Raw genomic sequence first — 288,358 nt, 5'->3', positions numbered from 1 at the left:
AATAAGCTTAGTTTGATTTGTGCTGAATTCAAGGTCCTTTTGAGACATCAAAGGGGAGAAATATATTTCTTAGGCAGTTAAGTAGGATTCTGGGATCTTAGAGATCTGGAATGAGTGTCAACATTTAGATGGTAGTCGAAAGACTTCAGGGAGAATATGATCGTTTGAAGGGTTAATTCTCCCTCCAGATGACTACCAGTATCCAAAAGGAAAGCCTGCATTGAAAGGTAGAAGGAAAGAGAAATCAAGGGTAACTTGCTCCATGTTAAGATTTAGCAGCACACCATTCCTGACAAAGGATTTCCCCAAGTATTGTAATCAAAATACTATAGATCCATCCGTACCCACCCACGAAAATGACAGCTAAGAAAAGTGACGGATGTATTAACCACCTGGATTGTGCTAAATCATTTCTCAGTATATACAGATGACACGTTACCATATTGTAGGTCTTAAATTTCCACAGTGTTGTCTTTATATGTCGATAAAGCTGGGGGGAAGAAGTTGGCCATCCTAACTTTAAGCCAGGCTGACACCACCTGCTAATAATGCATTTAAGGAATTTCTTCTTAATCCTTTTTCCCCTTGTTTTCTTCCCTTTTAATATGAAGATTTCAGGCTTCCAGCCCTTGGCCTTGGTTCTGATGTGAACTTTGGCTCTTTAGATGTGATATTGCTAGTGGGTTGCTGGGCATTTTACTTTCATCATCTATGTAACTTGACTGAGACCTTGGCTTCCCCATATTCCGTGAGTACGGATGCCAGGCTGAATTACTCTGCAGCTCAATGGGAACAAACTATCCTTTGGATCTGTACCTTGTTCCATAGGAAAGTCTAGTTAAAATAAAAATACTATTTCATTAGGCATACAAGCTTTAAAAATGGCCATTTTTGCACTTGTAATTTCTTAGTGTTCAGGTTCCACTTTTGAACTGAGCCACAAATCAATAAAGCAACACTAAATGTCTGAGTGGAACAACGAGGCACAATAGTTTGCTCTAAGCCACAATTTTCCAGGTTTGTGCAAACGGAGCACACCTAAATATTGACAATATTGTACATGTATTTGCTTGACTAATGAGGTCTTGTGTGTGTGCTTGCACACATACACACATATGCATACACATAGCAGGTATTAGGAAAGTAAATTTTGGACTTTTATAAAGGTCAATTCTTATGTCCCAAGATAACTGATATCATCATGTGAAAATGCTATTCATATCCGACTTGAAGTCTAATGTAGGCACTATGGAATTTCAAACATATTTTAATTTACTTTACAAATTTCAAGTATATAATACAGTATTGTCTGCTACCATCACTATTCTGCACATTAGATCTTCCAAACTTCCTCATAATTGAAAGCACGTACCCTCTTCTAATATCTCCCCAATTTCCTTTTCACCCATCTCTTGGCAACAACCATTCTACTCTCTGTTTCTATCAATTTGACCTTTTTAGATTCCACATATAAGTGAGATCATACAGCATTTGTCTTTCTCTGACTTATTAAGAGAATTAATACAGGTGCAAAAATATACATTTATAATAGATTTTTGCTAATATTTCTGCCTTCTGAAGAGCACTTTAACTCTTTTTAAGCTTTATTAGGATATTTAAACTTTGTAAGCTATATTATTGTGTGCTCTTAAGATACATAAATGGAGACATTAAAAGCACAATGTAAATATAATAGGAATAATTACCCAAATTTAATTTTTTAAAAACTGATATTGACATGTTCTTTTTCCTAGAGTATTTTACTCTTCCTATTTCCTTTTCCATTAATACTTCTCTGTAATACAGAAAATATGTCATACACATTACACTGATTCTTGGTATTCATCAAATGTGATGATATCAAGTCAAATATCCTCACAACACAAGTGTTGGATCATGGAATCTTTAGAATTTTACTTACTAGATTTATAGGAATTTGATTCCAGTTTTCCAAAAATGCCCATCCACTTTGTATCTACAGACTTTTGGTAGGCCGGTTGTTAGACAATCCAGTTTTTTTGCGTCTATCTACTCATTGTAATTATTATCCATGTCTGAAATGGCCATCATTTTTGAGGCACCTGGGTGGCTCAGTTGATTGAGTGGCTGACTCTTGATTTTGGCTCAGGTCATGATCTCAGAGTTCTGGGATTGAGCCCCGCATCAAGTCCATGCTCAGTTAGGAGTCTGCTGGAGATTCTCTCTCCCTCTCCCTCCATCCCTCCTGCTCATGCTCACTCTCTCTCTAATAAATAAATCTTTAAAAAATAAGTAAAATGAAATGGCCATCATTTTAAAACTCTTCAAAGCATATTAGATGCCATCATGCATTATACTTTTCTTGTCAAGACACAGGTAATTTGTACTTGAAAAATCGCAGTTGGATTCCAAACAAGTTAGTTTTGATAAATTGAGAAAGCCTGCCTCCCTTGTCCTGGTGACATTTCTTCCCTCCTTCTCTCCCTCCCTTTCTGCCTCCCTCCCTCACCCCCTGCCTTTTTTTGATATTTAAAGTAGTTTATTTCTCAAAAATTAGTCATGTTTCTGTTGTAGGAGTATTTGCTGTGACCTAAACATAGAATAATGTCATTAGTCTACCTTTTTCTGGGCTTCATATGGTCTCTTTTAAAAACATCCAACAGTTTTGGAAAGCTCCATATAAATTTCTCTTTTATAGTAATCCTTCTTTCCAGTTTCATCTTTGATGGGTTTCCTAATTTGGAAATCCTTTCTCTAATTCAAAAAAGTCATTCTTTGGTGGGGGGGTTCATTCCATTTTCTTCTTCTTTTATTTTTTAAAAGAACAGGTAATGCTCTTCTTTAAAATGGTAGTAATAAAAAAAATAAAAATAAATAAAAATAAAATGGTAGTAATAAAAAATAATAAATAAAATAGCAGTAATTACAACATACAGGTTTCCCCCACAATACAAAAGTACAGCATTTGTATGAAATCTTTTCTAAGTTGAAATAGTGTATAGAATATCCATTGCTTTTAGAAAGTTTGTTTTATGTAACTTCAATTTTACAAAAGACCTACATTTTATGATTATGGCTTTGTTTTGTTTCTATTTAAAGAGTTTTTTGTTTTGTTTTTATTTAAATTCCAGTTATTTAGCAGACAGTGTATATATTAGTTTCAGGTGTATAGTACCATGATTCAACACTTCCCACACAACACCCAGTGCTCATCACAAGTGCACTCATCAATCCCCATCACCTATTTCACCCATCCCTCCACCCACCTCCTCTCTGGTAATCATCAGTTTGTTCTTTATAGTTGAATCTGTTTCTTGGCTGTCTTCCTTCTCTCTCTCTCTCTTTTTTTAAATCCATATATGAGTGGAATCATAGTATTTGTCTTTCTCTGACCTATTTCACTCACCATATTACTTTCTAGCTCCATCCAAGTCCTTATTGCTTCACATTTTGAAAACATGATTTTACAGCAAGTCAGCATTTTAAAGCCTTTTTATGGCTGTCAACAATGATATCTCTTGTACACCCATCTAATGAGGCTAACTCCTTTCATGTCTATAAAGTTGAATATATCATAAAGTGCTTCAATATATTTGGAAGAAACTGAAAAGTGACATAAATGTTTATCATGAATGTTTCAATATCAAAGAGTAATAGATTATATAAACCCCCCTTTTAGTCTTGTGGGCAAGGTGCTCAGGACATTCAGCTGGTAAGATCTTTTTCATTATCCTTGGGAAGAAGTTCACGGACTGAGTAGAATTTGTCAAAATTTATAACTGTACTGCCTATGAAATATGAAGATACATGAGCAAAGTCGATTTTGTATTTGGACAAGATTTCAACAGTCTTTTGTCTTATGTTTTCTGAAGCTTTACTAAAATCTTCAGAGAAATCAAAATGTTTTGAAACTCCATTTTCAAATCAAAGTGCTAAGAGCCAGGAGGGATATTTTTCTGTTGCTGTAATTTAAGGCATCACTTAATACACTATAAACAGCATGACCATTGGTAAGATCCAACAGAATCAGCTCAACATAGTTATCAAAATTTCTCTTTTTTGTTTACCCATAGTACATTCTGAATTTAGTTGCAACCTCAAAAACTAATTTCGTTCAGTTTCATGGAACAATCAGGTAATGACACAACAGCATGCATTCTTTCCTGTGGTATTCCAAAGCTAACTCAGGAGCTCCTATTTTTTTTTTTTTTTGCAGTGTCGGTTTGTTTTGGGGAGATAGAAAGCTTTTGATTGACTTAGGAGCACTTGCCTGTCTTATCCTGACTTGTGAAATACATTCCTCATATAATCTTTCACAGTCCCTTCTCTACCATGCTTAATCCCAATTATTTTCTGCATATTGTGCATTCTTGGTTTGCGTATTTGACTTCCTAACACAGTTGTATGTGCCCTTCCATCTATTCTTAAAATAACACAATAATTCAGACTTTTTCATGATGTTTTGGTCATGTTGGAATTGGTGTTGTAATTGTTGCCCATTTTCCTTTTCTAAGCTCTAAGAAAATGTGGTCACTCTTAGGTTGTGAAAAACAATAACGTTCATGACGTTAAAAATTAAAATAGCACTATCTCGATACAAAACCTAGCAGTTAGGCCACAGGCAAAGTCAAAAACAGTACCATACTCACAATAGCAACATGCTTAAATTACATCTGTTGCTGTGAACCACAAATCATGGTGGCCAACATCAGTGATCAGAGAAAAGGGAGGGAACAACCAACCATGACAGCAACCATAAAAGGTAGATAATCCATGCCATATTTATTTGACACTTAAAAAGCTTTGTCAGCCCCTAATTCATGGGCTCTCATGTGCATTTTATACTCTTTGCCATCCTTCCTCATTCATCTCTAAAAGCTAGGACTTTTCACATTCTTGGGAGGGGTTTCCTAGGACATAAGATTTTTAATACTAAAACCTGGGGAATACCAAAGACAACTGGGATGATTCGTCACCTGCTCAAAGAACCAGAGAAAGACTTGGTAGCTGTCAGTCACAAATACACACCATCCATCGGAATGAGCTGGTAAGTTCACTATCTGGCTATTTGAACAAAGGGGCCATTTAATCACAGTGGTTGAAGTGTGTGGACACAAACTGGGCAGTCATCTTTGGAAGAATATAGCATCTTTATGGGGGCCTGATCCACTCTGGGTGGGAGCTAATCTGACTTCCTCTTAGACACCAATAGAACCGAAAGTGTTTGAAAATTGCCTCAATGACCAAGTGTGGAGGTTGGGGTTTTTATGCTATCATACCCATAAAACTCCAGGAAGTTCAATATATGTCAGTGGAACTTCCTTACTATGTTTTAAGTTAGCCGTCCACCCCTCAGATCACAGAGACCACAGTAAGCTAGCCTGCTTGCCATTTATGCAAGCTTAATAAAGTCTTTAGTAAAATGACTGGACCAACTCTTGTACAGTTTTGCTTAATCACAGTTATACACACCTATCCACTTGGAAAGCAGCTTCACAGGTAGGCTTTCCCCGCAGGCTTACAGTTTCTACTTAAGCCCTTTACAGATCTATAAATAAAAGCTAATAAGCCAGAAAACTTGGCTCTTAGACACTCATGCAGTTTGAATTTTTAATGCTTACTGAGAGCTCTTCTTTTTGGGATCCTGCTGAATTAGGAGAACTTCAGACCACCAAGTAATGAATGCTCCATCTTCTCATAATATATCACTTGAACAAAGTGTTCCTTAACCAAGACCAGGGTAAAGGGCTATCATCTTTACTATGAAGGACAGGTGGGTGTCTAGTTTCAAGCAGAAATTCAGAAAACTTTACAGAATCCACAATCCCAAGCTTCTGGTATGAAATGAGCCCAATCACTGAACATATGCAGGTAAGCTCACTATTTCATTTCCTTCCTTCCATGTACTCTGAATAAATAGTGCAATCAAGAAAGCTATGTATTTATGTGATAGATTTTTAAAAATCTATGAATCAGTGTATTTGGTGAAATGTCTCTTTCCAACTCTTTGTTACAGGATTCGTTTTTCCTCTTACAAACAAACTAGAGGTCAGGAAAACCAGAAGTTAGTCTTATCCCAGTCACTCTGTTCTGACCTTGAGTGGACCAGTGACCTCTCTTCTATAAAAGCTCCATCTTTCACCAGGTCGCTGAAACAAAGTCTAAAGAATCAATACCTCTTATGTGAATTTCTCTGTACAATCAGTTCAGTAAACTATTTTAAAGTGTTCCTGGGAAAGATGCTTACTTTCTATGCTTATAGCGCTAAAGATGTTGTCTATGAAACTTAACAGTATAGACTGCGTAAATAGAGATATCATGACGATTCTATAGATGATTATTTGCATGTATACAAATTAATAACACAAATATACAAACAATGCTGATTATTTGTGTATATACAAATTAAAATCGATGTTTGGATACATAAAGCTATTATATAATTACGTCATTTTATCTAATATTTCTAAACTTTGACCCTAAACAGACTAGTTGTTTATAATCAGTAGATGAGTAAGTGCTTGGCTTTCAAAATATTTAGAAAATCCCCCAAATGCTAATAATAATAATAATAATACCCAATATTATTGAATCCTTAATATAAGGCCAAGAACTATTATAAGTGCTTTAGTGTATTGACCCATTTATTCTCAACAATCTTTTTTTTTTTTAAGATTTTATTTATTTATTTATGAGACACACAGAGAGAGAGAGAGAGAGAGGCAGAGACACAGACAGAGGGAGAGGCAGGTTCCCTGCGGGGAGCCCGATGTGGGACTCAATCCGAGGACTCTGGGATCACGATCTGAGCCAAAGGCAAAGGTTCAACCATTGAGCCACACAAGTGCCCCTCAACAATCTTTTTAAATAACTACCATTATTATCCCCCATTTCACAGATGAGGAAACAGAAACACACAGAAGTTTAAGTAACTTGCCTCAAGTCATGAAACTAGCAAGTAGAAGAGTCAGGATTAAACCCTGTCTGACAGTCTAAGAACATCTGAGAATGAATTATTCCCAGTGGGTCATAACTGTAAATATTTTTGTTCCTGAAAAGAACACTTAACTCCAGCGGCATTTCAGTAAGACTTGTCAAACAGTTGGTGTGGTCAGAGGCTATCTTGGCCAACACGAAAAAGCCACTGAAATCATTTAACCCTCCCGAGTTTAAAACAGCCTGCTCTTGAGTACATCCATGCATACTCCAGTGAATTATTAACTGTTCAGCTATCTTGGCTCAACAGGCTCTTTAACTTTTAGAAGGCATCTGGTATAGAAGCTCCAGTTTTAAGGCCTAATTCCCTGGCAGAGAGCTATTGCCGGCTGGGGCTTCTAGAGAATCTCTGGAACCACACGTCCTGCATGGAGTCTCACAAGGCAACTTGGATCACAGAGATTTTTTCAGCTAAGTGTGTAACTGAACCTTATTTCATCTTGCAGGTCTCTAACAATAATCAGAGCACAAGGAGGTCTAACAATTCCCCACCACATCCTTGAAGCCAACACTGAGATCGTTCTTCTAGTCTTTATTTTATATGTGAGCAAAGAGATGCCAACAAGATACTTACTTGGTTTCTCTGACACAAACTGTCCAATCACAGGATGAAAATAGCTCAGCTAATTATTAATATGTACTTAATAATTTATATTATTAATGTGGTGACAAGTCCCAAGTTCAAATACTCTCATAAAAACTGAAATTTGCTATTGTTTTCTGGTCCACTTTTTAAATGGATACATTTACCAGAGGTTTTGTATCTGAATATTTTTGCGTCATATAAGGGGGAAAGAAAACAAAAACAAAAATAAAAAATCCTGGTATAATAAAGGCTAGAATTCAAAATCATCAGTCTTCTTTACCATTCGCTGAACACATCGATTTTAGGAGTTTTGGAGTCCTGGGGGAGTGTGTACTATTCTCCAGGTTACAAAGAAGAAAAAGGAGAATTTTCATCCAAGAACTTCAATCTGTACTGGTAGTTTTTAGATATTTATGTAAATATAGTTCTCGAGATTCAAGAATTTGGGAGATAATTTCAGTTCTATAGTCACTTTGCTTAGTGACCTAAGTTCTCTGTGTCCCTTAATCATCAAAGTAACAATAATATACACAAGTCACGTTCCTGTAAGTGAGAAAAGCCTCACTGTGCTAGGGAACTACACAATACAATGTCGTGATTTCAAATAATCAACATACAACCAGTGATATAACAGCCAAGGGTGAGAATCATGGGGCAAGATGCAGCCCATCTCCCACCCCATAAATGATTTAAGGGTTGGGAAAAAATAGAACTAAGGGGAGAGATAAAAGGAGCCAAGGCTATTAGTCCAAAAAAAGAAAACTCTTTAGTAACTTAGTAACTATCCTCAAGACTTGCTGTAAAGGTGCTCCTGACCAGCTATTTTCCATCCATCACCATAGAGACTGAAACCGAAGTGAATGGAATTAAAGTGCCTTAGAAATTTCAAATAAGCAAATGGAGGATCTTTTCAAGAAGCAAGAGTAGCTGACAACAGTGGCTGTTCCTAGTGTTGTTCCTTCAAAGAGCTATTTAAAGCAGTCTTGTCTTCTAGATGGATTTTATTTCATTTTTTTCCCTAAGTCTGGGTTTTAGTCTAAATTATTTCTTGAAAGAGTCACGGGCCACTTTAGGAATCGTACAAAAACTACAGATCACCTCAGAAAAATGCATATGTTCACACAGACCTTGAAATTCTTTAAGAACCCCTGGGTAGGAGGCTACCTGAGGTTCCTTCCAGCTCTGAGTGTCGGCAGCAAGACACCCTGAGATGCTTTTAAGAAATGAACTCTGTGTTCTGAGAGTCACACTATTTTCTCCAATTTTCTCTGACTTCTGGTATCAGGCTGGAATCCCTAAACTGTCATTCTTCCTGCTTTATGTATCATCGAGACACTGGGAGTCCACCGCTGAAGCCATGGAGCACGCTGCAGGAAGATGATGGGCAAAAATAAACTTGGTAAAGCAAATATAGATTTTTACTGTTCCACCAAACACCGAACCTGAATCTCTGATGCTCTGAGCCTCAAGGCCCACTCTTGGGAAAGCAGGGAACCAAGGCCACACCCACACTCCATATGCCCTTCATCGAGAAATCAGGCAGAGCCGCCACACTGAACAAACATTTAGCACTAGGGAGAGAGCCATTAGGCTCTTCCTAAATCAGCTTAGTCAAGCACATTAAGGTTGACCTGGCTAAAGTAGGTTTTTTTTTTTTTTTTTTTTTTTTTCCAGTTATGGTTTAGCTTGAGACCAATTTGCCTTAACAATGGAGTCAGAGCATCAAAGTCTGAGACCAAGTGAAACTAGCAGACTTTCTGCTTAGAAGGTGTCTCCTCTCCTGCTACACCTAGGGTTCCTCAAGCTGGTGTTCCCAAGCACCCACTGTAATCACCACCATCAAAAACAAAACAAAAAACAAACTGCAAATTTTAACCTGTCTTCAGAATATTTCCATCAACCATTATTTGTAAGCTAGTTCTATGCAAACTAGTAAACTAGTTCTACAGTAAACTATGTTTGAATGACATTTTACAAGGCCTTTGGAGAGGCATTATTGGTATTGCAGCCAGGAGCCTATACTCAGGAATCAGACTGGATCGTTTCAAGTCCCAGTGGTGTTACTAGCTGTGTGACTTTAAACAAATTGCTTGATTTCCTGTACTTCAGTTTCCTCATATGTAAGGCAGAGAAAGAAGTAGTTCTCATTTCATAGAGTCGCCAAGAATAAATGAGATAAAGGGCATGAAGTTCTTAAGAAATGTGCCTGGCACATGGGAAGTGCGGTCTGTAGTAGCATTAAGCTATTAATATTTTCAAGCACATTATCTCATCTGATCCTCATGACTGCACTGCAGAGAGCAGGGTTAACTACAACACACCGGAAACAGATTCATAGAGATTGAGTGATTGGCCAAGCTCATACGAAGGGTGTTAGATGCTGTGCCCTTTACACCCTTGGCTCATAAACTTTGTTATGTCATAGACTGAAAATTTTATAAAAGCTGTGTACCATTTCCTCTGCCTCACCCACCAAAACTACATATCTAAAAACTATCCAAATTTTTGCCTATAATGTCAAGGGCTCAAGAACTATATGAAGGATAAAGCCCATTTACGAACTTCCTTGGATCCCAACTTCAGAATTCCCTTTTCCAAGAAAAGCATTCTTTTTTAAAATGTTTCCTTCAGGGGCACCTGGATGGCTCAGTGGCTGCTTTCAGTTCAGGTTATGATCCCGGGGTCCTGGGACCAAGCCTTCTATCAGGCTCTCTGCATGGAGCCTGCTTCTCCCTCTGCCTATATCTCTGCTTCTCTCTCTCTCTCTCTCTCTCTCTCTCTCTCTCTCTCTCATGAATAAATAAAATCTTTAAAAAAATAGTCAATAAAATATTTTCTTCAAATTTCAAACTCCAGTCAGTGATTCTGAGACAATACATCAGCTCGAGTACTTTAAATGCAGCTTGAATTATAAATCCCCTGACTTTCCTGCTTCTACATTTAAGTCAACAAGTTCATCCCATCTTTGTTTGGATCATTCATACCCATTACCTCAGTCTCTGGGTCATTTCCCATTTGTTTCCTGATTGCCTTCTGCTTCTTTAAACAAAAGTGAAGGTAATGACTACCAGCTGTATTTCCACTCTAACCTCCTATCCTATCCCAAAATTAGATAAAACTAGCCTGGCCAAAAATACCAGGAATTCAAACAACTATCAGTCCATTTTTTAAAAAACATATTTATAGAAAATTAGAGATTATATTACATATGAACTCATTTTACACAAATCTTTAGGATTTTTGTTTGTTCTCTTATGACCACCACTTTGCTTTCTAAAACATCTTTGGGGAAAGTCAGTGGGTATCACCATTACATGTAGATTATATCTTTTTGCTATTTCTTCAGATGCATATGGGAGTAGACGGTAGGGAGAACGAATGTATTCACCAGGAATTTGACAAGATAATCTTACTTATCTTAGTTACTCATGTGAATGAGTCATCATCTTGGAAGATAGGCAGTTACATACATTTGCACAGCTGATGTCAGCTGAATTTTATGCAATCTCAGAACACAGAAATAGCAAAAGTCCAATTCTGGAGAAATTGGCATTCATTCATAGATGACCCATAGTAACAATTCCTTAAAAACAAAAGTATAATTACACACCAAGCCAGAGCAGCATAAGCTTTGCATGGAAATTCCAACTTCCTAGGAAGGAAAACATAGATTGTCAAACTACAGAAATAAATTTGGTATTAAGGCAGTTAACTTTTATATTCCAGACTGCTTTTATCTTGGTAACATTACTCTGGAATTCTAAAAGCTGGAGTACACAATATCTTCTGATTTATCCGTTCCAAATTAAAAAAAAGGTTATACTTTGTAAACTAAAATAATACCAATGTTTCTATAAATTTATGAGCCATGGAATGATATTCTCCATGAAGAATAAAAACAATCTTTCAAACTATTGTTAAAATAAATAAGGACATCATTAGCTTCATTGTCATGGAAAAAAGAAAACGTAAATAAACCTTCTGAATGATGCAAGATGTTCTCAGGAAAGAAAAGAGTTTAATGGGGAGAACACAGTTTCCAGTGGTGCTGAACTACCCTTTGGCCTTGTTTCTCTCCTCCATGATTACTTTGAAAAAGACAAAGAGGTCTACACTCAAGACAGCAGGTAAGCATGGAGCTCATGTGGGAGCACATGCACTTCCCAGTGACTTCCTGTAGTTCTATAACATGCTACATTCCCCCTAAGGGTTACCATGTGGCCAACCTAGCATTGTTTCAACAGTTACTGAGCACCTACCAGGTGTCACACTTTGTGCTGGGCAGAAGGAAGATGCACACAACATCCCTCCAGCCCTCATAGAAACATAAATAATTATAGGAAGCATAATAATGTTTTAAGACACCAGCTACTAAGGTATCCGTTGCCTAAAGCATATTAGGCCAGCAAAGTGCCCAAAGACCACAATGTTTATGTCATTCAGACCCCCTCCATGAAGGGCAATCCCAGCCTGCATCTCCAAAACTCAACTGTATGGGTGGTCTCCCAGATTCTTTGAGGACACAGAGGAATAAGTGAGTACCATTCCAAAGCCAGGCCTAAAATTCTGGGGAATACATGGAGAACCTTAAATTAAATCCAGCACTACCCTATAAGGTACCCATCCTTGCAGATGAGTAAATACAGTCTGTGTTTACAGAGTATCTTGTATTTTCAAAAGTCTTCTAGAAATTTTGACTCTTATGTCACTTGTGATGTGAGAAGACATTATTATTATTGCCTGACGTATTTATCATCTGCAATATGTCAATTGTTACATAACAGCTTTATATATCTTATTTACCAAATTGTGTATTAACATATACCAAATATGATACAGATATATAAAGCACATATTCATTATATAAAAACAATAATGTATTATAAACCAATACTATATGCTTCATTTTAGTTGTTTACTATTTGCCTGTCCCATTAGAATTAAACTCCTGAGGGTTTGTCTGTTTTATAGATTTCTCTATGCCCATGCTTAGTTAGAACAGGGCTAAGCACACAGTTCGCTTTCATTACGTGTATGTCGAATGAATTTTTAACGAATCTGACATATGAGAAAACAAGAGTTAATTGACCTAAACATAGTAAACTGGTTAGTATATGGAAGACACAAGACAGACTGGTTCCTTTCAAGCTTCTAACCTAACGTTTTCTCACGAGAACTTAATGAGAAAGTCGTTGGAGGATGTTGTTTTTCTTTCTTCTCACTGTCTGCCCAAACTCTCTTCTCTCCATTATTCCCACCCTCTTACCACAAATGGATCCATTGACCAGTTTGAGAAACAGCACCAAGGAAGGGCTTGATGTAACAACAATCTGATAAAGCCAGGCTTGGGATTCACATGCTGCCTCCTTTGCTGTCATGGAGCCGACAGGATAGGCCTTTGCTTAAACCCTATCTTTGTTTTATAAACAAGATTTTTTCTACAGCTTTCCATTTAATTGTGGAATACTCTGGTGAAAATATCAGAAGCAGAGTCAGACAAAAATATCTAATGCCCTCTGCAATAACATTGGCACTGTTTTAATAAAAGAACTTCTCAAAAAAAAAAAAAAAAAGAACTTCTCTTTGACAATATAGAATAGCAGATCACAATGCTTTTTAAAAATAAGGGCTATGTGATGATAGCAGGTACCATATCAATGTGATCTCAGCAAACAGAATTACTCAGGGCTTTAACTCGAGTGTATGAAAAATAGGAAGATCCTTCTTCCCCCAGATATCATCTCCATGGTCCCCGCTTTGTTGCTTGAAATATGTCAATGGTCTTTTGCAGGAACATCACCAAAGAGCATGGTACACAAAAGAACTTTGGGTCAAATTCAGGTATCAGAAAAGTTACCAGCCATGAGCAGTACTCTCAAAGAATGGGATACAAAATAGGGAAGTTTAGAAAGAGAAGGAAATTACAAATGGTCCCTTTCCTGGTCTATTCCCAGCCCCCACTATCCTGGTATAAGTTCTTATCATCTTTCATCTCAATTATTAATTACCTCCCTGGCTCTCTTCAAATTTCCAAACTTCCTATTCACCCCTGGACTGCCAACATAGTGATGAATGCAAAACATAAATCTGAGTGTGTCATTCTGATACTTAAAATTCACTTGTAGTTACCCCTCTCTAAAGTTGAAATCCACACTACTTAGCATGTAAATGAAATGGCCAGTTTCTTGCCTACCTATCAAGTCACATCTAGTCCCCCACAAGTACCCAGATATTTTGTTAATCATTTCAAGGAGAATAAATATAAATATAAATATTATATATATGTATATATATATATATATTTTTTTTTTTTTGCATGAGGAAACTAAAGTTTTCAATGGTTCACAAAACTTGCCCAAGATGGTGGTAGGTGGTAGATGCAAATCTCAGACTCATGCCTCCATAAGAGCAAAATGCAGGCTATTAACAATGACATAATGATTCCTAAACACAAAGAAACATATTAAAAATGTAAACTCAACATAGCTGCCCTCTAGGTTCTAGAAATGAAGTACAATTCAAACTCATCACTTGCCCTCACAGTTGTCAAAATTTGACTGAAAGAAGAGGTATTTTGGAAATATGATATTCATTATGTAAGGTATATCCTGCGCTGAGCCCAGTTAATGGTTCGTTGTAGGGAATAAATATTTGTGGAGTGAATAAGTTAAGTGAAAGATCAATTCTCTGAAAAATCTGCAGTCTACCCTTTACTCTAGATTCCTAAAATATACCAAACTAAGCAACACTTAGATGATATATTGGATCCTCTGAGAATTGCTAATATAGAATTATGGTGTGGGCGATGCCATTGGTTTTGTGAGGGAAAGTCTAAGGGGTTGGTGAAGGCACTTCATTATGTTTCACTGTGCTTTTTCTTTAATATAATTTGCTTTTTTTTTTTTTTTAGAATTCTTGGGAGAAATGGCTCTCTAGAATAATTTTGCTTTGCTTGAGATATCGTTGTGCCTTAATTTTGGCTCTATAAACCATGGCACCCCTATTTTTTTCTTCTCCCATTATCTTCCTAAGGCTTGGAATCAAATATCTGATCTACCCTTAGCAAGAGCACTAAAGTTCACAGTACATAATTTATGTGGTAGCCTAAATCTTGACTTCACTTTACAATTATCTTTGTTTACAAGTGGTATAGTTTTTTTCAACTACATTCCTTTATACATTGTGCCATTCATTCATTACTCAACAAATCTTGCGTAAGACCACCTATGTGCCTTAAGTACTTTTGCAGAGTTTATTTTTCATTCTTTTTTTTTTTGTTCATTTATTCAACACTTAATTGTAGCTCACATATTCTGTACTAAGAATATGCTAGGCTCTGGGACTAATACAGAAGTAAACAAAAAGAAATAAACCCTAAATAATAAAATCCAAGGGTTATATTCTAGATGGGCAGAAAGACAACAAATAAACTAAATAATTAAAATATTGAGTATGCTAAGTAATAGTAATTGTAATAGCAGGGACAAGGAAGCTTTAGGGGCTACAAGGGTGAGGAACAAGAATATTATGAAGAGGAAGACTCACTAAGAAAATGGAATTTGAGTGGCTCCTGAGTGGCTAACTCAGTTGAGTGTCCAATTTTCTTCCTTTTTTTTTTTTAAGATTTTATTTATGTATTCATGGGAGATACAGAGAGAGAGAGAGAGAGAGACATAGGCAGAGGGAGAAGCAAGCTCCCTGTGGGGAGCCTGATGAGGGACTTGATTCCAGGCCTCTGGGATCACACCCTGAGCCAAAGGTAGATGCTCAACCACTGAGCCACCCAGATACCCCAGCAACCAAGTCTTGATTTCAGCTCAAGTCATGATCTCAGGATCCTGAGATCTGGCCCCCTGTTGGGCTCCACACTCAGTGCAGAGTCTGCTTGAGATTCTCTGTCCATCTCCCTCTACCTCTTCGCTCACTCACGTGAACACATGTTCTCTCTCTCAAATAAATAAAATCTTTTTTTAAAAAAAGAAAGTGGAATTTGGTTAAGGATTTGAAGCAAGTGAGACAGTGATCCCTGAGGATAACTGGTAAATAAAAATTCAGAGCACTAATGGGGGCCAGAGCATGCAAAAACTTGAAGATTATCTTTAAAGTGTTGGGTTCTACTCTGCAGAGGCTGGAAAGTCACTAAAAATCTTTGAGGTAAAAATCAATGTGGTCTAACTCATGTTTGAACAGGATCACTCTGGCTTCTCTGTTGAGAACAGACTTAAGACATAAGGTTGAAAGCAAAGTGACTTATTAAGAGTAATTGCGTAATCCAGGCAAGTGGTCATGGTGGCTTGGACCGGGAAGGCAGCAATGGAGGTGAAGTCACTAGATTCTAGATATATTATCAAGATATGGCTTATATTATATTGAACACTGATTGTCAGATAAAGAAACGAATCCAGAATGATGCCAATGCTTTTGGTGGGAAAAAGGAATTGCCATTAACTGTGGTGGAAAATACTGTAAAAGAAGAGACTGTGGGGGGCTGGTAACAGCAGAAGTTCAATTTTTCTCAAAGTGGCTTGAACATTTATTATGGATCCAAGTGAAGATGTCAAGTAGGCAATTGAATGTATTTCAGGGGGAGGAACGTCTGGGTGGCTCAGTGGTTGAGCATCTGCCTTTGGTTCCGGTCATGATCCCAGGGTCCTGGGATTGAGTCCCACATCAAGCTCCCCACAGGGAGCCCATTTCTCCCTCTGCCTGTGTCTCTGCCTCTCTCTGTATCTCATGAATAAATAAAATCTCTATAAAAATATTTTTAGAAATATATTTCAGTGGAGAAGTCTGGGATGGATCTATGGGAGAGAATGGGAGAAGTCAATTTGGAAACAATGAGTACAGACATTTTTGAGGGGTTTGCCCCCCAAAAGAAAGAGATAATAGCTGGAGGAAAAACAGAATTTTTTAACATTGGAGAAATAAAAGCAAGTTTTATCCTTTACAGAAGGGGAAATTTGGTGCCCAGCAAAAACATATGGGATCTAGTGAACAAGTATAGATTATGGCTGTTGCTCAGAGCAGAGATGGATCACAGAGTAACCCAGGAGAAAAAGGCAGAGCACTTGGGGCTGATGCAAGCGGGAGGATTAGGGAGTGTTGAGAATTAGTGGAAGCTCTCTCTTATATGCTTCTATTCAAGAAAATAGGAAGCAAAGTCATGAGTTGCAAGTGAGAACGACCCAGGCAATCTAAAAAGTTTGAGAAGACTGGAGAAGGTATGAAATGGTTTAAATAGAGGGAGAATGAACGGACCAGGGAAACACAGTACACTTACTGACTAGCATTAAGTGTTCCCTTGATCTTAGAGACCATGTATGCAAGGGGTGTGTTTCTCTCCAGGAGTCTTCTACTGTACAGGTCCAGATGTGGAGTAGAGGGTGGGATTCAACCTAGGTTAGGGATTCACCAAGGGAGATGAGGGACAATGACAACATGGTAAAATAAATAGACTGAAGGTATCAAGCAAAAGACTGTTGGCATTTTTTTTATATTCTTTTAAAGATCTTATTTATTTATTCCTGAGAGACAGAGAGAGAGAGAGAGAGAGAGAGAGAGAGGCAGAGGGAGAAGCAGGCTCCATGCAGGGAGCCTGACACGGGACTTGATCCCGGGACTCCAGGATCACGCCCTGAGCCACCCGGGCTGCCCAAGACTGTTGGCATCTTAAAGAGGCCATATTCCCTGCATCTCTGAAAGTCCTCTTAAACAAATGTTTTTTTTTAGAAATGGGCACAGCACAGAAAATTAATTCAACCAACATTCATGGTACCAGACTCCTATCTGCAGGCAGGGGGCCCCTCAGTTGTGTTCCTTAACTCTTGGATATTACTCAAGTGGAATTTCTCATAGTCTGTTTGCTGAGATGTCTATTCCAACTAGATTTCTAAATGCTTGAGTTTACCACTGTCAATTTTTCTTTATATTACTAGAGCTAGAACAATGCTAGGATATGGATTATTTTTAATTAATATTCATGTATACTTATGGATGGATGAGTAAAAATCTATTTTTACATATATCACAGTAGTCACCATGACTGCTCTGCTAGGTACAAACCTGGCTCTACAAAGTCTTATTAATTATGAGTGTTTGACTACTTAACATCACCATGCCCCAATGAATACACTAGTAAATTGGCAGGAAAATGTTACTCTTAGCAATAGGATTGCTATTGCAAGGATAAAATGAGTTTAATACATGCAAAGCCCTTAGAAAAGCTACCAACCCATAAGTGCTCAATAAATGTTAAGTATTTTATACTTGATATAGTCTTCCTTTCTTCCTTCTCTCACGATCTGTGATGATTTCTTTATTCCTCCTCAGATCCATATAGAACCTATTCTGTTATCAACAAAATCATATCTGAAAGACTTTAGAATGTGTCTGGGTGTGTGTATCCAATCAAATTATGGGGACTCCTCTGAAGCATGAATTGTGTTTTCTTCAGTATCGGATTCCCTGGGCCTGTGGTAGTTCTATCATGCAGAATGGACTCCAAGTTCTTGTTAAATTGAACTGAACAGGATCAGGATATATTTGGTGGAGAACTGGGCTACCCTACTCAGATGGAGTAATGAAGGCCCTGAGTGTCACAAGGTGGGGGAAATCACAGAAAGAGAAATAGAAAACCAAGAAAGCACAACTTTTCCTACCCCACAATTCTGCTTGGCATGGCCTGAGAGCTTTTCCTCCCATCCCCTTGGTAACAGCCCTGCTTTTCAAAACCCAGCCATCTATGGGGCGCCTGTGTGGCTCAGCCAGTTAAGCCTCCACTTGGGCTCAGGTCATGATCTTGGGGTCCTAGGCTCAAGCTCCGCATTGGGCTCCCTGCCCACTGAGGAGTCTGCTTCTCCCTCTCCCTCTGTTGTGCCACTCATGTTCATGCTCTCACTCACTTGCTCTCAAATAACATCTTTAATAACATCTTTAAAAAAACATCTTTAACATCTTTAAAAAAAAACTTGCCATTTATAAAATAATTTTTGCTAGTTGTCAAGTTGGATCAAAATAAATATTCACCTAGGCTGAAAGGGAGACATTAGAATGATTTACCAATAACACATCAAAATTCCAACTGGAGGGTGTTTGAGGGTAAATGGCAGTGACAGAGTAAGAAACATCCTAACTCCACATCTTTTTCTCGCTCCCTATTACCTTCTCTCTTTAACACATACAAGTACACTGAAGAAGGTCTTTTGATTCCAAATCTGAGGAAGTCCCTTTGAACAAAAATGCTTTAAAAAAATCATTAAATATAATAGCCATATTAATAAAGGCAAGAATTTTAGAGAAAAGAACTAGGATACTGCAGAGCCAGTTATTGAAAATGAGGGGGGAAGATGTAGATGCCTAGAAAAGTTTACACTAACCATGCAGGTGAGTAACCACTTCCCCTAACCATGCAGGGGAAAATATTGGTTTACTAGGAAAAACGTTGGTTTATCATTGAAATGATAGCTATCACCAGAAATTTTCCTACCCAAGTTAGACTCATGATGCCAATCCTTTGTTCAAATTTCCCCTGAATACTTATAGTGACTTCTATAAAGGACTATTGTTATTCAGAGCTAATAATGCATTCACTGCTATTCTCAGGAAAAAATACTAAAAGTACATATTCAAGTGTCCTCACTTTATCCATATGGGAAGATTTCTCACACATTCACATGGACAAAGTGAGATGAAAGTATTTATTGTGAACATCACAAGACATCTGAGATTTGCCAAGTGGTGTGCAGTTAAAACTGTTCTCCGGAGGGAGGGGGAAAAAACACAAAACCAGCGACCCTGTAGAATATGCCGACTTCCTTGGTATAAAGAGTCCCGCTATGGCCAAGCTACCAATAAGATGTCACTAAATGTAAGGTCGCAAGCCAGGATCAGCTGACTCCAGCACACCTCTGATTCTTATCTGTAAACTAATTGCCTCTCTCTCCAGAATTAGAGCTGAAATGGATATTAGATGTTATCTAGTCTAACCCCTCACCCAACCAGCTACATGGGAAGGGATATAAATAACAAAGCACTCAAGTTTCCGATCTCAAGGTTTTCCTTGACACAGAATAGGTCCTTAGAAAAAGGGAGGTTTGCAAGTATAAGGAAGGGCATGGAATGCCCCTTCAACAATGAGAATACTTCATGTTGGCTGCCAGCGCTTCACTGCACGTTCAGCTGCGCACGTACCAGCGGTGGCAGTGAAACAAGTTGCTGAGAAGTAGGTGCAGAGTCTCTCTTGGTTTGTCACTACCTCTTGTTCCCATTGACCATCCTGCCAAATCCAGAGCTGTCACTCCACTGGTCTAGCGTCAGGAGAAGGGTGTGTGTGGAGGGGGGGGGGGGGGACGGGGGGGGGATGTTTCAAAAGATAAGGAAAACAATTGCATTACATTTCTTCACATTTCTGCCTAGAGCTGAGATCATATAAAATTGACCAAAACAATAGGGTCACGGGGAATTTAATAAATGAGGTCCTCGCACACCACGTTTCAAGGAGGTCTATTTTATTTCTTAGTATGACTTTCCTGCCACAAGTAAGCATCATTCTACTTTTAAAATCATGCCTCCAATACTTGCCACTTCATGGTTTCCTGGGCAAAGATTAACTAATATTATCTCCATTGTGACAAGCTTTCTATTTGTGGCTGCAAACAGATGGACCCAGTTCTGTGTGTGCTTCCACTGCAACCATGCTGCTCTGAAATTCTTTTAATTGTGAAAAAAAAAATTTTTTTTTGAGCAGGGCTCGTCCAAGGGTCTGTATTTCCCTCTTGCCTCAGTTATCCCCAGTAACTAATTTATATCATGTATTATCAGGCATGTCACCAGAAATTTAAGAAATCATGTTTCTTTCCATTCTTTTATTTTCCCGAGTCGGGATAAATATATGAAAAATTCGTTTCTATTAACATCGTATGCCCTTGTAAAAAGCATATGGCAAGCCCTAAGGTCAGGTTGTTAAATTTGTTCAGAAAATGAAGCTGATTTTTAAACTACCAGAGCACGAGTGATAGTATAGCACATCCAGGTTTCGTAAGATAGTTTTTAATGTTTACAATCATTTCTTTGAAAGTGATTCTGGTTCTAGTGAGAAATATTCGCAGAGGACAGGGAGATATCTTTTCTCTGCCATAAGACAGCTATAAGCATGAGCACTCTAAAATAGGGGTGTTTTTGTTTTTCAATTCTCTCAGCTTCTATTAGAAGCTAATCCAAAAAAAAAAAAAGAAGCTAATCCCTTGTTAGCTTTCTTTATGACACTTTATCAGTTTTAATATACACTTGATTTAGTCGTCAGTTTACACATACACATTGTACTCTCCCCTCACTGAAATGCCTACTCTATGAGGGCACTGACAGTATCATTCTCCAGGTCCTTATATCCCAAGTGCCCAATGCCAGGCCTGGCACACAATGGATGACCAATAAACACGTCACTATTAACTTTCCATCTGCGGGAAAGTTGGTTCCTCCATTTCTTCTTTACCACTTTTTCTGTATCAGAATAATACCTCTCTAAAAGACTGACTCCAATGTGAGACAGATGGTGAAGAATCCAGATGTAGAACTAGATCCTCCAACACCAACAGATAGACCCCGCTGCATATCCTAGTGGGGAATCCTACTGCCCACGGAAGCAGTCAACACCAGGGAGGTTCAATGCATGGAAGCAGAGGACAGAAACACCTGGAGAAGAAGACATAGCCAAGAGCTCCAGCAGGCAAGGAGCATCAGAAAGTTCTGGAAACTGAACAGGTCCCAAGGTTCTGACTCAGACACAGGAGCAAAGTAGAGATCTAATTATTAAAATTCTGGAGCATGACACGGCTCAGGAGTAGAAAAGCAGCCCGGTACTGCAGTTGGCTCTGGGCAAACCCAGAGCCAGATTCGGCATGAGGGAGAGAATGCTGATCTCAAGAGCTTGTATCCACAACTCTTTATATCCCTTATTTATAGGATCAAGGCTGAACTTGAGCCTGGAGTGAGACTTGACTTGAGTGTGAAGGCCAACTAGTCCCATCGGCAAAGTATAAAGCATGGAACCGTATTACAACACAAGATGCCAATTAAAAATCCCAAACAGCCAGCCCTGTTGAAGTATCAGAACATGTGTGGGTGTGTGTGCATGCCTACACACACATGCACACAAACACCTTTCCCTCCAGAATAAGCCTACATTGATGTCCTCACATGGGTTTGGCCATAGTATTCTGAAAGAAATAGTTCTCCTGTGATCAACCCCGCTTGTCAGGAAGGATGGTGAAGCCATGTGAATCCAGCTCACACAATAGTAGCCTTGGGTCCCTGATCATCTGGGTCAGTGTTCTTTTCAAAAGATGCTATTTTGCTTCAGGAATATGGGAAAGGAATCAGTGTTTGTGAGATTACACTGTATTCAGTGGTACCCTTAAAAAGCCACCAGAAACATACTGTTTTTATGTCATTGAAATTTGTCAGTGCAGCCACTAGTTATAGTCACTCATGACCGACTGCCAACTGCCCCCAAACTGAGCTCTGAAACCCTGGAGAGGTTTATGGCTCCAGGAGCTCATAAGGTAGAAATAATATAAATTATAAATATATGTAATATATAAATTTATATTTATATAATTAAATATAAAAATATATTTATAAATATATAAATTTAAATAAAATTTAATATAAATATAAATATAAAAAATATAAATATAAATATAAATATTCCCGCCAACTATGCAGGAGGGTCTCTGGAAAATAATTAGCTCTAATAGCCCTGCCCACTATATTCTCCAAGCAAACCCCCTGACAAATATAACGAATGTATAAGTACCAGTGAGCAGAGGCAAACGTGTGCGCACACACTCAGGATGGCAGACACTGTTGCTTTCCAGGGATTTGATGTCACAGTTCCTTGATTCACCAGAAATCTTTGACAAATAGCTTTTTCCTTGTTTTGATTATCAACTTGTATGTATGGGGGGCAAGAGGAGGTGGCTGTTTATCTCCTTTCTCACTGAATTTTTTCGTTTAAAGAACAGATCCTTACCTGAGCAGGTGAAGAGCCTTTAGCATTAGTCCTAACCACTGCTCTGTCAGGATTTCCAGCTTTAAGCAGGGATATACCCTTGATACTCTACAAAAAAAAAAAAAAAAAATGTCCTGGACACAATTTCACTCACTCTCACAGTAACCCTGTAAGACAGGTGCCATCCCCATTTCAATCACAAGGCTTGTCACGTATCGGCCACTCTTCAAAGCCCTGGGTTTACAAAGAGGGGTAAGATGGAAAAACCCTAAAGAAGCTCACATTTTAAGGGAGGAAAAAAGAGGACATGCAAATGGGTAAATGGGATGCATTTAGAAGTACTACGTACCAGAGAATAACTGGGGGCAGGGTTCATAGGGAGGGCCCTTGAGGTGGTGACAACTGAAGTGAGATTTTTTTTTTAAAGATTTTATTTATTTATTCATGATAGAGAGAGAGAAAGAGAGGCAGAGACACAGGCAGAGGGAGAAGCAGTCTCCATGCAGGGAGCCTGACGTGGGACCCGATCCTAGGTCTCTGGGATCACGCCCTGGGCGGAAGGTGGTGCTAAACCGCTGAGCCATCCAGGCTTCCCCTGAAGTGAGATTTAAATGACAAGAAGGAGGCAACCATAGGAAGATCAGGTAAGATGCATTCTGAGAAGAAACAGCAAATTGAAAGGCCTAAGACCAGCATGATCTTGACAGCTCTGACCAGCAGACTGGGGGGCCCATGTGGCTGGGATATAGCGAATGAGAAGGCAAAGAGAGGGAAGTAGGGTGAGCAATGAAATCAAAGAGGTAGGCAAGGGCCAAACCATGTGGGGTCTTTGTAGCCCCGGCAAGGAATTAGTTTTAGTTTAGTTGCAACGAGAAGCCTTTAGAATACTTTAACCAGATGGGTGACCTGCAAATAATAAAGTACAGTGTCTAAGAGCTCACGTAACGGAGCTAGACTGCCCACAGTCACACCCTGCTTCTGGCAATTGTTAGCAATAAGTCCTTGGACAAGTGTCTTATCTTCCCTGTGCCTCAATTTCCTCATCTGTAAAATGGAGACAGATATAATACCCATCTCAAAGGATCGAAAGGAACAAATGTAGGGGTGCCTGGTGGCTCAGTTTGGCTGAGTGCCCAGCTCTTGATCTAGGCACAGGTCATGATCTCAGGGTCCTGGAATTGAGCCCCGTGACAGTCTCCGTGCTCAGCATGGAACGTGCTTGGGCTTCTCTCTCTCCCCCCAGCTGCCTCTGTTGAAGGAGACGGTTGTTGGAGCTGAGACGATCCAGCCGGAAGACCAGCAGCTACAACAGAGGAAGAGGAAATGGCTTGTCCAGGCAAGTAAGCTTAGCAGTGGGGCATTGGCAGCCTTCACTAGGAATCCTGTGTTCTTCACATGCTGGTGCTGCAACTCAGGAGTGGAGGGGGGCATGTTACCAGATGAAATGCTGAGAGTATAACCTATTTTGATCATGTTTCAACGATGTAATACAACTTGGATGCTAGTTAAAAAGCATCCTTTTATCATGAGAAAATGGAAAGAAGTATTTCAAAGAAAGCTAAATATCCAAAGCTGTACTTTGTCTCATTGCCTGTAATCAAGAAAATAGAATTGAAATGCAAGGGAAAAATCACTCAGCATTGTGGTATACTAGAAGGGACCTTCAAAGAGCAGCTGATGCACCCACAAAAACTAGAAAGTCATCCTCCACTTGTTCAAAGAAGAAAAAACACATGCTGTGCTTAAAGAGTTACAGGATAGAAAACATCTTATAAAAAGAACAAAGACAGTGTGTTCAAACTTCTTTTCAATTTGAAATAGGAAGTAAAATTTTCCAGAAAGTTCAATTTGGGTACTCATGGTGTCCTTTGACTAATCCGTTGCAGCATAATTATAACCAAAGTAAGCTTATGTTTCACTTTTAGAAAACAGGAATTATTTTGTCCTTAATTTCTAAAAAACAATTACTGTGATATCCATGTAAGTGATTTTAAGTTGAATTTTTCTTCAGCGCTATCTTTAAATAGACACATAGAATAGGTATTCTCAAAATTTTCTTGCCAGAATATTTTTGAAAAGGAAATTATCATGTAAATAGAATTTTATAATCTGAGGCAGAAACAAAAGCACAAAAGATAGGGCTATGAGGCCTATGATAATGTTTTTGCAGTTCTAGAAATCTGCTTAGAAGTGATTTCCGAGAATATCCCCAAGGATCTCTTTCATTTTAGTTCAAGAAAATTCCCCTTGAAAGTTGTCCCTCTTGGAATTAAAACATTAAAAATTGTATGCCTGAGTGCTGAGGGAGGGGACGGGTTGCAGCCTTCCATGGTGCATGACCCATTGAAGACCTGGAGAGAAACTTATGGCTTGACATCGCAGGGGCTCCGTTTAGAAACCTCAAAGTGCCAAGGAAAGGGAGCAGAAAACCCACGGCAACCTAACGGAAGCTGTTTTTTCATGTTTCTAGCATTCTTCCAGAATACTTTGCTTTTCCGACTTCATGATAACTGCTGGCAGAGTTATCATCACTTTGCTGCCAGATTGCAAGCTCTTTGAGGACAAGATGTTTTATTATATCACCCACAGAAATGCACAGTGCCTGGAAAAAAAACTGAATATTCCATAAATATTTTTTAAACAAAGGTCCAAATAAATTCCTAAAGTTCTGGCATAGAGTGTGCATGCTTTCTCTAAATGCTTCCTGTGAAGAGTTTTTAATATTTATAGGACAAACATTACATTAATAAATTTAAAACCTTATATGATCCGTGTAGGCTTCCCTAAAGAAATTTGGAAACACATGGACTCTAATTTGTTAAGGTTTTAAAATTACAGAAAAATTTAATCTTATTTTCTAAATGAATCAACATTGAGCATGTTGCTCCAAAAAGGATATTGTCAGTGCAGACTGTTAGCTGTCTACCAAAATCTGCCCTCCCCACTGTGCTTACATTTCTCCATCTCCACTGCAGCTGAGTGTAACTTAGAAAACTAAGTTTTCTCTGATGGAATAAGAGGGAAAGTAGTGTGTCGCTTTCAGACCTGGCCCACAAAAAAAAATCTCCCAGAAGAATGCCTTTATGTTCTCTCCTGCACTCCACTCCAGCTGGCAGGGAGGAGTGTCATCCAGAGTGCCACAAGCTGAAGATGGCATCACCGCATTCACCTTGGGTCCCTGAATGCTCATGTGGAGCAGAGTCTCCTCAGCTGGCTTGGAACGTCCACTTTGAACTGTTAACGTAAGGGAAAAATGCTCTTGTGTTTGAGCCTCTGTAGATTGAGTCCATTTTTAACAGCACTTTAGCCCGTCCTTATGAATATAAGCAGCATTTATAGTGCCTACTCTCTGCTAGGTAGTTCAGGGGGGATTCCCATGAACTTTCTAAGACACTATTAAATAGAATATTTTTTAACATAGCAATATACTATTTATCAAGCCCTAATGTGTCAGGCAATGCTAAGCATTTTATGTTCATGACTTCACTTATCCTCACAATAGCCCTATGAAATAGATGACGACACTGAAGCTTGGAAAAGTCAAAAAAGAAAAAATGGCCCGAGGCCACAGCTAATAAGCAAGCATTAGAGATGGAACCAAACGTAAGTTACACAAAGTCCATGGGACTAACCTCTAGGCAATGCTGCCTTGACCAGGTATTATATCTCTACTATACAAGGGATATATCCAAATGCAATAAAGTTGAGAACGATGTCAAAGAAAATATGTTGTGCAAAAGACTCAATCAGAGTGACTTCTAATAGGTATGTTTCACCATGACTGAAATGACCATATTCTTTCTGTGTCGCCCCAACAGCACACTTTCATACTCACCTGAATGCTCCGACACCTACAGTGTGCACGTCAGTGCACTGGAGGAAGGAGTCGGGGCTACAGAAAGGTCAACACTACAGATCCTGACCTTGCAGGGAGACAACACACAATAGGTACCTACAGGAGGCGAGTGAACGGGGCCATTTTCTTTGAGAGCTTTCCAGGAGTAAGTGACTTACAGACTAAATCTGTAATGTAAGTCAGGATTAGGCTTTTTCAAAATTGACCTCTACTGGGGAAGATGTTTTCATAAGTAGTAATTCTCTTAGTAAATATTCCATTTTTGACACTCGCTACAGAATATGATTATAAATCACTGGACATAAGAACACTGAATGGGGCACTAACCTACATTCATATCTCCTTGTAGAATGCTCTTAGGAGGGAGGCTCTTGAGGTAGGTATTTGAATTTGCTGGACTTGGTCAAATCAAGGCCCTCATCCGTGGTTACATCTGTACATGGCTATACCTATAACGGACTCCTTTCAATCACTCTCCCGTTACAACTAAGACTGAAATTTGTCTATTTTTAGTTAAGGCAGCTGCTTGTTTTGCTATAAATTTTATTACCATCATTGAAACACATCATATAAGTGACTTTCAAATAACAGAGTGCCTTTGAAACTTGAATTCTTGTACCTGGACTTATATTTGCTTGGCTTGAGATTCTGCTCTTTGTAGCATCAGCTTTTGGCTCAGACTTGCCCTTTGAATATGGCCTTCCGCTGAGTCTCCTGCCCCTCAAAGAAATAGGGCTATGTGGCTAATTTTCCTAGGAAGAATTTTTGGCCAACCATGCATTATCTGCGCAGACACTAAAAATTAGAATTTCGTCCTGCTACAGCCTCCTTCACCTTTTCTGGAACTTTCACATTTACATGGTCCCCACTAAGCCATATAGAAATGCAGGCCCTGAAGAAACAGACAAGAAAAGCAGTTTTTACCTTTGTCTCTTGAGGGGACCCCAGCTGAGTGCCCTCACTCACAAGCTTCTCCCTTCCTACTTCCTGTGGAATTGTTCAGAGCTGTTAGATTCCAGAACATTCCCTGGACCACAGTTTTTAATGGGTAGTATTTTCCATGCCTTAACAGATATGTAGCTACTCTCCACTTGGTCTCTTACATATGTGATTACATTTCAACGTGGTAGGTTGATCTCGGTGAGCGCTGCCTGTTTTTTGGTTGGTGTGTCAGTTCAGTCCTCAGGGAAGCAGATGCAAAGACAAAATTTAAATTGCAAGTGATATATTGAGAGTAACGCCTGTGAAAGATAAAGAGGAAACAAAGACATGTTTCAGACCAGCAATATAGGCCTGATGCCTGTGGAGAGAGAAGGGGAAAGGATGAGTAGGTGGGCGAAGCCTCACACTGTGGTGCAGCTCTAAAGAGCCTCACACAGCACAATGGGACGTCAGCGTCAAGATCGCCTGTGGAAGCATGCTGCACTGGGCAAAAATGGTCAGGCCCAGCTACCCCAACAAGCATGCTCATTGAACAGGAGCTCTCAAGGAGAACATGTATTCGGCTCAAACATTACAGATCACAAGGCCTAAGGCTGGGGACTTATGGACTGCCTGTACACATCAAGGCAGGTTCTCTCTTAAAAAGAGAACTAGGGCAGGGGGCGGCGGGGGACACCTGGGTGGTCTGTGATTGAGCATCTGCCTTTAGCTCAGGTCATGATCCTGGGGTCCTGGGATCGAGTCCCACATCAGGCTCCCTGCATGGAGCCTGCTTCTCCCTCTGCCTGTGTCTCTGCCCCTCTCTCTCTGTGTGTGTCTCTCATGAATAAATAAATCTTAAAAAAAGAGGGAGAGGGAGAACTGGGGGGTATGCCTCCAAGAGGGTCTCATTTGAGATGTTCAACCTGGGGCTTCAGTTTAAATGATTTGGGAGAGGATCCCAGGAAACATCAGTAAGGGAATGGGAAGGTGAAATCAGGGAAGGGAACCCACCAAGAAAGTGTGCTTTTACTGTATTAGTTTCCTAGTGTTGTCATAGCAAATTACCACAAACTTAGCAGCTTTCATCAACATGAATCTAGCTTCTCCCAGTTTCCAGAGGTCAGAAGTCCTGGCACAGCAGGGCTGAACCAATTCCCTGCTGAGGTTCACAGAGGACTGAAATAGGTGTTGGCAGTTGTGGACTTTTATCTAGTGGCTCTGGGAGGAGACTCTCACTGCAGGCTCATTTGGGTTGTGGACAGAATCCAGTTTCGTGTGGTTGCAGGTCCCATTTTACTAGCTGTTGGCCAGGGGCCACCCTTAGTTCTTAAGGCCTTTTTCAGGTCCTTAAGTCTCAGAGCCAGCAATGTTGCATCAATTCCTTCACAAGCTTCAAATCTCTGACTTCGTCTGCTCGATCTCTTCTGCTTCCAGCTGAAGAAAATTCTGTTTTTTAGGGCACACATGATTCAACTGGACCCATCTGGATAATCTAGACGAATCTCTGTATGATCTATAACCTTTATTACATCTGCAAAGTCTCTGCCAATAGAATTTCACAGGTGCCAGGGATTAGGGTATAGACATCTTGGGGACCATTCCCTCTGCTTACTACAATTATTAGACAGGTTACCAATGCAGGCAACGGAGTCTCAACTCTGGGAGACAGTATAGACGATAGCCCAGACTTGTCCCACCTGAGCAGTCAAAAAGCTGAGGTATTTATCCTTCAACTCACATCACCTAATGGCTATTCTGGGGGGTATTAACTTCTGGCCTGCCCCATGGAGAGTTTGCCCTAAGCTGGAGAGTTTTGGGTATTTGCTAAATTGGTGAGTACTGAGAGGAGATGGGGGGATCCTGACAGCTTCTGTGAAAAATGTGTTATGTAAGTGGACTCATAGTGGACCCAATCATCTATTTTTTTTTCCAAGTATATCTTGACCTATTGATCACAAATTTTCCATTTTAGAGGAAAGGTGTGGGAAACAGATAACAGAACCTTACTTAAGCCTCAGTGCTAAGCCTCAGATTCCAAGTCAGTCTTTTGCCAGAGCTCCAGCAGGGTTATGAGGTTTGTGCACGACTATTAGTAAAGTGGAACTTTGCTTCATTTGCTACTAGATTCCTTATTTATAAGATTTCCATTAAAACCTGGCAAGGAGATGTGATTAACAAGGTAGGATCCAGGTATCATAATGTCATGAAAATCCACCTCTATTCTTTATAATCATCTGCAACTATAAAGGGTGACATATGTTTATGAAGAGCCGAAAGAGCCTCTCAGAAGCGAAAATGTAAAGCCGGGGCATTGAGGCACAGGTTAAATGGTGCCCACCCCCTTGTCCATAAACACTGGATCAAGGAATACAAATGGGCACTCAGATGAAGACTCATTCTCAATATGTTTTTGGAATAGTTTGGTGGGTAAAGTTCCACATTTATGACAAATTCACCACCACATTTGTCTGGTTGAACTTTCTGGGCCCCGTCCATATTACAACACCATCTCCACACAGGATCTGAGGCTGCTAAGATTACCCCTGCTTTTCAGCATAGGCTAAGCATATAAGACTTGAAAGGTATGGTCTTGGGGTCAAACCTGGGTTGACTCCGGATTCCCTACCTACTTAACGTAGGACCTTGCTCACTTCATGTTGCTAAATATAAGGTGGCGGAAAGGTCTAAATGAAGTGATATATATAAAGCCAACAGCCACAAAACCTGATATGTAGTTAGAAATCCATTGAGTCACATTTTCCTCAAGTAATATTAGTGCGGGCACCTTCTAACACGTACAGAGCGCCTTTGGTTTTTGTTTGTAACGTTGTTTGAGTTGGACACAAATTCAAATAAGTGTTGTGATGTCATCTCTCCTCACCCTGACCCCTCCCCCTGCACCTGCTTGGGTGCTGGAAGATGCTCTGGGTCCATATACCCTGGTTCCATGCCAACTCAGAGTGGCTGTTCTCTACTTCACAGGGAAAGAAATGTGCCCTGAGCCTTGTAGACAGAAGATTCTTTATGTACATAGTGGAAGGTCTTATTTATCCAACAGAAAGATTATCTTCTTGAGTGTTAATAAGTACCAAGATCTCATTATCAGGGTTAGAAAATGAAAGTACTTTTTAATACTAACTTACAACCTAATGGGGAAGGAAATGCTGCTGCAGCACCTCCATTACTCATCAGAAAATGAGTTTGAGATCACAGTTGCCCTGTGCCCCTGCACAGGTAGTTATGGAGGACTGACTGTGTAAATGCCACTTCCTGGATGTTCAAGATGCATTTACTTTGATCTTCTCATTTAGAGGCCGATCCAATTTCCCACATCCAGATTCTATAACAAACTTGCAGAAATTTAGGTTCTCAGAATGTGGATTAAAATGCCATGTTCTGTGTAGCAAGACACCTTTTGCTAAGTTTTGTGTCTGCTATTTTTGAGTGGTGCATAATAGAGGTAGCCCCCAGCCACATGTGTTTGGAAAACTGAGAACTCTGGCATTTAACTATCCTCTAAGGCATGCTTTAGTTTTGCTAAAAATAAATTTAGTGACAATTTTGATCGCATACAGCAATATCTGCAGCTCCAAAATATCTGATAGACAAGTACAATGCTGTTGTCTAAATTAATATCACATTTTAGAGGAAAAGTAAACATATTTACTGAGTGAGTATTCACTTACAGATCGTTGTGCCAAATGCCACAGATAATTTTCATAAAGCACAACAAATCATACCTCCAGGGAGTTTAAAATCTAATAGAAAAAATGAGATTATACTAAACATACTAAACATTGAAGAGCACGCTACGGTATATACGATTAAGTGCCAATCAGAATACCTGCCAACATTCTTGACAAGATTAAAAGCAAAAACTTCAAGATTGTCAATGAGGGAGAATGTCCTTATGGGGCCCTTATGTCCCTAGCTTTACCTTCTTTTTTTTTTTTTTTTTTTTTTTTAGGACTTATGGCAAAGCAGTGTAATAACCCCAATAAAGATCAAGTTTAAATCAGGAAAATCCCAATTTCCTTCATGACTCATGATAAATCTGAAATGATGTGAAAAATTAAACTAGACTGGAAAAAAAAAGGACTGGAAGATCAAAAGGGAAATGACTTATAATTTGTTAACTGGATCTATCAGCTAAATCTCATATAAATACATATCTTCAAATAGAGGCCCTACAGGGCAACCTCTCAATCTAGCAGCTCGTCAACCAGCTTTTCCTTCCCACCTGAAAGCTCATTTGGATGCTTGTATGTCCAGGTCCCTACAATAGGGAGGAGTTGCTTTTTCTGCCTCAGCTCCACGTCTCCTAAAGTCTGGTTTCCTACCTGAGGGTCTTGCCTCCTCCCCAAGTAATTGACATAATGCCCACCTCATTGAAGATGGACCCTACCGCTCATCCAATATCACTTCTATTACTATTACTTGTAGTGTTACTGTTGATATTACTACTACAAATAGCTACCATTTATAGAGCACTGATGCTAGGCACAGCATTAAACCCTTTATAAAAATTATTTTATTCTCACTGTGATTCTACAGGGATATTATGGTTTAGAGAGGTTAGGTAACTAGCCCAAGGCCAGGAAGTATGAGAGATGGAATTTTCAAGGCCTGATTCCGTATCTAATGATCGCAACCACTACACAATGCTATCCTCTTGAGGCCCATCCTATAACTTGAAGACATATATATATATCAAACTCTCCATTCAAGAAACACAGACACACATAAGATGGTTTGGGTTGGGCGATGATCTATTACAGTGCAAAGACAAGACAATAATTACGCTGTGTAGATAGTAATTGCTACCTAAATACGATGTTTTTCTTCATCCCAGTGATGGGATGATGGGATGCCATCATTGGTTAAGGTAAATAATGGTCTGTTAATGGGCCCAGACATTTTCAAATAAATATACCTGAGCCGGGTGGGATTCAGACACTGGGGAAGACAAGTCCTTGTCAATCCCTTGTTGCTTCTGATTTTCTTGTAAAGAGGTATAATTATTCTCAAGCTCAGCTTCTGACACCAAACTTTGGTTTTCAATGACTCTCATCAAATTCCTCTGATTATAGGTTTGTTACTCTTCTCAGTCCTCCCAATTGTGCTTGGCTTGCTGCCACACAACCTGCCATTATCACCACCAGGATTTAAATAGTACCTCTTTAGACATACTAAGCATGAGACTCTCATATTTATAAATGAAAGATGTAATTGGCTTTTACAATGACTCCCAGCTTTGTGTTCTCTTCACAGAGATTGTCCCACCAAACTAGCCAAATAACAGGTTGAGTATTTTGACGCAGTTCAACAAACATTAATTGAGGACTCTGGGGCCATTTGCTATGCTAGGTGTAGGGGGTAGAAAGATAAATGAGCTTTATGCTCAGGAGTTATCTGGTGGTAGAGATCGTTATGCATCACACAGTATCAGCAGAACAGCCTTGAAGACAAGACAGAGGGTGAGAAGTGCGCTGCCAGCACAAGGAAGTGGCATTTATAGCAACTCGTAGGTTCAGGGCTTCTTAGAATCTTTGCAGCACACAGTGAAAATAGCACCCACACTTTACCACAGAGCACTGTGCTCATCAACAGCTGGGGAAACGACACCTATAATCAAAAGTGGTCATGGAAGAAAAGACAGTCTCCACACGTGCTATAGCTTTGTATTTCACACCACATTCTTAGGTGATGATCCTTCTCTATCAGCTTCATGGCTGTCCCCATACAGGCTAACAGTATGTTCTGGCAAAATAGAGGACTCTCAGAGAATAAATTCAGAGGCCCCTTATTTCCACCAACCCTCAGCTGCCTGGTTTCATGACATGAAACCCCTTTAAATGTCTTATAGTAACACTCAGAGACAGAACATTTAACTGTAAGCCCTCTTGAACATACTAATAAGAAAAAAATATCCAAAACAAGGGCCTATCCCATGGCAGGCACTATGCTAAACACTTTAGTGTAAGCATTCATTTAATCCCCACAGTTGCATGAGGTGAGTAGTAAGTAGCGTTCTCTCCCTTAACAGTTGAGAAAACTAAAACAGAGGGTGGAAGCAAATCCAAGACTATTCATCTTTGGAGGAATCAGGTCCAGGTGGCATGAGCAGAAAGTGGGTAAAAATAACTGATGTCAGAAAGTTTCTTTAGGACGAAAGGAAGAACTAGAGCCAAAGGGGAACATTGAAGAAAAGAGAAGAATGGGAGAGGATGAGGCTCAATAAAATTCTACCTTTTGGGGGGATTCTGGTGAGAAAGAACCCTCCCCATATCCTATCATAGGCTTCCTGACGCTTCTACCAATCCCAATCCACACACCATACAAACTTTGAAGAGGTTTGAAATCCAGCTTAATTTTCCACCCAAGAAATGCCAGGACCAGCTCGCGTGAGATTCACACGAGGCAGAGGCCCAACTCTCCCCACCCATTCAGCAGGCACATTTGGGACCCTAAATTGCAGGAAGCGATTATCTTTATCATTTCCATCAAAGGAATTATCTTTAAAAGCTAGTCTTATTGTGAACAATTACTGAAGCAGCTGCCAAGCATGGACCTCCTGCCAAGTCCTTGCCCCACAAAGCAGGTTTCTATGATGTGAGGACAATGGTTCCGGGAACCTATGGTAGCCATTCCATATGTATATTTATATATTCTTCAAGGCCCCTCATCACCCCTTCCGGGAACTAATAGACTTTTCATACAAAGCCAGAGCTTTCAACACATTCTAGAAACTGAACTATACAGCCTACATTCTAGTCTATGCTCTTCAACTAATTAGCATGTGACCTTTAGAAACACAGTCTAAAATTCCACTGTGTGTGTGCGACAGGAGAGCTACGTGATTTCCAAAGTTTTTCCTACTTTAAATGAGTGACTCCATGAGATGTCAGCTTAAATCAGCATAAATCACATCAGCATAAATCCACACAGGGTGCAAGGCACTGTATCATGAGGTGAGGGGCACAGAAACAGGTAAGCCATGCCCCATGTCCCCAGAGAGTTGCTTTGTCTTAAGAACTGTTACGAATACTAAAATTATAAAATTATTACTGTGATTTTAACAGCTCAACCATTACCTCTTTATATCACAGTCTTTGTGAAAATATTAATATATGGAGGGTGTGTATGTGTGGGCATTTACAATCCTAGAAATATGTGAAAAATGCCTAGAACGTAGTAAACACTAACTAATAACAATAACCACCATATGTTGAGGCTTCTCTACATGGCAGATATTTGTAGCACATTAGCTTGTGGTGAGTTCCCTAATGTTCAGGACAGTCTTAGAGATGTGTATTCCCATGCCCATTTTATGGATGAGAAAACTAAGGCTTAAAAAAAGTAAGTAGCTTGCAAAGGCTGTGCCAAACGATCATTTAAACTCACCCCTGAGTCTAGACTCTTATATTTAACCAGCTCATTATTTTTCCTCTTTGGGTCACTCCTCCTCCACACAGCGGGCCTGTTCTACATATCTGACACCGTGGCATCTGCTTTTAAATTCAGTTTTGCATCAGAATTTCTAAAACACGTATCTAACGATCTGTGGTAGTAATCGTGGAGGCTCACAGCTTTAAACCTCTCCTGTTCCCTTTAATTATTTGAGCCTAATTGACCTACAATGTATATTGGTTTTGGGTGTACAACTGTTGTTGTCTTTAGATTTCTAAATGTGAGACCTGAAACCATAAGGAGTCCTAGAAGAGAACATAGACAGTAATTTCTCTGATGCCATCCATAACAGCTTTTTTTCCAGATAGGCCTCCTAAGGTGAGCGAAACAAAATCAAAAATAAACTCTTAGGGCTACATCAAAATAAGACGCTTTGGTGCAGCAAGGGAACTATCTGGTTTCCTTTTTCAAATATACGTAACATCACTGGCTCTATTCTGTGAACTGCCTCACTTTTTTCTTACTGTCTTAGGGAAAATGCTCAAAAGTCCTAAGAATTTTGAAGTAGTTCTGGAGGCATCTCCACTCCACTTTGTGCCTCATCACCATCATCAGCATCATCAGCATCAACTGGTTAAAGAGCAGTTGTCTTTCCGCGGCCTTTCGCACACATCGCTTGTATGACTGTTTGCAAAACACCTCTTCCTCTAGGATATTCTCAGCGTTGGTCGCCTTCCTGGGTCCCCACATGCATTTACAATTTATATTTATGTCCCAAGTCCATTGCCACCCTGCCACCCACTTTCATCTGTGCTTGTACCCAGCCAAACAAGGTCTCTTCTTCCTGATTGTCCCTCTTGACAGGTTTTCCATTTCTTGCTGCTCTAATAGGGTTCTGTCATAGTCATTCTCGTTTATTGCCACACTAAAAGGTTCATTCCAGCCTTTACTTCTGCAGGGTTAGAAGAGTGGCATCTTTACCCTTCCCTGTGTCAACCTCAATTCCATCTTTCACGTAGATCTTGTCAGCCCTATCTGCCCACCCCTCCTACCTGTAAATAAATTCTAGGCTGTTGACATGCTGATCAGGAAGTTTTAAGGTAGGACTTATAAGTGAGTTTCGAAGGCTCTGGAAGCCTCCTGAGCCTGGAATAATGCTACTTGTACTTGGGTACGTGCACTTTTCTAATGAGAACATTTATGGTTTTCATGGGATCATACAGGAAATCTATAAACAAAAATCTGAAATCCCAGATGTAGATATAAATAGAACCAGAGAATGTTGAACTTAGGAAGGATTTTAAAGAGTATCTAGTGTGTTGCTCCATTACGGCATCCACGGACAGTTGGATGTACTTGGCTATTTCAAATATTTCAAGTGCAATGGGAATTGGATCTTTATCTGCAATATGGCTGTGCAATATAATGGGCATTTCTAGTTACTTTGTTTTGTTCTAGGCACTTTCCATCTTTATTACATTTAATCTTTGAATAGTGTTTATTTTATCCATTTTTTTTTAATTAAACTGAGGCTTTAAAGAATCACCAACTTTGCCCATGGCCAAACATATAAGAGCACCAGGATTTGAACCCAAATGGTCTGACTCTATCTACAGTGTGTGCAGCTGATGGTTATGGAGTGAATGAGCCCTGCTTGCCTTATGCTCCGGTTGTCAGTTACATATATTTGGATTAATAAAAATAGAAAAATATGATACTACTTAACAAATGTATCTTGCCTGGGTTTTGTTTTCCCTTAACCCAATGGTTCTCAAATGGGGATGATTTTGCCTCATAGGGAACATATGGCAGCGCCTGGAGGCATTTTTGGTTGTTAGACCTGCGGATGCTATTAGCATTAAGTAGGTAGAGACCAGCAATGCCGTGAAACATCCTACAATAGTAGGACAGCCTCTCCCAACAATGAATTATTGGCCCTAAATGTCAGTAGTACCACCATTGAGAAATCCTGCTCTAAATGTGGTTTATAGATTAATGGGATTACCAAAAAGCATTCTTTGTGAAGAAAATGTTTAGAGCCATCAATCTTATTCCACCATGGTACAGCAAACATTCTAATTTTCAACTGAATACATGAGCTCCTATATTTAGGAAGGAAAACCATTTTCTTCCCTCTCCACTTTATTTTCTGTGATATAATCCCCTGTGTCCTCTAACCCAGTGCTTCTCAAACTTCAATGTGCAATAGAATTACCTGGAGAGCTTTAAAAACACAGATTCTTAGATACCAACTCCAGAGTTTCTGATTCATTAGATCTGAGGTGGGGACTGAGAGGCCACTGTTCCAACAAACCCCCTGTTGATGGTGGTGCTGCTGGTCAGTGGACTGCACTCAAGTAGTGAGGCAGTTCACTCTGCCCTTCCGGAAACTTCCTCATCCTCCTTAAGAGAACACTCTACTTCCCTATGGGGCCACAGCTCCTTGACTCTGCTGTTCTTATAACCTGGTTGTTTGAAAGAGGAAGTGGCCACAGACTTCATAAGAGCACATCCAGCACATTCACAAGAGTGGCAACTACTTTTCAATAACTATGAAGACATCGTAAGGGGAGTTGAAATCTCTTAATGTCACTTTTTTTTTTTAATGTAGAAAAATAGGACACCTCTTCCTCCATTCCCCCTTAACATCCTTTTTTCTTTTGGAGTTTGAAGAATGAAAACATTTAAAAATCAAGTCTTCGAGTCTTTTCTCTATTCAGTCATGTTTTCTAAAACAAGCAGTACACAACATTTAAATAACTACATCGTGTGTATGGGTGTGTACGCATAGTCCCCATTCCTAAAAAGGAAAAAAGCCATAACTACTTCTTCCAGTTTATCTGCATTCAACTCTTATCTATTTTCCTTTTCTCTATAATCAGAACTTTCTAGCATCTTAGCTCCAAGAGGTACTCTAGAAGGCTTCTGGTTTTCTTGTTTCCTCTGTACTACTTAGTCCTACTTGAGGTTATGTATTTTCTACACTTGTATAGAATTTAATTATTATTCAATGCTTCCTTTGAATATCTTCTATTCACGTCTCCTTTTAATTCCTTTCTGTCTCTGAATGAATGTTCTGTTCACCTCAAATGCAATGAACTGCATCCCCTATCTCGGTCTCCTCCTTCCTTTAGGTTTCCCCTAGATGGTCTCTCCATCTTCTGTTTTTCTTCACAGATTTCACACATCGTGCCTTTGGTAAGGGAAATCTTTCAGTCTCCTTTCCTCAGCTACCCTCTCCCTGCCAATTCATTGCTGTATATATTTTCTATCCTGGTAGTTTTATGTAAACATAGAGTTATGAGGATTAAAACAATAAATATAAAGCTCTTAGCTCTCAACAAATGTTATTAATATTATTCTCCCTAGATACCATATTTATTTCTCTAACAAGTTCCTCTTCCTTTTCTCCTTTTCCATCATGAAGCCTCCCTGGTCTTTCATCTGAGGAGATAGTCCCTGTTAGGATGTGTCACTTCCTTTTCCTTTCTGGGCCCCAGAACAGACCCAAGTCCATTGTTTCCCTTTATTAAAACAAGCTCTTGGGAAGTTTGCATAAATATGCATCTCTTGCCACACAGATTGAATGAAATTCATCCTTTACCTGGGACATGAATATTGGGTACTTTTGGATACAAGCAAAATATGTCCTTTAGTACCACAGTAATTATGTGAATAATTTTTTTGAGCCACATTAGTTTTTCCTGGGTTGTCCACCCTACCAGTCATAATTCATCTTTGCCTCCTAATGGAAACACCACAATAATTCCTTACCCAAGTTTTATTTCACATGTATCCAAAATAAGACTATCACTGTGACTGGAACTACAAATATACTGCAAACACACTGTGATATATTGAATGATTTATTCATCTGTTTTGCTGATGCCTCCTTATATTCTCATCATTTGGTAGCACACTCCCACACTGAGGTTAATCTTAGTTGTTTGACTTTTGGCCAATAAGTTAGTAGAAACTGTGATACAAACAGAGAATTTCAAAATGTTTAAGCACTGGAAATTTGTTCTCTTCTTTGGAATTCTGTGACTACTGTGAGAACAAGCCCAGGCAAGCCTTCCAGAGGATTAAGGGTCACGGAGATAACATAACTTCTGATGGAAAACACCACTAACATCATAGCCATCCTACTATTGTTGTCATTAGCCACCCAAACCTGGCCAACCCACCAACTAGCCACAGACTCTGAGTCTAGCTGGAATGAACCAAAGCCAGCCCAGACTAGAAGTGCCTAGTTGAGCCTCCACCAAATTTCTTACCCTGAGGATTGAGAGCTAAATAAATGGTTGCTGGTTTAAGTCATTAAATTTTAGAGTGGTTCTGATGCAGCAAAAGTTAACTATTATGCACAGTTTAACCATTTGACACTGTTCTTATTCATACTGCTTTATTCCAGCAAAAACAAAAGTCCTTCTTTGGTATATTCTATGAAATCATCATATATTCTCAACAGTAAATGTGAGACAAGATTCCATCAAAATCCTAGAGAAGAACACAGGCAACACCCTTTTTGAACTCGGCCATAGTAACTTCTTGCAAGATACATCCACGAAGGCAAAAGAAACAAAAGCAAAAATGAACTATTGGGACTTCATCAAGATAAGAAGCTTTTGCACAGCAAAGGATACAGTCAACAAAACTCAAAGACAACCTACAGAATGGGAGAAGATATTTGCAAATGACATATCAGATAAAGGGCTAGTTTCCAAGATCTATAAAGAACTTATTAAACTCAACACCAAAGAAACAAACAATCCAATCATGAAATGGGCAAAAGACATGAACAGAAATCTCACAGAGGAAGACATAGACATGGCCAACATGCATATGAGAAAATGTTCTGCATCACTTGTCATCAGGGAAATACAAATCAAAACTACAATGAGATACCACCTCACACCAGTGAGAATGGGGAAAATTAACAAGGCAGGAAACAACAAATGTTGGAGAGGATGCGGAGAAAAGGGAACCCTCTTACACTGTTGGTGGGAATGTGAACTGGTGCAGCCACTCTGGAAAACTGTGTGGAGGTTCCTCAAACAGTTAAAAATATACCTGCCCTACAACCCAGCAATTGCACTGGCCCATTTTCTTTTGACCAAGTCTAATGAGCTGTTTTTCTCAAAATAAAACTTGTAATTGAATTAAAACATCTGACAAGTGTTTAATTTAGATAAAAGAATAAATCATTGAAAAACACTACAGACTCAATAAGAAAGTTGAAATACACTGGTTGTTTTATCTATTGAACAAATTATATAGGCAATTAAAAAATTTTTTCCAAAAGAGAACATTAGACCTTCATGACTTCACTAATGAGTTATTTCAAATATTGAAGAAAGAAATAATACCAGTCTTACATAAACTGACCTTAAAGATTAAAAAAAAAAAAAGGAATGACTTCTCAACTTGTTTAAAAAGGCAAGCATAAACCTGATAACCATAAGACTATAAAGATATATGAAAATTACAGGCCAATGCCTTATAAATAAATTTTAAAATTTTATATAAAACAGAACATTGAATTCAAGAATATATTTAAAAGAATAATATGTCACAACTAAGTTGGAGTTATACCAGGAATACAAAATTAGTTTAATACTAAATTTCAATACCTTTTATACCATTAGCAGAATAAAAGGAAAAGCTTATGATCAACTTATCGAAGCAGATAAAATTGAATAAAATTCAATGTCCATGTTTTAAATTTTTAAAAAGGTAGAAATAGAAAAAAAGTTCTAAATACTGATAAAAGGTAACTGCTGGAAGAAACAACATAAAACAACTCCACAAAAATCAACCTAGTGGCTGTGAAATACTAAAAGATTTTCTGCTGACATTAAACAAGAAAAAATATGGCTGCTAGTACCAATTCTCTTCAGCATTTCTCTATAGGGGACCTAGCCAGGGCAATAAAGGAGGTAAAGATAATAAGTTTAAAACTTAAAATATTGGAGGTACCTGGGTGGTGCTTAAAATATTGGGGGATACCTGGGCTGGGTGGCTCAGTTGGTTTAAGCATCTGTGTTTGGCTCAAGTCATAATCCCAGGGTCCTGGGATTAAGCTCTCAAATCAGGCTCCCTGATCACGAGGGAGTTTTCTTCTCTCTCTCTCCCTCTGCCCTTCCCCTCCATTCATGGTCTCTCTCTCTCTGTCCCCAAAATAAATAAAATCTTTAAAAAAAAAAGTGGGGTGCCTGGGTAACACAGTTGGTTAAGTGTCCAACTCAGCATGGAGTCTCTTTGAGACTCTCTCTTCCTCTTCCTGCCCCTGTGCTCTCTTTCTAAAATAAATCTTTAAAAAAACTTAGAGTAGGGATCCCTGGGTGGCGCAGCGGTTTAGCGCCTGCCTTTGGCCCAGGGCGCGATCCTGGAGACCTGGGATCGAGTCCCACATCAGGCTCCCAGTGCATGGAGCCTGCTTCTCCCTCTGCCTGTGTCTCTGCCTCTCTCTCTCTCTCTCTGTGACTATCATAAATAAATAAAAATTAAAAAAAAAAACTTAGAGTAATTAACAAAACCTTCATTATTTATGAATGATACAATTATTTACCTGAAAGATACAATAAAATCTGATAAAGTACTAGAACTAAGTGAATTTAACAATTTAGTTGGATACAAAGACAGTCAATATATAAATATATATATTTCTGAATACCAGCAACAAGTAGTTGAAAAATAATTTTTAAATTCCATTTAAAATAACACCAAAAAATGAGTGAAGATGTACCATATTCATGGATTAGAAGAGTCAATATTTTAAGGATGTCAGTTCTCCCTAAATTGATCTCTAGATTCAATGTAATTCCAGTCAAAATTCCAGCTTTTTAAAAAGAAATTGAAAGGCAGATTCTAAAATGTGTATGGAAATTCAAAGACCTAAGAATAGCAAAGGCAACCAGTGAAGAACTAAGGTAAAGGATGTATACTACTAAATATCAAGATTAATTATAAGACTAATCAAAACAATGTAGGATTGGTGTGGGACAGTCACAGATTCCAGGAGAACAGAAGAAAGTGTCCATATTTAGGTCCATCCATCATTATCTAATTTAAGGCAAATTACTGCTGCAAGTAAACAAAATCTGCAAAATAAATGATACTCAATTAGGTTATTCATTTAGAAAAAAACTGAATGTTAAACAGTATCTCACATGATAAGTGAAAAAAAAAAATCAGATGGATCATAGACCTAAATGTGAAAGGCCAAAAAGTAAATCATTTCAAAGATAACATACAAAAATATTGTCATGACCTTGTCATAGGCAAAGATTTCTTAAATAGGAAACTAACCATGAAAAGTACTAACCCTAAGGAAAATGCTGATACATTGAACTGCAATAAAATTAAGGGTTTTTTTTAAAGATACAGAAAAATGAAAATGCAAATAATGGAGAAAGGATTTGCAATAAATATACATGAGATAGGACTTGTATCTAATACATAAAATATTCCTATAAGACAGACAACTCTATAAAAATAGTCAAGACTCATAAAAGTATTTCCCGAAAGATATGTGAATTGCCATTATGCAGATGAAAAGGAGATCAACTTAATTACTTCTCAACAAAGTGCAAATTAACACTAGTGAACTACCACCACACACCTGCAAGAAGACTTAACTACTAAAAGGACAGACAATACTGAGTGTTACTAAGAATGCAGAACAATTGTAATTCTCATACAATGGTGGTACAAGTGTAAATTGGCACAAACACTTTAGTAAACTCACTGAGAGTATCCACTAAAGCATTACTTATGACCCATTATTCCATTCTTAGATATAAAACCAAAATAGGGACGCCTGGGTGGCTCAGTGGTTGGGCGCCTGCCTTCAACTCAGGGCATGATGCCAGGTCCAGGGATCAATTCCCACATGGGGCTTCCCTGCAAGGAGCCTGCTTCTCCCTCTGCCTCTCTCTCTGTGTCTCTCGTGAATAAATAAACAAAATCTTAAAAAAAAAAAACCCACCAAAATAAATGCTTACGTTGTGCACCAAAAGACATACATCAGGTTCATGAAACATTCTTTGTAATACCCTAAAGACAGAAACAATCCAAAATTATTTAAGGAAGAAGAATCTGCAATATATTCACAAGATGGACTACTACACAGCAATGAATGACAATGAACTGTTTTTACCCATAATAACATAGATGATTCACAGATATAAGTGAAATGAAAGAAACCAGACATGAAAGAACACATGACTCACTCTACATAACGTTCAAATCATATAAAACTTATCTGCAGGGATGGAGGTCAAATCCTGGCTACATCTGAGGGTGGGTAATAACTAGGAGGGAAAAAAAACCTCTAGAGTGCTGGGAATCTTCTCTTTCCTATTCTAGGTGGTGGTTACAAGAGTATGTTTACTTTGTAAAAGTACATAGAGCTGATTTGGGCATTTTCCTGTATTTTTGCTAAGATTTAATAAAGAAATAACAACAAAAAAACAGAAAACAAAAAATTTAAAGGGCTTTATTTATTGTATTCTAGTCAGCTATTCTCCTTCTTTCCTACTAACCTTTGTTTCTTATAATTCCCTCTTGCTTTAGATCTGTTTGTTGTTGTTGTTGTTTTCCTTAGAAATCTTTTAAATACCCAAATGGTTATTTTAGTGAAACCAGACACATCTACATTCTCTCCCTTCTTTCCACTGAAAAAACTTTTTCACTTTTTCTATGTATAGCCCAGAAGAAGTCACAAGCTTAAATGACAAAGAAAGAAATAATTTTTTAATCCTATAAATTATCACATACTTGACCAAACTATTAATACTGTAGGACTCACAACTATATGTCTGTCTTCCCACTTGACCACAAATTCCTTCAGATAAGAAGACAGATCTAAGTAATGTTTTTGCTCCTGCTCATACCTTGGTCTTTGCTACATAGTAGGAACTCAAATTGTTATTGACCTGAAAAATCAGGCAATCCATTTGAAGTCCTTGAGAGTAGCCAGAGGGCCAGAATTGAAAGAGTCTGAGATATCCTATTTCTAAGCCAAAGAACTAGATTATATGACTTCTTGAGAGCCCTTCTTTCTCCCAGATTCTATGATTGAGTGACTTACTGGTAACTTTTATAGCCTTCCTTAATTACTCATTGTACCAGTTGATATACCACTGAGATTTACTTTGTTCTTGTTCTTTTTGTTATTTTCCTTTTATTAAAAAAAGTCATCTTTTTGGTCCTTTCCAAATTATTGCTATCTGAACTAAAGGATTAAAATGTACAATTTTTCATTTCACATCTATGTGATTCCTATGTTTGAAATTGATAGTTCCAAATATTGTATCAATAATCCAGATTTATTTCCAGATACAAAATTAATATCCTTAATACATTTGCTACCATAACAGAAATTCATTTATCTTATACCTGATTTTTGTTCTTGCTCCAGACAATATCTAGTGTTTAGTTTGTGGTATCACATGTTAGAACAGCAGAAATTATTATGAAACAGATTAACCTGATCCACTAGGATTTGATCATGAACTTGCATGAGGAAGACTCTTGTCACAAGAAAAAAAAAGTTTTAAATGAAAGCAAAGGAAGATAGCAATTGGAAAGTGGCTATGTCTCTCTAGGTAGTTGATAAATATTGATTATTTTTTTCTTCCTTTTTATGTCCAAAGCAACACTAATGACCTTCAAAAAATAGTTGTTTGCTATTAAGTAGACAGACTTTGAATGCAGCTAAATTCTCTTGATCACATTTAATGCTTTAACCTTACTGAAATTCAGGGTATACACAAATGCTCACTTTCTTAAAATGTATTTTAGTAACTGTAAAATCTAATGTCTCAGTGATTTTGCTTCCCTATATTAAGAAATGCAATCTATGTATTTATAAAACAATTACCATCAAAAGTCTATGTGTATTTTATCAAAACATGAACTAAAAATTATTGTGCACCACCTCTGTACTTTGATTTCCTTTGTTTACATGTTGACAAAAATTAATTTAAATGAGATCTTATCGCACTATTTCAAAATCGAAGAAATACCTTTGACCTCGAGTTTATTGCAGCCTTCATTTCTCATTACAACACAGATATGTAGTTTCCTTTCACTTATTTTTTTTAAAAAAGATTTATTTATTTATTTGAGAGAGAAAGTGGGGGCGCAGGGGCAGAGGAAGAGAGAGAATCTGAAGCAGACTCTCAGCTGATTGTAGAGCCCAATATGGAGCTTGATCCTATGACCCTGCGATCATGACCTGAGCCAAAATCAACAGTCGGACCCTCAACTGACTGAGCCACCCAAGTGCCTCTTACTTTCATACTAGAGATATAAAAGGTTCACTCTTTCTCTCCTTTTCTCAGTTCTAAGTGAAGAAAGCAGATTTCCATCTTCTGATTAAAGACAATCAATTTACCGACTCTCCTTTGTCAGCACCCAGGGCAAAAGGAATTGTAAGATTACTTATTATTTAACCTGGGATCTAATTCTAACTCTAAGATTGTGACATTCAGGTAGATAGGAACTAATTCAGCAAATGTAATAATGACTAATGACAAGCCTACTGGCATTTCTCCTAATTGAGTTCTCCTGGAGGATTACAGTTAGGGTTACAGAGAAGGGATAGTTATTCCTGATGGAGCCCCTTATAGGGAGGGAATTGACCAAGCTGTCCTTGAGCAGAAGCTGAGGAGGCAGGTGACTATTGTGGTCTGAAGGGTTCAAAGTGTCTTCTGAAGTTTTGCCCAAAGCCCCTGTAATTCCCAAAGTATTCACTATTTGGAGTTAAAATGTAAATGGTATGTAGGAAGGACAACACTGCTGATCAACTAGTTTTTTGAACTATATTACCCGACAAGATATGAGTTGGACAAAGATAGGTAATAATTTGGAGGTGAGGAAAGAAGCAGAAATAAGATGTTCAGAAAGTAGGACAGAAGGATCAGCTGAAACAAGGACGGGTAGAAAGAAATCACAAAGTATAGTTAAGGGAAAGACAGTATATGGAGTAAAGCTGATTTTCAAAGCATAGTAAAAGATAGGTCTGAAAATGATGTAATATTGAATGTTTTCACTGAGGGAACAGAATGCAAATTTTCAAAGAAATCACGAAAAACTTGTTTAGTGAGCCTAAAGGTCCCTCGGCCACATGGAGGATATAGCAGGGTCTAGATGGTAGAGATGAGAGGATTCTGTAGGATGCTATATTTAGAGAGAGCTGGTGGTATGCTAGGAGGGGTGGGATGCAGACCCCTCACTACTTGAATGACTTACTGGTAACTAGTGAATAGATCTCCAACAGGAACACTCACTCAGAGGGGGTGTCTTTATGGGTCTCTGAAAGGCAGGGGTCTTTAGCATTTGATTTCTGCCTGGAAATTCTTAGCATCCAAGATGGACCTGCTGGCTGCTTTAGTAGCAGAGAAAGAAAAATAAAATCATTGAGATCAGCTTATAGGCCCCAATTTTTTTAAAGGCAGAGATATGTTAGTATTTCACACAAGAGAAATAGTCTGAAGCCATTTCAGATCCTTCCCTAGAAGACCTCTGGGAAAACAGGGGGAAAAAAATCCCACAAATAATAAAACAAAAAACAAGAGCAATATGGGGAGAAGCAGCTGTAGAAAAATATATTGCCCTTATCACTAGACATAAACTCAAATGTTCTCAGTGAGAATATCTGAAAGAGCACACAAGAAAAAACAAGTCGGGTTAGACATCTTTCAGGTGGGAGGTAGAAAGCAATACCAGCATGTAAGTCCTGCTCTTCTCCCTTCAGTCAGGAGGGATTAAAAAAACAAAACAAAACAAAACAACAACAACAAAAAAAAACCTTGTCTGCAAAGATAGGGGTGGAAAGGGAGGAGAAGGACTCTTGGCTTTCTGTAATAGATGCTTTGTTAGCTTAGATCCTGAAAGTGGATTGATTAGTAATAGAAGGATACTTTTCATATGCCTCTAAATCTAACTGATGTAAAATTTCTAAGTGGAGGGTCCTTCCCCTTGCCCCTTCTTAAACTGAACACTTCTCTCCTGCAGCAATTCCTAGCTGGGAAAAGGAGAAAATGTGCAAATCAAGTTTAAAATGTTATCACCTCCTGGACCTATTTTAAAATACCTATTTTAAATAGGTATATTTAGGTATACCTGGACCTATTTTAAAATTGATACTGTGTTTTGTGACTTAGAGTAAACACAATCCTTTGTATTTATTAAAAGTGACCAGAAAACTCATGGTACTAAGTTTTGAAAAAAAAAAAGGGGGGGGGGAGGGTGTTGGGGGAGTTCCACCACTAAATAAAATTTTAAAGGGAAAGTGGAAAGCAAAAATAAAGATATTTTCTGGGGTGCCTGGGTGGCTCAGTTAGTTAAGAGTGTGATTCTTGATCTCAGCTCAGGACTTGATCTCAGGGTTATGAATATAAGCCCTGCATTTGGGCTCCATGCTCAGTATGGAGCCTACTTAAAAAAAAAAAAAAAAAAAAAAGATACCCTGATTAAATCCCATTACTGTGTCTTGTTCAACATCCTTGCTACAACACTAATAGTAATAGCTGTAGTGACGACAAATAAAATAGCTACCACTTATTAAAGACTTATTATATGCCAGACGGTTTATGTAGTTTGCACATATTACTTCATTTAATGTTCATGACAATGCTATTGGTTTGATCTTATAATTTCTACTTTAATAGTAATCAAAATGAGATGAAAGGGTTAAGAATTATCCACGGTCACTCAGATGTGTAATAAACCACTTATGTGACCACAATGAGAGCTTCAAAGTTATATACTCTATACTCTCATCTAACTATAATACGTGGTCTCAACGCCAGGTTATAAAACTTTTGTTTTATCCAGCTGGCCCTGAAAAGGCCATTGTAAGTTGTAAAAGAAATAGAATGAAAAGCAAAGAAAGTGAAAAAAACAGAAGTGGCTTTTTTTTAAGAAGGATAACCTGGCAGCCCTTCACCCTGTGGCTCGACATCATGCTCTTTTACCACTCTGGCCACTGAGACAGCGACAGATAAAGGAACTGGTCACTACTCAGCGCTCTTGCCAGTCCCCAAAGCCATCTAAGTGAGCCATCAGACACATTGCAGAGGGAGGGGGGTAGTCTTATAACCTGTTACCATGTCGTATTCTTCCTACAGCACATCTGGGAGACTCCACTTAGAAATTTCACATCATAAATGGAAAGGTGAATAATAATACCCTCTATTGCTAACCAGTTCACGTTTAGAAACTGAACAGAGTCTATTACAAGAAAACCAAGTGCCAATTTCAACAAAGTTGTCCTTCTTATTTTGTTCTCCTTATTCTTCCTCTTATTCTCTTCAAGGACACTAGAACCACATGCTAACGAGAGAAAACTCCATGAGCAACTCTAGCTAGTCATTTGAAGTAAATAATTCAGGTGTTAAAAGTCTGACCTATGGGCTATTCAGAGTCAGATAACTGCCAAAAGTTTAGGAACTGGGGCACCAATCAAGAAGCCATTTATTGTTTCCATCCTAAGATTAGAAGTCAGCACCAGATATATGAAAACTACAAAATATAACTTAAAATATTTTACACATCACAGTAAATATAAATGCTTCACAAAATTCTTTCAAAAAATCTTAACTCTTTCATATTGCAGACTAAGGGATTTTAATTAAAATATTTCAATCGAGATTTTTATATTTCATATTTTTCCATACAGCTGACTCACAATGACCCCAAACAAAGATCAAAATACAGCATCTACATTAGGTAAAGTTGTCCTTGACCAGAAACCCTGCTGCCTACATTAAGGTGGTTGTAATACATTAAATACCTTGGTGTTCCTTTTGCTTTTTGTAACCCAAAAAAGATGTAGCTCTCTTAAGACAAAGCAACCTTATTAAATACAACTAGGCATTTTTTTCCCCATTCGATTTTCTAAAATAATTTAAAAACTCTTTTTCTTTAATATACCAACATATGTAAGTACCTAGACAACATTTCAGATACTTGAACTCATTACATATGAAGTTTGGTCTTCAGGAACATTAAACCCAAGGTGAATTCTGAAACAACTGTGTCACTTTGAAACTAAAGCTTCATTGATTGGTATCAGCCAACTACAAGATATGCATTCCATTGAGTGCTTCCAGGATGGAATCTGCCTCCTGGCTCATATTACCTATTGGCAGCAGTGTAAGAGCATTGCACCTGGGAATATTTTACACACAAAAATATAAAACCACTGAAAAATCTTATCTTTTACTACCAGAGCAGCATAATAATTTTTAACAAAGGCCTCAGAAGCTCTGAGGGTAAGGAGGTCAGGAGTGATGCTGTCCTGTGCCTCGTGAATCCCAGAAATGGTAAATAACTCCATGGTGCATTATAAGGAAGAGGAAAGCACAGGAAGACCGTTGTACCCAGGGGTACAAGCAGATATACATCAGCATGAGTTGAACAGGGCAACTCTTGGCCATCTCTTACAGTCTTCCTCCTGAAATCACTCATCAAACAACAAAAGATATATTTTGGAGGGTTCTAACTAGCAACTCAAAATGAGGAAGTTGAAATCAAGGGCAAATGGATTGCTATATTTTACTATGGGTGTTTACTGATGGGCTTCCAAATATTTATTAAATATTATCTAAACAATGTCTGAATTTATTGAAATTCAGGGTTGGAATCAAGTTAGCAAACTCTTCCTAGCTATGTTTCTGTTATGTGATTATGAACGTGGCCCTCCCTCCCTGCTTTCACTTTCCACACCTATACAACGAAAAGAATAAAAAATCCTACCTATCTCAGATGAATGTAACGAAGAGGATTCCACGTTAATAATTCATAACACTTCTGGGTGAACAATTCTATATAAATGCAAGCCTTAGAAGAGAAGCTGGTAATAAACCACAGGTTATCTGACACCAAGTTTAGTATTTGATCTACAACAATACCATTGTTTTAAAAATATATTTGAAAATAGTCTCACAGAGTTCTCTTCCCTGTCTCATCTCACCCACATCCTTCAAGGTCTTCAGATTATTTCCTATATTGAATGAAGGAGACTATTTTCCACCACAAAATAGATAAGAGTATTGTCAACTGCCTCTTTTTTTCTCTTTAAAAATTTTAAGAGACTTATTCATGGGATGATTGACCACTTGCTCACTACAGAATAGCACTTTAGGCTTCTAAGTAAGTGAAGTGTCTTCAGATTTCTGATTATATGACCACAAATGAAATACAGCCCAGGAGTTCATCCTATGTAAATAGCAACCTATCCAGTTGACAATAATAATGTGCATCTGTTATCTGGACTATAACTTCTAAGCTAGTATTTTAAAGCTGCCTGACTTGGACTTAAAAACAAGTCACGAAATGAGCAGACTCATCTATCAGTAATTTTACTATATACCAGAACAAAAAGCAATGCTCATTAAACAAAAACAAAGCAATGAAAAGTTCTGACTTTAAGCAATATAGTAGTTACTATATATTAGTCAATTACTGGCCATGTGTGAAGAATTCAAAAATTATAAGACCCGGAAAAATAAAAAGAATAGTCTGTCAAACTTGGGATGACCCAAATGTGGAATTTCCAAATAAGGACTTTAAATAATCTGATTAAATAGGGTCAGGAATTCAATGAAAAGATGGTTATAATGAATAAACAGATGGAGAATCTCAACAAAGAAATGGAAACTATAAAAAAGAACCAAATGGAAAGAAAAATTTAGAAAATACAATTTAGTAAATGAAATATATACTGGATGGGCACATAATTAGATTGGAAATAGGAAAAGAAAGAATCACAAAATCTTAATACAGGTCAATAAAATTATTCAAACTGAAAATGAGAGAAAAGCTAAAAAAAAACAAAACAAAACAAAAACTAGAGGCTCAGAGATCTGTGGATAATAGAAAATGGTCTAACAGAGTGTAATCAAAGTTCCAAAAAAAAAAAAAATAATAAGTTCCTAGAAAAGAGAAGAATAAATAGATCAAAGAGTTTTTGAATAAATAATGGCTATATTGTCCTCAACTTTCAAGAAAAGCATAAATTTATATGTACAAGAAATTCCATGAACACCTAGGAAAATAAATACCAAGAAAACAATATCCAGATCAAACTACTAAAAATAAAAAAATATTTTCACTGGTGATAGTATTCTAGTTTGATCTTTTATTTTTTCAGTACTTTTAGGATATTGTTTCACCATCATCTCACACTGTTTTTAATAAGAAATATGATGTCATCTTTATTGCTGTTCCACTATACATGCCATTTTTTCCCTCTGGATCCTATTAAGATTGTCTCCTTACTACTGGTGTTGAGCAATTTGATTTTGATGTGCCTCGGTAGAGATTTTTCATGCCTCTTGAATGTGGGGTTTATGGAGATTCTTGCATCTGTGAGCTTATACTTTTAATTAAATGTTGGCCATTATTTTCTCAAATATTATTTCTGTTCCCACTTCTGTTCTCCCCTTCAGGGACTCCAATTATATATTAGGCCTTTTGAAGTTGCTCCACAGTCCCCTGGTGCTTCTCTTAATATTTAACTCCTTCCTCTGTGTTCTTTATTTTGGATTGTTTCTATTACTCTGCCTTCAAGTTCATTAATCTTTTCTTCTGCAATATCTAATTTGATGTTAATTCTATCCTACGTATTTTTCACTTCATGCACTGTAGTTTTGATCTCTAGAAGTTCAATCCGGGTCTTTTTATAGCTTTCATGTCACAACACAAGTTTGAACAAATAGAATACAGTCATAACAGATGCTTTAATGTCCCTGCCTGCTAACCCTGGTATCTATGTAAGTTCCAGGTCACATAACTTAGATCCATAATTTGGATTAAGTTATCTCCTCATAATGGTAGATATTTTCCTTCTTTCTTATACAACTGGTAATTTTTTTTATTGGACACAAACTTGTACATTGCAAATATTACCTCATTATTTCCTGGGTGTTTTTGTACTCTTCTACTTATTCTTGAGGGTTTTGTTTTGTTTTGTTTTTTTGGTGGTGGGTGGATACAAATTATAAGTGGTTAGAAGCAATCCCTGAGCATGGAGCCTGACATGGGGCTCCATCCCCTGACCCTTGGGATCACAACCTGAGCTGAAGGCAGATGCCTAACTGACTTAGTCACCCAGTCACCCCCCATAACTTGCTTTGAAGATTTGTTAGGCATGGGGCACCTGCGTGGTTGGGTCAACTAAGCCTCTGACTCTTAATTTCGGTTTAGGTATAATCTCAGGGTCCTGAGACTGAGCCCCATGTTGGGCTCCACACTCAGTAGGGATTCTGCTTAAGGATTTCTCTCCCTCTCCCCCTCTCCTGTCCACCCCACGTGTGCTCAAAGAGAAAGCTCTTTGTCAGATAAGTAAATAAATAAATCTTTAAAAAAAATTTGTTAGGCAAGATGGGAGCTCAATCTGGGGCTTATTACTCCCCATTACCAAGGTCCCTCTGAGTAGTAGTCTACCCAATTTCCCATAGATCATGAGGTTTCTCACTCTGGCTTATGTAAACACTGTGCACTGTTGACTCTAATACTTTCAAGCAGTTCTTTCCCCAGACTCAGGTAGTTTCTTAACACACATGTGCTGATTGGTGTTCACCTGACTACTCAAAGAAGATCATCTGAAGATCTCAGTAATTCCCTTTTTGTACAGATCTCTCCTTTATGGTACTGTCTTGTGAATTCTAGCCTCCTTGATCTCCCAGGCCCTCAGTTCTAGATCTTTAACTGAGGTAGTCTACTTACTTTGCCTGGGTTTCTTCTTCCTATACCATAGCTTAGAAACTCTTTTGAGAAAAAAAAAAAAAGGGCAATCAGAATTCATCTCTTTTTTTGTCATCTCTCATGTATGACTATTGTCCCATGTCTTAAAATGTATTGTTCTTTATAATTTGCTCATTTGGGGGTTGTTTTAGGACAGACGATAAATCTAGTCCCTATTACTCCATTTTGACTGAAAGTATACATCTTCTTTTATTATATGTAAAGCTAATTAAAATTCTATGTGCAAAATAACAGGATACAGGTTAAAAATAGAAAATTAATGTAACAGTCAAAATTAATTTTAGAAGAATTAGTGAATTAATTTGAAGAGCAAAAAGATATTCTAACACAGATTGAGTAGTTTGGAGACCTAGCTTTGATAGAAGCTTTTGTTTAAAAAACCTGCCTCTCTCTACTCTAGTATTATATCTCAGTACGTTTATACATGGAAACAGAAGGTATGGAGGTTCTGAAAAGCCATTGCTAGATAATGCTTGAAAGCCAAGTAAGATGGCCAAAGTCTGAGGCCATGAGAAGATGCTTATTATTTATGAAGGTATAAATATTGATTGGTAAGAATTGTTGAGAGTTTTAAACTCTAAGACAACCCATAGAACTTCTCACATTTCATGCTTTGATATAGTATACCTACATGCTCTCTGCTATTTAAATGGCAAAATACCTGTCTTAAGGTCCCAAACAGCTTGGCCCATAAAATACATATTTCACTTTATTTTTTACACAACTAATTTTTTTATAAGAAGAGGAGATGGGAAAAGGAGCAGAGAGAGAGAGAGAGAGAGAGAGAATCTTAATAAGCAGGTTCCACGCCCAGTGTGTGGAGCCTAACTGTGGGCTCAATTTCACAACCCTGAGATCATGACCTGAGCCAAAATCAAGAGTTGGATGCTTAACCGACTAAGCCACCTAGGCATCCCTATGTGCCATGCCTTTGTCAAAGATATTTATGGCCTGATAAACCCTAGTAAATCCATCATCTTCCTTTTAAATATAATATTATATTATAAATATATATATTAATTATATATTTAAATATTTATGTATATATATCTCCAACCCAGCTTTCTAAATGAAATATATATTTAAATATTTATATATATATCTCCAACCCAGCTTTCTACATGAAGCACCTATGGGTCTACACATACATGTAGCATCATGTCCACACAAAATCACTTTCTTTTCCATCAGCTCTGTCCACATTGGGCTTTCTCACTAATGGTGGAAATTATACAGGATTTAATTATTCAAGAAAGGCCTGAAGTGACAGTGCTTACATATCTACAATTGATAGCAGAAAAATGATACAACATAGCCATAGCATTAAAGAAAGAACATGCATCACAGCCAAAGGCTATCTTACAGTAAGGAGATCTTGAGAGGCCATGTGCAAAATCCAACGACCCTCCCTTTGTAAGGACCATAGCAGTATGTATTATGCTCTTAAATCAGAAATCACCATAACACTGAACACTCTAGAACCAGAGATCCCAAAATGGAAGTTATCACTAAAATTTTTATTTTGTCTTGTATTTTGCTGGTCCTATAGGTATATTCATTCTGCATTGACCCAAACAGGGATATTCAGGGATGTCACCAAGTCCAGGTGTAACTTCTCAATCTCACTATTATCAGTAATAATACAACCACCCAAAACTCTTCAGACTCATGGCTACAGAGCAATGCCCTTACTGACTAGGGATCAGTGCCACACAGAGACAAGTAGAACAGCTCAGACTAATTCCAGGCCTACTAGAATCAATTCTCACAGAACAACCTTTTCTAAATACTTATGAAAGTCTGATTTGTGGCATATATCTATCTTCTTCAAAAATTGACTATAATCTCCTTGAAAGTAAGAACTATATTTTACTTTCCCTGATATTAAATTTTCATACTAGCATCATTAAATATATTCTTTTTCCTTGCTTATAATAAGGACTGAATTAAAGGATCAAATCAGTGACAAATAATAGCAAGTGGAAATATAATCTCTCTACCCAGAAATTTCATTATATATACAAGTTGTAATTTCAAATTTGCAAATTTGAATTTGCAGCAGTATAAAGCCAATGGTTATTGGAAAACCTGGCTAGAAGACATCTTGTTTCCAATATCTCATTCATAAAAAAATAAACATTCACAAAAATAAAAGAATAGAAAAACGAGCACATCATCAAACTACTATAATAATCAACCCATGGCTACTCTTAGAAAATACATTTTTGTCCTTCTCCAATTGACTCATTTCACTCCTTAGTCAACTAAGTTTTAAAAGCAAAATGTAATAGAAAAAATGTGAAGTTACATTAGTGACTATAATTTAAAAAATGTTTCACAATTATTGGCTATCTTAAGGGTTTCATGCTCTTGGCCATTCTCTGGAAATAGAGTGTTCATATGCATCACAGCCAGCGACAAGCTCTGCTTAACAAAAGCAACTCTTTTAAGGAATATTTCTGTCTTAACTTTTTGGCAATCGCACAGGCCACTAAACTCAGCTTCACAACAAACTGACACAGCATACGCACTGCCAAAAGGACTTCATTTCGCTATCACCTAGCTTATCACTAGCCTCCAAGATAGCGCTACCCAAATTACAAAGAGTGGATGTTCTATGTTCCTGGGTTACCAAAGCATCAGCTGAGGCTCCAGTTACAGGATCTGCTCCATCTTGCTGATACGGTATAAGGAGATTGTGGTGTACAGTATCCCAAGTGCAGTCTCTGCAGCAGGAATAGAGGCAGATACATTCTCCTAGGTAAGACACAGGCTTCCAGCTACCTCAGGATTATATATTGGTGCTGAGTAAGTGCTTTGAGTGATGACATTGGTGTCCTCTGAGAGCTTACTCAGCGAACCTCCAGAGTCCACTGTAGCATTATACCGTTGTAGGAATCAAAAAAATGTCATGAGCTGTCTTTCTGGGATAGTGACTAGAAGGGGAATAAATCTATTGTGAGGCCCTACTACCGCTCAACTTCCTAAACTTTAAGCAAAACAATCAGAGAGACACAAAATAGCAGTTACTAATCTATTACTGCTTCTTGATATATTTTATCACTAGAGTCTATCTCTGATCTCTTTTCGTTCATACAGCAGTACAGTCGAGGGTTTGGGTTTAAAAATAAGAACAGCCTCCAAGTTTGGTCTTCAGCTTTTTAAATTTCTGTTTTGATCCCCACTATTCGCCCTATTTAATTTTTGTTTTGCAGATGCATCAGGTGTTCCTTTGCTGCACAAATTATTACAAACTCAAGGCTTTGAAGTGTTGGTTTCATGTTATTTTTGATATCCCACAGCCCTGATTTGGTTTGATTTTGTCTCTTCTTTATATTAAGGAATAGTCTAAAAGAAATAACATGTAGTTTCATCTCTTTACTCCCTTCTCTAGCAAGCTTATTACTCATGAATCTAGTATTACCTAAATCTATGAGAAAAAAATCAAAAAAGGAAAGCCAACTTTTCCAGAACAACTAATGTGATGGGAGATTGTAACAGGCAATGTGTTACCTAAAGCTCTTCATTTACAACCCTGATGATGTAAGAAACACAGAACTCAAGTCTTGTCAGGAGATTTAAGACTCTAAGAGGAAAAGAGCTCCAGTCTGGTATTCTAACAATTGGACAATGGTTGGACAATAAATGATTAAAGAATCGAAGAGAACTCTATGTTGCAATCTTGTAATATCAGTCTGGGAGAAATTCATCATATAATTTACTGATCTAAGTTCATTTTCCTTTAATCTGAGTTTCTGACAACTAGTCCAACCAACAGCATCTTTCACAAATGTTTACTAGAACCAAAAAGATTCCCAGCCTTCTGCTTAACAGAGTCATCCTCATTATAGTTAATAGTTCCCTTACAGGAGAGAGCTGTCAAATCCTTGAAATTCACTCTGAACAGACAGTATGCCGGTAATTATCTCCTCCTTATGCCTTCCTTTTATCTAAACCTGCTCTTCTACTGGTATTTTCTATCTCAGTTAATGGCATCGCCATCTACCCATTTGTCCAAGCTAAAAAAAAAATAGAAAAAAATCTTTTTCAATTTATTCATTCTTACTCTTCCTCCACATTTAGATTTCTACCATGCCATAAACCTTCTACTTCTGATAGGTCTTTTAAATAGATCTCCTCCTCCGTATTCCCACTGCTTTACTTTTGACAATGCTCATGTCTCACCTTGACCATGAAGTATTATTAAATGGTTTCATAAATGGGTTCATTTACCTCTTTTCCTCTTCCACCCTGATGCCTGAATCTTTTCTAAAATTTCTTCCATAAAATAATTTCCTACAGCCTATAGAAGCATTATTCAAGAAATATTTATAGAGTACCTACTGTGTACTAGGCATTAAGTGTTTCCTATACAAAAATAAGAAAGGTCGAATCCCATGTCCTCAAGGAGCTCACAGTCTAAAAGGGAAAATAGCATATCAACAAGGTGTGACAAGTACTGAGATATTAGAGCCATGTGCAATGGTCAGTGACAGTACAAAATACAAGAGAGTGATCAATTCCACCTGGAGGTATTGAAAAAAATGCATATATTTGTCTGTGTCTTGAAGTATATATAAACTTTTCCAGACAAATAAGAGAAAGCCTTCCAAGCAAGGCAGCAACACATGACACATTTCTAAAACCTGAGTAAGCATTGCAAATTTAGGGAACTACAAGTTATTGAACATTGGGTAAAATAGTATAAATGATATTATAAAATGCATACAAAGGAGTCTAAAATTTGACCTGAAGGTTACAATAAGCCATTACAGATTTAAGCAGGAGAATAACGTGGACCAGTTTTGTGTTTAAGAAAAAAAAAAAAAAGGCTGGAATGAGAAAGAGAACAAATGGAACATTAATAAAATAGGCAAGATACGATTAAGTCCTCAGTTAAAATAATAACCATGGCATTTATAATGGCTAGGGTTATATATGGCAGAGAGAATAGGACTCCTTACCATGAAATGTAAGGCCCTGAAAAATATGGTCTCAATCCAGCAGAGTTCCTGGCACATTGTAAATATTCAAACTCAATAAATGTTTGTTGAATAAATGAATTTACATTCTGTATCTCTTCTCTATTGCTTCCAAAGAAACGGTTTCAAACTTAGTACCTTAAAATTATAATGATTTCTGCTTCTCACAATTGTGTGGGTTGCCTGGGTGGTGCTTCTGTTAATCTTGCCTAAATTTGTATATGACTGAATTCAGCCTGCTTATCAGCTGAAGATGAATTCCTGCCAAAAACTCCTATCTTACATGGTTCCTTTCTTTTCATGGGTTCTCTCTATACATGGTACCTCCCTCCCTCTCACTGGCTCGGTCTCTATTTCTCTCTCTCTCTTCCTGTCTCTTGGATTGGTCTACATGTGCTCTGCCCACTTTCATAGAATCTCTATGTCATTACTCCTTTTCCATGGAAGCACTCATCCTCAAGGACTATAATCCAGGCTTCTTCAGCCATGACAGTCTCAGGGCTCCAAGCAGGCTAGTCTCCCACATGGGTATTTATTAAGCCTCTGCATATACTACATGGTCAAACTTAGACAATCTGAGAAGAGATCACACAAGATGAGACTTCCAGGAAGCATGATTCCTTGGAAGCCATTATTATAACAACCACACATCTCTCTCTTCATTTTACATCACTCCCCCTCATAGGAACTTAACATCATAGCCTCCTGTTTTTCTCCTAGGTTCCCATACATATAATGGAATTTTATGCCTTCTTAACTTTGGCCAGGCTTCTCCTCTTACAGTGCTTCCCTTTGCCTTGAGATATTCTCTTCCTCAAATACAAAGTACCTACTTTCACAAGTCAGCTGCAATGTTGGAGAAGTCTTCCATAAAATCCAGACAGAAGGAACAAGCTCTCCTTCCTTTCACTTTATTCATAAATTATAGTAGTAATCTAAATGTGCTGGAATTATCCATTGGCATGTCTTTCTCTAGCCAGAATTTGAACACCTCAAACGTAGTCATTGTATCACATTCATCTTTGTGTATTCAATAATTATCATCAGTTATCTTCATTCTTTATGAACACTTTCTTCTCAATAAACATTTATTGGGTGAATGGTTCTGTTCCTAACCTATTTGCAAAGGGTTATAAATCATTCTATAGAGTCTTCATGTAATTACAGAAATAGCCTAGAAAGAAACTATACCCATTAAACAGAATGTGTAATTCAGAAACAGAGACCTAAAAGATGTCTTAGAACTTTACACACCTTCCTGTAAACATGTAAAAAAGTGACAATATTGACTTAGGAGCCAGACCTGCATTTCTCCTTAGAGAAGGAAAATTCTTGATAATTCAATGCAAGATATAGCAGTTCTAGGAATGAGATTCTAACTACCTTTGGAAAAAAGATGGATCAGGGCCCCGAAACTATTATCAGTATGGAGAATAATTCCAGCATTCTTTGCAGAACCAGCAAAATGATCCAAAACTAGAAATAGTTTCTATAGAACTTACTTCGGGTTCCCCACTCAGGGAAGAAAGAGGAGCCTTCCTTGAAAAGGGGGAGATAATCCATCAGAAATCACTCTCCATTTTGGAGACCCAACCTGTTAGCCTCTAACAGAATTCACTACTGTGGGTCCATCTATCCATGTGGTACTGTCTACAAATATGGTTCAAAGATCACTCTAAATTATCACTTTTTAAAAATACTTTATTCGTGAAAGGCACAGAGAGACAGGCAGAGACATAGGCAGATGGAGAAGCAGGTTCACTGCAGGAAGCCTGATGTGGAACGCAATCCCAGGACCCTGAGATCATGATCATGCCCAAAGGCAGACACTCAATCACGGAGCCACCCAGGTATCCCTAAATTATAACTTTAAACAGTATGGCATGACTGTGAATTTCCAGGAGATCCTAATGAGTGACATAGCAGCTTGCCTTATAGTCCTCTTAGGGGATAACATTCTTTTCATACCTGGAAATCTGTACCAAAGGGTCAAACAACAGTCTTAGGAGTGACATGCAGCAGCTTGAGGTAACAATTAGTCACTGGTTTATTAGGTTGTAGCAGAGACAGTAACACTTACCAAATATTCTATTTATACATTATAAATTATCTATACCTATATATTACATTCCCAGCCTCTCTGCACGTCAATGAAGAAACACACAATAACTACTTTTGGCCAAAGATATAAGTGGAGAAAAGCCTGTATATGATTCTCCAGTCTCTCTCTTCCCCTGACATGGTGTCTAAATGGAGACCTCTATTCTAGACGGTGCTATACAAGACTGTGGAGATTCCATCAACCTAGGTGCAGAGCCATTCGTCAACCACAGTGGTGTGTTGCAGAAGCAAGAAATAAACATCGGTAGGTTAAACCTTTGAGATTTGGAAGCTGTTTATTAATAAGAATGCAGTTTAGCCTAGTCTGGTTAGTACATATTACTCAAATATTGGATTTTTTTCAGCTGTCTTCAAAACACATCCCATCGTACATTTATTGAGTATCTAATGTGCACCAGGAACTCCATTTAGAATTTATCAGTTAGGGCAGCCCAGGTGGCTCAGCAGTTTAGCGCAGCCTTCAGCCCAGGGCCTGATCCTGGAGACCCGGGATTGAGTCCCACATCGGGCTCCCTGCATGGAGCCTGCTTCTCCCTCTGCCTGTGTCTCTGCCTCTCTCTCTTGTGTCTCTCATGAATAAATAAATAAAATCTTAAAAAAAATAGAATATATCAGTTAACATTTGTAAAGTACTATCCTCTTGGAGTTGATATTCAAATCAAGAAAATCAAAATCACTAGCAATAATTGGGACCATGAAGCACACAGAACACTGACAAATAAAAGAGATACCGTAGTAAAAATATTAAGGACAGTATTATGGATATGTGAGATCTTTTTCTAAAATCACTAAGTTAGAATGTTTGCTTTAGTGAGAATAATTTACATTTGATTCAAGACTTGCTTCAAATTACTTAAAATGTGCAGCATTTTGAAAGGAACAACAATTTTAGCAGGTTTGAGGAACAGATAAATGAAGAAGTAAGTAGTCTATTACCTCACCAAAGGCCACTGTCATGGTAAGTATAGTAATTAGCCTGTGCCTATTGAGAAAAGCCAATCAGCCTAGCATCTAGTCATTATTTGAAAGGTGTGTAGAGGGCAAAACCAGATTTCTATTTTTTTTTATTTAAATTCAATTTGCCAACATATAGTATGACACCCAGTGCTATTTTTGCTTTTCATTTGCTAAGTTGAAACACTGAGCAATGGGTCTCAAATTTCAATCCTTTTGGTTCTAGGAAGGCAATAAAAAAAGTATTTTTTTAAAAAGCATTAACTGCAGGGGCACCTGAGTGGCTCAGTGGTTGAGCATTTGCCTTTCAGGCAGATTTCAGGGTCCTGCAATCAAGTTCTGCATGCGGCTCCCCACAGGGAGCCTGCTTGTTCCTCTGCCTGTGTCTCTGTCTCTCTGTGTCTCTCATGAATAAATAAAATTTAAAAAAAGCATTAACTGCAAATATTTATTTTTATTGAATTATGGTTTGAATATATATAATAAAGCAAACATGTATTGTAGTTGGGATATTTTAAATAGTATCTTAAATATATATCTAACAAAGAGAAGCTATTAAATATTGTCTTTCCTAATGCATTGCTTTTTTGATTTAGAACTGGAAAATTCATCTTTTATACATCAAGATGGCCATGCCTAGTTGAGTATTTTACATTGCAACAGAATTCAGCCTTTAGTAGGGAGTTTTTTTTTTTTTAGTTTTATTCAGAAAAGAAAATAGCTGTTCACAAACATAAGTACATCTGGACATGTATAAAATGTTTGCACAATGTTTTTTTTTTACAATTAAGAAAATTATTGTACAAAGACATTAGAATTCTACTATTCTAGAACTTCTATTTAGTTTTCAGAAAACATTTCTGCAATTCAGAAACTTCCATTTGAAGCTCTCTGTTCTCATGATTAAAGTTAATAGAGCTTAATTTGATTAAAACTAAGTGTTAAAAAAAAAAACTAAGTGTTAGCACATCTTCATAAACTTTGAAGTCAGAGAATATTTTCTGGAATTCAGTTCCTACTGGGGAAATGTAGTTTAAGCTCTGTTAGTTCTGGAGACCCTTTCATCAAAGGAATGTAAACCACAATATTCCTTGTCAGATGAGTTTCCCAAGGGTACAGTTTCGCTTGAAATGGGCACATAAATTCATTGGTAACCACTTGTGAAGGCCCTTTTAAGGGGGTTAGATGGGTTGTAATATCAACCCAAAAGCCCAAGATTCATCCCTGAGTCTCTGGTGAGCTAAAGTAGAAATTTTCCCAAGATGACATGAGCCAGCCAATTTCTTTCAATTCCTGAAAATGAACTTTTCAATCAATTAAAATGTCACAACTAAGTTACCTAGCCCGCATAGCAGACAATTTACTCAATTGTGCTTCTAGAGCATCAAGTCCAGCGTTGAGCTCTCTCCATTTTGAACCACATAAGCACTTCCAGTTTGTAGTGTCACTTATTCCAACCAAGACAGGTTCCATTTTTGTGAACCGTTGATATGAAGTAATTCCTGGCAAATTACAATGTGTCCCTCCAATTTTACCATCTGAGGTTTTCATCTCAGAAGGAGTTTGATGTTAACACGGACACCCATGGAAGTGCCAATATGGGTTAGAGTCACTCCCTAATATTTCTTAGGCAGTCTCCATTAAGTATTTGAAGATTTTACTCAACACAAATAGTTATTTGATGTTATACCTCTCATGAGCTCTATATTCAAAATTTCTTCAGTCTCATGTATATTTGCCTTTCTTACACATACAAATACAACTAACCAGATGGGCTTTTGTCAGCTGCAACAGAACACGACATAAATATTTTACCTTCTTCCTCCAACTTATCCTTTAAGATATCAGCCATTTCTTTAACACTCTGAGCTCATGTTTCCTATTCGAATTAAATCTTGCTGCCAATTTAAATTTTCATAGGTACTAGTTAACTGAATTTTATGGCAGTATTACTCAAAAAAAATTTTTTTAATCCAAAAGCAAGTTCAGTGAAAAAATTTGCAATCTTTTCCCAGATCATTAAGTTTCTCATCAAACAAGTTTTCCATGTATCAGTTATATTTCTTACCATGGTTGCTTACATAATGGCATTTTAAGTTGTCTTTTTTTGGACAAAAGCACTTTTCACACATTAAACACATAGGAGTAATCTTCACTTTTGCAAATAAGTGTGCTCTGTCCCATATGCTATCCTCTCAGCTTATCATTCATTTTCCCTCTTTTGATAAAGATACAAATATAAGAAACCACTCATCTTTTCTGCAAAATAAGAGAACTGAAACGATATATGGTGACTGAAATTCAGTCGCTATCACAGAAGCAAAAGGGAAACTATTTCATTCTGCGGCTGATACTTAGCTCAAGAAATCAGTCTAGGGGTGCCAGTGCTTTTAATTTTTCAATGAAAGGCAAACCCCCAGGATTTTCTGTAAAACTGCCCAATTTTTATATAAATGTTGAGAACTAGTTCAAACTGTATTTAAAACACTGTTCCATCCAAACAACAAAATGGCTGGGGCTGCATCCAGCCCATGGCTAGTTTATGGTCTCTGTGCTGAGTCAGGTCTTTATATCACATGAATTCAACTACCCTTGTCAACTTGTCCAACTACCCTACATCTTCCTAACCTTACATTTGGCTGCAGAGCCTGATCTCATAAATTCTTAAGCAAATCAATTATGCATAGCCATTATCCATCAAAAGCACTGCTTGGCATTTAAAAAAAATGGTGAAACAATGGATTCATCCAGTAATTTACCTACATTACATGAATGTGCCACCATCAACAGACACTGAAATATTTCAATGTGTAAAGGAATTTTAATAAGGAATAGTATTTCAGTAATGGCCTATATATAACCTGTCTCACAAATGGATAGAAAATCAGCATACTGCTCATCCCCCATTAAAACTAATAATATTTTTTTCATCACAGGCAGTCAAAAACAACTTGAAGAGTTTTCATTCTTTCTTCTTTCTTTCATTCTAAGTCTGTACAGTAGTTCTTACACATCTATATACAAGCACAAAGAATATCACTTTTGTATCTCACGAGAAACCGGTGTGCAAGGATTTGACTACTTGAAATTCTTCTCCAAATAGAAAGCTAAGCTAGCAAGTTCATTATGATTCAATAATTTATTATCTGTAAGGTCATCAAACTCAACTATAATTTAACATGTAAACATCTAGACCGGGGTGTCTCGGGGAGAAAATCTTAAGGAAAGGCCAGGTAATTAAGCTTGGAGAACTAAAAGGTAAGGAGGAAAAAAAATACAGTTGATAGTGCATGTTACATATACATATTAACTCAGAAAGGCAGAGAATATTAAGTAATATATAAAATATAGGTCTTAAAAAGTTACATTTCCCACTGATTACTAGAATTTAACAGTATCTTCTTTTACATCATTAAACATTTAGTTTCAAGGGAGACATAGTGTCATACAATAAGAAGTGACCAACGTGATAATCCCTTCCTTCTAAGACAAGACTTTATCCTTGGGTTCAGGAACAGGCAACAGAGAGATTCACGAAGTCCCTGAAATTACGTATACATGTTCAAAGTAATTAATAATACCAATTAGTTTAAACTTATTATTTTGCTAGGAACTCAAATTAAAAAAAGAATTTGATTAGTATTTGAGTCTAAAATAAACAAACTATTTAAAAAAATAACTTTCAAGTAAGTCATTAGTAATTATTTGGCTAGGTCCTCATTAAATATGAAGTCAAGAATTATGGCAGTTCAATAAATTCATTAGGAAAAGTAGTCCAATGTTGAAAAAATGTGAGTTAAGGAGTCAGATCTATGTTCTATCCAAGTCCTACCACTAACTAGCCACATGAAAAAGAACACTGTGTTTAAACTGTCTGAGCTCTTGTTCCTTCCTCTGTCAAAGATAATTAACAATTCTCACTTCAAAATGACTACCTTTTGAGTTTTAGAAAAATATGAAGAACAGAGGACTTCCTGGTACTTTGTAGGAACTAATAGTAAGTTTCCTTCCTCCTCTCTTTCCTATTGAATAAATGCTCTTCTTAATTGCCTGAAATATCCAGACCATTCATTCCTGGTCAGTATAAAGTATGAAGGCCAGAGGTAAGTAACCTGTAAATATCCATAGGATACACTAACACCTCAACAAATATCCACCAGAAAGAACTTAATAGACTTTACCTTGTGCTTAAGCCAGGAAAGGCCCTAGTTTCATATGACAACTTTAAAAAATAGTAGCAAAGAAGAATAGAAACTTGACAAAACCCAGGGAGTAAACTCCAGTTCACAAGTACAGATCTGAGCCATAAAGGTCATTCTAAAGGATATTAGTAATTTCCCCTAGTTAGTTTGTGGGGCTGGTGGGGGGCAGGGGGAAAGTCATAAAGTCAAGAGAGGATCTTTTCTGACCAAAATAAACTTGAGGAACCACCAAAGAGAATCAAAGCCCCTCAGGTAAAGAAAGAAACCAGAGCATTTGCACCCAGGCTTCACTTAATATGTACACGTGAACGAAATAGAGCTTTGGCACCTGAAAAAGTCCTCCACTCCTCACAGAACAACTATAATGGGGCCTGAGGGTGATACTGTGACCACAGTAGCTCCCAGTCCCTACCCCTCAAGAAAAAAAAAATTCCACTAACCTGTGAAGAAAGAAATAAAGATCAATTCTTTAAGAATGCATACAGCCAAATTTGCACTATTTAAGAGACTGTATTTTTCCTACTTCAGAGGAATTAAAATATCCTTTCTTTTTATAAAACTGGAATAGCTTTTCAATTAACTTTTATATTAAATGTAAAAATTAACAATACTATGTCTTTCCCCAATTTTCAAAAAATTCAAAAACTCCTCTATGGAAAGGTCTGAAATTACTAATCTGCCTAACATTAATTATTAACCTAAGCTGATCATTTTCATCGTTATCAATACAACAACAGAAGATACTTAGAAATGAAAAAGAAAAATCAGAAGCTGAAAAAGAAGGTGACCAAGTTGGGTGATCGGAACAAACAGCTGTGACTATGTAATTCTGGAAACAGGAGAGAACTTTTTAAAAATTCTAGGTAGAATTCTCAATGAGATGTGAAAATACCACATTGTATTTGTTTTGTGTTTTTTTTTTTGAGTAAACATCTATTTTTTAAAAGAGCACAGAGAAAGTCAGACATTTTGGTAATTTAAAAAAAAAATGATTGGCTAAATAGATCAATCAATAGAAGGAATGATTTTCCAGAAGAGTATTGCTCTGAAAACCCAATCTATGAATCAGACCTTAAGAAATTCTTCCTTTGAGAAAAGGATTATGGTTCTAGAATTAAGTAACTGTAAACTATTATTCTTGTGTGAAAGCAAACACTTGTTCAATAAAAGGATGAATGAATTCATTAAAAGTTACAAAGTATCACAAACCTATAACAATTGTGAACACTCTTAGCAAATGCTATTTCTCCTCACTCTTACGCAGGACTGACTTCCAACTGCCAATACCTGAATTAATGCTGGTTTTCTCTGGTTACCAGAGCCCACACTGATTGCAGGAAACTAATGCCTGCCAACCTTGGAGTAGGCCTCAACTAATAACTGACAAGAGTAGATGTATAAATACCCCAGCTCCCTCACCAACTTGGCAAGGATAACTCTGAACTTTTTATACTGGCTACTCAGAATTCCCAGGGTAGTAAGCTACACCTGTACGCAAGGTAAATTGCTTGCTGATCCACCCTTTAGTGGCTTCCCTAATTTCTTTGTCCCACCTCCCTACTCTCTTACCTGTACTTTCTAGAAACTGCTTGCCCAAGTTAAAATAGCATTTCCGCTTCAAATAAGTAGTCAAAATTTATAAAGAAAATAATCATAAATAGATGAAAGAAGATCACGTGCATAATTGAAAAGTGAAAACTTTCTCAGAACTTGACAGGCCAAGTGGGTATAAAATAACTAACCAGGAGACTTGAATAATAAATTGCCGTTTTGATATAATCAATTATAAAGATGAGAACATTATCAAAACTTTCCCATATAGCATCAGACCAAGATGATATCCCAGACAAATTCAAAGAACAGACTAGTTCTAAGTTATTTTTTTTTGAGTTTAAAACTTATTTTATTTTTATTTATTTATTTTTAATTTATTTTTTATTGGTGTTCAATTTACTAACATACAGAATAACCCCCAGTGCCCGTCACCCATTCACTCCCACCTCCTACCCTCCTCCCCTTCTACCACCCCCAGTTCGTTTCCCAGAGTTAGCAGTCTTTACGTTCTGTCTCCCTTTCTGATATTTCCCACACATTTCTTCTCCCTTCCCTTATATTCCCTTTCACTATTTTTTACATTCCCCAAAAAATGAGACCATATAATGTTTGTCCTTCTCCGACTGACTCACTTCACTCAGCATAATACCCTCCAGTTCCATCCACGTTGAAGCAAATGGTGGGTATTTGTCATTTCTAATAGCTGAGTAATATTCCATTGTATACATAAACCACATCTTCTTTAAATTGTTACAGAAAAAGAGGGTTTCACTGTTGATTTTATGAAGCCAGTATAACTTTAATAAAAAACTAATTGACTTCGTAGGCCCACCTGTGAGCTCACATCCACCCACATACTCAATAACTGCAAAGAAATCTCATTTGGGAGTATAACTGAAAAAAAATCCTAGTTAAAATATTAGCAAATCAATTCCACCATTAAATCAAAAGCATATTGCAACATGACCAAGTTGACTGTATCCCAGGAAAACAAGGATAACTCAAATTCAATTTTGTAGTTCATTATGTTGACAGATCCAAAGATTAAAACCATATATTTCTAAAAATGATAATTTATCTATTCCTATATTCTGAATAAAACTTCCTTAACGTGATTCAGGCTAACAAGAAAAAAAAAAAAAACCTAGCATCATCATAATAGTGAAAAAATTAAAATTACTTCTACTAAAGTCAGAGATAAAGACATTTGCTATCATTTCCATTATTTGACATTGCTCTGAAGTTTCTAGCCAATATAATGAAATAAGAAAAAGAAGACAGGTACACATAAAGAAGCAAGCAAGCAAGCAAATTATAGGGATTTGCAATTATGTAATTTTCTATCCAAAAAAAGGCAAGAGTAAAAATTTTGGAATCCATAGCAAAATTTATTGACTAAACTACAATATTAATACATAACATTAGTAAATCATAAACATTAGTAATAATTCTTTAGATGTTTGAATACAATAGCTCAATTCACAGTCCTATTGAAATATAAGCTATATTATTTCTAGAAATAAACCTAAAAAGAGTCATATAAAACCCCTGTGGATAAAACTATAAAACTCTAATGATACACATAAAAATTTTTTTAAATACAGTTTAATAAAGACTTTCTAAATAAAGTGGATGATATGCCAGATTCTTAGATGGGAAAACTCAACAGCGTGAAAGTTTCCATTTTCTCCAGTATAATCTATAAATTTAATGCACTTTTAATTAAATTCCTAAAGAATAGAAATGGGATGTAGTAATGGTATGGAATATACCAAAATTATGATTAATTTCATGAAGAAAAGTAAGTTTATGAGGATAATTTTTTTTTTTTGAGAAGCAGAGAGAGAGCCAGGTTGGGGAGAGGGTGGTAGGGGCAGAGAGGGTGAGAGAGAATCTTAAACAGGCTGCATGTCCAGCATGGAGCCCACTGTGGGTCTCCATCTCACAATCCTGAGATCATGACCTGAGCTGAAATCAAGAGTTAATGCTAAGCCACCCAGTAACACCCTGAATATAAGAAATTCTTAAAAGAGAAAAATAAGGGGGATCTGTTCTACTGGGAAAAACTTATTAAAAGCTACAATTATTGAAACAATATGTCATTGGCATAGGAATAAACACAAAAATGAAAAATTAAATAAGATTCAAATCCATAAATATATGAAAAGTTTTATATTATAAATGTGGCATTTCAAATCAGCAGGAAAAAGGATGAATAAATATAATAATTGTGCACAGCTGGGTAAACACTTGAAAAATATATCTAGTCTCTGCCTCACACAAAATCCAGATGTATTAATATTTAAGTTCTTTTTAACATAAACCTACTATAATCAGAGGAGTACATTATTTTAATATTTAAGAAAAAAGCTGAGGATGTCTTTCTTAGATCTAAGAAATCCAAAATTATAAAGTTATGTAACATTAATTTAAAAGCTGAGGCAAAACCATTATGAACAAAATTAAAAGATAGCAAAAATACATCACAATGTATATGATAGACAAGCAATATTCCTAGTACATAAGATTCTAATATTATATACCTTAGTATTATATTAACTCATAATATATAGTTCCCTAATAGGAAAATAGATTGAGATTAAACAAAAGCAATTTACAGAATAAGAAAAATAATGAGCCAAGAATACTCAATGGGTAAAGGATAGTCTCTTTAATAAAGGATGTTGAGGAAATTGGATAACTACATGCAGAAAATGAAACCGGACCTTTTCTTATATCACTCACAAAAATTAATTCGAAATGGATTACAGGCTTAAACATAAGACCTGAAACTTTAAAACTCCTAGAAGAAAATATAAGAAAAAGGCTCCCTGATGTTGGTCTTGGCAATGATTTTTTGGACAGGACACCAAAAGCAAAAGCAACAAAAGAAAAAAAAAAATCCAACAATCAGGACTACATCAAACTAAAAAGCTTCAAAAGGTACTAAATATCACTCGCCATCAGGGAAATACAAATCAAAACTACAATGATGAGATGAGCACTGGGTGTTAGATGTTGGCAAATTGAATTTAAGTAAAATTCTTTTAAAAACCACGAGTTATCACCTCACAATTGTCATATTGGCTATTATCAAAAAGATGAGAGATAACAAACGTTGGTAAAGAGGTGGAGAAAAGGAAACCTTAGCACACTGTAAGTGGAAATGTAAATTGGTGCAGCCACTATCAAAAATAGTATGGAGGTTTCTCAAAAAATTAAAAACAAAACTACCATATGATCCAGCAATTCTACTTCTGGATATTTATCTGAAGAAAACAAAAGACTAATTCTAAAAGATACATGTCCTCCCATTTTCACTGTAGCATTGTTTAAAATAGTCAAGATCTGGAAACGATCTAAGTGTCCTTCAATGGACGAATGGATAAACAAGCTGTAGAGAGTGGAATTGAATACTGAATATTGAATATTATTCAGCCAAAAAGAAGGAAATTTTGCTGTTGTCACAACACAAATGGATCCTGAGAGGATCGTGTTAAATGAAAGAAGTCAAAGACAGAAAACAAATACAGTATGATCTCACTTAAATGTGCAATCAAAAAAAAAAAAAAAAGGCTGAGCCTATAGATACACGTAACAGATTGGTTGTTGCTAAAGGCAGGGAAGGGGGGGGTAGTCAAAATGAGTAAAGGGGGTCAAAAGGTATAAATTTCAAGATATAAATGATAAATGTAATGCACAGCATGATTGCTATAGTTAATAACAACATATTGCATATCTGAGAATTGCTAACAGAGTAAATATTAAAAGGTCTCATCATAAGAAAAAATTTGTAACTATGTTTGGTGACAGGTATTAACTAGACTTATTGTGATCATTTCAGGATATATGCAAATATTGAATCATTACGGTATACATATGAAAGTAATGTGACTTTACCTCAATAAAAAGGAAATAAAAGAAAATGCTTCTGCATAGTAAGAAAAAATAAATATGATGAAAAAGTAACTTACAAAATGGGAGAAAACATTTGCAAACCATATATCCAATAAGGGGTTAATATCCAAAATATACAAAGAACTCCTACAACTAGGGACGCCTGAGTGGCTCAGCGGTTGAGGTTTAGCACCTGCCTTTGGCCCAGGGCATGATCCTGGAGTCCTAGGATCCAGTTCCACATTAGGCTCCCTGCATGGAGCCTGCTTCTCTCTCTGCCTCTCTCTGTGTCTCTCATGAACAAATAAATAAAATCTTAAAAAAAAAAAAAAAAAAAAAGAACTCATACAACTAAATAAAAAATCTGTTAAAAAGTGGGTAAAAAACCCTGAATAGATATTTTTCCAAAAATGACATACAAATAGCCAATAGATACCTGAAGAGATACTAAACATTACTAATCATCAGGGAAATGCCAATCAAAAGTGCACTGAGAAAAAAAAAAGTACAATGAGATTATCACATCACACCTATTGGAATGGCTATTATCAAAAAGATAAGAAATAAGTGTTGTCAAGGACATAAAGAGGGAAACTTTGTGCACCATTGGTGGATATGTGAATCTGTACTCTATAGAAACCAGTATGGGGGTTCTTTAAAAAATGAAAAATAAGGGATGCCTGGGTGGCTAAGTTGGTTAAGTGTCTAACTCTTGATCTCAGGTCTTGTGAGTTCAGGCCCCTCATGGGCTCCATGCTGGGCCTGGAGCCTACTTAAAAAAAATAAAAAATAAAAATAAAACTACTATATGATCCAGCAATTCCACTTCTGGGTATATATCCAAAGGAAATAGAAAGAGGATCTCAAAGAGATATCTGCACTCCCATGTTTATTGCAGCGTTATTCACAATAGCCAAGAAATGGAAATAACTTTCAAATCCACCAGAAGATGAATGGATAAAGATGTGACTGATCTCTCTCTCTCTCTCTCTCTCTCTCTCTCTCTCTCTCTCTCTCTCTCTCTCTCTCTCACACACACACACACACACACACACACACCACTGCAATATTATTCAGCTATAAGAAAGAAAGAAATCCAGCCATTTGAGACACGGATGGAACTTGGGGCATCAACCTAGATGAAATAAGCCAAAGACAAATACTTAAAAAAATATCACTTATATGTAGAATCTAAAAATGCCAAACTTGTAGAAACAGAGTACAATGATGGCTATCAGGGACTGGGGAACAGGGAGATGTTGCTAGAAAGTGCAAACTTGGAGTTAAAAGATGAAGAAATTCTGGAGTTCTAATGCACTGCATGGTGATTAACATTAAAAGTACTCTAACTATATGCTTCAAAGATCCTGAGATTAGATCTTAAATGTTTCCTGCCACAGGGAAGAAATGATAATTATGTTCTGTGATAGAGACGTTAGCTAATACCGTGGTGGTAAATCATATTGTAATATGTAAATGTACCAAATCATATCAACACATTTTATACCTTAATCTTACACAATGTTACATGTCAAATCTCAGTCACAAAAAAAGAAAATATGAAAAATTCCTTATTTTAGTGAATTTTAGAAATTCAAATAAAAATAAGATTATAGTGTCTTTTAACCTATCAGATTGGCAGTTTTAAAGGTTTAAGATGCATGGTGTGAGACAACAGACATGGAAATATTTTTGATGGATTGTATAGTTTGAAAACATCTTTCAGGGGCACCTGGGTGGCTCAGTTAGTTAAGTGTTGGCCTTTGACTCAGGTGATGATCTCAGGATCCTAAAATCGAGTCCCATGTTTGGCTCCCTGCTCAGCAGGGAGTCTGCTTCTCCCCCTCCCTCTGTGGTCATGCTGTCTTTCTCTCTCTCTCAAATAAGTAAATAAATATTTTTAAAAAGAAAAGAAAACATCTTTCAGGAGAGTCATCTCATTATCTTTCAAACTTACTATTTGATTCATCAGTGTATGATAAAATATTCAACGAAATAACAGAACAAAGGTAGAAGTACAAAGATGTTGGCTGAAATGTTACAGTAGTGGAGAAAAGATTGTATGTTCATTGTGGCAGTATTATTTAATAACTTCTCAAAATGATCCCTTTTGTATTAACTTGGAAAGGAGTCCACAAAATATCTTTAGGTTAAATAAGCACATGCATTCTTACATATATATTATGTATAGTAATTATATGTATATAAATATGTATAATTTTAAAGGGTGGAAGGAAATATACTAAAACATTAATAGTAAATAGCTTTATAAAGTGAGATTATAGGGGAACTTGAAACTTTTTTGTTTCATAATTTTTACCATGATTTGTATTATCAGGAAAATATTTTCCATTTTGAAATAAGAAATATCAAACTTCAATATTTTCGAGATAGGAATAAAAATGTGAGACAAAGGACTATCTTTTCAATGAAATCACTGACCTAAATAAATATTTATATTACCTTTGAGCAATAGTAATATGGGACTTTTTAGAGCTTGTGACCAAAGCTATGATTTAAAGCAAAACACACTTTTGATATTGGAGCCACAATAAAGCTGAGTTTTGATGGTTTTGAAAAAAAACTTCTACTAATAAAGCAACCTCTATAGCTCCAAGATATTTGAAATTCTTCCCAAAGAAACTCTACATACAACAGGAAAAAATAAGTTTATGTTTTTGATGGGTTTGATGATTGATATTGAACAAAAATCGGCACAAGATAAGATACAATCAGTGACTTAATATGTTATAGATAATAATGACTGAGTTTAATGTTACAGACTTTTCAACTAGCTTGGGCATAGCTACTCATTTGCTCATTTACTTTTTTCTAGCTACCCATGGAGGTAATTTACAAGATCAAAGGAACGTGAATTTTCATTAGATTGATCAAAAGCAACTGGATTTGTTCTTTCTGTCAAAGATACACATTAGCTTTAATGAAAAGAACACATGTAAATAGGCACCTAACTGGCTTAGTGGGAAGTGTGTGTGACTCTTGATCTTGGGATCATGGGTTCAAGGCCCAAACTGGGAGTAGAGATTACTTAAATAAATAAACTTTAAAAAACGAAGAAGGGATGAACATGTGTATCCTACGGGCCTGTATTTTGTTAGCCTGCTCAAACATTATGAAAATATTGTGACATTTTCATCTATAATAAAATTTTCTAAAACAAAAAGACACACACTTTTTTTTTTTCATACGCAAAGGATTACATTTAACACAGTGTATGCTAACCTATATATAATTCTAGGAAATCAAACCAATCAGCCAACCAAATGAATCTTTTAAAATAAATGTTCTATGCCTAGCGCTGTAAAATACTTTTATGTTCCAAACGTATATTTACCTCCTCAAACACAACAGTTAGTAAAAACAGCACTGTCGGCTGCATAAATAATGTTTACAGTTCTTGAAAGTTCATAGTTATATAATTATCCTTTAAATCAATCTCAGGTTTCATCTTGATAGACTAATAAAAAGGATTTTTGTGACAAATATAAAGAATATCTATTTGAAACAGTATATTTACAACACATTCTCCAAGAGCAGAATATTGAGTGGAATATTTTTATCTGGAGATAGGGACTCTGTGTTTGAATTCATTTTCTGTGATGGACAATTTAGTTCCATAAATAAATTCTCAGTTGATGATTCCTATTTAGTAAACTAATTTGTAGATGCAATCCCAGGTTACAGAAGCAATATTCCTAACACCTAAGTCTACTCAATAACCAAAGTGCCCATTATTTTGATTTAATAGTGGGAAAATCACCCAACTTGATGAAAAAAAAATCAGCTAACAGTTACTTGATTTTAAAAGCCAAAATAATAGGATTCTTGAGTAAATTTCCACTGCACTATCAAATTCTTACATTGGCTAACTGTAATTGTCCCAGGATAAAATGATTAATTAAGTTGGATGACTGAGAAATATTGTGGAGGAATAGAAGCTCACAATAAATGTTCAGTTAGTTGAGTGTGACAAAAGGTAGGAAAAGAAGAGAATGTTAAGAGGAACACATGCACCTTCTCATTTAAATTTTTCAATGGCTTAGATAAATCTTATTATCCCTATATTACAAATAGGGGGAAAAAAGCTTAAGAGATGTGGAATAATTTTTCCAAATTCACAAAGGTGATAAATGTTGGATTCAAGTTTTAAACCCAAATTTCTGACCCCAAACCAGGCTTTTCCCTCTTCACCATGCTGCCTCCAGAGAGATCAAACCAGTCAGTACAATGTAGACATTTTCAGCCATATAGACTTATTTTATCTCCAGATCTATTTGAATGTTTCATATGAATTACTCAATTAAAAAAAAAAAGAAACAGTACAAGTAGGTGGAGCCCAAGGCTCTTTGGTTAACAAGAAACTGAGCTCAGATTACAATCTAAGATTTGGAAATAATAACCCATCTCTTCCACGCACTTGTCTAACAATCTTTTAAATTCTCTCTAGTGACCAAAAAAAGAACAAAATATTAAGAAAATAAAACTTCCTATTTCGGATATATCAGGTAGTTGATTCAATTTGAGAGTAGGCTGAGGAAAATGGCTTTGTCTGCCTCAGACTCTGTTTCCTCAGCAAGGAAGGTCATAAAATATTGGGCAATTTATTGGCATCTGTATTTTTTGCTAAAGAAACATGAGGGAACTAAGTTCAACACTAGGAGAAGTATGGCATCCTAAATAAAATCTCTCACTCTCTCTCAAGTTTTTTAAAAAACAAAAAATAGCAGTTGTTGTCCTCCAACATCACCAAAATTTGATGAAAGAAAAGGAGAAAAGGTAAAATAGTGGGCTTAACCCGATGCTCTCCTGAGATTAACAATTCCTCTGGAACTCCAGTCAGTTACTTCATTTAGGGAACTATTAATGCACTACTGGCATAAAGAGGCTTCTGCATCTTGTTATAGGGAACCATTTTCCCATGACCCTACCATATACTACTCCTAGAACATTGGTTTGTTTTGAACCTCTGGAATAATAGTACGGTCATCTCTATTATTCTAGGTTCCCAAGGTTGCAGTCTCCGCCTATTTCCCAGTAAACAACGTAATCTCAACTTTTTCCCATTGATAAGAAAGCACAGGTTGGAGAAACTCACTTGCTAATTTGCACTAATGATGATAGGGAGCACTGAACATCCCATTTTGTAGATGAGAAGACATATAAACAAACAGGATTAAAACTCAAAGATACCGTTTCACTAAATGTACTTTTTCTCAGCAACTGCTTACTTTTTGAGTTTTTGCATAAACGTCCTTGGCTCTAACCGTGCCACAATAGTGAAATATCATCAAGTATTAGTGACACTTTAAACCATTCCATCTTTTCTAAGCAATGATGTGAGACACTCTGATTTAAAGTCCATGTATTTTTCTGCAGCGAAGCAGGAACAGAAGGAAAAAGAGCTAAATTCTACTTGTAAGAAAAGTTTCATTTTAAGTGAGGGTCATTAGATGCTGGAACAAGGATCGAAAAAGTTCAAAATAGAGCGAAGAGGTGTTTTAACTACAGAATAGATTTTCTATCCCTGGAAGGATTCAGTAACTGTTCAAGGACCATCAATTCCTATAAATTTAAGAAGTCTTAGTCTGTACCAACACATTAAAGAACGGACCATTCTTACTTCTTCAATTTATAAGCAAGAGAACAGAGATAGAGGGATGAAATGACTATTCAAGGCCATGCCATTAATTTGGGAATCACCAAAATTAGAATTCATAGGTCAAACTTAATTTTTTCACCTTGGAAAACACATATTCACAGTTACAGTTGACAAAAAATAAGCTTGCGGTTTGGGAAACATGGGTTGGAGAGTTGATGAAAAATCACAAAGCTATACCACTCTGGGAGATACCAAAGCTGCATTTCTATTTTAACCCTTTTCTCTTTACACAAGTATTACTCCAAGTTAGCACTACTCCATGAAACTTCTTTCTTCAGAGACCTGATTATTTGCCAGTGGCACAGCCTATTTGAATTTTGGAGTTTGTATTAAATGACTTTGAATTCCAAATTTAAAGATATATGAAAGCATAAGTTTCAAATTTTTACTTCATCGAGTTTTAAAATTAACTTTTAGAACTAAGTCAAAGGAGTTGATTTTGCCTCTGGTTTGTTGGATGGGTCCCTAGAAGAGTAGCAATGAGATTCATTTAATCCAAATTTGAATTCATGCTGTTATTTGAGATAAAGATAATTCAGACTGCCATCAAGGAATTCATCTAGTTGGGGCTTTTTAAGTAAAATTCACAGCAATGAAAATGGGAAGTTGATTTCAAAAAAAAAAGTCTAATAGTATGCATTTATTTTATGGAAGAACTTTACAAAGAGAAACAGTTATTTTAACATCTAAGGCTAAAGTAATAACAAGATAATAAAATGATACTTTCACTGCAAAAGTGAGAAATTAACAGGAAGAAAACTTCAGGCCAAAGTTTTATGTATATGTGAAGTTACATGTGTATACTGTTAAAAACATGACAACTCACCCAAAATGGAGTGCTTATGCTAAGCCCATGTCACCAAACTGAGACTTGACTCCATCAAGTTTCAGCCGTCCTGGAAATGTCATCTTAAAACTAGCCAGTCAGGAATTGCCTGATCAGCATTAGTTGGCTAATGTGCCGGATAGATTTCTGCTAGCCTCTAACGGAGAGGACAATAACCTGCTTTTTCTGTGTAGGATAACTTCCTTGTTCCTGCTTCCTTCTGCCTATGCGAGTCTCCTTTGGTATAGCAACTCAACGTTCCTTTCTGTTAGATTGGATGCTGCCTGGTTCAAGTCAATTTTTGCTCAAATAAATTCTCAAAGTCTTGAATACGCTTCAGTTTCTCTTAACTGATATCAGAACTTAACTTTTAACATAAATTTCTGATATCAGAAGCAGGAACCAAAGGAGACTCTCGAAGGTCCCCAGGAGCTTGTTGCTCCAACAGTAACCAAGTGCAGGTACCTGTTGGACCTCTTGAGCTTGCTGCTTTCGCACTGCTTCTGAAGGTCCTGGGTAAGTCCCACTCGGGTCCTAGCTCCCCAGCTTTTGCGGTATGAGCATTCAGACTTTCTTTGAGCATTTCTTTTTCCAAACTGGATCCAGAAACTGCGTGGAGTCAGATTGAGCCACCGTGGAAACTAGGCTGGGTCAGGATGGACTAGGTCTGACTAAGAAACTGGACTGGGCCTGGAGTCGGACTGGGTTCAATTTAAGATGGACTGTATTCAGTGTGAGGCCTTGGATGAATAAAATTTTAAGCTGAGCAACCAAGTTAACTTTACCAAAGAAAATTCTGAATTCCAGTGGACACAGTAGAGACCTTTTAAACTAAATAAGCTTACTCATTTATGGGGTGCCCTAGGGAAAAGGGAGTCTCGGCCTTTAAAGATCCTTTCATTTATTAGAGAGAGAGAGGGAGAGAGAATGAGTAGAGGAAGGGGCAGAAGGAGAAGCAGACCTTCCCACTGAGCAGGGATCCTGATGTGGGACTCGATCCAGGCCCCTGAAATCATAACCGGAGCTGAAGGCTGATGCTTAACCAACTGAGCCACCCAGGCACCCCCTAAGGTAACTTTTTAATAAAAGGCAAGATGACAAGCAGATAGTGTAGAACATTTTAAGGGCTGAAGAAGTCAACAACCCAGAAATGCCAATAAGAGCAGAAAAACAACAACACACACACCCACACAAACACAAACAGGGCAACTTTCTCTAGCCAAAAGACGAAAAAGGGGTTGCCTAGAAAAACAGTAAACTTTGAGACAATAATCGCCACACTGCATGCAACCAAACATCACAAACAGAAACCTATGGCCACACCTTCATCCCTGCCAGGAAAGGCTAGGTGAGAAATATGGACTTCCATCCTCTCCAGCCTATAACGAGGTACCTCCTGACTGGAGTGATGCTCCAGAGGGGGGAGTGGAGATGTAGAGCTTTCATCCCTGTATGGCAGTAAGAAGCATCCTTCCTATGTCAGTGCAGGCCACATGGGCAGTAATACCAGCCTCTCCTCCCCTTGCAGCCAGTGATGTCAGGGCAGGTTTGAAAGGGAGCTTGAATTCCCACTCACATCCAGCAATAACGAGGAACTCTACCTGTACGCTAGGCTGTCAATGGAGGCTGAGTGGAGAACATGAACTTCCACCCCTACCTGCTAATAACAAGATTATACCCACAGGCACAGTGTCAGAAGAGGCCTCTGACATCGTCAGATTTAAATAAGATTTATAGTCCCATTATAAAATACCCAAGATGTCCAGGATACAGCTGAAAATCCCTCGTCATACCAAGAAAAGATCACAATGAATGAGAAAAGAGCCAACAGACACCAACAAAGAGGTGACCCAGATGATAGAATTCTCAGACAAGGATTTTAAAGCAGCCACATACTCAGTCAGTTAAGTGTCTGCCTTTGGCTCAGGTCAGGATCTCAGGGTCCTGGGATCGAACCCCACATCGGGCTCCCTGCTCAGCAGAAAGTCTGCTTCTCCCTCTCCCTCTGCTGCTCCCCCCTGCCTGTGCACCTGCACAGGAGCTCTCTCTCTCTCTCTCAAATGAATCTTTTAAAAAATAAAAAATAAGCAGCCACATAAAAATGTTTAAATTAGCAATAATATACTGTCTAGGTGGAAAAATAGAAATTCTTGGTAAAGATATAGGAAGTATAAAATAGAATTAAAGGAATTTTTAAAATTAATCATTAAAAATTGTTTTTAAACTCAATGACTCAATGATAGGCACAATAGCAGAATGGGAGGCCAGAGGAAAGAATTCATGAACTTGCAGATAGTATAAAAATTACCTAAATTGAATAATGGATAGAAAATAGACTGAAAAAAAGTCAAACAGAGCTTTGAGATCCTGTGAGACTATAACAAAATATAATATTTATGCCATCGGAGTCCTAGAAAGAAAGAACGAGGGCAGGCCTGGTAAAAGATATAAAATCTAAAAGATATAAAAACATATTCAAGAAGCTAAATAGGCAACAAGATAAACCCAAAGTAATCCATGCTAAGACATAGTACACTCCAATTTCTGACAACAATGGAGCTAGAAAAAAATTGAAAACAGTCAGAGACAACCCCTCCCCTATAATGGAAAAACTATTGGAATGAGAGGTTATTTCTCATCAGAAACCATGGAAGCCAGAAGTAGTAGAAAAACTTATTTCAGGCACTGAAAGAAAAGATCAGTCCCAAATTCTATGTCCAGTGAAAGTTTTTTGTTTTTTGTTTTTTTTAATGAAGGAAAAAAAGACACTCCCAGATGAAGGAAAACTAAGAATTTGTCACCCACAGACCTACTCTAAGAGAATAGTTAAATGAAAGTTTTGAAACAAAAAGATGATGTGGGAAATTTGGAAAAACAGGAAAGAAAATAGAACGATGGCAAAAGTAAAATTATGTGTACACATAGTGAACTTTTCTCCACTTTCCAAATTGTGTTCGACAGTTAAAGCCAGACATTTAACATTGTTTTAAGAATTACTAATTGAACTGAATATGTATATTTATTGAAAGAATCCAGTTTTTTTTTTTTAAATTCAAAGTTAGGAAAGAGCTCAACTTGAAAACCTAAAATGATGATGTAAGAGAACTCTGACACCAGTAAAGGAGGATATTGTAGTTCAGTTGAATCATAAATATTTAGAAAAGGACTAAAGAACTAAAATCGAGCGACTGAGAGTGTAGAGAAAATGTGGGGATCAGAGGATGCTGAAGACAGTTAATGGCTGAGCTGAGAAGGACTGAGAAAGATACGCAGGTTATACCCCTGGCCCTGCGACTATTATTTGTAACCGGAGATTTAGTTTCCTGAAATCTGAAAGAACTATGCCCAACAATTTTAAAGATCCCTTCAAATTCTAGGATTCTTAGTTTGGTGCCCCACAGAACTCGAAAATGTCACAGATTAAAATGAGCTGCTGATTCTGTGAACATAAAGGTACACGTTGGGGTTGGGAAGATGGAGTTCAGTCACAACATACAAAAGGAAAGTTTATTGAAACTACTAGTGGATTACAATTACCAATGCATCCACCCCCCTCTCCTAAAGGCTTCATCCTAGCCTGAGATCACCAAGTAATATCTAGTCTCTAGCTGTGTGTCGGATGGAGTTGGCTCTACTGGGCTATCAAGAGCCATATTTAAATATTAAGGAATTTTGCAAAGGCAATGGTTAAACCAACGGTAGCATGAAATTGGCTAGAGCGGGAGCACTTACACTACAGAAATGGACAAACAATATAAAACAGAACATTTTATTCACAGAGCAGTTTACCAGCACACCACAAAATAGCAATTTTCCTTTTATAGACTATAGATTTATTCATATTCTGGCTCCTGCTTACCTTTCTGGCTTCATCTTTTACCATTGACATCTCTCCATTCCCCCATATTAACCCTCTAACAATATTTTTAAAGTGCAGGGCCATAAGCACTCTATGCTCCCTCTTACCTCTATGCCTTCAGACATATTGTTCCTTCTACCTAAAACACCCTCTACCATCACCAACACCATCATCCCCTTACATTCACCAACATCACTAGGACTCCTGTATCTGCATTCAATTCTACCTTTATCTAGAAATTTCTTTCTTGTGCTTATAACCACCTCCTCTAGGAACCTTTCTCTGCCCCAGCTGCTTGAACTGGGGACCCTCTACACTCTCCCATAGTACTTAACATTATCTTTTCATAACACACATTACATTGTATTGAAATTTCTTGTTTACTTGTCTGTGTCTCTAACTAAAGAATAAAACCCTTGAAAATAGAGATCTTCTGATTTAGCATTGTATCTCCAGCTTCTACACAGTGGAGGGCACATAATGATTGTTGAAAAAAATCTTTTATTAACAAACTTCAGGTCAGTATTTGCTTTTCAGTTTCATTATCTTCTATGGAAAAACATTTCCAATGGGATAAATTAGAAAATATAATTTGCTTCATGGAAAATCATTTTAAATTCAACTTCATTAGCACAGATTTATTTCATAAGGAGAAAAATGGCTCTTCACATATGCTTGCATATCTACACATACTTAGTGCCTATTTATAGAGAAAGCTCTGTCTACTCATCTTCAAATAATTTTTAAGCAATGTTCATCGTCATTAACATTATGATTATTGGTGATTTAGTTAATTTGCATTTTCATGGCACCAAACACCATAGTGCCGGGTACAGTATCTCTAAGCACATTCTAATTGCTTTCCATCTATCAAGATATTTGTTTACTGATCATCACTGTTCTCCTGGGCACATACATGATTTTTTTTTTTGAGGGGGGAGGAATTTTTAACAGCATTTTCCTTGAGGAAATTAAGACTATAATGTAAAATTTCTCGGTCTGATTTAGTCCTTACTTTACCAAAGCTCTATTATTCCAAGAAACAAATAGAAGTCAATTTTCAAATTTTCCCTGCTGCTAGAGAACATTTTTAATAATCTGTTTCCAGTAGATATACTAGCAAAGGTGCTAAATAAAATTGGTCTTGGGTAAGGTGGATTCTTTTTGTCTGCTTTGTTTTATTACTGATAATCTTCTTTTACTCTCATTTTTGTGGGGACCTTAATAATAATATGTGGGGACTCTTTTTTCATCTTCCATGGAAGCATTTTTTCCCCAGGGGATTTCTTGATTTTTGTGTTATGGCTAATTGGAAGGGGATATCCTCAGAGTCACTGAGACTGCACTTAGCTTTAATAATCACAAAGTACCTTAAAAACATAAAGAGCTCTTATCATGATCAGTTGCCCTCACCTTCATGGTTTACTTGATGCTGGCATTGTCTGCAATGCAGAAGCCAAAAGATCAAAACAGCACTTCTAGTTAATGAATTGTGACCCATGAGTAGAAATTAACAATAACCATCTAATAATCATGCGCCAATAAATTGCCATGGAATTTTGCTATCATAAAGGACATGGGAATGGTTTCCCTAGTCAGTTATAATGGATCAGGATTAATGCATCTTGAGATAAGAATCTTGAATCTAATTGAGCACTTTAATATGTTAACCTTAACAGATCCTTATTATAACTGCATTAATTACTAACTACTTGATCCGGCCAGCACCCTACCAGGGTCTTTAACTATGGTTCCTTTTTTAATCTCACAATATCATGAGATAGATATCACCATTTTTACATATTTTAGGACCACTCTTAACCAAGGTCACAAAATTAACCAGTTGCAAAATCAGGATTATTTAAGATAGTCTTCCTACTGTAAAGTCTGTTTTTTCCTATTATCCTACATACATTTCCTCTATCCTACATAAGGACTATGGTATCTTTAATGAATAATGGAATAACAGTAAAAGGAAGTTGATATTTTTAACTCTCCATACATTGGGGGAAAATTATCGGACTGGATTAAAAAAAAAAAAAAAAAGCAAAATCCAACAATATGCTGTCCAAAAGAACAATACCTTAGATTCAAAACTACAGGTAGGTTCAAAGTAAAAGGATAGAAAACACATATAATGTCCAAAAGTAACCATAGAGTGACATATTAACATCAAATTGACTTTAAAATAAGAAATATTACAAGATATAGAGAAGGAAGTTTTATAATGATAAAATCATCAATATATCAGGAATATATAACAACCATAAAATAATACAAATAAAAACCTATTGTCCATATACTTGAAGCAAAAACTGACAACGTTAAAAGGAAAAAAGAGATAACTGAACACAAATGGTTGAATAGGTCAATAATCCACTCTCAAAAACTGAAAAAACAACTACATAGAAATTCAACAAATATATAGAAGATATGAACAACAATATCTCCTAACTTGACCAAACTTACAATGCTAAAGCAGACCATCCAACAGCTGTGAAATACAGTTTTTTCAAATACATATGTAACATTACTTAGTATAAACTATCTGATGAGCCATAAAACAAGTCTCAATAATTGTCAAGACCGAATTTATACAATATATATTCTATGCCTATAATAATGAGATATCAAAAACAGAAATAAAGTGAAACTGAAAAGATTGTCAATTAACACACTTCTAAGTAATGCAGGAGAATTTTTAAAAAATCACAAATGAAATCCTAAAATATTTTGAACTAAATGAAAACAAAAGTACAATGTATCAAAACTTTCGAGATGCTGCTAAAGCAGTGTTTACAGGGATTTTTATAGCTTTAAACATCAATACCTAATTAGAAAAAACAATCTCAAATTAAACTTCTACCATAATAACCAGAAAAGGCAAATTAAACTCAAAGCCAGAAGAAAATAATAAAGATTAAAATAGAAACAAATAATAAAGACTAAATTACATTAAACTAGAAAATGAAAACCAATAGAGAAATATCAATGAATCCTAAAGTTGGTCCTTTGAAAATATCAACTAAATTGACAAACCCTTCCCTACATTAATCTGGAAAATAAGGAAGAAGATTCAAATTACCAAAAGTAAGGAATGAAAAGAGGACATTACTAGCATTCCTACCTAAATTAAAAGCATTGTAATAGGATATTATGAACAATTTTATGCCAACAAATTAAACATAGATGAAATAGATAAATTCCTAGAAAGCTACTAATTACAAAAAAAAATTATCAAGAAAAAAGCAGAAAATCTGAATAGACCTATAATAAGTAATGCAGTTGAAATACTAATGAAAAAGTCTTCCCAAAAGAAAATCTCAGTCTTAGAGGCGGCTTTATAGGTGAATTCTAATAAATATTTAAGTAAGAAATAATACCAATCCTTTATAAACTTCCAGAACCAAGGAGAAAACACTTCCTAACTCATCTTATAGGACTAGTAAGACTCTGATACCTAAGGCAAATAGCACATGATAAAAAAGAAAACTATAGACCAATATTTTTCATAAATATAGATGCAAAAATATTTACAATATAAAATATTCGTTTTAAAAATTAAAAATTATTAGCAAACTGAGTTAAACAGTATATTAAACGATTATACAATATGACCAAATTGATTTGATCCTAAGAATTAAAGGTTGAACAACCAAAAAAATCAATTATCATAAATGCCATATTAATCAACAAAGGACGAAGAACCACAGGTGTGGTTTGTGTGTCTATGTGAGTCATCTCAATTGATGTACAGAAATGTATTTGTCAAAATCCAAAACCAACTCATGATTTATTTTTATTGTACTATAGTTGACACACAATGTTTCATTAGTTTCGGGTGTTCATTAGTTTCATGGTGATTTGATAACTCTATATTCTCTATGCTCACAACAAACGTAGCTACCATCTGTCATTTCAAAATACCTTTTACAATACCATTGATGATATTCCCTATGCTATACCTTTCATCCCCATGACTTGTTCATTATATAACTGAACCTCCCACTCCCCTCTGATAACCATCTTTTTGTTTTCTATACTTATGGGTCTGTTTCTGAAAGGGGGGGGGTTTGCTTTTTCATTTGCTTTAAGATTCCACATATAAGTGAAATCAAATGGTGTTTATCTTCCTCTGACTTATTTCGCTTAGCATACTGCCCTTAGGTCCATCCATGTTGTCACATGGCAAGACATATTTTTTATGACTGAATAATATTCCATCACTCACACATACACACACACACTCCCCACATCTTCTTTATCTAATACAGATTCATGACTGTAAAAACTCATTGTATTAGAAATAAAAATGAACTTACTTTAATAAAAGATATCTCTGGGAAAAAAATCTATAGCTAATGTCATATTTAATGGAAGAATATGGAACATTTTCCCCCTAAGTAACAAGGCAAAAATGTCTGCTCTCACCAGACCTATTCAAATTGTTCTGGAGATTCTAAGGAGTTTGCAAGGAGAGGAGGAGGCAAAGGTAAGGGGGAGTGGGAAAAAGAGGAGAGAGGGTGAAGGAAGAGGAACTAGGAGAAGAGAGAAGCACATATGCAAATACCCTAGAGAAAGAGAGTCCTGAAGAACTCAAAAAAGTTCTGAATCAAAAAGATTCAGTACAGATGGGGCACAAAATATAATAGAACAAGTGTACTGGAAAGAAATTTATTCTAGAAATCAGACATTGCTAATGATTGAAATCCTTGGACAGTACATATTCATTTCATTGATTAACTAGTTATCCATTTTCCATTTCCTAGGACATTTTTTAAAGGCTAGTTTTTTTAATTCATTGCATGTATTGAGAACTTTCCACGTTGCATACTTTTAAATGTTACAAAGGTCCGTTGGGGGGAAAAAGTACAATTATAAATTCAAAGATATTACCATATAATAGCTTTCTTCTAGTCAAGTATTAATTCAGATTAAAATCAGAAGTGATAAATTTCCTGCATGTTAGTAGCCAAATATAGTTCCTGAACATATTTCCTTTTATCTGGGCCTTTAAAACCACTTTATAAATAACTACTTAATCCAGTTGAGAAGCCAGGCAGAGAAGATAGAGAACAGTAAGCTACTCAAAGTTACCTTACAGACAGAAGTATTATCTCTTGGTGAGAGACCAGTAGAGAGCAAGCCAGCAAGATCTATACCTGTGGGGAGATGCTGATGGGCAGAGCTCCAACAATAAAATACTGAAGAAGGGAAAAGATTTCCCCTTCAAAAAGAGAACAACATGAGCAAAGATATACTCCAAATATGTAGTTTTTGTGGCTGGAGAGTTTTGGATATCATGGGAATGGTTTTGGAAATAAGACTGAAAGTGTCTTGCACTGGTGTCTGGAGTCTAGGTGGAGGGATTTAAATTCTATCCTTCATATAAATAGATACCCACTAAAATTGTTTCAAGGAAATTACATTTCACCAAGCTTAAAATATCATTGACTTAAGACACCTGATTATCATGTCTCAACTTGTCAGTTGTGGAATACTAGTAGAGATATTAAATAGTGGAGATATTAAAATGAGAAACAATATGAAGTTTAAGATTGATGTAAATTATCGATTGCAGAAGCCTGATGACTTCAGATTATCTAAGGAAAAAAAGTCTTGATAAAATCTGTCTTCTGTGTTTAACATCCCTTTCTCTTCATAAATCAAAGGATTCTGTGCCCGAAAAAGTAAGAAGACTGGTAATGTACATGAAAATATTTGAACAGAATTTACTGCTGTTTGTAGCCTGAGAGGTTAAATAATGGGTTTAATGAGGCCACAGACTTCAAAACTATCCTAAGTAGGCCAGTTAATCACTAAGAGAATCATTTTTGCTCAAGGCCATAGCCCATACTCCTTACCTGGTATCTATTTTGCAAATGCACACTACTCATCACAAAAACAACAGGCCAAGCCGGGAATCACAAAATTATAGAATGGAAAGGTTGGGAAAGATGGCAGAAGTTATAAAGTAAAATCCTCCCAGTGCACGTATCCCCTCAACAACCTTCCTCACAGCCTGCCATAGCCTCAACCTCCACATTCTTTCCAACTAAACTGTAACCCTCATGAACACAGATACTCTGTCTTCTTCACCACTGTAGCCTCTTGAGTCACATACTGAGGTCAATAAAATACTTCCAACGAGTGTTCTTGTGGGGGTATTGTACCACCCATGTAGCAGTGCTCATCTTTGGGGGAGAGCTGCAATCAAAAGAGAAGTCTGTGAAAACTGCACTAAAAGCCACCTCTGGTGCCTTCTGGTAAAGACTGTCTCCTTTTCCTTATAGAAGCCCTGTAAATATTCTTAGGCAACTTCTCCAAGCCAAACTTTGCTATATCATTCCACAATTTGCCGCATATCATTGTTTCCAAGACCTTCTACTATGGTTCCCTATATGAGCTACATTCTGTCACTTATTTTTCTTAAAACTCGTGGCACCCAGAATGAAATACAGTTCCCATTGTCGCCGAGCTAACCCAAAGCACGGAATTCTCTGTGACTACATCCATGCAAAATCCTCCAGTCCTTGGGAAAAGCACACCAGATAGCAAGATGATGCTGATGAGGTATCCTTCAGAGAATATAAGTAGGTAAAACCATGAACTCCCTCCCAGAAGACTTCATTCATTCGTTAAAGACACTTCTATGAGGGGCTGGGATGCAAAGAGAAAGTGATGCAGTATGTTCCCCCTTTGCAATTGGGATCCACACTACAAGATTTCTGGGAGTTTTCTTTTCTGAATGGAAGCTAAGTAGCATTCATTAAACCTGGGAAGTTCTGAGTATTCCAATTTGCATAGTGAATTGGAATGGCAGTAGCCTGAATATGAATGGAGATGAAGTAATTCAGTAACATGAAATGGAAAATGCAGTTTAATTACCCTGAGAATACTTTTTGCAAATAAATTGCTTCTACTTTTATGACAATACTGGATCATGAACCCATTCACCTTGTGCTGGGTAATGAGGACTATAAAGCAAGTCATAAAAATGCTTTGTTAGCAATGTTGATTTTAGAAACTCTAATCTCACAGAAAAATCTTTCTCCCTAATAAAATCATTTGTAGTTCAAAAATCCTAGAAATGAAAGGATTCCCATGGATTTTAGAGGACCCTTCTTACCTTAATTAAGGAACTAAAGAATTGGGAACAGTGGTGAAAAGTATTTCTCAAGTTGCTTCAGATCTATATAGAATATATACTCCTTTACTGTTATTATATAGAATATATACTCCTTTACTGTTACTATATAGAATATATACTCATTTACTGTTATCATAAAATAGAATTTAATCTAAAATGGCTGAAAATAGTCTGAGAAGAGATATTCCTTTGAAGTGAAAATCTGTGACAATATACCAATAATAGTCCTGAGGAAAAATATTATCTATGGAATTATACTTCTGCTATCAAAGAAAATTCTGTACATTTAGAGAACAAGTGCTTGCCAGTGCAAGAGAGGAATTTTTATACCTTAGAAGAAAAAGAAGGTAAATTTTAAGAATACTGTATGCAAATTAAGGGAAATAATAACCTATTTTTACCCATTATATTAGCACAAAATTTAAAAGACAGTATAATTCATAACTAAGGAGTATAAGTCATCTTTAGACTCTGTTCATTTTAATAGGAGTTGCTACAAACTGGGGGAAATAATCTGGAAATGTGTGTTAAAAATTTAAATATGCATACTTTTTTAATATAGTTACTTTTGGTGACTTTGTCCTGTTATAATTACAAAGACATGTATCTAAGAGAAATGGATAAAGTGTTTTGTTGCAGCATTTGTCATAGTAAAAAAAAAACCATCTGAGTGTCTATAATTATGGTTAATAAAAATATTTGGCTGTTAGAAAAGTATGAGTTAGATGTTGATGTTCACATTAGAGGGATGTCCTTGAATTAGTAACAAAATATGAAGAGTAATGTACAGAATATAGCCTCTTTTCTGTAAAATCAAGTAACAATAACAAACTCATAGCTATGTATTTGCATATTTGTGTAAGCATAGGGTACTTAATATTGATTACTTCGGGGTAGTGGCAGTACTAAGAGGTGATTTTAAAGGAAGCTTTAGATCTCCATAATCTACATTAGTTCCCTAAAAAGCCACTCCACATGAACATAAAAAGTAAAAAAGTGTGCTTGCTATTTGTACACAGCTACAAGAGAGACATTCATTCCTTTCTCACCCTCCCACCATAAAATCACCACACCTAAACATTGCCACATGGAAATTCTAAAATCATCATAGTTTCAGAGAAATGAAATGGAAAAGAGAAGGCTTTCTTATGTACATTTTTCAAAAAGCCATGTAATATTTTAGCAAATAAAAATGAAACTCATAAAAAAAAAGTTGTACTGGAACTATTTAAGAATTTATGCGGCCCTCACACCCATCAGGGGCATTACAAAGTCGGTTTCAGGACGGAAATTAGTTATAATTAACAGAAAGCATATAAATACTAGATTTCTTTTCATTGGCTTGTTTAATTCATGTGCTTTTTTTTTTTTTTTCTGGACTTTTTGTCTCAGAACTGTACCCAAAATCTACACCTTGCTAGCATTAGGACCAGAAAGGGTCAGAGTGCTTCAAATCATTCCATAGTCAATACTTTCTCATTCTCTCTTCAAAGTTGATCCTCCAGTATTTGCTTCCGAGTTCACATGCCATATTTTTCATACAAAGATCCCACTGCTAATATGGCAGCAAACAAGACATTTCTTAGAATTAGTTTTCCAGGAGTTATGAAGAGCTTACACCAGCTAATTGATCTTTCACTCCCTTGACCATTTCCCCGTATAGCCTGAAGTGCCCTCCATGGAACAAAGTTTTCTCTGTGCTCATTATCTAAGCAAAGCTAGGTAACCTAAGCTGCAAGTCTCACAGAAAAACAAGGAGACTTATGTAGGCATATTAACTTATGGATACTTCTATTATATCCACTATGTACTGTCATCTGTGTGCATGTGACCATATCCCCATATAAGTATAAGCTTCAAGAAGGCACCACCATGTCTTTTCTGTATTTTCCAAGGTCTAGCAGAGTGCTTGACATAGTAATTATCAATAAATGTTCACTGGAGGAATACAAATAACTGAACATTTAGTGAGCACCTGTTTACTCCAAAAATAGTTATTTCCCTCTTGTATAGAGTAAGAATGATAGTATTGCTCTTCATAACAGTCTTAGTCACTAAAAATGAAAAGCAGATAAGGAAACCAAAATGAAAATAATTATAGAGTATTATAGAAGTATTATAGAAGAAAGAACTCCATTGAGAAGATTATTGAAAGAGACCAGCTTTCAAATAATGGGTCTCTGAAAAGGATACACATAAAAAATTCCATGAATCTACTACTGAGTAGAGTCATAGTCTGAAAAACATAAATTTGAGAGTTCTCATACTTAATTATGCAAGGTTAACTATAGAGCTTGGTGAGTTCACTTTAATTTACTTTAAGTCTATATTGGCTATATTTGGATTTTCTCTTGTTCCTTCAATTTGCTTTTGTAACCACCGTAAATCAGTGGTACACTAAAGATATGCCTTCAGAGGACCTCAAAGTCTCAAAAGATTCAAAACCAAACACTTCGGAAGCATTCATGTGAATAATGAATTATCTAAATTCATTACATATTAAAAATGTAACATGTATTCGGTTACGTAGCTTTTTTTCCTCCCCAACTCGGATGGTCACTTCCAGTTCCTGAAAAATTCCTCAACAAGGATTGCTTGGCATAGAAAGAAGAGATATAGACGTTAAGGCCTCCAAATGGGGCATTGGCTGGGTCACTAATTTACCTAGGTATAAACTTGGACCAGATTCTTGGTTGCTCTTTGCTTTGGCTTACTCTTTCTAAACTCTTGAGGAAGCAAATCAAAGTATCTCTAAGATCACTTCCTTCTCTAACATTTTAAGATTTTATAATTTAATTCTATCGCCTTCCAATTATAAGTCTACTTCAAGCCGGGAAAACAAAACAAAACAAAAAAACAAAACAAAAAACAAACCCACATAATCCTACTTATCACGTTGACAGGTCTTGTTCATGTAAACCATCTTAAGACACATTCCTACGGTGACTCTCCAGCACGAAATAGAGTGGTTGACATCAGTAAGTGGATTGTACGCATTAATCAAGGTAACCTAAGACTTGCCAATTTTCCACCTGAGGTTGTTTAAACCAATATTAAAATGTCTTGGAGAAATCTCCCTCCCTGTCTCTCTCTTACACACACACACAGACATGTCATTTATACAATTGTTTTTTTATCAGCTTTCCTCTTGCATCTGAAAACCAATAACCTCAAGTTATTGCACTAGGATACTCAGGAATGAGGGTATTTTATGGATTAGGAGAATGTGTGTGTGTGTGTGTGTGTGTGTGTGTAGGGGTGGGGTGGGATGGGGGGGGGAGGAGGTGTCTGTTTTCAGCCTCCAGTCTCAGCGCTGAGGATCTCCCACCACCTGCTGCTCCCTACACTCCCAAACTCCTGCTCCAGCCAGCCTTCCCGGGAGGAGAGGAGAGAACTGGGAGGCGCGAGCTAGAGGCGGGAATGAGGCCTGGGAGGCAGGAGGAGGCGTGGCCGCGCCCGGCAGGCAGGATAAATGCTGGGAACCGGGTGCGGGGTGTGGAGAGAGAACTCGGATCAGCACCGCTCAGCACCGAGGACAGCTCCCGGCCGCCGCGCTCCCCGCGCTCCCCGGGCTCCCGCTGGCACACGCGCACGCACACTCACTCACACTCGGCTGTACGATGGCACAGTCCCACCTGCAATCCTCCCTCATCACAGCCTCACAGTTTTTCGAGATCTGGCTTCATTTCGACGCAGACGGTGATTATCTCCTCCCTTTTTAACTGTGTGAAGACCCCCCTGGCCCCTGCCCCTGCCCCTTCCCTCCCTCTCCCCCCACCCATCCCACCCTGAGCCGCCTCCTGATCCTATCATCCCCTCGTTTCTTTACTTCCTCCCCACCTCCCTAATCTTGTCTCTTCCAGCTGGCTCCTCGAAAGTTTATATGCATCTTCTTTTTTCTTAGGTTATCCCCCCCCAAAAAAAAGAACCTTCAACTTTTATGCTCTCCAAGATTATGCACAGTAGGAAATCGGGGAAGGGTGGGGAGGGAGAGAGAGCAAGCAGAGATTGCACAGGGGTGGGGGGGAGGTGGACACTGCACCCTAAAGTTTCTATGGCCGCACTTAACATCCGTACCATGGTGGGTGCAGACTTTGACATCCACCCCGGAGAGAGCAGCGCTGCCGCTGCCGTTATCCTTTCAGGGTTAATCAATGTCCAGGCAGGAGAGAGCCTCGCAGGTGGCCAGAACCACAGCTGCCATGGAAATTGAGAGGGGAAGAAACTCCGGGAGGAGAGGTCTGATACCTGGCTGCCTCTTTGTCTTTGCAGGAAGTGGCTACCTGGAAGGAAAGGAGCTGCAGAACTTGATTCAGGAACTCCAGCAAGCACGGAAGAAGGCTGGATTGGTAGGTTTAAGTTTGCAACCAAGGGGGGGGGGGGGGGGGGGAGAAGACCTTCATCTCTGAAATATAAATATTCTAGAGTATTCATAATGAGCTAGTCAGATCAAGTGGTTTCCAGGAAATGTAGACTGAGGGAATGTAGGTTTCTACTGAGAAAGGAAAGAAAAAAAAACACTTTTTCCGAATTGTGTAAGGGGAAAGCTGAAAGGGGGGGGGGGGGGCGGGGAGGGAGATCCTCGAAAGGGAAAAGCCTTGCACTTTGAAGTCAGAGCTTTTAAAATATAGATTCTATACCTGTACTTGCTTTAATCATGCTTAAAAGAAAAGTGGGTGCATGAGATCTTTTAGCAGATCGCCTCTTCCATGGAGTTCTACTAGGTAATTTTTAACTTCTTTAACTGCATGAGAAGTGGGGGGGGTGGGGTTAGAAATACATTTCTGCCCCTTGGTGGTCAGGAAACAGATCTGCAGATTATGTATCTCTCGTTTTATTGCCACTTATTGTTGTGAGGTTGATGTGGTTGGACAGATAAGAAAACGTTCTGTCTTGACCTTTCTCACTGGGGGAAAAGTTGGACAACTTGCAACATAATCATGAGCAAGAGCTTAACAAGAAAGGTGTTCGTTTCTGTTGAGAGGGGAAAAACCCAAAAGTCAGAGACGTAAAAAGTAAAACAATGTTAAGAATTCCATGTATTTTTAAAAAGCAAAGCTACACCCTGATTGGAAACAATTAGTGGGGTCTTGAAAACAAGCTATATTTGTGATTTAAGCCGTTAGGTAATTAAATAAATGACAACTCCTTCCAGTTATAAATTACCTCCTGTGGGCATAAATTTACCTGTTAAGATGTTGTCAGCATAAAAAATATGCCCAGCTTTAGAACATAGATGGGATGTTTGTACAAAGGAAAATAGGATAAGAATTTTACTAGTGTACTGGGGTTTATTAAGACTACATTTCAGCAGACTGTGTTGGATTAGGCTAGTTAGAGGTTAATGATCCTTGGCCTTTTAACCACTAGTTAGAAAACTTACATTACAGATTATATGTAACTTTTATAGGAAAACATCTTTAGAGGAACACATATTGTGTTTGATCTTTAAGCAGATCACCAGCTCAAGCATAGATATATATAGATATAGATATTTTATAAATCTATAAGTTACTAATAGAATTTCCTTTTTGTTCTATCTAAATTGAAAACTGTGTGATACACATCTCTGTACAATACTCAAAAGACTACCAGAGGACTCTAAAATGTATTATAATTCATCACAGAACTGTTCATTGCTAAAATCATGGGCCAAATTGATTTAAAACCAAATAATACTCTGGAGATTGTTTTACCCAGATTTAATATTATTTAAAGTATGATAGAATGAAATCAAATAGAAAATGTTTTATATATTCTCTCCCCACCCTCCCCCTCTTTGTATATTACAATAATTCCATGCAATATTATTATAACTCTATATATGTTTGACTAATAGAGCAAAAACAGTTCCTTATCTCATTTAAAAACATACTTAAAATATCTGTTTGGAAAAACATTATTTGCCATAAAATTTCAAATTAAAATACTGTAACACTTCCAGTAGCTAAATGATTATATTTTTATAGAATTTTAATATTGTAATTTATTCAATTTAGAAATTCAAAATTTAGAAACTATATTTTTTCTTTTCCCATTTTAATATTTCTACTTTTTGTAAACAACTTCATGTTAGAGTTCTAAAGATTTTAAAGCTTTTTCTACTACGCAGCCTCCAATTTTAGAATATTGGAAATTCCAATTATTAGATGTTAACTCAAATAGCAGACTTGAGCACAGGTACAAGATTATACCAAGTTGTTTAATATGTTGATTATTGAGTATTTTTCTAGGTTAGGTATATAGGCTTTGGATAGATAAAATCTAAATTGAAATCTGGATTGAGACATTCATGTACCAGACAAATATGTCCCTATACTACTGGTCCCACTGTAGTAAAGCTTTTATATATTTCTTCTTTTTTTTAGAACATAAAAACTAACCTTAAAAAACAGGGTTTTTTTTTTTTTTTTTTTTTTTTTCATTTTTGACCACATGATAACAAATTTCATTGAATTAATGGAAGCACTGTTTGGCTTGTGTTATTAGTAATGTGAAATTTTTTTAATTTTACTATTATAAGAGAATATTATATGTTTTTAAAAAAGATTTTACTTGAGAGAGAGTACAAACAGGGGGAGTGGCAGAGGGAGAGGGAGAAGCTGGCTCCCCACTTAGTAAACATATTTAGTCTTTAAATTTGCATTTTTATAAAGCTTTATTACCATTGTCACTACATTTCATACTATTTAAAATGTAGATTTTGGCATAATTACCATCCAAGAAGCTCGCAAACTAAATGTCAAGTCTGCCAGTTAAACTAATGGTACTCCATGACTAAGATTTAAATCAAATTATTTATTGTTTACGGTATGTGCAAGAAACAATTGATGGTCCCACTAATGCCAAGGGGTGAACTCTTTCCCTTCCTTGTAGTTATTGCTGTAATAAATGTTAATAAATGCAAATTACAATTAATCCATAGAAGAGCTTTGTTTTAAAGACTACGTTATAATTAAATTGCTTGATTATCATTTGTTACCTCAGTTCCACTAAAGATATTTACTTTGGTTCAAAAAGGATTCTGTAACAACTAGTAGTGATAATAGTCAGCCTCAATATAACTCTTAAACTATATTAACCTACCTATCCCTAAAGCAAACTCATGGGATAGATAATACCATCATCTTGTTAGTTGTGATAAAAACTGAGACCTTAATATTCTTTCCCAAGGACATAGAATAGGACATTAGTAAAGGCTGACCTATTTTAAATTGGCTTCAGTTAATGCAACAGGGCTATCTAAAATGGGCTATGCTGGAGACCCAAGGGTATAAATTCAACTTCCTGAATAGTAGTTCTATATTCAGATCACTAGTTTACAGTTCATGGCCCCCAATCTGTCAATATGTGAAAAGATTACATAAGCAATGGAACAGATTGGACAAAATAATTCAAATGAGATGAAAACATTCATTTTGTCACTCTTAAATGTATATTCTTGTACTAAAATACCTGGGAGAGAAAACCTCTCAGAAAAAAAAAAAAAAAATGGAAACAAGAAAACACTGGAAAACCATTCTCTAAGTTATTCTGGGAGGCAAAGATCCTAAACATACAACCAATAGCTTATAATAAGATTATCAATATTGTCTGTCCCTAATGAAAGTATAAATTAGCCAAGGCATTTTTTTATCTTATTTTTTGGAATTTAATTTTTCAATGTATTTAATCAGTAAATGCCACTTCTGGAAAAGCACTGGAAAGCACTGGAAGCACTGAGGAGTGACAATGTGAGGCACTCTTCAACATTCACATTTTTTGCTTGTCCAAACTGAAAACACCCCTTATTACTTCTCATGGATAAAACATATTAAAATAAGGAAAATGTTTTGGGCAATTATAATAACATAAAAGAATCTTTCCTGAAGCAAGCAATGTTTTAAGTATATTTGAATTCATTGTTATGAGCTGAATAATTCTGACTACACTTTCAAAGGATAACATATTCTCAAAACTAATAGAAGACAAATCAGTAATTGATTCAAAAATGATAATCATAACCCTTTCATTTGAAACCAGTAAATACTGTGTATCAGGTATATCTTTAATTTTTATGAGAATAGTTCATCAGTGTGCATAATTCTAAATGGTTTCAATTCCAGTTGTTCTTTGCAAGAGTTATTAACACCATCAGAAACATAATTGGTAATTTTTACAATAAACTTAACTTCTTTTATATAATTTTAGGAGTTATCACCGGAGATGAAAACCTTTGTGGATCAGTATGGGCAGAGAGATGATGGAAAAATAGGAATCGTAGAGGTAAGGAACTAATGCATTTTTCTGATCTACTTTTTTGACAAATGAACTTCATTTTGTACTTGAATCCAACTCAAACAGGATGTGGCAAGACCAATTTGCAAAGGTTTATTTTGCCTAAGTAACATGTTATCTTCTATTCAGAACTATAAAATCAAAAATGCTCAGAAATGGAAGAGACCTTAGAATTTGCCTAATCCAGAGCCTAAATTTAATATATCATGAAACCAAAATGTGGAGAAGTGAAATGATTGGTCTTTGGTCATGCACCCATTTGCCGCCATAGGTATAGTTAGAAGCCCAGGTCCCAGACTTCTGAATGAGTATCTAGGCCATTATGTTACCCTCCCTCCCTTGGATAAAATACCAACCAAGTACCTGGTTCACTGGTATTTCTTGTTTAACAATGTGGAGTTTTCTATTAAAATATGAAAGGATATATTTGCAGTCCCCTTGACAGTGGCAAAAAGCTGCCACCTGGTTCCTGAAATTCTATTTTAGATTGACAGTTGGCCTTAGTAAAAGCAAAGAACTTAATTTAGTTAATGAATATTTTAAAATGTATTGGAGGTAAGGATTTCTTTTGAATCTCTAAAAGATAAAACTGTGGGTGTCAAATCTTATCTTCTGACAAAGACTATTCCTATGGAGGACAACTTTTGTTTATGAATCAAGGAAGCTAGACTTTGATCATACATCAGTTCTTCAGCATTCTCAGATTTGTGCAAGAGCTGTTGCTTTCCTAACTTGTACTTTTGGAAACTCTGGTGTCTCAGCTACTTTATCTCTACGACCTATTAGAGAAATTGAGTGGACAGCTTTGTCCAGAAAAATTAATAAGGTTATATTTTAAAATATCCCACATCAAAGTATAATTATTGTGATATGCTTAGTATATTAGGTTGTGATGTATTCTGTCAAAAATATGTAGTCATATTTGCCTTTGACTCAGAATTAACCCGGCTTTCAATTAGTTGATCTTATATGACATCTGTCATGTCAGAGTGAAATACTTATTTTTAAGCAGCTACTACAAAAGGAATTAAGAAAGGGCATACTATTATTATCCTTGTAATTAAAACATTTCCCTGGAGTATACATTTTCCCCTTTACCTATGTATAACTCATTACAATATAAATGAATAAATTAACAGTACTGGGACTTACAGATTGATATAGAGGCCAACTAATCAAGATATGAAACCATTAAGGATAAGAAAATAACTTTTAAAGGGACACAGATGAGGTAAATCTGTTCAAAATGAGCTGGAAAATCTAAAGTCAGTGAAATTACAGAAATGGTTATTTCAGAGTTTGGCATACTTTATAATCCCAATAGAGCAAGGACCATCATCCTACATATAACATGCTTCACCTTAAAGGACTCCAATGGTCTCAGCTCTTTATTTTCATTTCTTCAGTGATACATTAAACAATAGGATTTAAAAGCATGGGTCTCATTCAAATGCATTTCACACTTTTAAAAGGATTAGATGAATCTGTTTGAATCCAGATTTTACTATACATGATATAATCACTTGTGAATTATAATTTGAAGCTATATTTAAATGAGAGGCTGGGGGGGGGTGGTCACATTGTCCTGGAGGTTTGAGAAAAGAAATTTCTCTAAAAGTTTGAGATAAGAAACTGTTATAGAAAACTTTTACGTGTGAGAAAAGATAGGTAACAGGAGAGGATAAAGGAAGGCTGAAACAAACTGAGAAGCTTTTATAGCAATCACAATAAGAAAATTTACACTAGTATGACAATATGTAATTTCTAAACAAATATATTGTCTCATTTGACCCTCCTAACAGAATAAAGTAAGCCTAAATATAATATGTGGATCTATTTTTATAGATGGGGAACCTGAGGCTTCAAAAGACTTCGGCTAAAGTTAAAGAAAAAATATGAAATAAATGGTGAAACAGCCAGAACCCAGCCATGTTCCTTTAAACTACTTTCTTGGGAGTAATAAGTAATCTGTGCATTTTCTGCATTAAAAGAAAATAGTTTCAAGCTTCAGCTGGTCAATTATTTAGGGCAAGGCTTTATGTTTAGCCTGGTTGAACAGGATGCACAAAGTACAGAGAAGTTATCCAGCCAAAGCAGTTGAAACATTTGGGCAAAACTTTCTGTAGACTCTTCTTCAGTTGATCTGAAAGAATAATTCTTATGTGTCTCACTTAACTATTCCAGGATAGAATTTTTTGCTGGAGAGGACTCCTAGGGAAAAACTAACCAAAATTCCTCATTTTCAGGATGAAGAAACTGAAACCCAGAAAGGTTAAATGATGTGTCCAAGGTCCCCCTGGCCGAGAGTGACAACACATGTATACAAGCCTAGATCTGACCCTGATTCCAGAATTCTTTTCTTTAATCTGAATTATCAGCTACACATAAGAGGGGTGGAATGGTGATTAAATGAAGAGAGGAGAATTAGAATGGGAGAAGAATAATCATTGCAGGAGTTTATAGGCATGTTGATCCGGTCTAGGGTGGGTAAGAGTGAAGAGAATAAAGAGAGGTTCTGAAAATCATTGGAAAGAAATTGAAAGTTACAGATTACATGTCGAAAGTGAGGGAAGTAAGAGTGGGAATGCCCAAATTATAGTGTCACCAGGAAGTTGTATAAAATGAAGTTCATCTTTTCTTTTTTTCCCCACTTGACATATATCACTTGCTACGAAATCCTATATATAACATGGGACACAAATACACAAACCCCATTGTCAGCCACGAAGGAATGGGAAACCCCATGTTTTCCAAAATTTTTACTGATTTACCTACTCACATCAGGATACTGTAGCTTTGATGTTCAAAGGGAAAAGAGGTTAGATTTGCCTATATATTTAATAGGCATACTGATGGGCTTCTCAAAATCTAATCAAGGTAAACCAAAGGATATTCATGTGGTAGTCTGCTTTCTTGTTGGAAATGGGCCAAAGTGATTTGGCTTTAATTGAAATATGTTGTTCAAAAGATCAGAAAATATAGTGATTAATTTTCAAAGTTCTGTCCTGAAGTAGACTGACCTTGCCAACAACAAGCTTTTGCTATCTAGAAATATATAAAATGAGGGGTGGTATATAGATGTCATTCTTCTGAATTTTTAAAATGTCAGGTCTTTAGATTTTAAAATCCACATAATTACAGTTCATTTATAAAGAGATTGTTAATATGAACTCAAAACAGGAGCAGTAAAATTCTGAGATACTTTAACAAATACCATGACAGTCAAAAAATGTTCTAAATTTATTCAGACTAATAGCTCTATTGCAAGAAGGCTGATTAAAATAATTAGAAAGGAAGACTGAATGATTCAACAGATCATGTGGGTACCAGAGAAGAAATTTCTAGTAAGTATAGATATTTCCCTTAGTTGGATATCAGATCTGTTAGCTTTTCACCTGGTCCCTTGGGCAACGTGTGGGAACCTACCATCCTCTTCAGGTTTTTTGTGTCTATTTGTCCAGGTCAGTGCATCCACTGAAAATAAAATAGACCTAAAAGCTATTTTAATCCTGAAATTGTAACATCTCTCCCAGGGAAGCAGACACTAAACAGCTTACCCTCTTTTCTTCCACAGTAGGATTTGAGAATATGAATTTAGCTATAGTGAATGTAATTTTTCATGGCAGACTACTTTTCCACCTCAGAATTTGGAGAAATGATGGCCAATAGAATCAGATTAAAAACTTGCCTCTGTATAAATATTTTTAAGTGATTAGGAAAATATTTTTGATTGAAGATTTTAATGGAGGCTGATGGCTACAGACGAAGGCCTCAAAAGTCAAGAAAGTCAGATGGTCGGATTTCAAATCTGGCTCAAACTATAAACTATATAATAGCAGTTCATTTATTCTCTCTGCCTCTGTTTCTTTGTAATAAAGGATCGTATAGAAGCATCAACATCAAATGTGATAATAAAGCACGTCAAACAAATAGATCAACCCTGGCACACTGTAAAAGCTCAATAAATATATTTGCTATAATTTTTTTTAAAACTGAAAATCTACACCTTCTGAATGCCAAGACTTCTAACCACCTCTTCTATAACTTCTCATATTCAAATTATTAAACTCAACTAGCCTTAAATTCATATAAAATTATTTGCCTTCCAAATTTCCTGAAATCACTTACCTAGGAAAAATACTTCTCCGGTTCCCAAATGAAAGAAGTGAATACTTTGCTAATATGTGTTGAAGGAGGTTAACATGCACCAGAAATGTCTTTAGGAGTTAAGAATCATGCCTTATATGTGCTTTGACTGACTGACCTCAGTCAGTTCTGTTTCTAGTAAAATTACCCAGTGTGTGTGCGCTCTCCATGCACCTAATACTTAGCTTTATCACTATATCTCCTTTTTTGAAATTGTGGGAATAAGATTTGAAATTATCTGCCTCCCCATAAGGTTCTTAACCACAGTGACTATGAATCCCCAGCATCCAGCACAGTGCCCAGTAGCTTCTGAATCATAGCTGCATGAGCTGTAGCAAGGAATTTCAACCTACTCCAACACATAGGCAAGAGTTCTACATTATGCCTAGGAAGAGGACAAAGATGTAAAAAAAAAAAAAAAAAAAAGCCCCTGTGACATGTTCAGTTCCCTGGGAGGCAGATCTAGGTTGAAAATTAGTAATAAGCAAGTTTATTAGGAAGTATGTTGGGACCAATACCTGTTGAGGGGAAATGAACAGAACTGGGCAGAAGGAGATGATGGGCCATGGTGATACAGTCTCAATAGAGACTTCAGCTGACCCTACAGTGGGCTCCAGAGCCTCAACAGCCCTTCATAAAAGTCCCAATTGAGTGACAGGGCTGTGCCTTTTTCTCTTCATGTGGATCAGTCATAGGACATAGTGTCCTTGGGAAGGCAGTGCTCTTCAGCCTAGATAATCTCCCAAAGGCTCTCCCAAAGTAACACTCCCAGCACCTAAAGGGAGCTCTGGGTGGAATAACACAATATCCACCCCAACCCTATCCACAATTCAGTAATAAGTTATTTGAATTATCTCCCAAGGAACCTTATTTATCTATACTCTGCTGACTCTAGACAATAGCCATTTGCCTTCATTCATAAGTTCAGTAAGTGCTGGGCAAAGAACCAGTAAGACAGAGATCCTACCCTCAAGAAGTATGTATGTAGTCTTCATACATCTCGGGGAGACATGCCAACTCTCTTCCCCACTCTCAGTGACAGGCACCAGTTCTTAAAACTGAAGCTCTGAGGGGTTCTGGTCACAACTGTCTGCCCTCTACTTATTCCCTGGATATTCTCTTTTCCAACCCAAAACAAATTTGGGGGAGTTCAGAGCAGGCAGGCAGACTAAGGATTAAGAAACTACCAATAACATTGGATCAGGCATTATTGAGTACTTCCAGGGACAGCAGAGACTCAGCAAATCGAGAACAAAGTGGCCTTACTTGACACCTATGATAAAAGACCTCTCCCTACTTTGTAGATACGCTCTAAGGCACTAGAGCTAGAGACTTCCTGCATCCAGCTCTGAAATTTGAACATTAATTCCCTATGTATTGATGGAAGCAGCCACAGCAGGACCATTACATTGTGAAACACACCCTTAAGAGGATTTCTTTATGTTCACTATAGTTACATCCTATCCACATGTATTCATTGCTTCTCTTTGAATGGCTGGCTTGTCGTACTAAAATCTTTTACATGTTTGAGACTCATTTCTAAGGTCCAAAATAGGATGGCACTATATTCAGTGTAACATTAACGGATCAAATTAATAGATTCAAAATGCACATATAGACATAATCTGTATTTTTTCAAAATAATGAAACTGAGTAGGACCAAAATGGCATGAGAAAGGAAATATATATTTATACTATATATGCAGCCCAATTTTACCACCTCTATATTTGATGTTCTAGAGACCTCTAAGCTTTATGCAATTGTATGAACTTTGATTTTTGAAACTTTGATGGTTATGCTTTCCTTTAGTCTACATTTGGTAATTGCTTACCAGTTCATTAATTTTCTTCTGTTTTCATGTATTTGGAGGATTTAGATAAGGGTAATTTTTTAAGAAAGAATTACTTTTGTTCAAAACAAAAATTCAAGTAATATAGAAAATTGCAATGAAGATAGTAAAAACGAATACTATAAATCATGTTAAGTTGGTATTTTTAATGAAGTAAAATTATCAACCAATCCACGAGCATTTACGTCAGGCATATAACGTGTGGAGCATCCAGCAGATGGACATTCAGCAGATTCAGACAAAGAATGATCCCTGTGATCCCGAAATGGATGGTCCAACAACAACTTACAAAGTGGTATCTGACAAGTTACATACCAATAAATAAAAGAATTGGCATTAGCTATTTCTTATCTCCTAAATGAATCCTTATGTTCGTGCACAACTATACTAGTGAACTCTATTTCAAAGTAACAAAACGTTTTCTGGCAGAGTCCTGTTAACATTCTAGTAGGATATATGGCCCTGTTCCTTAGTTTCACCTGCATATGTAGTGTCTGTCTGTAAACTGAATGGATCTAGTTTGAGGTATTATTTTCAAGACCTAAAAACAAGTTAAAGAATCTATTATATGACATTAAAAAAAAAAAGATTACTTACACATAAATATAAAATGCACATAAATATAAAATCATTTCAACTTAAGGTTTTTAATATATCTAAATGGATGAAATTTTTTTTAAAGAGGCAGAGGCAGATAGCCTTTCCTATAATTTGGTAGAAATTTTGGAACTTATACTGAACTTAAAGTTGATCCATACCACAGGCTCTTGGTCTAAAATACAGAGATAAGGGTCCACGCCTGAACTTCAAGGAAACTAGAGGAAATACAATGTGTGTAGGTTCATTCTTTAATGGTGAAGATGTCGTGATTGTAACAGATTCTCAAGGTCATCTTGAGCCCAGTACATTTAAGAGACGTTGGTTTCTACTTCAACTCCTTATTTTAGTGATAAGGGTAGTAAGATCCAGAAGTGGCTGAGGGAGTTGCTGGGGGACCACAGCTAATTAGGAGATGAGCCAGGAATAGAACCCATGCCTGCAGTGGGGCCATCAATCCAGCTCCCTCCTTCCCTGCACATAATAGATAATGGTCATCTTAAAATGGGATCTAGAGCCCTTTTTTCCCCTTAAAAAAAAGGGCAGGGGGGGGGTTACTGAAGTTATGAAAGGAGAGCTAAGGAGATAGGTCATAGAGTCACGAAATGGAAAGCATAAACCCAAGCCCTGGATCCTGACAGGGGACATCCTCTTAGCTGAATCCAACAGTTTGAAAATCTGATTTTCCCTATTACTATTCTATTTCCACTGTTCATTGTGAATTGGCTTTTCCATCTCTCTTTCCACTGCCTTACAACTGTCTTCAGTTTATCTTCTTTTCCTCTCTTAGGCTGTCTCCTTAGATCTGGGAATGCATTTTTCCTTCCTTCCTTCCTTCCCCCTACCTTCACATTTCTCATCATTTCCTTCCTTCTACATGACAAAGATTTCCCCACATATATGACATTCTATGCACCCTTAGAGGAGCAACACTGCTGTATGGCACAGAAGAGGTGAAAGGTTCAAGCCATAGGGATGAATGTGCTTGGGTGTCCAGCAGATGAGTAGTCAAACCAGTGCTATCTGAGCTTTCTGAGCACACCCATCTCAGATGGCTGCAGCCATCTCACTGACCAGACAGCCCACCACTCAAGGCCACCCAAGCATTGGAAAAGACAATGGCTCTCAGTGGGGACAAAGTATCAGAAAGGGAAGGTCAATCCTCATGTTTTTCCTCTCCTAGTTTTCTAGGTAAGAGAACTGCCTTGAACAAATACATTCAAGAAAAATTAAGCAGGAAGTAATGACAGAGGCTTGCTTTCCTTACAGCTTTTTAAATCTTTTTCAGTTGGCTCATGTATTACCCACAGAGGAGAACTTCCTGCTGCTCTTCCGATGCCAGCAGCTGAAGTCTTGTGAGGAATTCATGAAGGTAAAATAGAGCTCTGTCAATGAGTGCAGTCTTCTGAAAGCTACTTAATGTAGGAAAATTGTTGGCTTTTTTTAAAAAATATGTTTGGTTTTCTTTATCCAAAATGATTTACAGACATGGAGGAAATATGATACTGATCACAGTGGCTTCATAGAAACTGAGGAGCTTAAGGTAAGCAAATAAAAACCTAGGTTAAGTTTTTTTTTTCCTTTTAAATAGAATTATGAACTTTTTAAAAAGCCTCCCACAAAAGAAACTTATGTTGAGCAATGGCATATTTTCACCCACACTTCCACATCGTTAATGAAGTTCCAGATTAAAAAAAGAGACTTCAAGTACTTCTTCAAATTCTATTCAGCAGTGCAAAAAAAAAAAAAAAAAAAAAAAAAAAAATTAGCATTTTCTGTGGTATAAACAAGTTGTTAGACTAGATAGATATAATATACTAAACCAAATAAGATACTCCTTTTCACTGAAATTTGCCATTTTATTTTATAAATTAAACAATATAGATTTCTCTCTCAAGAGAAACAATTGTTGAACACCAACTATCTGCTATGCACATTGTTTTATCTAATCTTCATGTGAGTTCTGAGATTAGTACTACCCTCATAAGGAAAAAGGTTTAGGGATAAACTGAGGCCACACAGAAAGAAGATCCTAGGCTGCAGTGTTTAAACCCACACTACTCTCCCTCCAAATCCCTACCCATTCCATAAAATCTCCTGCTTCTCGACAAGAACAAAAGCCTCATAATAATCAAACTTCTGAAAAATTGCAACTTTGAAAATGAATTTACCAATTCATCTCTCCCGGACGTACAGAGGACCTGGTCGGGGAGGAAAGGGGGATACAAAGGAGAAGGCAAAGAGATCTAAAAATCAAGTGATTTGGTCTGATTTTTTCATCTCTTTAATGAGGATAATAACTAATAGCTTCCTCTCATATTTATTGTGAAGCCCAAGTAAAATTCTGTACATGAAAGATTCTGTGAAATACACAAGGCACAATAAATTATATTATTCATGAACTCGATAATTTACTAGTCTTTCAGAAGTACGGCAACATCTTTCCCTCATTTCCTTAAATTGACCCCAAGACCTCTCAGTCCAGAGATCCTATTTTGTCTATCTTCAGGATAGAGAGTAACCAAAAGGGAGGCAAATGAATACTTATTGAGCACCTATGTGGTCCTCAATACTATGTGGCAGGTATAGCACTAGGTGCCGAAAATCTATTTTAACATTTAGTCCTCACAGAAAACTTGCAAGGCAGGTATTGCCATTCCCATTATACTGAGAAACAGAAATTTAGAAAGATTAGTTTTTCATTTACCCAGCTGCTTATGAAAGAATCTAGATTACCTGATAATGCTAATTATATTTTTTCCACCACCACACCACATGCTTCCAAGCTTTAGTCATGAAGGGCCGCCTCTCCTCCTGTCATGTATGGAAATAGGAATATCAAACCCAGTTTCCTTGTCATGGTTTAACGTGGTTTGAGTCACATACAGTTTTAGAGATAGATCTAGGACATTTGCACCACTGTAAAATCGCTAAAAACACATTCAACAGCAACCTCGGAGAAACAGAAAGATTTCTAATGTGAAAACATGATCTTTGATACAAACTTGTGGCACAACAACCCAGAACTCACAAGGCGACAGTTAAGCTATTGTGTTTTTATTCTGTAGAACCAAAAAACACAATCTATTAAAAATCATTTCAAGTTCATAATGAAAACCTTAGTTCATTTCTAAAACTGACCTTCTTTGTTCTACATTTTATTCTCAGAAAGAGAGTCTAAATAGAAATCCTCCTCTCTGGGGAATTTTGAAGATAAGTTGGTATTCTTGTTTAATGGATCTTTCAAGAAAGCTAATTTTAAGATCCATAATAGAGTAAAACATCACTTGTTCTCAGACACGACTTTGAATCTCAACGTCCCGAGGTTTCTCCCAGGCTATTTTTGTGACCGCCATTTTAGTCTCTGATGAGGCTTTTTAACCCAATTAATCTCTGACAAAAGACTCATAAGGCTCAAAAATAAAATTCACCCCAATAGATAATTTTGAATTTTCCATGCTTCACTCTGGATTTGAAATGGAATGTTTGAAATGAAAATACATTTAATCAAACCAAGAAAAAGGTCTCCATCCTCAAAAAGAATAAAGTTAAATCAGCCCAGGAGAACCGGTACATTTGGGAAGAACATAAACCACTGCAGAACCAAAGAAACCCAATCCTTCAATAATATCCCAACACAGTATCTGCTTAGTTTTCCAGAACTGCATTAATTAATTTTTTGAAAAAATAAAGGAGTTGCAAATGAACAGCACTAGACAAAATGAATATTATATGCTTAAGTGCTAACAGTGTCATTTATGTGCCTTTTGTAAAGCTTTTGATTTATTTCTGTTTAAAAAAAAATTCAATTCCTTCCTAAACTCCAACTGTCAAATTAATAATTATCTTTTCCACCCTTCCCACAATAATCTCTATTTTAAATATGATTCAAATATCCTTCAAGGATTAGAGAGAACATCATCTGTGTCTGTCTTAGTCTGAACAGCTGAAGCCAGCTGAAGCCTTCTAACCAACGTGTTTGGGACTGCATCCAGCCCAAATGCTACCTGACTGGCCCTTCGGTGCAACAATGTCCTACTGGCTATAAGCTAAGGTGAAAATACAGCTTGTGAGGGTAGAAAATACACTTAAAATTAGAGGTAGCTCTCCATCTGGCTTACTAATACTTTTCACTTACATTACAAAGGCATAGAGAGGGGGCCTTGTGTTTCTTACAGAAGAGTCATGTAAACCTTTGTGAAGGTATCATTATGTAGAAATACATCCACTGGGCTGGCTGGTACTAGCTTGTTCTTGGATTCCTGCACAGTGCTCAATCCAGATACTCATTTAATTGAGGTCATAAAAGCCGTGCAACACAGACCACTGCAGATCAGGTCTCAGTAAGAGGCAGATATCGTACCTGTCAAAGGCAGCATCATGGCTGGAATGCCAAGTGAACCAAGTGGAATAATTTCCCTTCTAAGGTCCTCTCCTCACCCAGTTCTAGTCTCAAAAAGAGGCCTTCTTTGCGTTCTTGGGACATTCCATTTCAAGGCAGGCTGAAATGGAAACAGACCGTAGGTGACTTGTGACATTTATCTGGGTGTTCTTTGTCTTAACAGAACTTTCTAAAGGACCTGCTGGAAAAAGCAAACAAGACTGTCGATGATACAAAACTAGCTGAGTATACAGACCTAATGGTAAGACTGATCTTGGAGAGACTGTAGACAAGAACCTATGAAACGTTACTGTGTTCTCATTAGTTCTCAAGACTATGGAGAATGAAATAAGCCATGTGGGCATCACATGCATACAGGCATCATTTCACTTTTCAAGTGAAATGTGTAAGGATGTTTATACCTCGTAAGGTTGAGTGAATGCTGTTGTCATTGGCTTTAAGGCTCACCCACGATCATTTCCTTTCTGGTGGAGCTAGGTAATTTATACCTATCAAAAGATCACTCATTTTTCTTACAAAGCCAGTGTAAGTACATCATTAAATTATATAATTTATATATATGCAAGTTATACTATAGATATCTATATACATGTATATAGATATATATATATTAGATCACTAAAAACATTATGGAGATTCTTAATCAGCTTTTATGATGACTCACAAAATCATAAATTTTTTTAGAGTTTAAATGCAACTTACAGTTACTTTCCTTACTGAGGGACTTAAAAAAAAAAGAAAAGAGTATTTTGCAATACTGTCTGGGTGCTTTGGGTGAGGAGTTCCAAATGTACCCTGAGCCTGATGCTATGATAAATAGTATGACCAAGATCTCTCCTAGAATATTGATTATAGAACCAAGGAAATTGCTTTACACGCAGGCCCTTAATGTTTTAGGAATGAACACATTTATGAAGTTCAAGATAGAATAATTCAATGCCCATGAATTTTGTGAATTTCAAGTAGGCAATCTCCGCATTTTGACTCATAGCATTAGGGCTGTGAGGAAACTGATTAAGCTATGGACCAATATTTTGGAACATTTTAATTTTTGAAATTCAAGCAACATTTTAAATTATCCAGATCAGTACATATATTTATACATGTTTTAAGTGCTATAAAGGTACAGTAAATTCTTACCATAGATTTAAATAAATAACCTATTTTAAAAAGTGTATATTATAAAAACTATGACCTATTAGATGAATAAAGGAGTTAGACTTTTTAGTCACCCTGGAAAATCATGTTACACAAGATTTGATTACAAACCTTAGTGAGGAGGTTTACTTTCAACCTGTCAGCCTACAAGAAAAAAAACCCACTAGAACTTTACTATTGTCTTATTCACTATATAATGATATTTTAAAATGAGACTAATCTTTAATTTCAAAACAATTGAAAATTTTTCATTGCTAAGCAGCATCCTTTTTAATCTACTTATCAGAGCACTAGCATACAAATGTGTCACGGTGGGCAGGCTAAGCTCTGAATAGCATATGGGAAATGGACAATAACCTACATTTATCAATTTTGTTTTGTGCCAGCCTTATGGGATGTCTATTTAAAGTAAAGACTCCTTTCCAGGTAGAAATATGAAGCAGTCTTTTAAAAACTACTCAGATGGGAGTTTTCCCCCTGTTGGACTGGCCTGGCATATCTGATTCAATGTCATAAACCAGTTCAAATCTGAGAGGCAAGTTAATCAAGAACTAATTAAGGTTTAAATATATATGTAGGGAAATATTCCCCTATGGACACTAAATTGCGTGATCGGGTGTCCAGTGTCTTAGTAGACAGTTTAAGGATATCAGAACTATGGTCAACAGACTATAAAATGTGTCAGTATCAGATCCTGAAAAAAAAATCTGCGTCTTACAAAGGATTCTTAGAACATTTCAAGCCACAGACTTTTTTTTCTCCCCAGACTTCACTGAACCCATAAACATTAGGACCCTGATCACATTCCTTTCTGAAAAAAAAAGTTGCTTTTTCACATATGTAGCATGCAAACTTATTTTAGTACATTTCATCTATTGTCCCTCCATGTACTTTAGTAGAGTAGCAACTGTTACATGAATGCCTCCTGAATAAGGGTCTGAGTGCATTTATACCTGGACAGGTCTTGGTGTAGGATATGAAAATAAGTGCAACAAGGAGGTATCTAGTATCCAAGGGAAAATAAAACAATTGAAAATTAGTCAGAAATTCTGTTCTCTAAGAATTTATTCATACTGTCTGCCTGTTGCTTTTCTTTATACTTTTATGCTCTAAAAAAGGGAAGTATTTCTTTTCACATCATTGTTTGGAGAATTTTAGAGCATGCTGTGTATTGCCAGACACCATCTCTCCAACATCATGACACACACACACATTTGCAAGAAAAATGAATTATGGGCAGCCCTGGTGGCTCAGAGGTTTAGCACCACCTTCAGCCCAGGGCGTGATCCTGGAGACCAGGGATCGAGTCCCACATCGGGCTCCCTGCATGGAGCCTGCTTCTCCCTTTGCCTGTGTGTGTCTCTCTCTCTCTCTCTCTCTCTCTCTCTCTCTCTCTCCTGTGTCTCTCATGAATAAATAAATAAAATCTTTTTAAAAAGAAGGAAAAAGAAACTATAGTATTCTAGAACCTAAGAGTATGATTACCGTGTTGGATTATTCTATATTGTCCTGATAAACTTTGACAACTGACCCAACTACTAGAACTGAAAATTTGCCAAGTCTAGTAAAAGCTGGTTTCTAGATTTTTCCTGTCTATACAAGAAATTGATAACTAACTCAAAGTACTTTACTTTTTCTTCTCCTTCCTGCAATAATTCTTCAGTGGTTACAGTAACAACATTCTGTCTTTCAGCTGAAATTATTTGATTCAAATAATGATGGGAAGCTGGAATTAACTGAGATGGCCCGGTGAGTTTAGGAAGTACATGAATATTAAAATAAGTTGATCTTTGTCCAAAAAAAAATCTAATCTATTAATATCTCTCTCCCAAAAGGTTACTACCTGTACAGGAGAATTTTCTTCTTAAATTTCAGGTATTTCTTTTTTCCCTACCACAAACAATATTTTTCCATGAAAAGTTAGACTGTAGAAGATTTGCCAGGGTAGACAATGAAAAAAATAATAGTACTTTAATCTTTGCTCTCTTCTCTATCATCTAGGGAATCAAAATGTGTGGGAAAGAGTTCAATAAAGCTTTTGAGTTATATGATCAGGTAAAAATTCATTCTTATAATTTGATTGTTTAGAAGAATTTGGAAAATGCTCACTTAAGCGGGGGGGGGGGGGGAACCCCCAAACTCAAGGTCCAAATTAAAATAAACAAGAGCTATTAGAATTACTCAGGCAATTCATTCTTGTTGTAGGAAATGTATTATGATATCCCCCCAATTAGAGCAATCTTGATCCAAATCCCATGCTACAATTTCTCTATTTTGAGGCTTTGAATAAGATACCAAACTCCTCTAAACCTCAGGTTCCTCATTTGTAAAAAGGAGATTATATCCACTATACAGGGTGGAATGAGGATTGAGGTAGTTGAAAATATCCTGCAGAATCCTCCACCATGTGTATGAGGAAAGGTTTGCGAGGTCATTAGTTACCATCCTTAATTTTCTTCTAATTCCTCTACTCCTGGACCAAGTCAGTCCTCGTGGACTCTCGCACAGCTCTGCGCCTACTTGGTGTGGCATCAGGCTAGTCACATAGCCTCCCCAGGCCTCAGGGAATTCATTCACCTCAAGATATTTATGACCACCTACTTCCTTCAACAGTATGTGTTACTGTTAGCATAAATGTTAAATATGAAAATGTTAAATATGAAAGTACTTCGAAAAATTCAAAGCACTTTATAAATGCAAGGTGTTGCAGGAGAGGCAATTCGTGTGTATTTGGGGCCTTTGGAGCAATTAAGATCGAGGGTCTGACATTAAGATGTTGGAATATCCGCCAAGTATGCAGTAGGGAGATTTTCTGAAGAATCCATTATTTCCGTTTTATTACATTCCTCATTGTTGTGGAGTTGGTTGCATACTGGTTTATTTCTGCTCCCTCAGGATGGCAATGGATACATAGATGAAAATGAACTGGATGCTTTACTGAAGGATCTGTGTGAGAAGAATAAACAGGTAATCTAGTTATGCCACTTTTTAAAGCAGACTAGAAGGATCCATCCAGAAGCACCGCACATCCGTTTTTGGAAATCTACTTTAAAGATTTATAGAGCAGAAGTAGAATTCAATTCTTAACCTGATTTGGTACTGGCCTAAAACAGCGTAACTGTGATAAATAGATTTTAAAACAACCTTGTGATTACTCACATCTGTGTAAGAATTTAATCTAGCTCTTAATGGACCGATGTAACAAGCAGTTTTCATCCTACATTTTATCATTTGACAGTGGTTAATGGACTTCCATGTGTAGCTGGATAACAATGCCATCTATATTCTGTACAGGATCTGGATATTAATAATATTCCAACATACAAGAAAAGCATAATGGCTTTATCGGATGGGGGGAAGCTGTACCGAACGGATCTCGCTCTCATTCTCTGTGCTGGAGACAACTAGAGTTGGTGACCATGACTACTTACTAGTGATACATCGTATCTAAAAAAATAACTGTGCACTATAAGGGAGTAGGCTGTATTTTCTTTTGTATCTGTAATTTAACTGCATATAGATGATTACCCGGGATGTGTGGCACATTCTTTTCAGCTTGTTTCTACACTGTTTGTAATGTACAGTTTTTGTAACTACACGACTGGGGAAAAAAAAAAAGGAGAAAAGTCTTAGGCTTAGGCCAGTCAACAGACCCAATTGATAAAAATTAAGAACCAAACAGATTCCTGCTTTCACAAATATAGTTGGACAAGATTTCCCTGAAGATTCCACGAGGATCGGTCTCTAAGATTCTCGTCTGATGTGTGAATGCACAGGTCACCGAATAGGAGACTTCTACCCAACCAGAGACAATCATAGGTCTGTCCCACAAAATAGTCTTAAGCTGTATTTCCGATTATTAGGAAGAATGTGCTTTTACATCTAAAATACCAAAATATCAATAGTTAGCTATTTGTGGCTCTAGGAGTTTAAACAGTCTCACTAGAGAAGACTTAGTTCATCAATCAACATGTCTACTGCTTGAATCCATACCAAGCTATTGGTTCTAGGTAATCTGATGACAAGGAAAGGTAGCACCAGATGAAACAAATCTGTCTGATTCCACATCTGTACTTCCAAGAAGCCTGTCAGAGTAGGACCTTAATTCATTTTCTAAACTGTTTTCACGTGTTGCAGATTATAATTATTCTAGTCACCTGCTGTTTTTGTCATTGTGTGATCTCTGATTAAATTATATATGCCGAGTATCCTGGTGTCTACTTTGCATACTTCCTGGAGTTTCTTTCTACGTAGGACTGTCCATTTCCACCAAGGGTATCTGCTGCCTCTGAAAATATTTTTTTCTAGCTATGACAACTCTATTTTTTACTACATAATTAAATTTTAATGTAAAACTCATAGCACCCTGATTGTGGGATGTTCTATCATCAATAATTTTGTGTATTTTGCGAATTCTATATATTTCGTATTGAGATCAGCATTCAAGACAGCTCTATTTCTATCTGCAAATAGTTTCAAATGAGTTAAAAAGGACATCTGAAGAGAATTACTAATGTAATTGTTTAACTTATTTAGCAAGGGAGGTTCTAAAACATTCTTTTGACCTACATCCAAGTCAGTTTCATAGATTTGTAGTTAGAACATCCTATGCTGGTTATACTTGACATGGAATGGGTGGTAATTTGATTCTTTGTGAAGCAAAGAGCTAAGAGATATGTGTCTGTATGAAATTTATAGTTACCTCCAAAGAGTTAATGGCTCTGGGTCAGTTTGAATGTCCCCAATTCTATAGATTCAGGACTACTTTTCTCAATTTATAGAAATCGCGAAGGAAAAGTAAGGTATCTCTTTCCCCTAAGGATGAACAGAAAAGAGACTTGCCAAAAAACAAAATTTATCAAATGATGTGTTAGATTGGCTTTGCTTCTAGTGTGTAAATGGAAGCACGGACCTTAGGTTGAATCTAACAACTAAGAATCAATAAAGAGGAAAATAACTCTAATCTCTTGTATTTTTGTTTCTTCCTCAAAAAGTCAGTTGACACATTAACTGGTAATCAATCCAGGTGAAAATGTAGGATGCTTAAGTTATGATGACCTAAGGAATCTAAGTAAATGTAAATCTGCCCGATTCAGTGAATTATTGGATGCCTTAAGAGGAGCCTCTGACATCAAGATTTACAAAGAAATCTCAAAGAATCCAAATATTTGGGAGTTTTCTGCCCAACTGACATGATCAAATAGTTCTTCATGAAAGATTTTCTCCAAAGAAATCGGAATATACAGACTTGCCTGCATTCATCTGTTCGTTATAGATGCAATAGCTGCTCATTACCAAGTATACAACAAAATAAGAACAGGTTTGGCACTCTTAAACTTGTAGTACTGAAAAACAAAGAAAAAAACAGCAAAAGAAGTCTGATAGAGGAGTATATCTGGAGCACTTCCTAGAGAGACAATGATAGTAATGGTCATGTGGGCACCTGGGTAGCTCAGTGGTTGAGCGTGTGCCTTTGGCTCAGGGAGTGTTCCCGGGGTCCTGGGATCCAGTCCCACATCAGGCTCCCCAAGGCAGCCTATTTCTCTCTCTCTCTCTTTCTCTCATGAATAAATAATAAAATCTTTAAAAATATTAGTAACAGCAATGGTGATGACGCCAGCCCCTGGCCTATGACAGTGACCTTTAGCCCCTGAGCACTATGCGCAGGAGAGCCTCTTAGAGCTCAGCTAAAGCAGTCACACTTACCTGTGGGGAACAGGCCCGCCTCCTGGAGCGGAGAGCAGAATCGTGGAAAGTGACCCTGACAAGACAACCGTCGGGGAGCTCGTACCCACCTACCTCCCGTCACAACGTTCATTCCAGGTATAATCAATCCGAAGGCAAAAGGTATGCAGACAACAACCTATTAGGCTACCTCCCAACCCTCATGTGTGGAAACATTCCTCAACAACCAATTATGGGAAAAAAAAAAAACAACTAGATTGAAAATTGGATCCTGTTAAACTTAAGATTTCCCCCCCCTGAAAAGTCACTATTAAGAAAGTGAAAAAAATCAAACATGAGAGTGGAAGAAGACACTGAAGTTGGCTCAAAGCCTCGGGAGCTTTCCGGGTGAAATCTGAAATTTCTTCCCCATACGTGGAGGGCGAGGAGGGATGAGAAAGAAGCGAGCCCCTCCAAGTTACAGGCACCGGATTCATAAACAAGGGGCCTTACTTTGGAGGCTTGTCTCGAGCAGCCCCACACCCAGCGCCCGAAGCTTAAAGCTCATATACAGGCCTTGAGTGGCTTCAGGCACCTGCATACCATCCAGGTGGTTTCCAACACATTGCCGTCTCCAGGCTGCTCCTTGAAAACCACTCCAGCCCCAAATGGTGGGCACGTGGAACCCACATGCCAATGGGGGGGTGGAGGATGAGAAGCCTCTGATTGCCCAGGTGGTGCTCTTGGGTCAACCAGCGGTCATGCCCTCTTGATGACCTCCAACAATTCGCTACATACCCAGAGAGATATACAAACGTCCCTCCAAAAGTAAATTTTAAAAAGCATGATCCAACGGATGCGTAAGAAAGGTGAACAGGCTTTTCACAAATAAAAAAGATCTCTAAATAGCTAAAATAAATAAAAGTAAACGGCTTTACTAGTACTCAGAAGAAATGCAAATTAAAATAAATGAGAGAAAAAAAATAAAATAAATGAGAGTGCCATGCGCTCATCACAAAGGTTTAAAATCAAAGAGATTTTTGATTGCCGAGTACTGGGGAGGGTGTGGCACAGTGGAAAAATCTTACGACGGGCTGGGAAGTTAAAGAGACGATGTGGGAAAGCACTTTGGCAATATCTCCTACTTTTGAATATATATACACACCTCATAACCCAGCAATTGCACTTTTAGGTTTCACCAACCTAACAGAGAGAGGTCTGTGTTGTCATCAGAAGAAAAGAATGTTGACGGTGGTGTTGTATCTGGCATAGCTCCAAACTAGAAACCCAAATGTCAGAACTAGTATATGGGGGGGTGGGGGGGAATGCAGAGACAACTGGCTCACGGGTAAAAACCAGAAGCAGAAGAACATCTAGTGTGTGATTCTATCCATATAAACAAAAGTGGCTTAGCTATGGTGTTAGCAGTCGAGATGGTGACTAGCTTTACAGGAAGGGAGTCACGATGGGAGACGAGCAAGGCTTCTGGATTCCTGGGGTTTTGTTTTTTTCCCTGGGTGGTGGTTACACAAGCGTATTCAGTTTGTGACCACTGATGATTTGTGGATGTTAGGAGATCACACATCAAATAAAGTCTTAAAAAATTGATGGTGTGTGAGCAGGGATTTGGGGAAGCCTCTCTGAAGAAGCCGGCCCTACAAAGATCAGGAAAAGTGCATTCCTAGGACAGAGAAGGAGGGAGTGCAAAGGCTCTAGGTCAAACAACCCCAAGAAACAGAAGGAAAGCGGCTGAGGCACAGCCTGGGGCCGGGGGAAGGCGTGTTTGGGGCGGAGCAGGCAAGCTCTCCTCTGCCAGGGTTAAGTTGAGATTTGACACTAAGCGCCATTCATTCTGTCTCCAAACATAAAGATTATTTGACCTCACAGTTGAGAAATGTAAGACTTCAGAGGAAAATTCAAGGCAAAGGGACTGAAGTTGAGAATGAACTGATGAAGCCTAATAAATAGTTTTATGTTCAATAAACAAAATAATAAAATTGGTCAAGAACAAAAGAAACTTACAAGCGCTTCCCTTCGAAGGCTTTCGCAATAAGAACCGTACCTCATAAAGACCCTGCTATTGCCTCTTGGTTTTAAATTATGATCCCAAGAAATGGCCAAATTGGGAAGGAAATGACCTTGACTAATGGAGTGACCTGGGGCAAGTCATAACTTCCCTGAGTTCGGTTTCCTCAACGATCAAATGAAGGGATTGAGAAGCATCTTCTAAGGTTTCCCAGCTCTAAAAGTCTATTATTCAAAGTCTCACTTAAATTCTTGCCACTTTAGTTTTTTTCCACAAGAACAATGTAACAACAGCTGTTACTCCATACCTGAAACATTTCCTGGAGGTGTTTTCATATTTAATTCTAAGATTGATGATCTTGTTACCAACAATTCTCACTTAATTTACTATTAATTCTTCCATTAGCGCATTGGAAGCAAGACCCTTCAAGAAGGTACTAAGTAGAATGACAAAGTCATCATTCTTAAAGCGAAACGTTGATTTGGCTACAGCCCCAAGGTGGTATGTCATTAAATATAGGAACTATTGATCAATAGCATCCTTTTCATACTTCCTGAAAACATTTCTTTCTTAGGAAGAAATTTCAATTAATTGATATCCTCATAATCTCTCTTTTCTGGTCTCCTCTTCCATGCTCACAAGCTTTTCTTCATCATTTATCATTTGTAATAGAATGTAATGACCAGGGGGCACCTGGGTGGCACAGTTGGTTAAGCGTCTGTCTTGGTTTGGGGTCAGGTCCTCATCTCGAGGTCCTAGGATTGAGTCCAGAGTCTGGCTCGCACTCAGCATGAAAGTCTTGCCAAAGTTTTTCTCTCCTTCTCTCTCTGCCCCTCCCCCTTGCACTCTCTCTCTTAAATAAATAATTATTGAAAAAATATATAATGATGAAGCAAACTCTTAAGAGATGATTAATAAAAGAAAAATGTATTTAAAAACTTGGATGAAACATTTTTACAATATCCAATTAAGACACCAATAGGTAAAAAAAAAAAAAAAAAAGGCGAATAGGACATTCACATGTGTAGAAAAGTATTCAGTATCACCAATAAACACATGCTTGAAGAGAAGCTATCATTTTTTTACTTATGAAATTAGTAAATAGTTTGAAAATGAGAATACCCCATGTTGGTAGCTCTTTGTTGGAACTGACACTATCACACACAGCTTAGAGTGTTCTAAACCCATACAAATCTTAGGCATAACAATTTGGAAATGTGTATCAAGGGTCTTTAAAAGCTTTATAACCTTGGATTAGTAATATTACTCCCGGAGGGACGCCTGGGTGGCTCCGTGGTTGAGCATCTGCCTTCAGCTCCGGGCATGATCCTGGGGTCCTGGGATCGAGTCCTACATCTGGCTCCCCTCAGAGAGCCTGCTTCTCCCTCTGCCTGTGTCACTGCCTCTCTTTCTGTGCCTCTCATGAATAAATAAATAAAATCTTAAAAAAAAAAATTTCTTCCAGAAATCTGTTAGAGGAAAAAATTCAATTCTAAAATGTTTCATGTACAAAAATGTAAACCATGAAATACAAAAAAGTCATGTTTATGAGAAAACAGTATCTGATTTATCAGTCTAAACTCTTAGGAAAAAAAGAGGAAAGTCGAAAAAAAAATTGGAAAATGATATTTATAAAGTTCTAAAAAATATAAACACTGAGTATTAATTTAACCCAAATTAGGGATATGGTTTTATGGGTAGATTTAGTGGAGGGACAGATTACATCTCAGTGGAAAAAAAAAAAAAAAACCTCAAAAAAGCTAAAGCGCTCACTATGGAAAGAGAGCTTAGAGTGAGGACAGCGGTAGTACTCTTTCTGTGAAAATTATATAAACAAATTACTTTCATAAAATATAAAATTGAATAAAAAAGCCAAAGGCTGAAAATAAGTATACCAAAATATTAACAGAAATTTTCTTTAGGAAATTGGTCTTTGATGTTTTCTATTCAATTGTATTCATTTCTCAAGTTTTCTATGATAACCAAGTCTTAAAAGTGAAAAGGGTAGAATGACAGGAGGGCCCACCTTTCAATGTATATTTGAATGTACATTTTACATTTTACAGGGTTTTCACTGGCTTCCCCTCCCTGAATCCTCACAAGAACCCCACAAAGCAGATATTAAAATCCTGGGTTTTGTAAGGAGGAAAATAAGAAGCAATGAAACTTATACAAGCTCATTTTTGTAATTACTGGCATTTTTCCCCGACACTGTAAGAGCTATTGATCATTTGAAGAAGATGTAGGCAGACAAGGAGAAATGAGGGTTAACATCAAGGATAAAATGCAGAATGGGTGCCTGCAGTGTGAGAGTGTGAAGAAAAGCCCAGTATAATGGAGAATGTCAAGGCCACTATTCCAAACCTACAATGTTACCCGCTTATGTACACAATGTAATGTAATTTATGCACAGAATTAACTGTGAATGTAGTGTTTCCATGTGGGGCTTACAACATATAGATTCAACAGGAAAACTAGATTCCTTTACAGATCTATTCAGAGGAGCTAGGATAGAAGTTGATCCCCCCTCTTGGTAATTTGAGCAATGGGGACAGTCTAGTGAGCATGTTTATGAGCGATTCCTGTGAAAGCAAAATAAAATTAAAAATTTTTTTAATATAAGCTCAAAATGATAGCTGTATACATTTGATTCCCAGGATGACAAATTAGTCAAGCCAAATAGGAAATGAAATGAAATTATACACAAAAATATTTTATAAGCTTGTTCATCGTCTCTACCTAGAGAAATCTTTTCTTTTAATGCCATCTCCTAGGTGTCACTTTCTCTACACTCTGGAGATGGAATGAATTACTTCCTCCTCCACACCTTTAACACTGCTGGAATAATATTTATTACATTGCATCACAAATAATTATTTATAGGTCTCTCTATCTTGCTAGATAATGTTTCAAGAAGGCAAAGGCTGTAGATTGTTCATGTTGTATTCTCAGTACCAAATAAAATACCAGACTATAAAATAGGTTCCGGCTAAAGTTCGTTTGAATTAATACTGAGCTATATAAAGATAATTCACAAGTCCAGTGAAAAGGAAATATAATGCAAAGGCAGGGTCTATTAAATCAGAGTCCATTAAATTCATTGTATACCTTTCTTCTTTCCTTTTTTTAGGCCCCACCACCATAGCCATGGTTTAACAGGTAACTCAAATGCTATTTTGACCATCAAGATTCTCCTGATTGTTCCAGGTTATAAGAGCTATTTCTTTCTCTGCACTTCCAAGCACTTTACCTCTACTAAAGCCCTTTCTCACTTGCCTTGTTTCAATTCTTAAAAAAAATTCTTGAAGGGAAACTATCCCACCTTACGTATCTTTGAATATACAATGTCTACATACCGCTGGCCTGGCACATGATACACACTCAGTCCATGTTTGTTATTTAACAATTTATTAGACTTGAAAATAATTCAAAAGATCATAGATTGTATCATTTCCATCATAACCAAGATGAAGGCCAGAGTCATCTCAGGAGCCTTTTGTCTTCCTGATGAGTCCTTCTATTATGTCCCACTCCTCCTTGGTGACCTAACACAAATAGAAAAAGGCAATTTTATGTGGTTCTTGGATGTTTTAAAAATCTTGGTATCTTAGCTGCTAATATTAGAGTCACAAAATGGCATTACCTTCCTCAGACTGTTGAATTCCCCTGAAATAAATACTTCCTCTCCACCGTCAAATCTAATGACCTGGAAAAAAAAATAGCAAAACCTCTGACACCCTTTTTTTTTTTTTTTTTTTGACACTAACTCTTTTTAAAAAGCTTCTGAGCCATTGGGCATTTTCCCATCTTAATTGGATGGAACATCTCCTTGGCACATTCAATCAAAGCCCAAATTTTGAAGACAAAAGTGATGATTAAACCTAATTGGATTCATTCATTTAGAATCCTCTTTCCCTCAACACCACAATTTCAAATTCTACCCAATATTTAAGATCATCTTAAAGGCAAGTCTGCTAATTTGCATTTAATAAAATTAATTCATCATTGGATAAATTCCACAGGCTAAATAATCTATATTAATATTTTTCTGCTGTTTCCAGCTAAGTAAGTATTTTAAGTCATATTTACACTCAGTATTGCCAGGACTGGTTCCACAATATGCCTTCCGACCCCAGATCCACCTCCCCAGGAAGTCCAGAGGAAACAGTACGTACTGCCCCATTGATCCAAGAAGCATAATCACTACAAAGGAAAGCGGCAAGGTTCGCAAGTTCTTCCACAGTTCCCAGCCGACCGCACGGAATTCGGTCGATCATATCTTTCTCAAATGTTCCAGTTGGGTCAAGACGGCTAAAGGCACCCTTGGAAATTAAGAAAATAGGTTGCATTTAAAAAATTCAAGAAACAAGTCTGCATAAAATGGAATATTACTGTGGCCGCTCATTTATACCTCAGGCCTTGAGAACAACAGAGAGTTTTGCCAAATTCTTCCATATTCATTTGAGCTCAGAACAGGTCATTTCATCTAATACTGACCTAAAAAGTCACCAGAAAATATCACCTTTTCCCCTTTTTACAACTTCATCTATAAAATGAGGATACCTGTCTTTAGCTACCTCACAAAACTGTTGTAAGCATCAAAGGAGAAAATACATATGAAAGTATTCTGAAGTCCTTACGAGCTCTGTGGGGTGCACATAGTGGTGCTAACATTGTTGGATTTAATAATCACGGAAAAGTCAGACGCCCGGGTGGCTCAGTGGTTGAGCACTTGCCTTCGGACCAGGGCGTGATCCTGGGGTCTGGAGATCGAGTCCCACATCGGGCTCCCTCCATGGAGCCTGCTTCTCCCTCTGCCTGTGCCTCTGCTTCTCTCTCTGGGTCTCTCATGAATAAATAAATAAAATCTTAAAAAATAATAATAATAATCATGGAAAAGTGACTCAAGTAGGGAACCTTTAAAAGGAAATTCCTTTTCTTCTCCTTTCTTCCCAAAATAATTGGAAAGGAAGAAAACATTTGTGTAAGAAAATTAAATTCAAGTGGATCCTAGAGAAAAAACAAAAAACCTGTAACTAAATTTGCCAAACAATGTCTGGCTTCTGTTAATGATGTGAAGGTGCAGACCAAGATGAAGTTACGCACGTGCACTGATTACAGGAAAAAAAAAAAAGAAAGAAAGAAAGAAAGAAAGAAAAAGGACTGGATTTCTCTGTGCCAGTGCCTGGAAGTCTAGGTGACGGTTTTCTTCACTAAAACAGGTATGAGACAGAGCAAGCTCTCAGGAGGCTCCTCATATGCCCTCCAGCCCTCCCTGGGCAGGTATGAATCAGCAGAGACAAAGGGTAGCAACAGGTCCCAATCCTGGCTCTATCGGGTTTGCTATGCAGTTTTTACACTTCAATTTTCTTTTCATCTCTTTAAAGCTACCTGCTTCTTATTCGTGTACAACTTATACCTCTACTGCTACACTATAAGCCCCTTGATGGCAAGTACTCTCTCACACATGTTTTTGTATCTTTCTCGGTACCTTAGCACACAATAGTCTCTCAATAAATATACGATAAATAAATAAATAAATAAATAAATAAATAAATAAATAAATAAATAAATAAATAAATAAAAAAAATGCAGGTGATCTTTCCGAGAGATTGAGGTCCTAAAGAAGAGCTTCTGTGACTCTAGGGTTCTCTTCAGACAGTGCTCAGCACAGTGCTGCCCTGAATCACGTGTTTTAATGTTTGCTTTTCAGTTATTTTTCCATTAATTAAATTAGATTTTTTATTATTGTGGTCAAACAAGATAATCAAGTTTCACTCACTCATGTAGTTCTTTCCATTTTCTACTTTTAAACTGCTAAATAAACTAATACAGCCATGTCCATATTGATATTTAATATCCAGAACTACCTACAATCTAAATGCTCCTTATCATTATTTTTGAACCTATTTATACAACCGAAACAAGTTATCATATGTCACCTAGGCCTCCAGAGCTACATGTCAGTTGGGATTGTAAATTCTTGCTTTATGTGAAAACAAAAAGTGATAGTGAAGCTGTCTGGGGCTGAGAGAACACAGAGCCTGGGGGCCTTCTGACTGTAACGTTAGTGATCATTATGAGTTGCAATGAGTATCTGTAAGGATTATTGATTATAGGAGAAATGCATGCCATCAGAAAGACTTGTCATCAGAGAGACATGGGAGTTAAATGACATGCATAATAGAGTGTTTGAAAGTGAAAGGAACAGACGTGAGTCAAAGAAAATGCTACCTATAGCAAGACCAAGCCTGTATGATAACTTTCTAGAACACTTTTCAAAATAAAAATTTCCATGAACTAAAAAAAAAGATGTCAGTCAAAGTAAGAATCCACAAAATTGGTGAAGATTAAGAAATATAGGTTAATAACAGATCACCAAAGCAAATCAGACAAAATACCAAAATGGATGGCACAAAAGATCCCAGAAGACTAAGATGCTGAAATAGGTCTTACCAAGAAATTACATAGCTGTTGTATTCCTGCCCACCTCTTTATTTATATTGGATAATGGCAAAACCCTCTTCCCTACCCCTAAAGCCCCAAACTCAGGCATCTCTGTACAAGTCCTGCACACACCAATCAGAATATTTCTATCAGTATTTCCTTCCTTAATCATTTACGAGATAATAGGCAAATTAAAACTTACTTTTGTTTTTATAGGCCCTGGTTGAATCACGTTAAATCGCATTCCGTATTTACCCCATTCAGCTGCAAGAGACCTAAAAATTAAAATAAGCGTCAAAGATTCTAAAATATCATACTACATGTTAAAAATACTACCAACCCAGCACGGGATGCTTACTACATATCATAAACAATCCCAACCGGTAAGTATTATTATTATTATTATTTCCCATGTTACAAGCAAGAAAACTGAGGCACAGAGAGGTTAAATCACTTGCTTTGAGTCATATAACTAGTGAATTGACCTCAAGTGGTCCAGCTCTATTCTAGTGTGTGCCTTTAATCACTAAGCTGTAATATCGACTATTTACATCTTAGAGTCCTTAATCACAATGCTCTACTACCTACCACTTACATTTCAGAACGAAGTCCAATATCAAAATATATTATTAGAGTAAGTATCATAAAGAAGTGAGAGACGCATGCATGCTCCTCCCCCATATTTTCTGGAGTTCAGTCCAACATGTACAAAGTCCGATGTAGCTTCACTTATATATAGTACATTGGATTACAATGTTTGCAACATCATGAGTGCTTTTAAATAAGAGATGGATTACATAGATATAAAATATTAAACACATCCATGTTTAACGAGGCTTTAATACAATTGCTGAACTGCACTCGAAGGGAAATAGGAATCTAACAAAATCTTACTAAATGCCATGAAGCAAAATACAACAATAACAGCAAACATGGAAACTTGAAGCAATCGATTTTAAAAGCCCACTTGATAGACAGGTCTAACTTTTATTATCTAAACTGGTTGTAGGAATTTATATTCATATGCACATTTCTGTGTATATATACTGAATCTGGTTTTAAAAACCAACTTAAGGCAAGAACTTTAAAAAAATACATATAATGCAAATGAGGAAGATAAAATCGTGTAAAGGAAACAGAGAGGGACAGAAAAAGGGAAGCAGGAAAGGAGAAAGGAAGAGAAAAACAGATAAAGAAAGATAAAGGAGCCAAGAATGGAGCGAATGCCTGCATGTTTTATGGCATTCTATATAATCACAATAGGTGGGTCACAAAATTACATCCATCTTTCCAAGACATCGTGCAAAAAAGGTAAGCCTAAGCAGTTACACACTTGGCAGTACCTATAAGGAAAAGGCAAGCTAATTTCTCAGGAAAAGCACAATTGTTCCTGATTAAAAAAAAAAAAAAGTCAGAAAAATATTTCTTTCAAGAAGACTTTTTTTTTTTTTTCTTGAGGGTTCTTTTTTTTTTTTTTTTTAAGATTTTATTTATTTATTTGAGAAAGAGAGTGGGAGACCACAAGCAGGGGGAGCTGCAGAACGAGAGGGAGAAGCAGGCTCCCCACTGAGCAGGGAGCAGGACACAGGGCTGGATCCCAGGACTCTGAGATCATGACCTGAGCTGAAGGCAGATGCTGAACTGAGCCCCCCAGGCGCCCCACAAAAAGACTTCTAAGATGAAAACTGTGTAGGGATCCCTGGGTGGCGCAGTGGTTTGGCGCCTGCCTTTGGCCCAGGGCGTGATCCTGGAGATCCAAGATCGAATCCCACTTCGGGCTCCCGGTGCATGGAGCCTGCTTCTCCCTCTGCCTGTGTCTCTGCCTCTCTCTCTCTGACTATCATAAATAAATAAAAATTAAAAAAAAAAAGAAAAGAAAACTGTGTAATACAGTAACACAATACTGTATTGGGCAATAGATACAAAGACATAAACCTTATGAAATTATAAGGAATCAATTAACATGGTCTGACAAAATCACTTTAAAGGCCTATTCAGCAAAACTCATTCCATAGGATAAGGGCAAGTGCTCCAAGTAGAGTCCATTAATTCGTCGTAATCCATGGGTGCATTTTAGAGAATGGATGGACTGCGTCTCTTTTAGGCAAATCATACATAAAAACTGCTTTCCTCACTGGTGCTTTTGACTGAATTCATGACCATACCTACCGGACATGTACTTGTGGTGCACCTCCTCCAAGCTGCTAGGGAAGTAGCAACTTTATGTCTTAACAGAATTATGAGCTGAGCACAGTTTATAGCATCCTGTGAAAAAACTGAGCAGCCATTAAGGAAACCTGCCTAGAGAGATAACCATCCTATCTCTGCTCAAAGGGGGAACCAGATACACTTTTTCCAGTCCAGGCTCTCATTAAATTACCTTATATTCTGAAGAACTGTAACATGATAAGAAATCCACCTCATTAGCTTCTTCTGCATGTTACGGCGCTAAGCGCAATATACCCGATATATGTGAGCCATGAGTGTTGTTAAATCAGCAGATGTTACTGTGTACTTACTATGTGTTCAGATCCTGTATTATTTATCTGCAAAGGAAGGCAGTCTCAGCTCTCAAGAGGGCAATCTTTCTCTCTCAAGGGAGGTCAGCTTAGTTGTATAATAAACTAGTTACTCTGCTGGGAGTTGTGTGATGTGTGCCACGGCTGCTTACAGGAAGAAGTACCTAAGTCTACTGAGAATGAGAGGGAAGGCTTCCTGGAGGAGATGATATTTGAGTTGACCCTTGAATAAGGATTAGGAGTTTATTGTGGGAGGCAAGGGGGAGGAAAAAGAGGATGAGAGATAACAGGGTGTAGGATGGAGAAAAACCAGTATGAGTAAAAGATGAGGGCACAAACAACATGTAATATCTGGGGACCTATGAGACCGTATCCAGTAGGACTGTGTACTATAAAGTATGAGAAGAGGACTGACAGAACTCAGGCTGGAGAGGAAGTACACATCTACTGAGTATCTAGTCCATGCAATATAGGCTATGCAGTAAAAGCAGCAGCACAGAATCACAGTCCCTAAAGGACACGAAATTGAAACCTCTAACAAGATCAAAGATCCCAAACAAGACAAATATTGATACTGTACAAATGATGCCAAAATAGTCAAGTTCTAATTCCTTATTTCCAATCCCATCTGACCTTAAAAAAGGTAATTACCTCTATTCCCACTAAGATTCAATCTCTAAGTACAGTAATATGTCTTCTTATCTCAAACAAATGTGTACTATTGATTTCAATGTCACAAAGTACTTTGCGACTAATGAAAGAAGAGAACACTTCTTTCTCTTGATGAAGTGCGGCAAACACTGAGCTTATTTTTCCTGCTGAGAAATAAGCATACTGAGATGAACAAGGTATGGTGCCTCCCTCACAGAACTCACATTCTAGTGGGGAGGTCACATAAGCTTTAACAATATGTTTGAAAGCAGTCTTGCATGTCCTTCTCTATCCCCCTACCATATAGGTACATGACCTTCCTTTTAGAATCTGTAACAATGGATGGCCAGATTGGAATGGACAAAGTTTGAAGGGTGCACAGAGCAGAGAATAAGAAATGAGAGAAAACATCCTAGAGGATGTGATATGATGACAGCCTTGAAAGTAGGGAAAATATCATAGCAACAGCAGCATAGCACAGACACAGAGAGATGAAAATGCATGGCAGATTTAAAGAAATACAGAGCAGTTCAATGGAGATTAAAACACAAGAAAAAAAATGGTATAAGTCTATATACTCAGGTAAGGATGAGAACTACCCTACCTCTATCACTGTCCTATCTCTGGAACCTAGCACAGTGCCAGGCACACAAAAGGAACACTATTAAACATTTATCCAATTAATCAATAAACAAAGGGCAGGGACAAATTTCTTTAGAATACCACATTGAGTTTTTGGCTTTTATTCCAAAGAGTAATGAAAAAATGATCTAACGTTTTAGCTAGGGAGTATCATAAGCAGACCTATATTTTTTAGAAAGATGATTCTGGTGGGAATAAGAATAAAAAATAAAGAGGGAAGAGACTGGTAGCAGAGAAACACATTCTAAGATTATTATGGTAAGCCATGATGACAACATACTTTACAACAAAGGCAGTGGAAAAGCCCAATGGGGAACAGATTCAAAAAACAATCATATGCTGCTGAGAAAAGGCCACGAGATCTGGCAAGTGGTCACTGGTTTATGTTAGTCCTATTAATCTTGCACAGCAGGTATAATAAAAGGATGAAGGTGTGTGTAACAGAGATCAGAAACAGCACTGATAAAGATATATGGGAGAGCAAAAAGGTTATTGTCCTGTGCTATCCAATATGGCAGCCATTAGATATGTAGCTATCTAATCTTAATTTTAAAATAATTAAAATTAAATAAAATTTAGTTTTTCAGTGACAGTAGCCACAATTCAAGGGTTTCGTATGTGGCTACTGGATAGTGCAGATTTATAAAGGATTTCCATCACTGCAGAAAGTTTATTGGGCAGTGCTGATATAGACAGGACTCATCCAAGAGACAGAACTTCTGTTTCCAAGTGAATCCAAGTTAAACTTTGTTTTACTTTTCTCTGGATGGAGACTAGAAAGGAGAAATTTAGCCCCATAAACAAACAAAGTACATCATTTCTCTTCAGGGATAGGATTAACACAGTGGTACTCACTTGTTCATGGCTTCCACTCCTGCTTTGGCAGAAGCACTTGGTACTACAAAACCTGACCCACTCTCTGCAAAGATGGTTGTGATAGCAAGAAATGCTGCTCCTGAAATTTGAAAAGGATATAGTAATTAACAATACAGCTAAGTCAATTCACATCAGGAAAACATGATTTATAGGAATGGGATCTGGTTCAAGAAGATATAACAAAAATGTAGCATTTTTAAAGCTTCAGTAGTCCTACATTAATGAGAGAGTAATCTAATAAAATTGCTACATCTTTTGAGTAATCTTCCTGTCATTCAAGACGGTTCCAGTCTGTGCTGACTTGAAATTCTATGCCAAGTGAGTCAAGATGGTGACCCAAAACTCAGAGGCATGGCCCTATCACCCCCACATAATCAGCTGGATGGGATTTCTATTAACTAAGCACCCAGTTAAATAAGAATAAATTAGAATCAAAACTATATTAGCAGGGACTTGACTTTGAGCCACAATGGACTTGCCCTCCTCCTATAAACATCAAGAAAACTGTGTAAGAAATATAATTGTATGATACAACTATTCCCAGATACTGTACAGTAGGCAGGGAAAGGATGATCCCTAAGAGAAGAAAAATGAAATGAGCCCTAAGATCGCCTTTTTGCCTAAAGGTATACACATACACATACACACATTTATAGTGTGTATACATATACACACTATAAATATACTATGGTGCATTCTACAAACATGCAGGGAAACAGGCAGGGAAAGGATGATCCCTAAGAGAAGAAAAATGAAATGAGCCCTAAGATCGCCTTTTTGCCTAAAGGTATACACATACACATACACACATTTATAGTGTGTATACATATACACACTATAAATATACTATGGTGCATTCTACAAACATGCACATCTTATATGATATATATATATATCATATATATGATATAAATCACTATATATATATATATATATATATGATATAAATCACTATATAAACTGTGAGATAGGGAGGAGAAATACAAGCCAAACACAGCATTCTCAGAGGTGAAGAAAGAGATCAGAGTTTGGGGAGACTGAGGAAGTTGGAATTTGTGAGGAGAGTTCCCCCAAGGACAGAAGTATGCAGAGATTGAGTCTTTGGGCAAATATCAAGCTGTACGTGTTTAGGGTGAGATTTCATTAGGCCAGGTGAAGAACCATGAAGGAGCTATAACCTGAACAATTCCCAGCGCTCACATAGGCTGAGAGATAAGTGAGTTCTAAGCAGCTTCACTGAACATCCAGGACTTGCAGTGGAGAATTCAGAAAGGCCTCAGTGATGTCTTTAGGAGAGTTAAATTAGCTCAAAAGTAAAGGCTACTCTAGATGCATCCAAAGAAAGCTTAACTTTCTTGAGTTAAGCTGAACTTAACTCAAGAAAGTTAAGTTGAACACTGAAGTGATTGAGCTGATCCATAGTACCTTAACTATTTGCTAAAATAAAACTCAATACACTTCGAAGGAAAATTTTAATACACACACACACACAACATTCAACAACATAATATTCATAGCATGCAATCGAAAACTGCTACACAAAAAAGACACAGAAACACAACTGGGAGAAAAATCAGCTAATAGAGCCTAGAAATGACAGAAAAGACAGAATTAGCAAAGACTTTTAAAATGATATTGTAAATATGCTAAAAGATTTCAAGGAAAATGAGTGTAATAAGAAAACTGAAAAATATAAAAATAAAACCAAATAGAAATTCTAAAGCAAAAAAATACGGTATCTAAAATGAAAAATTAAATGAATGGGCTTAGTTGTAGAAGAAAAGATCCATACTCTTGAAGACATAGCAACAGCTGTCATTCAAAATGGATGACAATGGAAGGAAAATAGTTGGGAAAGGGGGAAAAAAACAACCAGAGCCTCAGTGAGTTGTAGGACAGTATCTAGCACACTAACATGTGTACAACTGGTATCCCAGAAAGAAGGAGCAGAAAAATCACTTGGAGAAATAAAGACTGAAAATATTCTGTATTTGGCAAAAACGATAATCTATAGATCCAGGGAGCGAAACAAATCCCAGGTCGGATAAATACAAAGAAAACCACACCAGGGCACATCATAATCAGTCACTCAAAACCAGTGACAAAGAGAAAATTTCTTTTTTCAACATGTTATTTTTAAGGAATCTACACCCAACGTGGGGCTCAAACTTACAAGCCTGAGATCATGAGTCACCTGGTCTATGAACTGAGCCAGCCAGGCGCCTCAAAGAGAAATCTTAATAGCAACCAGAGGAAACAGGAAACAACATAAATAAGGGAACAGGTATGGAAGATATTCACTGACATCATCAGAAACAAGGTTAGCTAGAGAAAAAGGGAGTATCTTTAAGGTGCTGAGTGAAAAAAAGAGTTAACCCTGTTTTCAGTATACAGCAAAAATACTCTTTAAAAATAAACGTGATATTTTCTGACAAACAAAAGCTACAAGAATTCAATGCCAGTAGACGTGCACTACAGAAATATTGAAATAAGTTATTCAGGTGAAAGCAAAGTGATACTAAAAATGGAAACTTAAATCTTCAGATGAAATAATGGCTGTCAGAAACAGTAAATGTGTCAGTAAATATTTCCTTTTTTTGTTTTCCAAATTGCTTTTGAAAATAACTGACGGTATAAAGCCACATTAAAAAGTGACATCAAACATACAGTAATCAACAGTGCTTAGGATATAATAGGTTCTCAATAAAATGACTGAATGAGTCAAAGTTTAAAATAATAATCTTTAGCTGCTAAGAAATCAGTGGTTTTCTAGTTCTTATTTAGCCACTACACTAGAAAATACTGCAAGTTTAATATTTGCAAAAGGACGAAGCTATACTTACATGTTTTATCAAACAGTACATACTTTAAGGAACTTAAAGAGCTACAAGGTTGAAAGACAATAAAAATAATTCAAAGAATATTCAGATACATTATTCCTCCTCCAAAAATATTTAGTTTCTCTTCCCCTCTGCGTTTTCCAAAGTCGTAACAAAACTCAGCACATCCCGGCCAACACAGAGATGAAAAAGGGGGCAGGAGTGCCATTTTGAGGGTATGAGAAATAAGAATAGCTATGTTAGACATTATGGTAACTCTTTTGGTAGATCAAACTCTGCCTCTTTCAGAGCTCTGAAAATTACTTTGCTTCCAAAATCACTCTATGAAAAAGGAGGGATGTAGAACAATCGTGTACACAATTACAGTACATTGACACCAGAAGCTAACTGCATCATTCTTGCAAGCAAAATCATAAAAACTACTTAAAAAAGTGATAATTACTTATACAAAGCAAATACTGCAGTAGAAAGTGCTCTAACTTCTGATTTGGAGTAAACAAATGTTTATTCACGGGTGGGAGAGGAGGAATTAAGCCATTTTATATAATTCAGATAATGAAAATAGAAGATACTGTCCTCTTTTCTCTCCTTTAGGTTTTATTTTTCTCAACCTAGAAGATCTGGGTCACCCACTGCTTAGAATGAGACAGTGCTGCCTTTAATTTTCTGAATGTAAGAAGGAGGTAAAATTTTAAAACCGTACTATGCCAACTGGGTTCATGCTGCAGAGTATTAGTAGGGGTTAATGCTGCAGGGTATTTAAACTGGACTTTAAAGAATGAACAGTGGTGGGGCACCTGGGCGGCTCAGTTGGTTAAGTGTCAGACTCTTGATTTCATTGCAGGTCATGATCTCGGGGTCCTGGGATCAAGCCCCATGTTGGGCTCCATGCTCAGCATAGAGTCCACTTGAGGATTTCTCTCCCTCTCTTGCCCCTACCCCCACTTGCGTTCACTTTCTCCCTAAAATAAATGAATGTAAATCTTTAAGAAAAAAAATGAACAATGGGGCTAAGAGCTCAAAAATAAAGAAATCTCAGATTCCCAGGGTCAGTCATTGATATATTTTTCTTTTTGCAAAAAGGCCAATTCTTTAAATTAGCATAACTTCCTATAGAAGAGGTTTGGAAATGACAAATTTCTAACATCCCAGTGCAGACAAGCAGAAATGAATCTGTTATTTATTCAGGTCAGATAAATGGAGAAATGGGGCAACAGCCTGTCCTTCATTACTTCAAAATGGGAAAAAATAGTAACAAAGAAACACTAAAAATTACGTTGTCTAGAGGCACCTGGCTGGCTCAGTCGGTGAAGCATGTGACTCTTGATCTCTGGTTGTTAAGTTCAAGCCCCATGTTGGGTATAGAGATCACGTAAAAATAAAATTTTTCTTAAAGATCACATTGTCTATTAAAAATAATAAAATGTAAGATTATGTCCGATTTCAAGACTCAAAAGTTCTAAAATCTAGTTTCAGCCCAAGCTATGCATACTAAAATAATAAACAATTTTAGTTCAATAACCAACAGAGGTAGAACAGTATAAAAATATCTGGACCTCAATATTGATTCTACTTTTTAGTAGTTGTACAGCTATGTGACCTTGACCAAGTCACTTCCCTGCTCTGGGCCGAGGATTTAACATCCATAAAATAGGAAGACAGGGATTGTTTAGCAAAAGTCATTAGATTCCAAGAATTACTCAATTAATTGTTGCTATTGATTCTACCTATTATTCTTTTATCCTCATGCAAAAAACACTATTTTGAAACTGATAATATCCAGTTTTTTTACTACTATCTGGAACTTCAACTGATGTTTGACTTCCCAATTAGTCTGCCAATTTTGCTGAAATTTCACTCCTGGCCGTGAACCTACACAAGTATCTGTAGCCACAGTTCGAACCCAACTTCCGTCATCATCTTGATAGATTTCAACAACCAGATGGACAAGATTAGAAATCTCAAATTTCTATGATCTCCCCATCTCCAACGACTTTCACTGCTACCCAAGAGCCACAACCTAAGCTTTGCCATCATGCCAAAATACTGATACAGTGCCTCCCTCTCTGGATCCTGTCCTTCCAGTTCTCTCATACCCTCGTACTACATGTGCTCCTTGAGACGTCATTATAAATTCTTAGTTCTTCCTCTCATATTCTTTAGGCTCATAATTCCCTCCAGCTCTAACTTGCCAATTTACCACCTAGACAATTATATGAATTAATCACTTAATGCCTAGCCACCATGTTGTCTCAACATATCCACCCTCAACTCTTCAGTACCAGGACTGCTCTCTCCACTCTGAAAAGGAAAGGGTTTTATCACTGTTACGAATTGTGGGTAAATGCCATTGGAAAGATGGAGCTGCAATTTGACCTAGGCTCTCAACATCACTTATCAACTCTATCAGTACCCAGGGTTAAGAGCCTCCACCAGTTTCGGATTCACAGCTCCTGGCAATAGACCATCCTTTTATTGGTTCTGCCTTCTTTTTCCTTTAATACTTCTCTTCACTGGGCTCTCCCCTCAGTCATTAATCACGCTTCAATCTCCACTCAGAATGTATCTCTTCTTAAGATCCTTCCACTAAACTTTACTAATCTCCGGAGGGTAAACTCCACACCGTCTACCTTCATTTCTTGCCTCCCCAGGCAGTATACATTACACATAAGAACAGTGAACTCCTTATACTTCCTAAACATATGACTGGGCTATTGTTTGCTTTAATTACTCCATTTTTGCCAGCAATTAATCTTATTGCCAATCATGGCAAGAAGAGAATACTGCGTTTCTCTGTCTTTTGGATTAGGACACAGAGGACCCTGTCTCTTAGCCATTTTTCAATAGAACCTCAGATTAAATTTAAATCTAAAAATCATCAGTGCTCTAAAAGTTAAAGGATTATATAGTTTTAAAAAAACAAAATAACTTCTTAAAAATATATTATTTACTAAGTGAAGACATTTCAGTCGAACATTTATTTATTTTTTAAAAATATTTTATTTATTTATTCATGAGAGACAGAGAGAGAGAGAGAGACTCAGAGACACAGGCAGAAGGAGAAGCAGGCTCCATGCAGAGAGCCCAATGTGGAACTCGATCCTGGGTCTCCAGGATCACGCCCTGGGTCGAAGGCAGCGCTAAACCGCTGAACCTCAGGCTGCCCCTTAGTTGAACATTTAATATAGACACATCCTTCATACAGATTAAAACTTGCAAGTTTAATTACAATAAGTGGTATTAGGGCTCTGATTTTTCTAGTCTATTTTAATTATAGGTCCTGGTCTCAAGTTCAGACACTTTATGGTCCCCTTATAAAAGAGGGAGTAAAAATACATTTATCTTGGAGTCACCCAACATTTTCTTTAAAAGCTAACACTTACTGAGCACTAGTCTGGGCCAGACACTGTTCTTAACACTTTACAGGTACTTGTTCACTTAACCATCATAGCAATCTTCGGGAGGAGGTTCTACTATTATCTCTGATTTACAGAAGAAGACACTGAGGCACAGAGAAGTAAACTGTCCAAGTTCACATGAATATTAAGTGGTATAACCAGGATGAGAATAGGCAGTGTGATTCTAAGACCTACACTCTTAACCAGTATGTAAAACTGCCTCTCCAACAAATTTCCAATTACATAGTTTAAAAGAAAAAGATTCCTTTCAAATTTTCCAAATTGCCTTACATTTATATTATCTTCATAATACACCAAAGTAAGGTACATATGGTGCTACAACAAATTTTAACAAATGAGGTTTAAATGTTCCAACAACCTAGCAAGATAACTCTAGCAAAAAGTGATTTTAAAAAGGATATGAAAAAAATTAAAATAAAAAGGATACGAATGCTACCTTAATAAATTCCAACTGATAACTAGAAATGTATTTTTAAACATTCTTTAAATGTGCCCACTATTCTAAGGAAGGCCTGGGTACAACTGACAGAAATGCACCCATATTGTCCTAATATACTTTAAAATCTACACTGTATTTAACTTGCACTCATACTACTGAAAGATGGGAAAGCCACATTCTACTCTTGGTCTACTATTCCTTGCTCGTGAAACAAGGAGCACTACTTCCATACTACTCAATTTTGTCAAAATGAGTGGTCGTCTTCTTTTCTTCTAGTAGTGAAGATGACAGACATAACTGACAGAAGTGTAAGTGTTAAATGTGCCCTCCACTCCTCTTGTTTTTTTGGGTCTCAGGAATGTTTCATGTCATAAATAGTGCATTACCTCTGTGCTTAGGAATGAGTGAGGAACTCGCAGAGAGAGGAATGGAGACATGGTTATAGGGTTTGCACGTGGGATAGAAGTAATGTCTCCCGTGAGGGGAAAGCATTTCCAATCTTGAAGGATGGGAAAAGCGGACTTACAACATGGAAAAATAACAACCTGGAGCATGCATATTTTCAAATACTAATGTGTCCATCATAGCCTCTGAACAGGCATCTTTCATTGAGTTGTGGAACTAGAGTTGGGCATGAAGGTTCTGTATGGCTTAGAGATAAATGGTTCTAGTCAGAATACGTGTAAAAGAACAGCCCATGGGATGCCCGGGTGGCTCAGCGGTTGAGCATCTGCCTTCAGCCCAGGGCCTGATCCTGGAGACATGGATTGAGTCCCACGTCGGGCTCCCTGCATGGAGCCTGCTTCTCCCTCTGCCTGTGTCTCTGCTTCTCTCTCTCTCTCTCTCCTCTCTCTCTCTCTCTGTCTCTCTCTCTCTCTGTCTCATGAATAAATAAAATCTTAAAAAAAAAAAAAAAAGAACAGCCCAACAAGGGGTGATTATAGAGGGAGGTGAGATTGGACAGCCAAGGGCACTGATGATGGAGAATGAGGGAAAAGAAACTGGTCAAGTACAATATCAATGGACTGGAAATAAGAATATTTTAAAATTGATTTTTGTGTTTACAAGTTCACACACGAGGTAGCGAAGCAAGATCATTAAAAACCTTGGATTTTCTGATAATTTATTAAAACAGCATATGAAAAGTATAAAGTATTTTACCTAGTTCAAGCTTTCAACTATTTCTTTATATCAACCGACCAAAAGGATGCTCTCTTTTTTAATTCTTTCTTTAGTCAGTGAATTGGTTCAATTTACTCTTCCTCTACACGAAGCTGCTGATAAGATTACCTTAGGGATACTTCCAATGACACTCATCCACTGACAATTTCCTTTGGAGACATTTCTTAGTTACTGTCCTCTTTCCCCTCATTTTACATGATTAATCTGCCTAAACAGTGACCAGTCACTCCCTCCCTTTCCCGTACACAGGCTTCATATGGTTCAAGCTGTCTGGGACTGCTGCTGACTCTCGCTGACTCTTAGATACTCTGAAGGTCTGAAAATTATCTCCATCAAATTCTTTAAATTGTCTAAGCTACCATGTGTTTATTCACATGAATGAAGAAGGACAAGCACAATGGTAAAGCAATTTATATTTTTCATGAAGCTTTTGTATCTATCAGTTTGTTCCATTACTAAATCTTGGGTAAGTAATCAATTATATAATCTGTTTTATACATGGGAAAGCTGAGTAAAGGTAAAAACATCATGACTCCCTAAGTGTCCAAGTATCACATGTAAACTAGGTGACCATGACTTAAACTGAACTACCGTTCCTTCTTTTTTTTTCACTAGACCACTTTAAAAATATTATGTCAATTATAGGGAAACCTGGGTGGGTCAGTTGAATTCAATCTGATGTTTGGTTTCTGCTCAGGTCATGATCTCAGGGTTGTGAGATGGAGCCTGCTTAAGATTCTCTCTCTCACTTCTCTCTCTCTCTCTCTCAAAAAAAAAAATATGTCAACTATCAGTCTTAACAAAGAGAGTTAATGCTTATTAGGTACTTAACAAACCATAGTTTCTTATCTGTCGAAGTGAAAATTTAAAATATTGGGAGTGGGGGTGACTGGGTGATGGGCACTGGGGGGGGCACTTGATGGTATGAGCACTGGGTGTTATGCTATATGTTGGCAAATTGAACTCCAATTAAAAAAAAAAAGACATACACACACAAAAAAAAGAAAATTTAAAATATCTACCTCCTATATTATAAAAAAACCTAACCCGAGCCACCTGTTACTATAAGGGAATAAAATAATTTTCATACCTTACAGAGTCACTGCAAGTATTGAATGAATTAATAAATGTTTAGCATTTAGAACAAAACCTGATACAGAATAAGCACTCAATAAATGGTGTTTAAAAAAAAAAAAGAAGGAAAGATGAAAGGAAAAAAGGAAGGAGGAAACAGGAGGGAGGGAGGGTGGGAGAAAGAAAGAGGAAGAAAATTTGGTTAAAATTAAAATATTTCTTTATAAATAATGTTTTGCTTTGTGCAGTATTCTAACACCTGTTGGTTCATCTATCTTTATTTAATAATTATAGAAGTTGCAGTAATGACTACAGAATTCTCATATGCTCTTATGTGGAAGGAATTCTGTCTTTTTGGTGGAAAGTAATCCACATGACTCAGTTACCAAAGCTAGTAGAAAGTCAAGTATCATATCTGGGTAGTCTATCCTATAATAAAATTTAAGAAAAATCTGTTTTAGTTTGAATCTAAACAAATATGTTTTTCAAAGACAATCATGGATATGTGGCCAATATTTTCACTTGAATGTCAAGTGATTTAAGATTCTGATAAACAGCCAAATAGGACATTTATCATGCTGTGTTGAACACTCATCTAATATGTTTTTGACAGTGGCACAAAAGACATTTTTTGGATGTAGGTTAAACATGATATCAATTTCAAAAGACAGGGCTGTAGCCAATGTATCATCTGTTCACAAAAAAAACAGAGCTAAGGACTGCCAGTGCAGGTAGAAAAGAGGAAGCAACATCTGCATATAAATTCCCCTGGCTGATCCCTAACCTGAACAAGCACTACAATGGCTCTAAGAAATTCAAATCAATGTTAATAGCTGGAAGCTGAAAAAGTGAGCCTTAAGAAAATATTAGCAAAACACATCTAGCAATATACAAATAGGATAATTTATCACAACCATGCAGGATTTCGATTTGGAATGCACTGTTGGTTTAAAAAGTCAAAAATTAACCAATGGAATTCATAATATTAATGGGCTTTTTAAAATGGGCATCTCAACAAATAGAGAAAAAAGATTTGACAAATTTAATACCTATTCATGATTTAAAAAAAAAAAACTGTCAGCAAACTAGATACAGAAGCAAATTTCCTCAACCATAAAGAGCATTTAGGAAAAACTACAGGTAAACTAATAATTAATGATAAACTATCTGAGAGCTTTCCTCTTGCCATCAAGAGGAAGCATTTGCTTTCACCACTGCTATTCAACACTGAACTGGGGGTCCCAGCTGATAAAATGAGGTGAAAAAAGGAAATACAAATTAGAAAAGAAGATGCACAAAATGTCTTTTTTCACAACTATCAAGAATATAGAAAATCCTAAGGAATCTACTGAAAAAGCTGTAAGAACTATTAAGTCATTTTATTTTAGCAAGCTCACAGAATAAAGGTTAGTATACAAAAACAAGTTCATTGTATTTCTAAATATTAGAAGCAAACAATTATAAAATTTAGAAAACAGATTTAAAATAGTGACAAAAATATAAAATTATTTAGCAGAAATTTAATAAAATTTATATGACCTGCACACTGAAAATAGCTTAAAGACCTAAACAAATGGAAAGATATTACATGCTGATGGACTGAAGGATAATATGGTCAAAATGTCACTTCTCCCCAATATAATCTATAGATTTACTACAAACCGGGTCAAAATTTCAGTAGACTCTTTTGTAAAAATTATTGAATTCTGAAATTTATATGAAAATGCTAAGAACACAGAACAGTGAAAGTAATTCAGAAAAAAACTAAAGTTGGAGGACTCACAATAATTGATGTCAAACTAATATGAAGCTCAAATAATTTATATATGATATATTGGACTCAGTATTAGATATTCAGATTTTCCACAGAAGTACCAAAGTATTTCAATGAGGAAAGGATGGACAGATGCATGCAAAAATTAACCTTGACTGTTATCTCATACCAAATGCAAACATTAAATCAAAATGGATAACCTAAATATAACAATGAAAACTATAAAAGTTCCAGAAGAAAACAATAGAGAAATGGTTACCTTGGGTTAAAGAAATATCTCTTAGGACTCAAAAAGCATGAGTCATAAAAGGAAAATTTCACTAAGCTGAACAACATCAAAATGTAAAATGTTTCATCTTTAGAAGACATTGTTAAGAACGTGAAAAGACAAATCATAGACTGAGAAAAAATATTTGCAAAAACATATCTGATAAAAGATTTATATTTAGAATATGTAAAATAACTTTTCATTCAATTCAATACCAAAAAGACAAACAACCTAATAAAAAAAAAAAGATTAGAACAGACACTTCGAAGAATGTATACAACTGATGAATAATCACATGAAAAGATGCTCAACTTCATTAGTCAGTAGAGAACTCTAAGTCAATATCACAAACGAAGGACCACTACACAAACTGAGGAAGACTAAAATGTAATATAACCAAGCCAGCGTGGGGCAGAATGAGGTGTAAATGCATCTTATAAAGTGATGCTGGGAATGCAATCTCCTAGAGCCAATTTGGAAAACAATTTGATAGATTCATCAAAATTTAGTTCCTTCAAAAAAAACAAATTTGTTCCTTCTGCTCAGCAAAAGATAACTGATAGGGAAATGAAAAGAAAGCAACAGATTGGGAGAAAATATTCCAAATACATACTATTATCTCACAAAGTACTCGGTCCAGATTAAACAAAGAATTTCTAAATATCAGTAATAAAAAAGACAATCCACTAAAAATGGATTAAAAGCTAAGAGTGGGGATGCTTGGGTAGCTCAGTCAGTTAAGTGTCTGATTCTTGATTTCACCTCGGGTCATGGTCTCAGGATCGTGAGATTGAGCCCTGTGTTGACTCCACACTCACCACAGAGTCTCAAGATTCTCTCTTCCTCTCCCTCTCCCCACCTCATCTCTCTCTCTCTCTCTCTCTCTCTCAAAAAAGAAAAAAAAAAAGCTAAGTCAGAAGATAGGAGAGGAACCCTTTGGTGGTAGTGGAAATGTTCTGTCTTGGTCGGTTACCTAAGTGAGTAAGTGTATCAGAAGTTCAATTTAAACACATAAAATCTGTGGATCTCACTATATATAAATTCTACCTCAATTTTAGCAAAACAAATTAATATATTCAAGTTATGAACTGGTTTACTCTTTAATCAATTTATAATAATCTTGATTTCATACTGTTTGCATATTGGTATATGAAAGTACTTTGTAAATTAAAAAGTACCATAGTGGTATAAAATATTATTAGTACTACCTCAATAAAGTATTTATTTATTTATTTATTTATTTATTTGTTTGTTTGTTTGTTTGTTTATTTATTTATTTATTTTTCCAAATATTTTATTTATTTATTCATGAGAGACGGAGAGAGAGACGCAGAGACACAGGCAGAGGGAGAAGCAGGCTCCATGCAGGGAACCCGACATGGGACTCGATCCCGGGTTTCTAGGATCAGGCCCTGGGCTGAAGGCGGCGCCAAACCACCGAGCCACCCGGGCTGCCCAATAAAGTATTTCTTATATGTCCTGGGGCATCCGGGTGGCTCAGTTGGTTAGCGGGACTCTTGATTTCAGCTTAGGCCATGGCCACTGGTCATGGGATCAAGTCCCATGTCGGGCTCCACGTTCAGTGGGGAGTCTGCTTGAGATTCTCTCCCTCCTTCCCCTCTGCCCCTGCCCTACCACACTCTCTCTCTCTTTCTCTACAATGATAAATAAATCTTTAAAAAAATACTTCTTACATGTCCTAAAATCACCTCTTGTGAGTTTCAAGAGGTATCTCTTCAGTTTCTAGTGATCTAGGGTTTAATGGAAAATTTCAGTATTTATCCTATCCCTTGTGACTAGATTAAAAAAAAAAAAAAACCATATTAGTCTTTTAGTCTCTTCCCATTGCGCGTTCTCTCAATTCTTTAATAAAATTAGGTATTCTCTTCCATACTGTTCACTAATTTGTACATTGATACATGGTATCTTAAAGATGGGGGACCTCAGCATATTTTCAATATCCTTCCCAATAAGGAACAGCCACTTTTTTACTGACCTTTGTGGTTTTATAAAAGCACACTGGGCTAAGGTCTTTAAGAGTTTCCTAAATCTTTTATTTGTTCATATCTATTAATTTTGCATCAAAAAATCTGCTATTCGTAAACATATTTTAATAATGTCCTTTTGATTCTTTGCTTCTCTAGCTAAGGCCACTGCTCTCTTGATCCTCAGTCACCTGCTATTCCCTCTCTGAGTGCATGTCATCAACAATTCCTATAAGCGTCTATCTTTCAGTTGCTGGCATCCTCATCTTCTCTAGTCCAACTTCCCTGGGTATCTTACCTTGACTGACATCTTAGATCCCAGACCGCCAAACATACTTCTGACCGCAGATTACCATAGATGGCCTGCTCCCTGAACTGACTTCCACTTTGACACACTCCCGAGATCATTAGCACCTGAGATCCCCAACTGCTGCTCCAACACCAGACCAGGCCCCGTACACTGTGCTCTCCAGGACCCAAGGGCACAAGTCCTTCAAATTCTGTCAAGTTATGGCATCAATAACTGACAGGGATCTTGGAGGAATAAAAACTGGCTTCCATCTTTTAAAAAGTCTTAACTAATATATTTTTAATGAACCCCATAGAATTTTAATCCAATGTGATGAATAAAAATAGATCATAGCCTGTTAAAATGAAAGACAATAAATGAGAAAAGAAGGGAGAGCCAGACAGAAATCAAGAGTCACAGGGATGGGCAGCGGAAGGAATAAGAGAGAATGAGGAGAGAAACACAAAAGGAGAGATAAAGAGTGAAATAGGGAACCAAGAGTGAAGAGGTAACAGAGAGGAACAGAGAAAGAGAGAAATGAGTAAGAGATAAAGAGAGAGAAAATCAGACAGAGGTAGAGGGAGAGAGAAGAGACACAGAGGTCAAGGATCCTTGGACAGAGAAAGGAAGAGAGAGGAGCCAGCCCATTCTTCTCTGTCTCCTTTCTCAACCATCCATCTTTCCTGAAAAAAAAAAAAAAAAAAAAAAAAAGAAAGAAACAGAATAAAAAACAAAACAAAATAAAAGCATGGAAACTCCAAAAGGAACTGATACCCACTTTGCTGCAGTGGGAATGAGTGACCTGGAGCTTCCATCCCAGTGAGTACATGAGAAAGGATGGAGCTTATAGGGGATCCCTGGGTGGCGCAGCGGTTTGGTGCCTGCCTTTGGCCCAGGGCACGATCCTGGAGACCCGGGATCGAATCCCACATCGGGCTCCCGGTGCATGGAACCTGCTTCTCCCTCTGCCTGTGTTTCTGCCTCTCTCTCTCTCTCTCTCTGTGTGACTATCATAAATAAATAAAAATATTTAAAAAAAAAGGATGGAGCTTATACATACAAAGACAGCAAGCACCCTCTAGCAGCCCTCTGCCTGCCCCTACATCCTTTCTCAAGCTGGCTCGAGAATCACTCACACAGTAAAGAAGAAATTAAATCTAACGAGGCAAAGATTTCCGAACCAGAAGAAGGAAACTGGCCAGCTCCATGCCTTCCTTTCTCCCCCCAAGACCCAAAGGACATCCTTCAAGGAGCACCAGGACTCTTCCTCCTTTTCCTTGCTCAGAATACTCTCCACCCTGAGAAATACCACGATCTATCAAGTCCCAACCCCTCCCCACCTTGTTTGGCGACAGAGTCTCGTCCACCTCTGTCATTTGGGCATATAACACAAGACCTGCTACAGTAAAGTCATCAGTAAGTGTCCATTAAACGAGCAAACATACACGGATTCTAGACATATATGTATACACACATATATATCACACATATATTTATATTGCACAGACTTTTATAAAGTTTGTTCATAGTACTAAACAAAAATGTTCTAGTAACTTCTCTCTACATCTAGTCCCCCAGATGACTACACTGACGTCATCATCATCCAAACTATTCACTCAGCACAAACTCTCTCATCTAATCAGTAAGGCCTGTTGATTTTGTCTGCTAAATGTCTCCTAATTTATCCCCTATGTCATGCAGCCACATACCAAAGGAGAAGTCAAACCCTTCGGAATGTCTTCCTAATCTCTTCCATCCCCCCACATTGTTGCCAGTATGCTTTCCAATCAAGTCACATTCTTCATGAGACAGCTTCAAGAGAAATCCATAAGGAAATCTCTCCCCATTTCCTTCAGAATTAACATCAAATTTTCTATTTTGGTACTGGGAACTTTCCTAATTATACCCAAACCACCTCCCCATAATCATTTCCTGCCATTCTTCTTCCTCCTCATCTCTAACCACATCAAATTTGCATCATCTCTAAACCCTGTTTTGCTCCTCCAGCAGGTCTCTTTCCATGAACTTCTCACTCTCCTTCCCCCACTGCCCCACTTCCCCACATCTAGATCTTTGGAAATTCAGCTCAAATTGCATCTTGCTCCTCAATCTGATAACCACAGCTAGGGAGAGTTAGTTGTTCCTGTCTCTGGGTTTCCCACACACATGAAATATATATTTATTATAGCTCATATCATAGCATGTGATAATCACTCAGTATCTTTCTTCTCCATTAGACTATGAGTTGTACAGGTATCGACACTGTCTTATTGACTTTTATAAATATCCCAGGGCTTATCACAGAGCGTGTGTGTGCTAAGGACCCAATAAACACATGAAAAATTAATCAACATACCTTTCTGTGCTTTAATTAGTTGCTTTCCAATTTCTAACGTCACATAGGCAGTACCATTTAGAACTATGTCAGTTATGGTCCTCCAAGCATTAGCAGAGAGTCTTTCAGTGGGAGAAATAAAATTCCCTGCTGCGTTGTTTATCACAATCTAATAGATGAATAAGGCAAGTTATAGAAATTTCTATAGAAGTTATAGAAGGAAGAACATTTTCCCTGAAGAGTTTTTACTTCTGAAACTTATTAACCCAAATAATACGATAAAGCTAAAGTTGATAGTGTGCTATAAATTAATACCATGGGATTTGGTTTGGTTTTATTTTTTGAGCCTGTGAAAATCTCACCAATTTACCAAATTTCAGAATCCTATCTTTGTCTCAAAATCACAATAGAATCTATCATTAAGAAAACAGATGTGGACTAAGCATATCTACCATTTGTCTAACTGTATTTCAAGGAATCTCAAAATGTCCTTTAATTTCTGGTGACATGTTGGCTTAATTTAACCCAATGAAATTCTTGGTTGATAACATGTTTCCTCACCATCAATAAAGATTCTTCTTAGTTCTACTAGCAGATTCAATATTACTGGTCTGAAACTATCTTTAAGGTAGAACAGTCCTCTCTTGGGGCGCCTGGGTGGCTCAGTGGTTGAGCGTCTGCCTTCAGCCCAGGGCGTGATCCTGGAGTCCCGGGATCGAGTCCCACATCGGGCTCCCTGCATGGAGCCTGCTTCTCCCTCTGCCTGTGTCTCTGCCCCTCTCTCTGTGTGTTTCTCACGAATAAATAAATAAAATCTTTAAAAAAAAAAGAGACTTTGGAAGAAATTGCTTCTTTCCAATACATGAACCAAAACAACAGCAGAAATGCCTATGCACATCTCTGGTCTTAAAGGAAAAATCTGCAGTATCTTACAGGTTTCTTTACTTGTATCATTCTCCACTATTGATAGAGATAATCCAAAATTATTAGGAAAAGCAAAGCGCATGAATCATTTAAACTAGATATTATGCCCTTGGATAACTGCTCTTCTTATTTCATAATCTTATTACATAAAGTGAAATCAGGTTTGTTCTATACAACTGTAAATGCATTTTTTAAGTATTTCCGAAAGGCAGTGGTGTAGCAGTTCACCTAATCTGTTCGCTGCTCTGAGCAAAGCCAGCTCTTTGCTAAGGACAGAAAACAGGTGCTTCTCAACACAGCACTTGCTCACATCAATATTTTATTCCCTTAGTGCATCCTTAGCACATCTTGGTGGGTGTCATCAACATCAAACACCTCATACTTTGGCCTCAACACCATTACACTTACAGCAGGATGTCCTGCAACTTTAATCAATTCCGACACAGTCTTTTGCACCATTTCAGGATTCCTAATATCACACTGAATTGCATGAACCTGAAAAATACCAGAGAGAAAAGAGAATCCTAAATTTTTCAGACTTCTTAAACTAAAAACATGAATAAGTTATTTAAGCATGTTTTAATTCCTCAATCTGAATTAAATAACTATTTTACCTTATTTCCAGTCTGAGAAGAAATTTGTTCCGCGGTATCTTTTAAAACGTCAATGTTTCTAGAAATAAAGCACATGGTACTTTGTGTAAGCTCTGAAATAAGTTCATATTTTTCATCTTTTTAATTCCATAAATTAAAACACAAAGAGAATCTATAGCTTAAACTGATGTAATTTTGACAAAATGCAAAAGCTGTATCTACAGTCAGCTTGAATGAATTCACTTTCTAAAAGTTAAACTAGTACAATTTTTATATATCTAATACTCAATTACTGAGTTATTTACTTTTATTTTTTTTAAAAATTTTATTTATTTATGATAGTAACACAGAGATAGAGAGAGAGAGAGAGAGAGAGAGGCAGAGACACAGGCAGAGGGAGAAGCAGGCTCCATGCACCGGGAGCCCGACGTGGGATTCAATCCCGGGTCGCCAGGATCGCGCCCTGGGCCAAAGGCAGGCGCCAAACCGCTGCACCACCCAGGGATCCCCGAGTTATTTACTTTTAAACTAATTATTTTATATCTACTCACAATTTTGAAGTTATTTCCTTAATAAAAAATACTGATTCAAAGGGGCACATGCACTCCACTGTTTGTAGCAGTGGATCAACAATAGCCAAATTATGGAAAGAGCCCAAATGTCCATCAACTGATGAATGGATAAAGAAGATGTGGGGTATGAATAAAGAATGGAGATATATATATATATATATATATATATATATGAATGGATAAACAAGGAGTGGTGTGTGTGTGTGCACGTGTGCATGTCCGCATAATGGAATATTACTCAGCCATCAAGAAGAATGAAATCTTGCCATTGTAACAATGTGAATGGACCTAGAGAGTATTATTATGCTAGGGAAATGAGTCAGTCAAAGAAAGACAAATACTATATGATTTCACTCATGTGGAATTTAAGAAACAAAACAGATGAACATAGAAGAAGGAAAAAAAGAGAGAGAGGGAGGGAGGCAAACCATTGGAGACCCTTAACTATACAGAACAAACTGAGAGTTGCTTGAGGGGAGGTGGGTAGATGAGCTAAATAATGGGTAGTTAAGATGAGCACTGGGTGTTATATATAAGTGATGAATCACTAAATTCTATTCCTGAAACCAATATTATACTATATGCTAACTAGAATTTAAATAAAGACTTGAAACATGAAAAAAAATAAAATAAAATTATTTCCTTAATATATAATCACTTCTGTTCCCTTGCCCAAACCTGCTTTAGAAAGAAAACACATTCATGATATAATGTAAACTTACATTATACTATATAAAATCTGTTATGTATAAGATTTATGTTAGTAGATTTTAGACCAAATTTAAAGATATAAAAGCATTATATGCATTCAGTTTCACACTCTTGAAAGAAACACAAAAAAGAAACCGTAAATATAAAATATGTAGTGTTACAAAGAAAATAATACTTTAATATTTGTAAAAACACTATAATATTTTTAAAAAACGTTCAGGCCAATTTGCATTAAAGGAAACATCTGAAAGAAGTTCCTTTGGGCCTTTGTAAATTACATAGTGACTTGTCCTCATTCAGATTCCTATTCAGCCTATCTAAAAATTTTGCACTTTTCAAAATAGGAGGAAGTTGTAGATTTTGGGGCCTGTCTCTAAAGTTCTAGACTTACATACACTGTTAGAGGGTCCCAGGATATGCCTAAATAAGAAATTCCATCTACATCGCCTTATCCTTCCTACATTTATCACAATAGATGTTTTGAAACATCTGCCCATCTTATAGAAAATGGAAGGGTTATACCCATTATCTTAGTACAAGGCTAACTATCCTTTGAAGCAGTAACTATAATCACTCCTAAATGAAAACAAAGCAGCCTCAATACAGTACTTTTTAACTTAAGCTTCAGGTTTAAGGAAAAAAAATTCTATCACTGAATTTGGTTAATATATACATCATCAATTTCATAATCAATCATTACTGATCTTCCTCAGCCTAAAAATGGGGTTACATCCTTGATAAACCCATCGTAAGTTAAAAATACCATAATTTGAACATGCATTTAATACACCTGACCTAGTAAACATCATTGCTTAACCTGGTCTAAAGGTTAAGCCAGGTTGACTTACATTAATGATTAACATTAGCCTATAACTGGGCAAAATCATTTGACACAAAGCCTGTTTTATAATAAATTATTGAATATCTCATGTAAACTTATTGAATACTGTACTGAAAGTGAAAAAGCAGGGCAGCCTGGGTGGATCAGCGGTTTAGCGCGGCCTTCAGCCCAGAGTGTGATCCTGGAGACCTGGTATCGAGTTCCACATCAGGCTCCCTACAGGGAGCCTGCTTCTCCCTCTCCTGTGTCTGCCTCTCTGTCTCTCATGAATAAATAAATAAAATCTTAAAAAAAAAACAAAACAAAAAACAGAAGGGCTGTATGGGTACAAAATGGGTGTGAATATTATCATTTCCGTACCCTTATGACCAAGTGGCTGACTGGGAGCTGAAATGCACTGCTGGCATCATGAAAGAGTATCTTACCACATATTATTAGTCTGGGAAAAGTTTCAGTTTCCAAGTATAGTTTCTACTGAATGTGTATCACTTTCACACCATTGTAAAGTCAAAAAGTCCTAAATTGAAATCAATGTAAATCATGGTCCATCTGTATTTCTAGCATTACAAATTATAACTGATTTTTCCAAGTAAATTTGTTTAAATAATCTAAAGGATATTTCATAGAAAATTAAAATCAAAAAACTCTGGTAAATGGTATTTTCAATATCATGGCACAGAACTATTTTATAATAGACTCTTGTCAGGCAATTTGCTGACCATGACTTACCGGCTGGCTATCACACACTGAGCACCCAGGCTGGACAGAAGGGCTGTCATTCCTTTACCAAGGCCAGTACCTCCTCCCGTAATAAATGCCACTTTTCCTTGAAAACTATTGGGCGGTAGCATCGCTTTTTGAAGGGGTGGGAAGAATTTAGACTGAAAAGCTTCATTGTTTTGATACAATATTTGTGTTCCATAACTGAAAAACTGAAAGGGAAAAATAGATTAATTGAAACTTTTGTAAATGCATTTCCACAAAATAGATGAATTTCAAAAAATTTACTCTTGAATGTACTGTTAATCAAATTCTTAGTTTAACAAACTCACTGTAAACATATTGTACTGTATTTAATCAATTATGACTCTTTTTCTACTGGGATGTTAAGTAAGATAGCAGAACGGTTAAAAGCATGGGCTTCGGAGCATGACTACATACGACAGAATTTTCTTCCTAGTTGTATAACCTGCAAGTGATTTAACCTCTTTGTGCCTCAATTTTCTTCTATAAACGGAGACAATAACAGAACCTTATTCATAGGACATTTTAAGTATCACATGAATAAATACAATTAAAATACCAAGACCATTCTTTAGTATATACTTATTATTTACAGGGGTTCTGCTTAAATTTAACTTTAAAAAGAACTAACCAAACAAGAAACAGTCAACAAAACTAAAAGACAACCTATGTAATGGGAAAAGATATTTGTAAATGTCTTATCAGATAAAGGGCTAGTATCCAAAATCCATAAAGAACTTATCAAACACAACACCCAAAAAATAAAGTTCCAGTCAAGAAATAAACAGAGGACATGAACAGATATTTCTCCAAAGAATACAAACATATGGCCAACAGACACATGAAAAATGCTCAACATCACTCCACATGCAGGAAATACAAATCAAAACCACAAGGAGATGCCACCTCACACTGATCACAATGGCTAAAATTAACAACTCAGGGATCAACAGATGTTGGCGAGGACACAGAGAATGGGGAACCCTCTTACACTGTTGGTGGGAATGCAAGCTGGTGCAGCCACTCTGGAAAATGGTATGGAATTAAAAACAGAGCTCGCCCATGACACAGCAATCACACTACAAGGTATTTATTTAAAGGACAGAACCATAGTGATCCGAAGGGGCACATGCAATCCAATGTTTATAGCAGCAATGTCCATAATAGCCAAAATATGGAAAGAGCCCACATGTCCATTGACAGATGAATGGATAAAGAGGATGTGGAATATATATATAATGGAATATTCCTCGGCCATCAAAAAGAATGAAAACTTGCCATTTGCAATGATGTGGATGGAACTAGAGAGTATCATGCTAAACGAAATAAATCAGAGAAAGATAAATACCATATGATTTCACTCATATGTGGAATTTAAGAAACAGAACAGATGAACATAGGGGAAGGGAAGGAAAAATAAAATGAAAATTGAGAGGGAGACGCTGAACTCTAGGAAACAAACTGAGGGGTGCTGGAGGGGAGGTGAATGTGGGATAAGGTACCTGGGTGATGGGCATTAAGGAGGGTGCTTGATGGAATGAACACTGGGTGTTATACGTGACTAATAAATAACTAAATTCTACCTCTGAAACTAATAAAAAATTTAAAAAGATGTTAGTTGAAAGATGCATTCTTTTAAAAAGATGCAAAAAAAAGAACATAAAGCATATTCATCTTTTAACCAGAATAATTTGGATAAAAATCACATTCCATTTTTGAATCACTGAAGAAAATTATTAAAATCTCCTCATAAGGCTTATTAAATCAAATTCCTCTTCCTATATTGTCCTTTGGATAATAAATTTACAACAGATGACTACTTGTTATATTTGAAATAGGGGAAAAATAACAATTTACACTAAAAATATATGTATTGTCCTATCTTATGTCTTACAACTCACATTCTCACATTACTTGTGAAAATCACTGCCATTCTCTCATTTAATTATAAAAACAAACTTTAAGTGTTGAACATAATAACAAACAATAAAGAGCTAATTTTATTAAGTGCTTACCATGTGTCAGGATTCGATATCAAACCAGTTCATTTTCACCACCCCATTAAATAGGTATTATTTTTACCCCACTGTACAGGAGGTCCCAGAGAAGTTAAATATATTGCCCAAGTTATGGAACCAAGATTCAAATGTGATCTGGCTCCAGAGCCCTCCCCATCACCTTGTGTATTTCCTCCCTGGCTGAACTCCTACAGAGCTTAATGATCACACCAAAGAGGCACATGATATTCCCCATCAGGTCATGGTTGGAAGATTAAAATCCCAGAATCTATCATTTCCTGCTAGAATATTCCTGTAAGCCAAGTGGGCTGCCATCAGTTGGCCTGGGATACCCGGAAAATTTCTCTTAAGGAAACAACTGGTAATGTGGGCAATGATTTACACAAGAAAATGTGTACGATATGATATTAAGTAAAAAAAAAAAAAAAAAAGTATATAATATGTTAACTACAAATAGAAATACATGCTTAAAAAAAAGATTAATGAAGTAACAACAGTAAGTAGTAGATTCAACATTTATCATTTGCCAAGGTCTACTAAAGACTTTCAGTGCATTACCTCACAACAATCCTATATGGTGAATTCTGCTGTTATCCCCAATTTATAGATGGAAAAGCTGAAAAATAGAAAGGTCAATTAACCAACTTTTAAAGAAGTAGAAAAATAGGAAGTAGAAAAGACTTGATGTGTCCAAGATGTCTGACTTCAGAGTCCATCCATTTACCTTCCTTACACAGTTATTATCTCTAGATGATGAGTTTACAGATTATTATTTTTGCTTTTTGTTTGATTTTCAGTATTTTCAAAATCTTTTCAATAAGAATGATTTGCTTTTGTAATCAGGAAAAAAATGTTGGAAGACAAAATTTGAAAACATGTATAAAATAATTGAAGATAAATTTGTGAATCTGATTATGTTCCATGCTGGTCATTGTATTTCCTTTAGCTTCATGTTGACAAAGCATTTTCTTTTTGCATCCTTTTGCCAAAGCATAATAACCCAAGCGACCTACAATAATCTTTCTCTACAAAAATGGCAGTTTTACTTAAGGCTGCCACTGCCTCCAGGACTATTACATTAAGATGATGAATCAGTAAATTTGCACAAGTAGGCTGGTGAGTTTGTCATTTCCTGTTAATAATGAAAAAATGTGTTCTAATTTTCCAAAGGCTCTAAAATGAATTTTTACTTATTTAGTGCTGATTTGTATAGGGAATGTGACACGGTACTTTATGAAAGATAAATTAAGTAAATAAAATATTTGTATACAAACATTTTGTATTTATCTTAAAACATTTTCTCAATTTCCTCAATAATGGAAGAATATAGAGGTAAAAATATAATCACTTTGATAACAATCCCTAGTAAGTGTCTATAAGGTATCAGGTGACTACACAGCACAGGCATACCTGTTGTGTTTTACTTGATCTAATCAATACTGATTTTTTCCCAGCAAACAAAACTGAAGAAATTGATAGGCTATTTTATTTCATTACCTTCTGATAATTCATAGCATAAATGCTATTAAATATTAAATCCAAACCATCTGTCTGCCTAAAAACAAGTTGTTCATTTTAATATTAAGACCCATAGGAAAAAAAAAAAAAAAAGACCCATAGAAATGAACAGACCTCACAGAATCTTGTGGTATTCCGTCTCCTATTTCTACAGAGGATCTTGAATAACCTGAAACAGCATTTTGGCCATTTCTTTTTGAGTCATAGAAAGTGGATACAAATTACCTTGCTTTGTGTTTTTTCCAGAAATAAGTTGTCTTTTGAAAGTAGATATAACATCTTTCATATCAAGATTGATTTCTTTGAACATCTTTATTTTTAAAAATTTTTTAATTTAAATTCAAGTTAGTTAACATATAGTGTATTATTAGTTTCAGGGGTAGAATTCAGAGATTCACCAGTTGCATAGAATACCCAATGCTGATTCCATCAAGTGCCCTCCTTAATGCCCATCCCCCACCCACCTCCCCTCCAGTTACCTTCAGTTTGTTCCCTATAGCTGGGTCTCTTATGGTTTGTCTTCCTCTCTCTCTCTCTCTCTCTCTCTCTCTCTCTCTCTTTTTCTGTTTTTATCTTATTTTTCCTTCCCTTCCCCTATGTTCATCTGTTCTGTTTCTTATATTCCACATATGAGTGAAATCATACGGTATTTGTCTTTCTCTGGACATCTCTAAAATCTAAAACTCTTAAAATTCTCTAACATCTTCCACTTTGGCAAACAAATTTGCTTACTAGAAGTTCTAAAATTGGGATGCCTGGGTGGTTCAGCGGTTAAGCGTGCCTCCCTTCGGCTCAGGGCATGATCCTGGAGACCCAGGATCGAGTCCCGCATCGGGCTCCCTCATGGAGCCTGCTTCTCTCTCTATGTCTCTGCCTCTCTCTTTCTGTGTCTCTCATGAATAAATAAAATATTTTTAAAAAGTTATAAACCCCCCCCAAAAAAAAGTATCAGCTATCATCTGCCCTCCCTCCATACTCATGACTCTCTTACATCATATAAATAATATCTTCCTCCTTCATATGGTTCTAAATGATAGCATCTAAACTAATGAAAAGCGATCATACTTCTAATTGTCAGAATGGCAAATCCTTTAAAGAGTCTTGACTGTCTCTTCCCTGGAGGATGAGAACTGTATAGCATCGAGATTAATTCTTAAATTACCAAAGTATTTTGACTGGTCTCAAATGTCTAGAATAAACACCTACAATAAACACAGACTGGTGACCCAAGCCAGATGTTTTGTTATTAGGCCTGCTCAATATTTTAAAATTTTTGAGCCAATATTTAGAATTCAGGTAAAATGCAAAAGCTCTACCAACTCTTAGGTCCAGCTTCTGCAACCACTGTCATTTGAGTGCCTTACTCCTCATCTAAATAAAACCCAAGAAACCAATACAAAATGTAAAGGGGAAAAATGGTTTTTCCTCTTTTATATAGCAATGTAGAAATAATTGTTTAATGTTCTAGGTACACTATTAAGAAAATTGAGTTTCAAATCTATAAATATCATTAACAACATGCAGAATTTGTGGAGCTAAAGAAGGTAATTTAACTCTTAGCTTCGCTATCTCACCATCATTGTCACTATTACTAATTGACCGGGCCTCCACATTAAAAGCCCATACCTCAAAAACACTGATGTCCATGAGGCGCCTGGGTGGCTGAGTTGGTTAAGCATCTGTCTTCAGCTTAAGTCATCATCTCAGGGTCCTGGGATCCAGCCCCATGTTAGGTTCTCTGCTCATCGGGGAGTCTGCTTCTCCCTTTTCCCCACCTCACCCCACTCCTACATGCACTCTCTCTCTCCCCCAAATAAATGAAAACTTAAAAAAACAACAACACTGATGTCCTCTAGAGTCAAAAATACAAAAATTAAGCTGTTTAGCCTGCATTCAAGCTGGACAATATGGCCTCAACCTACCTTCCCAGCTCTACTTCTTACCAGTTCCACCACTTAGAGGTATATACTCTATGCTCAACAACCCCTCAGCATTCCTGAAACTTGCCAACAACTTTCTCCTTCTGGCCTTTGCTTCTGATTTCTCATCTACCTGAACTACTCATTTTATTCTCCCACCTTGCAGGACCAGCCTTCAAAACCAAGCCAAAGTGTCAAAAACTGTTGATATTTTTAAAACATGTCTCAATTAAAAATGGGCCCAATGAATCCCTCCCTCCATCAGAATCTGTTTTCCTCACCAGACTGTGAGCATCCAGGAAGATAGAAGAGCATCCATTCACTACTAAACAGGGTTTCTAACACCAATTAGAAATAAGCATTCAGTAAATGCTTGTTCCATTGACTGTAACAAAATCACATGAGTGCAGACGTAGAGTCTTAATGGTGCTATGGATATAAATTCAGCTCTCTGTACTTCATCAAGTTGAAATAAGTTACTTCCAATAACTCTAAATTATGCCTTTTCAAAAATTAGCCCCTCGAATCCAAATCTATTGATTTGTGAATCAGTCATTTGCAAATGGAAAAACTGGGCAAAGGCCTTAAGATAGTCCGCATGCAAAAAAATACATACTATCATATTTATAAGTAAGTGAATGTTAATTAAACAAAGATAATCATTTTTTTCTCACAAGATTGGTAAGGTTCAAGATTTCATAATACATAATACAAAACAAAATAGCTTATTAAAGTCACTCTTACATTCTGTTGATATGAATTGGGGCAACTTCTCTGGAGGCCAATTTGGTAACGTATTATCAAAATATTATCTAAACAATACACAACCTTTGGCCCAGCAACTCCACATTTAGGAATTAACCCAAAAGATATACTCATTCATTTGGGTGGGAGGGAGAAGCTATGTTCAAAAATATATACTAAGATGAAAATGAAATTAACAATTTTATTTACAATCACATCAAAAAGAAAAAGTGCTTACTAATAAATTTAATAAAAGAAGTACAATACTTATAAATTAAAAACTATAAAATGTCATTAAGTCTTATAGAAGGCCTAAATAAATAAAAAGACATCCTGTGTTCATGGATTAGAAAACTTAACTTTTAAGATTGCAATACTCCCCAAATTGATATACAGACTCAATAAAACCCATATCAAAATCCCAGTTGGCTTTTTGCAGAAGTTGACAAGCGTATCTCAAAATTCACTTTTAGGGACTCAGAAATGCAAGGAACACAGAACAGTCAAACATAATATATGAAAGCATTGATTGTAATAAAAAATACTAGAAAACAATAGATCAGCATTTCAGTAGGGGGTATACCCAGCCAATTAGGGCACATCCATATAACAAAAAACTATGTATCGTTTAATATAGTCTATTCTAATAATAGTATGTACTTATCCAAACTTTCAACAAATATTTGTTGAATACCAACAATGCGAAGCATTACATTTAAGGGAAAAATCCAAGGTAGGGAAATAAATATAAAATGCTCCCAATTGTGTGGTCTTTTAATGAAAATATCTTCATACATATGCTGATACATGAACAAAAATTGTTGGGAGGATCCACAAGAAACTATTCATAGCACTAACCTCTTGGAAGAGGGACTTTTTGTATAGTCAGGGCATATTGTAATGTTGAGTGTTAGGTATGTTCATAAATTAATATTTTATTAAAAATAGTTAACACAGGGGCACTCACATGGCTCAGTCGGTTGAATGTCCGACTCTTGGTTTTGGCTCAGGTCATGATCTTGGGGTTGTGGGACTGAGAGCCCAGCACAGGGCTCCCCACCCAGTGGGGAGTCTGCTTCCCCTCTGCCTCTTCCCTCTATCCCCACCCCGCTCATGCACGTGCTCTAAGTAAATAAATATTTTTAAAAAGTTAACACAAATCAAATCATATATGCAAGCACACAATATAAAAAGGATATAGAGGAAAACAAAGTTATAGCAAGAACACTAGCATATGATCAGTGTTACAAGGATTTATTTAAAGTTTAAGTATTGTATGTTCCATACTTAAGTGTGAGCTATACTTAGAAGGAAAATGAAAGATGTTCATAATCTGTTTTTTTTTTTTTTTTGGAGTTTCTAAATACCTGTTGGTTTAGATTGACACGAATTTTTTTTAAAGATTTTATTTATTTATTCGTGAGAGACACACAGAGAGAGGCAGAGACACAGGCAGAGGGAGAAGCAGGCTCTCTGTGGGAAGCCTGATGCGAGACTTGATCCCAGGATCCCAGGATCACGCCCTGAGCTGAAGGCAGATGCTCAACCACTGAGCCACCCAGGCATCCCAACATGAATATTTTTTTTAAGAATAAATTTATCCTGACTCCGGTTCACAAGATGAGAGCTTTGCAGACTGTCATATAAAAACATCAGCTTGGTGAAGACCTGACAATCTTAGTTTTCAAAGGATGACTTTGAAAAATGCATATTTTTGCATTCCCAATGCAACTCAATAGTCTATGCACACAGTAAGCCTCCAATAACTACTTCTTGATTTATTTTGTCCAGTTGCTAGAAGGCACACGTCTGTGCCCTCTATGCACTTTTTTTTTAAACATTTTATTTATTTATTCATGAGACACACACAGAGAGAGAGAGAGAGAGAGAGAGAGAGGCAGAGACATAGGCAGAGGGAGAAGCAGGCTCCATGCAGGGAGCCTGACACAGGACTCGATCCCGGGCCTCCAGGACCAGGCCCTGGGCTGAAGGCGGTGCTAAACCGCTGAGCCACCTGGGCTGCCCATGCTTGCACTTTTCAATGCCTAGACCACTGCCACTGCAGCCATGGAGGTAGCTCTCAGCTGGATGCATCTGGAAATATAAGAGGGAGCTGGGCAGGATGCTCTGTATTGATACTCCAATACAGGAACAGATAATGCTGCAGAATGAAGAACTGTCCCACCCACTAATACCATTAGTGATCCCACCAATTGGAAAAGAAACAGAGAGCCCAAACTCTACCCACACCTATGGCTTGCCATGGGCCGTTCTGCGCTCAAGCTCGGTGCCTGTGTGGATTGCTTGAGTACCTCCGCCCTCTCCTTAACTGAGAGCAGGGCACAGCACCAGAGGCCACTGATATTATAAGCTTCTGCAGAACACAGATCTCGTTGCCACAGCAACTGGAAGGTAAGGCTGAGCAAATATAAAAGAAAGTTAGCTGGACTCCAGGTTGCAGTGGCTAGGCTGAATTACGCAGCTGTTGCCAGTAGCAAGACAGAAATTACATTTTTAAGTAATGATACATCTTATAGCAATGAACAGGAGTCCTTGAAAAAGGAGCTGCTCTGTGCTTCAGGGTATACTTCCCATTTTTATTACAGTTCTTACCGGTCTACAGTGAGATGTGGACCAAACAGATGCTTCACCAATACTTCCCAATAAAAGGAGATGAAATCAAGGAGATAAATTAGCAGGCAGTTTGAAATTTTGGGTTTTTTTTGTTTTGTTTTCTGTTTTTTTTTTTTTTTTTTTTTTTTTTTTTGCAGTTTGAAATTTTGAACGTGGGTCTTCACTATGCTTACCTCTCATCTGAGTAATCCCATCGATCCCCATCACATTAGCCGTAACTAACATAATTATCTTTTTTAAACCAAAAAAATAGAACCGCTGCTCTTGAAAAGGTTTTGTTTTGAATTGAGATTTGTGCATATGAAAAAAATATTAGAGATAAACATGATATTATGATTTGGGATAGTTAATTCATTTACCTATTTTTAACAAGTTTTGTTTTTTTTAAGATTTTATTTATTTACTTGAGACAGAGAGAAGGAGAGAGTGAGCTTGAGCTGGGGCCAGGGGGCTGGGGGAGAAGCAGAGAGAGAAGGAAAGGCAGGCTCTCCACTGAGCAGGGAGCCTGACTTGGGGCCCATTCCTGGGACCCTGGGATCATGACCTGAGCCAAAGGCAGATGCTTAACTCACTAAGCCACTCAGGCGCCCCTATTTTTAACAAGGTTTTAAGGAGCATCCCCCATGCCCCAGGCACTGTTCTAGAAAATAGCAATACAGCAGGGAGCAAAATAAATATAATATTCTACCTTGAGAGATTATTTTTGGATGGAGGGGCATAAATTAAAGAATACGTATACTTACATAGTATATTACAGGCTAACACACACAGTGTGGGGTAAAAATAAGGCACAGCATAGGGATGGAGAGTTGCTATTTTAAATAGAGTGGTCAGGAAGGGTCTGAGGTGAATTTGAATAAAGACCTAAAAAAAGGTGAGAGAATGAGTGCCACAGTTCTTTCAGGCAGAGGGGAGAGTAAATGCCAGGGCCATGACCAGCAAGCCGAGGAAGTCAGAGGGCCAGTGTGGCTGGAGTGGAAGGAGGGAGGGTGGCAGGGGTGGGAGGCCAATCAGGTCAAGAAGACTGGATCGGGGGGATGCCTGGGTGGCTCAGCGGTTGAGCACCTGCCTTTCAAGGGCTCAGGGTGTGATCCTGGGGTCCCGGGATAGAGTCCCACGTCGGGCTCCCTGCATGAGCCTGCTTCTCCCTCTGCCTATGTCTCTGCCTCTCTCTCTCTCTGTGTGTCCCTCATGAATAAACTTTAAAAATCTAAAAAAAAAAAAAAAAAAGAAGAAGAAGATTGGATCAGGGGCACCCGGGAGCTCGGTGGTTACACACCTGCCTCCAGGTCAGGTCATGATCTCAGAGTCCCGAGATCAAGCCCCTATAAACGAATAAAATCTAAAAAGATGAAGAAGATTGGATCATGCAGGCTGAGTCAACCACACGATGTGCACTAAACTTTTACTCTGAGTCCAGTGGAAAACATCTGTGACGTTTTGAGCAGAGGATCTGCCTTAGGTGTTCGGAGGACTGCTCTATACTGTTTTGCCTGCGATGCTGAGAAGGAATGTAGGAGGCAAGGCTGGGAGCAGGGATGGTGCTTTTGCTGCAGGTGAGGCAGGAGGTGACCTGGATGCCATCATCAGAAGGGACAGGACTTAGCAAATGAAATTACTTGCTGGTAAAAAGGCCCCAGAACGTGAGGATATAATAAATTATCGCTATACCTCAAAGCCCAACCTCAGCACATACTGACCTATTTCACGGAAGGCAGATAAAGCGTCCCCCCCTTTCCTGAAAAGATGAAGCCCATTCAGCTGAGAGAGCCTTCTCCACCTCTCTCCCCTTTACCTCACTCTTAGCACTGCCTTTGTGTTTTGGACGGGAAGGTTCAACTCTGAGCTAGAAGGAAGTGGGGCTCATCAGACGGAGGGTGTGGGTCTAGGGGAGATAAGGAGGGCGGCAGTGATCCAGACAACACTCTCCACCCGTATGTAACACGTAGTCTAGCCTGAATTCGGAAGCCAAGCAGCTGGAAGCGCTGAGCAAGGAGGGGAGAGCTGAAGATGAGCGAAGTTTCCATGGCTACTCGCTGGGCGCTGCTACAAAGGACGGGATCGACGTGGGAAGACCCAGGCCGGAGGACTGAAGACAAGGAGTTCTGTACTGGAAACGCCAGAGCTGCAACACCTGGGGGACACTCAGGTGAACACACCTAACCCGCAGCTGGAAATACCGGGCTCGCAACATCACTCCGTAACTGTGAAAGCAAGCACTTCCACCGCCACGCAATGCGGTGTGGGAGCCGCCCCAGCCTGGAAGGGACCAAAGTATGGCTGTCCCCTTACTCTTAACCTACTTATATTTACCCAGGCATTTCTTTTTTTTTTTTTTTTTTAAGATTTTATTTATTCATTAGAGACACAGAGAGAGGCAGAGGGAGAAGCAGGCTCCATGCAGGGAGCCTGATGTGGGACTTGATCCCAGGACTCCAGGATCACGCCCTGAGCCAAAGGCAGATGCTCAACCGCTGAGCCACCCAGGTGTCCCATACCCAGGCATTTCGGATTCCAAGACGAACCATCACCTCAGAAAGAGAACAGCGTAGGACAGCTGAGAACGCTGATCGTTTTCTACCTGGAATTTTCTTCAAAAACCAAGGGTTGCCAAACCCTGATGGAATGCCTTCTACTATGGGCTGTAGACAACCCTGGCTCACTTCAGACATGCCCTCCTCTCTCGATGTGCTTTGTAACGATCTTTGTAGAGATCTACATATTCTTTTAATATTATAAAATGAGCGTTATTCGTTTTGGGAAGGAGATTGTTTGGACATTTCTTCACATACATATATCTGAGCTCTGAAGCCACCATTCATCCAAGTGACTGCCTCTAAGGACTCCTCCAAGTCGTCTTTCTCTTCACCTGACACATCCCGTCCATTGCCAAGACCCCAGTCCGTATCTTTCCTCTCTATGCACTGCTCAACTTCAGAGGCTTTTTCAAACTGGAGAAGACAGATGCTTTTTATGTTGGACCTCTTCTGAAATCAAGAGCACTCATCATAATACTTAACTATATTATACCAAAATGTCGTTAAGAGTATAAGCTTCCTGAGAGCAGGAACCAGCCCTTTTGCTCATCCTTATACCCCTGGGACCCTGTCTAGCACCTAATAAAGGCCTAAAATACGCCCACCGTGTCCTGCCCCCAGCAACCTGTCCAGTCTCATCTCCATGCACTTCTCTCTGAAACCGTATTTTAAACTCTACAATACTAAACCACTCTTTTTTTTTTTTTTAAAGAAATAGGCTATGCTCCCTTACTTCTTGATATATGCTATTCCTCAGGTCCAGATCACATACATGTGAGGCCCCATATATTCCAACTCCTCCTTTAAAAGTCAGCCCTGGAAGCCACCTCCTCCATGAAGCCTTCACCGCCTCCTCCAGACACACACCATTCTGCTTACATATGCATTCCAACATACACCTGCATTTTCACAGTCTACTCACATCTTGTGTGACCTCCTAGACTATGGTTTTTCAGATATTTATATGTTATATAAAGCATACTAAGAAATACACCTTATATGGCAACACAGTATACATTCATTCATGTGACAGATATTATGTTTATTCTACACTAGGCAATATTCTAGGCCTAGAAGTACAGCAGTAAACACACAAGATATAAATCCTTGCCTACAGGAAGTTTATATTCTGGAATTTTATTTTGGGTACACAAAGATTTCTTAAGCTTTCCAGACAGAAAATACAGAAGGAAAAAAAAATCCACTAGCCTTACATTTTTCCCTGACAATATTCAGTGTTAGAAGACAATGAAAACGATGTTGATTCAGTTCTGAGGGGAAAATAAATATAATACATCCAAGTAAAATGATGCCTGTGTACCCATCTTTTTTTATCAGCATAGACACCTGGAATGATGTTCACCAAATCTCAACCCTGGTTATTTCTGGGTGGCCAGATTAGGGTCCTATGTTACTTTTTTTAAAACTATATTACCTGAATCCATATTGGTCGGGTATCATTTTTATAAAAATCCTAAAGTTACGACCCTTGATAAAAACAAAAGGAAAGAAGGTATGGCAGTGTGCATCACAGACACCTAATATTTAGTCCACAATAAAAAAAAAATATATTAAAAAAAAAAGATTTCACAAAGTAAACTTAACCTTACTACACTTACATGAGATGAATTCTGGTATTTTGTATTCTATCCCAATTTTTTTTTCTTACTCATCTTGCCCCATAAGACTGATTTCTGTGTCCACTCTCGTTTATCCATAGCTTGAAAAATATATATGAGACTTAATGATGGTATAGATATCTTTCCCGCCAAGTAGCTCCGAACGATGCCCAACATGTAATAGGCACTTAAATAGCATTTCCTGATAAAACAACTGAGAGTGTGCCCCTTTTCCTGAGTACAACTGACAGCGACTTGAGAGCAGAGATTGTTTTTTGTTTTTTTAATCTTTATACCCCACACAGAGCTCATTGGCAATAAATATTTGTTGCGTTGAATTGAGGCCTACTAGCTAACCAGCACGATTTAAGACACTTCATAAACACGTTTAACAAAGAAAACATTTTCCTTGGTTCTTGCTCAATAAAAATACTCAAATTGGGAGTTCTAACTGTAATAACTAGTATTTGTCCACGGAAACATGATGTTCCCTGGAACCACCTCCCACTTCACAGACAGGAAAATGCTTCTCCCAGGAATTCAAACCCAAGGCGGCAGGTGCCAGGAAAACAAAACACACCAAAAGGAGCTTCTGTTGGCTCTGAACTCTGACCCTCAAAACTTCTGTTTTTCTTAAGCAAAAGAATTCCAAAATTGTCAGAGTACAATTAATTTTTAAATGAGTTCCGCTTGCCCCCCCCAACTGTTTTTTGTCTAATGGTGTCCGATGAATTGGGATACAGTCTGCGTGATTGATTTTATTATCTTATTATTACAGTCCTAATGATTTGGGGGAAGGGAGGGTTGTATCAAAAAACCTCTGAAGACTTTTCTAACCTCACAGCTGTTGTACAAAGACAAGGTTCTTTGAGAAGAGGTCAGAAAACAGGCTTCTTTCACAGTGACCTACAACCAGAATATTTACAGGAAAATCATATCAGCAAAACCTTATTGTCAAACAAACAGCACTCTTTAAAACAAAGTTCTGGGGCAGCGGCGGGGGGTGGGGGGGTCGGGTGGGGTTGGAGGGGGGGCTCAGCGGGTTAGCGCCGCCTTCAGCCCAGGGCCTGATCCTGGAGACCCGGGATCGAGTCCCACAGGGATAGAGTCCTGGGGATAGAGACGCGCGGGGATAGAGTCCCATGGGGATAGAGTCCCACGGGGATAGAGTCCCCGGAGGATAGAGTCCTGGGGATAGAGTCCTGGGGATAGAGACGCACGGGGATAGAGTCCTGGGGATAGAGTCCCACGGGGATAGAGTCCTGGGGATAGAGTCCCACAGGGATAGAGTCCTGGGGATAGAGACGCAGGGATAGAGTCCCATGGGTATACAGTCCCACGGGGATAGAGTCCCATAGAGTCCTGGGGATAGAGTCCCATGGGGATAGAGTCCCACGGGGATAGAGTCCGGGATACAGTTCCATGGAGATAGAGGACCGCAGGGATAGTCCCGCGGGGATAGATTCCCACAGGGATAGAGCCCCGGGGATAGAGTCCCATGCGGATAGAGTCCTGTGAGGATAGAGACCCACGAGGATAGTGTCCCGAGGATAGAGTCCCATGCGGACAGAGTCCCATGGGATAGAGTCCGCAGGAATAGTCCCATGGGGAGAGAGTGGGTGGGGCATAGAGACCCAGGAGGGTAGAGTCCGGCAGGGATACAGTCCCATGGGATACAGTCCCACAGGGATAGAGTCCCATGGGGATCGAGTCCCACGTCGGGCTCCCTGAATGAAGCCTGCTTCTCTCTCTGCCTGTGTTTCTGCTTCTCTCTCTGCATGAATAAATAAAACCTTTAAAAAAATAATAAAACGAAGTTCTCTAACTTAAGAGACTGACCATACTATTTCCTCATGTTCACATTTAGAGCCGCTACCTCCATTTTCCAGAAAAGAACAGCAGGGCTGGCATCCCACTGGACTCAGCAGGATTTAGTTAGTCCCTGACTTGGGGGGAAGTACCCTTGGCAGGAGAGATACTTCTTCCACCTGGCTAAGGAAGCTGAACTTTTAGGTTTAGTGTATTAAGGTTCCTAACTTTGCTTGGGGGAAGGGACTGTCTTGGATATCACAGCTTCTTCTTACAACCTCCTTTCGCTCTCTTAGCCTCTCCAGCTATCTTCGCTTGCATTTTTAAAAAATATTTTATTTATTTATTCATGAGAGACACAGAGAGAGAGTGAGAGGCAGAGACACAGGCAGAGGGAGAAGCAGGCTCCATGCAGGGAGCCCGACGCAGGACTCGATCCCGGGTCTCCAGGGTCACGCCCCGGGCTGGAGGCAGGTGCACAACCACTGAGCCACCCAGGTGTCCCTCGCTTGCATTTTTTTTATTCCGACTCTGGGTCCCGTGGACGCACGTTGACAAAACACACCAGCTGCGTCTCCCAAAGCTGAGGGGTGGAAGGCCGCCTGAAAGGTACCCACCTCTCTCCCAGCTTTGCCTCTAGGGAGGAGAATAGAGAGCGAGGTTTCGGGTTTTTTTCTTCTAATAGAACGTCTGTTTGCACGAACGTTTCATTTGCACAACTAACGCAGAAGCGGATCTTCCCGGCGAGACCAGGCCGCCGGGGAGGCCAGCGCCCCCTGCGGACCCCCTCCCGCCGCCGCGCCCCGCCCCTTCCGAGCCGCCGCCCGCAGGGTCCTGCTGCCCCCCCGCCCCTACACACGGCTCAGAAGCTGCCGGGGCACTCGGAGGAGCCCGGCCCGCCCTCCACACCCACGGTTCTCCGACGGCCGACCGTGACCTTGTCCCCCCCCGCCCCGGTCCGCACTCCTCCCGCGGCTCCGCGCGCCCCGCATCCCGGGGTCCAGATGTTCGCCGCGCGCGCCCCCGGGCGCCGTCCCGGGGACCCGCACGGGCAGGGCGCTCGCTGGGGGGCGAGCCGGGCCCTCGGTCCCTCCAGGGCCGCCTTACCCGCCGAGGGCCGCGGCCCCGAACGAGGAAGACGCGACCCAGCAGCGCCATCTTGGACCTCCCGGACTCGGGCTGCAGGTGCTCGGGGCTCCGGGGGGCGGGGCCGGGGCCGGAGCGGGGCGGGACCGCGGTGGGGCGGAGGCGGGGCCGCGGCGGGGAGGGGCGGGGCCAGGAGTGGGCGGGGCCACGATGGGGAAGGGGCGGGGCCTGCTGTGGGTGGAGCGGGCCGCGGCGGTGGGCGGGGCTAGGAGTGGGCGGGGCTAGGAGTGGGCGGGGCCACGATGTGGAAGCGGGGGCGGGGGCTGAGGAGCCTTGGGGAGCCACAGCGGCCAGGCTGGGGGGAAAGGGGAGCGGGTAGCGGAGTGCTGGCGTGGGGGCGGGGGTAGGAGCCGGGAGCGGGGGGGCCGGAGCGGGTGGGGTCCAGGAGGGGAGGGGGGGAGAGGGGAGGGGAGAGAGTATGGGGGGCGGAGTGTCGGGGCGGGGAGGGGGTGAGGGGAGCCGGGGACCGGGCTGGGGCAGGTTGGGATCCGGGAGGGGAAAGGGGAGAGGGGATGGGGGGCGGAGTGTCGGGGCGGCGGGGGGCGGGGGGACGGGCGGGGGCGGGGCGGGTTGGGGTCAGAGAGAGGAGAGGGGATGGGGGGCGGAGTGTCGGGGCGGGGGGCTGGGGAGCGGAGCCGGGACGGGCGGGGCCGGGGGCGGGCGCGAGTCTCGGTGGCCGGGACCCCGCGCCCCGCCCTGGTGTAGCGGCGGGGCCCGACGCCGAGTTCCGCGCCATCACCGCATAAAATCTTGCAAACCTCCGCGGGGCCGGTCCTGGGCGGGGCGCCCGGCCTCCGACCGAAGCTGCGGAGCGCGGGCTGCGGGGCCGCCGAGGGGCTGTGCCGCCTCCCCCCGGGTCCCAGCGTCGCTTTCCTGGCGGCGGGCGTGGTGCCCGCGTCAGAAGCCAAGGCCACCGAGGCGTCGCTCTCCGTCTCAGGGCCCTGCACCTGTGGGCACGTCTCAGGGCCCTGCACCTCTGGGCATGTCTCTGCCGTGCACCTGTGGGCACGTCTCAGGGCCCTGCACCTCTGGGCATGTCTCTGCCGTGCACCTGTGGGCACGTCTCTGCCCTGCACCTGTGGGCACGTCTCAGGGCCCTGCACCTGTGGGCACGTCTCTGCCCTGCACCTGTGGGCACGTCTCAGGGCCCTGCACCTGTGGGCACGCCGTGCGAACTCAGGTCACACCTTCCCGCCGACCTCTAAGGTGTGGCCGGTCGCCCCTGTCTCCGCATTATCGTGGAGACTGAAGAGGGTGGATGCGAAGCCCCGAGCTCGGGCTGACGCTTAGGTGACGTGGAGAGCTTACAAAGTGGTGAGGAGGGCAAACAGGAAGCCCGCAAGCCGACCTTCGGCAGCACGCCCGGCTCGCGGGGGTCCATGCTGATCTTTCAAATAGGAACCTGCTCCCGGAAGACCGGCCTCACAGCTTCACTCCGAGACCACAAGCCCAGAAGCGGAGACAATGCAAGTCAACTTGATCAGTTTGTCCAAGCACAAGATGACGGTTGTTAATCCACAAAATACCCAACAACTGGTCTCTTGATACGATGAGTGACTATTTCTTTACCAACCACAGCTTTTACCTCATTCTAAGATCCCCTCACTTTAGGATTTATTGAGATCTTCCTTGATAGAATTGCCTTCTCTTTCCGACAGTCCAACCTAAGTGAACCACCCGCTTCCTTAGACCACTTCCAATCATCCAATCAAAGCCCAAACCCTACAATAGGTTCTTTCCAACACCCTTCTAGGAAGACACCCCATGGTGTGCGTCCTCCTTTGCTGCAAAAAATAATGAACCCAATGGGTTCTGCTGTAGGTGTGCCCCTGGTGGACTCTGGCTGGAGGGCGTCGACCGTGCCCTTCCAATATGAACCCATTGTCTCAGTTTAGGTTCCTCTAAAGTAGATCGGGGAACAGGGATCCAGTGCCAGCGACTCATTTTGGGAACCTTGGGAATCACCAGTAGGGAAGAGAGGCAGGCAATACAAGAAAGGTTATTCAGCTAGCTAACACTGGGCAACTGGAGCTAACGCCACAGAGGAAACTAAGAAGATGGAGAACACATGCTGCTGTGGACTGAATAGTCCTAGTTTGCAGCCCTACCCCTCAAGGTGATGGTATTTAGAGGTGGGGCCTTTGGGAAGTGATGAGATGAATGCCCTTATAAAAGAGGGTTAAAAGAAAAAAAGGGAGGGGGGGGATTCCTGGGTGGCTCAGCGGTTTAGTGCCGCCTTGGGTCCAGGGCCTGATCCTGGAGACCTGGGATCAAGTCCCACGTCGGGCTCCCTGCATGGAGCCTGCTTCTCCCTCTGCCTGTGTCTCTGCCTCTCTCTCTGTGTGTCTCTCATGAATAAATAAAATCTTTAAAAAATAAAAAATAAAAAAATAAAAGAGGGCCCAGAGAGCTGGCTGGCCCCTCCCTTTCACCAGCTTAGCTGTAACAAAAATCTGACCTCTTGTTGAGGTTTGATGGCTGGTAGCTTTTAAGCCTCCTCCCCTCTCTTCTTGTGTCTTGGGTCAGCTGGGCAAGACAGGATAGTCAGGAAGGCCCAGATAGTCCCTCCTTTGGCACAGCAGCCAAGCCCCTTCCCATACCTGGATACCCTCACTCTAATCCCTAACCAGTCCTTAACCACAGTAAAAAACAATCCCAAACCACTCTTTTATCCTTCCTGTATGAATTTTCCAGGGTTGCCATAGTAAAGTAGCATAGACTTGGTGGCTTACACAATAGAAGTTCTAGAAGTTAGATATCTGATATCAAAGGTGTTGGTGCGACTGGTTTCTTCTGAAGCTTCTCTCTCCTTGGCTCATAGATGGTGTCGTCTTCCACTGTCTCTACATGGTCTTCTTTCTTTACCTTTCTATATCCAAATTTCCCCTTCTCATAAGGACACCAGTCGTATTGGATTAGGAGCCACCATAATGACCTTATTTTCACTCTGTTGTCTTTTTAAAGCCCTATCTCTATATTATTTGAGCTATTGGTCAAATTCAGAAGTACTAGAGGTTAGGACTTCAACATACAAAATTGAAGGGAACACAGTTTAGCCCATAATAGTTGCTCTCTCAAACCATTTTTAGATCAGCACAGGAGGCCTGCTCTCTCCTTCCAAAAAGTCTTGCCACATAAATAATAAACATTTTTATGTTTTCTCATGATGTGTATGTGTGTGTGTGTGTGTGTGGCATCATCAGTCTTGACATCCAAACTAAATTTGGGGTGGGAATCCATCTTGTTTCTACAGAGATATTACAACATTAGTTCTTTTTTTAAAAAAAAGATTTTATTTATTCATGAGATACACAGAGAGAGAGAGAGAGAGAGAGAGAGGCAGCGCAGGCTCCGTGCAGGGAACCTGACATGGGACTCGATCCCGGGTCTCCAGGATCAGGCCCTGGACCCAAGGCGGCACTAAACTGCTGAGCCACCCGGGCTGCCCAACATTAGTTCTTAATACATAGTCATTAGGTCACATTTTCTCTGGGTCAGAAATCCAGATATGGTCCTAGGCAGTCCTAGACAGACTCTAGGACCATCCAGGTATGCTCAGGCTCTCGAAAGACTGCAATCAGGTTGTCCACTAGGCCATAGTTTCACCTGGAGACTCACCTGAAGAAGAATCTGTTTCCAAGCTCATTCAGGTTGTTGGCAAAATGCATTTCCTTGTGCCCCTATAATTGTTGCCTGGAGCCCGCCCTCGGCTTCTAGAGGTAAATTATAATTCTTTTCTGTATGAGCTTCATCAATGTGACTCGACTGCTTATTTTATCGAGTTCTCAAGGAGAATCTCTCATCTCAGGGAGGACCCAATCTCTCTTTTAAGGGTAACCACCTGATTAAGTAAGGCCCACCCAGCATAATCGTAATCTCCTTTGATTAACTAAAAATCAACTGATTTAGGGCTTTACTTACATCTGCAAAATCCCTTCATCTTTGCCATACTCTGTAGGCTAGAATCAAGTCAAGGTCCCACCCATATCCAAAGGGAAGGGATTATGCCTGGTGTGAATACCAGGTGGTAGGGATTATGGGGACCTCTTAAAATTCTGCCTACCAAAACCACTAGGCTATACATGAGGAGGAAAGGCAGTTGCACACGTTTTAGGTAGACTTACACTTTACCACCAGTCAGAGGAAAATAGCTGTAAAATACACTCAGGCGGGCTAGGCACTGGGCACTTTGTGCACCAAGCTTGGGACACCTTGGCAGAAGGTTGGACTTCAAGAGAACAAGCCAGCTAGGGGAAAAAAAAAATAACCACTGTGAACTGAATACTAGAGAGGTCTCCCCAAAGGCTTGTGTAAAACCCAGGGCCCTTCTCATGATTTTGAGAGGGAAGGAGAAAGCAGGACACAAAGACAAATAAAATACGAATGAAAACAATTATTTCAACCACTAATGGTATGATATCTTACGTTTGCAAGTTTTACTGAAAAATAAAGGGCCCAAAGGGGCTTTACCTTTAAGGGGTACCTTTAAGGTACAAGATACAAGATACCTTGTACCTTTAAGGGGTCCCAAAGTTTACCAGTTTCAGGTACGTCCACCTCTGGCCTCACTACATGTTTTCATAGAGCTCCAAATTTTCCTTTTTGAGCTCTTAATATAATTGTAGTTGCATCTTTCTTTTATATACGAGGTTGTGGGGGTGAACACACCCCCAAGCATGGTTTCTTTTTAAACCATACTGCCATCCTCCACATCTAACAAAAGCTTGGTACATAGTGAGCCCTTCACAAATATTTGCTGAATGAATAAGCACTGAGGCGGTTGTCATCTTCTAGAGGCAGTATCATAAATAGAACCTAGGGAGCTTACAGCACTGATAGGCACTACTCAGGAATAGACTGGGAGCATGAAAAAAGGCAAGGAGTTATTTAGGCAAGAGCCAGGGGACTTGACTTCAATGCCTAAAAATATATTACTCCTGAAAGCTAATATTTCTCAACTTCTTCTGTGTGCCAGGTGGTGCTCAGCACCCTACGTGTGTCTTAGTCCTCACAAGCATTTGCGGTTTATACTATTGTTATCCTCATTTGGAAACTGAGGCACAGAACACTTAGGCAGACTGCGAAGCTGATAACTCCCAGTGATGGAGTCTGGGACTCAAGCTCTCAACCATTGCATTATTCCCCGGGTTAGTGGGGTATCGACGTGTGAGTCAGACTGCTGGGCCCCAGGCAGAGCTGTAACTCTCACTAGACGTGTCACATTTAACCAATTAAGAGCTTTTTCTATTTCATTTCCTTATCTGTGAAGTGCAGGTATTAAGAGTGCTAGCCTCAGAAGGTTTTACTCAGGTCTAAATGAAATAATGTGTTTAAAGCACTTGCACCAGGGCCTGGCACATACAAAACAGCAGAAAATGCTCACTATGATCCTGCACTTACAGACTGAGCAGTAGGTAACTCGGAGTTAAGGGAAACCCCTGAAGATCACTATATAAGGGTTTTGGGTTTTTTTCTCATGGAACCACAGGCTATAACTATTAAGCTAGTTCAACAAGATTTTTTTAAAGATTTTATTTTCTTATTTGAGAGACAGAACATGAGCAAGGGGAGGGGCAAAGGGAGATGCAGACTCCCTGCTGAGTGGGGAGCCCCATGTGGTGGGGCTCCATCCTAGGACTCAGAGATGATGACCTGAGTTGAAGGCAGATGCTGAACCGACTGAGCCACCCAGGCACCCCAGGTTCACCAGGATTATTACCCAGAAGATAAACTCCCCATGGAAAAAAAAAAGTGGGGGAACCTACAAAATGCCTTGCTCAAGCATTGTCTAGAAATTACTCAGTGCTGTTTCATATTTTTGTTAGAGTTCTACAGGCAACTAATAGGAAGTGTCCAAAATAACTTTACAGTTATGTTTTGATGAAATCAAGGCCCACAGCTTCTGCCCCAGGGGAAGAGGTTGAAGAGGGTAATGATCAGTTTCAATCAGCTTGGCAATTTAAGCCGTGTAGGTTCTCGACCATTCTGGGAGCTTTAATGGTGGATGGGAAACCAGCCCCCTGTCACAGAGGCAGTGCAATACTGAAGAAAGAGGCCACTCTTTGTTCGTAGGTAGCAACTTTAATAATAGCAAAGGGAATTTACTTATGAGGCTGGTCTTGGGTAGCAGCAAGACCAATGGATCCCTGTGCCTGCCCTACAAATCTTAAAATCTTGTAAAGAGGACCTAACGGGCATATATACTGTGCAGGTGTTTTCAACATCACATCTCAAGGCTAGGTCCTCAGAGCAGCCTCCTGGAGTAGGAAAGGCAAGTCAACCCCACATTCCAAGGGCAGGTAGGGGTGGGGGGTTAGTCATCAGGAGTGGTGGAAGGTGGTGGTAAAGAGCCTTCAAAGTGCCATGGTCCAGCTCACGGGTCAATTGGTCATGATATCTTTTTTTGGTTACATTCCCTAATGGGTGGGATTACACATTAAAATAAGAGACAATTTTCCCTGTTGAAAATAAGGGAAAAGGCTCCTCTTTTTTAAGAACATCTGCTTTAGAAGACTTGTCATTATAAATTCTTTCCTGAAAGGTATGTAGATCCTTTTTCAAAGGATAAATAAAGCTCTGCCACCTTTGGGACCCAGCAATGTCTTTCTCAAGGGGGGTGGGTGGGGGGGAATCTCCTTGAAATGTAACCAACGGGGAAGATAGGCCCATTTCCTAGTTCAACCTGCTGAACTGTCTCCTAGCATAAAGATTTGAGAAGTCTATTTGTCCTTGGGATAAAGGCAGTTAGCTAACACAACGATCACTCCAGTTGCCAAGTGCGTTTAGGATGAACTATGTGTGACAAATGATGCTGTCAAGTCCTCTTTTTCAAGGACAAGCCATTATGCACCTTGAGAATGGGTTTGTGCGGAATGGGTTTTATCTGCCTGCCTATTTAAAAGGATGAGGTTTCTCTCAGTAATCTCTCCAGCAGATTGCCTTTGATTCTGGTTTATGCTTATTCAATAATAAAACGGTTTCCTGTCTCTTCTATATTAGGGTGCCAGAAGATTTTGTTTTAACTATGTTTCCCCAGTAGCAATGAACTTCAAACTGCAAACCCTCAGGTCTAAAGTCACACAGGTACATCAGCTCAGTCCCGACTGCCAGGGAAATAAAGAACCACGTCCCCCCCCCCCCCCCCCGAAAAGACCAGAGAGATGTTTAGCATTGCCCTGGAGAGGGCATGAGGTTTGCATGGTTTCTTTCTTCCTTCCTTCCTTCCTTCCTTCCTTCCTTCCTTCCTTCCTTCCTTCCTTCCTTCCTTTCTTTCTTTCTTTCTTTCTTTCTTTCTTTTTTTCTTTCTTTCTCTTTCTTTTTTTTTTTTTTTTGCATGGTTTCTGTTTCACTACTGAAGAAAACGAAGAAGGCCCACCTGAAAGGGGAAGTCATGAGTACTTCAGGTGGGAGGTACAGGCCACGGGGCCAGTAATGTTCTTAAACGTGCAAGTCTGAATCTGGAAAAAGGGAACATCCATCCAGCATTCACTCCTAGCTGCACAGTGTAGGGATTGCTAAACAGTAATGTCAACTGAAAAAAAAAAAAAAAGTCAACCTCAAAGTAGGTGAATAAATGCTTTATTTGTCATTTTACCGAGGACAATAGCCCGGGAGACAGTATTTCAGATTGGGCTGAAGGAACTGCTCCAAAGCTTGTCAGTTTACCGGGGATTATATATAAAAAGGGTAGGGAGTAGACGTGCTTGCAGGCAGTTCTCCAAGGTCTGCGCATCACAAGGTGTAATTTGTTGGGTTGTAAAAATGAAGGTTTATTGATTTCCACCTAGACACGTGGGGGACCCTTAGGTCGTCTTAATACATTCATCGTGTTTCTAGCATGTCTGATAAAAATATTGCCTGTGTGTCTCCACTTCACTGATTTTCTGGTTCTTCTTGTATTTGGTTTCTCCTTGAAGTCACTTGAAAGGGTCGCAGGTGGCTGCGGTTACAGTGCACAGCTAGCGCTCAGAGGACTTGGTCCAGGCTGCTGCTGAAGGGATCCATAGAGAATCTGCACCGAGAAACAGAAGATCTGCTTGTCGTGACTCTGCTACAGATTTTCTTTCCACACTTTTATCAGCTTTATTTTCCTCATCATAAAACTGTGTGTTGGTGTGAATTATGTCCCAAATCATTTGTAGTTTTAAAAATCTGTGATTTTTACAAGCAGATTAGATTTGGTGGAGTTATTATAGGCCACCTGATAGGTTACTAAGAAGGGCATTGTGAAGTGCTATTAAGATTTAAAAAAAAAAAACTGATAGGTAATATTCTTTCTTTAGAATATTAGCTCTTGTGTATCTCCAGTGTTTGAACACCTCATCCAATTTTACACATTCTAGGTGAATATGAAGCTTCATATTTACAAAGTGCCTTACAATCATCAATTATCTTCTTGAATGAATTCTTGAAGGGAGGCTTACCCATGATCCCAAAGGTTTATTTATTTATTTATTTATTTTTTAATTTTTATTTATTTGTGATAGTCACAGAGAGAGAGAGAGAATGAGGCAGAGACACAGGCAGAGGGAGAAGCAGGCTCCATGCACCGGGAGCCCGACGTGGGATTCGATCCTGGGTCTCCAGGATCGCGCCCTGGGCCAAAGGCAGGCGCCAAACCGCTGCGCCACCCAGGGATCCCGATCCCAAAGGTTTAATGCTTCTCGTTCTGTAAAGGTAAGTCTTATACTTTGGAATCTGTGACTTTATCTTCATTTATCTTTCAATTAAAAATAAATTATAGTTAAACAGCCAATTTGATTCAAGTAATCCACTGATGCTTTGGGTAACTCTGCTATGATTTGCAGATTAACTTGATTTATACTGTTTTACTCCCGTATAAAGATGAAACAATTGGGCAGCCCCCGTGGCACAGCGGTTTAGCGCCGCCTGCAGCCCTAGGATCGAGTCCCAGGATCGAGTCCCACGTCAGGCTCCCTGCATGGAGCCTGCTTCTCCCTCTGCCTCTCTCTCTCTCTGTCTCTCATGAATGAATAAATAAAATCTTTAAAAAAAAAAAAAAACATGAAACAAGACACACAGAAGTTATTTTATTCGAGTAAACTATAAAACAGAATTATTACAGTGAAATAATTCTAGTAAAGTAGAATTAGGGTTGAGCTACAGAAATAGAATTCATTTGTTCCTTACTATCTGATTGTATTCTAATAATCTTCACAAAAATAGATGACACACACTGAGTCATCACTGTTCTCCGCATGCTTCTCATTTCCCCAAACCACACCTACTTTCACAGCTCACACATAAGTACTGAACACAGGTGCAAAAGTGTTTCGACGAGTAGTTAAATTCAATAAACAGTTATATCAGGTACTCATTACTATGATAAATATTACAGATATGAAAGTGATTTAGACAGTAGGGACCCAAATATGACTTAGACACAGCCCCACCCCAAAGGAACTAGAAAGGAAGGAAAGGAATCCAATATTTGTTTAAACCCATGATGTACAGTGTAGCATCTCATTTAATACTAACAATAATACTGCAAAGTAGATAAATTTAAGCCCACTTATATGTAAGAGGAGACTGAGCTGCCTTTATTGTTACCTGTGTGTGATCCTGGGACAATGAAATCCTAGCTCTGTTAAACCTATGCTGTAGATTAACATTAGTTAGAAATTAATGGCCAAGTTAATGATATTGGGGTGAAGACAACATGATCTTTTATTTATCATTTTTCCAAGTTTTTACTTAAATTCTAGTTAACATACAATGGAATATTAGTTTCAGGTGTAAGAATTTAGTAATTCAACACACATAAAACACCCAGTGCTCATCACAAGTGCCCTCCTTGATATCCATCACCTATTTAATACCCATCACCATTCCCATGCCCACCCCAGTTCTGGTAACCAACAGTTTGTTCTCTAAAGTTAAGAGTCTGTTTCTTGGTTTTCCTCTCTTTTCCCCCCTATATTCATTTGTATTGATTCTTAAATTCCACATATAATTTCCTTCTCTGACTTATTTGACTTAGTATAATAGTCTCTCACTCTTTCCATGTTGTTGCAAATGGCAAGACTTCATTTTTTATGTATATATATATGGCACTTCTTCTTTATTAATTCATCTATTGATGGACACTTGGGCTGCTTCCACAATTCGACTATTGTAAATAATGTTTCAATAAACATAGGGCTAGGTATCTTCTGCTGAATTAGTGTTCTTATATTTTCTGGGTAAATACCTAGTAGTGCAATTGTTGGATCATAGGTTAGTTCTATTTTTACCTTAAATTTTTTTTTTAATTTTTAACTTTTTGAGGAACCTCCATACTGTTTTCCAGAGTGGATGCACTAGTTTGTATTCCCATCACAGTGTAAAAGGGTTTCCCCTTACTCCAAATGCTTGCCAACACCTGTTGTCTCCTATGTTCATTTTAGCCATCCTGATGGGTTGAGGTGATATCTCATTGCAGTTTTCATTTGTATTTCCCTGATGATGAGTGATATTGAGCTTCTTTTCATGTGTCTGTTGCCATTTAGATGTCTTCTTTGGAAAAATGTCTAATCATCTCTTCTGTCCATTTTTTTTAAACTAGATTATTGGTTTTTGGGTCTTGAGTATTATAAGTTCTTTATGTATTTTAGATACTAACCCTTCCTTTATTAGATATGTCATTTGCAAATATCTTCTCCCATCCTATAGTTTGCCTTTTAGTTTTGTTGACTGTTTGCTTCACTGTGCAAGACCTTTTTATTTTGATGAGGTTCCTATAGTTTGTTTTTGCTTTTGTTTCCCTTGCATCCGGAGACCTAATAAGAAGTTGCTATGGCCAATGTCAGGGAGCTTACCGCCTAGGTTTTCCTCTAGGATTTTAATGGTTTCTTGTCTTACATTTAGGTCTTTCATCCATTTTGAATTTATTTTTGGGCGGTGTAAGCAAGTGGTCCAGTTTCATTCTTTTGCATATTGCTGTCCAGTTTTTCAAACACTATTTCTTGAAGAGACTTTTTTCTATTGTATATTCATTCCTACTTTGTCGAAGATTAGTTGACCATATTGTTGTGGGTTCATTTCTGGGTTTTCTATTCTGTTCCATTGATCTGTCTGCAACATGGCCTTTTAAATGTTTTTCAGATAAGATGAAGGAATCAAAAAGAGAAATGGAAAATATGTAGGAGATGGAGGTAACTGAGAAAGCAAGCCTCTGGGAAAGATGAAAGGAGGTAGGTTTTAAAATTGAGCACAAATGGAGGAACGGATCCTAAACTAAAGGGCCAAATCATACCCTGATACCAGAGATAGAAAGGTAAGGATGAGGTGTATGTATAGATTTTAAAAGAAAAGAAGTTTGTCTTATGATGAGAATAAGGGCAGAGTAGGACAGAAATTATAAAGAAGTCCTTACAGGAATTTCCTCAGGAAGATAGGACCCCATATTCTTTGAAGGAGGCCAGGGGATGACCTGATCTGAGGAAATTGGCAAAGGTGTAAAATAGCTCTTCAGGATTTCAGAGAATTTTTGTTTGTTTGTTTTTTGTTTTTTTTTTTTTTTAAAGCAAAAAACTCATCATCCTACGTGACTGATGAGTCATGTTCTATAGTTCAACTGATATTAGAGCTTATGAATTTTCACTGGTTCTATGTTTTCAAAGATAGGCAGATTTAATCCAAAAACTTCAGTAGGAGGTGGTTGTATAATTGGCTCATGGTTGAGGATTATTAGGGCTCATAAATAAGTAAGCAATGAGAGAAGAGCTCTGAGACTAAAATTATTTCTGAGAGCTGCTCCCAGTACTGAGAGCAGAGCTGTGAGTAAAAGCGGTTCAAACTCCAAACCTAGTATCCAGTTGGGATGTGACGGAAGATAGGAGACTGGTCACTTAGGTAAAGTGGAAGGATCAAGTGGCGAGAGACCTGATGAAGCTAAAAAGCAGGTGTTGTGGAGTGAGTGTATAAGAAACCTAGAAGGCCAGACAGCTCCAGTCAGAAAGTAGGATATTAAAGATAAGGAAGGTACTGATGATGGAAAGATCTAAACAGTAGCCATTGAAGAGGTTATGTGTGTAAAGCAGAGGTGAAAATCACAGGATTTGAAAAAGTCAAAGAAATGTGAGGCTAATGGGTAAAATGAGTTTTCCACTTGTGTCTTGTAGTTACTTGAGAAGAATGTCAGGAGTTGGGATGGAGCAGAAAGCTCTCACATAGGTGGCAATATTCTCAATAAATATGGACAAGTTGGGACACCTGGGTGGCTCAGCAGTTAAGCACCTGCCTTCGACCCAGGGTGTGATCTTGTAGTCCTGGGACTGAGTCCCGTATCGGGCTTCCTGCATGGAGCCTGCTTCTTCCTCTGCTTGTGTTTCTGCCTCTCTCTGTGTGTCTCTCATGAATAAATAAATAAAATCTTTTTTTAAAAAAAAGAATATGGACAATGAGATAGATATATCTGCAGTGGCAGTAACAGGATTTATAGAGGGTGGGTATTCACATATAATGATCTTATCTAGGAGAGATATTGCAAGTTGGAGAAGAATAAGATGCTGAAATGGGAAGTGAAGGTGTAGGGATTTAAGGAGAAAGAGTAATCCTCTTGGCCAAAAAATATGGTGGATATCCTATGGGTCAGGAACTATGGGAGAGGCATTGGACAGGTATCCTAGAACTGATAGAGAAAAACTGATCTAGGGTGCGAGCCATATTTAATTTAAAGCAAGACATAGAGGGAAGTTTTTATGAAGACTTAAAAGATCTGGCGGGGTTTGTTTACAACAGAACAGAGGGTGGGAGCAGATGTTAGTAAGCTACATGAAACAGTGTGCATGGAATAGTAAGCAGACCAATTTGCTACTGATCTTAAACTCTATCTGCCTTCTGCCCCCTTTTTAAAGATTTTCTAAGCTCTGATTATTAGATCCATGCTGTTGCCAAGCAACAGATAAATTTTCCTCTGTCACTCTGACATTGCCCCATCTCCCCTTCTAGGGAATAAAGGGCTAAGTTATAGTGAAACCCAGCTCGAGAAGGACTTGGCCTGATGAGTGAAAATGTGTCCTTACAGTAAAGGGGCTGCAGGGCCATCAATATGTGCCAGCAGGAGCAAGGAGAATACTTTTGGGACTGTATTCTGAGGATGCTGAACAAGATGCAAATGGAAAATGAATTTGGATAAGGGAGTGTTTATTGATTTGGGAACACTCATCAGGAAGAGAAGAATGATTCCTGGTAAGGATCCTGGGAAATATGACTAGCATGATGGCTCTCAGAAGCTTGAAGAAAGTGGTGGCCCATACTCAAAGAAGTAGAAATAGAATTGTCATGGCAGATGGTGGAAGCAGGGAGCAAAATGTTCAGAAAAGTGGGCATGCTAGAGAGACTATGCCATATTAAAGCTGGATGCTCCATTATCAAAGTGACTAGGAATTTTCTGGTGAGAGGGGTATCCCATCAGTGAGAAGCTCAGTGGTGGCTCTCCTCTGTGGGTCATAGCTGATGACAAAAGATGATGTTACCAAGCTAGGTTCAAAGATAGCAACAAGGATAATAAAATCCTGAAACAACAGAGGCCAGGGGGCAGCAAGTAAACGTTATAAGGATACAACAGTCCAATTGAGTGGCAAGATTAGAGTGGCAGTCAATGGTCTTAACCTAGAGAGGGCTGTGAAGATGATTAATAGAATATGGGGAAAAGATAGAAGCTAGCCAACCAGTGTGTGCTCAAAAAAAATAAAAATAAAAAAAAAATCAAGGATGGATGAACCCAAGGCTGAAAGCAACAGCCTCCATAAAAAGTTTCAGTCTCTTCCCTAGTTTCCTGACTTGAGCCAGTTTATCAATCCAGAACCCAGTAGCTGAAGGAGAGGCAAGAATGCTGGGAGGGAGGACCCTTCAACACCGTAGTCAGAATATATGGTCATGACTTCTCCCACCCCCACTCCACCCCCAATTCTTCCCCAAAGGGACCTGTGGCCATTCCCTTGGAAAACCATACGCTGAAGATTAGAGAATGCCTGAACATTTTTAAGATTGTTGGACACAATCATTGATACCTAGGAACTCTGAGTATTATGACAGTCCTCAATTAGAGTAGAGGTATACAGGAGCCAGATAATGAACGGAGTTTCTGCCCAGATCTGGCATATAGCAGGTCCACTGGGCACAAGGACCCATGTGGTGGTCATTCCGCCAGTCCTAAATGTACAATTGGAATGGACATACTTGATAGGTAGTATAACACCCACATCAGTTCCTTGGCCAATGGGATAAGAGTTATCAAAGTGGGAAAGGGGAGCCTCTGAAATTGCACAGTCAATATATTGAATAAAAACAATATAGGAGAATGGTAGATAATAATGCCACTTTTGGTTCCCATCTAAACTCCATTTAATTCACCATACGTGTCCCTCCAAAGATCCAACAGTTCCTAGAGAATAGACGATAGACAATTCAACCAAGTAATAACCCCAATTAGAGCATATGATATCTTTACAGGAGCAGAGCCAGATGACCTCAGGTCATTGACTTGTGGTGACTGATATGATGAATGTGTTATTTCCCGACCTTAATAGAAAGTAGAATTGGAAAGCATTTGCATTCAATGAGAATGAATAATAGAAAATATTTATAGTGTTCCCTTAGGGCTGCATTGTCTCTTCTACCCTCTGTCTTAATGTAATCCTAAGAGATTTGAAATGTTTGGACATCTCGCAGAACACAACAGTGGTCTGCTACATTGATGGCATTATACTAATCCGGTTAGGTTAACAAAAATTGGAGGCCTTGGTGAAATATGTAGACTCCAGAAGAGTAAGAAAATACCTATAAATTGTTGGGGATCCATAAAATCAGTGAAATTTAAGAATTTATGGAGTTCAGAGCATACTTTTCCATGTCCTATTTAAGAAAAATTTGCTTCTCAGTCATATTTTCTTCTAGAATATTTATTATTTTACTTTCATATTTAAATTTATGACCCTTCTGGAATTGATTTTTTTGTACGTGTGCGAGGTAGGTGGGCAGCCTTCATTTCTTCTGTAGTGTTAATCAATATCTCCAGGGTCATTTATTGAACACTTCCCTCCATAAAAACCCAACTTTCCTATATTGCTCTGTACTATCACCTTTGAAAAATCAAATTACCTTACATGTGTGAATCTTTTTTAGGTCTCTCTTGACCATTTGCCTATTTTCTATCCTTGTGCCAATTGGAACTGACTTAATGACTTTAATCTTATAATGTCAGGTAGTGTAAATACTCCAGCTTTGGTTTTTGAAATTACCTTGGCTATTCTCAGCTTTTTAATTTCCATATATATTTTAGAATCTGCTTATTACTTTCCATTCAAAAAATCTTCTGGGACATTATTGAAATTGCATTGAATTTATAAATCAGTTTTGGGAGAGATGACATCTTAACAGTCCATAAACATGGTATATTATACCTGCATTTATTTAGGATTTAATTTCTGTCAATGTTTTGCAATCAGTAATGTTTGTATCATATCTTTTGACAGATGTATTTCTTTTTTTAAAGTTTGTCTGTTTGTTTGTTTGTTTATTTATTTATTTATTTATTTATGAGAGACACAGAGAGAGGCAGAGACACAGGCAGAGGGAGAAGCAGACTCCCTGCAGGGAGCTTGATGTGGGACTTGATCCCAGGACCCCGGGGATCACGCCCTGAGGCAAAGGCAGATGCTTAACCACTGAGCCACCCAGGTGCTCCTTGATAGATTTATTTCTAGGTATTTGAGGACTTCGGGTGCTAATATGCTTGTCTATTTTATGTGTCATTTTTAATTTATTTTCTGAAATACAATTAAGTTTTGTAGTTATTGTATCCAGTGACCTTATTACGTTCACTTATTAATTCAAATAATTTGTCAATATTCTTTTAGATTTTAAGTTTACACAACCATTTATGACAATGTTATTTCTTCCTTTCTGATCATTACGCTTTTTCTTTTTCTCCTCTAGGGCATTGGCTTGAGCATCCGATACCATGTTAAAAATATATGGTAGGGCAGCCCAGGTGGCTCAGAGGTTTAGCGCAGCCTTCAGTCCAGGGCGTGACCCCAGGGCCCTGGGATCGAGTTCCACGTCGGGCTCCCTACATGGGGGCTGCTTCTCCCTCTGCCTGTGTCGCTGCCTTTCTCTCTCTTTCTCTGTCTCTCATGAATAAATAAAAAATCTTTAGAAAAATACATGGTAATAGCAGATATGTCCTGGTTTCATTCCTGATGTCAGGGGGAAACATTCAATAATTAACGTTAAGTATAATGTAAGCTGTAGTTATTCAGAGATGCCCTTTATCAATTCCCACTATTCCTACTTTTCTGAGAGTTTTTATCATAAGGGGATGTTGAATTTTATCAAATTCTTTTTTGGCAACTACCAAGCCGATCCTGTGATTTTTCTTTTCTTTTCTTTTTTCTTCTGTTACTCTGATGAATTACAGTGGGCTTCCACCCTTCCATTTGTAGAAAAGCCCTGCTTAGTCATAATGATCCTTTTTTATGTACCACTTGATTCAATTTTTGCATTTAGGCTATAACAGATTGATAAATCTGCCTCCTAAAGTAACATTTTTTTTTTTCCTTCTCATTACAATTACTTTAGAAAACAAGAAATTGGGATGCCTCGGTGGCGCAGTGGTTTGGTGCCTGCCTTTGGCCCAGGGCGCGATCCTGGAGACCCGGGATCGAATCCCACGTCGGGCTCCCGGTGCATGGAGCCTGCTTCTCCCTCTGCCTATGTCTTGCCTCTCTCTCTCACTGTGTGCCTATCATAAATAAATAAAAATAAATAAATAAATAAAAAAAGAAAAGAAAAGAAATTGGGATGCCTTGGTGGCTCAGTGGTTGAGCCTTTGGCTCAGGGCGTGATCCTGGTCCAGGATCAAGTCTCATATTGGGCTCCCTGGGAGGAGCCTGCTTCTCCCTCTATGCCTCTGCCTCTGTGCCTATCATGAATAAATAATTAAAAAAAAAAAAAGGAAAACAAGAAACTATATGATCCCAAGCATGCTCTTGGATGTCTACTTTGTAAGTGTGCAGGATGTAGAATGGATTAGTGCAAGGTGAAGAAGATTAGGGGTCAACTGGAGTATTGAGGGCTTGGACCAGTTTGGTACAAGTGGAGACGAAAAGGAAGGAGAGACTCTGCAGTGTTTAGCTCCCGATTAGACGGAAGGGTAGCATCATGAAATAGAGCAGCTGGAGAACGTGACGTCAGCTTGGAGAAGAGCAGAAATAATGAGTTGACTCGGGTAACAATCTTATTACCGTCCTCGTAATGATCAATCACCATCATCGGGATTCCTACAAAGGGATGACCGCAATTTAGGAACTCGCCAGTGCACGCCATTCCATAACCGGCTGGCATGTTAATGCCTTTAATTACAAAGTTTCCTGACGTTGCTTTGTAGCTAAAAAAAAAAAAAAGAGAGAGAGAATCCCGTTCACCATCAGACACCGTAATTCACCGCACATCCGCTGAGCACCCCGCGATGGGATCCCCAGGCCGGGCCGCGCCGGCCAGCCCCGGGGTACACGCTGCGCAGTTCCCGCCGTCGACCACCAGGGGGCGAGCGGGAGCGCACGTCGCCCGCGTCCCCCCGCCCCCTCCCCCCGCCCCCGGCCTCCGCCCCGCGGCCCAGCTCCCGGGAGCGCGCACGTCCGGAGCCCACGCGGACCGCGGCAGCTGCAGCCGCGCGCTGGGCCGGGGCGCGGGGGCCTCGGGGGACCCAGGCCATGTGGAAGCTGCTGCCCGCCGCGGGCCCGGCCCGAGGTGAGGGCGGGGGGAGGGCCCGGCCCGCCGTCCCGGGAGCAGCCGGCTGCGCGGGGCCGAGGCTGCGGGCCGGGGCTTCCGGTCCCGGTGTCCGCCTTCCGGGGCCGCCGCGTCCGTCCGGCGTGCGGGGGGGGGGGGGGGGGGCGCCGCGTTCCGGGGCCGCTTCCCGGCGCGCAGGCCCCGCAGAGCCGAGTGCTGGCCGGTCGCCGCCGCGTCCCCGGGGCATCCTCCGGGGCATCCTCCGGGGCGTCCTCCGCGGCGTCCCCCGGTGCCTCCCCCGGCGCGTCCTCCGGGGCGCTCTCCGGTGCGACCTCCAGTGCCTCCCCTGGTGGGGCCCTCCGGTGCCTCCTCAGGGGCGTCCTCCAAGGGCGTCCTCCGGGGCGTCCCTTTGTGCCTCCTCCGGTACCTCCCCCGGGGCGTCCCCCGGTGGATCCCTCGGTGTGTCCCCCGGGGCGTCCCCCCGCGGCGTCCCTCGGTGCCTCCTCCGGTGCGTCCCCCCTGGGCGTCCTTCGGGGCGTCCTCCGGTGCCTCCCCCGTTGCCTCCCCCGGGGCGTCCCTCGGTGCGTCCCCCCTGGACGTCCTCCGGTGCGTCCCCCGGTACCTCCCCCGGGGCGTCCCTCGGTGCCTCCTCCGGTGCGTCCTGCGGTGCGTCCCCCCTGGGCGTCCTCCGGTACCTCCCCCGGGGCGTCCCTCGGTGCGTTCCCCTTGGGCGTTCTCCGGTGCGTCCCCCGTTCCTCCCCCGGGGCGTCCCTCGGTGCGTCCCCCGGTGCGTCCTCCGGTGCCTCCCCCGTTCCTCCCCCGTTGCCTCCCCCGGGGCGTCCCCCGGTGCTTCAGGCTTCGGGCGAAACGCGGGGAAGGAGTCCCCAGGCGGCGGGGCGGGGCGGGGGGCGCCTGGTCTTGCGCACTTTGCCCGACTCGGCGAGAAGCCGGAGACCGTTGGCTGAACGGCGGCCCCGGGACCCCTGCGAGCGCCGGCTCTCGGGAGTGCGGTCCGCGCGGAGCCGCCGGCGGGGGCGGGGGCAGGGGCAGGGCCGGGGCCGGTGGGAGCCGGTGGGAGCCGGAGCGGCCGCCGCGTGGCTGCCTCGGCCCCGGCACCTGTCGGCACCTGCAGGCACCTGCCGCAGTGGGAGGCACCCTCTGCCCTCCGTGGCCCGCCTTCTTGACTTTTGGGGGGTTGAGAACTCTCAGCAGCATCTAGTGGGCCCCGTGGGCCCACTCCTCTGGGGGGAAAAATAAGTAAACCGAGGCACGATTTTCCCCCTTGAAACAGCCCCCCTCCAGGCCGCGAGTTGCTGATGGACAAAAGCTCGGGTCCGGTTTACCTGCCCGCATGGCCCTGCCACTCCAGTGATGGACTCCCGGGCGCCCCGCCAGCCTCTGCTAGTCTCCGACCAACTCGCTGTTAGACGACAATTCGTGATTTTCAACATGTTTTTAAGCTAATGAGACTTGCCCACTTGTTTGAAACGCTCCCGTTAACATAAACGCGCAGCTCCCCCAAAATGCACACTTTAAATCGGGTCCGAACTTGCTTTGCACGGACCTGTCGGTGTTGCTCTGCTCCTGACTTCCTGAGTGGCTTGCGTTCTCGTTCTTGGGACTTTACGGCGTCGTGTACCACCTGGTAGGGGAAGTTTCTGTAAACTGCAAATGTTTCTTTACAGTTTTTTGCATCATATTTTCCCAATGGGTTTTTGGATCTGTTTAGGAGAGGTGGGGGGGGGGGGGCAGAGGGACATATCCAGTCCCAAGCAGACTCCCCTGCTGAGCACCCAGCTCAACATGGGGCTGGGTCTCAGGACCTGGAGATCGCGACTCCCGAGATCAGCACCTGGAGATCGGGACCCCGAGATCAGCACCTGGAGATCGGGACCCCCGAGATCTGCACCTGGAGATCGGGACCCCCGAGATCTGCACCTGGAGATCGGGACCCCCGAGATCAGCACCTGGAGATCGGGACCCCGAGATCAGCACCTGGAGATCGGGACCCCCGAGATCTGCACCTGGAGATCGGGACCCCCGAGATCAGCACCTGGAGATCGGGACCCCCGAGATCAGCACCTGGAGATCGGGAACCCCGAGATCTGCACCTGGAGATCGGGAACCCCGAGATCAGCACCTGGAGATCGGGACCCCCGAGATCTGCACCTGGAGATCGGGACCCCGAGATCAGCACCTGGAGATCGGGACCCCCGAGATCAGCACCTGGAGATTGGGACCCCCGAGGTCAGGACCCAGAGATTGGGACCCCCAAGATCAGCACCTGGAGATCGCAACCCCCGAGATCAGCACCTGGAGATCGCAAGCCCCGAGATCAGCACCTGGAGATTGGGACCCCGAGATCAAGACCCGGAGATCAGGACCCCCTGAGATCAAGACCCAGAGATCGGGACCCCCGAGATCGGCACCCGGAGATAGTGACCCCGAGATCAGCACCTGGAGATCAGGACCCCCAAGATCAGGACCTGAGAGGAAACCAAGAGTCAGACGCTTAAGGAACAGAGCCAGTCACCTCTGACACTTTTCAGTAATCACTTGAAAACGCTGTAGCTTTCCATCTAGTTAAGTAATCATTTGCATCTTTCAGTGAGGCTTTCCTAGAAAGCACAAGTTTGATGTCTATAAAGTTGATTATTAACATTTAAGAGCAAAATAAAAGTATGTTTCTTAAATATTTGCTGTATATATGTATACATGTGTGTATCTATACATTTACCTTTTTCTTTTTTTTTTTTTTTAATTTTCAGAACCATTCAGACTTTTGACTGGTGTGGAATACATTGTTGGAAGGAAAAACTGTAGCATTCTAATCGAAGGCGATCAGTCAATCAGTCGAAGTCATGCTGCCTTAACTGCAAACTTTTCTGTAACCAACCTGGTACGTTACTCATTTTATTTCACTAGTTTATAGTAAGGGGGTCAAAATTACAAGATTATTTGGGTGTATAAGAGTTTGTAGGATTTTGAATTCCATAATTAGTTTTTTTTTTTTTTAATGTTAAAATGACTTAATTTTGGTAGTGGTAACAGTGGTGTGTGTTTCGATATTTGAAGTTTCTGTTCCAGTGTTTTACTCTATAGTAGTGATTTAGAAGCTCAAAGGAAGTAGAACATATTTATACTTATTTAATGAACATTAAGTGCTTGCTCTCTCCTGCTTTAAAGAGTTTGTGTAGCCATGTGAACACAGGCATTTCCCACATAATGTAGGTTTTCACAGTGGGAATTGGTTTATTTTATTAGGAAAAGCAGTTGTTGCTTATGTCCCACAATTCTTTTGAGTTTGTTTTGGTTGGTTAGCTTTAATCACAACGGTGGGTGGTAAAAGTTATGTATATATAAACGGCTGTGCACCTGATAATGCTGGTGATAATAAGAAAAGCCATTATTTTGAGCAAACACTACATATCAACAGATGCTGCATCTGTTCAGTAATATTTAGGTTTTGTGTCTTTATTTTTCTAGTTGTAAAGGATTATTGTTGAAATTCCTAAAGGAAAAATAAAATTGTTACTGCAAGTCAGACATTCTAAGCCTTTTCTCATTGGACCATTTTTTTTACTGTGTTACTTTGATAATGTAAAAAAAAAAAAAACAACTTAGGGACGAAGCTGTCATGTGTGAAACAGACTACACAAAGGCAAAGAATTCTCAAATGTGTGAAATTGAGGGGTCATTCTACCCTGACTGACAAAAATAAAGAAAATGCTTGTTCTAAGAGGAATGATCCTGGAATTCAGACATTTGCCATTAATTTCTAGTTGACTGATGATTCTGTGTAGGCCACCGAAACTAATTATTGCCTTCTATGGTGGGCAGTTAGCCATCTATCAATTACCTAGTCAAAAAGTTACTAGCTTTTTATTTTGAATCCATTTCGCTTGGGAACTGTATTTACCGTGTGGTAAAAGACTTAAATGTATTGTTTCAGAGTCAAACAGAGGAAATTCCTATATTGACGTTAAAAGATAATTCTAAGTATGGTACCTTTGTTAATGACGAAAGAATGCAGCATGGACTTTCTCAAGTTTTGAAGACAGGGGATAGGGTTACTTTTGGAGTATTTGAAAGTAAATTCAGGTAAGAACTTTTTAAATTCCTATTAAAAATGGGCAGCTTTCTTCTGCACAGCCCAAATTTTAAAGGACGTGATATTTATGGATAATGAATTTAAAACCATTTAATTTAGTTCCTACTTAGCATATTAGTGAACTTTGCATCACATGTGGGCGGTGCATTTTGTCAATCACAGGTAGTGATTAAGAGGGAATAAGAGTTTGAGTGGTCTCCAAGAACCTGATGGGAGCTACATTTGTTTAATTCTACATAAGTGAATGTATAATGTTAACTTCAGTCATTGTTTTTTTTCTTAAGTGCAACTCAAGACTTAGGAAGTGATAATTTCATAAATTAGAAAGGGTAATAATACATAAGAATTAAAATAGCAGCATGTGATGTGAACTTGAAGTTTAAAGTACTATAAGATGCCATCTCTGGAGCTGTGATAGTATAATTTTATGTAACTTGTTCTCATTTACAGAGTAGAATATGAGCCTTTGGTTGCATGCTCTTCTTGTTTAGATGTTTCTGGGAAAACTGCTTTAAATCAAGCTATTTTGCAACTTGGAGGACTTACTGTAAACAATTGGACAGAAGAATGTACTCATCTTGTCATGATATCAGTCAAAGTTACCATTAAAGTAGGTTAAATGCCTTGTTATTATGTTAAAATAAGTTTTGTGAATCTAAGCTTACTCACCAGCTCTACACAGACATTGTTAAGGCCATTTATTTTAAAACTATCAGAGCTGTTAGATGTGGGTTTATATATGTCACATTAAATGTATACCATTTAGGCTAGAATGACTTTTCAGATAACCTGTTTATTATTTGAGACAAGCAAAAACATGTAAGATTATATCTCAGATTTTGATTTACCATTTTAAAGATGATTTATGTTCTGTTTTCACCAATAAGTTTACTACATGTGGAGTTGGTATCTTCAGTCTAAAAGCGAAGTGACTGAGGTTGACCGCCAGTCTCCAGAGTTAGCATCTCTAGTCCCTTCTATCAAGTTGTCTTCTACCAGTTCATCTCATGGTCTCATCCTCTCTTACTTCGTCTCTTTTTGGTATAATGCCCTGATCACAAAGACTATTTAAGTTCTTACAGTTTAATGTGTCTTTGCCATCCAGAGATACGTAGATATCTACCATTAGAAGATGCTGACTCTTCATTAAAACAGTGATATATTTTGGTATGTTTTCAGATTTTGCATCTTCATCAGACTTGGTTATATCCAAAGCTAATTGAAGAATGACATTGGGAGGTGATTCATCTCCTTTAAACAGGTTGACTGTAGATAGGTGAGATTGTTTTAAATTAATGTCTATAGTGAAAAGCAACAAATATTTAGATTCCTTTATTAGATGATACAGAAATCCTTTAATATCTAATAAGAATATGTGTATTATAGCTAAACAGGTATCCTAGAGAAAGGCTTCATTGAACCTCAAGTTAAACTTGTACGTCGGAGGGGTTATCTCTGATAAGGAGCAGGTTCTCTCTTTGCAAGGTTATGAAATTTATAAATTCAGCAGAGTGATTGGCCTCCTGAGTACTAATTTTTGCTAATAAACCAAAACGTCTATTTATTAGTTTATATTAGGGGTGCACCTTTATAGCAACCACATATTTATTTATATGTGGACTCCAACACAATCCCCTTAAAGATACTAAAGTACCTGAGAAGTAAAATTTAAGTAATTATGCGCTTGTTGGGTGAATATGAAATAAGAGCAAAGGCAGTTAGATGGTCTTAAGAGATACTTTACTGAGTCGTGACAGACCTGGAACTAGTACCCATTCACCAGAGTATACACTATTCCAGTGACTGGGAGACAAATGGCGCAGGTATTAGAGTCACTGGATATATACTGACAACATTGCAGAGCAATCCTTTTTCAGTATATTTGATCAGTCATGTGCCAAAAAGAAAGCCTAGTTATTATTTTTTTGGTTCATTTCCCAAAAGTACGGGTTACTTTATATTTTTTAAATCATTAAGTGTTAGAACCAAAAAGAAACCTAAGGAATATTCAGTTCCATTTTTATTTTTTGAAGAGGAAACTGAGTCATGGAGTAATTAAATCCATTACCCAAGATCCCAGGTATTGAAGCTTGCTCAGTCCGTTGTTAAATTCCACATCACTGCTTCCTGCCAGACGCCAGTTACTTCCCTCACGTTTGAGGTTGGTGTATTCAGATTCCAGTCTTGAGACACCTTAGGTTGTTTGCTCGTATTTAAGTAATACTCCATGTTATTAGAAGCATACTTAGAGATTCTTCAGTTGGGTTATTTCCATAGATTATGCTGAATCTTTATTTTCATCTCCAGTGGTGGTATTTTCTAATCTTTTTCAGATTTTGTGGTGTATTTTATTTGCTGTTTATAGCTTAGTTCACTTGTTACTTGAAGTTTCTCCACCCTCACCCCATAGTCTCTTTGTACTTCTTTTGAGCTTTTACTCCACCCCAAGCAGTTATTCTTTTATTTACTTTCTTAAAAATACTTTATTCCATACTTACAATCTGTTCAAAAGACATTTAGGCAGCAAAGATCTTACAGCTCACGTTTTTCTCTTTTTAACATGTTAAGAACTCTTAAATTGGAATACACTTTAAAATGGGCTTATGTTACCTTATTCTGCCCTCCCTAAAAGCAGTTTTTAAATTAATATTGTAATTGGTGGCTTCTTAAAATTAAGTGATTATATAGCATTGTGTATACTGAAACTAAACAGTGACCAAATACTGACTTCAATTTTATGGATTGTGGCTCCTTTATAAATTTAGAGAGATGAAAGGAAAAATGTCCCTTTATAGTCTCTAACTTAAAACTTTTCTTTAAAGAAAAGCTAGCAATGAGTGTTTATATTCACATATGTTTTTCTTCTTTCCAGACAATATGTGCACTCATTTGTGGACGTCCAATTGTAAAGCCAGAATATTTTACTGAATTTCTTAAAGCAGTTAAGGCCAATAAACAGCCTCCACAAATTGAAAGGTATATCCTGTATTTTTTTTAACATACCAATTTATTAAGATATAATAAAGGATACTAACCAACCACCAGATGAAGGATGCACAAGGCAAGGTATGGGGAAAAGGCAAGGAGCTTCATGTTCTCTCCAGGCAGGCCCCTCTCCCTGCACCTCCATGTGTTCACCAACTGGGAAGCTCCTATATCATGTATTTTAAATACAATATGACATACAGAATGTGTGATAGCACTGATTTTATTTAGGTCGATTCCCTCTTTAACGACCTTTTCAGGATGTGGTGTTCAGTTTAACAAACTGAGCCCCCAGATGCCCCCATATCTGCCAATATTTAAACAAAAAAAATCGAAGGACTGCACATGGCGCAGAGGTACCATCCAAAGGCCACATGTCCCATGGTGAGTATCATGCAATCAGGACCTCTGGAATTGTGTGATGCAGCCTTCCTGTTCTGGAGTCACATAGTCTCGGTCCAGAATATCAATAGCACTGTGGCCTTGGGAATGGAGTTTATTTCTTTTGAGCATCAGTTACCGCTTTTGAAAAATGAGACTAACACCTGTCCTGTGTTTTAAGTATTTAGTAGTTTTAGTAATTTTAAGTAATAGAGTGTACAAGGTCTGAGCATTTTGCTTGGCACTGTATTAGGTGCTTGTTAAAAGAAATGCTGCTAATTGCAATAATACCAGGTAAGATTCAAGTAGCTTTATGATGATGATGATGATGGTGGTGGTGGTGGTGATGATGATTTTATTTTATTTTATTTTATTTTATTTTATTTTATTTTATTTTATTTTATTTTTTTATTTTTTTTTATTTATTTTTTTTGGGATGATGATGATTTTAGATGCTCTGCTAAATTTGTGAATGACCAGACTAAGGGATCTTAGCTGCTGTATAGTATTTGTGATCCTTTGAAATAATATAATTTATGGTTGAGGAGGAAGATGTTTGGATTTTTATTTTCGAACTTGGTCAACTTAGCACAAGAACATGCTTGTTTAAAATATACCAATAAGTTACAGTCTATATGGCATAATAGGTAGACTGTGTGTTTATAAGCTCTTCTTAATCTCTATAGGACAGGGACGCCTGGGTGGCTCAGCGGTTGGGCATCTGCCTTTGGCTCAGGGTATGGTCCTGATCCCAGGATCGAGTCCCGTATCGGGCTCCCTCCAGGGAGCCTGCTTCTCCCTCTGCCTGTGTCTGCCTCTCTGTCTCTGTGTCTCTCATGAATGAATAAATAAAATCTTAAAAAAAAAACAACAAAAAAAAACCTCGATAGGACACCTTTGAATATCTGAGTGTTTAAAAATCTAAAGTGTCATGCAAGTTAAGAATCTTATTAATAGTTGTAAAATGCCATTAGTTGTCATAAACTATGTTGCCCAATGCTGGTTTTTTTTTTTTTTTTTTTTTTGAGGGGTGGGTGGGTACTCTTTATGCCTAATAATTTGTGTCTGCTTTTAAAAGTAACTGAAATTTTTCTTCTTGGGGAGGTTTATTTTTTTTTCTTTCATTTGGGAGGTTTTCTTCTTATGAAGCCTATTCATGGTTTTCCCAATAAACACCAATAAGTAATGATCCTTGATACAAATAAGAAGTGATTATTAATCCTATATTACTTGGGAGTGGAAGTGTCTGATAGGTTTTACCACTCGTGATGTATGTGTTATGGTCTTGAAGTTTTTAGAATTAGTCATTGATGTCTACTTATTGTTCAGATTCTCAGGTGTCTTTAACCTGGGTCTATTTTTGACTTTAGGTTTAGCATAAGTTTTTCTGGCTTCAATTTATGACTATATTAACTTAGATGACTACAATAAAACATCTCTACTGTAAGATTGTTTAGTAACTTCTAATTCAGTCTTAGCCATGAAAAGCATTTACACTAGCCCATGTTTGATCATGTCAACTGATAATTATATTTTAATATTTTTTTAAAGTAAGTATATTTTTGCCTTGATAGATTCATATGCTTATTGGAATCCATTTTGATATCCTTGTTGTCTTATTTGACTATATAACTATATAACTTCAACTATCAAATAGAAAAAGGATTAAATTTAAATGAGTAGCATGGGTTATGAAAGGTTTATGAAACAAATTGTGGTGGCTCCTTAACAAAATGTAACTACCTCTTCTCTTAGTTCTGAAAAAGCATTATTAGTGTATTTAAAATAAAAAGGATGTTTTTAATCTAAAAAAGTATAATTCTATTTAGTGCAATTGTGTCTTCATCTTTGCACTGTTACCAAAGAACAGGTTAAGACAGAGTTTAGCATGATTTGTGAGATCTCATTTGCCTATCCTGTCATCAGAATACCAATGTAGATGAAGTCATTTTTAGAAGACTCCATTTCAAAGTATTTATTTTGGTAACTTATACTTTATTAAAGGAAGCTCATTAAAATACTGTAGATTTTCTGGATGTAAAGAAATGATCCCTTAAAAAAGAAAAGGAGTTAACCTTTTATTTGAATTTTTGTAGTCTTATTTTATGGAGTGCTGTTTCAACTACTGAATTTCAAATAACAAGCATCATTGCTGGGAAAACACTGTTGGGAGAAAGTTAGTCTTTGCGTTCATATACAACGTGTCAAATGTGCCAAGAATGCTAGGCCCTTACTACCCTGTATACCTAGGCCATTTCTCGTGGTTTGTAGTGAGAAGCCGTGAGGGAAGAGTTAGTGTCCTTTTTGGGACAAAGAATAGACCTGCTTATAGCTTGCTGAGAAACTCCTGGATTCTCAAGTTCATTGTTCCTCTCTCCTGTAACACAGCCTGCTGTATGTACTTTCTATATCATCCCCACAGAACTTGGTCCAGGAGGAGATCGACTACAAATATGCTGAGGCTTGCCGCTCACTTTGTCTCTGATGCAGGAGTCTTGTGTCTTCTGCCCACATCCAAGAAACAGGAATAGGCTAACTTACTGGCTTAAAATCAGATATCAGACCCAAGAGAAACATTAGCCTGAAACAATCTTAGTTTTTGGAGTTGACTGTATATAATCAATCAAAATTCAAGGCAAAGAAATGTAACATATAGCAGTTCTTTTCTTGGAGATAACCTTACGTATACAAGTTGTGGATGTCAATGTAATTTGGGCCTTTTAGAGATCAACGAAAGGAAATGCTATAATAAGTTCTTACATGAATCGTGAACATATGCCTGTAGGAGTGATGGAATAAATAGCTGTCCAGATGTTGGACAAATGAATATTGTGGCTTGAAATACAGTTTCCATTGCCAGAATTATACATAAGTTGAGAAGAATTCTGTATTTGGAAAATCTGGGGACAGAAATTAAGATGATGTGCTTTGAGTTTGATGAAATTTATTGAAGATGATATAAAGAATTTAAATAAAGTCATAGGGGATCCCTGGATGGCTCAGCAGTTTAGAACCTGCCTTCGGCCCAGGGCGTGATCCTGGGGTCCCGGGATCAAGTCCCACATCAGGCTCCCTGGATGGAGCCTGCTTCTCCCTCTGCCTGTGTCTCTGCTTCTCTCTCTCTCTCTCTCTCTCTCTCTGTGTGTCTCTCATGAATAAATAAATAAAATCTTTAAAAAAATAAAGTCATAAAACGTACATAAGTAAAGTCAACTAATTCTAGATTAAAATTTTAGAGAATTTGTGAATTATATGTACTAGTTGCTATATAATAAAACATTATTTGCAGCTCAAAGTTTCTGTAGAAGCATGCCAAAATGTTTCAATTTTTTCATTATAGAAATTAGAAATTATATTTGTGGTAGCCTAGTATTTAGGCATTGTACCTCTGACCTTGGTCTCTGCCAAGTTAATTGACTCTTTTCCAAATTTTTAACTAGCTATTAAATAACTGGAGCCTCAGAAATGCTTTAAAACTTGTAGAACATATTGCTTCAGAAATACTGATTTTTAGTGATGTTTTCCTCACATTTATTATTTCTTTTCTTGTTCTCCTCCTTATACTATTAAGGAAAAAAGGCTTATCTAAGTATATAAAGTTCAGAACATAGCATGCTACTTATCACTGTATAATCAATGATTTCATATATCATGTGTGTGATCTCACAAATCATATCTGACTCCAACATTTGGTTAGGTTCTTCACAGTACAGTGATGTATTTTTTTTTTTTTTTTGCAAGATCAGTCTTACTAGTCTTAACTGTAAAATTTACTTAACTGTCAAATTTACCACTGTTTTTAAAAGAAAACCAAAATATATTTTTTTAGTCCCAGAATTTTAATGCTCAAATCTGCATATGGGGGGAATAAAGAGATGTTTATACTTTCATCTACTTTTAATAGATGAATTTTTAATTTCTATTTTGTACAATCAAATATTTGTGAGTGCCTACCATGAATTGGGCAAGATAGACCTGAGGATACAGTGATGAGCCAAAAAGCATTACAGTTTCTGTCCTTATGGCACTTGGTAGAAAAGCCAAATACTAAAAATTACACACATTAAAGTTAGAACTCTGGTAGTGCCATCAAGGAAAACTAACGGTGTATTATCCTCCTATCTGTAGGAACCTGGTTCAAGGTTTAACAAATGTTCAGTCTTCATTGAACTAAACTAGAGTTGACTGTTCTCTGGGCATAGTAAACTATTATTTGTGACAAAATTAAAAATGACTCTTTTTAAGTGGTGTAGATAATTTAAAGATCACGTTCCATTGTCATTGGAAGGCAGTAAGACTCCCATCTACTCAGCCATATGTATGTGTTAAACACACATCGTTTTTTTGCTTAGAACTGGTTGCATCATCCAGTGTTACAGTACTATGTACACCAATTCATAAACTAGCCATTTGTGAGTGAAGTGATGCTTGCATTTCACACTGATAGAAGTGTGAAATATTGGAGAATTCTTGTCAAAAGGGAGAGAATAAAAGGCATTCAAAGAGATAACTAGAAATTTATCCTATGTATGAATTAGATATAATATTTACTAATTTTCTAGCATGAACTTTTATTATAGATTTAACTTTAATGGTTAAAATAGTTTCTACTATCCTCTGTGTCTTTAAAAAGAAAATAAACAGAATTGTAAAGTCAGTTATTTAGAAAATCAGATAACACAGTGGGCTGCATTTCACCCTATTGGCTAAGTCAGCTGTTTCCTGCAGATAACTCATTTACTTGAGATTACAAGTTCTAGGAATCACTGTCTTAGAATAGATGTACAATATCCACTGTAGAACGTTAAAACACGTGCATTTGTGGTTTAATCGGTTATCAAAACTTTTTAAAAATGTAATTGTTTAATCACAACTCGGCTAACTTTGTGAAATATGTATGCTGCCAAGGAGAAATATGAGGGGAAAAAAAAATGTAAGGAAGTTAGTTTTAAAATGTGGGATGGTGATCCTCATGACCAAAATATTTTTACCATATTGGGTGTTGTTCTCTGTAGATGGTGAACTCTTGATTGTTTAGTGACTAATAGTCTAGGTTGTGAATTCCCCGTCGTACATTGTCTTCTCATCATCACTGTGATATATTAGTAATTTTTTAAATTAAAGTTTTTAGAGCAATTTTAGGTTCATACCAAAATCGAGAGGAAGTTATAGAAGCTTCCCATTTACCTCCTGTTTGCACACATGCAGTCCCCCCCCCAAATAGGGGTTTCCCCCATCAAAGTGTCATGAGCCTACACTGACCTCATAATCACCCAAAGTCCGTAGTATACATTAGGGTTTACTCCTGGTGTTGTACATTCCGTGGCTTTGGATAAAAACATAATACATATATCCATCATAGTATCATACCAAGTATTTTCACTGCCCTGAAAACCCTCTGTACCCTATTTGTTGTTCCCACTCCCCCCAACTCCCAGCCACAACTGAACTTTCACTATTTCCATAGTTTTGCCTTTTCCAGAATTTCATACAGTTGAATTAAATAGTAGGTAGCCTTTTCAGAATGGCTTTTTTCACTTAGTAACTTGCATTTAAAATTCTCAACATTTTTCATGACTTGGTAGCTCGTTTCTTTTTAGCACTGAATAATATTCCATTGTTTGAATGTACTACGGTTTATCCATTCGCTTACCAAAGGACATTTCCATTGCTTCCACCTTGTGACCATTAAGAATAAAGCTGCTATTCACATCCATGTGCAGGTTTTAGTATGGACATAACTTTTTCAGCTCTTTTGGATAAATACCAGGGAGTGCATCATACAGTAAGAGTGTGTTTAGTTTTGTGAGAAAGTGCCAAACTGTCTTCCAAAGTGGCTTTATCGTTTCACATTCTCACCAGCAATGAATGAAAAGTTCTTATCACTTCACATTCTCACAAGCTTTGGTGGTGTTTGTGTTGTGGATTTTGGCCATTCTTATATATGTGTAACAGTGTCTAAGTGTTATAATTTACATTTTTCTGATAACGTGATATCGAACATCTTCTGCTTATTTGCTATCTGTACATGTCTTTGGTGAGATAGCTGTTAAGATTTTGGCCCCTTTAAAAAAAATTCTGTATTTAAATTCAATTTAGGTAACATATGGTGTATTACTACTTTTGGGGGTTGAAGTTAGTGATGCATCAGCTGCATATAACGCCCAGTGCTCATTCCATCAAGTGTCCTTAATGCCCATCACTCAATCACCCCATCCCCCCACCCGCCTCCCCTCCAGCAGCCCTGTTTCGTATACTTGAGTCTTTTATGATTTGCTTCTTTCTCTGTTTTTATCTTATTTTTCCTTCTCTTCCCCTAAGTTCATCTATTTTGTTTCTTAAATTCCACATGTGAATGAGATTATATGGTAGTTTTTCTCTGACTGATTCATTTCACTTAGCATAATACTCTCTAGTTCCATCCACATTGTTACAAATGGCAAGACTTCATTTTTTGGGGTGGTTGAGTAATATTCCAGTGTGTGTGTGTGTGTGTGTGTGTGTGTGTGTGTGTATCACATCTTTATCCATTCATCTTTCAGTGGACATCTGAGCTCTTTTCATATTTTAGCTATTAGGGACATTGCTGCTGTAAATATTGGGGGGTTCATGTGTCCCTTCAAATTACTATTTTTGTATCCCTTGGATAAATACCTAGTAGTGTAATTGTGGGTTGTAGGGCAGTTCTGTTTTTAACTTTTTGAAAAATTCTGTACTTTTTCCAGACTGGCCATACCAATTTGCATTCCCACTAACAGTGTAAGAGAGTTTCCCATTCTCTGTATCCTTGCCAAAATCCGTTGTTTCCTGACTTGTTAATTTTTGCCATTCTGATCAGTGTGAGGTAATATCATTGTGGTTTTGATTTGTGTTTCCCTGAAGAGGAGTGATGTGTCTGTTAGGCATTTGTATGTTTTCTTGCAGAAATGTCTGTTCATGTCCTCTGCTCATTTCTTGACTGGATTTTTTAGTTTTGGGGTATTGAGTTTGATAAGTTCTTTATTGATTTTGGATATTAGCCATTTATCTGATAATTGCAAATATCTTCTCCTATTCCATGGGTTGCTTTTAGTTTTGTTGTTTCCTTTGATGTGCAAAAGCTTTTTTTCCTGATGAAGTCCTAATAGTTCATTTTTGCTTTTGTTTCCCTTGCTTCTGGAGATGTGTCTAGCAAGAAGCTGCTTCAGGATTTTGGCCCATTCTTTAATCAGGTTGTTTGTTTTCTTACTTTTGGAGAGTTCTTTGTGTATTTTGGGTAACAGTCCTTTATCAGATGTGTGTTTTGCAAATATTTTCCCCCAGTCTCTGGTACATCATCTCATTTTCTTGACATTGTCCTTCACAGAGAGAAGTCTTAATCTTTTTTTTTTTTAGAAGTTTTAAATTTTAATGAAGTTTATTTAGCATATCATTTACTTCATTCATAGATCATGCCTGTTGCTGTATCTGAAAAGTCACTGCCATAGCGAAGGTCATCTAGATTTTTGTCTGTTATTTTCTAGCAGTTTTATAGTTTAGCACTTTACTTTAGGTCTGTGACCATTTTGAGTTAATTTTTGTGAAGGCTGTAAGCTCTGCATCCAGATTCTATTTTTGCCTGTGAACGCCCAATATCCAGTATCATCATCATTTGGTGAAAAGACTATCTAAGCTCCATTGTACTGCCTTTGTTCCTTTGTTAAAGATCACTTGACTGTGTTTATGTTAGTCTATTTCTGGGCTCTTTATTCTCTTTTGTGTGTTTTTTCATAATACCAGATTCTCTTGATTACTGCAGCTTTATAATAAATCTTGGGTAGTACTAGTACTCCAACTTTGTTCTTCCTTAATATTGTGTTGGCTGTTCTGGATCTTTTGCCTCCCCATATAAACATTAGAATCTGTCAGTTTCCACAAAATAACTTGCTGGGAGTTTTATTGGAATTACATTTAATCTATAGATCAAGTTGGGAAGAACTGACACCTTGACAATATTGAGTCTTCTTATCCATGAGCATATTTAGTAATTAGTAATTTTTACTTGAAGGTAGAGAGTTAAGCTGACAGACTGATCAGTTATAAATTGTTGTAGCAAAAGATTTAATTATATAGAAAGTTGAAACTGGACTGATATGAGGCTTGAGAATTATTTGTTGATATAGTGTCTCTGTTTTCTTTTTTTCCCTCATTTTTATGAGAGAGAAAGAATCCCAAGCAGGCTCCACACCCAGGATGGAGCCTGATGTCCCACAACCCCGAGATCCTGACCTGAGCTGAAATCAAGAGTCACATGCTTAACAAACTGAGCCACATAGGTGCCCCCAGAAGATTGTGTATGTGTGTGTTTTAAAGATTTTTATTTATTTATTCATGAGAGAGAGCGAGAGAGGCAGAGACACAGGCAGAGGGAGAAGCAGGCTCCACACAGGGAGCCCGACGTGGGACTCGATCCCGGGTCTCCAGGATCACGCCCGGGCTGAAGGCAGGCGCTAAACCGCTGAGCCACCCAGGGATCCCCAAGATTGTGTTTTTTAATCTCACTTTGGAAATTTTATTTAAACTGACAAAATATTTTAAGTTTTAAAATTGCCTGAGCTTTGGGATGCCTGGATGGCTCAGAAGCTGAGCATCTGATTTCAGCCCAAGGCGTGATTCCGCAGTCCCCGGATCGAGTCCCATGTCGGGCTCCCTGCATGGAGCCTGCTTCTCCCTCTGCCTGTGTCTCTGCCTCTCTCTCTGTGTCTCATGAATAAATCGATCAATCAGTCAATCTTAAAAAAAAATTTTCCTGGGCTTCTCCAAAGGAATGTTTTTTCCCAAAGGGGTTTTTAATAAAACACTTAATAGTAGTTTGCAGAATTGGATGTGAACCTAACACTCCTTGATTCCCAGGAAGCATAAGATGCCAATAGAAATTGATCTTTATGGACTCTGTCTCAGCCTTTTAAAATTCACATAACTTGTTTGATTCATATATATTAAATCATATTTTAGGATTGTCTGCTCTTGGATTATATTTTTTCAGAAAATAAGGAACAGCTATGCTTTTTTATATGGCACCTACCACCATTTTGTCTCTGAAAAAAAAATGCTTTCTTTTAAAAAAATAATAATTCAATGATGTTACAGAAATTAAACCTTCCGGTGTCTAGATAGCTATTCTATTTATAAATTTAACAGTATGCATACAAAACAATATATAATTAGAATATACTTTTAATTTCTTTTTTAACAGTTATTACCCACCTATTGATGAACCAGCTATTGGAAATAAAAACATTGATCTGTCAGGACGACAGGAAAGAAAGCAAATCTTCAGAGGGAAAATGTTTGTATTTCTAAATGCCAAACAGGTAATGTTATGAGAAGAATTTTCTTAATGAAGACATAAACAAGAATAAATTATTACTGTTATCAACTGTTAATGCATTTTTTTTGAGATTTTGTATAGAAGTGAGAAGTGAAAAACTGTCTAGGCACTAAGACTTGTCCAGTATTCACGTATATGAGATTTTTTTGACATATGTTAATTGGCCAATTAAGTTTCTATAAATATGTGGGTTGAGGGGGTGGGGACAGAAAACTGATTTAAGTCTTTACTTGGTCATTTAGTAGCTGTTGAATGTCTTCAGTGTACCAAAATGGGGATTCAAGGAGCTTATGTTGTAGGTGGACAGTGCAAGCAAGCCCACAGTTAGAGCATTGTTCATTATGATAAGGAAGGGCAAACAATGTAACAATCCCAGGGCTGCCAAGATACCTGGTGAACTGGGGATTCTCTGAGTGGAAGCTCAGATTGTCTTCTAAAAAGTAGAACCAGTTCTGTTTCAACTCTACTTTTATTTTACTTCCCTAATACAAGCAAATGGATAAAGAAGATGTGATACACACATATATGTTATGGAATACTATTCAGCCATAAAAAAGAATGAAATCTTGCCATTTATAGTGATGTGGATGGAACTAGAATATAATGCTAAGTGAAATAAGTGAGTCAGAGAAAGACAAATACCATATTATTTCACTCATATGTGGAATCTAAGAAACAAAACAAATGAGCAAATAGAAGAAAAAGAGAGACAAACCATGGAACAGATTCTTAACTGTAGAGAACAAACTGATGGTTACCAGAGGGGGAGTTTGCAGGGTATGGGGGAAGTAGGTGATGGGGACTAAGGAGTGTATTTGTGATGGGCACTGGGTGATCTATGGAAGTATTGAATTATCATATTGTACACCTGAAACTAATATAACACCGTTAACTATACTGGAATTAAATTTAAAAGAATGAACTGAAGGAATGAACTGAAGGAATGAATTGTGCCTATTTCATTATATTTTTTCTGTTTTTTGTTTGTTTTTTAGTATAAGAAGTTAAGTTCAGCAGTTATTTTTGGAGGAGGAGATGCTAGGTTGATAACAGAAGAAAATAAAGAAGAATATAGTTTCTTTTCAGCTCCTGGAATTTGTGTTGTTGATGTAGGAATAACAAATTCACAAACTCTAATTCCTGACTCTCAGAAAAAATGGATTCACTCAATTATGGATAAGCTGCAAAGGTACAGAATTATCTTAATTATTTTAAAAAAGGCAATTTTATATGTAACTTTTTTATTTTACTGAATTTGATATAAAAAGATACATAAGAGTTACAAACATTTTGTTATGTATGGTACTTGGAAATTTATTGTGCGTTAGTGTGCTAGAAGTACAGCATCCTTATCTGTGACAAAGTTCAAATGTAAGATTTTTTCCTGAAACTGCCTACAGCTGGAATATATTTGTTCCTTGGTGATTATTACCATTAGGAATGCATATAACATTTTTCAGCCCTGTCACATAGGCTGTCATTCAAAAGCAAGAAAAAATGTCATATATCCAAGAATAGGATTTGTAGTGAGGAGACAATGTGAAAGAGCTAAACAAAGGGTTTTTGTCCTAAAGTCTTCATTGGTGTTAATAATCTTAATTTTTTTGTTTTTTAAAGTTTTATTTATTCATGAGAGAGAAAGAGAGAGGCAGAGACACAGGCAGAAGGAGAAGCAGGCTCCCTGCTGGGAGCCTGATGCAGGACTTGATCCCAGGACCCTGAGATCACGTCCTGAGCCAAAGGGAGACTCTGAGCCACCCAGGCATCCCTAATCTTAACATTTTTTGAGGCTAACAAGTATTATAAAATGTTAGGTTTGCAGTCTGCTGGCCAAATTTCTGTTCACCTATCATAAATAAGTAGAGTATTTATGTCTCAAAAGTCCAGAAAGGAAAAAAAATGAGTGGGAAGTATCAGAAAGGGAGACAGAACATGAAAGATTCCTAACTCTGGGAAACGAACTAGGGGTGCTGGAAGGGGAGGTGGGCAGGGGGTGGGGGTGACTGGGTGATGGGCACTGAGGTGGGCACTTGATGGGATGAGCACTGGGTGTTATTCTATATGTTGGCAAATTGAACACCCATAAAAAATAAATTTATTAAAAAAAAAGTCCATAGCTGTTTCCCTACAATATTCATTTTTCCTCTCCCAATAGTCTTACTGAACATGAAGATTGCTCTTGTTTTATTTTATATATTTGCTAAAACAAAAAATAAAATTTTAGTCTTCTGTCCCATAGATATTTTCCTTAATGGGGATGTATTAACTACTACAAAGAGAAAATATCTGTGTAACAAAGTAACATCTTACTTATATCCAGAATTTATTATGGTTCTCTTACCTGTTAGGCACCGGAATATAATAGTTATGGCAGCTATGGTCCCTGCCACCACTGGAGCTTACTGTCTAGAGGGAGAGGCAGATAAAGATGAGTAAACAGATAATTACAAATATGCAAAAGGGAAGCAGAATAACAGGGAAAAGGGAAGAAGTTTATTCTTAATAGAATAAAGAAAAGAAGGCCTCTTTTAGACAACATTTTACCTGTGACCGGTCTTTGAAAGAACCAAGCAAAATAAGAGCAGTGAAAGCTCCACTTACGTCGTACTGTATCACGATATCATCGTGAGCAGATCCTGTTCCAGGAGTTTCATGTATATAAAGACATTCGTCCTCACACAGCTCTGTGTATTATTTACTGTTATGGTAACCACGGTGCAGATAGGACAAAAGGGATAGAACACAGGGAGTGAGCAAGAGAGCCAGAATGTGACCCCAGGCAATCTGGTTACACAGTCTCTGCTTTTCACCCTTACATCTCACTGCCCTTCAGCATATACCATGATCACGAGGTAAGAAAGTAGCCAGAGTGCAAAGTTGATCAGAGGCTGGTGGCTTCATCGTGAGATATCATTTGGTTCTGTAGTCTTTGGCCCCATTACAACTTGTTTTTTGGGGGAGGGCAGTCTTTGAGAAAGACTATCACTTAAGATAACACGTATCTACTTCGTCCAAGCCACTGATAGTCATTGGAGGTGCAGGTAGGTCAAGCAAGTGGCCACTAAAGCCAGCTAGCTGCTGACTGAATTTTGGACAACACACCTTTAGCATTATCTAAGAAGTATGGGTATAGGATATCAGGGGTTACAATTAAATGTCTTCTGAAGAAAATTCAAAAGTGTAAGAGGACGATGTTGCTAAGATATTTTCCCAACATCTTAGCTCAAGTGTGGGAATTCTTCCTGTTAATTTATTTTCTCTTTATTTTCCTCCTTCTTTGCCTTCCCTCTCTTCATCTGTTTCACAGTTTTGCACAAAATAGGATGAATGATATTCCTTGGTTCATGATACACTGTCATCATTGAACCATAACAATACACACTAATTTTGTTCACTAGTGAAGTAGTTATTTTAAGTTATATAATAAATGTGTGAGAAGCTACTCCTAAAATGCAGGCTGGATACTTAAAAATACCTACCTCTGTGTTACCCCTAGCCCAGGCTCCTCCTACATAGAATAACATTCATCCGGAATCCTTTGCTTATCATTTACTTACTTACTTTTACATATAGTTTTATTGTTTCTTTATTTCTAAAATATGTGTGCATATGTTCTAATTGTTTTAACTTTATAACCTGGTCTTCATACTACTATGTAATCTTTGGGGATTTTTCCCACATAATGATACATTACTGATAAGAATTCATTCATTTTGTTACATGTTACTGTAATTAATGCGTTTTGATGGTAAAATATATTTCATTGTGTGAATATACCACAGTTTGTTGATTCCACATTGAAAAAAATCTTCTTTCTGGTTTTTATTATCGTAAACATTGTTACTGAGATCATTTTTGTGCATTTCCTGGTTGTACTCAATATTCTTCTTAGGGTTAGAACTGCTGGGTCATAGGTTATATGAATATTCAACCTCTGGAGTTAGTATCAAACTGTTCCACCTTATAGTCCTCCCCCCACAGTATGTAAGAGATTAAATAGATGCACACTGTTTTCCACACTTGGTATGGTTAGACTTTACCATTTTTGTTAATTGAATGGATATACAATCCTATCCTATGATTTTCATTTCTATTTTTCTCATTACCGGTGATGCTTAACATTTCTTCTGATACTTCCTGAACGTCTGTTTTTCTTGTTCTGAAATATCTGCTCATGTCTTTTACCCAGTTTTCTATCACTATAATTGTATTTTTTTAATATGAATTTCCCAGTTTTTGTGTGAGTGTGTGTGTTAGTTTTGACCATTTTATCACATGGGTTGGTTCATAAATTTATCACCTTAGTCAAGATACAGACAATTCCTTCACCACAAGGATCCTTCCTGTTGTTCTTTTAAAACCACACCTACTTCCCTTCCTCCCTCCCCACCTCCAACTTCCTGTCCCCGAATCCTGGCAAGCCACTAATCTATTCTCCATTTTTAAAATTTTATCTTTTAAAATAATGTATAAATGAAATGATAGCATATACACCTTAGGACTGGTTTTCTCATTCAGTATAATTCCTTGGAGATCCATCTAAGTTGTGTGTATCAGTTGTTTATCCTTTTTTATTGTTGAGTAGTAGTATGTGTATATATGTGTTCACTACAATTTGTTGAGTAATTCTTCCATTGAAGGAAATCTGCATTTTTTCAATTTTTATTATGAATAACACCTCTAAACATGCATGTACAAGTTTCTTTGTGAATGTAAGTTTTCATTTCCTCGGGATACATGCCCAAGAGTGTAGCAATTCCTGGTTCATATGGTAGTTGTATTTTCTACTAGAAGTTCTTTATATTTCTCTCTATTAATTCTTTTTTCACTTGTATGTATTGCAGAATCTTTTACCACTTTGTAATGTTTTACTGTATGATACATGAAATCATTTAATTTAATTTTATTATTATTTTTTAAATATTTTATTTATTTATTCATGACAGAGAGAGAGAGAGAGAGGCAGAGACACAGGCAGAGGAAGGAGCAGGCTCCATGCAGGGAACCCGACGTGGGACTTGATCCTGGGTCTCCAGGATCAGGCCCCGGGCCAAAGGCGGCACTAAACCGCTGGGCCACTGGGGCTGCCCTCATTTAATTTTAATATACTAAAAACTTTCTTAGTACTTTTTATATTTTAAGAAGTCTTTTTCTATTCATAGATTAAAAAGATGTTCACCTATATTTTTTACTAATTTGTTGCTAGTGTTTTGATATTTTGTGTTTGAAATTTGCTTTTAATCTTTTTGGAATGGATTCTATTTTATACCAAAGTTCCATATGTACATAGGACTGTTTTTGGCTATACTGTATTCCATTGGTCAATATGTCTTTATACCAATACCACATTTACCAAATTGTCTTAATTATTGTGACTTCAATGAAGTCCTCATATCTGGTATGGCAAATGTCTTTGCTCTTCTTTAGAAGCAACCTGTCTGTTTTTTACTCTTTATTTTTGCATATACATTTTAGAATCATCTTTTCAAAAACCCTATTGGGATTTTTATTAGGACTTCCATTGAATTCACAAATCAGTTTAGGGAAAATTAACAATTTTTATAATTTCCCTCTAAAGATCTTGAGTTCCTTTTATTAGATTTATTCCTAGGTACTACATATTCTGTGGTAGATATTGTATGCTGGTAGGTAGAGTATAAATAGATAATATTCTCTCTTTAATTACATTTTCTAGTTTATTGTTGGTGTATCTAAATTTAGAAGACATTTAGATATTAATCTTACATCCTACCATCGTGTTTGCTTCCCCTTTTATTTTTAATGTATCTATAGTCCTTTTTTTTAAATGAAAATCATTATAAATAATGTTTCTATCCTGTTTTTTAATCCTTGTACCTCTTATGTTTCTTTTTCCCTCTGCCTTTCTGTTTTGTACCTACTGGGACGTTTAGAGCAGTGTTGTATAGAGGTCGTATTAGTAGCCACATTTATCTCACTATTGACTTTATTATTTTTTAAGATTATATTTATTAATGAGAAACACAGAGAGAGAGGCAGAAATATAGGCAGAGGGAGAAGCAGGCTCCCTGTGGGGAGCCTGATGTGCGACTTGATCCCAGGATCCCAGGATCATGACCTAAACCAAAGGCAGAGGCTCAAACACTGAGACCCCAGGTGCCCCTCACTATTGACTTTAAAAGGATGTGTTTCCCCGTTTAGGATAATGTAATTATCTGTATAACATTATTGCATATTACAAAATATTTCTATTTTATGGAACCAATCTTTATAACTAATTTACATAATATATTTACAGTTTCAAAAAAGATAATATGCCAATTTTGAATTGCTTGAATTATAAATAGGTATATGTGATCACTTGATTATGATACTATAAAAATATATTTTAATATAGTACTATCATGTAACTGTATGTATAGTTGAGTTCTATTACATTAATCCAGGACATAGAAAAAACAAACGTTAAGCATTTGAGAAAGACCTTTTAAACTACTACAACCACTTAAAACATCTTTACAATAAGTATTAAAAAGAGTTTTATAGTTTTTAAAGTCTGAGGTGTAGTTTTATGTAGCAGTGTTATTAAATTGTCTTTGTTTCATTCACATAATAGAAAACAGAAGGTAGTTCACTATAAGATTCCTTTAAGGAGAAGATTCCTTAATGCATGTAAATTTGTAAAATGATTTTATTTCCTAAACTTAAAATTACAAAACATGTATAGATAGAGCTTATGATATGTCTTTATACTTTCTCCTTCCTTTCCTTTCTCTTCCCTTCTCTTTTAAGTTTTATCTTTGGATCCCAGTAATAGATTTACTTATAAAAATGTATTTTATTGCCTCATCTGGTATTACTGTTTTCTTACTCTGAAAATTATAGAATTTCAGGAATGGAAGGCTCTATCTCCTTTATTTTAGGCCTTTATTTTACAGATAAGATGACTGAATTGCTAAAGAGTGGTGGACTTGCCCAATATAAAACCTTGCCCCCCAGGACACCAGTGCTCCATGTATTTGTAATTTTCTCCATATCATAAAATTGTGTTATCTCTTTGGGGAAGGAATAAAAAGATTCAACTTGACGTCACCTTAATAAAAGTTGTTAGTTTTAATATATTATCATACTTAAACTATTTTATTCTCTTAGGCAGGGGCTTAGACCTATTCCTGAAGCAGAAATTGGATTGGCAGTCATTTTCATGACTACAGAGAGTTACTGTAATCCTCGGGGCCAGCCTGATACAGGTAAATAAAGCATTATTTTATTGATTCTTTAGCAACTTTATTTGTAACTTGGTGATAGGCTGCGTATGCACATTGCTCTGTACTTGTCAGGGATGACCATTTTCACCATCTTTTAAAACTCATCTATTCATTCATTTATTTATTTGATAAGTATTTGTGGCTGCCTTATACTACTGGGCACTGTTTCTTTTCTTTTCTTTTTTATGACAATTTTATTTTCATTTATTTTTTATTACATTTTTTAAAATTTAAATTCAATTTGCCAACATATAATATAATACCCAGTGCTCATCCCATCAAGTGCTGGGCACTGTTTCTAAAGAAGTGCTGAAGAAACTGGTAAATCAAGTAAAAAAAGATCACTGTTACTGTAAACTTTATATGCTAAAGGTCAGGATTCAAACAGTTGACAGGCAAACAATCTGATAAGTTCAATTAAAGCCAAGCACCAAGAGAAAGCTAAGTCAAGACCTGAAATTCTTCTTGTGCAGCTTCTGCTCAAGAAGTCTGCTGCCATCCCCTCTTACAGCCACTGCCACACTTGAACCTTCCATTGTCTTCCTTTCCTGAGGGCTGTTACAATGGTGTCCAGTCCTGCGTCTTCACTCATTTCTACAGTTAGCATTTCACTTTCCCAGTATAATCATCTTTCTTTCTTTCTTTTTTTTTTAAAAGATTTTATTTATTTATTCATGACAGACACAGAGAGAGAGGCAGAGACATAGCAGAGGGAGAAGCTGGCTCCTCGCATGGAGCTTGATGTGGGACTCGATCCTAGAACCCCAGGATCATGCTCTGAGCCGAAGGCAGACGCTCAACCGCTGAGCCACCCAGACGTCCCTATAATCATCTTTTCTTAAAACCTTTTACTAATTATTAATCATTATTTATGAAATAAAACCCTAAGCTCCTTGTCCAGAGTTCTGAGCCTTCAACAATTTAGCTAAAGCCTTTCTCCTCCCAGCCTCGTTAAAAAAAAAAAAAAAAATATATATATATATATATCCCTATGGTTTATATGTGTTATTAAAAAATATATATATGTATCTCCCTACAGTTTATATGTGCTATATTATTTAGTTTCCACACTCCTCAGTCTTGCTCATCATGGTCCCTATTCTAGAATGCCAACGCTGCTCTTCAAAATTTGACTCATTCTGCAGATACTTAACTTCTTTCATGAAATTTTTCTAAGTTGTTTTTTCTCCAGTGACTGTCCTCCAAGTCAAAATTGTTCTGTTTTCTATACTCCAGTAACTTGTTTTTGCATTCCAGTTAGATTTTTTTTCCTACTTTGAAATAGAACTAGTTGTTTCCATGCCTCTTTCAGCCACTAGATTGATTATAAGCTCCAATTAATTTTGGATTCCCTGACAGCACCAAGCATAGTACTTATTTGTAGTAGGTATGAATATATTTACTTAATTAAACTAAATTATTGACACACAGGATTATCTTGGCCGCTGTGGAGCAACAAAGTTTTATCATCCACTGTGGGAAATGTGTTTATAGGCCAAAAGGTAAGCCACCTCGTAAGGCTGAGAACAGTTAAGGTTCCATAAATAATTCATGGCCAAGGCAATTCTAAAATTTGTGTTTTCTTTTCTATTATTTTATATAGAAACAGGGTCATGAGTAAAAATCAACACTTTATTTTATTTTATTTACTTTTTATTTTTTATTTTTTTATTGGAGTTCAATTTGCCAACATAGAGCATAACACCCAGTGCTCATCCCATCAAGTGCCCCCCTCAGTGTCCATCACCCAGTCACCCCCACCCCCGCCCACCTCCACCTCCCTTTCCACCACCCCTTGTTCGTTTCCCAGAGTTAGGAGTCTCTCATGTTCTGTCTCCCTCTCTGATATTTCCCACTCATTTTTTCTCCTTTCCCCTTTATTCCCTTTCACTATTTTTTATATTCCCGAAATGAATGAGACCATATAATGTTTGTCCCTCTCCGATGGATTTATTTCACTCAGCATAATACCCTCCAGTTCCATCCACGTCAAAGCAAATGGTGAGTATTTGTCGTTTCTAATGGCTGAGGAATATTCCATTGTATACATAGACCACAGCTTCTTTATCCATTCATCTTTCGATGGACACCGAGGCTCCTTCCACAGTTGGGCTACTGTGGACATTGCTGCTACAAACATTGGGGTGCAGGTGTCCTGGTGTTTCACTGCATCTGAATCTTACTGCACGGCAATTGTCGTAGGGCAGATCTAATTTTAACTCTTTGAGGAACCTCCACACAGTTTTCCAGAGTGGCTGCACCAGGTCACATTCCCACCAACAGTGCAAGAGGGTTCCCCTTTCTCCACATCCTCTCCAACATTTGTTCTTTCCCGCCTTGTTAATTTTCCCCATTCTCACTGGTGTGAGGTGGGATCTCATTGTGGTTTTGATTTGTATTTCCCGGATGGCAAGTGATGCGGAGCATTTTCTCATGTGCTTGTTGGCCATGTCTGTGTCTTCCTCTGTGAGATTTCTGTTCATGTCTTTTGCCCATTTCATGATTAGATTGTTTCTTTGCTGTTGAGTTTAATAAGTTCTTTATAGATCTTGGAAACTAGCCCTTTATCTGATACACCATTTGCAAATATCTTCTCCCATTCTGTAGGTTGTCTTTGAGTTTTGTTGACAGTATCCTTTGCTGTGCAAAAGCTTCTTATCTTGATGAAGTTCCAATAGTTCATTTTTGCTTTTGTTTCTCTTGCCTTCATGGATGTATCTTGAAAGAAGTTGCTGTGGCCAAGTTCAAAAAGGGTGTTGCCTGTGTTCTCCTCTAGGATTTTGATGGAATCTTGTCTCACATTTAGATCTTTCATCCATTCTGAGTTTATCTTTGTGTATGGTGCAAGAGAGTGGTCTAGTTTCATTCTTCTGACTGTGGATGTCCAATTTTCCCAGCACCATTTATTGAAGAGACTGTCTTTTTTCCAGTGGATAGTCTTTCCTCCTTTGTCGAATATTTGTTGACCATAACGTTGATGGTCCACTTCTAGATTCTCTATTCTGTTCCACTGATCTATGTGTCTGTTTTTGTGCCAGGACCACACTGTCTCGATGACCACAGCTTTGTAGTACAACCCAAAATCTGGCATTGTGATGCCCCCAGCTATGGTTTTCTTTTTTAAAATTCCCCTGGCTATTCGGGGTCTTTTCTGATTCCACACAAATCTTAAAATAATTTGTTCTAACTCTCTGAAGAAAGTCCATGGTATTTTGATAGGGATTGCATGAAATGTGTAAATTGCCCTGGGTAACATTGACATTTTCACAATATTAATTCTGCCAATCCATGAGCATGGAATATTTTTCCATCTCTTTGTGTCTTCCTCAATTTCTTTCAGAAGTGTTCTCTAGTTTTTAGGGTATAGATCCTTTACCTGTTTGGTTAGGTTTATTCCTAGGTTTCTTATGCTTTTAGGTGCAATTGTAAATGGGATTGACTCCTTAATTTCTCTTTCTCAGTCTCATTGTTAGTGTAGAGAAATGCCACTGACTTCTGAGCATTGATTTTGTATCCTGCCACACTGCCGAATTGCTCTATGAGTTCTAGCAATCTTGGGGTGGAGACTTTTGGGTTTTCTATGTACAGTATCATGTCATCTGCGAAGAGGGAGAGTTTGACTTCTTCTTTGCCAATTTGTTTTTTGTTTTGTTTTGTTTTGGTTTTTTTTTTTTTAGTTTTTATTTATTTATGATAGTCACAGAGAGAGAGAGAGAGAGGCAGAGACACAGGCAGAGGGAGAAACAGGCTCCATGCACCGGGAGCCCGACGTGGGATTCAATCCTGGGTTTCCAGAATCGCGCCCTGGGCCAAAGGCAGGCGCCAAACCGCTGCGCCACCCAAGGATCCTCCCTTCTTTGCCAATTTGAATGCCTTTTATGTCTTTTTGTTGCCTGATTGCTGAGGCTAGGACTTCCAGTACTATGTTGAATAGCAGTGGTGAGAGTGGACATCCCTGTCTTGTTCCTGATCTTAGGGGAAAGGCTCCCAGTGCTTCCCCATTGAGAATGATATTTGCTGTGGGCTTTTCGTAGATGGCTTTTAAGATGTCGAGGAATGTTCCCTCTATCCCTACACTCTGAAGAGTTTTGATCAGGAATGGATGCTGTATTTTGTCAAATGCTTTCTCTGCATCTAATGAGAGGATCATATGGTTCTTGGTTTTTCTCTTGCTGATATGATGAATCACATTGATTGTTTTACGGGTGTTGAACCAGCCTTGCATCCCGAGGATAAATCCCACTTGGTCATGGTGAATAATTTTCTTAATGTACTGTTGGATCCTATTGGCTAGTATCTTGTTGAGAATTTTTGCATCTGTGTTCATCAGGGATATTGGTCTGTAATTCTCCTTTTTGGTGGGGTCTTTGTCTAGTTTTGGAATTAAGGTGATGCTGGCCTCATAGAACGAGTTTGGAAGTACTCCATCTCTTTCTATCTTTCCGAACAGCTTTAGTAGAATAGGTATGGTTTCTTCTTTAAATGTTTGATAGAATTCCCCTGGGAAGCCATCTGGCCCCGGACTCTTATGTCTTGGGCGGTTTTTGGTGACTGCTTCAATTTCCTCCCTGGTTATTGGCCTGTTCAGGTTTTCTATTTCTTCCTGTTCCAGTTTTGGTAGTTTGTGGTTTTCCAGGAATGCATCCATTTCTTCTAGATGGCCTAATTTATTGGCGTATAGCTGTTCATAATATGTTTTTAAAATCGTTTGTATTTCCTTGGTGTTGGTGGTGATCTCTCCTTTCTCATTCATGATTTTATTAATTTAAGTCTTTTCTCTCTTCTTTTTAATAAGGCTGGCTAATGGTTCATCTGTCTTATTAATTCTTTCAAAGAACCAACTCCTGGTTTTGTTGATCTGTTCCACAGTTATTCTGGTCTCTATTTCATTGAGTTCTGCTCGAATCTTTATTAACTCTCTTCTTCTGCTAGGTGTAGGATCTATTTGCTGTTTTTTCTCCAGCTCCTTTAGGTGCAAAGTTCACTTTTGTATTTGAGTTCTCAGTTTTTGGATGGATGCTTGTATTGCGATGTATTTCCCCCTCAGGACTGCTTTTGCTGTATCCCAAAGATTTTGAAAGATTGTATCTTCATTCTCATTAGTTTCCATGAATCTTTTTAATTCTTCTCTAATTTCCTGATTGACCCTTTCATCTTTTAGCAGGATGGTCCTTAACCTCCATGTGTTTGAAATCCTTCCAAACTTCTTGTCGTGATTTAGTTCTAATTTCAAAGCATTATGGTCTGAAAATATGCAGGGCCGATCCCAACCTTTTGGTATCGGTTAAGACCTGATTTGTGACCCACTATGTGGTCTATTCTTGAGAAATTCCATGTGCACGTGGGAAGAATGTGTTTTCAGTTGCATTTGGATATAAAGTTCTATAGATATCTGTGAAATCCATCTGGTCCAGTGTATCATTTAAAGCTATCGTTTCTTTGGAGATGTTGTGCTTAGAAGACCTGTCGATTGTAGAAAGCGCTACGTTCAAATCACCAAGTGTAAGTGTATTATTATCTAAGTATTTCTTCACTTTGGTTATTAATTGATATACTTGTCAGCTCCCACATTCAGGGCATAAATATTGATGATTGTTAAATCCTCTTGTTGGATAGATCCTTTAAGTAGGATATAGTGTCCCTCTTCATCTCTTACTACAGTCTTCAGGATGAACTTTAATTTATCTGATATGAGGATGGCTACCCCTGGTTTCTTTTGAGGGTCATTTGAATGATAAATGGTTCTCCAACCTTTTATTTTCAGGCTGCAGGTGTCTTTATGTCTAAAATGAGTCTCTTGTAGATAGCAAAAAATGGGTCCTGCTTTTTTATCCAGTCTGAAACCCTGCACCTTTTGATGGGGTCATTAAACCCATTCAAGTTCAGAGTTACTATTGAAAGATATGAATTTAGTGTCCTCATGATACCTATTCAGTCCCTGTTTTTGTAGATTGTTCCCTTGGACTTCCTCTTTCTTTTACAGAGTCCTCCTTAATATTTCTTGGAGAACTGGTTTGGTGGTCACATATTCTTTCAGTTCCTGCCTATCTTGGAAGCTCTTCATCTCTCCTTCTATTCTGAATGAGAGCCTTGCTGGATAGAGTATTCTTGGCTGCATGTTCTTCTCATTTAGGACCTTGAATATATCCTGCCAGCCCTTTCTGGCCTGCCAGGTCTCTGTGGAGAGGTCTGCTGTTAATCTAATATTTCTCCCCATAAAAGTTAGAGATTTCTTGTCTCTTGCTGCTTTAAGGATCTTCTCTCTATCTTTGTAATTTGTAAGCTTCACTATTAAATGTTGAGAGGTGTTGAGCGGTTTTTATTGATTTTAGGGGGGGGAATCTCTCTATTTCCTGGATCTGAATGCCTGTTTCCCTTCCCAGATTAGCAAAGTTATCAGCTACGATTTGTTCAAATACATATTCTGGACCTCTATCCCTTTCAGTGCCCTTGGGAACCCCAATTAAACGTAGATTTTTCTTTTGAGGCTGTCATTTATTTCCCTTAACCTATCCTCATGCTCTTTTAATTGTTTTTCTTTTTTTCCCTCAGTTTCCCTCTTTGCCATCAACTTGTCTTCTGTGTCACTCACTCGTTCTACCTTATTAACCCTCGTCATTAGGACCTCTAGTTTGGATTGCATCTCATTTAATTGATTTTTAATTTCTGCCTGATTAGATCTAAATTCTGCAGTCCTAAAGTCCCTTGAGTCCTTTATGCTTTTTTCTAGAGCCACCAGTAGCTTTATAATTGTGCTTCTGAATTGGCTTTCTGATATTGAATTGTAATCCAAATTTTGTAACTCTGTGGGAGAGAGGACTGTTTCTGATTCTTTCTTTCGAGGTGAATTTTTCCTTCTAGTCATTTTGCTCAGTGCAGAGTGGCCAAAAACAAGTTGTATTGGGAAAAGGAGAAGAAGAGAGAAGAGAAAAAAAGAAAAGAAAAAGAAAAAAAAAAAAAGAAGAAGAAGAAGAAGAAGGAAAAAAAGAGAAGAAAAAAAAGGGGGGGTGAGAAGCAAACAGAAAACAAAAAACACGGAGGAGTATCCTCTGATTCTATATACTGTAAATCCCTCGACTTCCCCTGGAACTTTGCAGTGCTGCTTGGTCAATAACTTGCTTTTCCCCTGTCCTTCTATCTAGCTGGTCTTCTGGGGGAGGGGCCTGCTGTGCTGATTCTCAGGTGTGAGCACCTGGGGGAGCTGCTCCGCCCCCTGCCTGGTGCAGGGCTTAGTGGGAGCTGTTTATCCTGTTTATCCTGTGAGGCCACTGTAAGGCTCAGTAGGGGTTGTTTATCTTGCAAGGCACTAAGAGGAACAACAACAGTGGCGACGGCCAGTTCTCCAGCCCGGGAGTCAGCTCCTGCAGTAAGTACGGCAGCTCCCAGTCCACAGGGGCCTGGATGCTCCGGGGGCGGGGCGCTGACCTGCACAGCTCAGGCCGCCTTTCCATCCAGGAAGGTTGGTGAAGCTCCTGCTTCTCTGGGACGGAGCCCTCCCTCCTGTCCTGGGGGCTCTCGCTGCACGGCCTTAGCCCAGCTCCTTGCGGGGTCCCTCCCCCTTGGATGCCTTTTGTTTCTTTATTACCCCCCACCACCATCTTCCTACCTTGATAGAAGTGCGAACTCTTCTCACTGTGGCATTCCAGCTGTTCTCTCTTTAAATCTCAGGCCGAATTCATAGGTTTTCAGGATGATTTGAAAGTTATCTAGGTTAAGTTGGTGGGGACAGGTGACTTGGGGACCCTACTCTTCCACCATCTTGCCCCCTCCCCCAAAATCAACATTTTTGTATGTTTTTCCACATACTCATTGGTGGGTCTATGTAGATTCCAAGTCCTAGACATCTGACTTCTAAACAGTTTTAGAATACAACCTGTTGTGGGGGAATAGAGTAAATGCATGTCTCTCCCTGTCTTCTCCCTCCTTGTTTCCTTCTTTCCATATTTGTTCATTTGTAAGTTCAGCAAGCATTTGTTGAACATCTGTTATATTCCTATAATTATTCTAAATACTTGGAATAAAGAGATGAGCAAATCAAAGCCCTGCCCCTGTAGTATTTTAGCAAGGAGAACATTGTAAATCTTTTGTTGACAAATCATCCCTTTTCTGGGTCATTAGACTCAACTGATAGTTTCTTTTAGTGATAATAGAAGCATTTGTAATTACTGCTTTTTGCAAACTTCTGTGCAAGCTGAAATGAATTCTAGGAATAGTATGTGTTTAAGGAAATGACCGTGAGCTTCTAAGGAGGTCATATAAGGAAAGTGGCAGAATTTGGAATCAGTAATAAACATCTAAGTAACTCCTATGTCATGAGTACCTACCAAGTGATGATTTAGCTTAGATACTTAGTAGCTGTCAACTTTTTAAAAAAATTTTCAGTTAACAATTTAATTCCACTAACTTATATCTACCATGTCCCAAATGTTGTTCAGGAACTGCAGATTTAGAAATAAACACAAACCAGTTCCTATTCTCAAGGAGGTCCCAAGTCTAATAAGGGAAAGTAACAAGTAAGTAAGTGTAGTATAAAGTGCTGGGGCTGCTGCTGCCGCCGCTGACAGCTAATACTTGCATTGTGCTTAGTGTGTTCGAAGCATTTTTCTAAGTGCTGTCCATGTATCAATTCATTTTGTCCTCAAAACAAAATGGTTCCAATTTAATGGATGAGGAAACTAAGGCTTAGAGAGGTTAAATAACTTAATGCAGGTCACACAGCTAGTGATGTTAAAAGTTCACAGAGTCATGTAAAGGGTGGTATGGAAACTGTGATGAAGGATCCAATACCTACTTCAGTGTTGGAGGCCCAGTGAAAGTATGCCAGAAGAGTGACACTTGAATTTAAGTTGCTATTCTAGTAAATAAAAAGATGAAGTAATCATTATGGTTTTCTGGAGTGGCCACAAAAAACTCTGTCTTCTTTTCTTATTTATTTTATTTCATTTTATTTTATTTTATTTTATTTTATTTTATTTTATTTTATTTTTATTTTATTATTATTTTATTATTTTATTTTTAAGATTTTATTTTATTTTTAAGATTTTATTTATTTATTCATGAGAGACACAGAGAGAGAGAGAGAGGCAGAGACAGAGGGAGGGAGAAGCAGGCTTCATGCAGGGAGCCGGACATGGGACTCAATCCCGGGTCTCCAGGATCACGACCTGGACTGAAGGCGGCGCTAAACTGCTGCGCCACTGGGGCTGCCTTTTGTCTTCTTTTCAAATAGTATTTCTTCAGAAAATGAAACTCACATTAATTTTTATTTCTGTCCATAGTGGAATAGATGATACTCTTTCTGTGTGGAAGAAATGGAATTTTTTGTCTTCTGACTTCAAGCATAATCTGAACTATAATCTGATTTTATTTTTAGGTTGACAATACTTCACAAAGAATTTGTTGTAGCTTTAAAATGATTTGATTTAGATGAACCCATTACAGATGCCGACAGGCTGCTTTCAGGCTATTTCATTATTTGTTGGTTTCACTGAGTGAAGAGAACTCTGTTCTATGTCACCTACTTAATTTCCTCAGCATGGCACAGTCTAACCATTTTAAGTGACAAAATAATGTCCATGTGTCTAGCAGTTGTAATTCTTTCTTTCACTTGTGTGATTTCCAGCATTGAAGATGACTCCAGGGCCAGGCCTTTCCCAAGGCATGTCAGTCAATGAAAAACTAATGCCAGGTGCCCCAGTGAATACCACAACGTGTGTAGCTGACACGGAATCAGAGCAAGCAGATACATGGTAAAACTTCACTGTTAACAAATCATTGTTATTCTGTATGTAAATGGTATATTCAAGATGTAAAGTCAGCGTCTCTCTCGATCAGATCAGCTCTTAGAAGATAAAGCTTGGGGAAAAAAATAAATAAATAAAAAAGATAAAGCATGGGATAATGGGATGCCAGGGAAAATAATATATTAGGTCAAGGATTAGTAAACTTTCTTTACAGGACCAGAGAGTAAATATTTTTAGCTTTGTGAGTCATTGATCTCTGTCACAGCTACTCAGCTTTGCCATTGTAGCATGAACACAGCCATAGGCAACATGTAAATGAATGTGTGGGGCTGTGTTCCAATAAAATTTAATTTACAAAAGCAAGTGGCAGGCCAGATTTGGCCTGTAAGCCATAGTTTGCTAACCCCTGTCTTAATGGTAGAGTTTTTTAGTTGTTCTTTACAAATTTATGTGGAAGACTGTAAAGAATTACACCAGTTTATTTGTGACTGTTTGTAGTAAGTTTGTGACAAGTTTGACACAAGTTTACACAAGTTTGTAGTAAGTTTGTACTATGATGTTGCCTTCTTCTGAATATTATTTATAACTTGGGAATACTTTCTATGTGTCTACCTGGTTATCTAAATAATGAATATTTCATAATGATAGTTTTCTAGTGGTTCTCTATATGAAGAGGTTTTTATTGTTCTTTGTTTTTTTTTTTAAAGAATTTATTTTATTTTTTATTTATTCATGAGAGACAGAGAGAGAGAGAGAGAGAGAGAGAGAGAGAGAGGCAAGACACAGGCAGAGGAAGAAGCAGGCTCCATGCAGGGAGCCGGATGTGGGACTCGATCCCGGGACTCCAGGATTAGGCCCTGGGCTGAAGGTGGCGCTAAACCGCAGAGCCACTGGGGCTGCCCTGGGGGCCGGGGGGGGGGCGTTTGAGCTAGGGTAGCTCATTTGTATTCCCTGGTATTTTTAAGGAAGTGTATTGTATTTTAAATAATATATAATGAATGATTCATATTGAAAAAATACTTGTGATATCACTATATTAAATCACACTTAAAATTTTAATACATCCTTTTTTTTTTTTATAGAGGCCAGGTGTAAGTTTTAAAGGAAACTATTAATGTTTTGAAAGTCACATGTATGACCACTTGTTTTTTGTGAAATAAGAATATTAAAGGCAGGGGATCCCTGGGTGGCGCAGCGGTTTGGCGCCTGCCTTTGGCCCAGGGCACGATCCTGGAGACCCGGGATCAAATCCCACATCGGGCTCTCGGTGCATGGAGCCTGCTTCTCCCTCTGCCTGTGTCTCTGCCTCTCTCTCTCTCTCTCTCTGTGTGACTATCATAAATAAATAAAAATTTAAAAAAAAAAAAAAAAAAAGAATATTAAAGGCAGTTTATGTAACCATACATTGTGGAACTCTGTGTGTGTATGTGTGTGTGTATTTTAAATATTTTTCTGGTAGTATAGAGTTCTATTCCAGGGACTGCCATCTGGCTGAAATGTAACCACATCAATTCATCTATATTCCTGCCATCTGGTTGGAATATAACCATATCAGTTCATCTGAATCTAAATTCATCTTATTTAGATCTAAATATCTCATTATATATGACGCTAGAATTGTAGGAGGTTGTTTTTTTCTGATTTTTCCTTTTTTAATAAAATTTTTCATGAAAATAATTCTAAAATTTTAAACAGAGCAAAACTATCACCTAGTTTAATTTATAATAGAATTGATATCAATATGATTGATATTTCATGTCTGTATGGCAGTTTTTTGTTTTGTTTTATTTTAAAGATTTTATTTATTCACGAAAGACAGAGAGAGAGAGAGAGAGAGAGAGAGAGGCAGAGACACAGGCCGAGGGAGAAGCAGGCTCTCCGTGCAGGGAGCCCGACTTGGGACTCGATCCCGGGTCTCCAGGATCACGCCCTGGGCCGAAGGCAGATGCTCAACCGCTGAGCCACCCAGGGATCCCCTGAATGGCAGTTTTTTATAATAGAGTATGCCAGACATTGTGTGCTATGGGGGATGAAGAAGAGAAAGTTACCATTTTTCTTTAGGGAGCACTAATGTAAAAGGAGCAATTTTCTTGGGATAGTGACATATATTCCCTTAATTATTGTCTAAAAATTATGTTCTAAAGCTTTATCACATTCATACTATCTAGAGGACTGTGTTTCTAGATGAAAATTGCTAGAAGTTTGATTGTTTCACCTTGCATTCTTTTCTTCTGTTACAGTATGGATTTGAGTGAAAGACCTAAAGAAATTGAAATCTCCAAAGTGGAACAAAAATTCAGAATGCCTTCACAAGAAACATCCACTGTGAAGGACCCGCCCAGGATAAGCTCTGATGATAGTAAAGCAGTATCGAATGCTCTGGTTAGGATGAAAATCCCAACCTGTCAGCTTTCACCGACTAAATCCTCAGGTGTAAATAAAAGTAGAGATCACACTTCCCAGCAGCTGCAGACCAACTCCATCAAAAATTACTTTAAGCCTTCTATCAAAAAAAGGTATATTTTTAAATAACACCTCTCTGTATCTGTGGAAAATACTAATATAGTAGAATGGCACAGAGTGTGTTCTGCTTGAAGATGCTTTTGTGCAAAACTGACCCTTTGACCTCATTCCCTCTCGGAAATGTCCAAGTCTCCTCCTTCACTAAGGTCATGATAGAGTCTCTCTCATCCTTTTTTCTGCTCACCTTAAGCTTACCTGTTGTCTCACTTTGCTGCGCTTTTGGAGAAGAGCTTTCCCACACCTCAGTTCCTTCGCCTTCTCTCACTTCCTCTAGGACCACGCTTCCTCAGTTATTCTCTCATTTTCAAGCACTTTTAATTATTCTAGCCCCTTCTCGATTCAAAAGCTCTATCTTACTTTTACTTTTTTAAAACCTTCCCTGGACTTGGTTCTTTCCTCCAGCTACTGCCTCTTATCTTTCATACTCACAATTAAGCTTCTCAAAAAAGGAGGTTATTGTTATTGCTCCCATTTCCGTATGAAATATTTCTTAACCAGCAATATTTTGTCTCGACGTGATGTCCTTGAAAGTAGCCATTGACACAGTTGCCAGGTCTAGGGGTCTTTTGGTGCTTTTCAGCTCTTGAACCTTTCTTCTCCGAATGGTGTCTTGGTTTTTGTAGCAGTGGCCTCGCCTGGTTGTTTTCGCCTCTCTGACTTTCCTCCTTCGAGGACTTCTTTCCTTTTTTCTACTGCTACTTTTTATGTGCTTTTTACTGTACCTTCAGAGTTTTCATGACTGTATTACAGATGATCAGTATTTTTGTCCGACCTTAACCTTTTAAGCTTCACTTCTACACTTCCACAGGAATTTTTTGCTGTTTTCCCAAATTATAGGCCTAAGGCTTTTCTCCTCTATCATTGAATATATGTTTTCTTTGTTAGTAGTTCATTTTGTCAGAATCTTTGACTCTTTCTCCTTTGCTCCCGCAAAACAGCAGTGTGATTATTTTCACTGTTTTATAAATTCCTCCCTTTCCATATTGTATTGCCAGCTCTCTAATTTAAACTCTGACCACCTGACTTACTACAAAAACCTCTTAGTCTGTCCAGTACCCTGGTAATAGATTAGTATTATTAAAGTATCACTTCGACTATTGCAATTTAACAAAAATTTAGTAAACATCTGGGAAGCAGAGATCTGTGTTTTTATGTTCTCTATGGACCTTAGTACAATTTAAATGAATAAAGTACTTATTCAGTACTTAGTGAATGAAACAGTATTATATAGAAAACTCTTAGTCATATATTCACATATTACTTGCAGTATATAGTCTGTACTGTATTCTGGATTTAACTACTCTTATGATCATGAATCTAGCTCTTACTAATCCATCAGGTTTTATTCCCAAGGTAACTTTTCCCTGCCTGCAGGTTCCCTATATTGCAAAGTAAGCTACTCTTTCCTGGCAACAAGTGCTTTGTATTTTTGTATCTTTCTGCCTTTTCCTCTACATTGATTTATTAGCTACTGCTGCCTTAGCAGAGAAGATAGACCTCTCCCTATGGTTTTAGCCATTGGGTTGACAGTCCTACAAAAACATGAGTGTCCATATGAAGTTTGTGCCATTTTCAAATGTCCCATTTTTTAAATTTCCAATGATACTAATTAATAAAATCAAGAATACTGTGAATTAAATGGGGGGACTGAATATTGCCAAACCACAAAATCACTTAGCTGTGTTCATTTTGTTTTTGCTTTCTTCTCTTGTTTTTTAAAACTTAAGGGAAAGAGATGAAGAAAATCAAGAAATTTCTTCAGCCAAATCAGCAAGAATAGAAATGTCTTGTTCTCTTTTAGAACAAACACAATCTTCTACACCCTCAGTATGGGAAAATAAGGAGCAGCATCTATTTCAGAATAAGCCTCTGGAAAAGAAGCCAGATAATTTACTTACAGATAGAGATTTAAAGTCCACTGTGAAAAATCCTGCCAATAAATCTCTTTCTACAGAAAAAAGAAAGGAAATTGATGACTTTGCCATAGAAGATGAAGTATTAGATCAGTTATTCAAGAACACAAAACCAGAGCTAGAAACTGGAGTGAAAGTTCAGAAACAAGAGGAAGATGTCAGTATTAGAAAAAGGCCAAGATTGGATATAGAAACAAATGGCACTTTTGTTGAAGCAACACCGAAAACTAGTGAGATATCTGTAAGTAACATTTTTTAATGAGAAGCATTACAAATAGAAACTTTGAATGTTAAAAAGATATTTATGATGGTATAAGTACAATTTCCTTGAGGAAAAAGTTAATATCTTCAACACCTAATATTAAGTATAAGAATTTGTTGGTTGATAAGGTAAATACTAAAAATAGTGCTTCTTTGACAGTATATAATAAATGGCAAATAAAATTGTTACTCATGATTGTTTTAATAGATTTCCAGGCTATTCTGTTACTATACTATCAAACTTTTGGCCTTGATGGTAAGTAGGATAAACCTTAATAGAGGAAACAGCACAGAAAAATGAAGAAAGTTAGTAAAACAAGCTATCCACTAAATAATTTTTTTCAGGTAAAATAGGTATAACATCACTAGGAATTTTTATTTTCATTTTGACTTTCAATATCCTATCCTGTTTTCCTGAAGGTTGATAATTTGTCTTACTACTTCAGATTATTTCCTATTTTTTGGATAAGTAAGTTGCCTACTGCCTTTAGAATAGTAAGTCATGAAGTGAAATCATGGACCACATGAAGTTAAAAGGTAATAATCTGATATTTTTTATAAGTCCATTAGCTCCACTCTCTTTCCTGTTGTGGTTATCCTCTCCTGTAAATGGCTACTACATAAGGACAGGACTAAGTAAAAAGATAAGGATTAAGTGATTGGAAGGTATAGTGATTCAATAGGAATTTGTTGAGAATTTACTGTGTATCAAGCACTATAAATCTATTAACTAATGTTTTGAAAAAGCAAAGTATATGTCCTCTTTAGCAAAAATACCAGCATCTTCATATGAAGGAGGGAATCTTCATCATTTATTTCTTTTGAGTGAATCCTAAAAGCCCTTCTGTAGACCAGCTGCATCAGAATCAGCTAGTGAGCTTTTTTTTTTTTAAGATTATTTATTCATGAGAGACAGAGAGAGAGAGAGAGAGAGAGAGGCAGAGACACAGGCAGAGGGAGAAGCAGGCTCCATGCAGGGAGCCTGATGTGGGACTCGATCCCAGGATCCCAGGATCACACCCTGGGCTGAAGGTGGCGCTAAACCGCTGAGCCACCCAGGCTGCCCTGGTGAGCTTTTTTATTTATCATTATTATTATTATTATTATTATTAATTTATTTATTTACTTACTTATTTATTTATTTTTGTGAGCTTTTTAAAAAATGTGGATACGCAGACCCAAACCCCAAAGACCCTGATGCAATACATCCAGTTATTTTCCCAGAAAAAGTTTCCACGTTTCATGAGCTAAGAATTCCTTTTGCTGTCTTTAAAAATTCTAAACTCAGTAGCATAAAGTAGATGGGGTTATTTTTTTTCTATAGAAGAAACCCAGACGTAGGTAATCAAAGCTGCTCAGAAGTTCTATGGTATTAATTTCTTAGGTGTCTGTTTTTCTCTCTACAAGGTGGTACCTCTAGCCATCACATCAACTTTCCAGGGAGGAAAAACAGAATGGAGAGGGGACAGGACAAAGGCTTTTCCACTTGAGTTCCTCCTCACTTTCTAAGGAGCTCTTTCAGAAACCCCACTTTGTAACTTTGGCTTTCGGCCAGAATTTAATCTTGAGCTGCACCACTCCCCATTCCTCACTTTTAGTCTACAAGAGAGTATGGGAAATGTTAAGCTTGGCGCATTGCTGTCCCTAACAAACTGAGTTAAGTAAGGAAGAAAGAGTGAATACTGAGATATCTTTTTTTTTTTAAAGATTTTATTTATTTATTCATGAGAGACACAGAGGGAGAGAGAGAAGAGAGGCAGAGACACAGGCAGAGGGAGAAGCAGGCTCCACGCAGGGAGCCTGACATGGGACTCGATCCTGGGTCTCCAGGATTGCACCCTGGGCTGAAGTCGGTGCTAAACCACTGAGCCACCAGGGCTGCCCCAATACTGAGATATCTTTTAGTCAAATTGAGAAATTCAGAGAAAGAGGGGTTCTTTATTATCAAAAATTAGCTGGCACTTTACAGAAAAGATAAATTGAACTAAGTGGTTCATATAACCTATAAGTTACTATTCTATAAGTTTAGCAATTTCCCCTATAGTGGAAGTCCAAGAGATGATTTCTTATGTTTAATAAATTTATGTCTCTTTATAAAGATAGATTTACTCTAGTTGTGTTGCAAATTTACATTGTTACTTTAGCTCAGACTATTCCAAAATCTGTTTTCAGACCACTTAATATTATAAGCACTTAATTTTTAGAAAATTAGACTCTATATTATTTTGGATACACTTTTGAAAATGCTCTTCCCTTGCCATATCCTTCCTCCCCACTGTTTTTATTTCTAGTTTTTTTTTCTGATGTATTTTTATTTTCTTTCTCTTTTTGTTTTATTACCACCTTTAGTTTTTAATAGCCTTTTTTTTTTCTTTTTCTTAAATTCTATCCCAGATTGGTCCACTGCTCACAGTGGCCATAGCTCTGTCTGAAAATGGTTGTGGTTTTAATAATAGACCTCCTTGGTTCCTCCTGTATGGCTGCTCATTTCTGCTATCTTGACTGCACATTTTCCCAGAGCTCATGGTCACCCAAGCAATCAGGCACTAGATCCCAGAGTGGGAGGACCAGGAAATGAACATTACACACTAGTGATACAGGAACCATTAAAGTCTTTTGTGTATCTAAAAAGACCTTTCTTGTATTTATTTTTTTAATTTAAATTCAATTTGCCAACATATAGTATAATACCCAGTGCTCCTGACATCATGTGACCTCCTTAATGCCTGTCACCAAGTTATCCCATCCTCCCCACCCGCCTCCACTTCAGCAACCCTCAGTTTGTTTCCCAGACTTAAAAGTCTCTCATGGTTTGTCTTCTCTCTGATTTTTTTTCCCCATTCAGTTTCCTCTCCTTCCCTTATGGTCCCTTGCACTATTACTATATTTCACATATGAGTGAGACCATATGATAATTGTCTTTCTCCATTTGACCTAATTTACTCAGCACATACCCTCCAGTTCCATCCATGTTGATGTAATTGGTAGGTATTCATCGTTTCTGTTGGCTGAGTAATATTCCATTGTATGTATAAACCACATCTTTATCCACTCATCTGTCAAAGGACATCTCAGCCTCTTCGACAGTTTGGCTATTGTGGACATTGCTGCTGTGCACATTTAGGTGCAGGTGCTCTTTCATTTCATTACATCTGTATCTTTGGGGTGAATACTCAGTAGTGCAATTGCTAGGTCATAGGGTAGCTCTATTTTAACTTCTTGAGGAACCTCCATACAGTTTTCCAGAGTGGCTGCACCAGCTTGCATTCCCACCAACAATTTAAGAGGTTCCCCTTTCTCCACATCCTCCTCAGCATTTGTTGTTTCCTGTCTTGTTGATGTTACTCATTCTCACCGGCATAAAGTGGTATCTCATTGTGGTTTGATTTGTATTTCCTGGGTGATAGTGATGTGAGCATTTTTTGGGTGCCTGTTGGCCATTTGTAGGTCTTCTTTGGAGAAATGTCTGTTCATTTCTTGACTGGATTATTTGTGTTTTGAGTGTTAAGTTTGGTAAATTCTTATACATCTTGGATATTAGCCCTTTATCTAGTATGTCATTTGCAAGTATCTTCTCCCATTCTCTAGGTTGCCTTTTAGCTTGGTTGACTGTTTCCTTTGCTGTGCAGAAGCTTTTTATCTTGATGAAGTCCCAATAGTTCATTTTTGCTTTCGTTTCTCTTGCCTTTAGAGACATATCTTGCAAGAAGTTATTGCAGCTGAGGTCAGAAAGGTTGCTGCTTGTGTTCTCCTCTAGGATTTTGATGGATTCCTGTTTCACATTTAGGTTTTTCGTCCCTTTTGAGTTTATCTTTGTGTATGGGTTAAAAGAATGGCCCAGTTTCATTCTTTTGCATGTGGCTGTCCAGTTTTCCCACCACTGTTTATTGAAGAGATGGTCTTTTTTCCATTGGATATTCTTTCCTGCTTTGTTGAAGATGAATTGACCATAGAGCTGAATGTCAATTTCTGGGTTCTCTATTCTGTTCCATTGATCTATGTGTCTGTTTTTGTGCCAACACATGCTGTCTTGATGATAACAGCTTTGTTATATAGCTTGAAGTCAGGGGTTGTGATAGCCCCAGCTTTGGTTTTCTTTTTCTTTTTCTTTTTTGAAGGATTTTATCTATTTATTCATGAGAGACAGAAAGAGAGAGGCAGAGAGAGAGGCAGAGGGAGAAGCAGGCTCCCCACAGAAGCCTGATCCCAGGACCCCGGGAGCACCCCTGGAGCCGAAGGCAGACGATCAACCACTGAGCCACCCAGGCATCCCAGTTTTCTTTTTCAGCATTCCTCTGGCTCTTTGGGGTCCTTTATGGTTCCATACAAATCTTAGAATTATGTGTTCAGACTCTGTGAAAAATGTCCATGGTATTTTGGTAGGGATTGCATTGAATGTGTAGATTGCCCTGGGTAGCATTAACATTTTCACAGTATTTATTCTCCCAATCCATGAGTATGGAATTTTTTTATCTCCTTGTGTCTTCCTCAATTTCTTTCATAAGTGTTCTGTAGTTTCTAGGGACACCTGGGTGGCTCAGCGGTTGAGCCTCTGCCTTCAGCTCAGGGTGTGATCTGGGGATCAGGTCCCTGGAGGGAGCCCTCTGCCTGCGTCTCTGCCTCTCTCTGTGTCTCTCTCATGAATAAATAAATAAAATCTTAAAAAAAAAAAAAAGCGTTCTATAGTTTCTAGAGTACAGATCTTTTACCTCTTTGGTTAAGTTTATTCCTAGATATCTTATGGTTTTGGTGCAATTATAAATGGGATCAATTCCTTAATTTCTCTTTCTTCAGACTTATTGAAGACCTTTCATTTAATAGCCAAGGTTTACATACTGTATAATGATATCAGGGAATACAGTCATTATATTTTGCTCTATGGTTCTGCAGCATAATTTCCCTGTCCTTATTTTACTATTTTGGAATCCATAACATTCTAAAAAAAAAAATGCAGTGTAAGGGGCACCTGGGTGGCTCAGCGGTTGAGTATCTGCCTTCAGCTCAGGTCATGATTCTGGGTCTGGGATCAAGTCCCCCTGGAGCCTGCTTCTCCCTCTATGTCTCTGCCTCTTTCTCTCTGTCTCTCACGAATAAATAGAATATTTTTAAAAAAATACAGTGTAAAATATGTTTTAGAAGACTTTTGAAGAGTATGAATAGTGATTTGATTGTGATACATTTTGGGTAAACTAAAAGTTAAATCACTTTATTCTAATACTATACATTTTTAGTAAGAACCTGTTACAGAAGTGTTTTGACTTTCAGTATTAAGATGATTTTTGACAATTTTGTATTTTGAGATAATTGTTGATTGACGCGCAGTTGTGAGAAATTATATAGAGAGATCCAATATACCTTTCATCCTTCATCCTCTAATTGTAACATTTTGTATAACTATAGTACAGTATCACAGCCAGGAAATTGACCTGGATGCAATTCATCAGTCTTACTCAAACAATGGAGATTATTTTTAATTCTTCCATTTTTATCACTTTAAGAATTTATTGTTGGAAAGTCCTTGTACATATTCATGGATTAAAGGAATTGTGCTTAATTTTTCTTGCTATGAAAGTGATAATTGGAAAAAAATTCTTAATCCTTTCATTTAAAAAACTTTTTGCAATTTTAAGGCAAAAATATGATACTTCTTTTTGACATTAGATTCCTTACGTATATTTCAGAAAGGTAATTTCTAAAATACGTTAACAGTAGAACTGCTCTTTTTCTATTTTGAAATTTAAATATAGATTCTAACACATCTATAAGATTTTCTTTTAAAAAAATTCATTTATTTTATAGAGGGAGAGAGAGAGAGAGTGGGAGCTAAGGGGGAGAAGGAAGTGAGAAAATCCCAAGCATACGCCCTGCTGAGCACAGAGCCCATCTTGAGGCGTGCTCTCAGGACCCTGAGATCACGACCTGAGCGGAAACCAAGAATTGGACACTTAACCAATTGTGCCACCCAGGCACCCCCCTGTAAGATCTTCTACAAGCTGAAGTAGAAAGCTGTTGGCTACATACTCCTGCTAGGCATGTATCCTTATTTATATATAAATATATGACCGCTGTGGCTGAGTCTTGGCCTTAAAATTTCCTAGTCTCCATAAAATGCAAACATGAAGCATTATCTTTATTTACATTCCTCTTCTGAATAGCACCCACAGAGCATCTTTTCATCACCCTATTCCACTTTCCTATTACAAATTAAGGTTTCTTCTTCTCTCCTTCCAAAGCCTAGTAGTGTAATACCTACCACTTACTGGCACCACCATTCTGTTTTCAGCAACCCAACAATAAAGAGGCAGCACTAATGTATTGAACCGATTAGGAAACTGACAGTGGGAGGTAGTAAGTAACTGGGCAATGTCACTTAGCTAGGATTGGAATGGGACAAAAACACAGGGCTACTCCGCTCTTTTGGCTGTTCCTTTTGTTAGCTTTCTCAAAGTGTCCTATAATCAGTTATTCTACATGGTGGGTGTGCTAACATGAAAGGCGGTCGAGAGGGTAAGTTCAATAGGCCTTTAAAAGGGAGACTCTCCAGGACTTGGTGATTGACTCACCCTGAGAAATGGAGAGGAAAGAGTATAGAATAATTCCCAAACTTAGACTCTGAGTGCCTGAGTAGTTTGTAGCAATGATTTGCCGAGCTAGGAAGTAACTTGCTCAAAAGGATGAGTAAGTTTGAGGGAGTAGAGCAGGATGGGGGCGAACTGTGGGGGAGTAAACTGCTCTGACTGTGATAACTTCCAGTGGGGGATACATATGAAAACAGCGAAAAGGTAACATGGTAGGCTTGGAGTATAATTTTTAATCTTACTATTGATAAATGAAAACATTAATTCTCTTTAGTTCCTAGGCAAGCACAAAGTACGTACATTTGTTTTTCTGCCCATTCTTTCCAACTTTCCTATTACAATTTTTCTGAGTTTTTATGACTGCATCATTCAAAATTTGATGTAAAACAGTATGTGCCCCTATTGTATCCCAAGGGACTATAGTTTTTACTGACAGTTTCAGAAATCCATCTGTGTAATATGCTTTTATCTGGAACCTGGTCCGGATATATGAATGTGGAGGAGAGCATGATTGTATACAAAACAATTTCCATTTTATTGCACACAGATATCTTGAGCAATTGAAGTAACCCTCTTTCCTTTTTCCTGGATTAAGGGTGATTTAAAATTAAATACTAAGCATAAAGTTAGATAGAATCCTTTAAAATTGTTTTTGTTTTAGACTGTAACAGTAATACATAATCATGTAGAAATATAAAAAATACAAACATAAAAATTTGTTGATAATCCTATTGACTGGATAACCATAGTAAATATTTTGGTATTTTCTTTTTGAAATCTTATTTTATAAGCTTAAAATCAACTGTTAATGAAATTCTATAGCTATTTTTTATTCACTTATAATCATTTCTCACACTGTAAAATAACTTATATGAATTTATATTGTTTCCAAATCTTTGCTCTTGTAACTCATACTACAGTATCTTTTTTTCTATATATTTCTATTCTCATCTCCTAGCTTCTCTAGGAAAGTTACTTGTAAGTCTCATAACTGTGTCAAGAACATAAATATGTTTAAAGGTACCATTTTATAATTTCTATGAACAGTATTTTTTATTTCCTTAGCAAGAAAATGAAATTGAGAAGAAATGTGAGCTCAAGAGTGAGTCACTGTGGTCAACTAAAGAAGAACTGTCTGTGAGGAAATTTTTATTTTTATAAAATCTTTTATTTTTATAAAAATCAGACTTAAGGACCAATGTCTCATCAATTTATGTCAGTTTACATTCTTAGTATTAATCATTTCTCTTTCTGTAATTTTGATGTATTTCATGAGATAAAGAATCTTATCTAGCAGCAGGAAGGAATTTCAGGCTGATTTAATCTGCAATTAAAAAATGGCTTTCAGTCAGTAAGGTAGTGTATCCAGAATTAATAATTTTTGGAGGTGTCAAAAATAATAAAATAAAAATTACTAAAAATCCAAGAAAGCAAGAAAGCTTAAGTATAGTAGATGAGAACTTGTAGAACAGATTGTGCAATAATGCTAATTTATGGTTTTAATGAAAAGTAAACAAAACTGAGATTTCTTGCTAAGAAAATATATACAAGAAGATAGATTATTTATTGGGATGATATTAGAATACACTAAATTAAAATGCTGTATGCTTCTATCATATATATTACAAATATCTCTAAAATTGCATATTATTTGAGTAAGTAACTTTCTGGTTTGAAGTAGATATGATCTGATTCCAAATACAAAGTTTAGGTGCCAGAAATAAACCTTTTTTGTACTGTTTTTTTCAGGTATTTGAACTTTTTTTTGTAGATTCCCAAGTGACAGATAATATTCTTTTTCCTTATTTTTTTTGCTTATGTATCCATCTTAACTCCACTTAAGATCAAAGATGAACTTGAGGATGATGGTGATATGCTTCCAAGGAAGGTGTTACTGACTGAATTTAGATCACTGGTGGTTAATAACTCTACCCCCAGAAACGCATCCAGTGTAAATAGTGATTATGATCAACCAAAGAATTTCAAGAAATTCAAAAAGGTATGATATTCCTTTAAAATATCACAAGAGGGCAGTGTTTGAAATGTTTTTACGAATACCGTTGATGCTAAATAGTGAAACCAATTCCTATTGAAAACTGGTGTTATTTCTTGTGCTTAAAGCAGTTAAAATTACTGTAGGAAGGACATGAACTGACAGGTATTGAATATGTGAATAAATATATAATGCATATTTGGAAGCAGACTTCACCAAGACTGAATTCTTCAAAGGGTGCTGTTTATCTGGCCTTCCCTACCTTAAGAGGCAGGCTTTGGGTTAAATTGATAGTGTCCTTCTACTTCTAATAGTGATGTGTGTCTACCTGAAGGGGTTCTTTATCTCAGGACTTTATGAAAGAGCTAAACACATTAAATACAATGAAAAGTAAGCACTTTACTGTTACATATATATATATATATATATATATATATATAAAAATATAAGTATGCACCCTGAGTATTGTTATCAGACCTGAGTTTCTTCTCCTCTAGGAACTGATGTTTAACTTATCAGTATGTTTAAAAGAATATTTCTGACCTAGTCTGTATTTTTTTGTTGTCTTTTCTGGAATATTTGCTTCTTATTCCATATCTACTACTGACCACTATCTTATGTTTAAGCATTTAATCAGAATACAGTAATTTTGTCAAAGGTGATTTCTGTGGAAGAATGCTTTTTATTAGACTATGATCTGTGTGATTCTCGCTGTACTATGAGGTATTGTAGCTTTTTCTCTCTAATGTGAGCTACTAGTAACACTTGTCAGTTAAATTAATTTTTTACCTACTATGACAGTGTATAAAAGTTTCTAAACTCCATCTCTTAGAGTGGAAGATGGAAATATTTCCCACTTAGATGGCACCCACTTACCCTTTTCCGTCCCACAGGCGTTGCTCATGAATACCATATGGGCCATTCTTATCTGTATGGTTACTTCATGTTCAATATCATGTTACTAAGTCTCATTGTTAAATCAAAATTCAAAAGAAGTACTATTTTTTTTTTTAATTAATGAAGTTACCAAAGATAAAGCAATAATACTCACTTTTGGCCCCAGGGATGATCAGGAAATACAGAATAGTACAGACTGCTGGAAAGTAGTTTGGAAAAATGTTAAACTTTTAAAAAATATTAATATCTTTGACTAAGGAATTTTTTTTGAGACTGTAAAATTCAAACCAAAATTTATGTGGCAGGATGATTTAACTGGATTGGCTCTAATGAAAGCATTTATTTTCTTTATATACTTGAATCCAATAACATGCTCTTTTGTGTCTTTAAAGTATGTTTAATGATGAAAATTAATTTAAAATTCCCTTTCTGGGGGGGGCTGGGTGGCTTAAATGGTTAGGTGTCTACCTTCTGCTCAGGGTCATGATCCCAGGGTCCTGAGATCAAACCCCTCATTGGGCTCCCTGCTCAGCAGGGAGCCCGCTTCTCCCTCTGCTCCTCCCCCTGCTCATGCTTTCTGTCTCTCAAATAAAAAAATAAATATAAATAAATTCCCTTTCCACTTCATATATTGAAATTTTAAAGGTATGTCCCATAGATATTAAGGTTTTATTATTTCCTAAATAAAATATTAGCAGTGTGCTTCATTTGCATTTTCACAATATTTTTAGCACCTGTTTATTGATAAACAATTAAAATTTTAATTAAAAATATAAACTGTCGTCATCTCTAGCATCTTTTACTAGAGATACATAAATTGGAAACTTTTATTTTTTAAAGATTTTATTTATCCAGGGATCCCTGTGTGGCGCAGCGGTTTGGCGCCTGCCTTTGGCCCAGGGCGTGATCCTGGAGACCTGGGATCGAATCCCACGTCAGGCTCCCGGTACATGGAGCCTGCTTCTCCCTCTGCCTGTGTCTCTGCCTCTCTCTCTCTCTCTCTCTCTCTCTCTCTCTGTGACTATCATAAATAAATAAAAATGTAAAAAAAATAAAAATAAAAAATAAAAAAAGATTTTATTTATCCATGAGAGACCCAGAGACAGAGGCAGAGGGAGAAGCAGGCTCCCTGTGGGGAGCCTGATACAGGATTCGATCCTAGGACCCCGGGGTCACAAGCTGATCCAAAGCCACCCAGGTGCCTTGATTGGAAAGTTTTAAAGACGTACATTTTCATGAGTTCTAGACAAAGCTTAAACTTTGAAATCTTTAGAAGAGGAACGCCTAGGTGGCTTAGTGGTTGAGCGGCTGCCTTTGGCTCAGGGTGTGATCCCAGAATCCCTGGATCGAGTCCCACATTGGGCTCCCTGCAGGGAGCCTGCTCCTCCCTCTGCCTGGGTCTCTGTCTTGCTCTGTCTCTCATGAATAGATAAATAAAATCTTATAAAAAAAAAGAAACCTTTAGAACAAAATATACTTTATATATTCACCTTAAGTTGCTTCAAATGCTAAATGATGAGCTAAGGCCATTTTTTAATAAAACTTCCAGTTAAAATCTTAATTAAATTCTTGGTACATAAATCCCAGTGACATATCTAAATCTGGGTATAGCAATAGCCAAAAAAATAGGGCAAAAACATGGGTCTAGCATACTTACTTATCTCTCACTCACTTTCATTTATAGGATATAAACATTTTTGGCAGTTATATGTAATTAATACTCTTTAATTTTTATTAAGCTTTTTAAAAAATGATCTTAGGGGTATCTGAGTGGCTTAGCTGGCTTGGTAGCTGACTCTTGATTTCATCTTAGATCATGACCTCAAGGTCATGAAATCAAGTTCCACATTGGATACTCTGCTCAGCAGCAAGTCTGCTTGAGATTCTCTCTCTCCCTCTGCCCCACCCCTCCCCTCCCCTCCCCACTCATTCACACACTCATTCCCTTTCTAAAATAAGAAAAAAAAAAATGAGACGGTCTTAATTTGTTAATGCATTTAACCTTAAAACTTTTACTATTTAACAGGTCACATTTCCTGGAGCAGGAAAACTTCCACGCATCATTGGAGGATCAGATCTAGTAGCTCATCATGCTCGGAAGAATACAGAATTAGAAGAATGGTTAAGGCAGGAAATGGAGGTCAGTAGGAAATGGGGCCTGGTGACTTGCTTGGTTTACATTTTGGTCCCTCATGGTTTCCTTAGAGCAAATGAGAGACCCTAGATGAAGGTCAAGCCCCTCGTCCAGCTCCTTGCTCAGCAGAGAGTCTGCTTCTCCCTCTACCCTTCCTCCTACTCATCTGCTCTCTCTCTGTCTCAGATAAATAAAATAAAATCTTAAAAAAAAATGAATTTTACATCCTAATGTAAAGGAGAGAAAAGAGACTTAACGTACAAAAATGAAAAAGAAAGCTAACGGGATAACAATTCAAAGATGGTTGTACAGTCATGTGGGGGGTCATTGCAAATAATATCAGAGTTACATACTAAGTAAATGTACTGGGCTTTCAGAATCTAGAAATTATCTTTCAGTAGTTCCAAGGATTTCTCAGGCATTATTTTACTGAGTTCCACCTTTTTCCTATTCTCTTGTATCTCTTTTTTTTTTTTTTGCCTACGTTTAATTTTTATAGAACTGCCATATTGTTTTCCAAAGCAACTGCTCCATTTTACATTGTCACTAATACTGCACAAGGGTTCCAGTTCCTCCGTATCCTCTCCAACACTTGTTATTCTTCACTTGTTTTTTTGATAGTGGGCATCTAACTCATGTGAACCTCATTGTGGTTTTGATTTGCACTTTCCTAATTATTAATGATATTGTGCACCTTTGCATATGCTTGTTGGCCATTTGCATATCTTTTTTGGAGAAATATCTATTCAAAAAGCTCTCTTCCTATTACTAATCAGATTGATTTTTTTTATTATGAATTAGAGGTGTTCTTTATGTATTCTGATAATCCTTATCAGATGTATGATTTGTATGATTTGCAGGTGTTTTCTCCCTTCCTCTGTGTCACCTTTTCACTCTGTTGTTTGTGTATTTTGATGCACGGAAATCCTAAATTTTGATGTAGTTCAGTTTATCAATTTTGTTGTTGTTACCTGTGCTTTTGGCCTCATATCCAAGAAATCCTTGCCAAATCCAATGTCAGGAAGTCTTTGCCTTTTTTTCTTCTAAGAGTTTTATAGTTCTAGCTTTTATATTTAGATCTTGAATTGTTTTTGAGTTCATTTTCATAGGTGTTACAAGATTAGAGTTTAACTTCATTCTCTGTGGTTGCACTTTTGCACTGTGGTTTAATGATGCTGAGCGCACCGTCTCGAAGGTGAAGGAGGGAGTCTCAAGTCAGTTGTAACTATTGACAACTGTTTGCTGTGGGAGACTCGCCTTGGTGCCTCCTCCCATGAGCAGTTGTTACTGATCTATCTCATTTCCCCCCAGAGTCTTTATAAGTTTTAAGAAAGTAAGAAAAATTGTTAAATAATATTGGTAAGTTATTAAGTAGTAACTATTTATATGTAGTTCAAATTCTTAAACTTTTTATTATGAAAACTTTTCAGACATACACAAAATAGAGTAGTGAAACAAACCCCAAACAACAGCTATAACAAATATCAGCATTCATCTGTTCTCTTTCCCAACTTTTTTTTTTTTCTTTCTGGAGTATTTTAAAGCAAATCCCAGTCATTTTATCGGTTCATTTATATTTATATGCTCAAACATATACAGATTACTGATCAAATACGTATGGTATCAGAAAATGCTTTTCTATGTCCTTTCTAGTAAGATACTTACATCATCAGTTCACATGGCTTTAAATCCTAGACTAGGACCAGCAGCATAGTTTTTTTGTTTGTTTGTTTGTTTTTTTATCAGCATAGTTTTGACCTTGAAATTGCTTTAGATTTTTTTGAAGACTTGCTTTATGGCATGTCTTTGATCATATCTACAACTAATATGTTGTAAAACTAAACCTCAGTTATAACATGGTTCTTTTGGGAAAATATGAACTGTTTTACTGCTTTTCATGTTAAAATGTGATTTTTAGGAGTTCACTGCATATATCAGCTACATATATACTCTATAATGAGAACTCATAGAAAAGATTATAAAAATATGCTTCTCTTTTTTTCTTTTCTTTTTTTTTTTTTTTTTTTACTTTCTTCCTGGATGTTTTGAGTCCTAGTGGATATTTTGTAAAAATAATAAGTAATTCATAATTCTTTCTACCCCTTACTTACTTTTAACTGGAGAATTTAATAGAATTTAAAGTGGGCATCTTTTCTATAGAGGAAGTTACTGCATGGAAGTCAAGATTTTAGAAACACATGACTGTTGAATTGAGAAATAATCATAGGCCTCTTCCAAGGTAGAAAGTTTTCTTCTTAGCCTTTGTATTGCCTGATTATCGAGTACTCCGGAAACCAGAGATGTGCTCCAGAAAGGTCCTCCCAACAGGCTATTTGAAGTAAGGCTATTTGGTAATTGGCAAGTTAGAGGTATTATCTCTTGAACTCCAATTTGACAGAAGTCAAATTTCACTTTCTTCTCTATCTTCTTTTCTATTTTATCTCTTTTTTTTTTCATCTGGATTGCATTTTTTGATAACTCCTCCAGATTATCTTCCAGTTTTGTACTTTTCCCTTCCACTCCATCTGGTTCGTATTCCCACTGTCCGCTGAGTTTTCATTCAGCTTGTTATATTTTTTCAATTCTGGATGTCTGTTTCATTCATCTCTAAGTCTTATTATTCCCTGTTGATATTTTTAAGCTTTTCTTTTGTATTATTTGTCTAAAGTATTTATTGATACGTTTCTGCTACTCTTCTCTTATGGAGCCTTGTTTCCAAGTATGTATTTTGTGATAGTTGAATGTGAACTGCTCGTTTTGCTTGGAATTTAATCTGTAGAAATTCCTTGAACCCTGAGTTCAAGTTTATTTCCTCTGGAAAAGAAATGTTTGTGTCTGCCAGTCTTGTTCTACCAATATGAGACCACTTTACCTCTGCTTGTGATTTTTATGGATTACCTAGGTAATATGTATTTGGACCAGAAGTCCGAGTGAAAGGCAGCTTGTCATTAGAAACTTAAGAGAGGTTTTTTTTTTTTTAAAGATTTTATTTATTCATAAGAGACATTGAAAGAGAGGGAGACACATAGGTAGAGAGATAAGCAGGCTTCCTGCAGGGAGCCCCATACGGGACTGGATCCCTGGACCTTGGGATCACACCCTGGAGCCGAAGGCAGATGCTCAACCACTGAGCCACCCAGGTGTCCCAGGAGAGTGTTTTAAAAATTTTCTTTCACCCTGTGCTAGGGTCGAGGCAGACAGGTTTCTTTCTTACCTTCTTTTTGTATTGTATTAAACAGTTTATTCCTCTTTCTCCCTTTAATGCTGGAGTCTTTTCTTAGATTCCCCATCTTTGATTTTCTTTTTTCTCACTCATCCTCCATTCAGGCATCAAAGCAGAGCCCAGTTTTTTAATGCGTTGCAGATAACCACAGGGCAAGGCAAAAGCTGACCATGGTACTTGTTAACTTCTCAGGGTTCTTATTTTGTGCCATTGTGGGTTTAGGGTAGTTTTCAGCAGTTTGTGTTTAAAAATACTTTTTAGGGATGCCTGGGTGGCTCAGCGGTTGGACGCCTGCCTTTGGCTCAGGGTGTGATCCCAGAGTCCCGGGATCTAGTCCCACATCAGACTCCCTGCATGGAGCCTGCTTCTCCCTCTGCCTGTGTCTCTGCCTCTCTCTGTGTGTCTCTCATGAATACATAAACATCTTAAAAAAAAAAAAAAAACAACTTTTTGGTCAAAAAATTGTTAAAAAGTAGGGTTGTTAAGGTCACTCAGGATATTTGCTGTCAAAAAATGGAAGAATGGAAGTCACATCCCTTCTTCGTTTCTTTTTTGAATGAATAAATGGCCTTATTTAAAATGTGTATTTCAAAGAATTATGATAGTACACAAAAGAATGATGAAGTGAAAATCCCAGAGTCCAGAAATTACCTATTTAAACATTAAGTGAATTATTCCAGATACTTCTTTATTGAAGAGGAGTAATAGCCAGGGACAGAGTGGGAAGAGAGAGAGGAGAAAGAGAGGCTGATAGGAAGTAAAGCTGAAAGCATTGCTAAATTTTTGCAAATGTTTCTTCTTTTCGAGGTATTTTATTTCCTGAGATCCAAGACCAAGCAGTGACCAAAACCAAACCAAACAAACAAACGAACCCTTGTCAGGTTAGAATCAGTACTTGTTTCAAGCTGCCTATTTTGATTTTAGATATATTTTTTTGGCTCCCTGCTGTAAACAGGAAATTATTTGTACTTCAGCCCTCCCCCCACACCCCCTCCCCCCATCTTAGGACAGTCCTATTTAAAAAGTACTTGCATGCCTGCAGCATTCCTTCTTAGGCTTGCAAGTCATTAATGATGAGAATATATCAATTTTCCATTTGTTTTTCCTGGAATACAGTGTGTTATTTTGATTTGCAGATGCAGGTCTTTTTATTTCAAGGAACTCTTATTATGTCTGTGAAAGCATTTTTCTATTTGCTGGGTTGTCTACATTTAAGACATAATTATCCTTTTATTAGATCACCTTTGCCCTCCACATCCATCTCTTCTGCATTCACTGGGGTTTTCTTAAGCTCTTTTACTATGTCAAAAATTCAGATTTCAGCTGTGTCTGTTCTGTTCTTCATCAGCGATGTGATCTTGGGCATATTACTTCTTCTACTTCCTTATGCTTACATTTCTTCCTGTGCAAATTGGGAACAATAATAGTACCTCTGTTTCACAGAATTTTTCTAAGGATTAAATAAGATGCTACTTATAAAACATTTATAGCAGTGGAAACAGTCACTGTTAGGTGTTTCTAATTCATTTGATTCTGAAATGGTGTTAATGGGTCTCAGTCTGTTAGCATTTGTTCTCTTTTCATTGTCATTGTGTTTTTTTGTCATCTAACTTTTTGGTTTGTATTGCTTTCGTGTTCTTAGTAACTTCGTTTTTTTTTATCCTTGGGTTATTTCTTGCAGACTAGGTTCTTCATGCATCTTGCATGTTCTGTTCCAGTTGCTGTCTTCCCCCACCCCCACCCCTTGGTAATGTAGTTTATAGTTTCTTTCATCTTGCAGCTATTTAGAGTAAAATACTCTGTCCAGGTACTTTGTTTACTCTGTGAAGTATCGTATGCTATCATGTGCAGGGATTACAATCTAAAGACCATTTGTGCAACTGATGAATTAATAGACTCTACATCTGAAACTAATGGTGTACTAATTGAATTTAAATAAAAAATACAGATGAATGGATAAATATACACAATAGAATATTACTCAAACATTAAAGAATGAAATCTTGCCATTCGTTTGCAATGACGTGGTTGGAGCTAGAGTATATTATGCTAATAAGCAAAACTAGCATAAGCAAAATAAGTCAGAGAAAGACAAATACCATATGATTTCACTCCTATTTGCAATTTAAGAAACAAAACAGATGAACATAGGGGAAGGAAAGGAAAAATAAGATAAATCAGAGAGAGAGGGAAACCAGAAGAGATTCTGGATTGTAGGACACAAACTGAGGATTGCTGGAGGGGGAGGAGGGTGGGGGGTTGGGGTAACTGGGTGATGGGCATTAAGGAGGGCACGTGATGTGATGAGCACTGGGTGTTACATGCAACTGATGAATCACTGAAGACTCTACCCCTGAAACTGATAATACACTATATGTTAACTAAATTAATTTAAATAGAAATTTAAAAAAAACAAAGACTGTGAGGCAAAAAGTGAAGTATCAGAATTACTCCTACCCAAACTCTTAGTGTATCTGGAGACGACGAATCCAGGAAAGGAAGGGCTCAGCGGGAGCTCTGTGCTGCTCCTTCCGGGGACTGGGATTAAATGTATACCAGGGAGTGTATATCTTACCCCAGAAGACAGTAGTAACCTGCCATTTTAGGTGGTTTTCCTGATTTGTCAGGGCTGCATGGAGCCTGTGCCTTTGGTCAGTGTCAGTCCTGCTTACTTCCCTGTGCCAAGCGTCCCTTCCAGCAGTCCACCAGCAGTGTTTTCTCTCTCCTGCTCAGGCTCCTTTTCCCCAAATGTGGAGTATTATTAAGCATTTTCAGGTTTGGCTTTAGTTTGTGTAATGGGCTGGGGCACCGGTAAGAACGTGTTGCATCAATCTTTGGGTTCTCTGCAGGCTGCCTTTTTCAAGTCTGTGGGTTCTTGATTATTACAGCTGTAGGGTTTTGTTTGTTCTTGGCTGCAGAGGAGTTGAGAGAACGACAGTGTAGCTGCTGACTTTATTCTGACTTTGATTTATTCGATTAGAATTAGTAGAGAGCCTCCACCAGAGCCTCTTTTTACTAGAGCAATTTTAGGTGCAGTAGGTTGGATTTACTCTTTAAGATAAGAGAGTTGAGGGATCCCTGGGTGGCTCAGCGGTTTGGTGCCTGCCTTCGGCCCAGGGTGTGATCCTGGAATCCCGGGATCGAGTCCCACGTCGGGCTCCCTTCATGGAGCCTGCTTCTCCCTCTGCCTGGGTCTCGGCCTCTCTCTCTCTCTGTGTGTCTCATGAATGAATAAATAAAATCTTTAAAAAAAAATAAGATGAGAAAGTTGACTTCGTTGTGCGGCTGCAGTGTGTGTATAGAAGTATGCTCTTGTCGTGGTGTCCTCTTCCCTAGGCTCGTCCCAGCTACTCTTCTTAAGTACTTTTTGCCTTTCCTTTTTTAGTTCTTCTTTTTCTACTTCTGCTATAAACCAGGCTTGGTTTTCATAACCACTGAATACATTCCTGAAGTTTCCTTCGATTTAGGTATATTTTCATTTTGCGCATTAAACATAATAACGCTTTGAGACACTATCCAGCCTGATTTGAATTTTGAAAGACTGGAGATGTAATTCTCCCCAACCCTTTAAAAAATGCCAGTAATAGGAAGATTTCTGTTTCTTAACGCTACTTTACTTAATGTTTTTACTAAGGCACATAAAGCTGATTTTTCCTTATTGATTTTTCTTTACTGTATTATGGCTTTAAAATTAGTATCTCCTTCCAGGAAGCCTTTTCAGAGTAATTACGATACGATAATGATGCCAGCTGCTTTTTTGACAGCTTTATGGGCATCATTGTCCTCCCATTTATGTTCTGCTATACCTGTTAGAAAATGTGGAAAGATATATCATGTAAGATCATTTTGATATTTCACTGTATGGATTGAAAATCATTCTATAAGAATCCCTGTAAGTCATTCTTCTCGGCCCTTCCCAAAGACGCAGAATCAGTGTAATATTGATGGTGCTCCTCGCACTCAGGGAGACCTAGTCAAATCCCACGTTTTCCATATGACAACCTTTTGATCTCCCACAAGTTACTTAACCTAAGTCTTTGTTTCCTTGTTGGTTAAAACTGGGATAATAATCCAATAGCAATAATTAAGTTATATGAAGATCAAATGAGATTGTTTTAGGAAGAGTGAGATTGTTTTAGGAAGAGTTTTAAAATAGTATCTGGAAAATGTACAAATGTAAGTTATTAACCCTAAAAATAAACAGTATGTATATTCAGCCTTTTAATGAAGATAAGATACAGGGAATTATAACAGAGGGGAGAAATCGATGGGCATCTGTAAGTTGTGTAGCTGAAGGTTTATGGGAGTTCTTCATAGCAGATATTATTTTTATACTTTTATTTTATTTATTTATTTTTTATTTTTTTTAAAGATTTTATTTATTTATTCATAAAGACAGAGATTGAGAGAGAGGCAGAGACACAGGCAGAGGGAGAAGCAGGCTCCATGCAGGGAGCCCGACATGGGACTCGATCCCGGGACTCCAGGATCAGGCCCTGGGCCCAAGGCGGTGCTAAACCGCTGAGCCACCAGGGCTGCCCTGTTTTTGTACTTTTAAATGAAGAAGATTGGGATCCCTGGGTGGTGCAGCGGTTTGGCGCCTGCCTTTGGCCCAGGGCGCGATCCTGGAGACCCAGGATCGAATCCCACATCGGGCTCCCGGTGCATGGAACCTGCTTCTCCCTCTGCCTGTGTCTCTGCCTCTCTCTCTCTCTCTCTCTCTCTCTGTGACTATCATAAATAAATAAATTTAAAAAAAAATAAATGAAGAAGATTGAAAACCATTGGTAAAGGGTGAAGAACACGTTCCTGGACACATAGTAGGCCTTAAAAGTTAATGCACGCTGAAAGATTGTCAGATATGGGAAGAGGAGAAAAAGGAGGTAGTTTTCTGGGCAGAGGGGAAAACAAGAATATTTGTTAGGAAGGGAGTCTAGTCTAGTTGGTAGTTTTGTGATTCAGCTTTAACTGGCAAACAGTGTTCGTGAGAGGGGACGTGGGAAGTGATTGAGGATGGAGAATGGGGCCAGGTTATGAAGAGCCTTTCCCATGTTCAGGGCCAAACTCAAGAGTTTGTGTTTTCTTTGGTATGTGGAAAGTCACTGAAGGCCTTTGAATGGCACACAATAGGATCATAGCTAGATTTTAGAAAGATGCACCCAGCACAGAGTTTTTCTGGTCCTAACTCTCAAAGATGCGTTAGGAGTCTACTACGAGTTTGTGTGTGTGTGTGTGTGTGTGTTTAAGGCTTTATTTATTCATGAGAGGCACAGAGAGCGAGGCAGAGACATAGGTGAGGGAGAAGCAGGCTCCTCAAAGGGAGCCCAGCGCAAGACTCGATTCCAGACCCCAGGATCACATCCTGAGTTGAAGGCAAATGCTCAAACGCTGAGCCACCCAGGCCTCCCGATGAGTCTGTGTTTAAAATTACTTTGTCAGTGGGGCGCAAGGTGGCTCAGTCGGTTAAGCGTCTGCCTTTGGCTCAGGTCATAATCCCAGGGTCCTGGGATCGAGTCCCTCATCAGTGTCCCTGGCTTCTCCCTCTCCCTCTGCCTCTCCCCACATTCCCCTGCTCATGCTCATGCGTTCTCTCACCCTCTCTCTCTCTCTCTCTCAAATAAATAAAATCTTTTTTGAAAAAAAAATTTAAATTAAAAAAAAATAACTTTGCAGTGAAGAGTTCAGCTGCAGCTTCAGAGCCCAGGTTTGGGACCTTGGGGATGAAAACCACTTCACCCGTAGAGCTGCTGTAGTTGAAAGTGGGATAGATTTTGCCCTCTCAGCCCCTTCATCAGTCCTATGACCTCAAAACAATGATATTTCATGTAGTAAAAGGGTTCTCCTGGAAAAAAAATTCAAAACTCAATAAGCTAGCAATATATACATATGTTGGTTGCCTTTGGAAAGGGGATTGGCTGGGAAAGGTTGTTTAAGTAGAGGACTTTTGCAGTAATCTTGGCATGAAGTTGAAAATGGAGAGGATCTGATGAACGGGGGAAATACCCTAGAAGCAGAACTCATAGACCTGCTGACCTCCTGGATGTGGAAATCTCTGAGATGACTGACCACCCAGTGTAGGAGTTGATTAACCATGTATTCATCACTGAACAAATGTTTCAAATTATGTTAATTTTGACAGGTGCAAAACCAGCATGCGAGAGAAGAGTCTCTTGCTGATGATCTCTTCAGGTAAAGTTTAATTTCATCTTTCTCATGAATCTTTGAGATGTGTATAAAATTCAATTTTTATTCACAGAGATTAAATACTCATTTCTTCTGTCTTATGGGGTGCCTGGCTGGCTCAGTTGCTTGAACATCTGACTCTTAATTTTGATTTTTTTGGGGTTTTTTTGTTTTTGTTTTTGTTTTTTTTTTTTACTCTTAATTTTGGCTCAGGTCACAATCTCTCAGGGTTGTGGGATCGAGCCCCACATCGGGCTCTGAGCTCAGTGTGGAGTCTGCTTATCCTTCTCCCTCTGCTCCTCCCTGACACAACGCACGCTTGCTCTTTCTCTTGTTCTCTCTCGCATGTGCGTGCGCGCTCTCTCTCTAAAATAAATAAAATCTTTTTAAAAAGAGAAAAAATAATCAGTCCCTTCACCTAAAGAATGTTTTGTTTTTAATGTATGTATTTCTGTTTACTACTTGAGCACCCCTCATTTGGGTTTGCTGGATATGTCTTCAGGGTTTAGGGTTGATTCAGTTGAACTCTATCACAAGATATTTAAAATTTGTGTAAAGGTATTCATGCAAAAGAAGGGTCCTGAACTGGTGAATTTGGCTGATAATGTTTGTGAGATTTTCACCTCTGAGTAGAATCATGAGTGAGTGGGTTTTGAGTTAAGACAAATTACATACCAGAGCATTTGTTCAGGTTTAGTTGGCACAAGCATAAAAACAAAAGGCTGGATTAGAGTTTCAAATCCGTGTTTTGTGGGAGGTTTAGAGGAGTTATAATGGTCGATTACAATTTAATTCTGATTTAACACGTTTTCAGCATTCCTGCATGCCCAAGACCTTATAAAATTAGCTCTCAAAAACCAATAGTATAAAATCAGATTACCTTTATCTACTTATAGATAGGTACTGGCTAGGGGAGTATAACACACTCCCAAATTTATGTAAAGGCAGAACCAAGAACTACTGTATTTTTGAGTCTCTTTTGTAGCCAGTTTGAGTCTTTTAAGTTCATTATTGACACTGTATATATCATTGGGGTTAAAATGTTGACTGTGCTGATTTTTCATAAGTAGTTAATATCTGTTTGCCAGTTAAATTTATTTAATTACTGTAGGAGAAAATTATATGAAGTAAATCTATTGTAGGCTCATTATACTCTTTTGTGCAAATCTTCTACATTAGTTGAGAGTGGAAGGAGTCTGAAGCCAGACTAGGAGAGGTATAAACATGTATTTTATTTTTAAATTGTTTTCATTAATTATTTTAATGCTTTTATAGGACTTTTTCTATTGTTGATTTCTCTTTTTACCAAATATTCATCAAACCAACATCAAGAGGATAAATAAAAGTAAAAATGTCTGTGCTTTAATATCAGATCCTAAGGATAAAATTGTCATTCTCATTGTGTTTGCCAAAGTGTAACCATGTTTTGAAAACCCTTTTACTTTAAAAGTTAAAGAAATGCCATCATTTATCTAGATATCTTTTAACTTTTCTTTTTTTGCAGATACAATCCAAATGTAAAGAGGAGACGATAACTGAAGATTTTATAAAGAAGTCACAGAAAAGCATTTCCTATCAAGCATTTACATCAAGATTCCTCTGGGATACATTCATTAAATCTCTAGAAAGGATTTAAATTACAGAGGTTTTATGGCCTAAATTTGTTGAATAAAATGTACAGAACTCCACTTTTTTGTGTGTGTGACAGTATTATTATTCAATCTTCAGTCATCTCTTATGGTAATTTTTTTCATTTCTAAATGTGGCTTTTTATTTATTGAATATTTAATAATCACAGCTCAAAATTCTAAAAGTATAAAAGGATAAGAAATGAAAAACTCGTGCCTCTACCACAGGTCTAGCTATTTAGTTCTCCTCCTCAGAAAAAAATCCATGATACTCATTTGTTAGGAGTCTTTCCAAAGAGTTTTGATGCCTATTCAGATTTCTGTGCATATTATTTTTCAATAATTTCCTACAAAAATGATAGTATAACATATACAGTATTCTTCACCTTGTTCTTTTTTTGCCAAATAGATTGGAAGGTCATGGAAGATCATACACATATCAGAGCATACTTTCTTCCCCCATTATACCATAGGCTTCCTCGAACTGAAGTGACCCAAATGAAATGCATTTCAGGGAGGAAGATGTCACCCACATATTATTCTAGTACTAGAAGAGACAATACGGAAGACTTCCTCAAGCTTGTGGATAGGTCTTACTAGAATGGGACGACTTAATTGGTGGTAACTGAGCTGGGTGGGTGTGCCTCTCTTTTGAGCTTCTTAGAGTCCTAGTTTTCCTATCTGCAAAGTAGAAATGATAAAATTGTCTTCTTTCTCTGTTAAAGGGAGATGGTAAGAAAAAAAATGTCTTTTTTTCAAATTTTGTAATAGAGACAACTTTGTACCTTAGAATTATAGTAGTGTTTTTATCAACTCCAAGGACTGATGCATTAAGTTCGGGGAAGTAGAACAAGATTTTTATACGGATTGAAGTCTCCGTGGTCTCACACAGCTCCTGCCACCCTAATGAGCCAAGCATTTCAGGTGGTTAGCGATAGCCTAGCATGAAGAATTACACTGTAAGTTAATATGTACTGTTGCTACATCCTCATGGAAGATGATTGATGTTGAACACCTTTTCATGTATTTGTTGGCCATTTGTGTATCTTTCTTAAAAAAAAAGTCTATTTAGCTCCTCTGCCCATTTTTTTAATTGGATTGTTTGGTTTTTGCTACTGAGTTGTAGCAGTTCTTTATGTATTTTGGATATTAACCCCTTATCAGTTATATGATATATGATATGCATGTATTTTCTCTTATTCCATAAGTTGCCTTTTTGTTTGGTTGATGGTGGCCTTCAACGTGTAGGAGCTTTTTAGTGTGATGTAGTTCTATTTGTTTATTTTGTTGATTTTGCTTGAGGTATCAAATCCAAAAAAAAAAAAATCATTGTTATGACTGATGTCAAGAAGCTACGTTTTCTTCTAGGTGTTTCATAGTTTCAGGTCTTACATTTAGGTCTTTAAGCCATTTTTAGTTGATTTTTCTGTATATGGGTAAAGATAGTGGTCCAGTTTCATTCTTCTGCATGTGGCTGTTCAATTTTCCTGCAACCATTACTGAAGAGAGACTATCTTTTCTCTATTGTATACTCATGGATCCTTTGTCAAAAATTAATTGACCATAAACGTGTGACTTTATTTCTGGGCTCTCTAGAAATAGAATCTAGAATCTCTCACTGAGATTCAATTGATCTCCGTGTCTTTATGCCAATACCAAATAATTTTGATTGATACAGCTCTGTGATATACTTTGAAATCAGGAAGTGTGATGCCTCCAGCTTTGTTCTTTCTCAAGGCTGCTTTGGTCATTTGGAGTTTTAATATGGGTCCAGCTTTTTTTTTCACATGTGACAATCCAATTATTCTACGACAATTTATTGAAGACACTCTTCTATTGAGTATTCTTGGTTCTCTTGGCAGATACTATTTAGCCATATATACTTGGGTTTCTTTGGGGGCCCTGGATTCTGTATTTGTCTTGGTGTATTTGTTTATGCCTGTACTATATGGTTCTACTGACTAAAGCTTTATAGTATAGCTTGAAATAAGGAAATGGAGGATCCCTGGGTGGTGCAGCGGTTTGGCGCCTGCCTTTGGCCCAGGGCGCGATCCTGGAGACCCGGGATCAAATCCCACGTCAGGCTCCCGGTGCATGGAGCCTGCTTCTCCCTCTGCCTATGTTTCTACCTCTCTCTCTCTCTCTCTCTCTCTGTATGACTATCATAAAAAAAAAAAAAAAAAAAAACCTATGCCCCTCACAAGAGGACATCTTAAAAAAAAAAAAAAAGAAAGAAGGAAATGGGATGACTAATTCTTTGCTCTTTCAGGATTTTGGGAGACTATTTGGGGCCTTTTGTGGTTCCACACAAATTTAGAGGAGTGCTTTTTCTACTCTAAAAAAATGCCATTGGAATCTTTTTCTTTTTTTTTTTTTTAAAGATTTATTTATTCATTCAGAGAGAGCAAAGAGAGAGGCAGAGACACAGGCAGAGGGAGAAGCAGGCTCCATGCAGGAAGCCCGATGTGGGACTCGATCCTGGGTCTCAAGGATCACACCCCAGGCTGCAGGCGGCGCTAAACCGCTGCGCCACCAGGGCTGCCCTGCCATTGGAATCTTGATAGGGATTGCGTTGAATCTGTAGATGCCTTTTAGTAGTATTGATGTTTTAACAATATTAATTCTTCCAATCGACCAACAAGGGAAACCTTTCTATTGGTATCTTTAATTTCTGTCATTGGCATTTTATAGTTTTCAGAGATCTTTTTTACCTCCCTAGTTAAATTTGTTCCTAAGTATTTTGTTTTTGGCTCCATTTCAAATGGGATCTACTTTATTTTTTCAGAAAATTTGGTGTTACTGTATAGAAAAGCTACTAGTGGGAATCCCTGGGTGGCTCAGTGGTTTAGTGCCTGCCTTTGGCCAGGGGCGTGATCCTGGAGACTCGGGATCGAGTCCCACATTGGGCTCCCTGTGTGGAGCCTGCTTCTCCCTCTGCCTGTGTCTCTGCCTCTCTCTCTCTCTCTCTCTCTTTCATGAATAAATAAATAAAATCTTTTAAAAAAGAAAGAAATGCCCACTGGTTTTTATAAGTTAATTTTGTGTCCTATAATTTTACCAGATTTACTGATTGGATGTAACAGTTTTTTGTTGAGTGTTTAGTATTTTTTATAAAATCATGTTGTCTGCATATAGAGACAATTTTACTTCTTCCTTTCCAGTTCTGATGCCTTTTATTCCTTTTTCTTGCCTGACTGCTCTAGCTAGGACTTCTAACATTATGTTGAATAGGAGCGGTGAGAGTGGACACCTATATCTTGTTCCTGATCTTAAAAGGAAAGCTTTCAGCCTGTCACCATTGAGTGTGATGTGTGGGCTTGTCATGAATGGCCTTTATTATGTGGAGGTACGTTCCCTCTGTACCTACCTTGTTGAGCGTTTTTATCATGAATGGATGTTGAATTTTGTCAGTGGCTTTTCTGCATCTATTCAGGTGACTATATGGTTTTTAACCTTCACTTTCTTCAAGTTGTGTATCACATTGAGTTATTTGCAAATGTTGAAGCATCCTCATACACCTGGTTATGGTGTATGATCTTTTTAACATATTGTTGAGTTTGATTTGCTAATATTTTGTTAAGGATTTTTGCATATATATTCAGCAGGGATATCGGCCTATAATTTTATTTTCTTGTAGTGTTATTTTTTGCTTTTGTCATCAGAATAATGCTGGCCTCCTGAAATGAGTGTTTCTCCCACTTCTGTTTTGGGAGAGTTTGAGAAGGATTGTTTTTAATTCCTCTTTAAATGTTTTGTAGAATTCACCAGTGAAGCCACCTAGTCCTGGGCTTTTCTTTCTTGGGAGGTGCTTGATTACTCTTTGAGTCTCCCTAATAATACTTGACCTATTCAGATATTCTATTTCTTCATGATTGCTTCTGTGTTGATTATATGTTCCTAGAAATTTACCCACTCTTGCAAAGATCTACCAGTTTTTGGCATACAGTTGTTTATTATAGTCTGTTATGATCCTTTCTATTTATGTGGTATCAATTGTAATGTCTCCTCTTTGATTTCTAATGTTACTTTTTCGAGTTCTCTCTCTCTCTCTCTCTCTCTCTCTATGTATCTAGCTAAAGTTTTAATCTTTTGAGAAAAAAAAAGCCTTAGTTTTATTGATCTTTTCTGTTGTCTTTTTAGTCTCATTTATTTCTGCTCTGATCTTTGTCATTTCCTCCCTTCTAACTTTAGGCTTAGTTGTTTTTTGTTGTTGTTGTTGTTTTTATCTCAATGAGGTGTAAATTTAGGTTGTTTGAGATCTTTCCTGTTTCTTGGTGGAGGCAGCTTATTGGTATGAGCTTTTTTCTTCGAACTGCTTTTCTGCATCCCATTCTTTACATTTTAATTTGTCTCGTACTTTTATTTCTCTTTTGATCTCTTCTTTGGTCTCTTGATTGTTCATTAGTATGCTGTTTTATATCCAGACATTGTGAGTTTCTCACTTTTCTTGTAATTGAATTCTATTGTGATCAGAAAAGATGCTTGGTAGGATTTCAGTCTGAAATTTTTGAGACTAGTTTTGTGGTCTAACACGTGATCTGTCCTGTAGAATATGTGTGTGTGCCTGAGAAGAGTATGTATTCTACTGCTGTTGGATGGGATGTTCTGTAAAGGTCTGTTAAGTCCATCTGGTCTGATGCGTCACTTCAGCCCCATATTTCCAGATTGCTTTTCTATCTTATCTTCCATTGCATAAAATGGGGCATTGAAGTCTCCGCTATTATTGTATTGCTGTCCATTTCTTCCTTTCAATCTATTAATATTTATCCTATATATTTGAGTGATTCTATGTTGGGTACATAAGTATTTACATTTGTTATATCCTGTTGGATTGATCCTTAATATTACATAAGGATCTTCTTTGTTTCTTATTATACTCATTGGATAGAAGTGTGGTTTGTTTAAGCATAGCTGCTCCTGCTTTCTTTTTGTTTCCATCTGCATGGAGTATCTCTTCCCATCCTTTCACATTCTGTCTGGGTGTGTCCCTGAAGCTGACATGAGTCTCTAATAATCATAAGCAGCAGGTAGTTGGGGCTTCTTTGTTTTGTTTTCATCTATTGAGCCACTCTATGTCTTTTCATTGGAGGATTTAGACCATTTACATTTAAGGTGATTATGAATATATATGAACTTATTGCTGTCATTTGGCTGTTTTCTGGCTAATTTCTGTAAATTGTTTTGTCCTTTAGCCCTTCCTTCTTGCTCTCTTCCTTTGCGATTTGGCAATTTTCTGTAGTGATATATGTAGATTTCCTTTTATCTTTTGTATATCTTTTTTTTTTTTAATTTTATTTATTTATGATAGTCACACACAGAGAGAGAGGCAAAGACATAGGCAGAGGGAGAAGCAGGCTCCATGCACCAGGAGCCCGACATGGGATTCGATCCTGGGTCTCCAGGATCGCGCCCTGGGCCAGAGGCAGGCGTTAAACCGCTGTGCCACCCAGGGATCCCGTATCTTTTGTATATCTAATGTAGATACTTCGTACAATTGATCATGAGGCTTTAAAACACCTTACGGTCATACAGTCTATTTTAAATTGATACAAACTTAACTTTGCATACTAAAGCTCCACATTTTTATCCTTACTTGTTTTATGTTTTTGATGTCACAATTTACTTCTTTATACTTTGTGTAACTATTAACAAATATTGTACTTACATTTTCTGCTATTGTCTTTTGACCTTCATACTAGATTTTATAAGTGATTTACCTATCACCGTTACATTAGAGTATTTTAAATTTATGTATTTACTTTTACCAGTGAGATTTATAATTTCATATATCTTCCTGTTCCTAATTCCTATTCTTTCTTTTCAGCTTGAAGGAGTCCCTTTAACATTTCTTGTAAAGCTGGTTGAGTGATGATAAACTTCAGTTTTTATATCTGGAGAACTCAATCTCTCCATCAGTTCTGAAGGACAACTTTGCTGGGTAGGCTGTTCTTGATTGGCAGTTTTTTTCTTTTAGCAATTAAAATATATCATTCCACTCCCTCTGGCCTGCTATATTTCTGCTGAACATCTCATAATCTAGTAGGGTTTCCTTGTAAGCAACAAATTGCTTTTAAGATTCTTTCTTTAACTTTTGACAATTCATTTAATGTGTTGATGTGGGTGTTTTGGGATTCCTCTTAATTGGAACTTTTCAGTTTTCTTGGATCTGGATATTGATTTCATTCCCCAGGTTAGGGCTATTTTCAGATTTTTTTTTCTTTGAATAAGCTCTCTGCCCTCTTATCTTTCTTCTGAGGTCCCTATGATGCACATATTGGTCCCATGTGTTCCATATGCTGTCTTCACTCTTTCTCATTCTTTTTTTCTTTTTTTCTTCCCTGATTAGATTCTCTGCCCTGTCTTTTGAGTTCATGGTTTCTTCCAGTTTCATTTGTTGAGTCCATGTTTTGAACCCTCTATTGAATTTTTCAGGTCATTTTTTTTTTTTTTTTAATTTGCAGCTTTGTGGCATGTACGGCTTTTTTTCTCTCTCTTTGTTGAAATGTTCACTTTATGCATGTATTGCTCTGACCTTGATGAGCATCCCTATGGCCATAATTCTTAACTCTATCAGATAAATCATTAATCTTCAAGGTCTACTTCTGACTTTTTGTTATTCTATGTGGAACATGTTTCTGTATTTCTTCATCCTCTTTGACTCTCTGTGTTGATTTCTGTGTATTAGGTAACACAGTCATAGATAACATAGTTGAAGGTTTGCCAAGTTCTCTGTCTTAAAGGGGAGAATCTTAGCGTCTAGATGCAGGCTGATTGGAAGCTGGACCCTCAGGCAGAAGCTTTTAAAGTATCCAAGTAGCTATCCTTCATGGAACTGTGAGCTGGGTGTGTCTCTCTGCTTCTTCTGCACTGAACCCTGGGGTAGTAGCTACTTAAGAACTGTTTCTGGTTAGCTACCATCCTGGCTGGGTGACCTATGAACACAAGCTCCTTCCAGTGATGTTGGTGTTCTGGATTGGGCTACAGGGAGAATGCAGGCATGGTGTCTGCTGGCTTCCCTGGTCTCTGAGTAGAATGGTAGTCTCTCCCTAGAAGTGAGCTAAATTAGATGACTGACCCTTAGGCTGCAGCTTTTAAAATATACAAAAAGGCCTCTTTCAGGAAAAGACTGAGATAAGGACATTTTTGCCTACTGATATTTTTTTAAGACTTTAGTTAGGGATCCCTGGGTGGCGCAGCGGCTTGGCGCCTGTCTTTGGCCCAGGGCGCGATCCTGGAGACCCGGGATCGAATCCCACGTCGGGCTGCTGGTGCATGGAGCCTGCTTCTCCATCTGCCTGTGTCTCTGCCTCTCTCTCTTTCTGTGACTATCATAAATAAATAAAAATTAAAAAAAAAAAGACTTTATTTATGAGAGATACAGAGAGACGCAGAGACACAGGCAGAGGGAGAAGCAGGCTCCGTATGGGGATCCTGATGCGGGACACAATCCCAGAACCCCAGGATCATGACCTGAGCCAAAGGGAGATGTTCAACCACTGAACCACCCAGGTGCCCCTTGCCTACTGATTCTTTAGAGCCCTGGGCATGTAGCTGGTTAAGAACCGTTTCTTTGGGGATCCCTGGGTGGCGCAGCGGTTTGGCGCCTGCCTTTGGCCCAGGGCATGATCCTGGAGACCCAGGATCGAATCCCACGTCGGGTTCCCGGTGCATGGAGCCTGCTTCTCCCTCTGCCTATGTCTCTGCCTCTCTCTCTCTCTCTCTCTCTGTGTGTGACTATCATAAATAAATAAAAATTGAAAAAAAATTAAAAAAAAAAAGAACCGTTTCTTTATTAGACAGTCTTGTTCAGCCCACAAACACAAGCCTTGCTGGCCACCAGTGTCAGGCTATTAAGGAATGTGCCCTCTGGATGCAGCTGCAAGAGCTAGTGCACCAGATAATGTGCCAGCCCCTTTTAGGAAGACACCAGTGACCTAGAGCAGAGCAAAGGGAGAATCTGAGAGGATACATGCTGGCCTCTGGAGAGGATAGCAGTCTGTTCCTGGATGTGTGCTAAATTAGCAATCAGACTTTCAGGCAGCAGCTTATAGGATATGCAAATAAGCCTCTTTTAGAGAAGGATGGGGAAGGAAATGGACATTTTTCTCTGCTGCCTCTGCTGGGATATCCATAGTAAGTCCAAGCCACTTAAGAACCTTTGTTCTTTGGTTGTAGCTGTGGGTCTTATGTGCACCAGGCTTGATGGCTTTCAAAGGGATGAGCCCCCCCTCAGATGGAAGTCTTAAAAGTTGGGACATAGATGTTGCATCCCAACCTGTCAGGCCTCAGGGAGCATATAGAAGTTCCTTCCTGACTGCTGCTGTCGGAAGGGGGGTTTTGGCAAGAGCGTGTCTAAGCCTCTCCAACCCCTTTTGATGTGTGTTTTTTCCTTGCCCATAGTTTCTCAGCTAGTTTCTGGCTTCTTTTCAGAAGGAATTATTCCATGTGTTGCTGCAGACTTGGTGCGTCTGTGGGAGGAGTCAGGAGACTCCTGTATTGCTGTCTTGACCAGAACTTCATTTATTTTAAAACTCAGTAATTAGGTGCATATACATTTAAGATTGGTACATCTCTGGACTTTTGTTATGAAACATCCATGTCTAGTAATACTTGTCTTGAAGTTGCCTTTCATTGTAGTGTTTGCATCCTATGTCTGTGTCTTTAATCCTTTTACCTTTAACCTATTCAATGTCTATATTTTCTTAAGTCTCTTTAAACAAGGTATTATTGAAGCTTTTTATCCACTATGAGGATAGTTGCATTTAAATTGATGATGTTTAATCTAATTACATAATCTGTGGTTGGGTTAAAGTCTGTCACCACGTTTCTTTGTCCCATTTGTCTTTTTCTCCTCCTTTGGATTCAGCAGGTATTTCTTAATATTCTATTTTATTGCCTCTATTGGCTTTATAACTACACCATTTACAGTTTCTTAAATAGTAAGGATACATTCTTTACTTGCTACAGGCTACCTTAAATAACATACCATTTATGCCTGTATCGTGTATAGGTCATAAATGTGTATTCCACTAATCCTATTATTTATGGCATACATTTTTTAAAGATTTTAAATTTTTTTTATTTATTCATGAGCAGCACAGAGAGGCACAGAGACACAGGCAGAGGGAGAAGCAGGCTCCCTGTGAGGAGCCCCACATGGGACTCGATTATAGGACCTCGGGATCATGACCTGAGCAGAGGGCAGATGCTCAAACACTGAGCCACACAGGGACCCCTTATGGTGTAATTATATATTTTACTTCTACATATCCTGTAGAAGAAGAAACTCTGTTTTTTAAATTTTGCTTCAAATTGTTTTAAATACACTTTTATTTTCATCAGTTAACTGGATTTTAAATAATTTAGGCTCTAGAAAAATAATTCTTATCTATCATTTCTGGCACTGTTTTTTTCCTTCATAAATATATAGGTTTCATCTGGAATCATGTGCCTTCAATGTGAATAATTTCCTTTAATATTTTGTGTAGTGCAGTTCTCCTGAAATCAGATTTTTTCAGCTTTCATTAAATTCAAAGGATATAGAATTTTATGTAAAGATTGGCACTTAGAGTTTTAGTTTAACAGGTTTTTTTAAGCACATGAAGACGTTTGTCTCTTGTCATTTGTTCATTATCGTTCTTCCCTGTTATGTATCTTTTTTCCTGTCTGCTTTGAAAATTTCTCATGTTTTCCAACAGTTTGATAATGATGTGCATAGGTGTGATTTCCTATGTATTTGTCTTTTTTTTTTTTTTGCAGTTTGTTTCTGTGCATTGCTTGTGTTTTTTAATCAAACTTGGAAATTTTTCAACTTTTATTTCTTCACATTTTTCTGCCTTGGTTGCTCTCCCTCTCCTACTGGATTCAAGCTGTACAGGTTAGATCACTTGCTATTTATCCCATATGTTAAGTCTGTTCATTTTTTTAATCCTTTTAACCTCTCTATGCTTCAGTTCGGATAGTTTCTAAAGATAAACTAAGTTCACATACTTAGACTTCCTAAAACACTAAGAGCTGCTCCTAAATACTATTTTTCAAACCCCAAAGAGATGTTGCTTTTTAAACATTTTTTCAAGAGCTAGATAAGGGATGAAGGAGACATCAGAGTATGAATAACTAGTGAATTATTTAGTGCTTTCTTCCACCTCCTGAAAGCTAGTTGAACTGAAGAATAAAAGATTTAGAAATACGGGAGAGAAATTGGTGAAGAGTACAATAGTATAGTATATCTGTACCCTAGGAGAGTGAAAAAGGTCATTTTCAATTCAGAAGTGAATTGGTAATAGAAGACCAAGGTAATAAGAAAAACATCCAACCCAACTCATTCAGAGCTCAGAAGAACAGACAAGCAAGAATGTGCTCAGTCCTACGCAGTCAGAGGATGTTATACCATTCCAACAGGTGTGAAATTTGAAAGTTACCATTACAGTATACCATACTATAGCATTTCTAATCTAAGGTAAACTTAATCACACATGACACATAGCAAGACTAAGAATTCATCAATTTACCTAAAACAGCCACTTGTAGAAGTGTATTATAAACATTTGTTTTAAGGTAAATTGTACTATAACCACATAACAATTGGACAGAAAAATACTAAGGAAAAGGGAATAACATTCAATAAACACATTCCAGATGAAATAAATTTTACAAAAAAAAAAAAAAAAAGATGACTGAGAAATTCAATTTGCCATGAAGAACTTCAGAAATCAGACTTTTTTGCCTAGCACTACAAATTCTGGAAACTTGTGTGAAAATACAGACATTAAGCACATCTAAATAAATATAAATCAAGATAGGGCATATAATTCAATAAATAACCATACGATAAGCTGCTATGTCGTCTCCAATGAACAGATTTCAAAGTAATCATCATGGGAATGGGAAAGACAAGTTTTAACCTTAAATAATTCTAGCAGTACCCAAATAGTATTACAATAGTAAAGGTATTTATGCCCAAATGTTAGTTTTAATGACAGAAACTCAGTATTCACACAGGGATAAGTAGTTTCATTCACAATTTATTGAATTGCAAATTAGATTGTTATGCTAGTTAGAGAATAAATCTCCAAAATATCTTTGCAGGTTCCTGTATGTCTAAATGTATGCCAACATTATTGGACTGTTTAAATTATTAGAAGCTAAGAATATGAAGTACTTATCAAGGTTTCAACAATAAAAATATTTTTTTTAAAATACCGTATTTGGTAATAAATTAGATTTATAGAAATTGAGAATTCAAAATAAATTAAACCTGAGTTATAAGTGCCTCCTACCCTGCCCACCCCCAGAATACATAACTTATATCACATTCTCTTTTATACCAGTGTGCCTCAAACTTTAATAAGCATACATAATTCCTTGAAGATCTCATTAGATGCAGTTTCTGATTCTGTTAAGTCTGTTGTGGGGTCTGAGAGTCCACATTTCTAACAAGCTACAGATGAAGCTAATGCTGGTCTTTAGACCACCCTTTGAGCAGCAAGGTGACCTACTCTATAGTGAAGATGATTTCTGGCCTAATAGACTGTATAGTTTTAAAGATTATTCAAGGCTGTAAGAGATTTTGGAATCAAACATAACCACAAATGATCACAAAAAAATAGGCCTTAGAAGTAAAGAATGTTTTAGTTAAGTGAAAGCTTAAAGTATACCAAATTGGCAGTGTTTCTATTCATCCGACAATGACACCTTTCATACAATATAAATCAGGACACCAAGTTCTTGTAACTTTAAGTAGTTACTATAGCTTGAGGCGCTCTTCCAGTTCATTCAAGTCCAGAAAAATCCAAGCCAGTGCACTGCAAAACCACTAAGAAAAATCTTTAATGGTTAACTGTCCATATAGATTACTTGTAAACTTGCTTTAGGCTATCCCATCTCCTCCTCCTCTTTCAACAAATAAATGCTTTTTCTTCTGTCTTGTAGCCAAACAGCGTGTAACAGCCAGTGCCCCTCCCTTTAAAAATCGAACAAAATTATCTCCAACCAAAGGACCCAATGCAAAGAGGTTGGCTTCTTTAACACATTCGTAGGTATATGCATCTATTTCCACAGGATTGCTCTTACAGGTGATTGGCTGGCTTGAGTTATGGCCCAGGTAACAGCCCTGCTCCTTCAGAAAGGACAGATTGGGATGAGAACCGATCAGCACTACGGCCGCAGAGAGCTTAAATACTTTTTTCAATCCAGAGAGGCTTTGAAGAATGCATTTCATGTCCGACTTAAAGGAAAGCACATGGTGCTCAGGAAAACTGGTATAATCAGATAAAAGATTTGAGTCTACAGAATATGACTGAGTACACATCATATGATAGACTTTATGGTATTCTGGATAAAGCTTTTTAGGAAGCTGTTTGAAAATTAAGCTTGGATCAGTTACTCGTCTGCGAAATACATGAATCACAGGAATGTTATTGTTGTAAGCACACAGTACCGCGTCGGCTGCAGTAAGCCCCGAACCTACAATTAACACCGGATCCACTTTGCCACGCAACTTTCCTTTGCTTATAGCAGCTCCAAACTCAGGCATTGAATGAAACACAAAAGGAAAATCTTCCCCTTCAATCTCCAGATGGGCAGGAGAATCCAACGTTCCAGTTGCCAGAGCTACATTCTCAGCAAAGAGACAGAAGGGAACGTGGGACCCGTCCGCTGTTCGCTGATAACCCCTGATTTCCCAATTCCTCTTGATAAATTTTGACTTCTCTATCTGTAAATGCTGTGTTGAAATATTTCTGTCTTGTCCATCATCATCATCTTGATCTCTGTAGAGTCTTGATACAGAGGTGATATAAGTATTCTCTCTGAAATTCTTCTGAAGACCCATGACTTTTACATAATGTTTATAGTAGCGAGCTATTTCCTCGGGCATGACCCGATCCCCTTTTAGGTTCCTAAAAGAGAAAAAGGAAAAATATCCTGAGGAGAGTACTGTGATAGTTTCCACGATTATTCCCGCTCCATCTAGTTGGCTACCATACAGATCTTTTTAATTCCTCTGGACTGTCTTAGCTATAAATTGACCTTTTACAAAGAAAAAGTTTTTTTCTTTAGTTAAAAATGTTAGTTTTATCAATAGAAGCCCCATGAAGTACAGACTGTATTTTAACGCATCTATTTCCCCAGTGCCTTGCATAGGATCAGGCTGGCTACCTTTATCAATAAATGTGTAAGTAAATGAACTGAAATGTGGAAATACAGACTTTTATAGTCTGTCTCACAACAATAATTCAGTCTATATACTCTTCAGCCTACATTCTGTAATGGATTGAATTAGATTATAATTATTTGAGAGCCTGCAGGTCCAACTGTGGTATAGATAATTCTTAAAGATAGATGCGTCTGGGCGGCTCGGTCGGTTAAGTGTCTGCCTTTGACTCAGATCATGATCTCAGGGTCCCACATTGGGCTCCCTTTCCTTACCCTGCTTGTACGAACTCTTTAATAAAAAAATAAAAACCTAATTCTTAAAGATCATATATGTATGATCTTGACATGATTTTTTTTTTGTCATGATGACTGATTTTATTTTCCTGATGACTGAAAATAATTCACATCAATCCTCTTAAAATCATCTTACATCTAAGTACATAAAACATTTCTGTGTTTTCCTGTTCATAAAGAAATCTATAAATATAGTAAAGTCCTTTTTTTCATAAAGAGCAGATCCTTTCATTTTCCACTTGAACTTTAAAGCAGTAGGCATTAATGCCCCCTCAACACTGGGCCCTGATTAGAGATAAGTAGCAGTAAAAACATATCAAATAATTTCACATCATCCATTACAAATTGTAACTGAAAGAAGTCCATAAAAGTTTTTCTTAAAATGTAATAATATAATTAAGATTTAGATTAACTCTCACTTTTCACAGAAACCTGATGTAGGTTTTATAAATGAGGAAATTAACAGCTATTTTAAGTTACTTGACCCATGGTCACAACATTAGAAGTTACTAGGATTCAAACCCTGACAGCCTCTCAAGATCTGATGGTCAACACTATGCAAAGGCAGGAGGTGAAGCCAGTATTTAAACACAAGATTCAAAAACAAAACAAAACAAAAAAACCCCACAAGATTCTTTTTCACATATTACTTCAATATACAACGTGCCCAATGTAAAAGGACACACACTGCTAGCACAGAAAAAAAATCACAAAGCTTCCCCATTACCAGTATCACAAAAGGAAGAATGTTGAGCAATTTTCACTTGCTTGCTTATGAAAATCAAGAACTTGTTCAACTTGCCTGATTTTGTTACTTTTCATTTCAAACCCATATAAAATTCCTTTTTAAAAACTCCCAAAGGGGGGGTGGCCTGGCTGGCTCAGTCAGAACATGTGACTCTTGATCTCAGGGTCATGAGTTTGAGCCCCACGTTGGGTGCTGGGATTACTTAAATGAATAAATAAACCCCAAAAAACCAAAAGGAGTATTTGAAAAGTTTAATCTCAGTGATTCATGCTGGTCTGAATTTGCTCTTCTTAAATCTATGCAAATTAAGGATAATTTCTATGGATTAATATGATTTCTATCTAGCAGGAAGCCAAGCACTCAAATGTTTACAATCCTGTACTAACATAGGTTAAAGAACTTCCTGCTTTACTTATTCTTTCTGTGAGCAAACTAGATTCTCTGTATTAGTAATTTCCATCTAGTTTAATACTATCCTGGAAAATAAGGCTTTCAAATTATTTATCCTTTTAAATTTGGGGTTCTTTTTCCCAAAATAAACTTGTATCCTTCCACAAGAGATTTCTTCTCAATTATTTCTATTTTCATATTTCGTATCAAATCTTTACCTCTATAGCCAATAGGGTAGCAAGTCACATCACAGATTCTGGTTTATTCCACTGTTCTACATTATGAACCATCAACACTCCCAGGCTCTGAAAGCCAAACACTATAGGTGTGTATACAGGAGATACCCATACACAAACCTGGATCGCCACTGATAAAAGTAAGTGTAGAACGGATGAGAAACTAAACAGTGGTTTAATAGGAGAGCAGGATAAATCCATAATCAATGAGGAACGTAGTCTATAGACAAGCCTTTACCGCTGTGCGCTTAGTTCTATAACATCTCTAAATGGAGACTAGCCCATCATCATTGCTGCAAAGAGGTTTTATGTGAAAGACACAAATTTGTATCATTCCTCTAAGAATCACAAAGTTTTTGAAATCGGCCAATGGACTCACCCATTGTACATCAAAGAACTCTAACAGTTTGATCTTTACCTTCGTTTGCTAGATACCCAATCTTTAAATTTAAGTCCAGGTAGCTCCATCCAATTTCCAAAGCTGATTGTCAACATGGAACCTTCCATATTCTATGTGAATAAAAAAACGCACAAACACATTTAAGTGGTAAGATGGATTTTTTAAAAAAAACAAATACACCTTCATTCACTAAAATTAAGAGTCTGGATAAGGAGAGTTAAAATAAGACCTAAATGGTTGTGTAAATTACAAACACTTTCATCATTTTGCAGGATCTATAGTCCTTCTTCCATAAAGTTAAGCTCTTATAAAACAAGTTTATGATACTGCCAGATGCCCAATGTTAATAGCTTCGGCCTGTAATAATATAATTCAGATATAGAGTGTGTTAGAGGAATACATCAGTATTTTCACTTTTTAAACAAAAGGGGAAAAGTTCATTAATTTCTAACACATTATATATTCATTTTAATATTAACAAGTTTTTTAAGAAATGTGCAGCAGAACCGCTTTTCCCCCCCTCCCTCAATTAGAACTGCCAATCTAAGCTGGTTTGGATACAGCAGCAGCTCTTTCTAAAACCAGGGAAAGCGCCAGTGGTTACCGGTTAAGAGGAGACTCCCCGCTGAGGCTACTGCTGCCTGTAAGGAAGTGAGCCCTTCCAGCTTCCTTGTCCTGCTTCTCTCTGCTCTGCTCACTACAAAGCAACCAAAAGCCCAGGGCCAACAGCACCTGTCCCGACGGCCTCCATGATCACTTTCAACCAACTCTTTTAGAAAGAGAACTCTGGCTTTGGTACGGAGATTGTACTGAAGAAGAAAAGAGTGGAGTAGGCAATCTTTCCAATAACTTGGGTCAAAGATGATGATGGCCAATACAGCAAAATTACAATCACGGTGGGGAAAAGTAGGGTGGAAGGACTCACAGTATGTTTATGAGAAAGAATGGAGAAGATACAATAATGGGTTTGAATTGGGAGTTGGGGAAAGAACCACCAAGGAATGTTTCTGGCTTGAGGAACTACAGCCCAGTGCTACTACCCCATAAGGAAATTAAGAAATCAGATGATAAAGGTGACTGGTTATGTAGGCATGCAGAGTTTGGGAATCAAATCAGGTGAATATACAAGAGAAAGTAACATGGGCCAGGGATCTTGATTTGGGAATCACTCAACATGCACATGCCAGTCACTGAAGTATATGAGACAAGCCAGGGAGAATGAAGAATATAAAGAGAGGACCTTGGACTGGCACAGAGTTTACAGACAAGTCCACAAGATAACTGAAAAGGAATGACCAAACCGGAAGAAAGACAAGGAGATGAAATGTTCAGCAAATCTAAGAGGGGTATCATCACTGTCAAATGCTGCAGAGGTCAGGAAAAGATAAATGTTGAGACTGTCAAACTGAGCAAAAAAGGAAGATAACAACCTTTAAAAAGAGAAATTCCACCAGAAGAGGCAGTGACAGAAGCTAAAGTGAAGCTAGCTAAGGAACAGGAGGCAAGGCATAGGAGTAATGGATAGGTAACTATTTCAAGAAAGTGGCTCTAAGGCAAAGCCTACAGATAAGCTAGCACATAAAACTTAATAATCGAAAATAATTTTAGTATATTTATATACTGAGGGACAGAAACTGGCAGAGAAACTTAAGATACAAGAAGATAAGGTGAAAATCAAATTAGCAGTGTCCTTGGAGAAGACAGAGGTCCAGAATATGTCTGGAAGGTTAGCTTGGACGTGATACCACTTGCACAATGACAGAGGATAAGACACAAAGAGGCAGCATGAATGCAAGTAAGTTTGCAAGTCTGAGTGTAAAATTATGCAAGTTCAATCCTGATGGATTCTGTGTTCTAAGAATCAAGAGTATTCCTAAGTAGGAAGGTGGGAAAAAAAGGGATTGAGAATTGAGAAGAACATTTAAAAAAGAAATATCAAAGGATTACCAAGTAGTGTTCAGGACCCAAATGAGGTTGGAGAATACTTTTCACAGTTGTGGGACCTTTTTTTTTGTCTGGCAATGTTTAATAGCCCAAGTAGAGGAAAAGATAAAGTGGACAGTTTTATGAATTGCTTTTTTTTGTCAAGCCCATGTGACAGAAGGACAATGGGTCAAAAGAACTAAGGAGAATGGTTGTTAAACTACAGAACCTAAGCTGGGTAAGTAAGGGGGTTAAGATCAGAGCTTCAAACTCTGTGTGTGAAGATTCGATAGGGTGACGCAGCTGGAAGAATAAAAAGTTGTGTTCATAAAGTAAGATATTTGAAAATTTAGATTTTCACTGAGTCGTTACTGTAGAGGTGCTGGAGTTAGTATCCAAGGAGGAATGGCAGAGATTGTTGAGAATGAAGCGATTAAGAGACTAAGAGGTTAAGATGTTGCTTGTGTCACGTATGTAAAGTTACTCAAGTTGACAATAAAACCTGGGATATAACGGCAGACCGTGACTTAGGAGCCACAGATTCAACAGCTGATGGGAACATTCCGGGAGGTAGAGGGGCCAGGCATGACCTTGTTCAAAGGAACAGGAACTTCGACGGAAGAGCAATGCGGAATAAAGAGAACACCGATGTCACTAGTCAACCTGACAGGACACGGGGCCGTGAGAGAGTGAACAAACTCCACTCAGGGAGCTGCAGCGAGAATGGTATCTTCAGGAAAACAAGATTTCAAGGAAGGGAGTGAAAGCAGCTCATAACTGAAGTGGTTAAGAGTATACAGAAGCTTATTTATTAGCAAATGGAGTTGTAGGGGTCCACGGTTAGAGTCTGGAGGTGAGGAGAGGTGAGCCACTGGGTCACGAGAAAAGCAGAGAACTATGCAGGAATGACTGGGAGAGGACAAGTGACTTAGGGGGCCTACATCCTGAGTAATAACCACGGTTAACTAGGATGTATATGAGGCATGGCGGGGCGGGGTGGGGGGGTGGCTGTCTGTAATGACAAACAGTACTCGGGTCGAGAACCTGAAGATTAAGGTATGGAATGCAGAGGTGGGAATAAATAATTATGCCCCCGGAAAAGTCAAGTAACTTCATAGAAGTGATGTTTGAAAAATGGATAATAGCTAAAATATCATTTATTTATATCCCTCTTCTAGTGGGTATCATATATGATGCATGAAAAAAATTCAGCAAATTTTCAGTACATTTCAAGCTTTACCACTGATTCAAATGTGTTTTTAGTAATCAAGGCTTATCTAGGGTTTGACTTTCATATATATAAGGGAAAGAAATGAAGTAACAGAGATCATTGTACATTTTCTAAGCAAAAAAGAGAAGTACAAGAAAACTTCAGGAATTTAGAGAAGCATAATACATTATGTTTTTCAAGAAATACTGTTTAACAATGCTACTCACCATTAGCACAAATATAAACACTTAAGACAAAGGGCGCAGGGTAATTTGTTAGTTGCTATCCGTTACCATTCGGGGAATTAATATTAGGAGAGGAGTTGAACATATATTTAATCTATAAAGTTCTCAAATATCCTAAAACAGTCGCTTATTAAATGTAAATATTTAAACATACAGCATTGCACTAATATATGAATAGTCAACTGAAATCTGTACTGAAGATCTGATATTTAATGTTAAAATTCCCATGAAATCCTTATTCATAAAATAGCAGAAATTACTTAACATTTATTTGTATAACAAATGAGCATTCAATCAGATGCCATACTAACTGATAAGGGCCAAGGAGGAAAAGAAAAATGATACGTTCCTGACCCCTAAGGAAATGCTCTGAATTATGTAGATCAATTTTCTGGTTTAACCCCTGCCATGAACTGAATGTGTCACCCCCAAAATCCATGGGCTGAAGCCCTAACCCCCAGTGTCATGGTATTGGAGATGGCCTTTGGGAGGTAATTAGGGCCACATGAGGTCATAAGGGTGGTGCCCTCCTAATAGGATTAAGTGGCCTAACTAGAAGAGAGGCAGAGGGGAGGAAGGAGCATGCACCAAGAAAGGTGATGTCTGCAAACCAGGAAAAGAGCCCTCACACGAATTGAACAGCCTGGCACCTTGATCTTGAACTTCTCAGCCTCTACATTATGAAATAAATATCCGTTGCTTAGGCTACTCAGTCTGTGTTATTTCATTATAGCAGCCAAGCAGATAAATACAACTTCCTTCTTTTACAATCAATTTTTCACTTAAGATCTTGAAAACACTGGGAAATAATGGGTATTGGTATGAAATACTGTGTGAGATTTTATAAAGTCTAAAATGAATTTAAAACTTTTTACTATGCAAAACATTGTTGAAATATTTTCTTATAGTTCTTATAAAATAGTATAGAGAAGTTTATATTCTAAGACTATCCTGGTAATCAAATTTGGCTTAATTTCTCGTTACCCATATTTTATTGAATGGCATTAAAATTCTCAGATAAAAGTTTGGTAAACATATATAATGTATGATAATGTAGATCATAATGTTTCAGAATTCAAATGGTCTTATCAAGATGATATGTAATTACTCACATACGCTAAAATACTAAGAAAAAGATACTCACGTGCCAAGCTCCACCAGGTGGACCTTTACCAAGAACTAAGTGAGGGATGTAATGATGTTGTTCTAATTTCCAATGCAAAACAGAGGGATAATCATACCCAAAGTCAGCATCTGGATGAAGAAGTGTGTCGAAAAGTACTGCAACTGGATTGGATGATCGGCCCTCAAGGCCCTCAGACAAGTATTCTAAGTCCTGAATGAATTTTTTTTAAAAAGACAGAAAAAAGGTAGAGTTTCAAGGAAAAAACAAGAAAATAAAGACAAACCAACCCCAGCTGTTGCAACAGTGGAAGCCATTACTCTAATCCAGCATTTCCCAGAGTGTTGTTGCTATAAAACACTGATGTTCCTTGAGACCTTAATAGATTCTTTGGTCAAAATGAATATAGGAAAAGACTGGATTTCACCAAAAATATTTAGATCCTTTTACTACAAAACTTGAAGATTAATTTAATGCATTAATATGCTTTGGTACATCCACTGTAGCATTCCAGTAACAAAAACCAGCACATCCCAAACTTATTTGAACACAGAGCACCTGTCAGAGCTCCCACCAGGAAATAATGTGGGAAATTCTGCTCTGATCGATTCAGGAAAAATAAACAGATGACACTTGGCAGAACATGTTTACAAACTGAAAGTAAAAATGACAGACAATGTTATCCAGAAGAAAGGATTTTCAACTGAGAAATACAATACTTATATAAGTAGAAAGCCAACCTTGTTTGAGTATCAAAACAAAACAACAAAAAAAAAAAGCAAAAAGATGGACATGGAAGAGAGAATACCTGATCAACAATGGAAAGGTGTCTTGCTTCTTCTAATTTACTATGTAAGATTGTATTTGGATGTATTGCTTCTGATGAGAAATATGGCCTGTAGCCTGATAACATGTAGGAAAGGCAGATTCCTGAGGGTCCATTTCCTAGTAGAAAAAAAAAAAAAAGGTGGAGAGAGGCGCATCATGTGTCTCAATAACTCTTATTCGTTGGCCTTTCTCCAAGATCCATTTTCTCCCTTACTATTTGTCTTCCTTCTCTAAACTCTTAAAACCAAGTATTCATAAGATACTGACTTTTGTCTTCTCCATTTTCTTTTGGGTTTCTCATCTATCTGAAGCTTTAAGTCTCTATGCTACTGACTCCCCAAATTAAACCTGCAGGCTGGCCTCTTGCCCAAAATTATAGATCCCAAATTTCCAGATGCCACTTCTTCACTCCACTTGGTTGAACTACTAATAATTTAATCACAATGTGTTCAAAACCATATTCATGAGTTCCTTCATTTAGGTGCCCTCTTCTTTACATCCTATCCACTCGCCAAGTTTGATGCTAACAAAATCTTTAATTAATCAGGTTCTGATTCTAAATCTATTCAGTCACTATATCCACTCAGTTGTCTTTTTTAGTGTCATTCCTAGACTCTCAGGAGACAAAGTCCTAAGTGACAAAAGTTTGTCCTAAAGATACAACTATTCCAAAATCATTTCACATTTTACATTCAGATGAATTTTGAAAAAACAAAGTTCCTCATCATACTACCCTCTCCATTTGGAAAGTCTTAATTGTTTGCTTCTGATGACCCAGAGCTCACCATGTTTTGGTTTCAATCATCTTTCCAAACCCATTTTCTAATAGTATCTTCCTATATTTTTATATGTTTAAACTAAAACCAAACTGGATTTTTTGTTGAACCCTGGTGAACTATTTCCATTTCTGTGGTTCCTTTAGTCTGGGTTTCCATTTCTCTATTAGCTCCATCTACCAAAAATTTAATCCAACTGGGATAAGGGTTAGCCATCAGGAAGAAAATCTTGTTCTATTCTCTAATATTTTGCCCCAAATAAAATAAGCTCAAAGATATTAATATGAGAAGTAAAGTCATAAGAATATTAGAAAATGGATTACTACTTCTACTACTTATAGTGCTGGAGTGGCAAGGCTTTAAGCATGATACAAAACTCAAAAGACAGAAAGGAAAATAGACCATTTGACTTCATAAAAATTCAAAACAAATGAGAAATAGTGAAGTTAAGATCTAAGGGAAAGAGCTAATTTCCCTGAATCAAAAACAAAGAAACAAAACTAAAGAATAAATATCACATGATAACATCAATACAGATAAAAGCACTTAACAAAATCCAACCCTTTTCATGGTAAAACAACAACAACAACAAAAACACCTCAGCAAACTCAAATAGAGGGATACTTCCTTAACTTGATAGAGTATCTACAATAAACCTACAGCTAACATCATACTTAATGGTGAAAAACTAGATGCTTTCCCTCAAAGATCAAGAACAAGACAAAGATGTCTCTTCTCATCATTCCCTTTTTTTTAAATTTATTTATTTATTCATGATAGATGTAGAGAGAGAAAGAGAGAGGCACAGGCACAGGAGGAGAGAGAAGCAGGCTCCATGCTGGGAGCCCGACGTGGGAATCGATCCCGGGACTCCAGGATCACGCCCTGGGCCAAAGGCAGGTGCCAAACTGCTGAGCCACCCAGGGATCCCCTCATCATTCCTTTTTTTAAAAAATATTTTATTTATTTATTCGTGAGACAGAGAATGAGAGAAGCAGAGACACAGAGAGGGAGAAGCAGGCTTCATGCAGAGAGCCCAATGTGGGACTCGATCCCAGGTCTCCAGGATCACACCCTGGGCTGAAGGCGGCGCTAAACCACTGAGCCGCCCAGGCTGCCCTCTTCTCATCATTCTTACTCAACAAACACCGTAACTAGGAGTCGTAGTTAATGCAATAAGAAAAGGAAATACAGACTAGAAAGAAATAAAACTGTCCTTGTTCATAATAGCCATGATTTTCTATGCAGAAAATTCCAAAGAATGGCCCCCAAACTCCTAGAACTAACATCAAGATTGCACAATATAAGGTTAACATACAGAAACCAGGTTCTTTCCTATATACCAGCAATGAACAAGTGGCATTTGAAATTAAATACACAACACTGCTTAGTTTGTGTTAAGATTACTTAACTTGGAAAAAAAAAAAAAAAAAGGATTACTTAACTTGGGTTATGGATCCAATTATATATATTTAAGATGGTAACTATATGTATAAGATATATACAAGGAAAACCACAAAACTCTGAGGAATGAGCCCAAAGTGATGTTCATGAATAAGATTCAATATTGTTAAGATGTCAGCTCTTCTCAACTTGATCTACAGTTTCAATGCAATCCAAGTAAAAATCCCAGCATGTGACTTTGTGGATACAAACTAATTCTGAAGTTTAAATGGAAAGGTGAAAGACTCAGAATAGTGAGCAAAATATTGAAGAAGCAAGTCGGGACCAACATCATCCAGAGTCAAGTTGTACCATAAAATTCCAGTCTACAAGACAGTGTGGAAATTATTAAAGAGTAGACAAATCAGGGATCCCTGGGTGGCGCAGTGGTTTGGCGCCTGCCTTTGGCCCGGGGTGCGATCCTGGAGACCCGGGATCAAATCCCATGTCGGGCTCCCGGTGCATGGAGCCTGCTTCTCCCTCTGCCTGTGTCTCTGCCTGTGTCTCTGCCTCTCTCTCTCTCTCTCTCTCTCTCTCTCTGTGACTATCATAAATAAATAAAAAAAAATTAAAAAAAAAGAGTAGACAAATCAGTGGAATGGAAGAGAGCGCAGAGAGATCCTCACAAATACAGCCAACTTATTTTTGACAAAGGAGGAAAGGCAAGCCAACGGAGAGAGGATAGTCTCTTCCACAAATGGTGGAACTGGACATCCATATGCAAAAGTATGAAGTTAAATACTAACCTTGCATCTTTTACAAAAATTGACTCAAAATATCACAGACCTAAATATAAAGCACAAAATTACAAAACTTAGAAGATAAAATAGGGAAAAATCTAGGTGACCTTGAACTTGGTAAGTTTTCAGCTGTAACAGTAAAAGCAGGATCCACGAAAGAAAAAAAGTGATAAACAGAACTTCACTGAAACTTAAAATTTCTGCTCTGCAATGGACACTATTAAGAGAGTGAAAAGATAAGTCACACTGGGAGAAAATAGTTGCAAAATGTAACAAAGAACTCTGGAGTCTCAACCACAAGAAAATAAACAATCTAATCAAAGGATCTGAACAGACATTTCAAAGATACACAGATGACAAACAAGCATATGAAAAGATGCTCATTGGGTACGATTACAGCACTGCAGATTAAAAGAATGAGGTGCCACTACACACCTATCAAAATGGCTAAAATTCAAAATAGAGACAATACCAAATACTGACAAGGACTTAGAGAAACAGGACCTCTCATCCATAGTTGTTAGGAATGCAAAATGACAGCCACTTTAGAAGACAGTTTGACAGTTTCCTAAAAAGCTAAACAGTTTTAAGATATAATCCAACAATCATACTCCTAGGTATTTATCCAAATGAGTTGAAAACTTAATGGCTATGCAAGAAGCTACACATGCATGTTTACAGCAGCTTTACTCATAATTACCAAAAACTGGCAGCAGCCAAGATGCCCTCCAATGAGCGCACAAACTCAAACATCCATGCAATGGAATAGTATTCAGCGATAAAAAAGAAATGAGCTATCAGACCATGCAAAGACGAATCTGTAAGACCTACTATTAAGTGGAAGAAGCCAGGATGGAAAGATTCCATACTGTGTAATTCCATGAATATGATATCCTAGATAAATCAAAACTACACCGACAGTAAAAGACCAGTAACTGCCAGGGGTTGGGGGTTGAGGGACAGGATAAATACGAGGAGCACAGAAGACTTTCAGGGCAGTGAAACTCTTCTGTAGGATACTATAACTGTGGGTACAGGAGATTATACATCCAGGATGAAAAACCAGTGCCGGACTAACGGGAGAAACTGGAACACCAAGCGCAGCCCTGAGATATCCTGGAAGCGAACTTCTACAAACACCATCATCTCTATCCTCACCCTTCGAGAGAAATCCAGGGCAGAACTATCTGCTTACTGCCTTTCCTCCTCCTTCCTCCCTCCCTTTACTGTATCCACCACACGTCCAAGGACAAGACTTTTCCTTCCTTCCTGTTAATTTTGAAAGAGGCCATCAAGGGCACCTGGGCGGCTGAGTCAGTTAAACATTCAAGTCTTGATTTTTGGCTCAGGTCATGAGATCTCAGGGTCGAGGAATCGAGCCCCGTGTCGGGCTCCATGCTCGGTGGGTCAGTGCTCCCAGACTAAAGGAACCACAGTCTGCTGGAGATTCTCCCTCTCCCACCTTGCAAGGGAACACACACTCTCTCATTCTCAAATACATCTTAAAAAAAAAAAAAAAAAGGCTATCAAAGAAGCTAAAGAAGCTATATGCCATCCAGGTACGTGATGCCCCATAATTCTTTCTGGCAGCTTGCTCCACACCGTGGTACTTGTCTGACTTGCTTAAGTCTGATTATCAGATGCAAGACATATGTAACAGTTAAAAACATGCAACGAAACAAAATCATAAAAATTACATCTATAATTCTGAAGTAATTAGGTCATTATAGCTTAACTTTTAGTATTTTATATGCCTATCTGTTGAGGTGGTACGAAGGATATAGGATGAAATCACTATGGTTACGGTCATTATGCATACTACTGCCGAGTACCAGGCCGTTCATTCCTGAGAACTAGTTACTTGCACAAGTTACTCAACTTCTATTATTTCCCCCACAAAAGAGGGTTGTGAGGCATAATCCAGTAATGTACACTGCATGCTGGGTACAGGGCTCTAACAGTCTTGGTTATCATCACGGCCATGACACTAGCCTAGCAATTAACCCAACTGCTAGTATTTTAACAGAATAGGGTAACAGCAATCCTTCAGGAAAAAAATGTTACATTCTAATACAGAATCTAGTATCAGATAAACCAATTACTGTCTCTCCAAAGACCTGGTTATTGGGTACTTAAGCATATCGAAAACTTAAAAATACTTTTCAATATGATCCTAAGAACGTGCGCCATGTAACTATGCATATATAGTAGTAAGGATCATAACTGTAATTTTAAGAGTTCAAATGCAGTACTTACCTATTACTACCACAGGCAAAGTCACCGATGAATCTTCCAGTAAAGAAGTTTCTTCAACTAATGGCATAGCTTTAACTTTCTGTCCCAAGTTATCACCAAAATATTGCACTAAGGAATTAAAAATCTCTCCTTCGGTTTCAGTGTCACTATAGTTTCTTAAAAAAAAAAAAACAAAAAAAAACAAGAGATAGAGTCATTATAGCCTTTATAAAAAACCTGTCTTTATTCAGATTTTCTTTAGGCCCTTAAATATTCAATAGTTCCATAAAAGGAGAAAAGAAAATCCTTCCGATTGATGCTTTCAAATTAGTAGCTTAGCTTATCTGTCAATCTGTACCATTTTTAACGTCAGAAATCCTAAATAGCTGCTAATGTCTCGTAGTACCATGTAGGCAAGTCCCACACACGTTCTAAATAGGAAGCTAAGATGAGAGACAGCATTGTATTGGGGATTTTTACAATTCTCTGAGATTTCCCCAGAATGGCTAGTTTCTCTTTTTTTTTTCCTCATTAATAAAGAGGTAAGTGCACTAGAGGCAGTATAATAGGAATATATAATAGGAACATATTATAGGAATATAATAGGAACAAAATAGTCATATTTTAAGGAAAAGCGAACTGTACTTCTGTATTACAAACTGTGCATTTTGGCAAAAGAAATGAAGTTTTTTATTCATCTTATTGATTTTCAGATGTTGAAATATGGAAACATCTTTATCTCGATTTCCAATCTACCTCCTTTCCCAGGGGCCACCCTAGAAGCTGGTGTGAGCATCCCGACAAGCTCATGAAATGGACGGAGTGGCCTCCAAACGCAGTCAACGTGCTTCACTACACTAGTGACGCCTTCCTAACAGAATCCCCAAATTAGTTTTCATGCTTACATAGTCAGCAGCAGGCCAGTACCTGGAAATACTAAACTGAGGGCCCGCACGGGTTCAGGTGCTTACTACTGCTCCCAAAATGATAAACACGAGGTGCATCGGTTATTGCACAGGACTCACGGATCCCAGAGGAGAATGAAAAATGGGAAGAATGAAGCAAAGACCAAAATTTCCGCTTCCTTAAGACTCCCCGGGTCACAGGCTGCCCTATGACAGTGGCGGTCTCTGGGATACGCTAACGTCCACCCCAATTATCTGGACTCCTCTGACGGTGGTGGCCTGGCGGGGCCAGAACGGGCACCCCCTGGACAGGTCTACTAAGGAAGGCCCCTCTGCACGCGGAAGCCTGCTCCTGGGAGAAGGGCCTCACGCTCAATCCATCCCTTTCCGATCATTCCAACGGCTTCTCTGAGCAGATCCAGGTACGCGAGTTACCCAGGCTGCCGATGCTTCTTGGCAACAGAAGTCAGGTGTTCTTACACCAGGCCCATTTCTGGTGTTTCTCCTCAATGGGCGCCAAGGACAGATCCCCCAGCTTCCCGTGGACACTTCTGATCAAAGTCCTTTTGGATGCTAAGGCCTAACATGGTGGTGGCGATAAAGGAAAATGCACAGCTCATCGTCAGTCTCTTCCGACAACCTTACGCTCTTGTTCCCAGATATATAACCCAGGAAATTATTTTTTCAATGATAATCACTCTAAATTTTGGTTAATCAAAGAGATGTTTCTCTCAGACCTTAACATTTCCTCCTTTTCAAGTGCACAATTCAGGGTTGTTAGTGCAATCACAAGGTTTTGCAATCAGCACTACTAATTCCAGAAAAATTTTATCACCCTAAAAGTGAAAAACTAAGTTAATAGGAATAAACTAAGTTAGCAGAAAACTACAGCACCCATTAAAACTCATTCTCTAGTCTTCCTCCCCCAACCCCACCCCTGCCCAGCTACTGGCAACCACTAATTTACTTTCCATCTTGTTGGACTTGCCAGTTCTGGAAATTTCACATAAATGGAACCTCTCACACATTATGTGGCCTTTTGTGTCAAGCTTCTTCCACTTAGCATATTTTCAAGGGTCACCCATGGTGTAGGATCTACTGGTACTTCCTCTCTTTCCATGCCTAAGTAATATTTCACTGTATAGACAGAACACAGCTTGTTCATTCACAAACTGATCAACATTTGAGTTGTTTCCACTTCTTGGCTGTGCAAACAATGCTGTGAATGCTCCCGTATAAATTTCTGTGTGGATAAATGTTTTCATTTCTCCTACAAGTACATGCAAAGGCTGTGTCATAAACTCTGTTTAACACCTCAGGAACTGCCGAGATGTTTTCTGAAGTAGCTGCAGCATTTTACATTCGCACCAGCAATATGCGGGCTCCAGCTTTTCCACATCCTCACCAACACCTATCTTTTTGTAGCTACCCTCATTGGTGTGAAGTGACATCTCACGGCAGTTTTGACTTGCATTTCCCTAATGACTAATCATGTTAAGCACCTTTTCACATACTTTTTAGCCATTTGTGTTACCTTCTTTGTAGAGATATTTTCCACCCACTTTCAAATTGGGCTTTTTATTGTTGGGCTTTAAAAATTATATATGTAGCACACAGGTTCCTTATCAGATGTATGATTTGCAAATATTTTCTCCCATTCTGTGGGTAAGGTCTTTCCTTTTGTCATCTTCAGAATTACAAAAGTTTTGATTTTCCATCAAGTCTGATTTTTTTCTTTAGCTACTGTGCTGTTGGTGTCTAAGAAACCACTGCCTAATCTGACATCACCATGATTTACTCCTCTTTTCTATAAGTTTTATAGATCTAGTTTTTTTTAGGTTTATGTCTTTCTTCTATTTTGAGCTAATTTTCATATCACACATTTTGAAGTGTAAGAGTCCAACTCCATTCTTTTGCTTGTGAATATCCATTTGTCCTGGAATCATCTGTTGACAAGACTGTAATTTCCCCTTTGTCTTGTGAACCCATGGGAAACCAACTGACCATAAATATAAAGATTTATTTCTGAACTCTCTATTCCACCTATCTATGTTAATCATTATGCAAGCACCACACTATCTGGCTTACTGTTTCTCTGTAGTAAATTCTGAAATTAAGAAGTGGGAATTCTCTTTGTTCTTTTTCAAGTTGTGTTGGCCATTCTGGGTTCCTTGCAATTCCTTATGAATTTTAGGGTCTTGTCATTTCTGCATAAAAGGCTGCTAGGATTTTGATAAGATTGCATTAAACTTATAGACTAATTAAGCTTATTGCCATTTTAATTAAGAATACCAAGGTTTCCAATCCATGAACATGGGATTGCTTTTATTTAGGCCTTCTTTAATTCTTTTCGATGACGTTTTATAGTTTTTGGTGTACAAGTCTTAAGACTTAGGAATAAGTATTTCATTCTTTTTGATGGTAAATGGTATTTGTTAACATCGTCAGACTGTTCATTGTTAGTGTCTAAAAGTTGGATTGATTTTTGTATCTTGATGCTGTATTCTCCAATGTTGTTTAATTCATTTATTAGGTCTAGTAGGTTTTGGGTGTGGGCCTCTAACAATTTAACTCTAGTCTATTCCAAGACTCTAATACATTAAGTAGAGCCAAAGTTTTAGCTTATCTGTACAGTGTAAGTAATTTATTCTCATTTTCTAGTGGTTATCAGTATAATCTAGTATAATCTGTACATACATAATATGTATATAACCTATAATATTATTGGTATGTATGTAATATGCATATAATCTATAATATTGGTATTAACTATTTGTAATAAACTTGGATGGTATTTAATACATTTAATATGGATTAACAGATGAAAAACAGAATCAAGAGAAGCAAACAAAAAAAAAAGAAGTATGGTTCACTGGTTTTACATAAAGCAACAATGAAACAAAAGCCTTCTAGTAAGTAATTTTCCTAAAAAATTCAGAGCCTAAGTTATAATTCAGTATTACTGCACATGTCTTACAATATGTTTATACTATATCACAGTCTATGGACAGTTTCAATTTCTACCTGAGATATCCAATTTGATGAATGTTAGTTTTAAAACAAGTATTTTGAGTAATAAAAAAAAATATTTTCCTTTATTTGGGACACTAAGAAAAATATATAATTACATTTTAGGAAATAGTAAACAGCACTTTGCACACATGGGAAACAGCTACCCTAATAAGCATAAAGACTATCTGATATTTAAGATTTTAGGGAACTTCCATCTTTTGTTCTTGAAATATTATAGTCCAGTCTTGGAACAAATTTAAGAGGATGGCACAAGGGATAAAACTTGGGTAACAAAAAGACTTTTCTCACATCTAGCAATACTTCTTTAAATGATCACTCAAACTCAAATGAGATGCTTAGTATCTGAATTTTTATAGTCTTTAGAAGCATGATTCTAAATTGTCACCGAATTAAAAAATAAATAAATAAATAAATAAATTGTCACCGAATTGATACTACTATATATATATATAAAAAGTTCTAACGACACAAATGAAGTAGTCACACTGTTCATCTTACAAAACTGTGGGTCTGGAACAATGAGTGGACAACTAGAAAGTCAGTGGACAGTTAGCACAAACCTATTCTTTTCTGATATTACACAAGATCCAAAAGATACAGGTTGTCACAACCTGTTTTAAAATGTGTGTTCCTGGGGATCCCTGGGTGGCTCAGCAGTTTAGTGCCTGCCTTTGGCCCAGGGTGTTCCTGGAGTCCCGGGATCAAGTCCCACATCGGGCTCCCTGAGTGGAGCCTGCTTCTTCTCCCTCTGCCTGTGTCTCTGCCTCTCTCTGTGCCTCTCGCAAATACATAAATAAAATCTGTGTCTCTCATGAATAAATAAATAAAATCTTAAAAACAAATGTGTTCCTAATAAAATTGCTCAAAAAAAAAAAAAAAGCCAGCCTAAGTAAATCATAAAGACTTTCCTAAAGAATAGGCCTTATATGTTTTATTTTTAAAATCTGAGATACAATATAGCTATTTTTACAAAGGAAATATGGCTTATTAATCATAATTTTCATCCTGTGACTTAGTAAGGCTCGGTTTCCTTTATCCCTCAAGATTGAAACATACCAACTACTTTGTCATCTCCTTCTCCAAACTTCTGTACAAAGAGATAAGCATATGGTATCCACAGCCTAGGGTTGGATGAACGGATATGAATCCCAGTCTGTGTCCCTAGAGTTCAACTACACCAAAAGCGGGCAAAAGGCTTTTGGACAGCAGTTTCTGAAAGGCATGTTCATTTCTCCAAGGGCTTCCATTTAACAAGTTTTCATGAGAGAGAAAAACTCCCCAAAGTGGATCTGATACTCTCAAACCAATATCTGTCAAGTAGTCAACAAAGAAAGTTGCCTAAAACTTAAAATCCAGCAGTTTATTACATGGGACATCTTTTTTTTTTTTTTTTAATATCCAGGACTTAGAAACCCCTACAAAACTCACTGAGAAGCTGAGCAAGCCTGGACACAGTTGCTTTCTATTAAAACAGGAGTTCTGAACCTTCTCTGTGCCGTATACTCCTCTGCAATTTGGTGAAACCTCTGAGCCTCTTCCTTAAATATTATCATTAAACAAATAAAGGATACATAGGATTTACAAAGAAACAAATTACATTAAAATACAGTCGTAAAATGTCAACTTGTGACGTCTATTTGCACTTCTCTATTGTATTAAACAAGCTAGGTTATGTGTAATTACGGTAATTTTTAAGAAATAAGCGTACAGTATTTCTAGATCTGTGCAACTGTGGCATGAAAATGTGAATTTTACTGGTGACAAAGTCACAAATACTCTGGGACCTGTTGCTTACGTTCATAATTGAAAGGCATTTTAGAATTTGGTTCAAGTTCTCGGTTGGACCTTTCTTTACGTCCAAGTTCAGGGCTACCCGAATTCTAGCGACGGAATCCAATTCTAAAACTCCCGATCTGGGGCCCCGGGGGGGGGCTCGGTGCGGGGCTCAGTGGCCGAGCGTCTGCTCTGGGCTCGGGTCCTCAGGTCGTGACCCGGGTCGAGTCCCGCATCAGGCTCCCGCAGGGCGCCCGCCTCTCCCTCTGCCTCTCTCTGTGCCTCTCGCGAATAAATAAATAAAATATTTTTTTTAAAAACCCTCTTGATCGGAGTTTCACGTTTCGATGAAGATGTCATATATCATTATTCTGGCACGTTCATGCATGTAAAGTAAAACAATGTGCGGACGTCTTCGCGGAGGCGGACACTTCTCACCACTGGGGTAAACCTCCTCCAGGGCCTCGGGTCTCCCGCGGCCGACGTCAGTGCCCGCCCCGCCCGCCCGGCTCGCACCCTCGGGCTCTGGCGCAGGGACCGCCCTCGGGAGTCCCGGCCGCCTCCGTCGGTCCCACCGCCCGCTACGCCGCCAGCGCCTCGGGCCTCGGGACGGGGCTCGGCGGGTCCAGCAGCGCCCCCGCCTGCCGCCCGGTCACCGCGCCTGGGCCGCCCGGTCCCGGCCCGTCCCGTCCCGGCCCGGCCCGGCCCCGCGCGGGGGAGCCCGCCAGCCCCTCGCGGAGGCTTCGCGCCGCTCTCCGGTCGCAGGTCGCAGGTCGCAGGAAGCCACTCCTCCGGGGCTGCCCGCTTTCGGGGTCCCGGGGAAGGGGGAGGGAGGGAGGGAGGGAGGCGGAGAGGGGGCGACAGCGGGGAGGGACCGGGGGGCCCCTGCGGTCCCGGCGCTCGCTCCCCAGCCGCACGCGTCCCGGTCTCGGTCCCGACCCCGACTCTGCACGTCGCGGCCTCCCACGGCTGCGGGGCGGGGAAGCGCTCCCCCCGCCGGCCCCGGCCCCGGCCCTCGCACCCCCGCCGCCGGCCTTCGTCCCCACCGCCACCGGCCCCGGCCCCCGGCCCCCCCCACCCCCCACCGGCCCCTGGCCCGCATCCCCGCCGCGGGCCTCCATCCACCCCCCCGCCGGCCTCCCCCCGCCGGTCCCCGGCCCCCGCGGCCTCCGTGCCCCCCATCACCTGGCCCGCATTCCCCCCGTGCCCCCCTGCATCCCTCCCCGCGGCCCCCGTCCCCCCCATCACCTGGCCCTCATCCCCCCCGCGTCGCCCCCCCGCGGCCCGCATCCACCCCCCCCGCGGCCCCCGTCCCCCCCATCACCAGGCCCACATCCCTCCCGCGGCCCACATCCCCCCACGGCCCCGTCCCCCCCGCAGCCCCCCTGCGGCCCCCGTCCCTCCCGCAGTACCCCCGCCCCTCCCCGCATCTCCACCCCCGTCCCCGTCCCCGTCCCCCATCACCCGACCCGCATCTCCCCCCGCGGCCCGCATCCCCCCCCGCGGCCCCCGTCCCCCCCCATCACCCGGCCCGCATCCCCCCCCGCGGCCCCCGTCCCACCCCCGCCTCCCCCCCGCGGCCCGCGGCCCCCCCATCCGGCCCGTATTCCCCCCAACCCCCCCGCGGCTCCCGTTCCCACCATCACCCGGCCCCCGGCCCCCCCCGCATCCCCCCCGCGGCCCCCGTCCCCCCCATCACCCGGCCCGCATCCCCCCCCCGCGGCCCCCGTTCCCACCATCATCCGGCCCCCGGCCCCCCCCCCCGCATCCCCCCCGCGGCCCCCGTCCCCCCCATCACCCGGCCCGCATCACCCCCGGGGCCCCGTCCCCCCCCGCCTCCCCCCCGCAGCCCCCGTCCCCACCATCATCCGGCCCCCGTCCTCCCCATCACCCGGCCCGCATCCCGCCCCCCCCCGCGGCCCGTATCTCCCCCCGCGGCCCCCGTCCCCACCATCATCCGGCCCCGGCCCCGTGCCCCCCATCATCCGGCCCGCATCCCTCCCCCCGCGGCCCCCGTCCCCCCCGCGGCCCGTATCTCCCCCCGCAGCCCCCGTCCCCCCCCCGCGGCCCCCGTCCCCCCCGCGGCCCGTATCTCCCCCCGCAGCCCCCGTCCCCACCATCATCCGGCCCCGGCCCCGTCCCCCCCATCACCCGGCCCGCATCCCCCCCGCCGCGGCCCCCGTCCCCCCCGCATCCCCCTCCCCGCGCGGCCCCCGGCAGGGAAGTCACCTGAAATGCCCGGCCAGGGAGCAGCGGCAGCACCACACCGGCATGGAGCGCGGCGCACGGGGCGCCTGAGCGCGACCGCCCCGGCCGCCGCCACCGCCCGCCCCGCCTGGGCCGCCCGCTCGGGGCGCCCGCCCGCTCGCCCGGGGTCGCGGGGTCGCGGGGTCCGCGGGGCGCCCCGCGCGTCGCCGTCGCCGTCGCCGCGGCCGCCCGGAAGCTGCGGCTCAGCGGCCCGGCCGGGCCCCGGCGCCCCGAACGCGCCTCGGGAGAGCGGCTTCCGCTGGTCGGCCGCGGGGAGCCGGGCGGCGGAGGCCGATCTGGGGGCGCCGCGCGGGGGGCGGGACGGGGCGGGGCCCGGCGGGGGCGCGCGGGCTCCTCCTCGCAGGTGCGGCGGCGGCGGCGGCGGCGGCGGCGGCGGGCGGGCCCGGCGATTGGTGGAGACGCGCGGGGGGGCGGGGCCTGGCCGAGGGCGGCTGCGCGGGCTGGCCCGGCGATTGGCGGAGACGCGCGGGGGGCGGGGCCGGGCCGAGGGCGGCTGCGCGGGCGGGGCCGAGGTCTGCGCGCCTCCCGCGCCCGCGGGGCTCCGGGGCCTCGGCCTGCACCCCCGCCCCTCTGCGCGCCCCGGGCCGCGGCGAGACCAAGGGAGAGCCCCCGCCGGGACACCCACCTTGGCGCCTTTCCTCCGGGGGGGGCCTGGGCGCGGGCGCTGGGAGCTTCTGCACGCTTGGGGCTCCCGACCTGGCGGCGCCCGGGGGGACACCCCAGACCTCGGGGCCCGGCCTGCACCCCGACCGTTCCGATCGTGCAAGCCCCGCCTGCGAACGGGGGCGCCCCCCGCCCCTAGGAAGGGCTCGCAAACGGGTCACCTGTGCTGCCGCCGGAAGCACGGGGCTCGGCCCGCCCGCGGCTCGGCGAGCCTGGTCCCCGGCGGCAGAGGGCGGGACGCGAGTGTCCGTCGGGGATGCGAGTCCTACAAGTTAGAGAGCGCCCAGGAATAAAAAAAAAATAAAATATAATATAATAAAATAAAGGCGGCGGAAAGCTCCTAGAAGTGATTGCTCGAAGGCGCTGAGGCACAGGTGTCTCGCTGTCCCCACTGCCAAAAAAGCCCAGTCCTCTTTGAGATCGACTTGTAAGATGCACAGTTTCTGTCTTTAGTTTTCTTTCCAAGTTCTCGGTTTTTGCTGAATGTCGTTACCGAACGAGCTTGCACATAGCAGGTGTTTGGGATTCCGTGGAGCTGAAAGGAAAAAACCGTTAGGACTCAACCTGCCTCCAGGATGATAACACATTTTTTTTGTTTTAACAAAAAAAATTTTTTTTTCTCTTCTTGGACTTAACACTTTGACACGTTCATTTCACTTTAATGGTGTTTCGAAAAGGGAAGGATGAAGTTGCTTTTCTGTTAATAGTCATAACGTTTTCCTTTTAAAGGACCTGACTTCCTAAAATGTGTGCCAATCCGGAGAATTGGGATATCTAACACCGTGAGAATGTTTGTAAGTGCTTTGTGTGATTTTTCCTTTACGCACTTTGTTTTTCCCTTGGAGTTCTCTTGCAGTATTTCAGATCAGATAGCAGAGCGGGCGTTATCAAATTTTAGGTTCAATCCGGTTTGTATTGAAAGCTTGTGAACTTGCTATCAAGGGTTTACACTTTATAAAGGTTTAGGATTGAATCAGGCCACGATGACTACGTAGAGGATTCTTCTTACAGCTAAGGGGACATGTCAAGAGTGTTTGCGTTTTTATTTTGAATTGTAGGTGAGGTCTTATTTCCATAGAAAATCCAGGTTTTATCATTAAAAAATATGAATGGTAGGTGAGGTTGTGGGGCAACAGATTCAGCTATAACTGGTGAGAATGTAGATTAGTGTGTAATCCAAGACTCCCTCGCCTGCCCGGTAGAACCTCAGTTGACCTGTCAGTCCTCGCACTAGCGTGTTGAGGGTGCAGCTTATCTCACACCAATCGCCTGGCCACCCCACAGCACCTCGTGGGCTCCCAGCATTACCCGGTTGTAGGCTCCCTCCTGCACAGCTCTTCTTACTGGTATGTAACGTGCCTGTATGTCATACGTTTCATTTGAACGCAGTGGCTCCAGGGACTGTCTGTTGGACTCTTCACTGTGCCAGCTAGGTTGATCTTGGACAAGCGACTGAGCATCTCTGGGCTTTGATTCTCATCTATTATGAACTTAATTTCATTGGTTGTAAGGATTAAATAAGAAAACACTTAAAAAAGCACTTAACACAGCGTCTGGCTTATGTTAATCACTGAATAAGTGTTTTAATTATTACCAATAATAATATTGTAAGATATTTTTACATTTTCTTTTTTTAAAGATTTTATTTACTCATGAGGGAGAGAGAGAGAGAGAGAGGCAGAGGGAGAAGTAGGCTCCATTCAGGGAGCCCGACGGGGGACTGGATCCTGGGACTCCAGGACCAGGCCCTGGGCTGAAGGCGGTGCTAAACCGCTGAGCCACCCGGGCTGCCCTATTTTTACATTTTCTAAAGCAGAAATCCAGAAAGCTTGGATTGAATTGTGCCCCTTGCCAGACTCCTATGTTGAAGCCCTAACCCTCTTCCCCATGTGACTATGCGTGCAGATAGGGCCTGTGGAGAGGTAATTGCGGTTATATGAGGTCGTAAGTGTGGGACTCTAATCCAGAAGAGCTGGTACCTTATAAGAAGAGGAGCTTTCTTCTTCTGCCAGGAGAGGGTGGTAAGCTGGGAAGAGCTCTCATCAGGAACCACATTGGCAGGCACCTTGATTTCAGACTTCCCAGCCTCCAGAATTGTGAGAAAATGTCTGTTGTTGAAGCCACTCAGTCTGTGGCATCTTATGTTAGCCCCAACTCACTAACACAGTATGTTTTTGCATCTTCTAGAAGCAAACAAAAAAATGTTAATGGAAACTATTCAAAATAAATCGTTGCATTTCATAAACTGTAATCTATCAATGTATCATCTCGTGAGGTAGTTTGCTGGTGTAATATTCAGTTTCAGAGTGTTCGAGAAAACATTCTAGAAAAACAGTTCCTCCTTTATTGAAGCCCTCGGCAGCTCAGATACCTCTCAGATTTCTTATCCTCAAGCCTATCAGTGCTTTTGGGTACAGGGAATACCTCTGTTGAGCTGTCAGTTTGGCAGTCTTATCCATTCAATTCTACATTTTGATGGCAAATGGTACGAGTGCTTTCTTGACTACACAGGAAACTGGGGGCAGAAGCTGGGGCTGGTGACTTAAAGTTGGTTCCTGCAGTTTGAACTTAGGACAGAGAGAAAAATACCAAAGAGGCTGCTTGCTGAAAATACAATTTCTGTGAATTTTTGTAGCAGGTTCTGTTGCAGAGAACAGAAATCCTGAATTCACGCTAGCAGCATTAAGGAAGAAAAAGGAATTTCTTACAGGGTATAAACATGTTGCAGAATCCTAGGTAGACTGAAGAAACTGTTAGAAGCTGAGAAAGAATACTCCAAGTCACAGTGAAAGGGCAAGCCACCAAGGGAGCTGCTGCCTGTCTATGGCCAAGATGCCGCCTGCCAAATCGGCTACTTTGGCTACAGCTGCTGATTCCAGAACTGTACCTGGCGTTGCAACACTATTTCTTGTCTGTCTCCCTCTACTACAGAGAAACTTCGGTTTTCTGTTCACCGTGATCCACCACAGCGCGGAGGACAGATCTCGGCCTGTAGTAGGATAAGCACATAGCATCATAGGTAAGGCTCATCCAGTAAACCCCAGGGCTGATGCTGGCTAAGCCTTTCGTTCAAGGGAAGGAGGAAACATGTGTCACAACTCATTTGTCTGTTTCATTCCCTGTAAGGGCAGCTTCTAGATTCTATTTGCACAACGACAAGACTAGAGAAAAGGGGAAACGTAGAGAATGAAGAGTAGTCAGAAACTGTGACCGAAAAGATAGAGTCATACAGAATTAATCAAGGTTTCAACATCGAAGATGTTGGTCCAGAATAGAAGGTCCAGAAAGAGCAGAGCAGATGGTTGGATGAAATTTGCAATGAAAAAAATATATATATTCAGAACAAAAAGGAGACATAAGTCTGCAAACGTAGAAGATCTACTGAATCCTGAGAAGGAAAAAAGAAAAAGTCTGCATGGAGCAGATCTTACAACGTAAGGCTAATGAGAGTAAAACGATTGTAAAAGCTTCCCGGGAGCAAGCACAGGTCCTCCACGAAGGGAAGAGAAGCAGGCTAGCAGTCGGCTAGCTTCCCAGCCGCAGGACTGGCTCTCCGGAGACCCAGAAGCCTGACTCTTCCATGGGAAAGTGAACTTGGAATTCCAAACCACGCCAAACTATCAATAATTTTGGTGGGGTGGGGCAGGGGAGGGGGGGAGAGGTTGCAGAATGAAAAAGAAAGATGTAAACTGAGAAAGCTTCCTTTCCCAAATACTGTTCTTTAGGATGTTACCTGAGAATGTGGGCTGGCAAAACAAGGGAATTATCCAAGAAACTGGAGCAGGTTGGCTGTCTGGACCACAGGACCAGCTCAGAAAGGCAATGAAGCCAAGTCCCAGGATGACCGGGCAGCGGGCCCAAGAGCCACCCATCGGAATGGGCAGGGACCTCAGGGCTGCAGGAGAACTGCCCGGGGAAAGAAAGGAGGCCTTCGATGTGACAGGTGTCCTGGAAATGTTGGAAGAACCTATCCTGATGACGCCACGAAAGCAGACAATGCAAGACGAAAGCACAAAGGCCATTAGAAGCCAAGCGGGGGGTAGGAGCGTAGGACTAAAAGTTTACAAACGCACAATATAGTCGTGGAAGACAAGTCACGTGGGCAGAGGACCATGGTTACGTAGACATAAGCACTACTCACTAATTTTCACGTTTACGCTTCGCCTAGAGACAAGGCAGGAATCTCTTACCTAGGGTTGCAAAACGCATTTCAAACGTTCATCATGATCATGTAAAGAGAGCAAGAGAGATGAAGGGAAAGCCATGGGTACAATAGTCTTACTTGGCGAAGTCATTGAAACTTATCATACTGCTCGTAACTGAAACAAGAAGTACGATTTTAAGATTATTATTCAACATCACGAAAGTAATTAATGGAAAAGCTAACAAAGTGGTATAATTTATGAGGCATTTCAGGCAGATTTTGAAGATTTGAGGTGGTTTGGTTCATCCCTGCCTGCGTTGGCAGGGAGCGCGCAAGACCTAACACGGACACATCCCGAATTAGCGGCCTAAGCCTGTTATTTAGAAGTAGGCCGGTGCCACTGTGCTAAACATGCTTGCTTCTGGGGAGCAAGACTGGGAGCCAGATTGGGCAAGGATGGGTGGGGGCTCATTGCTTTGTGTTCAGCCCACTTGAGTTGACCCATTCGTTTATAGGACGAACGTTTGCCGTCTGCCAACAGTGTGCCAGGTACACAAACGAAACAGAATATTTGGGGACACGGAATATTTTCTACCATGACAAGGCCAAAAGTTGAAATTAAATATTAGCCTTGTTCTTAAAATGCTTTATTAGGCAATCGATGCCAACCACGCCGTTCCTCCCTTCTCTTGCCCTTGCTCCTAAAGTCATCCTGTTGGAACACAACCCCTGCAGTCATCCGACCCCCTACCCATTATTGTTTGTTGGTTTTGTGGGGAGCCTGGGGCCGAGGCAGCGAGGGAGCAAAGTGCCTCCCCGACCTTTATCCCCCAGGGGGTGGCGGGCAGGGGTCCCAGGATCTCTGCGAGGTGACGCGTGGCCTTGGAGTTGCTGCCATGGGCTGGGGCAGGCATGAGTGTGCCCCCCAAGGACCAACCCGGGAGCAGGAGTGGGGGGAGCAGCCCCCCCTTCTTCACACAGAGCCGAGCAGCACCTTTCAAGCCTGGCTGCATATTCAAATCCCCTAAAAGCATTTAAAAACCGATACACCGGTATAGCCCCTTCCTACTGCGGATTAAATGAGAAGCAAAGTGACGTCAGGCACCGGATTCGAATCAGTAACATTCAAGTCCCAAGCAACGTTTGGACACTTGATGGGAGTGACAAAACAAATTTGAGCTCCAGACCACTTCTCATCCTGTTGTGCCCACTGCAGCAAGTGTGAGAAAGACCCACACTCGCTTCTTCAACCCTACAATGCATGGTTATAGCGTAAATAGAAAGTGGGCAGCTTCTATTTCATTAACATAGTGAATTCATTGATCAAAAGTCCCCTCAGACACAGACGAGTTTACAGTTGTCCTCTCACCTTTTATTCTTAGCCTCCCGTCCCCACCTCGCTGTTCTGTCCAAACGTAGCAGAGCAATCTCTCCTTAGGAGTTTGCGTTGGCTGTTCCCTTTGTCTAGAACACTCTTCCCACCATATCCATATGGCTCTCTCCCTCCCCTCCTCAGTTTACTCAAAAATCACCCTCTCAACGAGGCTGACTCCGATCACCCTGTTTAAAATTGTAATCACCCCTCCTCGCCCCCAGTGGGTACTCCCAATCTCACCGCACTCTTTTTACCAAAGCACTTATTACCTTCTGACATATTCTATAATTTGCCGGCTTCATGGATCTACTGTGTCATGTTTGTTCCCTCCCCTTAGAATGCAAACCAGTAAGATAGGGTTGTTTTTTTTTTTTTCCATTTTGTTCACTAATGAAACATAAGAGTCTGGAACGGTGCCTAACACATAGTTAACACTCAATAAATATTTGCTAAACTTCAGGGGCCTCTTAAATATCATCTAGCTCATTATCTCTGTAAAAGATATGTGTTTAGCCACGTTAACGATAATGTGTGTTTGGAACGTGCTAGCGTTACGCTGTTACATAAAGTCTTTATGGAGTTGTAAATCTACCCAGGCAAACATTCCGTCTCTCCCAGCGAAGCGTGCTGGAAACCAGGGAGGAGAGTCGGAAAACCTGGGTTTTCCTCTTGTCTGTTAAGTAGGTATATAATTTTAAGCAAATTACCTTTCACCTCTCTGAGACTCGCTTGCATCATCTGCAAAAGGAGGTTGGTAATATTTTATTACCAGAGGTGAGATTGAAATGCAACATTAAGTTTGTGTTGTTTTCTATTTTATTTTTTTAAAGATATATTTATGAGAGAGAGAGAGAGAGAGAGAGAGAGAGAGCAGGGGGGCAGAGGGAGAGAGCAAGAGAATTTCAAGCAGAGTCTGCTCTGAGCGTGGAACCTAATGTGGGACTCGACCTCATGACCCTGAGATCACCACCTGAGCAGAAACCTGTGCCACCCAGGCGCCCCTGCTGCTTTCTATTTTAATATGAAAGCAGTTAAAATACACGCCAATCTCCACATTGCAGGTTGAATATCATATGGCGGTTAAAAGTTATCCTCTGTGGAATCAGATTGTCCTTATTTTAATCGTTGCTTAGCTGCTCATCACTTCTGTATCAAACAAGTTAATTAAACACCTCAGCCTCAGTTCCCTCTTCCCAGTAAAATGAATATGGTAATAGTACCAGTTTCAGAAGTCAGTGTTATGTTTACCGTGAAATTAAATTAGATATTCCACGTAAAACATTTAATAGAGCGCATGGTTCATGATCAGGGCTCAGTAATTGTTAGTTATTAACTTTTGACGAAATAGTCATCTTAGCAATACTTTCTGCTTGTGGAAATAAATGAATACTCATCAGATGAGAAAAGCAAAGGTTATTTTTATTCTGAGCTTGCTATAGGGTGGCGTTGGCCACCATCACGGGTTTTGGCAGACACTCAGAGGCAAGCAGATGAAAGCTTGAGTGGAAGGGATGTTTTTGGGAAGGCCCTGATTGGAGGCTGCTGGCAAGGGGTGGTTATGGGCAGGCTAACTAGAAGCCAGGCATGGCTTATTGGCTTGGGGTGCATATTTGGCTTTCTCCGTTGGGGACGAGGTCAGAAGCAGGAACAAAATTAGGGGAGCTGGCAGCTATTTAGCAAATCCTGGACATTTGGAGCCAATCATTACAGAAGTTATTGTTTAGCTTCCGGGCCTGTCACTGCGGGTAGCAGTCTGGCTCCCGGTAAGCCTGCCATGGAAGGCGGGCTTCCTGGGCTGTTTATTGAAGATAAAGATGTTGGATTCCTGAGCAGGTTGCTACAGGTTGTGGATCAAAGTTCTATTTTTATCTATGGTCTGATCATCACCTGTTTTGCATATTCAGCCTCTCAGATTCATAAGAAAACAGTCAAAATTTAATTTCCTTCATTGAATGTGGCTTTTTAATATCACAGAATAATATTAAGTCTGGGGACAATTTAATTAACTCAGTTAATTAACTTACACTGATACAGTAATTTTCAATGTTATATCAATTAAGAGTTTATTTAGGGGGGACCCGGTGACTCGGTCGGTTAAGCACCTAACTCTTGATTTCGGCTCAGGTCACGATCTCAGGGTCGCGAGATGGAGCCCGACGTCAGGCTCCACGCTCAGCACAGAGTCTACTTGAGATCCTCCCTCTCCCCACCTCACACGCTCACTCTCTCTTTCAAATAAATAAATAAATAAATCTTTTGGCGGGGGGAAGAATCAATTTAGTGCCAGTGGGAGATTCTATTTGGAGGATGATAGCAGCTAAGCTTTATTAGCAAGGTTATCAAGAATATTGACTGGAGAAAAGTGGATTGTTTAAGCTTTATAATAGATCACTTATTTATTTGATTTAAATATTGATATTTTGTTGATATACACTTACCCAATCAGTATCTTCCAAAATACGTTACCTTCCCTTAATCACTTTTGTACATAAAAAAGGCTTAGAACAAATATAATTATAGATATCCTTTCTACCTATTCATCCTCTTCAATAATTCTTTGCTCATTAAATCAGAGAAAATTCTAACATGCCCAGCAAAGTTATTTTTAGAAAGAGACCCATTTCTGACATTTCCCTCCAGAGGCTTTAGAATTTTAGTTTATGCCACCAAATAGGATAATTTCATAAGGATGCTGACATTATTTTTTACTTTAAAACAGATTTCTGTTATTTTGCTCCTAATTTTATTCTCTTTTCTTTTCTTTTCTTTTTTCTTTTTTTCTTTTTTTTTGAGAATATTTGGCCTCCTTGGTTGATAAAAGGGTTTTATGATATAGCAGTTCTTTTGGATGGATGCATCTCAGAGCATTTCGAGTTGCTTAACAATTAACAATGACTTATTTGAAGCTTCTCACTCCTATTGAACATCCATTGCTATTTTGCATTTATTTCCTGTAGATTTGAAACAAAGACTACAATGTTAAATATGTCACAGATTAGATTACTTGGAAAGAGCAGTTGAATTTCCACCATCATATAATTTCTTCTTCATATGTGCAATGACAAAAGAAGAGGAATTGCAAACCTGGCACTTTAAGGCATTTAAAATTATAAAATTATTTAAAAATAAGACAACCTGTATTTAAATAATAGTGCTATCAGCAGATATATGGTATTAATAAAATACCTGTATATTTGTCCTTGTTCTCAATCTTAAAACAGATTATTTTAAATCCAGAAATAATAGCTTCAACCATAAACGTGAACATATAGCTATTTCTAAATTTTATGTTAGAATATATACCGGTCATAACGTAGTTAAATTAGCCATTTTATTGACTGTCTAATTGCCTACGACATTTCCAGAACTAGAATCTTTGATAGGCTTGTTCTTTTGGAAGGTGGCCAAGGAATGTGCTTATTTGAGTTTTGTTTTTATGAACCATAATAGAAGGCAATAAAAACTCATGCTAAGTATGCGAGAAATTTAGTGTGGCATCCAGAGCTCAGAACTAGAGTTTGGAATCATTTACTGTAAAAGCATGTAAAACACATCTAGCTTCCATATGCAACTCCAGGGAGGGGCTGGAGGATCAATTTTCTTTCTAAAAATACCACATATGCAAGATTCCATCCCCAGAGTTAAATCACAAAACACACGGAAGCATTACATAAACTGATTAAACAAAGGCATTTGAAATCTATCCACTCAGGATTTTTTTTTTCATATGAATATATGTTTTACTGCAGGAAGATTCTGTTTGGCTTATTTACAAATCTGTATTTAATGTAAGGTCTTGTTCTTTCCTTGTGATTTATATTCTTTCCTTCTTCGTAAATATGCCAAAGTATCTTTCAGACTAGATTGTACCCTTTCTTCTAGTGCTTGGTGTGCAAATTCTTCTGTTTGTTTTGTCTGCTAATACTTTCTCCAATGATTGGAAGATTCAAGAAGAATATGGTTTCCAGCTATGAATTCATTCCAGCGGGGGTTGATTTGGGGGCTCATGCTGTGCACTCAGGATGGAGATACCACAGCCCAGTTTCACATTTGCTTCCACTTAGGCCAGCTGGGGTCTATCATGTCTAGAGGAGTTTTAATGGAAATATCTTAGTTGAGGACCATTTGAGCCAAGCAGAGAGAACGAAGTTTGACTCTACAGCTACCTACAGGCTGATTCCTACGGTGACTTCTTTTCCACCCAGCTTCCTGGAAGTTTCCTGCACAGGATCAGTGGCTCTAGTTTTGCCATTTCATGGAAAGATCAGCACCTTATGATGCCTGGTCATGGGCAGGAAGTGTACTGGGAGGTGTTTTGGCTGTGACATGCTGCGTTCCTTTGTGTTTCTCAGGATCCCAGCACCCTGCTCTTAAGCATAATATCTGGTTTTGACCTATCCATTAGCTGGGAGGACCTTATCTCCTAGCATCCAAATTAGGGCACTTTGCATGTTGGAAGGGGACATTGTTTGCTTTACTCTGAAGCAGCAGGTACAGAGCAAGCCAGTCCTTAGCAAACCAATCCTACAGTCGGTGTGCGCTATTTTGGCTTCTGCCCCTGCTCACTACTCATTGCCCCATGCTTTCCATGTCTTTATTTCTACAGTGCAGAGATTTTCCTGTGCATTTCTAGCTTGACAAGTACATCTGAAACTTCCACTGTTATAGTTGATCCGCGTGCTTGTATTGCGGGGGGGTCGGGGGGGGAGTCCTTCCGACATCGACTTGTTCTGAAATACGTTGACCTAAAATGTCTTAATTTCTTTAATATATGCAAGTCTTCCTGCTGCTTGTGAGAGCCCGTTGAGTTGATTAGCTAGTTCCCTTTTGTCATAGTCACGTTTACTTGACTCCTGGATACAAAGATGGTAAATAATTTCCTCCTTTTTCTCCCTTGAAAGAGCTGACTGGATCTTGTCTAATATTCTATGGTTTCTGGAGGTTTCATTATTCTTAGGGTAAAATCAACTAGTCCTTTCCCTTCCCTCAAAAGAATCAAACTAGTTCTTTGAACTTGAATTCACTACTGATATGCACAATGCTTAATAACACTTTACTGTTATTTGGCATCTGATTTTAGCCAGGAAAACTACTTTGGCGGTTGACTTCACACCTAATTGCTCATTACTCAGAGTCGGGATTCCATTCTATGGGACTGGGCCCAGCCAAAGCCAAGAAAGTTCTGACTAGACTCAAGTACAGGGAAACTAACAGAAAGGAAGCTGACATATGTGAACAAAGGAGGTCTGTTTTTAAATCTGAATTAAGTCAGAATGGGCAGGAGGGTCTTAGCCTGCAATAGGAATCTAGTGACCAGAACTGGGTCACAAGGTGGGCGAGCTGAACACTTGAGGCAGAACCCGCATGTGTGCTGAGTTTAGACCTTCATGGCACAAGCACAAATTAAATGAGGCCACGTGGGTCATAAGCTCTTAGAGAAGAGCTATTGGAGCGCATTCGTGTCACACGGCCTCCTTGTCCCCTATTGGTGGTTCATCCCTTCCGACATACATCCCTTCCTTCCAACACGATCATCTGCTACCCTTTGAAGACTCTACAGGCCCAGGCAGACTCTTGAGACTGGCAGAGACAAGCCTGTTGCCAAGGCAGCCATTGGCCATTGGCCTCCACTAACAACAACTTGGCTTCATTACAACGGCTGACCGCCTTCTCTAGCACTTCGACTTCTTCCATTCCAGCTTTTCCCTACTGACCATAGTCTGCCTTTTCTTCCTGCTTTATATCTTTATCTGGGCGCTCCTACCATCAACGCACCCTCATGGGTTTGGCCAACAAAGTTTTTTATGGTCTTACGTTGAGGAATGGCCCAAACCCTATGTAATTCATTGACGTGTTAAACTTCTTGGCTTCATCTTATGAAGGTATAATTTAGAGCCAGAACCTGAAATAAAGCAGAGCTCACGCTTGATTTACTCTATTGACAGAAGGAACTATTGTCTTCTTTGTTCCTCTATAGCCATTTGATTACTTAAAAAAGTATCATATTTCTTCAGCACCTGGGTAGCTTAGTCGGCCAAGTGTCAGACACTTGGATTCGGCTCAGGTCCTGATTGCATGGTTCATGGGCTAGAGCCCCAGACTGGGCTGTGAGCTTGGCAGGAGTTGGTTTGGATAGTCTCTCCCTCTGCCCCTTTCCCTGCTTGTTCTCTCTCTCTTAAATATATATAAAATCTCTGATTGTGTCAATACAGCCACTACTTCTCTAACTTTCATAATATGTTAATCTGAACATTAAAAGAGGAACTGGGGATCCCTGGGTGGCGCAGCGGTTTAGCACCTGCCTTTGGCCCAGGGCGCGATCCTGGAGACCTGGGATTGAATCCCACGTCGGGCTCCCGGTGCATGGAGCCTGATCCTCCCTCTGCCTGTGTCTCTGCCTCTCTCTCTCTGTGACTATCATAAATAAATAAAAATTTAAAAAAATAAAAAATAAATAAATAAAAGAGGAACTGTACATTAAAAGCAAACATATAGTTGGGCAGCCCTGGTGGCTCAGCGGTTTAGCGCTGTCTTTAGCCCAAGGTCTGATCCTGGAGACCCGGGATCGAGTCCCACGTCGGGCTCCCTGCATGGAGCCTGCTTCTCCCTCTGCCTG

The 288,358-nt window shown here is 38.6% G+C and overlaps 4 protein-coding genes and 5 long non-coding RNA genes across 20 annotated transcripts; 4 read left to right on the top strand and 5 right to left on the bottom strand.

Moving 5' to 3' along the window:
* The first annotated feature begins 91,243 nt into the window (after positions 1-91,243).
* CALB1 (calbindin 1) lies at positions 91,244-112,402 on the top strand. The gene is made up of 11 exons (XM_025433617.3): positions 91,244-91,463; positions 92,037-92,113; positions 95,955-96,029; positions 103,923-104,006; positions 104,121-104,177; positions 107,200-107,277; positions 109,888-109,943; positions 110,030-110,069; positions 110,196-110,249; positions 111,090-111,161; positions 111,489-112,402. Exons 1-11 carry the CDS (start codon positions 91,385-91,387, stop codon positions 111,600-111,602), a joined length of 786 nt encoding a protein of 261 aa, XP_025289402.1. The 5' UTR covers positions 91,244-91,384; the 3' UTR covers positions 111,603-112,402.
* A 6,873-nt stretch (positions 112,403-119,275) lies between these two features.
* DECR1 (2,4-dienoyl-CoA reductase 1) lies at positions 119,276-163,042 on the bottom strand. Of its 2 annotated transcripts, XM_025433566.3 has the most exons (11): positions 162,915-163,036; positions 149,586-149,643; positions 146,995-147,197; positions 144,163-144,220; positions 143,957-144,043; positions 142,646-142,793; positions 126,999-127,098; positions 122,534-122,606; positions 120,060-120,206; positions 119,528-119,590; positions 119,276-119,429 (listed from the first exon to the last, which is right to left on the bottom strand). In XM_025433566.3, exons 3-11 carry the CDS (start codon positions 147,114-147,116, stop codon positions 119,370-119,372), a joined length of 858 nt encoding a protein of 285 aa, XP_025289351.1. In that variant the 5' UTR covers positions 147,117-147,197; positions 149,586-149,643; positions 162,915-163,036; the 3' UTR covers positions 119,276-119,369. The 2 variants fall into 2 exon arrangements, with proteins under 2 accessions (XP_025289351.1, XP_025289350.1); XM_025433565.3 differs by lacking the exon at positions 149,586-149,643 and having other exon boundaries at positions 162,915-163,042.
* LOC125754013 (uncharacterized) lies at positions 149,586-162,572 on the bottom strand. Its single transcript, XR_007407201.1, has 2 exons — positions 162,425-162,572; positions 149,586-160,904 (listed from the first exon to the last, which is right to left on the bottom strand). It is a non-coding gene; the product is annotated as an uncharacterized LOC125754013 (long non-coding RNA).
* Positions 163,043-170,340: 7,298 nt separating the features above from the next.
* LOC112650696 (uncharacterized) lies at positions 170,341-174,175 on the top strand. The gene is made up of 3 exons (XR_003130381.3): positions 170,341-171,390; positions 171,605-171,629; positions 174,057-174,175. It is a non-coding gene; the product is annotated as an uncharacterized LOC112650696 (long non-coding RNA).
* On the bottom strand, positions 170,499-200,247 carry LOC112650695 (uncharacterized). Of its 3 annotated transcripts, none has more exons than XR_003130380.3 (3): positions 200,114-200,247; positions 199,854-199,918; positions 170,499-170,964 (listed from the first exon to the last, which is right to left on the bottom strand). It is a non-coding gene; the product is annotated as an uncharacterized LOC112650695 (long non-coding RNA). The 3 variants fall into 3 exon arrangements; XR_003130379.3 differs by having other exon boundaries at positions 199,854-199,914; positions 200,114-200,235; XR_007406974.1 differs by lacking the exon at positions 170,499-170,964 and adding an exon at positions 185,543-186,096 and having other exon boundaries at positions 199,854-199,914; positions 200,114-200,235.
* LOC125753962 (uncharacterized) lies at positions 174,439-181,462 on the bottom strand. The gene is made up of 3 exons (XR_007406975.1): positions 181,309-181,462; positions 180,203-180,345; positions 174,439-179,700 (listed from the first exon to the last, which is right to left on the bottom strand). It is a non-coding gene; the product is annotated as an uncharacterized LOC125753962 (long non-coding RNA).
* NBN (nibrin) lies at positions 180,551-241,895 on the top strand. Of its 9 annotated transcripts, none has more exons than XM_025433503.3 (16): positions 180,551-180,707; positions 183,455-183,585; positions 184,639-184,787; positions 185,248-185,407; positions 187,670-187,773; positions 197,378-197,495; positions 198,508-198,701; positions 204,644-204,741; positions 214,382-214,508; positions 216,743-217,018; positions 218,753-219,179; positions 226,843-226,914; positions 227,621-227,776; positions 230,694-230,807; positions 240,164-240,213; positions 241,712-241,895. In XM_025433503.3, the coding sequence occupies exons 1-16, from the start codon at positions 180,671-180,673 to the stop codon at positions 241,740-241,742; spliced, it is 2,244 nt and encodes a 747-aa protein (XP_025289288.1). In that variant the 5' UTR covers positions 180,551-180,670; the 3' UTR covers positions 241,743-241,895. The 9 variants fall into 9 exon arrangements, with proteins under 9 accessions (XP_025289288.1, XP_025289289.1, XP_025289292.1 ...); XM_025433507.3 differs by lacking the exon at positions 180,551-180,707 and adding an exon at positions 180,847-181,194; XM_025433506.3 differs by lacking the exon at positions 180,551-180,707 and adding an exon at positions 180,852-181,011.
* A 10,944-nt stretch (positions 241,896-252,839) lies between these two features.
* OSGIN2 (oxidative stress induced growth inhibitor family member 2) lies at positions 252,840-275,673 on the bottom strand. Its single transcript, XM_025433701.3, has 6 exons — positions 275,522-275,673; positions 267,603-267,757; positions 262,368-262,504; positions 261,581-261,772; positions 257,077-257,168; positions 252,840-254,734 (listed from the first exon to the last, which is right to left on the bottom strand). The coding sequence occupies exons 1-6, from the start codon at positions 275,563-275,565 to the stop codon at positions 253,705-253,707; spliced, it is 1,650 nt and encodes a 549-aa protein (XP_025289486.1). The 5' UTR covers positions 275,566-275,673; the 3' UTR covers positions 252,840-253,704.
* Positions 275,674-276,558: 885 nt separating this feature from the next.
* Positions 276,559-282,214, top strand: LOC112650843 (uncharacterized). Its single transcript, XR_003130497.3, has 3 exons — positions 276,559-277,017; positions 279,155-279,242; positions 279,949-282,214. It is a non-coding gene; the product is annotated as an uncharacterized LOC112650843 (long non-coding RNA).
* Positions 282,215-288,358: the final 6,144 nt, after the last annotated feature.

The sequence above is a fragment of the Canis lupus genome, chromosome 29 (assembly GCF_003254725.2).
Source record: "Canis lupus dingo isolate Sandy chromosome 29, ASM325472v2, whole genome shotgun sequence".
In the NCBI taxonomy this organism is placed as follows: domain Eukaryota; kingdom Metazoa; phylum Chordata; class Mammalia; order Carnivora; family Canidae; genus Canis; species Canis lupus.
Note: the sequence above shows the minus strand (reverse complement) of the source record. Positions and strands in the feature narration are given on the sequence as shown.

Coding starts and splice junctions, on each gene's coding strand:
- CALB1 (XM_025433617.3), top strand. CDS start 91,385: ATGGCACAGTCCCACCTGCAATCCTCCCTCATCACAGCCTCACAGTTT. Junction 91,464..92,036: donor GCTTCATTTCGACGCAGACG/GTGATTATCTCC, acceptor TTGTCTTTGCAG/GAAGTGGCTACCTGGAAGGA. Junction 104,178..107,199: donor TAGAAACTGAGGAGCTTAAG/GTAAGCAAATAA, acceptor TTGTCTTAACAG/AACTTTCTAAAGGACCTGCT.
- DECR1 (XM_025433565.3), bottom strand. CDS start 162,965: ATGGCGCTGCTGGGTCGCGTCTTCCTCGTTCGGGGCCGCGGCCCTCGG. Junction 122,607..126,998: donor GGAGTGGAAGCCATGAACAA/GTGAGTACCACT, acceptor TTTAATTTTTAG/GTCTCTTGCAGCTGAATGGG. Junction 119,430..119,527: donor AATTCAACAGTCTGAGGAAG/GTAATGCCATTT, acceptor TATTTGTGTTAG/GTCACCAAGGAGGAGTGGGA.
- NBN (XM_025433503.3), top strand. CDS start 180,671: ATGTGGAAGCTGCTGCCCGCCGCGGGCCCGGCCCGAG. Junction 198,702..204,643: donor ATTATGGATAAGCTGCAAAG/GTACAGAATTAT, acceptor TTATTCTCTTAG/GCAGGGGCTTAGACCTATTC. Junction 219,180..226,842: donor CGAAAACTAGTGAGATATCT/GTAAGTAACATT, acceptor TTATTTCCTTAG/CAAGAAAATGAAATTGAGAA.
- OSGIN2 (XM_025433701.3), bottom strand. CDS start 275,565: ATGCCGGTGTGGTGCTGCCGCTGCTCCCTGGCCGGGCATTTCAG. Junction 267,758..275,521: donor TCCCTGGCCGGGCATTTCAG/GTGACTTCCCTG, acceptor TTTTTTTTTAAG/AAACTATAGTGACACTGAAA. Junction 257,169..261,580: donor CACCTGGTGGAGCTTGGCAC/GTGAGTATCTTT, acceptor TTATTCACATAG/AATATGGAAGGTTCCATGTT.